The 288358-nt window shown below is 38.5% G+C and overlaps 10 protein-coding genes, 8 long non-coding RNA genes and 3 pseudogenes across 29 annotated transcripts in view; 13 read left to right on the top strand and 8 right to left on the bottom strand.

Moving 5' to 3' along the window:
* Window positions 1–64027: 64027 nt before the first annotated feature.
* LOC149105985 (uncharacterized) lies at window positions 64028–65943 on the top strand (annotated as a pseudogene).
* Window positions 65944–72869: 6926 nt separating this feature from the next.
* LOC149105984 (uncharacterized) lies at window positions 72870–74112 on the bottom strand (annotated as a pseudogene).
* Window positions 74113–78176: 4064 nt separating this feature from the next.
* LOC149105983 (uncharacterized) lies at window positions 78177–86350 on the bottom strand. The gene is made up of 2 exons (XR_016209618.1): window positions 86296–86350; window positions 78177–78272 (listed from the first exon to the last, which is right to left on the bottom strand). It is a non-coding gene; the product is annotated as an uncharacterized LOC149105983 (long non-coding RNA).
* A 14676-nt stretch (window positions 86351–101026) lies between these two features.
* Window positions 101027–102227, top strand: LOC149105982 (uncharacterized; the record flags this gene model as incomplete). Its single annotated transcript, XM_089297425.1, has 2 exons — window positions 101027–101493; window positions 102089–102227. A coding segment is annotated over one exon (465 nt), but the record flags the coding sequence as incomplete, so codon positions are not given.
* A 407-nt stretch (window positions 102228–102634) lies between these two features.
* Window positions 102635–103066, bottom strand: LOC149105981 (uncharacterized). The gene is made up of 2 exons (XR_016209617.1): window positions 102959–103066; window positions 102635–102695 (listed from the first exon to the last, which is right to left on the bottom strand). It is a non-coding gene; the product is annotated as an uncharacterized LOC149105981 (long non-coding RNA).
* Window positions 103067–103204: 138 nt separating this feature from the next.
* Window positions 103205–114832, top strand: LOC149105979 (uncharacterized). 6 transcript variants are annotated; one of them, XM_089297414.1, is made up of 12 exons: window positions 103212–103607; window positions 104045–104094; window positions 104220–104307; window positions 104649–104813; window positions 105166–105302; window positions 105687–105798; window positions 105926–106009; window positions 106306–106486; window positions 106792–106881; window positions 112846–113044; window positions 113383–113570; window positions 114043–114832. In XM_089297414.1, the coding sequence occupies exons 1-12, from the start codon at window positions 103509–103511 to the stop codon at window positions 114705–114707; spliced, it is 2058 nt and encodes a 685-aa protein (XP_089153540.1). In that variant the 5' UTR covers window positions 103212–103508; the 3' UTR covers window positions 114708–114832. The 6 variants fall into 6 exon arrangements, with proteins under 6 accessions (XP_089153544.1, XP_089153541.1, XP_089153540.1 ...); XM_089297413.1 differs by having other exon boundaries at window positions 105124–105302; XM_089297418.1 differs by lacking the exon at window positions 114043–114832 and having other exon boundaries at window positions 103205–103607; window positions 105124–105302; window positions 113383–113999.
* On the top strand, window positions 107022–110644 carry LOC149105980 (uncharacterized). The gene is made up of 3 exons (XR_016209615.1): window positions 107022–107664; window positions 107802–108009; window positions 110123–110644. It is a non-coding gene; the product is annotated as an uncharacterized LOC149105980 (long non-coding RNA).
* A 5178-nt stretch (window positions 114833–120010) lies between the features above and the next one.
* On the bottom strand, window positions 120011–126162 carry LOC149105978 (uncharacterized). 2 transcript variants are annotated; one of them, XR_016209609.1, is made up of 9 exons: window positions 123718–126162; window positions 123375–123529; window positions 123142–123292; window positions 122938–123030; window positions 121270–122395; window positions 121099–121153; window positions 120767–120892; window positions 120494–120599; window positions 120011–120216 (listed from the first exon to the last, which is right to left on the bottom strand). XR_016209609.1 is itself a non-coding variant. In XM_089297419.1 (9 exons), exons 2-9 carry the CDS (start codon window positions 123513–123515, stop codon window positions 120085–120087), a joined length of 1935 nt encoding a protein of 644 aa, XP_089153545.1. In that variant the 5' UTR covers window positions 123516–123529; window positions 123718–125966; the 3' UTR covers window positions 120011–120084. The 2 variants fall into 2 exon arrangements, 1 of the variants encoding a protein (XP_089153545.1); XM_089297419.1 differs by having other exon boundaries at window positions 120494–120604; window positions 123718–125966.
* Window positions 126163–127699: 1537 nt separating this feature from the next.
* LOC149105977 (uncharacterized) lies at window positions 127700–129870 on the top strand. Of its 2 annotated transcripts, none has more exons than XR_016209614.1 (2): window positions 127700–127917; window positions 129383–129870. It is a non-coding gene; the product is annotated as an uncharacterized LOC149105977 (long non-coding RNA). The 2 variants fall into 2 exon arrangements; XR_016209613.1 differs by having other exon boundaries at window positions 128883–129870.
* Window positions 129871–131550: 1680 nt separating this feature from the next.
* On the top strand, window positions 131551–139761 carry LOC149105975 (uncharacterized). Its single transcript, XM_089297423.1, has 4 exons — window positions 131551–131954; window positions 135934–136200; window positions 138154–138360; window positions 138579–139761. The coding sequence occupies exons 2-4, from the start codon at window positions 136132–136134 to the stop codon at window positions 138738–138740; spliced, it is 438 nt and encodes a 145-aa protein (XP_089153549.1). The 5' UTR covers window positions 131551–131954; window positions 135934–136131; the 3' UTR covers window positions 138741–139761.
* LOC149105976 (uncharacterized) lies at window positions 134068–135470 on the top strand. The gene has a single exon (XM_089297420.1). The coding sequence runs from the start codon at window positions 134132–134134 to the stop codon at window positions 135278–135280; it is 1149 nt and encodes a 382-aa protein (XP_089153546.1). The 5' UTR covers window positions 134068–134131; the 3' UTR covers window positions 135281–135470.
* On the top strand, window positions 139574–151315 carry LOC149105974 (uncharacterized; annotated as a pseudogene). The gene is made up of 7 exons (XR_016209912.1): window positions 139574–139639; window positions 140357–140450; window positions 140614–140748; window positions 142598–142718; window positions 143259–143320; window positions 143816–143866; window positions 144744–151315. The product of XR_016209912.1 is annotated as an uncharacterized LOC149105974 (transcript).
* A 1026-nt stretch (window positions 151316–152341) lies between these two features.
* On the top strand, window positions 152342–188483 carry LOC110066282 (enhancer of filamentation 1-like). Of its 2 annotated transcripts, XM_089297411.1 has the most exons (5): window positions 152342–152517; window positions 152629–152774; window positions 171604–172641; window positions 174618–174689; window positions 185160–188483. In XM_089297411.1, exons 2-5 carry the CDS (start codon window positions 152760–152762, stop codon window positions 187038–187040), a joined length of 3006 nt encoding a protein of 1001 aa, XP_089153537.1. In that variant the 5' UTR covers window positions 152342–152517; window positions 152629–152759; the 3' UTR covers window positions 187041–188483. The 2 variants fall into 2 exon arrangements, with proteins under 2 accessions (XP_089153537.1, XP_089153538.1); XM_089297412.1 differs by lacking the exon at window positions 174618–174689 and having other exon boundaries at window positions 152351–152517.
* LOC149105973 (uncharacterized) lies at window positions 177465–184922 on the top strand. Its single transcript, XM_089297422.1, has one exon. The coding sequence runs from the start codon at window positions 179076–179078 to the stop codon at window positions 179601–179603; it is 528 nt and encodes a 175-aa protein (XP_089153548.1). The 5' UTR covers window positions 177465–179075; the 3' UTR covers window positions 179604–184922.
* A 10378-nt stretch (window positions 188484–198861) lies between the features above and the next one.
* On the bottom strand, window positions 198862–201388 carry LOC149105972 (uncharacterized). The gene is made up of 2 exons (XR_016209612.1): window positions 200852–201388; window positions 198862–199791 (listed from the first exon to the last, which is right to left on the bottom strand). It is a non-coding gene; the product is annotated as an uncharacterized LOC149105972 (long non-coding RNA).
* Window positions 201389–207998: 6610 nt separating this feature from the next.
* Window positions 207999–217510, bottom strand: LOC149105971 (uncharacterized). The gene is made up of 3 exons (XR_016209611.1): window positions 217159–217510; window positions 214551–214631; window positions 207999–209101 (listed from the first exon to the last, which is right to left on the bottom strand). It is a non-coding gene; the product is annotated as an uncharacterized LOC149105971 (long non-coding RNA).
* Window positions 217511–218776: 1266 nt separating this feature from the next.
* Window positions 218777–222217, bottom strand: LOC149105970 (uncharacterized). The gene is made up of 2 exons (XR_016209616.1): window positions 221688–222217; window positions 218777–221192 (listed from the first exon to the last, which is right to left on the bottom strand). It is a non-coding gene; the product is annotated as an uncharacterized LOC149105970 (long non-coding RNA).
* Window positions 222218–224836: 2619 nt separating this feature from the next.
* Window positions 224837–228937, bottom strand: LOC110048750 (COMM domain-containing protein 4-like). Its single transcript, XM_089297424.1, has one exon. It carries the CDS (start codon window positions 228838–228840, stop codon window positions 228241–228243), a length of 600 nt encoding a protein of 199 aa, XP_089153550.1. The 5' UTR covers window positions 228841–228937; the 3' UTR covers window positions 224837–228240.
* A 14-nt stretch (window positions 228938–228951) lies between these two features.
* LOC149105969 (uncharacterized) lies at window positions 228952–251409 on the top strand. The gene is made up of 3 exons (XR_016209610.1): window positions 228952–229132; window positions 231511–231587; window positions 250136–251409. It is a non-coding gene; the product is annotated as an uncharacterized LOC149105969 (long non-coding RNA).
* Window positions 251410–268848: 17439 nt separating this feature from the next.
* Window positions 268849–288358, top strand: part of LOC110064641 (protein O-glucosyltransferase 2-like) — a 174469-nt gene continuing 154959 nt past the window's right edge. Inside the window, exons 1-2 of one of the 3 annotated variants that reach the window (XM_089297896.1) lie at window positions 268849–269314; window positions 275849–276051. In XM_089297896.1, the coding sequence (XP_089154022.1) occupies window positions 269148–269314; window positions 275849–276051 (370 nt within the window). In that variant the 5' untranslated portion in view covers window positions 268849–269147. The remainder of the gene's footprint in view (window positions 269315–275848; window positions 276052–288358) is intronic. The other 2 variants (XM_089297898.1, XM_089297897.1) reach the window with 2 other exon arrangements.
* LOC149105968 (uncharacterized) lies at window positions 284156–286597 on the top strand. The gene has a single exon (XM_089297901.1). It carries the CDS (start codon window positions 284480–284482, stop codon window positions 285383–285385), a length of 906 nt encoding a protein of 301 aa, XP_089154027.1. The 5' UTR covers window positions 284156–284479; the 3' UTR covers window positions 285386–286597.

Genomic DNA, 288358 nt, shown 5'->3' with positions numbered 1-288358 from the left:
CTTACGCGCATCGTGATCTTGACCAACTTTGGCTCCATTTCCCGGAACTTAAAGGATATTTTTCAGTCCCAGGGAGTGTAAACTAACTCCTGTTTCCCTTGGTTTGCAGAGAAATGGACACAGGTAAAGCGGTCGCACGCTTGGTTTCGAGCTTTGAGGTCGAAATATAGCCCCACTTCATTTTAAGACTAATAGAGTAGCCGAGACCGCCTTGTGTGCGTCGTGATCTTAACAACCTTTGGCTTGCTTTCCCGGAATTTATGGGATATGTTCCAGTCCCGGGTCCCTAAAGTAACTCCTGATGGCCGTGGTTTCCAGAGAAATAGACACAGGTAAAACGATCGCACGCTCAGTTTCGAGCTTTTAGGCCGTAATATAGCCCCACTTCATTTTAAGACTGAAAGAGTAGCCGAGACCGCCTTGCGCACATCCCGATCTTGAGCAACCTTGGCTCGATTTCCCTTCGATTTGCTATATTTCGGCATAAAAGCTCGAAACCGAGGAAAGATCGTTTTACCTGTGTCCATTTCTCTGCAAATTAAACCAAGGCCATCAAGAGTTAATTTAGAGTCCCTGGGTTTAAAAAATATCCTTCAAGTTTCGGGAAATCGAGCCCAAGTTGGTCAAAATGACGACGCACGTAAGGCGATCTCGGCTACTCTTTCAGTCTTAAAATAAAGTAAGGCTTTATGTCGGGCTAAAAGCTCGAAACTGAGCATGCGATCCTTTTGCCTGTGTCCATTTCTCTGCTAACCAAGGCCATCAGGACTTAGTTTAGGGTCCCTGGGGCTGGAAAATATCCCCCAATTTCCGGAAAAACGAGCCAAAGTTGGTCAAGATCACGACGCGCATAAGGCGGTCTGGGCAACTCCTTAAGTCTTAAAATAAAGTGGGGCTATATTTCGGCCGTAAAGCTCAAAACCGAGCGTGCCATCGTTTTACCTGTGTCCATTTCTCTGCAAACCAAGGCTATCAGGAGTTAGTTTACAGCCCCGGGACTGGGAGATATTTTCCAAACTAACTCCTGATGGCCTTGGTTTGCAGAGAAATGGACACAGGTAAAATGCTCGCACGCTCGGTTTCAAGCTTTTAGGCCGAAATATAGCCCAACTTTATTTTAAGACTGAAAGAATAGGCGAGACCGCCTTGTGCGCATCGTGATCTTGACCAACTTTGGCTTAATTTCCAGGAACTTGGGGGATATATTCCAGTCCCGGGGACTCTAAGCTAACTCCTGATGGCCTTGGTTTGAAGAGAAATGAACACAGGTAAGAGGATCGGAGGCTCGAATTCGAGCATTTAGGCCAAAATATAGCCCAACTTCATTTTAAGCCTGAAAGAGTAGCCGAGACCGCCTTACGTGCATCGTGATCTTGACCAACTTTGGCTTGATTTTCCGGAACTTAGGGAATATTTTCCAGTCCCGGGTATTCTAAACTAACTCCTGATGGCCTTGGTTTGCAGAGAAATGGACACAGGTAAAACGATCGCACGCTCGGTTTTAAGCTTTTAAGTGGAAGTATAGCACAAGCTCATTTTAAGACTGAAAGAGTAGCCTAGACCGCCTTACGATCATTGTGATCTTGACCAACTTTGGCTCGATTTCCCGGAACTTCGGGGATATTTTCCAATCCCGGGAACTCTAAACTAACTCCTGATGGCCTTGGTTTCCAGAGTACTGGACACAGGTAAATTAATCGCACGCTTGGTTTCGAGCTTGTAGGCCAAAATATAGCCCAACTTCATTTTAAGCCTGAAAGAGTAGCCGAGACCGCCTTACGTGCATTGTAATCTTGACCAACTTTGGCTTGATTTTCCGGATCTTAGGGAATATTTTCCAGTCCCGGGTATTCTAAACTAACTCCTGATGACCTTGGTTTGCAGAGAAATGGACACAGGTAAAACGATCGCACGCTCGGTTTTAAGCTTTTAGGTGGAAGTATAGCACAAGTTCATTTTAAGACTGAAAGAGTAGCCTAGACAGCCTTACGATCATTGTGATCTTGACCAACTTTGGCTCGATTTCTCGGAACTTGGGGGATATTTTCCAATCCCGGGAACTCTAAACTAACTCCTGATGGCCTTGGTTTCCAGAGTACTGGACACAGGTAAATTAATCGCACGCTTAGTTTCGAGCTTGTAGGCCAAAATATAGCCCCACTTCATTTTAAGACTGAAAGAGTAGCTGAGACCGCCTTACGCGCATCGTGATCTTGACCAACTTCGGCTCGATTTCCCGGAACTTGGGGATTATTTTTCAGTCCCAGGAACTCTAAACTAACTCCTGATGGCCTTAGTTTGCAGAGAAATGGACACAGGGAAAACCATCGCACGCTCGGTTTCAAAGCTTAAGCCGAAATATAGCCCCACTTCATTTTTAGACTAAAACAGTAGCCAAGACCGCCTTGCGCGCATCGTGATCTTGACCAAATTTGGCTGGATTTCCCGTAAATTGGGGGTTATTTTCCAGTTTCGGGGACTCTAATTTTTTGATGGCCTTGGTTTACTGAGAAATGGACACATGTAAGACAATCGCACGCTCGGTTTCGAGCTTTGAGGCCGAAAGATAGCCCAACTTCATTTTAAGACTGATAGAGTAGCCGAGACCGCCTTGCGCGCATTGTAAACTTGACCAACTTTGGCTCGATTTCCCGGAACTTGGGATATATTTTCCAGTCTCGGGGACTCTAAACTAACTCCTGATAGCCTTGGTTTGCAGAGAAATGGACACAGGTAAAACGATCGCACGCTCGGTTTCGAGGTTTTAGGCCGAAATATAGCCCCACTTCATTTTAACACTGAAAGAGTAGCCGTGACTGCCTTACGGGCATCGTGACCTTGACCAGCTATGGCTCGATTTCCCGGAACTTGGGGGATACTTTCCAGACCCGGATCCTCTAAACTAACTCCTGACGACATTGGTTTGCAGAGAAATGGACACAGGTAAAACGATGGCACTCTTGGTTTCGAGCTTTTAGGCCGAAATATAACCCCACTTCATTTTAAGACTGAAAGAGTAGGCGAGACCGCTTTACGCGCATCGTGATCTTGACCAACTTTGACTCGATTTGCCGGAACTTGGGGCAAAATTTTCCTGTTCTAGGGCTTCTAAACTAACTTCTGATGGTCTTGGTTTGCAGAGAAATGGACACAGCTAAAACGATCGCACGCTTGCTTTTAGGCCGGAAATTATGTCCACTTCATTTTAAGACTGAAAGAGTAGCCAAAAACGCGTTGCGCGCATCGTGATTTTGACCAACTTTGGCTTGATTTGCCGAACTTGGGGGATGTTTTTCGAGTCCCGGGGACTCTAAACTAACTCCTGATGGCCTTGGTGTGTAACGAAATGGACACAGGTAAAACCATCGCACGCTCGGTTTCGAGCTTTTAGACCGAAATATAGCCCCAATTCATTTTAAGACTGAAATAGCAGCCAAGACCGCCTTGCGCGCATTGTGATCTTGACCAACTTTGGCTCGATTTCCCGGAACTTGGGGGATATTTTTCAGTCCCGGGGACTCTAGAGTAACTCCTGATGGCCTTGGTTTCCAGAGAAATGGACACAGGTAAAACGATCGCACTCTCAGTTTGCAGCTTTTAGCCCGTAATCTAGCCCCACTTCATTTTTTAAGACTGAAAGAGTAGCCAAAACCGCCTTAAGCGCATCGTGATCTTCACCAACTTTGGCTCCTTTTCCCGGAACTTCAGGAAGAATTTTAAATCCTAGGGACTCTAACCTAACTCTTGGCTGCCTTGGTTGGCAGAGAAATGGACACAAGTAAGAGGATTGGACACTCGGTTTCAAGCTTTTAGGCCGAAATATAGTCCCACTTCGTTTTAACACTGAAAGAGTAGCCGAGACCGTCTTACGCGAAACGCAATCTTGACCAACTTTGGCTCGATTTCCCGGAGGTTGGGGGATATATTCCAGTCTCGGGGACTCTAAACTAACTCCTGATGACCTTGGTTTGCAGAGAAATGGACACAGGTAAAACGATGGCACGCTCGCTTTCGAGCTTTTAGAGCGAAATATAGCCCCACTTTTATTTAAAACTAAAAGAGTATTCAAGACCGCCTTGCCCGCATCGTGATCTTGACCAACTTTGGCTCGATTTCCTGGAACTTGGGGGATATTTTCCATTCCGGGGGACACTAAACTAACTTTTGATAACCTTGGTTTGCAGAGGAAAGGACACAGGTAAAACGATCGCACGCTCGGTTTGAAGCTTTTAGGCCAAAATGTAGCCCCACTTCATTTTAAGACTTGAAAGAGTAGCCGAGACCGCCTTGCGCGCATCGTGATCATCACCAACTTTGACTCGATTTCCCTGAACTTGGGGGATATTTTCCAGCCCCGGGAACCCTAAACTAACTGCTGATGGCCTTGGTTTCCAGAGAAATGGACACAGGTGAAAGTATGGCACGCTCGGTTTTGAGCTTTTAGGGCGAAATGTAGCCCCACTTTATTTTAAGACTGAAAGAGTAGCCGAGACCGCCTTGCGCGCGTCGTGATCTTGAACAACTTTTGCTCCATTTCCTGGAACTTGAGGGATATTTTCTAGACCGAGGGATTCTGAACTAACTCCTGATGGCCCTTGTTTGCAGAGAAATGGACACAGGGAAAACGATCGCACGCTCGGTTTGCAGCTTTTAGCCCGTAATCTAGCCCCACTTCATTTTTTAAGACTGAAAGAGTAGCCAAAACCGCCTTAAGCGCATCGTGATCTTCACCAACTTTGGCTCGATTTCCCGGAACTTGGGGGATATTTTTCAGTCCCGGGGACTCTAGAGTAACTCCTGATGGCCTTGGTTTCCAGGTAAAACGATCGCACTCTCGGTTTGCAGCTTTTAGCCCGTAATCTAGCCCCACTTCATTTTTTAAGACTGAAAGAGTAGCCAAAACCGCCTTAAGCGCATCGTGATCTTCACCAACTTTGGCTCGATTTCCCGGAACTTGGGGGATATTTTTCAGTCCCGGGGACTCTAGAGTAACTCCTGATGGCCTTGGTTTCCAGGTAAAACGATCGCACTCTCGGTTTGCAGCTTTTAGCCCGTAATCTAGCCCCACTTCATTTTTTAAGACTGAAAGAGTAGCCAAAACCGCCTTAAGCGCATCGTGATCTTCACCAACTTTGGCTCCTTTTCCCGGAACTTCAGGAAGAATTTTAAATCCTAGGGACTCTAACCTAACTCTTGGCTGCCTTGAGCAAAGATCGTTTTACCTGTGTCCATTTCTCTGCAAACCAAGACCATCAGGAGTTAGTTTAGAGTCCCCGGGACTGGAATAGATCTCCGAAGTTCCGGGAAATCGAGTCAAAGTTGGTCAAGATCACGATGCGCTTTAGGCGGTCTCGGCTACTGTTTGAGGCTTAAAAGGAAGTGGGGCTATATTTGGGCCTTGAAGCTCGAAACCGAGCGTTCAAATTTTTTTCTGGTCATTTCACCGGAAACCAAGGCCACATCGATTTAGTTCAGGGTCCATGGGAGTGGAAAATATCCTCCAAGTTACTGGAACTCCACCCAAAGTTGGTCAAAATTACGCTTTGCATAAGGCGGTTTGGGCTGCTTTTTAGTCTTAAAATGTAATGGGGCTATATTTCGGCTTAAAAGCTCGAAACCGAGCGTTAAATTATTTTTATTTCTGTCCACTTCAACGAAAACCAAGGCCGTCACGAGTTAGTTTAGAGTTCCTGGGACTGGAAAATATCACCCAAGTTGATGGAAATCGGCCCAAAATTGGTAAAAATCACGCTGCGCGTAAGGCGGTTTTGGCTACTTTTTCAGTCTTTAAATGAAGTGGGGCTTTATTTCGGCCTAGAAGCTCGAAGTCGAGCGTTCAAATATTTTTCCTTTTTTCTTCTTACCGAAAACCAGGGCAATCACGAGTTAGTTTAGAGTCCCCGGGACTGAAAAATATCCCCCAACTTGCTCGAAATCGAGCCAAAGTTGGGCAAAATCACATTGCACGTAAGGCGGTGTCGGGTACTTTTTCAGTCTTAAAATGAAGTGGGCTATATTTTGTCCTAGAAGCTTGAAACCGAGCGTTTAATTAGTTTTCCTTTGTCCATTTCACTAAAAACCAAGGCCATTACGAGTTAGCTTAGGGTCTCTGGGACTGAAAAATATCCCCCAAGCTGCTGGAAATGGACCCAAAGTTGCTTAAAATCACGCTGCGCGTAAAGCGGTCCTGGCTACTGTTTCAGTCTTAAAATAAAGTGGGGCTATATTTCCGCCTAGACGCTCGAAAGCGAGCGTGCCATCGTTTTACCTCTCTCCATTTCACCGAAAACCAAGGCCATCACGGGTTAGTTTAGAGTCCCCAGGACGGGAAAATATCCCCTAAGATGCTGGAAATCGACTCAAAGTTGGTCAAAATCACGCTACGCGTAAGGCGGTCTGGGCTACTTTTTAAGAGTGAATGCCTATAAAAATGGACCTAAATCGCCTATCAATGGCACAAGTCGAAAAATTGATTTCGCTTGTATTTTGTCCATAGATAGGTCCTAGTAAGAATAGAAACGGACCATAGTTAGTTTCTGCTAATACAGCTTTCTTTGGTAGAAATACGCCAAAAACGATTTCGACCCGACTGAGCTCAAAATCTACTTCCGGTTTTGCTGAATTTTCCGAATATTTGATTGCTTCGCGCTCCACAGAACAGCTACTTGAGAATCTTTCAATAGATTTTATATTCAGTTCAGGTCTTCGTAGTATGTCTGAGCGAAAAATAAAATAAATCAAAGTTAGTTTTGGGTCCGAAAAGAGATAAAACTGACACGCAAAATTTTACAGTATGCCGCAGGAGAATTATTGCATAAAAACATCGCCATATTTTTCTATGGGCTATAACTTTAAATACCATAAAAACACTTTCTACGGGTTAAATATACACCTACCTGTTAGGATATCAAAAAATATCTCTGGGCAAATGGTTTGAAGTCGCCCGCCTTGGCCTGTGTTTCTCGTAGATTTTGCCCAAAACCCGCCGTTGGGATGTAAACAATTGCGTGACGCGGAGAGCCACTCTCGAGTAAAATATTCGTTTCCAGCAATCCGATGAAAGCAATTTTTGAAAAGTTGTCTGGATAAAATAATGGAAAATGTTTTTTTTGTTTTTGTTTAAGCTAGTATAAATATATATGTTTTTTCATTTGCATTGCAACACCCACGACATCCCTGATAAAGAACGTTACTACAGTACTCCGGGAAACGATTTCAACACTTGTTTGTTTTATAGATTTCACTGATAACTTACAATACAGTGGCAGTTTTAGAGATACACTTAACCAGTCCTCTATGGTTTATGGCAATTGAATCATTGACTGACAAACAAGAGAAAATGACAAATAAAGTCAAATGGAAATACCATAATTTTTATAAACTATTAACTGCGTGACGGCATCTCAGCTCTTCTAGCTGTGTAGAAAATTTGTACCTACACAATATGTTCAAACTCAGCTAGAAAACCTGGAATTTCTTCAGTTGAATTAGTCGAGGAAGAAATTGCGTTTAAGTTTCAATCATACTGGGAAAAAAAATCCATCTTTTCTACTTTGGTTGTTTGATCAATTACCTGAAATTTGCAGATCATATCACTGGTAGACAAATCATGTAAACATTACAGTGGTCGATCTAGGACTAGGTTTACACTAAAGGAGTTTTTTTGGATTCGTAAAAGTTCCTGGATTCATCAATTTTAGAGTATTCGGATTAGCAGAGGTTTACAGTGAAAGGATATTCGGATTCTTAACCGTTTATACACGACGATAACTCCGGGAACATTCATGATGGAATGGTTAACAAGCAGTTTGTTGCCTCGACGACGAGAAACAAAATGCCTCCGAAAATAAGGCTAGGGGTAGGTTGAGACAGTCTGAAGCTTTGTTTCAAGTCGCTGACCACGGTACTGTTATCCATCATGTCAGGTCCCTCCAGGTATTTATTCTGGATTTCTGAGGAGTATGACATTACCCATTATAAAAGTGATTACCTACACCTGAAACAGCACGAGGTAATCACCCAGCGACCGCCATCAAATGGCCATCAATGTGACTACGACTCGACTACGACTGGATAATGTAATCCGCCATTTTCGTTCCACCACAAACTCAAAAGATCACAGGCGAAAAAATATCCGGATTCGAGAGAAAATCGTTTACACGACAAAACTCTCGGGATTCAAAAGTTTTCGGATTCAAAGTTCCCACTTTAAATTCCGGATTCAAAATCTCCGGCGGAGTCACGACCAAACCGGGGAGTTTTTATTTCGGATTCGTCCACTTTTGTGTAAACGGCAAAATCAATCCGGCACTAAAACGTTCCGGATTCATCACGAATCCGGATCAATTTCCTCTAGTGTAAACCTACAATCCTGGCCATAAGTTGTTGAGACACCTCCCCTTTTTGCGCGCTAAAACCCACGATTTCAACTACGTCCTTAACGTTTTAGAACAAAAGCAAATTGACCCCCCTCCCCCCTAGCAATGTTGCAAGAAAATGAAGCTATTCTGAAGACTAGATCGGATGTGGGAAAAATGGAAAAAGGGACAATAGAAAGTGGTTAAATAGTTGTGTTGGAACCAAACGCGATTGCTAAAAAATCGCTATTATTGGAATAAGACGTGAATATCTATCTTATCGTCTCTTAAGTTCGACAATACTGTTCTAGGAGGCGAACAATTCTTGAAACGTGGCTATTCTGAAGCTATTATCAAGGATTTTTTTTTTTTTCAAGATTTTTATCAACATTGACAGGGAGGAGAGGGGTAGGCGGGCTTGCGCGGTTTTGGTCTTAAGAGAGGCTGCCTGTGAAGTCCTCTGCCGTAACTGTCCCAACACTTTTGACCAGGATTGTAGTCTTAAATGAACAGCGAACATCCATCTTGTTTTGTTCGCGGAAGTCGGTCACAGAAGAGCGAATTTCGATGAAATATATATATAATTTGATTAAGCAATTAGCCAAAAATAGGTTGGCCGCCAAAACAGTTTAGGGTTTAGCCTAGCTCTAACCTTAAGTTTTAAGACTGAAGAAAAAAAGAAAAAAAGCATTGAGCATTTCAGTTGTTTGAAACAGAAACATTCGCGCACAATGAACTATATGTATAGTACGTGCGTAACCTGGAGAGCAATCCGTCCAGCACAGTAATTGTTCAAATTAACAGCTTACCGAGACACTCGCACTGTCGATGCCTCTTATATATGATTTAAACTTTTAGGATTTGTTTACTTTACTTTTTCCGACTCTTTAGCAGGAGAAAAGGCACTAAATGTGCTGGTACAAATAAAAAGGTTTAACCGAAAATCGATCCGTCGTAATCAACAAATACAAATTTAATCACTGTAGCGTTCCTTCAGATCACGTAAGGCTACAAACCAACAATATCAACTTGTCATTACGCTTAACAAATGAACTTAGAACGATTTTCTTTCTAGAACTCGTTCTTGTAATTAAAATGATCAAAGATAGAACGACAGCCTAAAACGACATAGCAGTAACACCCGAACTCCAAGTAAATTGCTTTTAATTAGCGTTTTTAATTAACGAAATTTCCAAAGCGATGACTTTCAAAATATTTCAGTTAAAAGTGGTCCATTATGTTTTTCTTTTTTCACCCAAATGTTCTAAGATAGCCATCCGCGGTTTGTTGGAAACGAATTGTGTATTCAGGATGACCGCCAGCGTCCCGCAATTGTTTACATTCTCACGGCGGTTCAGGGAAAAATTTATGAGAAGCACAGGCCAAGGCGGGCGACTTAAAACCATTTGCCCAGAGATATTTTTTGATTTTCAAACAGATGGGTGTATATTTAACCCGTAGAAAGTGTTTTTATGGTATTTAAAGTTATAGCCCATAGAAAAATATGGCGATATTTTAGTGCTCTAATTCGTTTGCAACACATCGTAATATTTTGCGTTTCTGTTCGATCTCGTTTCGGGCTCAAACGAAACCTCGATTTATTTTATTTTTAGCTCAGTCATACCATGAAGGCCTGAGCTGAATGTAAAAACCATTGAAAGATTCTCAAGTAGCTGTTCTGCGGAGCGCGAAGCAATCAAATATTCGGAAAATTCAGCAAAACCGGAAGCAGATTTTGAGCCCAATCGGAAAAAAATCGTTTTTCGCAAATTTCTCCCCTAAAAGGCTGCATTAGCAGAAACTAACTATAGTCCGTTTGTTTACTAGCTAGGGCCAATCTATGGGCAAAAAATGAGCAAAATCGATTTTTCGACTTGTGCCGTTGTTTGGTCCATAGTTATGGGCACTAGCTCTTAAGTCTGAAAATAAAGTGGGGCTATATTTCGGGACTAGAAGCTCGAAACCGAGCGTGGAACTGTTTTTGCGTTATGTTTGGCAAAATGCACCAGACTTGGAAAAATGCGCCACACTTGGAAAACTGCGCCACGCTTCCAAAATTGTGCCACACTTGGAAAAATGTGGCACACTTAAAAAAATGCGGTTCAGTTGGTAAAATGCGGCAACCTTGGAAAAATGCTCTACACTTGGAAAAATATGCCACACTTGGAAAAAAGCGCCACACTTGGAAAACTGCGCCACACTTAGAAAAATGCGCCACACTTGGAAAACTGGGCAACACTTGAAAAAATGCGGCACAGTTGGAAAAATGCGCCACACTTGGAAAACTGCGCCACACTTAGAAAAATGCGCAACCCTTTCAAAAAATGTGCCACACTTGGAAAACTGGGCAACACTTGTGAACAAATGCAAAACAGTTGGTAATATGCGCAGCACTTGGAAAATTGCTCAACGTTTGTTAAAATGCACCACACTTGGAAAAATGCGCCACGCTTGGAAAATTGCGCAATTTTTGGAAAAATGCGCGACAATTGGAAAACTGCGCAATTTTTGGAAAAATGCGCCAGACTTGGAAAAATGTGCGACACTTAGAAAAATGGGCAACACTCAGAAAAATGTGCCCAACTTGAAAAAATGCATCACACTTGGAAAACTACGCCACACTTAGAAAAATGCGCTAAAGTTGCCATAATGTGCCAAACTTGGAAAATTGAGTAACACTTGGAAACATGTGCTAGACTTCAAAAAACGCGGCAAAGTTGTTAAAATGCGCAACCTTAAAAAAAAATGGGTCACACTTGGCAAAATGCGCCGCACTTGCGAAAATGCGCCACGTTGGGCAAAATGCACCACATTTGCAAAAATGCGCCACACTTGGAAAATGGCGCCAAACTTGGAAAAATGCGCCACACTTGGAAAAATCCGCCACACTTAAAAAAGTGTGCCACACTTTAAAAAAATGCGGCAGAGTTGTTAAAATGCGCCACACTTGGAAAAATCCTTAACGTTTGGCAAAATGCACCACACTTGGAAAAATGCGCCACACTTGAAAAATTGCGCCAAACTTGGAAAAATGCGCCACTCTTAGAAAAATGCGCCACACTTGAGAAATTGCGCCAAACTTGGAAAAATGCGCCACATTTAGAAAAATGCGCCACACTTAAAAAATTGCGCCAAACTTGGAAAAATACGCCACACTTGCAAAAATGTGAAACACTTGGAAAAATGTGCCACACTTAAAAAAAATGCGGCACAGTGGGTAAAATGAAGCAACCTTGGAAAAATGCGCCACACTTGGCAAAATGCTCCAAACTTGCAAAAATGTGTCACACGTGGAAAACTAGGTAACACTTGAAAAAATGCAGCACAGCTGGTAAAATGCGGCAACCTTGGCAAATGCGCCACACTTGCAAAAATGTGCCACACTTGCAAAAATGCGCCACACTTGAAAAAAGTGCGACAAGCTTGCACAAATTTGCCGCACTTGGAAAACTGTGCCACACTTGGAAAAGTGCGCCACACTTGCAAAAATATGCCACACTTAGAAAACAGGGCAACACTTGAAAAAATGCGGCACAGTTGGTAAAATGCGGCAACCTTGAAAAATGCGCCACACTTAGAAAAATGTGCCACACTTGGAAAAATGCGCCACACTAGGAAAACTGCGCCATTTTTAGGAAAATGCGCCGCACTTGAAAAAAATGCGCCAAACTTAGAAAATGCGCCACACCTGTAAAAAATGCGGGCAGGGCAATCACGACTTAGTTAAGAGTCCCTGGGACTTAAAAATATCCCCCAAGTTGCCGGAAATCGACCCAAAATTGGTAAAAATCACGTTGCACGTAAGGCGGTCTCGGCTACTATTTTAGTGTTAAAATGAAATGCGCTATATTTCGGCCTAGAAGCTCGAAACCGAACGTGCGATCGTTTTATATCTGTCCATTTCACTCAAAACCAATGCCATCAGGAGTTAGTTTAGAGTCCCCCGGACTGGAAAATAACACCAAGCAATTAAAGTACATCAAGCAAGTTAAGTACACCAAGCGAGTAAAGTACACCAAGCAATTAAAGCACATGAAGTAAGTAAAGTGCATCAAGCAAGTAAAGGACACCAAGCAAGTAAGGTACATCAGGCAAGTAAAGTACACCAAGCAAGTAAAGGACACCAAGCAAGTCAAGTACATCAAGCAAGTAAAGTACACCAAGCAAGAAAAGTATACCAAGCAAGTAAAGTATATCAAGCAAGTAAAGTACACCAAGCAAGTAAAGTACATGAAGTAAGTAAAGTGCATCAAGCAAGTAAAGGACACCAAGCAAGTAAGGTACATCAGGCAAGTAAAGTACACCAAGCAAGTAAAGGACACCAAGCAAGTCAAGTACATCAAGCAAGTAAAGTACACCAAGCAAGAAAAGTATACCAAGCAAGTAAAGTATATCAAGCAAGTAAAGTACACCAAGCAAGTAAAGTACATGAAGTAAGTAAAGTGCATCAAGCAAGTAAAGGACACCAAGCATGTGAGGTACATCAGGCAAGTAAAGTACATCAAGCAAGTAAAGTACACCAAGCAAGTAAAGTACACCAAGCAAGTAAAGTACACCAAGCAAGTAAAGTATATCAAGCAAGTAAAGTAAATCAAGAAAGTAAAGGTCACCAAGCAAGCAGAGTAGATCAAGCGAGTTAAGTATACGAAGTAAGTAAAGTACAGGAAGCTGGTACAGTAACTGGGGACATAATATGTTGCTGTACGCCAAGTACTCACTATTACATGTAACTATACGCGGATGCATATATGGTATTCTGCCATGAAGTATATACCATTGCTGGGGATGTTTTGGGCTTGCTGAGATGACCGCAGTCCCCTGGGAGGTCGTTAGCGATGACCAGTAGTCCCGTCCAATCATTATGACTAGAGTGTCGCCGAGAGCGGGCTACGTGCAGCGCGATTTTGACCAACTTTGGGTCGATTTCCAGGAACTTGGGCGATATTTTTTCAGCCCTAGGGACTCTAAACTAATTCAAGAAGACTTTGATAGTAGTATAGTAAACGACGGTACTAGGACATTATGCAAAAAAGCGGCCTTCTTACTTCCCTAGAAACCAAAAAATACCTTCGCCGGGCCTCAACTCGAAAAATGCATTTTCAGGCCTCTAAGAGTATGTTCCGTCCTAAGCCCGCTCATGAGGAAATTTCATGTCTCCCAACCCTCTAGAAATCAAACAATTCTTCTGCTAGAAACACTGTGCGGAATCGGCTCATTACCAAAAAATACTCTTGCCACCCCTCTAGAAATCATAAAAATCCTTCTGCCAGAAACAGCATAAATTGGGCTGTCCCGGGTCTCCGCAAATCAAAAAATGGCTCACCAAGTGGCAAAACAGAGCTTTTGATTGACACTTAAAGAGAAATCGACAATTATACAGTGGCAATGATGAGTAAGAAAAATAGAAATTATGAACATAAAAAATTATCCAACTATAATATAGATGAATAAATCAGAATTGAATAATTTATCAAAGAAACAATTAGTTGATCTATTGTTGAAAGATCAACAAAAATCAAAACAACCTATTCCAGCACCTCGGAAAACTGTAAAACAAATGATACAAGATTATGAGGAAAATATTATTGCACCACCTCTGGAATTTAGACATAAACCAATTCCTAAACCTCGTATTAAATCCAAAAAACCACCTTTTCCAAAACCTAGAACAAAAGTAGTAGAATTATCTATTGGAGCTATGTTGAAGATAGAGAAACCAATCCCTAAACCTCGTATCAAATCTAAAAAACCAATACCAGCTCCAAGAACTAGAATAACGCTGGTTAAACTAGCTCTGAAAGATGCTGTTAAAACTTATAAGATTAATTTGAAAAATAAAAGTGATCCGTTGGTTCAATTACAAACAACCAGACAAGCAATTGGTCATCATTTTAATAAATCTCACTTGGAAAAAAGTGAGAATTTCAAATTTTATGAAACTATGAGAGTAACTTTCATCAAAGAAGTTCCTAGTAATGACAAAAGGGATGATATCGAGGTTGAAATTGATAATATGGGTGGTAAGCATTGTTTGAAACGAAAAATTGCTCATTTCAATAGTAAAGCCAAGACTGTCACAAATATCATTGATTTAAATCAACAATTGAAAATTTCTCAGGAAGAGATTCTGAAAAAGATTGCACAATGGCTATCAGAGGGTAGTGGTTGGATAATCGATAAAATTGATAACCATTATCTGAATATTGTCAAATATGTTCCACTGTCAGCCAAGTCATATATCCAACTTCCGAAAGAGTTGAGAAACCCAACAAAACGCCTGATCAATGTGAAAAATAAGGACAATCGGAATGTTTCAGATGGTGTCATATCAGGTATTTGAATCCACAAGAGATTCATCCGGAGAGAATCAAGAAATCAGACAGATCACTTATTAATAAGTTAGATTATTCTAATGTTGAATTTCCGGTTAAAGTCACTAGTTTCAATAAAATTGAGAAACAGAACAGTATCAGAATTAATGTTTTCGGTTATGAAAATAAACAAGCATATCCAATGTATGTTTCCAAAGAACGATTTGATGATCATTTGAATCTTCTATTAATAACCAATGAGGACAAACAACACTATTTGTTGATCAAAGACTTTGATAGATTCATGTACAATCAAACCAAACATGAGCATAGAAAACACTCTTGTATGTACTGTCTACAGTGTTTGTCATCTGAAGATCTTCTTAGTAAACACAAGACTGAGTGTATTGTTATTAACGGTGAACAAGCAATAAAAATGCCTGAGAAGGGTGAGAAAATTAAGTTTCAAAATCACAGCCCACAGTTACAAGCACCATTTGTGATTTATGCTGATTTCGAAGCAGTTACAGAAAAAGTAGATTCTTGTAAACCAAATGATAATGATTCATATACTGAAGCTTATCAAAAACATACTGATTGTGGATTCAGTTATAAAGTCGTCTGCTGTTATGATGATAAGTATTCCAAACCAGCTCAAATTTACCGAAGTGAAAATGCGGTTTGCAAATTCATGGAAAAAATAATAGATGAAGTGAAATACTGCAGAAATACTATCAAATACAAGTTCAATAAACCAATCAAGATGACTCCTGCTGACGAAGAGACTTTCAAACAAGCAACAGAGTGCCATATTTGTGGCAAGAAGTATAACAACAAGGACAAAAGAGTCAGAGATCATTGTCACGTGACAGGTAAATACAGAGGGTCTGCTCATGAAGCTTGCAACCTCAATTTTCAACTAACAGATAAGATACCAGTCATATTTCATAATCTTAGAGGTTATGACAGCCATTTTATAACGCAGCAGATTGGTCAAATAGCTAAGAATAACACCTATACCAATAAGAAAGGTGAGGAGCAAGAAATGAAGATTAATTGCATCCCGAATAGTATGGAGAAATATATGGCATTCATGTTAGGCCACAATTTGGTATTTATTGATAGTTTCCAGTTCATGAGTTTGGATAAACTAGTCGATAATCTGCCCAAGGAATCATTAAAATACACATCTGAAGTTTTCCAAGGAAAAGCACTTGAATTGATGTCAAAGAAAGGTGTTTATCCATACGACTATATGGACTCATTTGAAAAGTTCAATGAAACCAAGCTACCAACAAAAGATTAATTCTACAGTATTCTAAATAATGAACATATCTCTGATGATGACTATAAACATGCCAAGCGTGTTTGGAAAGGATTTGAGCTCAAGAATATGGGTGAGTATCATGATCTATATTTGATGTCAGATATTCTGTTACTCGCTGATGTATTTGAAAATTTCAGGAAACCATGCCTTGAATACTATAAGCTCGATCCAGCTCATTATTTCACGAGTCCAGGTTTATCTCGGGATGCCATGCTTAAGATGACAAATATTGAACTTGAATTAATGAGTGATATTGATATGTTTCAATTTATTGAGAAGGGTATGCGTGGAGGAACAAGCTATATCGCCAACAGATTTGGTGGGGCTAATAACAAGTACATGAAATCATATGACAAGACCAAACCGTCAAAGTACATCACTTATCTTGATGCTAATAACCTATATGGTTGGGCTATGAGTCAGTATCTTCTAATTGGTAAATTCAGATGGATGACAGACAAACAGGCCAATAAAGTAGATCTCAGTAAATACACAGATGATGGCAAAACAGGATTGATTTTATAAGTGGAACTGGTATACCCTCATGAATTGCATGATCTACACAATGATTTTCTTCTTGCTCCTGAACAGGTAAAAGTCACCGAAAATATGCTTTCAGAATATTGCCGGCAAATAAAAGACAAATTTAATATCTCAATAGGGCAGGTTCATAAATTGATCCCCACATTAGGCAACAAACAAAAATATGTTCTCCACTATAGGAATCTACAATTGTATCTCTCCTTGGGATTGAAGCTGACCAAAATCCATCGTGTTTTAAAATTCAATCAATCACCCTGGTTGAAGAGCTACATTGATTTCAACTCACAGAAAACAACTAATGCTAAAAACTCGTTTGAAAAAGACTTCTTCAACCGATGAATAATGCAGTGTTTGGTAAGACAGTGAAGAATGTTCGTAAGTGAGTTGATGTGAAGCTTGTTACTTGTTAAGCCAACTTATGTTTCATCCAAAACTTTCGATAAAAATTTAGTAGCTAGACTGTTCGCAGTCCCTATTTTTCCGTAAGATCGTAGATGTCGATCGTTGAGTTTGACGGGCCGCCATCTTGGTCTCTTGATGCGAGCGCAACTGGGGAGAGTACAAAATGCCTGTGGGTAAGCGTGGTGGAGGGCACGGCGGGAGGGAAAAAATAGGGAGACTGTAACAGCTTCACTGTGTCTCGTGTTCAAGGGGCGCGACCGAATTTTGGCGCCTCTGTTAATCACATCAATTAACAATCTCCTCCCCTGAGAAAAAAACCTGTCAAATCAGAGAAATATGATATTACATGTTACTGTGTTGTGAATTTCGAAACATTTTGAACTTTTACTAAGTTGAGTCGAATGAATGCGGGACAGAAGAACTCTTCTCTGACTCCAAAAAAAGCGGCAAAGCCCGCAGAGAATTCCAATTATTCAGATGCGTGCCGTCTTTGCGGCATTAATTGTAAAATTTCAGTGGGTGAGTTCGGGGGAAAGAAGAGTACATTTCGACCGAAAATTTATTAAAGATCCCTCAAAGGGTTGGAGTTGACAAAATTCCCTTGCGAGATCTTTTGAAAATACATCTTGATGTTGAAGTCAACAAGATGAGAAATCTCTCGTGTTTGCGCGAAGTGCGCGTTAAAGATTCGCAATGCAAGTACCTTGATCGAGTTCATCAGGACAGCTCTTAATCGCGAAAACACCGACGCGGAAAGTCAAGGTGAACAGCGTTTGAAAAGAATGAACATCGTTTCACCGCAATGAAACATCAAAAAACCTCAGAAACCTGATCTGCTCCTTAATGATGCTACGTAGCGGCACAATTACAAGGCAGGAAGGTCTGCCTGAAGAACAACCAACGGAGCTTTCAGCCATTTCCTTCGCCAAAACGAAACTTTGATACTAGTATATTCGAAACTCTTGCCAAAACCAGTTGAAAGAACCGCCAAAACATCTTTTCCTTTCGAGTAAACGAGAAACAGCCTCCTTTTGCTCGCACTTTAACACCAATCCTCCAAGACAAGAAGCAGACAGACGATCAAAATCAAAACATTCTCCAGCAAATTCTCTTGAAACTGACGCCATTTTGGCCTGAGCCGCGAAGTGATGAATGTCACTTTCTGTTTAGACTACGAGTAGTCCCTCTTTCGCTTAGTCCGTCGTGCGTGACGCGAAAGAAATTCGCGAGAAAAAAATGGCCCCGCGAAATCCTGGGGGCGAGGAGCGCGCGAAAGGAGGGACTACCTCCTAAGCCCAAGAGTTTGCCCTTTCACGGCCGAGTGATTTTTCGGTGTAGGATTTCTCATCTTGACGTCCTCTTATTATCGCCTGTTATCAATAGCCCCAGGAGATCTGAATAAAATTGCTCTACTCTACTCTTCAAGTAGCCAGGCAAAAACATATGCCGTGAGAAGTATATCTGCGTTCAGTGTTCGCTCAGCGAAACTGCCAAAGAAGTTTTAAAAAGAAGACGGCGAAAGAGGCCTCTTGTAACGATTTTCGCTGCGTCTAAAAGTTATTGCGAAAATTTCAACAGAGTTTCAACCGAGAATTTATTTACATTATACATTATACATTATACATAGGAGATCATCCAACTGCGGTGAAATGTTTGCCGATAGCAGCGGAAAATTTCAGGTGAATGTTCGGTTTCAAGTAAGAAGCCGGTTCAATCTTTCAAATGGACGGCAGAAAAAGGCCAAGCTCAGTGAATTTATAGTCGCTGACTTAGACGATGCTGTTGAGCGGCGAAATCACTAACACGCTCGCAGTCGAGTTGGAGGCAGAAAGCTTTGCCAAACAAAACACTGGATAAATTTAAATCTTTGCAAAGCCTGGTGGCAGATTCGCAAGAACATCACGGCTTGCGAAGCTCGAATCCAACGCTTCGATTTGCTCCGGTTCCAAAAAATTCCTGCAAGACGTCACAGGTATCTCGAATGTTGACAACACGTTGTCAACGCTCCTAACATAAGCCAATCATATTTTTGCGTTGCGAGACCAACGCGTAATTCAAACTCTTGGGCTTAGGTGATAGTCCCTCCTTTCGCGCGCTCCTCGCCTCCAGGATTTCGCGCGGCCATTTTTTTCTCGCGGTTTTCTTTCGCGTCACGCACGACGGACTAAGCGAAAGAGGGACTACTCGTAGTCTACTTTCTGTTACTCAAGTTGTCAACGCTCTGCTACGCTCTGATGAACTCTATTGTCCCTTCGACCAATCCGGTGTTGCCGTTGCTGGAACAACTAACGCAGCGAACACGAGACAGGGAAGCTGTTACGGTCTCCCTATTTTTTCCGCCCCTTCGTTCCCACGCTATAAACCCCACCGCCACTACCCACGGGCATTTTGTACTCTCCCCAGTTTCGCTGGCATCAAGAGACCAAGATGGCGGCCCGTCGAACTCAACGATCGACATCTACGATATCACGGAAAAATAGGGGACTGCGAACAGTCTATTTAGTAGCAGTACACAAAATCAAAGAAGCACTCACCTTGAATAGACCTGCTTATATAGGTATATGTATTTTGGTCTTGAGTAAGACTTTAATGTACGACTTTCATTATAATTACATCAAACAAAAATATAAATCAAAAGCCAAGTTATTGTTCACTGACACTGATAGTTTAACATAAGAAATTCAAACAAAAGATGTGTATAAGGATTTCTTCAAAAATAAAGACAAATTTGATAACAGTGATTATCCAGAAATCAGTAAATTTTACGATAAATCCAATAAGAAAGTAATCGGCAAATTCAAGGATGAAGCTGCTGGAGAAATAATTATAACAGAATTCATTGGTCTTCGAAGTAAGATGTATTCTTATACCAAGGACAACGGTGAAAATGGTAAAACCGCCAAGGGCATCAAAAAAATCATAATCAAAAAGAGTATCAATCATGCAGACTACAGTAAACGGCATGTAATGCTTACTTGTTCCCTTTGTTCCATTGCTCCTCTTTGAGCTGATTAATACAATTCACCTTTCTCCCTTCTGTTTACTTTTCAAATTATGACCGGCAGTGAGACTTATGAAATAAAACAATGTAAAAGAATAATGTGATAGATCCCCAAGAGAAATCCAGTGGCGGATCCAGACTTTCACCAATACAGTTTATTTCAGTTCAAAGACAAGCATAGTTCAGATTCCAGTGCTAATACACTGCTCTGACAGTGCTCATTCAATTGAATTCACCTCAAGACAGCAAAAAGTCCGGGCTAAACAGCGCTCACCAATACGTAAATTTAATGTTGACCCTTGACCTATCGCGTGTGCAACTTGCTTGTAGATCTAAAGTTGTATGTATAGACGATGTGTTCGTATTATCAGTTTGCCGGTGAGCGCAAATTTATCCGACTTTGCATAAGGCACAATCCACAATAAAAATCTTCTTTTAAATGCTGATATTAAAGACACTACGCGGATCCTACAAACTGCAAAAGACAGCCGCAAAGGACAAGTTCCTAGTTCCCCGAAAGGCGAATAAACTCTTTCTGCTGATCCTAGAAGCTGCAAAGAAATGAATAAACATTCATCTCTCCGGATAAAGTGAAACTTGTTGTTTAAAGTACATCAACAACATACGCAAACTTGAAAACAACAAACAGTATTTTCATTGTTTCTCTCTGAAATCAACACCATATCTTGAAATAACAGACATTTGGCAACGCTAATTACCTCACCGGAAATTAATTTGTTGTTTTAACCTTATACCTGTTTTTAATGAACCTTCCTATTGATTTACCTCTGACAAAGCCATTATCTATTGTTTAATCACAACCACTCTTCCGTTGAGAGAAAATTTAAAATACCACATTTGTAAAACTTTACAAAAAACTACAACCTGCAAATGAATTGTAACTTTTATTACAAAAATGACCTGTTTTCCATTGTGAGTGTTTTTCAGCTGAAAATCCTGTGGTTAAATCACGTCTTCTAGACTCTTCTAGTTGTTTTTCACAAACCAAACCTAATTTGTGCTCTTATCATGCGCGACAGCTATAAGCTGTTTTCATTACAGCAAAATGATTAGTTCTTCAGCGAATTACTTTTTTTAAAGTTGAAAGATACATTGCATTGCCTCCAGGTAAAATGTAAACAATGGCATAAACCAAAACTTTCCCCTTACACGACTTGAGTATTCTGTGGCTTTCATGTAAATGTTGTGTAACGGAACCGCCACTCTGTATTGCATTAAAGAGACCATAATCTAAGCTACATTAGCCAGTTCTGATAAAGACAACACTTTCAGCTAGCTCAATTTTTCGTAACACTATTCCCTATTGCTTTCTGCTATCTCAACTGCTTTCACAGCGAACCTCTTCAATGTTCTTCTTCAATTCTAGTTCAATTTCACAACTATTTCAGCCCACAGATACGTTTAGTTCAGCCCTAAACAACGCTCACCAATACATAAATTTAATGTAGACCCTTGACCTATCGCGTGTCCCACAAACATAAGTTTAGTTCAGATATCTCAGAGCTCATACAATGCTCACACAGTGCTTTTATACTACCTCCCGGAGTGTATTTCCCTTCCACTGAGGGTGAATCGTGCGCGACATAAACGGGACGAAACTATGCGAAATCACTATCCAAAGGAATGCAAGCACGCCAGCATAAAGCGATGACGTCACACAATACGTCATCGCTTAAAAATATAATACAGCACATTTCCAAAACTTCATAAAAACTAAAAACTGCAAATGAATCGTACCCTGACTTCACTATCACCACTGTAAACAGTATATTTCAGTTCTCAACAATGCTCATACAGTGCTCTCACGGTGCTCATTCTGTTCACACAATGCTCATTCAATTCACTTCAAGACTGGCAAAAGTACAACTGCGCTACCAATCTGTAAATTTAATATAGACCCTTCAGCTATCGTGTGTGCCACTTGCTTGTCTATCTAAATTTGTATGTATGGATGATATGTTCTTATTATGAGTTCGCCAATAAGCCCAAATTTATCCGACCGTGTATAAACCAAAATCAACCCCCAAACCTTCGTTTAAAACTGAAATTAAAAGCACTCCGCTGATCCTACAAACAGAAAATGAAAAGAGCAAACGAAAAGTTGCTCTCTCTGAAATCGACACCCTATTATCTTTAAAAATATTTGGAAACACTAATTACCCCACCGGAAATTAATTTGTTGTTTTAACTGTATACTTGTCATATGGATTAAAAGCCCTCTGCTAATCCTTCAAACAGCAAAGGAAAGCCGCAACGCCCTCACCTATCGCCTGTACGACTTACTTGTCTACCTAAACTTGTATGTATGGAGGATATGTTCTTAATATGAGTTTGCCCGTGAACGCAAATTTAAACAGCCAAGGAAAGCCGCAAAGCCCTCACCTATCACCTGTGCGACTTACTTGTCTATCTAAACTTGTATGTATGGAGGATATGTTCTTGTTATGAGTTTGCCCGTGAATGCAAATTTATCCGATACTGTATAAACCAAAATACAACCCTAAATCCTCTTTTAAAAGCTAGAATTTAAAGCACTCCGCTGAACCCACTAACAGCAACTCCCAGAGTGCATTTCGCTTCCACAGAGGGATAAAAAGTGCGCGACAAAAGCGCGAGGAACATAAACGTGACGAAATCACTATCCAAAGGAGTTCAGCGTGCCAGCATAAAGCGATGACATCACATCATAAGTCATGGCTTAAAATATACACAAATGTTTCATAAGATGAAAACAATAAAGTCAGATCATCACGTAATCGGATCTTATGAATTGAATAAAGTATCACTATCATGTTTTGATGATAAATGATATCTTCATGATGATGGTATTAATTCTTATGCCTATTGTCACCGTTTGATTCAATAAAATCAGTAGTAATCTCGCTTGAAGTTTTTGGTTAATCAATAAATTCATTCTCCAATTTTTGAAAATCTTTGGTGATGTTCAAATTCCTTTGGTGCAGTCTAGTGCTAAGGTGTCTGTATTGGCATAGGCTAAAATAGGGACTGGACCATTGGACCCTTGGACCTTTGGACTATTTTTGGACTATTTTTTGCACTATTTCTTGGACTATTTCTTGGACAAAATTTTAGACTATTTTTCAAGGGGTGCGTAGGTAGTTTTGTCAGGGGGGTGGTTTATCATATCTTCTTCCTCAGGGAGGGGTAGGTAGAAGGTAGGTAGTTTTTTCTCTTTGGGAGGGGTGGGCAGGGGAATTTTGTCAAAATATATGATTCTTACTCATCAAAAATTAACACTTAGGAAGAGGTGGGTAGGTAGGAAGTTTTGTCAAGGGAAATGGTTGATCATATGTTCCTCCTTAGGGAGGGGAGTGTACGTAGTTTTCGTTAGGGGGAGAAGTGCTAATTACAGCACTTGAATCATTACACATGATAAACCATCTGAAAGCAATAGTCACACAACACATCCTCGCATGCGCACAACCTATTAACACGAGAGGAGAATGTAAGTAAAAGTTGTCATCTATGAGGGGAGGGGACCGTAATTATTACATAAAAGTTACCAGCATTAGGGAAACATTTTTCGATTCTTGTTCGCTGTGTCGCTTATTGACTTGTGCCAATGCAACTTGCTGCTTATATTTTGCTAACTAATGGATCGTTTGCACCAGTCGGCCTCGACTATATTTCTCTCGCGGATAAGAACCGTCACAAGAGTTATTTCCATTCCCTTTAATCTACCTACCCCTCCCTGAGGAAGAACATATGATAAACAACCCCCCTAACAAAACTACCTTCCCACCCCCTAAAAAAATAGTCCAAAATTTAATCCAAGAAATAGTCAAAAAAGCAGTCCAAAAAATAGTCCAAAGATCCAAGCGTCCAATGGTCCAGTCCATACAGTTCCATGGTGGATTATATTTCATCATTATCGGTGTAGATAATTTTCAAGAACGATTTCATCACATGGCGATATCCCGTGTACAATAAAGAATGCGTGACATTCTCAGAAAGACAGCGGAACTTTCCCTCGGAAAAGAGTCATCCAATTTCTATTGTTAGACTGTGGTATGAATTATTTCTAACACGGAAGAAACATATCATCCACTGGACTTTCCCTAATCGTTCTAACTTTACTTCTTACGCGTAAGAAACACATCATACACCAGACTTTCCCTAATCGTTCTCACTTTATTTCTTACGCGTAAGAAACACATCATCCACTAGACTTTCCCTAATCTTTCTCACTTTATTTCTTACGCGTAAGAAACACATCATCCACTAGAATTTCCCTAATCGTTCTCACTTTATTTCTTACACGTAAGAAACACATCATCCACTAGACTTTCCCTAATCTTTCTCACTTTATTTCTTACGCGTAAGAAACACATTATCCACTAGAATTTCCCTAATCGTTCTCACTTTATTTCTTACGCGTAAGAAACACATCATCCACTAGAATTTCCCTAATCGTTCTCACTTTATTTCTTACCCGTAAGAAACACATCATCCACTGTACTTTCCCTAATCGGTCTTACTTTATTTCTCACCCGTAAGAAACATATCATCCACTGGACTTTCCCTGATTGTTCTCACTTTATTTCTTACGCCTAAGAAACACGTAATCCTCTGGACTTTCCCTAATCATTCTCACTTTATTATTCCTTGCGGGTAAGAAATACATAATCCAGTGGACTTTGCCTAATCGTTGTCACTTTATTTCTTACGCGAAAGAAACAAATCATCGCCTAGACTTTCCCTAATCGTTCTCACTTTATTATTTCTTACGTGTAAGAAGCACATAATCCACTAGACTTTCCCTAATCTTTCTCACTTTATTTCTTGCGCGTAAGAAACACATAATCCACTGCACTTTCGCTAATCGTTCTCACTTTATTTCTTAGGCGTAAGAAACAAATCATCCACTAGACTTTCCCTAATCAATCTCACTTTATTTCTTACGCGTAAGAAACACATTAACCACTACACTTTCCCTAATCGTTTTCACTTTATTTCTTACGCGTTAAAATCACATCATCCACTACACTTTACCTAATCGTTCTCACTTTATTTCTTACGCGTTAAAATCATATCATGTACTGGACTTTCCCTAATCGTTCTCGCTTTATCATTTCTTACGCGTAAGAAACACAAAATCAACTGGACTTTCCCTAATCGTTCTCACTTTATTTCTTGCGCGTAAGAAACACAAAATCCACTGGAGTTTCGCTAATCGTTCTCACTTTATTTCTTGCGCGTAAAAAACACAAAATCCACTGGACTTTCCCTAATGGTTCTCACTCTATTTCTTGCGCGTAAGAAACACAAAATCCACTGGACTTTCCCTAATCGTTCTCACTTTATTTCTTGCGCGTAAGAAACACAAAATCCACTGGACTTTCGCTAATCCTTCTCACTTTATTTCTTGCGCGTAAGAAACACATAATCCAGTGGACTTTCCCTAATCGTTCTCACTTTATTTCTTGCGCGTAAGAAACACAAAATCCACTGGACCTTCCCTAATCGTTCTCACTTTATTTCTTGCGTGTAAGAAACACAAAATCCACTGGACTTTCCCTAATCGTTCTCACTTTATTTCTTGCGCGTAAGAAACACAAAATCCACTGGACTTTCCCTAATCGATATCTTTTCATTTCTTGCGCGTAAGAAACACAAAATCCACTGGACTTTCCCTAATCGTTCTCACTTTATTTCTTGCGCGTAAGAAACACAAAATCCACTGGACTTTCGCTAATCGTTCTCACTTTATTTCTTGCGCGTAAGAAACACAAAATCCACTGGACTTTCCCTAATCGTTCTCACTTTATTTCTTGCGCGTAAGAAACACATAATCCAGTGGACTTTCCCTAATCGTTCTCACTTTATTTCTTGCGCGTAAGAAACACAAAATCCACTGCACTTTCGGTAATCGTTCTCACTTTATTTCTTGCGCGTGAGAAACACAAAATCCACTGGACTTTCCCTAATCGTTCTCACTTTATTTCTTGCGCGTAAGAAACACAAAATCCACTGGACTTTGCCTAATCGTTCTCACATTATTTCTTACGCGTAAGAAACACAAAATCCACAGGACTTTCCCTAATCGTTCTCACTTTATTTCTTGCGCCTAATAAACACAAAATCCACTCGACTTTCCCTAATGGTTCTCACTTTATTTCTTACGCGTAAGAAACAAAAAATCCACTGGACTTTCGCTAATCCTTCTCGCTCTATTTCTTGCGCATAAGAAACACAAAATCCACTGGACTTTCCCTAATTGTTCTCACTTTATTTCTTGCGCGTAAGAAACACAAAATCCACTGGACTTTCCCTAATCGTTCTCACTTTATTTCTTGCGCGTAAGAAACACATAATCCACTGGACTTTCCCTAATGGTTCTCACTTTATTTCTTGCGCCTAAGAAACACAAAATCCACTCGACTTTCCCTAATGGTTCTCACTTTATTTCTTACGCGTAAGAAACAAAAAATCCACTGGACTTTCGCTAATCCTTCTCACTTTATTTTTTGCGCGTAAGAAACACAAAATCCACTGGACTTTCCCTAATTGTTCTCACTTTATTTCTTGCGCGTAAGAAACACAAAATCCACTGGACTTTCGCTAATCGTTCTGACTTTATTTCTTGCGCGTAAGAAACACATAATCCAATGGACTTTCCCTAATCGTTCTCACTTTATTTCTTCCCCGTAAGAAACACATAATCTACCGCACTTTCGCTAATCGTTCTCACTTTATTTCTTGCGCGTAAGAAACACAAAATCCACTGGACTTTCGCTAATCGTTCTCACTTTATTTCTTGCGCGTAAGAAACACATAATCCAATGGACTTTCCCTAATCGTTCTCACTTTATTTCTTCCCCGTAAGAAACACATAATCTACTGGACTTTCGCTAATCGCTCTCACTTTATTTCTTGCGCGTAAGAAACACAAAATCCACTGGACTTTCGCTAATCGTTCTCACTTTATTTCTTCCGCGTAAGAAACACAAAATCCACTGGACCTTCGCTAATCATTCTCACTTTATTTCTTGCCCGTAAGAAACACAAAATCCACTGGACTTTCCCTAATCGTTCTCACTTTATTTCTTGCGCGTGAGAAACACAAAATCCACTGGACTTTCCCTAATCGTTCTAACTTTATTTCTTGCGCGTAAGAAACACGAAATCCACAGGACTTTCCCTAATCGTTCTCACTTTATTTCTTGCGCGTAAGAAACACAAACTCCACTGGACTTTCCCTAATCGTTCTCACTTTATTTCTTGCGCGTAAGAAACACATAATCCACTGGACTTTCCATAATCGTTCTCAGTTTATTTCTTGCGCGTAAGAAACACATAATCCAGTGGACTTTCCCTAATCGTTCTCACTTTATTTCTTGCGCGTAAGAAACACAAAATCCACTGCACTTTCGGTAATCGTTCTCACTTTATTTCTTGCGCGTAAGAAACACATAATCCACTGGACTTTCCATAATCGTTCTCAGTTTATTTCTTGCGCGTAAGAAACACATAATCCAGTGGACTTTCCCTAATCGTTCTCACTTTATTTCTTGCGCGTAAGAAACACAAAATCCACTGGACTTTCCCTAATCGTTCTCACTTTATTTTTTCCGCGTAAGAAACACAAAATCCACTGGACTTTGCCTAATCGTTCTCACATTATTTCTTACGCGTAAGAAACACAAAATCCACTCGACTTTCCCTAATGGTTCTCACTTTATTTCTTACGCGTAAGAAACAAAAAATCCACTGGACTTTCGCTAATCCTTCTCGCTCTATTTCTTGCGCGTAAGAAACACAAAATCCACTGGACTTTCCCTAATTGTTCTCACTTTATTTCTTGCGCGTAAGAAACACAAAATCCACTGGACTTTCCCTAATCGTTCTCACTTTATATCTTGCGCGTAAGAAACACATAATCCACTGGACTTTCCCTAATGGTTCTCATTTTATTTCTTGCGCCTAAGAAACACAAAATCCACTCGACTTTCCCTAATGGTTCTCACTTTACTTCTTACGCGTAAGAAACAAAAAATCCACTGGACTTTCGCTAATCGTTCTCACTTTATTTCTTGCGCGTAAGAAACACATAATCTACTGCACTTTCGCTAATCGTTCTCACTTTATTTCTTGCGCGTAAGAAACGCAAAATCCATTGGACTTTCCCTAATCGTTCTCACTCTATTTCTTGCCCGTAAGAAACACATAATCCACTGGACTTTGCCTAATCGTTCTCACTCTACTTCTTGCGCGTAAGAAACACAAATTCCACTGGACTTTCCCTAATCGTTCTCACTTTATTTCTTGCCCGTAAGAAACACAAAAGCCCCTGGACTTTCGCTAATCGTTCTCACTTTATTTCTTGCGCGTAAGAAACACAAAATCCATTGGACTTTCGCTAATCGTTCTCACTTTATTTCTTGCGCGTAAGAAAAACATAATCCAATGGACTTTCCCTAATCGTTCTCACTTTATTTCTTCCCCGTAAGAAACACATAATCTACTGGACTTTCGCTAATCGTTCTCACTTTATTTCTTCCGCGTAAGAAACACAAACTCCACTGGACTTTCGCTAATCATTCTCACTTTATTTCTTGCGCGTAAGAAACACAAAATCCACTGGACTTTCGCTAATCGTTCTCACTTTATTTCTTCCGCGTAAGAAACACAAAATCCACTGGACTTTCGCTAATCATTCTCACTTTATTTCTTGCGCGTAAGAAACACAAAATCCACTGGACTTTCCCTAATCGTTCTCACTTTATTTCTTGGGCGTAAGAAACACAAAATCCACTGGACTTTCGCTAAGCGTTGTCACTTTATTTCTTGCGCGTGAGAAACACAAAATCCACAGGACTTTCCCTAATCGTTCTCACTTTATTTCTTGCGCGTAAGAAACACAAAATCCACTGGACTTTCCCTAATCGTTCTCACTTTATTTCTTGCGCGTAAGAAACACATAATCCACTGGACTTTCCGTAATCGTTCTCACTTTATTTCTTGCGCGTAAGAAACATAATCCACTGGACTCTCCCTAATCGTTCTCACTTTATTTCTTGCGCGTAAGAAACACAAAATCTACTGGACTTTCGCTAATCGTTCCCACTTTATTTCTTGCCCGTAAGAAACACAAAATCCACTGGACTTTCCCTAATTCTTCTCACTTTATTTCTTGGGCGTAAGAAACACAAAATCCACTGGACTTTCCCTAATCGTTCTCACTTTATATTTTGCGCGTAAGAAACACATAATCCACTGGACTTTCGCTAATCGTTCTCACTTTATTTCTTGCGCGTAAGAAACACATGATCCACTGGACTTTCCCTAATCGTTCTCATTTATTTCTTCCGCGTAAGAAACACATAATCCACTGGACTTTCCCTAATCGTTCTCACTTTATTTCTTGCCCGTAAGAAACACATAATCCACTGGACTTTCGCTAATCGTTCTCACTTTATTTCTTGCGCGTAAGAAACACATAATCCAATGGACTTTCCCTAATCGTTGTCACTTTATTTCTTCCCCGTAAGAAACACATAATCTACTGGACTTTCGCTAATCGTTCTCACTTTATTTCTTGCGCGTAAGAAACGCAAAATCCATTGGACTTTCCCTAATCGTTCTCACTCTATTTCTTGCGCGTAAGAAACAAAAAATCCACTGGACTTTCCCTAATCCTTCTCACTTTATATCTTCCCCGTAAGAAACACATAATTCACTGGACTTTCGCTAATCGTTCTATCTTTATTTCTTGCGCGTAAGAAACACATAATCCACTGGACTTTCGCTAATCGTTCTATCTTTATTTCTTGCCGTTAAGAAACACATAATCCAATGGACTTTCCCTAATCGTTCTCACTTTATATCTCTCGCGTAAGAAACACATAATTCACTGGACTTTCGCTAATCGTTCTATCTTTATTTCTTGCGCGTAAGAAACACATAATCCACTGGACTTTCCCTAATCATTCTATCTTTATTTCTTGCGCGTAAGAAATACATAATCCACCGGACCTTTCCTAATCGTTCTCACTTTATTTCTTGCGCGTAAGAAACACATAATCCACTGGACTTTCAATAATCGTTCTCACTTTATTTGTTGCGCCTAAGAAACACATAATCCACTGGACTTTCCCTAATCGTTCTCCCTTTATTTCTTGCGCGTAAGAAACACAAAATCCACTGGACTTTGCCTAACCGTTCTCACATTATTTCTTACGCGTAAGAAACACATAATCCACTGGACTTTCGCTAATCGTTCTCACTTTATTTCTTGCGCGTAAGAAACACATAATCCACTGGACTTTCCCTAATCATTCTATCTTTATTTCTTGCGTGTAAGAAACACAAAATCCACTGGACTTTCGCTAATCGTTCTCACTTTATTTCTTGCGCGTAAGAAACACAAAATCCACTGGACTTTGCCTAACCGTTCTCACATTATTTCTTACGCGTAAGAAACACATAATCCACTGGACTTTCGCTAATCGTTCTCACTTTATTTCTTGCGCGTAAGAAACACATAATCCACTGGACTTTCCCTAATCATTCTATCTTTATTTCTTGCGTGTAAGAAACACAAAATCCACTGGACTTTCGCTAATCGTTCTCACTTTATTTCTTGCGCGTAAGAAACACAAAATCCACTGGACTTTCCCTAATCGATATATTTTCATTTCTTGCGCGTAAGAAACACATAATCCACTGGACTTTCGCTAATCGTTCTCACTTTATTTCTTGCGCGTAAGAAACACAAAATCCACTGGACCTTCCCTAATCGTTCTCACTTTATTTCTTACGTGTAAGAAACACAAAATCCACTGGACTTTCCCTAATCGTTCTCACTTTATTTCTTGCGCGTAAGAAACACAAAATCCACTGGACTTTCCCTAATCGTTCTCACATTATTTCTTGCGCGTAAGAAACACAAAATCCAACTGACTTTCGCTAATCGTTCTCACTTTATTTCTTGCGCGTAAGAAACACATAATCCAGTGGACTTTCCCTAATCGTTCTCACTTTATTTCTTGCGCGTAAGAAACACATAATCCAGTGGACTTTCCCTAATCGTTCTCACTTTATTTCTTGCGGGTAAGAAACACAAAATCCACTGCACTTTCGGTAATCGTTCTCACTTTATTTCTTGCGCGTGAGAAACACAAAATCCACTGGACTTTCCCTAATCGTTCTCACTTTATTTCTTGCGCGTAAGAAACACAAAATCCACTGAACTTTGCCTAATCGTTCTCACATTATTTCTTACGCGTAAGAAACACAAAATCCACAGGACTTTCCCTAATCGTTCTCACTTTATTTCTTGCGCCTAATAAACACAAAATCCACTCGACTTTCCCTAATGGTTCTCACTTTATTTCTTACGCGTAAGAAACAAAAAATCCACTGGACTTTCGCTAATCATTCTCGCTCTATTTCTTGCGCGTAAGAAACACAAAATCCACTGGACTTTCCCTAATTGTTCTCACTTTATTTCTTGCGCGTAAGAAACACAAAATCCACTGGACTTTCCCTAATCGTTCTCACTTTATATCTTGCGCGTAAGAAACACATAATCCACTGGACTTTCCCTAATCGTTCTCACTTTATTTCTTGCGCCTAAGAAACACAAAATCCACTCGACTTTCCCTAATGGTTCTCACTTTACTTCTTACGCGTAAGAAACAAAAAATCCACTGGACTTTCGCTAATCGTTCTCACTTTATTTCTTGCGCGTAAGAAACACATAATCTACTGCACTTTCGCTAATCGTTCTCACTTTATTTCTTGCGCGTAAGAAACGCAAAATCCATTGGACTTTCCCTAATCGTTCTCACTCTATTTCTTGCCCGTAAGAAACACATAATCCACTGGACTTTGCCTAATCGTTCTCACTCTACTTCTTGCGCGTAAGAAACACAAATTCCACTGGACTTTCCCTAATCGTTCTCACTTTATTTCTTGCCCGTAAGAAACACAAAAGCCCCTGGACTTTCGCTAATCGTTCTCACTTTATTTCTTGCGCGTAAGAAACAAAAAATCCACTGGACTTTCCCTAATCGTTCTCACTTTATTTCTTACGCGTAAGAAACAAAAAATCCACTGGACTTTCGCTAATCGTTCTCACTTTATTTCTTGCGCGTAAGAAACACATAATCCACTGGACTTTCCCTAATCGTTCTCACTTTATTTCTTTTGCGTAAGAAACACATAATCCACTGGACTTTCGCTAATCGTTCTCACTTTATTTCTTGCGCGTAAGAAACACATAATCCAGTGGACTTTCCCTAATCGTTCTCACTTTATTTCTTGCGCGTAAGAAACACAAAAGCCCCTGGACTTTGGCTAATCGTTCTCACTTTATTTCTTGCGCGTAAGAAACACAAAATCCACTGGACTTTCGCTAATCGTTCTCACTTTATTTCTTGCGCGTAAGAAACACATAATCCACTGGACTTTCGCTAATCGTTCTCACTTTATTTCTTTTGCGTAAGAAACACATAATCCACTGGACTTTCGCTAATCGTTCTCACTTTATTTCTTGCGCGTAAGAAACACATAATCCAGTGGACTTTCCCTAATCGTTCTCACTTTATTTCTTGCGCGTAAGAAACACAAAATGCATTGGACTTTGGCTAATCGTTCTCACTTTATTTCTTGCGCGTAAGAAACACAAAATCCACTGGACTTTCGCTAATCGTTCTCACTTTATTTCTTTTCGGTAAGAAACACAAAATCCACTGGACTTTCGCTAATCGTTCTCACCTTATTTCTTGCGCGTAAGAAACACTTAATCCACTGGATTTTCCCTAATCGTTCTCACTTTATTTCTTGCGCGTAGGAAACACAAAATCCACTGGACTTTCCATAATCGTTCTCACTTTATTTCTTGCGCGTAAGAAACACAAAATCCACTGGACTTTGGCTAATCGTTCTCACTTTATTTCTTCCGCGTACGACACAGAAAATCCACTGGACCTTCCCTAATCGTTCTCACTTTATTTCTTGCGCGTAAGAAACACAAAATCCACTGGACTTTCGCTAATCGTTCTCACTTTATTTCTTGCGCGTAGGAAACACAAAATCCACTGGACTTTCGCTAATCCTTCTCACTTTATTTCTTGCGCCTAAGAAACACAAAATCCACTGGACTTTCCCTAATCGTTCTCACTTTATTTCTTGCGCCTAAGAAACACAAAATCCACTGGACTTTCCCTAATCGTTCTCACTTTATTTCTTGCGCCTAAGAAACACAAAATCCACTGGACTTTCGCTAAGCGTTGTCACTTTATTTCTTGCGCGTAAGAAACACAAAATCCACAGGACTTTCGCTAATCGTTCTCACTTTATTTCTTGCGCGTAAGAAACACATAATCCACTGGACTTTCGCTAATCGTTCTCACTTTATTTCTTGCGCGTAAAAAATACATAATCCACTGGACTTTCCCTAATCATTTTCCTTTTATTTCTTGCGCGTAAGAAACACATAATCCACTGGACTTTCCCTAATCGTTTTCCTTTTATTTCTTGCGCGTAAGAAACACATAATCCACTGGACTTTCCCTAATCGTTCTCACTTTATTTCTTGCGCGTAAGAAGCACATAATCCACTGGACTTTCACTAATCGTTCTCACTTTATTACTTGCCCGTAAGAAACACATAATCCACTCGACTTTCCCTAATCGTTCTCACTTTATTTCTTGCGCGTAAGAAACACAAAATGCACTGGACTTTCCCTAATCGTTCTCACTTTATTTCTTGCGCGTAAGAAACACATAATCCACTGGACTTTCCCTAATCGTTCTCACTTTATTTCTTGCGCGTAAGAAGCACATAATCCACTGGACTTTCACTAATCGTTCTCACTTTATTACTTGCCCGTAAGAAACACATAATCCACTCGACTTTCCCTAATCGTTCTCACTTTATTTCTTGCGCGTAAGAAACACAAAATGCACTGGACTTTCCCTAATCGTTCTCACTTTATTTCTTCCGCGTAAGAAACACATAATCCACTGGACTTTCGCTAATCGTTCTCACTTTATTTCTTGCGCGTAAGAAACACATAATCCACTGGACTTTCCCTAATGGTTCTCATTTTATTTCTTGCGCCTAAGAAACACAAAATCCACTCGACTTTCCCTAATGGTTCTCACTTTACTTCTTACGCGTAAGAAACAAAAAATCCACTGGACTTTCGCTAATCGTTCTCACTTTATTTCTTGCGCGTAAGAAACACATAATCTACTGCACTTTCGCTAATCGTTCTCACTTTATTTCTTGCGCGTAAGAAACGCAAAATCCATTGGACTTTCCCTAATCGTTCTCACTCTATTTCTTGCCCGTAAGAAACACATAATCCACTGGACTTTGCCTAATCGTTCTCACTCTACTTCTTGCGCGTAAGAAACACAAATTCCACTGGACTTTCCCTAATCGTTCTCACTTTATTTCTTGCCCGTAAGAAACACAAAAGCCCCTGGACTTTCGCTAATCGTTCTCACTTTATTTCTTGCGCGTAAGAAACACAAAATCCATTGGACTTTCGCTAATCGTTCTCACTTTATTTCTTGCGCGTAAGAAAAACATAATCCAATGGACTTTCCCTAATCGTTCTCACTTTATTTCTTCCCCGTAAGAAACACATAATCTACTGGACTTTCGCTAATCGTTCTCACTTTATTTCTTCCGCGTAAGAAACACAAACTCCACTGGACTTTCGCTAATCATTCTCACTTTATTTCTTGCGCGTAAGAAACACATAATCCACTGGACTTTCGCTAATCGTTCTCACTTTATTTCTTCCGCGTAAGAAACACAAAATCCACTGGACTTTCGCTAATCATTCTCACTTTATTTCTTGCGCGTAAGAAACACAAAATCCACTGGACTTTCCCTAATCGTTCTCACTTTATTTCTTGGGCGTAAGAAACACAAAATCCACTGGACTTTCGCTAAGCGTTGTCACTTTATTTCTTGCGCGTGAGAAACACAAAATCCACAGGACTTTCCCTAATCGTTCTCACTTTATTTCTTGCGCGTAAGAAACACAAAATCCACTGGACTTTCCCTAATCGTTCTCACTTTATTTCTTGCGCGTAAGAAACACATAATCCACTGGACTTTCCGTAATCGTTCTCACTTTATTTCTTGCGCGTAAGAAACATAATCCACTGGACTCTCCCTAATCGTTCTCACTTTATTTCTTGCGCGTAAGAAACACAAAATCTACTGGACTTTCGCTAATCGTTCCCACTTTATTTCTTGCCCGTAAGAAACACAAAATCCACTGGACTTTCCCTAATTCTTCTCACTTTATTTCTTGGGCGTAAGAAACACAAAATCCACTGGACTTTCCCTAATCGTTCTCACTTTATATTTTGCGCGTAAGAAACACATAATCCACTGGACTTTCGCTAATCGTTCTCACTTTATTTCTTGCGCGTAAGAAACACATGATCCACTGGACTTTCCCTAATCGTTCTCATTTATTTCTTCCGCGTAAGAAACACATAATCCACTGGACTTTCCCTAATCGTTCTCACTTTATTTCTTGCCCGTAAGAAACACATAATCCACTGGACTTTCGCTAATCGTTCTCACTTTATTTCTTGCGCGTAAGAAACACATAATCCAATGGACTTTCCCTAATCGTTGTCACTTTATTTCTTCCCCGTAAGAAACACATAATCTACTGGACTTTCGCTAATCGTTCTCACTTTATTTCTTGCGCGTAAGAAACGCAAAATCCATTGGACTTTCCCTAATCGTTCTCACTCTATTTCTTGCGCGTAAGAAACAAAAAATCCACTGGACTTTCCCTAATCCTTCTCACTTTATATCTTCCCCGTAAGAAACACATAATTCACTGGACTTTCGCTAATCGTTCTATCTTTATTTCTTGCGCGTAAGAAACACATAATCCACTGGACTTTCGCTAATCGTTCTATCTTTATTTCTTGCCGTTAAGAAACACATAATCCAATGGACTTTCCCTAATCGTTCTCACTTTATATCTCTCGCGTAAGAAACACATAATTCACTGGACTTTCGCTAATCGTTCTATCTTTATTTCTTGCGCGTAAGAAACACATAATCCACTGGACTTTCCCTAATCATTCTATCTTTATTTCTTGCGCGTAAGAAATACATAATCCACCGGACCTTTCCTAATCGTTCTCACTTTATTTCTTGCGCGTAAGAAACACATAATCCACTGGACTTTCAATAATCGTTCTCACTTTATTTGTTGCGCCTAAGAAACACATAATCCACTGGACTTTCCCTAATCGTTCTCCCTTTATTTCTTGCGCGTAAGAAACACAAAATCCACTGGACTTTGCCTAACCGTTCTCACATTATTTCTTACGCGTAAGAAACACATAATCCACTGGACTTTCGCTAATCGTTCTCACTTTATTTCTTGCGCGTAAGAAACACATAATCCACTGGACTTTCCCTAATCATTCTATCTTTATTTCTTGCGTGTAAGAAACACAAAATCCACTGGACTTTCGCTAATCGTTCTCACTTTATTTCTTGCGCGTAAGAAACACAAAATCCACTGGACTTTGCCTAACCGTTCTCACATTATTTCTTACGCGTAAGAAACACATAATCCACTGGACTTTCGCTAATCGTTCTCACTTTATTTCTTGCGCGTAAGAAACACATAATCCACTGGACTTTCCCTAATCATTCTATCTTTATTTCTTGCGTGTAAGAAACACAAAATCCACTGGACTTTCGCTAATCGTTCTCACTTTATTTCTTGCGCGTAAGAAACACAAAATCCACTGGACTTTCCCTAATCGATATATTTTCATTTCTTGCGCGTAAGAAACACATAATCCACTGGACTTTCGCTAATCGTTCTCACTTTATTTCTTGCGCGTAAGAAACACAAAATCCACTGGACCTTCCCTAATCGTTCTCACTTTATTTCTTACGTGTAAGAAACACAAAATCCACTGGACTTTCCCTAATCGTTCTCACTTTATTTCTTGCGCGTAAGAAACACAAAATCCACTGGACTTTCCCTAATCGTTCTCACATTATTTCTTGCGCGTAAGAAACACAAAATCCAACTGACTTTCGCTAATCGTTCTCACTTTATTTCTTGCGCGTAAGAAACACATAATCCAGTGGACTTTCCCTAATCGTTCTCACTTTATTTCTTGCGCGTAAGAAACACATAATCCAGTGGACTTTCCCTAATCGTTCTCACTTTATTTCTTGCGGGTAAGAAACACAAAATCCACTGCACTTTCGGTAATCGTTCTCACTTTATTTCTTGCGCGTGAGAAACACAAAATCCACTGGACTTTCCCTAATCGTTCTCACTTTATTTCTTGCGCGTAAGAAACACAAAATCCACTGAACTTTGCCTAATCGTTCTCACATTATTTCTTACGCGTAAGAAACACAAAATCCACAGGACTTTCCCTAATCGTTCTCACTTTATTTCTTGCGCCTAATAAACACAAAATCCACTCGACTTTCCCTAATGGTTCTCACTTTATTTCTTACGCGTAAGAAACAAAAAATCCACTGGACTTTCGCTAATCATTCTCGCTCTATTTCTTGCGCGTAAGAAACACAAAATCCACTGGACTTTCCCTAATTGTTCTCACTTTATTTCTTGCGCGTAAGAAACACAAAATCCACTGGACTTTCCCTAATCGTTCTCACTTTATATCTTGCGCGTAAGAAACACATAATCCACTGGACTTTCCCTAATCGTTCTCACTTTATTTCTTGCGCCTAAGAAACACAAAATCCACTCGACTTTCCCTAATGGTTCTCACTTTACTTCTTACGCGTAAGAAACAAAAAATCCACTGGACTTTCGCTAATCGTTCTCACTTTATTTCTTGCGCGTAAGAAACACATAATCTACTGCACTTTCGCTAATCGTTCTCACTTTATTTCTTGCGCGTAAGAAACGCAAAATCCATTGGACTTTCCCTAATCGTTCTCACTCTATTTCTTGCCCGTAAGAAACACATAATCCACTGGACTTTGCCTAATCGTTCTCACTCTACTTCTTGCGCGTAAGAAACACAAATTCCACTGGACTTTCCCTAATCGTTCTCACTTTATTTCTTGCCCGTAAGAAACACAAAAGCCCCTGGACTTTCGCTAATCGTTCTCACTTTATTTCTTGCGCGTAAGAAACAAAAAATCCACTGGACTTTCCCTAATCGTTCTCACTTTATTTCTTACGCGTAAGAAACAAAAAATCCACTGGACTTTCGCTAATCGTTCTCACTTTATTTCTTGCGCGTAAGAAACACATAATCCACTGGACTTTCCCTAATCGTTCTCACTTTATTTCTTTTGCGTAAGAAACACATAATCCACTGGACTTTCGCTAATCGTTCTCACTTTATTTCTTGCGCGTAAGAAACACATAATCCAGTGGACTTTCCCTAATCGTTCTCACTTTATTTCTTGCGCGTAAGAAACACAAAAGCCCCTGGACTTTGGCTAATCGTTCTCACTTTATTTCTTGCGCGTAAGAAACACAAAATCCACTGGACTTTCGCTAATCGTTCTCACTTTATTTCTTGCGCGTAAGAAACACATAATCCACTGGACTTTCGCTAATCGTTCTCACTTTATTTCTTTTGCGTAAGAAACACATAATCCACTGGACTTTCGCTAATCGTTCTCACTTTATTTCTTGCGCGTAAGAAACACATAATCCAGTGGACTTTCCCTAATCGTTCTCACTTTATTTCTTGCGCGTAAGAAACACAAAATGCATTGGACTTTGGCTAATCGTTCTCACTTTATTTCTTGCGCGTAAGAAACACAAAATCCACTGGACTTTCGCTAATCGTTCTCACTTTATTTCTTTTCGGTAAGAAACACAAAATCCACTGGACTTTCGCTAATCGTTCTCACCTTATTTCTTGCGCGTAAGAAACACTTAATCCACTGGATTTTCCCTAATCGTTCTCACTTTATTTCTTGCGCGTAGGAAACACAAAATCCACTGGACTTTCCATAATCGTTCTCACTTTATTTCTTGCGCGTAAGAAACACAAAATCCACTGGACTTTGGCTAATCATTCTCACTTTATTTCTTCCGCGTACGACACAGAAAATCCACTGGACCTTCCCTAATCGTTCTCACTTTATTTCTTGCGCGTAAGAAACACAAAATCCACTGGACTTTCGCTAATCGTTCTCACTTTATTTCTTGCGCGTAGGAAACACAAAATCCACTGGACTTTCGCTAATCCTTCTCACTTTATTTCTTGCGCCTAAGAAACACAAAATCCACTGGACTTTCCCTAATCGTTCTCACTTTATTTCTTGCGCCTAAGAAACACAAAATCCACTGGACTTTCCCTAATCGTTCTCACTTTATTTCTTGCGCCTAAGAAACACAAAATCCACTGGACTTTCGCTAAGCGTTGTCACTTTATTTCTTGCGCGTAAGAAACACAAAATCCACAGGACTTTCGCTAATCGTTCTCACTTTATTTCTTGCGCGTAAGAAACACATAATCCACTGGACTTTCGCTAATCGTTCTCACTTTATTTCTTGCGCGTAAAAAATACATAATCCACTGGACTTTCCCTAATCATTTTCCTTTTATTTCTTGCGCGTAAGAAACACATAATCCACTGGACTTTCCCTAATCGTTTTCCTTTTATTTCTTGCGCGTAAGAAACACATAATCCACTGGACTTTCCCTAATCGTTCTCACTTTATTTCTTGCGCGTAAGAAGCACATAATCCACTGGACTTTCACTAATCGTTCTCACTTTATTACTTGCCCGTAAGAAACACATAATCCACTCGACTTTCCCTAATCGTTCTCACTTTATTTCTTGCGCGTAAGAAACACAAAATGCACTGGACTTTCCCTAATCGTTCTCACTTTATTTCTTGCGCGTAAGAAACACATAATCCACTGGACTTTCCCTAATCGTTCTCACTTTATTTCTTGCGCGTAAGAAGCACATAATCCACTGGACTTTCACTAATCGTTCTCACTTTATTACTTGCCCGTAAGAAACACATAATCCACTCGACTTTCCCTAATCGTTCTCACTTTATTTCTTGCGCGTAAGAAACACAAAATGCACTGGACTTTCCCTAATCGTTCTCACTTTATTTCTTCCGCGTAAGAAACACATAATCCACTGGACTTTCGCTAATCGTTCTCACTTTATTTCTTGGGCGTAAGAAACACATAATCCACTGGACTTTCCATAATCGTTCTCACTTTATTTCTTGAGCGTAAGAAACAAATAATCCACTGGACTTTCCCTAATCGCTCTCACTTTATTTCTTGCGCGTAAGAAATACATAATCCACTGGACTTTCCCTAATCGTTCTCGCTTTATTTCTTCCGCGTAAGAAACACATAGTCCACTGGACTTTCCCTAATCGTTCTCACTTTATTTCTTCCGCGTAAGAAACACAAAATCCACTGGACTTTCGCTAATCGTTCTCACTTTATTTCTTGCGCGTAAGAAATACATAATCCACTGGACTTTCCCTAATCGTTCTCGCTTTATTTCTTCCGCGTAAGAAACACATAGTCCACTGGACTTTCCCTAATCGTTCTCACTTTATTTCTTCCGCGTAAGAAACACAAAATCCACTGGACTTTCGCTAATCGTTCTCACTTTATTTCTTGCGCGTAAGAAACACATAATCCACTGGACTTTCCCTAATCTTTCTCACTTTATTTCTTGCGCGTAAGAAACACATAATCCACTAGACTTTCACTAATCGTTCTCACTTTATTTCTTCTGGACTTTCGCTAATCGTTCTCACTTTATTTCTTGCGCGTAAGAAACACATAATCCACTCGACTTTCCCAAATCTTTCTCACTTTATTTCTTCCGCGTAAGAAACACATAATCCACTAGATTTTCCCTAATCGTTCTCACTTTATTTCTTGCGCGTAAGAAACACAAAATCCACTGGACTTTCGCTAATCCTTCTCACTTTATTACTTGCGCGTAAGAAACACATATTCCACTAGACTTTCCCTAATCGTTCTCACTTTATTTCTTGCGCGTAAGAAACACATGATCCACTGGACTTTCCCTAATCGTTCTCACTTTAATTGTCGCGCGTAAGAAACACATAATCCACTGGACTTTCGCTAGTCGTTCTCACTTTATTTCTTGCGTATAAGAAACACAAAATCCACTGCAGTTTCCGTAATCGTTCTCACTTTATTTCTTACGCGTAAGAAACACAAAATCCACTGGACTTTCCCTAATCGTTCTCGCTTTATTTCTTACGCGTAAGAAACACAAAATCCACTGGACTTTCCCTAATCGTTCTCGCTTTATTTCTTGCGTATAAGAAACACAAAATCCACTGCACTTTCGGTAATCGTTCTCACTTTATTTCTTGCGCGTAAGAAACACATAGTCCGCTGGACTTTCCCTAATCGTTCTCACTTTTTTTCTTGCGCGTAAGGAACACATAATCCACTGGACTTTCCCTAATCGTTCTCACTTTATTTCTTGCGCGTAAGAAACACATAATCCGCTGGAGTTTCGCTAATCGCTCTCACTTTATTTCTTGCGCGTCAGAAATACATAATCCAATGGACTTTCCCTAATCGTTCCCACTTTATTTCTTGCGCGTAAGAAACACAAAATCCACTGGACTTTCCCTAATCGTTCTCCCTTTATTTCTTCCGCGTAAGAAACACAAAATCCACTGCACTTTCGCTAATCGTTCTCATTTTATTTCTTGCGCGTAAGAAACACAAAATCCACTGGACTTTCCCTAATCGTTCTCACTTTATTTCTTCCGCGTAAGAAACACATAATCCACTGGACTTTCCCTAATCGTTCTCACTTTATTTCTTGCGCGTAAGAAACACAAAATCCACTGGACTTTCCCTAATCGTTCTGACTTTTTTTCTTTCGCGTAAGAAACACATAATCCACTACAATTTCCCTAATCGTTCTCACTTTATTACTTCCTCAACAGAAACACATAATCCACTGGACTTTCCCTAATCTTTCTCACTTTATTTCTTGCGCGTAAGAAAAACATAATCCACTAGACTTTCCCTAATCGTTCTCACTTTATTTCTTCTGGACTTTCGCTAATCGTTCTCACTTTATTTCTTCCGCGTAAGAAACACAAAATCCACTGGGCTTTCGCTAATCCTTCTCACTTTATTTATTGCGCGTAAGAAACGCAAAATCCACTAGAATTTCCCTAATCGTTCTCACTTTATTACTTCATCGTCAGAAACACATAATCCACTGGACTTTCCCTAATCTTTCTCACTTTATTTCTTGCGCGTAAGAAACACATAATCCACTAGACTTTCCCTAATCGTTCTCACTTTATTTCTTGCGCGTAAGAAACACAAAATCCACTGGACTTTCGCTAATCGTTCTCACTTTATTTCTTGCACGTAAGAAGCATATAATCCACTGCACTTTCCCTAATCTTTCTCACTTTATTTCTTGCGCCTAAGAAACACATAATCCACTAGACTTTCCCTAATCGTTCTCACTTTATTTCTTCTGGACTTTCGCTAATCGTTCTCACTTTATTTCTTGCGCGTAAGAAACACATAATCCACTGGACTTTCGCTAATCGTTCTCACTTCAATTGTTGCGCGTAAGAAACACATAATCCACTGGACTTTCGCTAGTCGTTCTCACTTTATTTCTTGCGTATAAGAAACACAAAATCCACTGCACTTTCGGTAATCGTTCTCACTTTATTTCTTGCGCGTAAGAAACACATAATCCACTGGACTTTCCCTAATCTTTCTCACTTTATTTCTTGCGCGTAGCAAACACATAATCCACTGGACTTTCCCTAATCGTTCTCACTTTATTTCTTGCGCGTAAGAAACACAAAATCCACTGCACTTTCGCTAATCCTTCTCACTTTATTTATTGCGCGTAAGAAACACAAAATCCACTAGAATTTCCCTAATCGTTCTCACTTTATTACTTCCTCGTCAGAAACACATAATCCACTGGACTTTCCCTAATCTTTCTCACTTTATTTCTTCCCCGTAAGAAACACATAATCCACTAGACTTTCCCTAATCGTTCTCACTTTATTTCTTCTGGACTTTCGCTAATCGTTCTCACTTTATTTCTTCCGCGTAAGAAACACAAAATCCACTGGGCTTTCGCTAATCCTTCTCACTTTAGTTATTGCGAGTAAGAAACACAAAATCCACTGGACTTTCCCTAATCGTTCTCACTTTATTTCTTCCGCGTAAGAAACACATAATCCACTGGACTTTCCCTAATCGTTCTCACTTTATTTCTTGCGCGTAAGAAACACATAATCCACTGGACTTTCGCTAATCGTTCTCACTTCAATTGTTGCGCGTAAGAAACACATAATCCACTGGACTTTCGCTAGTCGTTCTCACTTTATTTCTTGCGTATAAGAAACACAAAATCCACTGCACTTTCGGTAATCGTTCTCACTTTATTTCTTGCGCGTAAGAAACACATAGTCCGCTGGACTTTCCCTAATCGTTCTCACTTTATTTCTTGCGCGTAAGGAACACATAATCCACTGGACTTTCCCTAATCGTTCTCACTTTATTTCTTGCGCGTAAGAAACACATAATCCGCTGGAGTTTCGCTAATCGCTCTCACTTTATTTCTTGCGCGTCAGAAATACATAATCCAATGGACTTTCCCTAATCGTTCCCACTTTATTTCTTGCGCGTAAGAAACACAAAATCCACTGGACTTTCCCTAATCGTTCTCCCTTTATTTCTTCCGCGTAAGAAACACAAAATCCACTGCACTTTCGCTAATCGTTCTCACTTTATTTATTGCGCGTAAGAAACACATAATGCACTGGACTTTCGCTAATCGTTCTCACTTTATTTTTTCCGCGTAAGAAACACATAATCCACTGGACTTTCGCTAGTCGTTCTCACTTTATTTCTTGCGTATAAGAAACAAAAAAATCCACTGCACTTTCGGTAATCGTTCTCACTTTATTTCTTGCGCGTAAGAAACACATAATCCACTGGACTTTCCCTAATCTTTCTCACTTTATTTCTTGCGCGTAGCAAACACATAATCCACTGGACTTTCCCTAATCGTTCTCACTTTATTTCTTGCGCGTAAGAAACACAAAATCCACTGCACTTTCGCTAATCCTTCTCACTTTATTTATTGCGCGTAAGAAACACATAATCCACTCGAATTTCCCTAATCGTTCTCACTTTATTACTTCCTCGTCAGAAACACATAATCCACTGGACTTTCCGTAATCTTTCTCACTTTATTTCTTGCGCGTAAGAAACACATAATCCACTGGACTTTCGCTAATCGTTCTCACTTCAATTGTTGCGCGTAAGAAACACATAATCCACTGGACTTTCGCTAGTCGTTCTCACTTTATTTCTTGCGTATAAGAAACACAAAATCCACTGCACTTTCGGTAATCGTTCTCACTTTATTTCTTGCGCGTAAGAACCACATAATCCAGTGGACTTTCCCTAATCTTTCTCACTTTATTTCTTGCGCGTAGCAAACACATAATCCACTGGACTTTCCCTAATCGTTCTCACTTTATTTCTTGCGCGTAAGAAACACAAAATCCACTGGACTTTCCCTAATCCTTCTCACTTTATTACTTGCGCGTAAGAAACACATAATCCACTGGAGTTTCCCTAATCGTTCTCACTTTATTACTTGCGCGTAAGAAACACATAATCCACTGGACTTTCGCTAATCCTTCTAACTTTATTTCTTGCGCGTAAGACACACAAAATCCACTGGACGTTCCCTAATTTTTCTCACTTTATTTCTTCCGCGTAAGAAACACATAATCCACTGGACTTTCCCTAATCGGTCTCACTTTATTTCTTGCGCGTAAGAAACACATAATCCACTGGACTTTCGCTAATCGTTCTCACTTCAATTGTTGCGCGTAAGAAACACATAATCCACTGGACTTTCGCTAGTCGTTCTCACTTTATTTCTTGCGTATAAGAAACACAAAATCCACTGCACTTTCGGTAATCGTTCTCACTTTATTTCTTGCGCGTAAGAAACACAAAATCCACTGGACTTTCCCTAATCGTTCTGACTTTTTTTCTTTCGCGTAAGAAACACATAATCCACTGGACTTTCGCTAATCCTTCTCACTTTATTTCTTGCGCGTAAGAAACACATAATCCACTGGACTTTCGCTAATCGTTTCCACTTTATTTCTTGCGCGTAAGAAACACATAATCCACTGGACTTTCGCTAGTCGTTCTCACTTTATTTCTTGCGTATAAGAAACACAAAATCCACTGCACTTTCGGTAATCGTTCTCACTTTATTTCTTGCGCGTAAGAACCACATAATCCACTGGACTTTCCCTAATCGTTCTCACTTTATTTCTTGCGCGTAAGAAACACAAAATCCACTGGACTTTCCCTAATCCTTCTCACTTTTTTTCTTTCGCGTAAGAAACACATAATCCACTAGAATTTCCCTAATCGTTCTCACTTTATTACTTGCTCGTCAGAAACACATAATCCACTGGACTTTCCCTAATCGTTCTCACTTTATTTCTTGGGCTTAAGAAACACATAATCCACTGGACTTTCGCTAATCTTTCTCACTTTATTTCTTGCGCGTAAGAAACACATAATCCACTGGACTTTCCCTAATCTTTCTCACTTTATTTCTTGCGCGTAAGAAACACATAATCCACTGGACTTTCCCTAATCTTTCTCACTTTATTTCTTGCGCGTAAGAAACACATAATCCACTGGACTTTCCCTAATCTTTCTCACTTTATTTCTTGCGCGTAAGAAACACATAATCCACTAGACTTTCGCTAATCGTTCACACTTTATTTCTTGCGCGTAAGAAACACAAAATCCACTGCACTTTCCCTAATCCTTCTCATTTTATTTCTTGCGCGTAAGAAACACATAATCCACTGGACTTTCGCTAATCCTTCTCACTTTATTTCTTGCGCGTAAGAAACACATAATCCACTGGACTTTCGCTAATCGTTTCCACTTTATTTCTTGCGCGTAAGAAACACATAATCCACTGGACTTTCGCTAGTCGTTCTCACTTTATTTCTTGCGTATAAGAAACACAAAATCCACTGCACTTTCGGTAATCGTTCTCACTTTATTTCTTGCGCGTAAGAACCACATAATCCACTGGACTTTCCCTAATCGTTCTCACTTTATTTCTTGCGCGTAAGAAACACAAAATCCACTGGACTTTCCCTAATCCTTCTCACTTTTTTTCTTTCGCGTAAGAAACACATAATCCACTAGAATTTCCCTAATCGTTCTCACTTTATTACTTGCTCGTCAGAAACACATAATCCACTGGACTTTCCCTAATCTTTCTCACTTTATTTCTTGCGCGTAAGAAACACATAATCCACTGGACTTTCCCTAATCTTTCTCACTTTATTTCTTGCGCGTAAGAAACACATAATCCACTAGACTTTCGCTAATCGTTCTCACTTTATTTCTTGCGCGTAAGAAACACAAAATCCACTGCACTTTCCCTAATCCTTCTCACTTTATTTCTTGCGCGTAAGAAACACATAATCCACTGGACTTTCGCTAATCCTTCTCACTTTATTTCTTGCGCGTAAGAAACACATAATCCACTGGACTTTCGCTAATCGTTTCCACTTTATTTCTTGCGCGTAAGAAACACATAATCCACTGGACTTTCGCTAGTCGTTCTCACTTTATTTCTTGCGTATAAGAAACACAAAATCCACTGCACTTTCGGTAATCGTTCTCACTTTATTTCTTGCGCGTAAGAACCACATAATCCACTGGACTTTCCCTAATCGTTCTCACTTTATTTCTTGCGCGTAAGAAACACAAAATCCACTGGACTTTCCCTAATCCTTCTCACTTTTTTTCTTTCGCGTAAGAAACACATAATCCACTAGAATTTCCCTAATCGTTCTCACTTTATTACTTGCTCGTCAGAAACACATAATCCACTGGACTTTCCCTAATCGTTCTCACTTTATTTCTTGGGCTTAAGAAACACATAATCCACTAGACTTTCGCTAATCTTTCTCACTTTATTTCTTGCGCCTAAGAAACACATAATCCACTGGACTTTCCCTAATCTTTCTCACTTTATTTCTTGCGCGTAAGAAACACATAATCCACTGGACTTTCCCTAATCGTTCTCACTTTATTTCTTGCGCGTAAGAAACACAAAATCCACTGCACTTTCCCTAATCCTTCTAACTTTATTACTTGCGCGTAAGAAACACATAATCCACTGGAGTTTCCCTAATCGTTCCCACTTTATTTCTTGCGCGTAAGAAACACAAAATCCACTGGACTTTCCCTAATCGTTCTCACTTTATTTCTTCCGCGTAAGAAACACAAAATCCACTGCACTTTCCCTAATCCTTCTCACTTTATTTCTTGCGCGTAAGAAACACATAATCCACTGGACTTTCGCTAATCGTTCTCACTTTATTTCTTGCGCGTAAGAAACACATAATCCACTGGAGTTTCCCTAATCGTTCTCACTTTATTTCTTGCGCGTAAGAAACACATAATCCACTGGACTTTCGCTAATCGTTCTCACTTTATTTCTTGCGCGTAAGAAACACATAATCCACTGGACTTTCGCTAGTCGTTCTCACTTTATTTCTTGCGTATAAGAAACACAAAATCCACTGCACTTTCGGTAATCGTTCTCACTTTATTTCTTGCGCGTAAGAACCACATAATCCACTGGACTTTCCCTAATCGTTCTCACTTTATTTCTTGCGCGTAAGAAACACAAAATCCACTGGACTTTCCCTAATCCTTCTCACTTTTTTTCTTTCGCGTAAGAAACACATAATCCACTAGAATTTCCCTAATCGTTCTCACTTTATTACTTGCTCGTCAGAAACACATAATCCACTGGACTTTCCCTAATCGTTCTCACTTTATTTCTTGGCCTTAAGAAACACATAATCCACTGGACTTTCGCTAATCTTTCTCACTTTATTTCTTGCGCGTAAGAAACACATAATCCACTGGACTTTCCCTAATCTTTCTCACTTTATTTCTTGCGCGTAAGAAACACATAATCCACTGGACTTTCCCTAATCGTTCTCACTTTATTTCTTGCGCGTAAGAAACACAAAATCCACTGCACTTTCCCTAATCCTTCTAACTTTATTACTTGCGCGTAAGAAACACATAATCCACTGGAGTTTCCCTAATCGTTCCCACTTTATTTCTTGCGCGTAAGAAACAAAAAATCCACTGGACTTTCCCTAATCGTTCTCACTTTATTTCTTCCGCGTAAGAAAGACATAATCCACTGGACTTTCCCTAATCGTTCTCACTTTATTTCTTGCGCGTAAGAAACACAAAATCCACTGGACTTTCCCTAATCCTTCTCACTTTTTTTCTTTCGCGTAAGAAACACATAATCCACTAGAATTTCCCTAATCGTTCTCACTTTATTACTTCCTCGTCAGAAACACATAATGCACTGGACTTTCCCTAATCGTTCTCACTTTATTTCTTGGGCTTAAGAAACACATAATCCACTGGACTTTCGCTAATCGTTCTCACTTTATTTCTTGCGTATAAGAAACACAAAACCCACTGCACTTTCGCTAATCGTTCTCACTTTATTTCTTGCGCGTAAGAAACACAAAATCCACTGGACTTTCCCTAATCGTTCTCACTTTTTTTCTTTCGCGTAAGAAACACATAATCCACGCGACTTTCCCTAATCGTTCTCACTTTATTTCTTGCGCGTAAGAAACACAAAATCCACTGGACTTTCCCTAATCGTTCTCACGTTTTTTCTTTCGCGTAAGAAACACATAATCCACTGGACTTTCCGTAATCGTTCTCACTTTATTACTTGCTCGTCAGAAACACATAATCCACTGGACTTTCCCTAATCGTTCTCACTTTATTTCTTGCGCGTAAGAAACACATAATCCACTGGACTTTCGCTAATCGTTCTCACTTTATTTTTTGCGTATAAGAAACACAAAACCCACTGGACTTTCGCTAATCCTTCTCACTTTATTTCTTGCCCGTAAGAAACACATAATCCACTGGACTTTCCCTAATCGTTCTCACTTTATTTCTTGCGCGTAAGAAACACATAATCCACTGGACTTTCGCTAATCGTTCTCACTTTACTTCTTGCGCGTAAGAAACACATAATCCACTGGACTTTCCCTAATCGTTCTCACTTTATTTCTTCCGCGTAAGAAAGACATAATCCACTGGACTTTCCCTAATCGTTCTCACTTTATTTCTTGCGCGTAAGAAACACAAAATCCACTGGACTTTCCCTAATCCTTCTCACTTTTTTTCTTTCGCGTAAGAAACACATAATCCACTAGACTTTCGCTAATCGTTCTCACTTTATTACTTGCTCGTCAGAAACACATAATCCACTGGACTTTCCCTAATCGTTCTCACTTTATTTCTTGGGCTTAAGAAACACATAATCCACTGGACTTTCGCTAATCGTTCTCACTTTATTTCTTGCGTATAAGAAACACAAAACCCACTGCACTTTCGCTAATCGTTATCACTTTATTTCTTGCGCGTAAGAAACACATAATCCACTGGACTTTCGCTAATCGTTCTCACTTTATTTCTTGCGCGTAAGAAATACATAATCCACTGGACTTTCCCTAATCGTTCCCACTTTATTTCTTGCGCGTAAGAAACACAAAATCCACTGGACTTTCCCTAATCGTTCTCACTTTATTTCTTCCGCGTAAGAAACACAAAATCCACTGCACTTTCGCTAATCGTTCTCACTTTATTTATTGCGCGTAAGAAACACATACTCCACTGGACTTTCCCTAATCGTTCTCACTTTATTTCTTGCGCGTAAGAAACACATAATCCACTGGACTTTCGCTAATCGTTCTCACTTTACTTCTTGCGCGTAAGAAACACATAATCCACTGGAGTTTCCCTAATCGTTCTCACTTTATTTCTTGCGCGTAAGAAACACATAATCCACTGGACTTTCGCTAATCGTTCTCACTTTATTTCTTGCGCGTAAGAAATACATAATCCACTGGACTTTCCCTAATCGTTCCCACTTTATTTCTTGCGCGTAAGAAACACAAAATCCACTGGACTTTCCCTAATCGTTCTCACTTTATTTCTTCCGCGTAAGAAACACAAAATCCACTGCACTTTCGCTAATCGTTCTCACTTTATTTATTGCGCGTAAGAAACACATACTCCACTGGACTTTCCCTAATCGTTCTCACTTTATTTCTTCCGCGTAAGAAACACATAATCCACTGGACTTTCCCTAATCGTTCTCACTTTATTTCTTGCGCGTAAGAAACACAAAATCCACTGGACTTTCCCTAATCGTTCTGACTTTTTTTCTTTCGCGTAAGAAACACATAATCCACTAGAATTTCCCTAATCGTTCTCACTTTATTACTTGCTCGTCAGAAACACATAATCCACTGGACTTTCCCTAATCTTTCTCACTTTATTTCTTGCCCGTAAGAACACATAATCCACTAGACTTTCCCTAATCGTTCTTACTTTATTTCTTGCGCGTAAGAAACACAAAATCCACTCCACTTTCCCTAATCCTTCTCACTTTATTACTTGCGCGTAAGAAACACATCATCCACTGGAGTTTCGCTAATCGTTCTCACTTTATTTCTTGCGCGTAAGAAACACATAATCCACTGGACTTTCGCTAATCCTTCTCACTTTATTTCTTGCGCGTAAGAAACACATAATGCACTGGACTTTCGCTAATCGTTCTCACTTTATTTCTTCCGCGTAAGAAACACATAATCCACTGGACTTTCGCTAGTCGTTCTCACTTTATTTCTTGCGTATAAGAAACACAAAATCCACTGCACTTTCGGTAATCGTTCTCACTTTATTTCTTGCGCGTAAGAAACACATAATCCACTGGACTTTCCCTAATCTTTCTCACTTTATTTCTTGCGCGTAAGAAACACATAATCCACTGGAGTTTCCCTAATCGTTCTCACTTTATTTCTTGCGCGTAAGAAACACAAAATCCACTGCACTTTCGCTAATCCTTCTCACTTTATTACTTGCGCGTAAGAAACACATAATCCACTGGAGTTTCCTTAATCGTTCCCACTTTATTTCTTGCGCGTAAGAAACACAAAATCCACTGGACTTTCCCTAATCGTTCTCACTTTATTTCTTCCGCGTAAGAAACACAAAATCCACTGGACTTTCGCTAATCGTTCTCACTTTATTTCTTGCGCGTAAGAAACACAAAATCCACTGGACTTTCGCTAATCGTTCTCACTTTACTTCTTGCGCGTAAGACACACATAATCCACTGGACTTTCGCTAATCGTTCTCACTTTACTTCTTGCGCCTAAGAAACACATAATCCACTGGACTTTCCCTAATCGTTCTCACTTTATTTCTTGCGCGTAAGAAACACAAAATCCACTGGACTTTCGCTAATCGTTCTCACTTTACTTCTTGCGCCTAAGAAACACAAAATCCACTGGACTTTCGCTAATCGTTCTCACTTTATTTCTTGCGCGTAAGAAACACAAAATCCACTGGACTTTCGCTAATCGTTCTCACTTTACTTCTTGCGCGTAAGACACACATAATCCACTGGACTTTCGCTAATCGTTCTCACTTTACTTCTTGCGCCTAAGAAACACATAATCCACTGGACTTTCGCTAATCGTTCTCACTTTATTTCTTGCGCGTAAGAAACACAAAATCCACTGGACTTTCGCTAATCGTTCTCACTTTACTTCTTGCGCCTAAAAAACACATAATCCACTGGACTTTCCCTAATCGTTCTCACTTTATTTCTTCCGCGTAAGAAACACATAATCCACTGGACTTTCGCTAGTCGTTCTCACTTTATTTCTTGCGTATAAGAAACACAAAATCCACTGCACTTTCGGTAATCGTTCTCACTTTATTTCTTGCGCGTAAGAAACACATAATCCACTGGACTTTCCCTAATCTTTCTCACTTTATTTCTTGCGCGTAAGAAACACAAAATCCACTGCACTTTCCCTAATCCTTCTCACTTTATTACTTGCGCGTAAGAAACACATAATCCACTGGAGTTTCCCTAATCGTTCCCACTTTATTTCTTGCGCGTAAGAAACACAAAATCCACTGGACTTTCGCTAATCCTTCTCACTTTATTACTTGCGCGTAAGAAACACATAATCCACTGGAGTTTCCCTAATCGTTCCCACTTTATTTCTTGCGCGTAAGAAACACAAAATCCACTGGACTTTCCCTAATCGTTCTCACTTTATTTCTTCCGCGTAAGAAAGACATAATCCACTGGACTTTCCCTAATCGTTCTCACTTTATTTCTTGGCCTTAAGAAACACATAATCCACTGGACTTTCGCTAATCTTTCTCAGTTTATTTCTTGCGCGTAAGAAACACATAATCCACTGGACTTTCCCTAATCTTTCTCACTTTATTTCTTGCGCGTAAGAAACACATAATCCACTGGACTTTCCCTAATCGTTCTCACTTTATTTCTTGCGCGTAAGAAACACAAAATCCACTGCACTTTCCCTAATCCTTCTAACTTTATTACTTGCGCGTAAGAAACACATAATCCACTGGAGTTTCCCTAATCGTTCCCACTTTATTTCTTGCGCGTAAGAAACACAAAATCCACTGGACTTTCCCTAATCGTTCTCACTTTATTTCTTCCGCGTAAGAAACACAAAATCCACTGGACTTTCGCTAATCGTTGTCACTTTATTTATTGCGCGTAAGAAACACAAAATCCACTGGACTTTCCCTAATCGTTCTCACTTTATTTCTTCCGCGTAAGAAAGACATAATCCACTGGACTTTCCCTAATCGTTCTCACTTTATTTCTTGCGCGTAAGAAACACAAAATCCACTGGACTTTCCCTAATCCTTCTCACTTTTTTTCTTTCGCGTAAGAAACACATAATCCACTAGAATTTCCCTAATCGTTCTCACTTTATTACTTCCTCGTCAGAAACACATAATGCACTGGACTTTCCCTAATCGTTCTCACTTTATTTCTTGGGCTTAAGAAACACATAATCCACTGGACTTTCGCTAATCGTTCTCACTTTATTTCTTGCGTATAAGAAACACAAAACCCACTGCACTTTCGCTAATCGTTGTCACTTTATTTCTTGCGCGTAAGAAACACAAAATCCACTGGACTTTCCCTAATCGTTCTCACTTTTTTTCTTTCGCGTAAGAAACACATAATCCACGCGACTTTCCCTAATCGTTCTCACTTTATTTCTTGCGCGTAAGAAACACAAAATCCACTGGACTTTCCCTAATCGTTCTCACGTTTTTTCTTTCGCGTAAGAAACACATAATCCACTGGACTTTCCGTAATCGTTCTCACTTTATTACTTGCTCGTCAGAAACACATAATCCACTGGACTTTCCCTAATCGTTCTCACTTTATTTCTTGCGCGTAAGAAACACATAATCCACTGGACTTTCGCTAATCGTTCTCACTTTATTTTTTGCGTATAAGAAACACAAAACCCACTGGACTTTCGCTAATCCTTCTCACTTTATTTCTTGCCCGTAAGAAACACATAATCCACTGGACTTTCCCTAATCGTTCTCACTTTATTTCTTGCGCGTAAGAAACACATAATCCACTGGACTTTCGCTAATCGTTCTCACTTTACTTCTTGCGCGTAAGAAACACATAATCCACTGGACTTTCCCTAATCGTTCTCACTTTATTTCTTCCGCGTAAGAAAGACATAATCCACTGGACTTTCCCTAATCGTTCTCACTTTATTTCTTGCGCGTAAGAAACACAAAATCCACTGGACTTTCCCTAATCCTTCTCACTTTTTTTCTTTCGCGTAAGAAACACATAATCCACTAGACTTTCGCTAATCGTTCTCACTTTATTACTTGCTCGTCAGAAACACATAATCCACTGGACTTTCCCTAATCGTTCTCACTTTATTTCTTGGGCTTAAGAAACACATAATCCACTGGACTTTCGCTAATCGTTCTCACTTTATTTCTTGCGTATAAGAAACACAAAACCCACTGCACTTTCGCTAATCGTTATCACTTTATTTCTTGCGCGTAAGAAACACATAATCCACTGGACTTTCGCTAATCGTTCTCACTTTATTTCTTGCGCGTAAGAAATACATAATCCACTGGACTTTCCCTAATCGTTCCCACTTTATTTCTTGCGCGTAAGAAACACAAAATCCACTGGACTTTCCCTAATCGTTCTCACTTTATTTCTTCCGCGTAAGAAACACAAAATCCACTGGACTTTCGCTAATCGTTCTCACTTTATTTATTGCGCGTAAGAAACACATACTCCACTGGACTTTCCCTAATCGTTCTCACTTTATTTCTTGCGCGTAAGAAACACATAATCCACTGGACTTTCGCTAATCGTTCTCACTTTACTTCTTGCGCGTAAGAAACACATAATCCACTGGAGTTTCCCTAATCGTTCTCACTTTATTTCTTGCGCGTAAGAAACACATAATCCACTGGACTTTCGCTAATCGTTCTCACTTTATTTCTTGCGCGTAAGAAATACATAATCCACTGGACTTTCCCTAATCGTTCCCACTTTATTTCTTGCGCGTAAGAAACACAAAATCCACTGGACTTTCCCTAATCGTTCTCACTTTATTTCTTCCGCGTAAGAAACACAAAATCCACTGCACTTTCGCTAATCGTTCTCACTTTATTTATTGCGCGTAAGAAACACATACTCCACTGGACTTTCCCTAATCGTTCTCACTTTATTTCTTCCGCGTAAGAAACACATAATCCACGCGACTTTCCCTAATCGTTCTCACTTTATTTCTTGCGCGTAAGAAACACAAAATCCACTGGACTTTCCCTAATCGTTCTGACTTTTTTTCTTTCGCGTAAGAAACACATAATCCACTAGAATTTCCCTAATCGTTCTCACTTTATTACTTGCTCGTCAGAAACACATAATCCACTGGACTTTCCCTAATCTTTCTCACTTTATTTCTTGCGCGTAAGAACACATAATCCACTAGACTTTCCCTAATCGTTCTTACTTTATTTCTTGCGCGTAAGAAACACAAAATCCACTCCACTTTCCCTAATCCTTCTCACTTTATTACTTGCGCGTAAGAAACACATCATCCACTGGAGTTTCGCTAATCGTTCTCACTTTATTTCTTGCGCGTAAGAAACACATAATCCACTGGACTTTCGCTAATCCTTCTCACTTTATTTCTTGCGCGTAAGAAACACATAATGCACTGGACTTTCGCTAATCGTTCTCACTTTATTTCTTCCGCGTAAGAAACACATAATCCACTGGACTTTCGCTAATCGTTCTCACTTTATTTCTTGCGTATAAGAAACACAAAATCCACTGCACTTTCGGTAATCGTTCTCACTTTATTTCTTGCGCGTAAGAAACACATAATCCACTGGACTTTCCCTAATCTTTCTCACTTTATTTCTTGCGCGTAAGAAACACATAATCCACTGGACTTTCCCTAATCGTTCTCACTTTATTTCTTGCGCGTAAGAAACACAAAATCCACTGCACTTTCGCTAATCCTTCTCACTTTATTACTTGCGCGTAAGAAACACATAATCCACTGGAGTTTCCTTAATCGTTCCCACTTTATTTCTTGCGCGTAAGAAACACAAAATCCACTGGACTTTCCCTAATCGTTCTCACTTTATTTCTTCCGCGTAAGAAACACAAAATCCACTGGACTTTCGCTAATCGTTCTCACTTTATTTCTTGCGCGTAAGAAACACAAAATCCACTGGACTTTCGCTAATCGTTCTCACTTTACTTCTTGCGCGTAAGACACACATAATCCACTGGACTTTCGCTAATCGTTCTCACTTTACTTCTTGCGCCTAAGAAACACATAATCCACTGGACTTTCCCTAATCGTTCTCACTTTATTTCTTGCGCGTAAGAAACACAAAATCCACTGGACTTTCGCTAATCGTTCTCACTTTACTTCTTGCGCCTAAGAAACACAAAATCCACTGGACTTTCGCTAATCGTTCTCACTTTATTTCTTGCGCGTAAGAAACACAAAATCCACTGGACTTTCGCTAATCGTTCTCACTTTACTTCTTGCGCGTAAGACACACATAATCCACTGGACTTTCGCTAATCGTTCTCACTTTACTTCTTGCGCCTAAGAAACACATAATCCACTGGACTTTCGCTAATCGTTCTCACTTTATTTCTTGCGCGTAAGAAACACAAAATCCACTGGACTTTCGCTAATCGTTCTCACTTTACTTCTTGCGCCTAAAAAACACATAATCCACTGGACTTTCCCTAATCGTTCTCACTTTATTTCTTCCGCGTAAGAAACACATAATCCACTGGACTTTCGCTAGTCGTTTTCACTTTATTTCTTGCGTATAAGAAACACAAAATCCACTGCACTTTCGGTAATCGTTCTCACTTTATTTCTTGCGCGTAAGAAACACATAATCCACTGGACTTTCGCTAATCTTTCTCACTTTATTTCTTGCGCGTAAGAAACACAAAATCCACTGCACTTTCCCTAATCGTTCTCACTTTATTACTTGCGCGTAAGAAACACATAATCCACTGGAGTTTCCCTAATCGTTCCCACTTTATTTCTTGCGCGTAAGAAACACAAAATCCACTGGACTTTCCCTAATCGTTCTCACTTTATTTCTTCCGCGTAAGAAAGACATAATCCACTGGACTTTCCCTAATCGTTCTCACTTTATTTCTTGCGCGTAAGAAACACAAAATCCACTGGACTTTCCCTAATCGTTCTCACTTTATTTCTTGCGCGTAAGAAACACATAATGCACTGGACTTTCCCGAATCGTTCTCACTTTATTTCTTGCGCGTAAGAAACACATAATCCACTGGACTTTCCCTAATCCTTCTCACTTTATTTCTTGCGCGTAAGAAACACATAATCCACTGGACTTTCGCTAATCATTCTCGCTTTATTTCTTGCGCATAGGAAACACATAATCCACTGGACTTTCCCTAATCGTTCTCACTTTATTTCTTGCGCGCAAGAAACACATAATCCACTGGACTTTCGCTAATCCTTCTCACTTTCTTTCTTGCGCGTAAGAAACACAAAATCCACTGGACTTTCCCTAATCGTTCTCACTTTATTTCTTGCGCGTAAGAAACACATAATGCACTGGACTTTCCCGAATCGTTCTCACTTTATTTCTTGCGCGTAAGAAACACATAATCCACTGGACTTTCGCTAATCGTTCTCACTTTATTTCTTGCGCGTAAGAAACACATAATCCACTGGACTTTCGCTAATCATTCTCGCTTTATTTCTTGCGCATAGGAAACACATAATCCACTGGACTTTCCCTAATCGTTCTCACTTTATTTCTTGCGCGTAAGAAACACAAAATCCACTGGACTTTCGCTAATCGTTGTCACTTTATTTATTGCGCGTAAGAAACACAAAATCCACTGGACTTTCCCTAATCGTTCTCACTTTATTTCTTGCGCGTAAGAAACACATAATCCACTGGACTTTCGCTAATAGTTCTCGCTTTATTTCTTGCGCGTGAGAAACACAATCCACTGGACTTTCCCTAAACGTTCTCACTTTATTTCTTGCGCGTAAGAAACACATCATCCACTAGACTTTCCCTAATCGTTCTCAGTTTATTTTTTACGCGTAAGAAACACATCATCCACTAGAATTGCCCTAATCGTTCTCACTTTATTTCTTACGCGTAAGAAACACATCATCCACTAGACTTTCCCTAATCTTTCTCACTTTATTTCTTACGCGTAAGAAACACATTATCCACTAGAATTTCCCTAATCGTTCTCACTTTATTTCTTACGCGTTAGAAACACATTATCCACTAGAATTTCCCTAATCGTTCTCAGTTTATTTCTTACCCGTAAGAAACACATCATCCACTGTACTTTCCCTAATCGGTCTTACTTTATTTCTCACCCGTAAGAAACATATCATCCACTGGACTTTCCCTGATTGTTCTCACTTTATTTCTTACGCCTAAGAAACACGTAATCCCCTGGACTTTCCCTAATCATTCTCACTTTATTATTCCTTGCGGCTAAGAAATACATAATCCAGTGGACTTTGCCTAATCGTTGTCACTTTATTTCTTACGCGAAAGAAACAAATCATCGCCTAGACTTTCCCTAATCGTTCTCACTTTATTATTTCTTTCGCGTAAGAAGCACATAATCCACTAGACTTTCCCTAATCGTTCTCACTTTATTTCTTGCGTGTAAGAAACACATAATCCACTGAACTTTCGCTAATCGTTCTCACTTTATTTCTTGCGCATAAGAAACAAATCATCCACTAGACTTTCCCTAATCGTTCTCGCTTTATTTCTTACGCGTAAGAAACACATTATCCACTACACTTTCCCTAATCGTTTTCACTTTATTTCTTACGGGTTAAAATCACATCATCCACTGGACTTTCCCTAATCGTTCTCGCTTTATCATTTCTTACGCGTAAGAAACACAAAATCCACTGGACTTTCCCTAATCGTTCTCAGTTTATTTCTTACGCGTAAGAAACACATCATCTACTGGACTTTCCTTAATCGTTCTCACTTTATTTCTTATCCGTAAGAAACACATCATCCACTGGACTCTCCCTAATCGTTCTCACTTTATTTCTTACGCCTAAGAAACACGTAATCCACTGGACTTTCCCTAATCATTCTCACTTTATTATTCCTTGCGGCTAAGAAATACATAATTCAGTGGACTTTGCCTAATCCTTGTCACTTTATTTCTTACGCGAAAGAAAGAAATCATCGCCTAGACTTTCCCTAATCGTTCTCACTTTATTATTTCTTACGCGTAAGAAGCACATAATCCACTAGACTTTCCCTAATCTTTCTCACTTTATTTCTTAAGCGTAAGAAACGCATCATCTACTGGACTTTCCCTAATTGTTCTCACTTTATTTCTTACGCGTAAGAAACACATCATCCACTAGACTTTCCCTGATCGTTCTCACTTTATTTCTTGCGCGTAAGAAACACATAATCCACTGGACTTTACCTAATCGTTTTCAGTTTAATTCTTACGCGTAAGAAACACATTCACCCTATTATTTCTAAAACCTTAGAAACGCATCGTTCTTATTCATCATATCTCTTCTCAAACTCTACTTTATTCGTTTGATGCTTCATATTTAGTTTATGTGGGACTATATACACCAACAAATAATATTCTAAACAATACGGACAGAACCAACCTGTAACTTCCATATATATTACTTTAATAATCGGTTCAGTTTATTCCAAAATGATTCTTTTTTGTAAACAAAGTAGAACCTTTTATTCGAAAATTTACTTGATACAAATGAGTATACTTCATACTTGTTCATACAATATTGGCACATAATTTTATCCATTCTATTAATATGAGTCAATCATGGGACACAAGTCAATCAAGCCAAAGTGCAAGCCAATCGAGCCAATCGAGTCAATCAAGTCAATCAAGCCAAAGTCAAACCCAAAGACTAAGTCAATCAAGCCAATCAAGTCAGAGTTCAATTTGGGATTCTCAACCTTCGGGTGAAGAATGGTTGCCATCAGACTACGAAGAAACTGATTCAGACTAAAAACATATGGAGAGAAAACAAGATATATTATTGGTGATGGAATTGAGGGAAACAAATAAGTTTAATTGTGGAAATGTTATCCACGAAGAAATGATCAAAATGGACTACATCAATTGTCCATTTTGCGATGAAGAATTACAACAGCCAACAATTAAAATAGCGTCATGTTGTGAAAAACAAGACATGATAAATAACAAGGGTACAAATGTATGCCGCAATTGTGGTACAGTAAGTGGTTATGATACAGCCAGTGAGTACGTTGATTTTCATGAAAACAAGTACAAGATTGTCAAGAAATCGGTTTAACAAAGAAAATATCATTTAGACAATGTGTTAAACGATATCACTAGTAAAAATGGATGGCAATTATCAGTACACAATAAAAATAGAATACATGATATTTTCCGAAAAATAGACAGGATAATGCCACAAATTAATGGTGATCGTAAACGAATGATTAACATTAATTTTATTCTAAAAAAATTTTCGAATTTTTGGATTTACCGACTGACAATATACCAATAACGAGGTCCAAAAAACTTTGCTGATGTTGAATATTATTGGAGTAAAATAATTAATCTTATTCACTTGTGAACAATTTATTAAACTTATCCTCAAACTTGTCGTATAATGGACACGTGTCTATTATGATAGTATTTGTACAAAGCTTTCAACTCTGATATCTCAGCTTCGGTTAAATTGTTATCGATATGATTGAAATTGAAAGCAGTCTTTGATGCTTTCATATATATGGTTTAGATATTATTTAATGCAATTCAAAATATGTCCCCAACCTTTTTTTTCTGCTGCTACCATAGCGTGAAAAGCATCTCCACCAATTGCATAAAGGTTTGTTGTGAACCCCATTCGATATGTATTTTTGAAGATGTAGGTTGAGGAAAAGAACGTGTTGTTGTTATTGTACCAGGCATTCCTGCAATTTCGGCATTTATATTTTCACCGTTTTTAACAACCCATATCATGAATTGTTTATTTTTGAAATTATTTGTTATATCGATAAATAGTTGTTCGTTACGATTGAATGTGATTGTAAGTCGGTAAGTTCTACCACCACTACCATTACTGTCCAAACGATTCAGTATTCTTACATAGAATATGTCTCTCTGAGTATTTACAAACGCGCCAAAATTCTCTGAAAAATTAGTATCATGTTTGATAACGAAAAACATGGAGAAATCTTTCTGGACGTCGATATTGACATTCATTTCGCCATAGAAACCACGGAAACGGTAAGTTAAATTGAAAACAGAAAATGGTATACTACTTGGTGAACCAGTCCGAGTAGTCACTTTCAAATCGTCCAACGCAGTCACACTAGGACCACTTCTTTTGAACTCTTCTGGATCTAACAAGTCTGCGTAAAATTCGAATAATCTTTTTAACACCTCGTCGTGCAATGCCACTCGGGCTATTTGTTTTTCAGCAACGTATACTTTTGTTGTCAGTTCAGTGATGTTGTAGTTGAAAGGATCGATTTTGGTTTGCATTTCTCTTCTGAAAAATTTTACAAGATTATCTTCAAACTCATTCAACTGTTTGATATTCACAGTATCATTATTTTCGACACCGTCTTGAACATTTTTTTATCTGATTTTTCATGTCAATATTTTCATTAAAGTTTGCCGTTTGAAATTCAACAGCAGTTTTGAATGTCAGTTTGCCATTTTCTAAATAATACAGCTCATCGAAGACATCTTAGCTCAGAGCGCTCTGTTTTCCCTCGATCCCATAAATAACCAAATGACCACGCCCCTGAGATGGACTGTTTGTAATACCCTGACATTTCAAGTCAACGTTGAATATGAACTCGCAGCGTGTTACACTACTTGTCCTCTTAGATTTAAGCGCTGCTTTTGACACCGTGGACCACGCGATTTTGCTAAAACGCTTGATCACTGATTTTGGTATAGGCGGGAAGGCTTTAGAGTGGTTCTCGTCGTATTTGTCGGGACGCAGCCAGCGTGTTTTGTTTGAGGGGGCTACATCTGGTAGCTTCGATCTGCGTTTTGGTGTCCCACAAGGCAGCTGTCTCGGCCCGCTTCTGTTTGTGGTTTACGCCTCCAAGCTCTTTGAGATAGTACAAGTCCACCTGCCGAATGCGCACTGCTTCGCTGACGACACGCAACTTTACTTGTCTTTTAATCCTAACAGGCCTATGGATCAAGTGAAGGCATTGGAAGCTATGGAGCGATGCATTAGTGACTTACGTAAATGGATGTACCGGGACAAATTAAAGATCAACGATGATAAGACTGAATTTCTTGTTATCGGATCGAGACAACAGTTGCTGAAAATTAATCACAGTTCAGTCGGTGTTGGCATGATCGATATTAAGCCTGTTAAGGTAGTGCGTAATCTAGGCGCCTGGTTCGACTCGCATTTTTCTGTGAAGGTGTTTTATTAAAGCATCCTTCGGGGAGAATGAAAAAGTCATTTGGTGACAGATCCTTCACTGAGTGTGTCTGCGCCCACTCTGTGTAACGCTCTTCCTGTTAGCCTCCGCATGATCAAATGTATTTCCACGTTTAAGTCAAATCTTAAAACTTATCTTTTTAAATTAGCTTTTAATATTTCTTAAATATGTATATATAAATAAATGATGTAGTGTTTTTTTAATTATTTTTAAATTTTATTGTAGATTTTTAATACTTGTATAGTTTTAGGTTATTTATTGTTGTAATGCGCTTTTGATCAGCTGGTATGTTAAAAAGCGCACTATAAATCAATAAATTATTATTATTATTATTATTATTATTATTATTATTATTAACGTAATTGTATTCAGGTGGAGTTACATCGTACTTATGGAAGTGAATGATGAATCCACTATATTTCGAAAACAGCCTGATTGTTTGTTGACTGATATTCAGTTAGGAGGAAACAACTGACACTGTCACCTGATCCATAGCTGGTGGGAAGAATTCAATCACCAAAGTGAATTCACCCTCAGGAAGTAGATACATGTTGAATCCCAGTCGAAATGCATACCAGTTTTGTGCGTCTTTTCCAATTCTGAAACTGTAAGCTTTCTTACTAATATCATGAGGTGAATCAGAAAAGTCTTCGATACCATCAACAATAATGTTACTCTCACGTGTTGATTGATTAACATCATCCATAAGATATTGGAAAACACTTTTTTTGTTTGTTGAGTCGCTGATATGTGAGTCATTTATTTTTTTTGTAAAACTATCAGTCAGCGTTATAATCATAGCCCCGTTGACTTGGTTTACGTACCTGATATTGGTGGCTGACAGCACGTTGTGGGAGTCAGTGGATAAGTTGATGATTTTGTTGTTACTCCTGTCCAAATCAGCAGCCATTTTATTTGAACCATCAAGTAAAAGCGTTTGATTTTCGTTTGCTTTGGTTGTTAACTGTTGATAATTGACTGCATCATTGTTGTCGCTGCCAGGTGTAATGTTTATTATTTTGTTGTTCCCCATATCTAAATCCATATTCATGGAAGTTCCACCGTTAATATTCAATTTATGACCAGTCTGACAAAAAGATGATGACGATGATCAAAAAGATGGTGATGATGATCTTGATAAACATCCAATAATTTTAAAATTTCAGTACTCCACCTACAGAGTATTAATAAAATTGAAAACAGGCTACCAACTTGATCTCACCCAATCAAATTTTCACGACCTCGTTGGCTTTCTTAAAGATGCTGAAAATTATGGGTCACGAATGCCTGATTTAAGTCAAGATACAGAAATGCTAAACATACACTGTGATTTGGTTAATATCAGCCTTGTTAATGGAGGAGATACCGATATAATTTAATCTTTCTCAACCAGTATCCTCAAACCGTCATTTAGTTTCACTATGGAACCGCAAAGAGTCATATTTAATCCTGTGAATAAGAACACCATTTCGAGAATGAGAATATATATAACCGATGGCAAAAGACGACAGATAAATCTTAATGGCGCAGATACAGCTTTTAGCCTACTGTTGAAAAGAATTGTCGAATTTATTTATATGAAATCGTATGAATTCAAAAGATTTTACCATCCTCAAATGGGTAAATTTGTGTAAAAACACAAACGAAACGGTTTGATTGTTGACAATATATTCAAACCGATAAGAAGTATAGCATCATCTGTATTCCAAAATGTTGCCAAACCAATCGCGAAAAAAGCAATAAAATCTGGCCGGAGTAGAACACGCTGGTGAGCGTTTGGGTAAAAAAAGCAGCAGAGAAATCAGGTGATCTGATGATGAAACGACTAAGAGGTGTGAAACAAAAAACACCAACACTTCCAACGATAAAATAAGAAAGTAGAGATATAATATTGAATCGTTTAATATCAGGAGAAGGTGTAAGGAAAAGGAAAGGAAAGGGACTACTGCTCGGAAAAACAGTCCATTCAACTCAATTCCAATACTTGGTCAAATATTATAAAACACGAATTTTTATCTAAACTAATAGTATAATGACTTTTAGATCAAGTGAAATGTTACAACGAAATGAGTTTGTAAGATACCAGTCAGATGATGCAATCAGAGCACCAGCTAATGGTGAACACCAAGATAAAAATGGATACAAATTTACAATCAATGACAGATCAGCGTTTTACGATTGGTATAATGCTTATTTTAAAAATTCTGTTTCAAGTACCAAAACTCGCTGATGGAACAGCTTATGGTGGAGGTGATAGAATTACGGTCATCAATGGCTCACACTCTTTCATCAATCATCTGATGATCAAATCTGCTGGTAAAATCGTATATGATACAGATAATCTCCACAAGGTCGGTTTTGTTAAGAATCTATTGGAGTATTCTGATGATTTCAGCAGATCAGTTGCAAAAAACGGTCTTTGGTATTTGGATACTAGCCATCAGATTGCTAATGCTAATCAGAATGCAGGATTTGAAGCAAGACGAAGGTTAACAGTGGGAAATGCTGATGTCAATGTTATTATTCCTGTCAATAGATATTCATTCTTCGAAGTGTTAGAAGATAAGATGCTTATACCAATGCAATTACAATTCAATATAACACTTCAGAATGATGATGAGCTAATTCAAAAAGCAGATGCTGCCGATGATGGAAGAGTCGCCATTAACCGTTTTCTATTATGGGTGCCCAAATTAATTCCAAAAGATAGTCTACATGACAATTTTGTCAGCTCATTTTTGAAAGAAACTAAATGGTCCTATCTGAGATCGTCTATCAAATGTCCGCTCCAGCACAAGCAAGTGGTTTTGATCAGATTTCAGCAAGTGTGGATTATGTTAAACATATATTTGTATATCTCCAAAGAAATAAAACAAATGTCGTGGCAGAAAATCCTTACTTATTTGATACTTATAAATTGAATGCCGCTGATGCTAATAGTTATCTGACGACATGTACATTAGAATATGGAAGTGGAATATTTTATCCAGAAACTGAGTATGATACAGAAACTAAGGTGAGAATTTTTAACGATTTGTCTTATGCTGCAAGAAGAAATGATTTTAATACTGGTACACAACTGAATCTTGCAAATTTTAATGGTCTTTATGGTATGATATATTTTGATTTAACAAACCAAACAGAAAAAGTTACAAGGGATCCCAAACAGTTAATTTTCAGATACAAAATAAATGCTGCTCCAGCAGCTGCATTCAATGTTGACGCAATTGTCTTTTACGAAGAGATGCTGGTTGTGATTAACAAAATTGGTAATGAGTTAGTTATTGTGTAAATAAATAGAATAGCAAATATAGAAGTTAGTTAGTTATTCCTCAATACGAGGATGTTTTTCAAAATACATATTTTATATAATCTATATAATATATGACGCAATTATTTGAAATAAGGGTGAAATTATCACCAAATCAGAAAAAGAATCTTGCTAGTGCATTTCATAAGCGTGAAACCATTGTTCTCAGGCTTTCAAAAGATGCACTAACTGGAAATAACGTTTTGTACGTTGCACAAAATGTGCCGAAACGATTGCACAAGAATAAACAGCTGAATAAAGGATTGGACATCAAACTGGCTAAGACTAATATCAGAAACGAGGTTCGAGGTAGTCTGTTGACAAGCATATTAAGTTTAGGTCGTACTTTTGCACCTACCATAGCAAAGAAAACCTTGCATTATCTGCATTGGCCGGATTAGCTTCAGAAGGTGCTTTCCAAATTGTGAAGAAAATAACGGGAAGAGGCCAAACAGGTGGTGTTTTTATGATACCAAATAATAGTATTAGTGATCTTGTGAATACTTGTCACCATCTATTAACCAGAGAACAAGCTAGAGATTTGGCAAGAGTATTAGCAAGAGGTGATCCGAATGTTCTTCTGAAACTCTCCAATAAACAAATAGGTTCCGGGCTAGGAATTTATAAGAAATCCAAAATTGCAAAAGAAAGCGATTGATTAGGGAATTAAGAAAGCAACTCCTGTTATTCAAAAAGTTGGATCTGAAGCAATTAATTAATTATCAACCAAAGTGAGACCAAATTACAAATATAAAACTGACAGAATGGATCTTGATGCTGACATGTACAAAGGAGGTGCAATTGATATCTAAAAAGCGATTGGCAAAATACCAAAACCAAAGGCTGGATGGACACCAGGAAAGTACAAATAAATGGGACCATATAATCCATTGAATAAGTAATTAGAATACAACCCATGCACCGGTGAGTTCTCAAATGGTACGTACAACCGTGTAATAAGGTGGATGAGATAGCTGCTGATCACGATATTTGTTATGATATGGGAAAAAAAAAAACAAAGGTGATTGTGATTGGCAAATGGTTTCATCACTGGATGAAATACCATATGGTGAAATGCCAAAGAGGGGATCAACAGCACGATTCTTGATTGATCGATAAAAAACAGAAACTGGGTCTTGGGGTATCAAAAAACGGAAGAATCCGTCGAGTGAAGTGAACTGGCAAGAAAAATTAGCTGATGAATTACACAAACCAGTAAAACGTAACTTTACTCGACGGCGTGTAACAGTCAATCATATTGATGAAATATGGTGTTCTGATTTAGTTGAAATGCAGCAGTTCAGCAAGTGGAACAAGGGCTACAGATATCTTCTGATGGTTTTAGATGCGTTTAGTAAATATGGTTGGATTGTACCGTTGAAGGATAAAAGAGGTGAATCTGTAACTGAAGCATTCAAATCCATTATCAGAGAGGGAAGAAAACCTGAGTACTTATGGACTGATGAGGGTAAAGATTATTATAACAAGCATTTGAAGGACTTGTTGGATAAGAATAACATAACACTGTATTCCACGGTAAATGAAGAAAAATCATTGTGAAAGATGGAATAAAACAATAAAAACCAAAATGTGGAAGCAGTTTACTATTTGGGGTAATACAGTAATCAGTATTTGGATATTCTACCCAAAATATTAGAACAGTATAATAACACCAAACATGGTTCAATAAAAATGACACCTGTTGAAGCTAGTCAGGAAAAAATGAAGGAATTGTATACTTTAATCTGAATAGTAATACAGAACCATCATCAAAACCGAAGTTTAAAATCGGTGATAAGGTTAGAATAAGCAAAGGCAAGAGAAAAGTATTCGACAAAGGATATACCCCTAATTGGACTGAGGAAGTATTTACAATTAATAAGATCCAATATGCGAATCCAGTCACTTACAAATTAAAAGATCTCCACGGTGAAGAGATAACAGGCAGTTTTTATGACCCTGAGCTGTTAAAAGCCAAACAGGATATATTCAGAATTGAAAAAATCATAAGGAGAAATCATAAGAAGAAGCAAGCGTTAGTAAAGTGGAAGAGATACAGTGATGATTTCAACAGTTGGGTACCACTAAAGGATGTGCTGAAAATATAAACGTTAATCGAGTAATGTATATTAGCGACATTACTTGGTTGTGGTGAAAATAGTATAGCCTATATATACAGATAGATCGTCTATCAGATGTGTTATTTTTGCCATATCTGCTTTTGCTATTATGATAGCCAAAAATATTATTGTTTCTGGCTATATGTATATTTTATATAAAGCCATATATTCAAATGAATACTTGGAGCCGTCTAACTTTGAAAAGGCATATTTATAGCCATATTTTTTTATCGCAAGTCATTTTCACTGAACCAGCACTAGCATGAAGCTTTTTTCCAGCACTGGATAAACTTTTGAAAATCATAGTCGTCCCATCGGAGCGGTTTATTGATTTGACTTTTTTCTTATTCAAATGATTATACTTCACAAAAGAATAATCTCGATTTTTTGCTGCTTTCTTACTATTCTCACTTTGTGATAATAATTGTAAATTACACAGTCTATTATCAGTTTTCACATCATTAATATGATCAATGACTTTATCACTCGGAATTGAACCGTTGAGACATTCCCATATAAATCTGTGAGCTAGCATTGAGTTTTGTTTGAATCCCAGCCCGCTGACAGAACAACGATTATATCCACAATGATTTAAGCTGCACCCAACTATTTTCATTGTTCTGGTATTAATAACCTTGCCAAGATTCGACGCGGCATATTTATTATACAAAGGATGAACCTTATATATTTCAATTTCATTTTTCATACTCATACTACCAATATATCAATAACGTTTCTCTTTTATATAAAATTCAAAAGCTCTGTTTTGCCACTTGGTGAATAAGTTTTTGATTTTCAGAGGCCTGAGATAGCCTAATTTATGCTGTTTCTGGCTAAAGGAGTTTTTTGATTTCCAGAGGGGTGGCAAGAGTACTTTTTGGTCATGACCCGACTTCGCGAAGGGTTTCTAGTAGAAGGATTTTTTTTGATTTCTAGAGGGTTGGGAGACATGAAATTTGCCAATGAGAGGGCTTAGGACAAAACATACCCTAAGAGGCATGAAAATGCATTTTTCGAGTTGAGGCCCGGCGAGGGTATTTTTTGGGTTTCTAGGGGAGTGGGTATGTCGTTTTTTGCATAATGTCCTAGTACCGCCATTTACTATACTACTTTCGGTTTTCAAAAATATCGCCAGAAGAAAAACGTTTTGAAAACTTACTTATGAGCAGTCTGGCCGAAATATTAACTCACTTAGTGACTATAACTAGAAAGTTGCCGAGACCGGGCTAGGCACAGCGTAATTTTGACCAACTTTGGGTCGATTTCCAGGAATTTCCCAGCCCTAAGGTCTCTAAGCTAATTGGAGAAGACTTTGGTTTTCAGTGAAATGGCCAGAAGAAAAATTTTTGAACGCTTACTTATGAGCAGCCTGGCTGAGATATTAAGTCACTTAGTGACTATGACTAGAAAGTCGCCGAGACCGGGCTACGCTGCAGCGAGATTTTGACCAACTTTGGGTGGATTTCCAGGAACTTGGGCGATATTTTCCAGTCGTAGGGACTCTAAACTAATTCGAGAAGACTTTGGTTTTCAGTGAAATGGCCAAAAGAAAAATTTTTGAACGCTTACTTATGAGCAGTCTAACCGAAATATTAACTCACTTAGTGACTATCACTAGAAAGTCACCGAGACTGGGCTAGGCGCAGCGCGGTTTCAGTTGACGAAATGTTAACTCACTTAGTGACTATGACTAGTAAGTCGCAAATACCTGGTTACGCGCCGCGCGATTTTGACCAACTTTGGGTGGATTTCCAGGAACTTGGGCGATATTTCCCAGCCCTAGGGACTCTAAACTAATTGGAGAAGACTGGTTTTCAGTGAAATGTCCAGAAGAAAAATTTTTGAACGCTTACTTATAAGCAGTCTGGCCGAAATATTAACTCACTTAGTGACTATGACCAGAAAGTCGCCGAGACCGGGCTACGCGCAGCGTGATTAAAGGGACCCTTGGGGAAATTAGCCGATCACCTCCATACTCTTTGTTTGGTTACTTCTCTTTTTATTTCCACTATTGATGACTTCATTAGAATACTGACAACGTTCCCCTACTGCCACTCTTGCCTGATTACAGCAATTACTACAACTCTGATGCGTAGGTTTGGCCCGCGCTCGTTTATCTGGATCACACCCGTGCTGTCAATCAGCTGTCTAATACGTCAAATTCGGAAATCAACGCTGATGTCAGTACATGCGCTGTGTTCTACTACCAAGAATTCGCAGAATTTACTTAGTGAAAAATCTTTTCATTTCTGAATTTCCACTATCAAGCATAGGGTGTATGATCCAAATAAATCAGCACGTTCAATGTAACAATTATCAAGAATAAGTTTACAAATTAAAATCAAGGAAAAGTGTCAGGATCTCTAATAAAAGTTGTTGTTGAAAATTCTGTACGACTAAAGTGTTACAAGAAATAGGTATGCAAACTCCCAGCTTCGTGGGAGGGAGTTCCAGTTGAAGCCATCCATCTCATTAAGTGAACGTGCTCTTTTGGTACAAACATATCTTAACGAGGTGCCGCTGCTATTGTAAGGAATCTTTTCTTTATTTGGGTCGAAGTGTGAACGACAATCCTCAACAAAAGTCCTTGGCACACCTGGATCAGACAGCACGAAAATGCGTTGACAAGGTATTTTGGGGACAATACCTAATCACATCATTAGAAGGGGGAACCCCCTTCCCCCCCGACAATGTTGTAAGCGGGCAATGACCACTTCATCACGATTAACAAAATTGATTTGGGCGGAACGGGGCGAACTGATAAATTGCCCTGACAGATATTGCAAAAGTGGGAAGGTGTGCCAAGACTTTTGTCGGAGATTGTAGGAATAAAGTAATTAAACATCGCTATAAAACTCCCTGAACAGCTCAGTAAAAAGGGCAAGGTTTGACTGAAAAGTTGGACAGGAGACTAAAAATAAGTTAAGGAGTCTAACGCGACTAATTCCAAAAAGAGCGCTTCCAAAATCTAGATTTCAATTTTTATTTTGTTTTCTCGATCGACACCCGCGAGTAAACAAACGAGTTGCTGAACAACGCAGCTGACCCGAAAACATGTAGTATAGCAACGGTGCCCGCAGAACATGAATGTACCAAGGTATTTTACCAGGTCTAACAAGAATCAGTTAACAAATTATTTAAGTAAATACTACATTAAAAATAGTTAGATTACAGGGCACTATTTCCAGCGTAACAACAGTCAGGTAATTTACACATACGAAGAACTAGTTCCTAGGAAACGTAGCACCCGCGTATACAACAACAACGATAAGAAAGGCAACATTTGATCAGCTAGTCAAGGAGCAAGTCCGTAATGTCAATGTATCCCAAACACCTAAAGTATTCCAATATTATATTTCGAATGACCCAACACCTATTTCTTAAAACATTACCGTTGCCTTTTTACCCATTATTACAACGAATAAATATGGTTAAGAATTGATATCTTGTTTGCATTTTATTGTTTTACATATTCTCCACCCTTAGATTGAGCTAGTCCCTAGCTCACAGTGAGTTAATAGAATGCAAGCAAGATAACATGACAATACCATAACAAAAAAAATGGAGGCATATATATATATACATATATATATCTTCACGAACTCAACACTACAGCTGAACAATGTATAACCTACAAGTAAAAATTATGTGGACATACGGCATTAAAAGAAAATCGCATAAGCGAAGGGTTGATAGGAATAACAGTGTTCAAAAATGCTCACGTAAAATCTTAATTGTAATATAAAGTGTAAACAGAAGATTAAACCTAGTTGAGTTTCTTACTGCTGAGTTAACAGACAAAAATTTAGTAGTATTCGTGTCAAACCCCGCTTAGTAACTTCATGAAATACTTAACAAAATTGTTTGTTGTTTGTTTGTTTCAGTGTTTTTTTTTGGTTTAGTTTATGTTTCTTTGTTTTCGTGAATGATTGGTAGTTATAAATAACCAAAGCGTGTCAATGGCTCATTCTAGTAATACAAGACGGAATTTCTGATTTATCGGGTGGTTTACGTTGTTTTGGCATGGAGAATTTGTAAGGAGGTGTATTGGCCTGACAAACAGTAACAATTGCTTCCTTTAGAGGGCTGTGCCTTGCAAAATCCAAAACTTTCCTTATTTCTTCCGTCATAGGAGTATTGGCCAGATATTCTGTTAAACTAGGAAAGGTTATTGCTTCTTCGTAAGTTGGCAATTTAGAAAAATCTTTAGCTGAGTCAACTGTTGTGCTTGTTTCATTATGTTTGGAGCTGGAAATTTGCTGTGTTTCACACGCGTTGTCGTGAACTAAGTCTTCTTGGCAGCTTGCTTGGCTGGGCAAGACAAAGAGACGAGAGTCAGTGGTAATTTCCTGTGAATACGAAAGAGTTTCGGTTTTCTTTGTGTGCACATTGGGTATGGCTTCCGAATCTAAATTCCTAGTCCTGAAAATACCTGAAGTGGTCTGACTGCGTAAGTCAGATTTTGGTAAAACCTGTTGTACAACTTGATCAGGGGTTTACAAGGGTTGTTTACTCACAATGCTTTGTTCATTTTCCTTTGGAGCGTCTTCCATTTCTGTGTGAAATATTTTCTCGTTGATCTCTTCTCTTAAAATTGGGTAACTTCTTTTCTGTTTTAATATTGGTTTTAATTTAACTGACGATATATTATGATTTCTTGTATCTATTTTTAACTTCTTCAATGCGTTTCCGTTTTCCTATGGTTTCGTCACTGTTTGTGGTGATAACATCTTTGAGATGTAATTCTTTCCTTTCTAGGTCATCTACGTAGGTACTATGATGTTTATCAATAATCACGGTAACGCCAGCGTTAATGTTTCCATCGGGACAAATTGACATGTTGTTAACACCTTGTGCGGCGTCATCGCTGAGTGAGAAAACTGTCTGATTTTGCGGTATTCTCTTGGTAATATTAATATGGACATAGCCAGTCTCCATTTTATTTTCAATTTCTGATAAATGATATTTGCGCACTTTCACTTGTGTATTTCTGTTAACCTTTCTTTTATTACGTCTCGTATGTTGACAACTCTGGTTCAATTTGGTAACTGTATTTAATTTTCTCAACATGTATTATCAAAAGTTACATTGTGATTACTATTTTTCGTCGCCGAAGAAAGCGGACATAAAGATTCCCTAGACTGTGTTTCAGACACGATATTTTTAGTAGGATATGGGTGTCCCGGGATTACCACGATATCCGAAATAGGCGAGTCAGAAAAACTGTCATCAAGGCGATTGTGACTATTTACAATTGGCAATTCCGTGCGAATATCATCAATACTATTTACACCTGTTTTACAAGTAGAAACATTATGTCGAGCAACCGAATGTCTTGGAGAGAATCTGCTATCTATAGTGGTAAAACAATTTCTGGGCTTATAACTAACTTGATTGTTGTTTCTAGTTGCTCTTCGAAAACCTTGTCTATAATATTTAAATAATTTTGTTCTGCCAAAACGGACTCTTGGGGTACCAACAAGAGTCCTTAGGCGTTTCCCTGGTTGGAATTTGGTGGTTCCTCTATGGCTAACATAGAACGTCGATTGTAGAAGGGGTGAATACGGAATTCATTACTATATTCATCATTCCAGCCTCTGTAAGATCGGTCATATGAGCGATTGGCGGAATGGCGCGGATTCTGATACCGCCTTAAAACACTCTCTAAATATGTTAACCGTCGCTGTAACTGGTCTAGTTGACTGTTTGGTCCCTGCCAATTACTAGGTTGAAAAGGGCGCGATGTCCCAGGAGGCTGATCATCATAAGCAGCCATAGCATAAGTTGCGTTTATGTGCTGCTGCTGACGCTGTTGTTGTTTTTGGAGTGTTTTAATGTGATTGGACAATTCGTCCAGTTTCTATTCAGCAGCTGAAGGACCTGGAGCTGGCGCAGCGGTGGCTATCACCGCATTCTTCAAGTACTTGAAGGTTGCTCCAGGAATTTAGTAAACGTGATTTGCATTTTCGTAAACACAGATTGAGTATCTGAAGCAGCCTGGCGGCGATTGACGATGTCCTTCATACGCTTGAGACTCGGCCTCCTGAAACGTCTTTGGCCTACCTATAGTGACACATAGGCTTGAAGGTCGCCCTGTAATACCTCAATAAAATATCTCACTGTATCTACGTCAGACAATTTTAATCGTTTGCATAGGCGCGTAATATCAGTAATGTAATCGTCGATGGGCTCGTTTGGAGCGTGTTTACGCGCACTTAATTGTTGACTTAAAATCCAATCCTGTGGGCCAGAGCCAAAACGTGCGCGAAACGCATCAAAAAGAGCAGATAAAGTGCTGGTAGTTTCCTCAGCTAATGTGACAAAGCAGGCGTGCGCAATGCCCCGCAAATAGAGTGAAAAAGCATTAGCTTGCAACTCCTCCGACCAATTATTTAATTTGGCTATGCCACGAAAATTCTCCAACCATACTGACGCGTCCGCTATAGGATTTCCATCAAAAATTTCTGGCTTCAAGCCGTGATCATGACTAGTTGCTTTTTGGTCAATCTTATTTTGTAGAGAATCTAATTGTGTGCGTGTCGTATGCGCTTCTTTTTCTAGATCGCCTTTTATTGTCGTCAGAAAAGAGGTAAAGAAGGCTTTAAATTCTTCTTTTTGGGCAGCATTCATGATACCGGATACAGGACAAACACAAATATTACTTTCTCTGTGCGTTTCAATCAGCTGTGCCTGATGTATTTGAGGACGCGTAACGATCTTTTTAGAGGCTTTAGGCCTAAGTGGCATAAATTGCAACAACCACTATTCCTATCAATCCCAATTAAATGTCGGTGCAAACTTTTAACTAAAAGATAACAGAATTGGATCACCACAACGAACAGTAGTACAAGTACGTAAGTACTAACAAATATATTATTTAAAACTAACATAGGGTGCTAGAAAAGGTTACGAAAAAGGAATAATGAGTACGCAACATCAGTAGGCCTTACGCTCCATCTGGCGGGTTGATTTCCTGGCTTGTCCTGGCTTGACCTGGTTTGTGCTGGCTTGACTTGGCTTGACTCAGCTTGTCCTGTTTCTCTTAGTTCTGCAAGTAACTCCGTAAAAGAAAGACACGCACGCGTTGGCTTCTACTTCTTGGAACTTAACCCTCAATGTTCAGTTCTGTTTATTTTTTGTCTCAGTTCCCTTTAGACAGCGACTGTAAACGTTAATGTTGGCGTTTAATCCACCGTCTGCATATGATGATGATGTTAATTACAACATCCACGGTCGAGCAGTTGGTAACCGGAGTGGTCCGGTTAAAACATTACGGCCATAGCCACGTCTAGTCATCCACTGATCGGATTTTCGACACAAAGTCCGGGCCGTCGGGCACCGAAACCGGAACTCCACCAGCTTGTTAAAGCGACCTTTGGGGAAATTAGCCGATCACTTAAACACTCTTTGTTTGGTTAGCTCGCTTTTTATTTCCACCATTGATGACTTCATTACAATACTGACAACGTTCCCCTACTGCCACTCTTGACTGATTACAGCGATTACTACAACTCTGATGCGTAGGTTTGGCCCGCGCTCGTTTATCTGGATCACACCCGTGCTGTCAATCAGCTGTCTAATTCGTCCAATTCGAAAATTAACGCTGATTTCAGTACATGCGCAGTGTTCTACTAGCATGAATTCGCAGAATTCACTTAGTGAAAAATCTTTTCATTTCTGAATTTCCTCTATCAAGCATAGGGTGTATGATCCAAATAAATCAGCACGTTCAATATAACAATTATCAAGAATAAGTTTACAAATTAAAATCAAGGAAAAGTGCCAGGATCTCTAATAAAAGTTGTTGTTGAAAATTCTGAAAAATTGGACAGGAGACTAAAAATAAGTTAAGGATTCTAACGCGACTAATTCCAAAAAGAGCGCTTCCAAAATCTAGATTTCAATTTTTATTTTGTTTTCTCGATCGACACCCGCGAGTAAACAAACGAGTTGCTGAACAACGCAGCTAACCCGAAAACATGTAGTGTAGCAACGGTGCTCGCAGAAGTAGTAGCAGTAGTGGTAAGACTTTATTTTACTAGGGTAGCATTTGACAGTAATAAAACTGATAACCTAATGGCCCTCAACATAAATGTACCAAAGTATTTTAACAGGTCTAACAAGAATCAGTTAACAAATTATTTAAGTAGATACTATATTCAAAATAGTTAGATTACATGGCACTATTTCCAGTGTAACAACAGTCAAGTAATTTACACATACGAAGAACTAGTTCCTGGGAAACGCAGCACCTGCGCATACAACAACAACGATAAGAAAGGCAACATTTGATAAGCTAGTCAAGGAGCAAGTCCACAATGTCAATGTATCCCAAACACCTAAAATATTCCAATATTATATTTCGAATGACCCAACACCTATTTCTTAAAACATTACCATTATCTTTTTACCCATTATTACAACGAATAAATATGGTTGGGAATTTATATCTTGCTTGCATTTTTATTGTTTTACAATTTTTGACCAACTTTGGGTGGAATTCCAGGAACTTGGGCGATATTTCCCAGCCCTAGGGATTCTAAACTAATTCGAGAAGACTTTGGTTTTCAGTGAAATGGCCAGAAGGAAAATTTTTGAACGCTTACTTATGGGCAGTTTGGCCGACATATTAGCTCACTTAGTGACTATAACTGGAAAGTCGCCGAGAGCGGGCTACGCGCAGCGCTATTTTGACCAACTTTGGGTCAATTTAGAGGAACTTGGGTGATATTTCAGAGCCCTAGGGACTTTAAACTAATTTTAGTAAGACCTTGGTTTCTAGAGAAATGGGCAGATAAGAATTTTTGACCACTTACTTAGTAGCAGTCTAGCAAAAATATTAACTCACCTAGCAACTATGACTACTGAGAAAGTCGCCGAGATTGGGCTACCGGCAGCGCGATCTTGACCAACTTTGGGTGGATTTCCAACAACTTGGGCGATATTTCCCAGCGCTAGGGACTCTAAACTAATTCGAGAAGACTTTGGATTCCAGTGAAATGACCAGAAAAATATTTTTGAAGTTTTACTTATGGACAGTCTGGCCAAAATATTAACTTTCTTAATGACTATGACTAGAAAGTCGCCGAGACCAGGCTACGCGCAGCGCGATTTATACCAAGTTTGGGTCGATATCCAGGAACTTGGGCGATATTTTCCAGTCCTAGGGACTCGAAACTAATTCCAGAAGACCTTGGTTTTCAGTGAAATGGCGAGAAAAGGTGTTTTGAACGCTTACTTATGAGCAGTCTGGCCGAAATATTAACACACTTAGTGACTATGACCAGAAAGTCGCCGAAACCGAGCTACGCGCAGCGCGATTTATACCAACTTTGGGTCGATTACCAGGGACTTGGGCGATATTTCCCAGCCCTAAGGACTCTAAACTAATATGAGAAGACATTGGTTTTCAGGAAAATTGCCAGACGAAAAATTTTTGAACGCTTACTTATCAACAGTCTGGCCAAAATAATAACTCACTTAGTGACTATGACTAGACCGGGCTACGCGAAGCGTGATTTTGACCAGAACAAAAATCGACCAGAGGAAATCCACTAAAAGTTGGTCAAAATCGCGTTGCGCGTAGCCCGGTCGCGGCGACTTTCTGGTCATAGTCACTAAGGGAGTTATTATTTCGGCCAGACTGCTCATAAGTAAGCGTTCAAAACTTTTTCTTCTGGCCATTTCATTGAAAACCAAAGTCTTCTCGAATTTGTTTAGAGTCTTTAAGGCTGGAAAATATCGCCCAAGTGTTTGGAAATCGACCCAAAGTTGGTTGATTGGTTGATTGTTGAGTTGTTGAGTTTTTTTCCATAAATAACCAGAAGAAATGTTTGAAATTCATTACAAAACTGATTGGGGGCGAGGTCTATAATCACGGTGAAAAATGGTTAAGGGCTCTTTTTATGACTGGATATGTTGTATACAAGCTCACTAACAAGACTCAACATCTGAGACGTTGTCAGATGTGATACTGTCAAGCAAACCCAACTCTTTAAACAATGTGTGGCCATAAATTTACTTTGACTTTTATCCAGAATGCCTGGGATTTAATGGGCCGGACGTCCATAAATTTCTACAAGTAATTAGGCAACAAGAATTGCAAACTTCGTTAATAAGGGATTTATTACGTAACTGAAAATGTTCAGAAAAATGCCACGATCACAAACTGGAGAAACATTGCAAACTTCAAACGCGCAATTCTGATTGAAAGCCGACTAGTCGCATACTCGCGCCTGATGTTAAACAAAACAGAAGGGAAAAAGAGTTGGAAAGAAAACAAAACGAGTGTTTCGTGTGATCAAAGCAAGCTCTTTCAGAAACGCCATAACACTAACGAAAATCTTTAACAGTGATCGTGGGGGATCATTCTGGACAGTGCCCGGTCCAATACTTAGGGAATATTGTGCCAGCAATGAAGCAATTTGATTGGTTAATCTGAGTTCTTAACCCTCTGAACTAACTTAGTGATGAAATATAAACTAGTTATGTAACGTTTTCTCTTGGTATACATTGGAATATCCCACTTGTATTCACTTGGTATATACAAAGAAAATACAAGTGACACAAGAGAAAGCGCTGCATAAGCGTTGCGTGGGAAAGGATACCCCCTATTCCCTCCCCGTTTACACCTGCTATGCAGGATGTATACATGGCTTATCATTATAAAAATACCAAAATATCATTACAGCCGTAAAATAATGTTTTCAGTGACACGGCTGTAAAGGTAACAGAAAAGAAATACCACAATGTACAGCAAACACAAATTAATTTTTATTCCTAAAACATTCCAAAGCAAACAGAGGATGGTAATATTATCTAAAAAAAAGCTGGAAACACATCCATATCTACGAAGAGGAAAACAAAAGGAGCAATGTCAATAACAGGCCAAAAATACTCAATACTTCTCATGAACACTACTATTAAGCTGCATTTAGCCAAGTCTTGCCATCACCTCGAGTATTCGTTTTTTTTTCAATAAAAGGTCATTTACAATGCGAAACAGCATATCGGTAATCGATCAACAGATTATTACAAACAATTTCTGCTCTAGCCAGTGCCAGAACCTAAGGATTAATTCACCATGCATATGGAATGTCATTCATTTTTATCTTGTTCAGTGTCAACTAAACTGCAATATTAATTCTCAACACTGATGTTCATTCAGCTCCATCTTGCTCATTTCAGAACTAAGATAGTAATTCTCCACATTAATTGTCATTCAGTTTTATCTTGCCCAGTGTCAGAACTTAAATAGTAAATCTCCACACTGAATGTCGTTCAGTTATATCTTGTCCGTTGGCAGAACTGATATTGCAATTCTCCATACTGATTGCTGTTCAGTTTTATCTTGTCCAATGTCACAATTGATATTGCCATTCTCCATACTGATTGCTGTTCAGTTTTATCTTGTCCAGTGTCAGAACTGATATTGTTGTAATTCTCCATAATCATTGTCGTTCAGTTTTATCTTGTCCATTGTCAGAGCTGATATTGTTGTAATTCTCCATACTGATTGTCGTTCAGTTCTATGCTGTCCAGAGTCAAAATTAATATTGAAATATTCCATACTGATTGTCCTTCAGTTTTATCTTGGTCAGTGTCAAAAATGATATTGTTGTAATTCTCCCTTCTCATTCTCATTCATTTTTATCTTGTTCACTGTCAGAATTGTTATTGCAATTCTCCATACTGATTGTCGTTGAGTTTTAACTTGTCCAGTGTCAAAACTGATATCATTGCAATTCTGCATACTGATTGTCGTTCAGTTTTATCTTGTCCATTTTCAGAACTGTTATTGTTGTAATTCTCCATACCGATTGTCATTCATTTTTATCTTGTCCAGTGTCAGAACTGATATTGTTGTAATTTTCCATGTTGATTGTCGTTCAGTTTTATCTTGCCCATTTTCAGAACTGATGTTGTTGTAACTCTCCACCCTGACTGCTGTTCAGTTTTGTCTTGTTTAGTGTCAGAACTGATAATGTTATAATTCTACACACTGACTGCCCTTCAGTTTGATCTTTTTCAGTGCCACAACTGATATTGTTGTAATTCTCATTACGAATTGTCATTCAGTTTTATTTTTTGCAGTGTCAGATCTGAAAATGTTGTAATTTACCATGCTGATTGTCACTTTTTATCTTGTCTACTGTCAGAACTGATAATGATGTAATTCTCCACACTGACTGCCGTTCAGTTTTATCTTGTTCAGTGTCAGAACTGGTATTGTTTAATTCTCCAAACTGACTGTCATTCAGTTTTATCTTTTGCAGTGTCAGAACTGATGTGGTTGTAACGATCTATACTGACCACCGTTCAGTTTTATCGTGTCCGTTGTCAGAACTGATATTGTTGTAATTCTCCACACTGACTGTCATTCAGTCTTATCTTGTCCATTGTCAGAACTATTGATGTAATTCTCCATTTTACCTGTCGTTCAGTTTTATCTTGTCCAGTGTCAAAATTGATATTGTTGTAATTCTCCCTACGGTTGTCGTTCAGTTTTATCTTGTCCTGTGTCAGAACTGATATTGTTCTAATTCTCCATACCGATTGTCAGTCATTTTTATCTTGTCCAGTGTCAGAACTGGTATTGCTATTCTCCATAGTGACTGTCCTCCTTTTTTATCTTGTCCAGTGTCAGAACTGATATTGCTGTAATTCTCCATGTTGATTATCGTTCACTTTTACGTTGTCCGGTGTCAGAACTGATATTGCTGTAATTCTCCCTACTGATTATGATTCATTTTCATTTTGTCCCGTGTCAGAACTGATATTGTTGTAATTCTCCACACTGACTGCCCTTCAGATTTCTCTTGTCCGTTGTCAGAATGATTGTTGTAATTCTCCATACTGCTTGTATTTCAGTTTTATCTTGTCAAGTGTCAGAATTAATATTGCAGTTCTCGATATAGGTTGCCGTTCAGTTTTATCTTGTCCAGTATCAGAACTGATATTGATGTAATTCACCATACTGATTGTCATTTAATCTTATCTTGTCCAGTGTCAGAACTGATATTGTTGTAATTCGCCACACTGACTGCCATTTAATTTTTTCTTGTCCAGTGTCAAAAACTCATATTGATGTAATTCTCCACACTGACTGCCATTTCACTTTATCTTGTTCAGTATCAGAACTGATATTGTTTAATTCTCCATACTGATTGTCATTCAGTTTTTTCTTTTGCAATGTCAGATGTGATATTGTTGTAATTCACCATGCTGATTGTCATTTATTTTTATCTTGTCCAATGGCAAAACTGATATTGATGTTATTCTCCACACTGACTGCCATTTACTTTTATCTTCTTTAGTGTCAGAACTGATATTGTTCAATTCTCCATATTGATTGTCATTCAGTTTTATCTTTTGCAGTGTCAGAACTGATATTGTTGTAATTCTCTATACTGACTGCCATTTAGTTTTATCTTGTCCATTGTCAGAACTATTCATGTAATTCTTCATACTGCATGTCGTTCAGTTTTAACTTGTCCAGAGTTAGAATTGATATTGTTGTACATGTAATCTCCCTACTGGTTGTCGTTCATTTTTATCTTGTCCAGTGTCAGAACTGATATTGTTGTAATTCTCCACACTGTCTCCCATTCAGTTTTATTTTAATCAGTGTCAGAGCTGATATTGCTGTAATTCTCCATACTGATAGTTGTTCAGTTTTATGTTGTCCAAGTCGGAACTGATATTGCTGTAATTAACTTTCTTACATCTCTTAGTTAGTACACGTGCTGTGATTGGTCAATTCATCAGGCCGTACTCTCCTGTACGGCACGCTAAAATTTAAAGCTGGTTTTGTTGAAAACTGTTTTGTGATTTATCGCCAAGTGTTCTTAACTTTTATCGCAAGTAAACATTTAAGACTTTTTTTACTCTAAATTGTGTATTAAAGCATGCTAACAACTTAAAAACAATTTCAAATTGACTCCTTTTGATTTTGAGGTGCATCAGAAATTTGAAGGCATTCGCTTAAATAGAAATTGTTCCTGAGCCCGTCATACACACAATAGAGATATAATAAATATCTTACTGACCTCGTTTTCTCGGTCTGTACCATAAGTTACAGATCCTCATTTTTTCCCCTTCGATTTATGGCCTGCGTGCTTTGCCCTTGAGCCATAAATTAAAGGGGAAAAAAACTCGGTCCATAACTTATGGTACAGCCCTCAAACTCGGTTAGTAAGAGGTATATACCGATTGTCATTCATTTTGTATTTTGTCCAGTGTCAGAACTGACATTGTTCTAATTTTTCACACTGACTGCCACTCAGTTTTATCTTGTTCAGTGTCGGAACTGATATTGTTGTAATTCTCCATAATGATTGTTATCCAGTTTTATCTTTTGCAGTGTCAGAGCTGATATTGTTGAAATTCTCCATACTGATTGTCCTTCATTTTTATCTTGTCCAGTGTCAGAACTGACATAGTTGTAATTCTCCACATTGACTCCAGTTCAGGTTTATCTTGTGCCGAGTCAGAACTGAAAATGTTGTAATTCTCCGTACTGACTGCCGTTCAGTTTTATCTTGTCCGTTGTCAGAACTTTTCTTGTAATTTTCCATACTCATTGTTGTTCAGTTCTATCTTCTCCAGTGTCAGAATTAATATTCCAATTCTCCATACTCATTATCCTTCATTTTTGTCTTGTCCATTGTCAGAACTAATATTGTTGTAATTCTCCGTACTGACTACCGTTCAATTTTACCTTGCTCGTTGTCAGAAATCATATTGTTCTAATTCTCCACAATGACTGCCGTTCAGTTTTCTCTTGTCTGTTATCAGAACTATTGTTGTATTTTTCCATACTGATTGTCGTAAAGTTTTATCTTGTCCAGTGTCAGAACTGATATTGTTGTAATTCTCCATACTGATTGTCGTTCTGTTCTATCTTGTCCAGTGTCAGAATTAATATTGCAATTTTCCATACTCATCCTTCATTTTTATCTTGTCTATTGTCAGAACTGATAATGTTGTAATTCTTCATACTGATTGTCATTCAGTTCTATGTTGTCGAGAGTCAGAATTAATATTGCAATTCTTTATACTGATTGCCCTTTGTTTTTATTTTGTCCAGTGTCAGAACTGATATTGTTGTAATTGTCCCTACTGATTCTCATTCATTTTTATCTTGTCCAGTGTCAGAGTTGATATTGCAATTTTCCATACTGATTGTCCTTTAGTTTTGTCTTGTCCAGAGTGAGAACTGATATTGTTGTAATTCTCCATACTGATTGTGTTGTTCAGTTTTATCTTGTCCATTGTCGGAACTCACATTGTTGTAATTCTCTATACCGATAGTCATTCATTTTTTTTCCAGTGTCAGAACTGATATTGTCCGGTGTGAGAACTGATGTTGTTGTAATTCTCCATGTTGATTGTCATTCAGTTTTATGTTGTCCAGTGTCAGAACTGATAATGTTGTACTTCTCCACACTGACTGCCATTCAGTTTTATCTTGTCTGTGTTCAGAAGAACTGTTGTAATTCTTCATACTGATTGTCCTCCAGTTTTATCTTGTTAAGTGTGAGAATAAATATTGCAATTCTCCATACAGGTTGTTGTTCAGTTTTATCTTGTCCAGTATCAGAACTAATATTGTTTAATTCACCATCTAAATTGTCATTCAATTTTATCTCGTCCAGTGTCAGAACTGAGATTGTTGTAATTCTCTCTACTTAGCACCATTCAGTTTTGTGTTGTCCAGTCTCAGAACTGATAATGTTGTACTTCTCCACACTGACTGCCGTTCAGTTTTATCTTGTCCGTTGTCAGAATTGTTGTAATTCTTCATGCTGATTGTCGCTCAGTTTTATCTTGTCAAGTGTGAGAATAAATATTGCAATTCTCCATACAGATTGTCATTTAGTTTTATCTCGTCCAGTGTCAGAACTCATATTGCAATTCTCTATACTGAATGTCCTTCATTTTTATCTTGTCCAGTGTCAGAACTGATATTTTTGTAATTCTTCTCACTGACTGCCATTCAGTCTTACCTTGTTCCTTGGTTAATCATTTTAACCTTAGTTGGAAGTAGATTTTTAATCCTAGTTCTAGTTTAAAACCTTAGTTTTAGTCTCACGTTTTTATTTTTTATTACTTCTGTATTTTAGACATTATTTTTAATGTACATTTTAGACTTGTATTTTTTAGAGGACCCTCCTGGAAACCACCTTTAGGTGATTGCAGGCCTCCTTTTAAAATATTAGTTTATTATTATTTTTTATTATTATTATTAAATCCTCAGTAGTTACAAGACATAGTATTGATCACAGTTTCAGGAATATTAATAACAAATCCAAATTAGGGAACTCTTTCCCCAATGCCAGTACTTTCCTTATCACCACAAATGTTCCCAAAGTAAGATTTGCAATGTTGTCAGATAAATGTCACATTGCAGATAGCAGTGGCTTCATTCATTTCTACCCATTCATTAAACTTAAAATTTTCAACAGATTTTCCTTCTTTATTAAGGAAAAAACAAAGTTGAGATCACAGTGACCCAAAATGTTCTCCAGCTTTTACAGGTATTAAACTATGGTTGGCGAAATGGTGCAAAATTCACAAAGTTTATATTCATTCACATTTAATGTTGTTATTATTATTCACGAATATATTTATTCACATTCAACAACTAAATTTATATTCAAGAAATATACTAATTCACATTTAACGACGTATTTCGTATTCACGAATATATTTACTCACATTTATGGGATGTATTCATTCACATTCAACGGTTTATATTCATTCACATTCACGATCGAAATATTGGTTCAACATGGTGCAATATTCATTCAACATTTTCTGCGCACCGTCTTTGCGCATCATTAGGTCCCAGCTCACGCTCTACAATTTCTGAACGCAATATGGCGGACGAAGGAAGCCTTATTATATGAAGGAGTAGAACAAAGACCAAAGACCCCAAACACAAATGTTACATTGGCAGGAACTTTCGATCTCCTACAAGAGTGCGAAGGGGAATGGAACACCGTGGAAGTAGGATTGAGAGAGAACATCCAAATGAGGCTCGAGTGTAGCTCTCCAGCAATTACTACCTTTCGTCAGTATCATAGGGCAGCACTGAATGAAATACTGGGAAATATATGTCTTTTGCATGGAGAATGGATACGACACGACTCATCAAACTGCACAAACCTTGCAGTGTATTCTGTGACCAGCCCTGAGGTCTTCCGAACTCGATATTCAATATCGGAGGTAGTTCTTGGGGAGCAGAGATGGCGCAGTGGTGACCCTCGCCTCCCACCAGTTTGACCCGGCGATGAGTTTGTGGTTGGTTCTCGCCTTGCTCGAGGGTTTATCCGGGTGCTCCGGTTTTCCTCCCCCCACAAAAAAACAGCATCTCCAAATCCCAATTCGACCAGGATAGAGGGTCTGAATGAAAGCCCGCTCTTCCTCTCTAAATATTTTAATTCTAATTTTTATTTTCCTTCTGCAACAAAGATCGTCGGGTTTCACGTGGACAAAGCTCAAATGCTTCTTGTTTCAAGGTGGACATTGAAACGTCGTATTGTGGAGTACGGGCTTCTCGATGATTTCGCATGAGCAACTAGACAATCTCGTAGAACGTTTCATGATGAGTGATCAGTCAACGGGATGGAAGAGGGAGAGTATTGGCCATGTTGACCCTGGAGACTCTAGAATCAGCTGGGCTGTCGTAAGACACCCTCACATTTTTCACCCCTACGACCACTTCGCACCCTTGATGGTCACTCAAACCTTTGCGTCGCTGAGGGAAACAAATCTAGGACAATGCTACAGTTCTGTTATTAGTAGAACATTTAAACAAAAAAACCACAACAACAACGCTAGTATAGTTTTTTTTTTTTACATTGTTTTAGGAGTACCTTGTTAAAGATTAAAGGTTAATTAAAGGAAAATCATCAATACCCCCATGCATGACAGTAACCAGGCTATGGTGTCCGTCAATATGCCACAAGCTATTTGGAGCAGCCACAGAACACGCTCTCCTAGAAATTACGACAGCCCAACGGATTCTAGAGTTTCCAGGGTCAACGCGGTCAATACTCTCCCTGATTCCATCCCGTTGAACTCTGAGACCTATAATGATCGAAGATGTCCGGTCACCAAGGAATACCCGAGTCCCATGATCACTCATAAAACGTTGTACGAGATTATCTACTTGCTCATCCGAAATCATCGAGCAGTCTGTTATCTCCTCTAGCCCATGTAATGTTTATGTTCAGTTGTGTATGTTTGGGGTCGTTTGTCTTTGTTCTACCCCTTCATATAATAAGGCTTCCTTTGTCCGCCATATTGTGTTCAGAAATTGTAGAGCGTGAGCTGGGACCTAATGATGCGCGAAGGCGGTGCGCAGAAAATGTTGAATGAATATTGCACCGTGTTAAACCAATATTTCGATCGTGAATGTGAATGAATATAAACCGTTGAATGTGAATGAATACATCCCATAAATGTGAGTAAATATATTCGTGAATACGAAATACGTCGTTAAATGTGAATTAGTATATCTCTTGAATATAAATTTAGTTGCTGAATGTGAATAAATATATTCGTGAATAATAATAACAACATTAAATGTGAATGAATATAAACCTTGTGAATTTTGCACCATTTCGCCAACCATATTAAACCAGTCGTGCTGAATATTTTCCTTGACTCTTCTTCAAAATGTCAATTTTCCCTAAATTAACAAAAAATTCATTGACCTTAGAAGAATTTTTTCCTGACCATTTCCTGACCTGGTGTGGCACCCCTGTTTTAACTATTACACAGAAAGCTAAACCATAAAATTTATCAAGAAATGAGGCTCCCAACCATCACCCAATACACAGATTCTGACATCAGACTTATTACCTTAGAAAAACCACTTCACTAACAACTGGTTCAAGTTCAGCAGTAACTTTCCTTGAAACCCTCAACGACTACCATCCCTCTATCAAATTCACCATAGAAGTGGACACCAATACGGTTGACTCTTGTTATAGTGCACATCCTTGAGATTGTCATTTGTTGCCGTTATAGCAGGGCTGCCTGCAGTAGAGGGGTGAGATGAAAATGACTCAATACAAGTCATATAAACCCACATGCAGTGCACATACTGCTTTGTGCTTTTAAGCAAAAAATTGTAATATATGTAGTATAGGTCAAAATAGTGTACAAACTACCGGTAGTAAACACTCCAAGACAACAGAACAATGACAAATCACTCAATACATTCAAGGTGTCCCTCGTAACGATAGAGAAACACTAAAAGAATCAGTGTGGGATCATATGAAGTGTCCACAATTTTACAATAGGGATAGGATAATAGCCATAAATCAATGGCTGCTCCATCATTCAACTCTCTGCTAGACAGTGTCAGAAAATTGACAGATTAATTTCCATTCATTAAGGCCATAAGACACCATCTGTTTCAGAAAGTGATTAAGATTTATTATTAAGATTTAATAAATGCTATTTTCATTCTAACACTTAGTAGTTTGTAGTCCATTGTATTAGTTTTAATATTAGCTTTAATGTTTCAGTTTTAATATCCTACTATATTTTTTTTCTGAGATTTTTACAGTTGGTGTGATATCACAGGATTTTTACCGACTTAACTAAGTGCAGATGTAGTTATATTCTATTTTGCCAATTTTGACATCATAAATTATGGTTTTTCATATATAGCCTCTATCAGTAACATCAGGCTGTCCATAATAGCAGGGGGTCTGCAAGGCAAGAGTTGTCTGTAGTGTGCTACCAGTTATTGCAAAAGAAAGGCTGCAAACTAGAAAGGGAAGATCTCTCGCCTTATTGTAAAAGCCTTGCCAACTTATTACCACTAAGGCAATGGATCAACACCGTACGCTACACAAAATGACAGCAGCTGCCAACAATTTTTCTCTTAAAAACATGAAAGATGACTGATTGATACTTTCAGCAGGGCTCGACTTTCAGGAAAAAACCTCGTGGCCAGCTGGCCCCTTAGTTTTCATATTAATTTTAGTACCAGCAAAAGTATTTCAGTCAGCAAAAAGCATGGAAAGTTAGTTGCCAGTGAAAAAATTGGGTTGCATTGGTGACCCCAGCAGTCACAACGTTGAGCTCTGATCAGCTTACAAGCACCAATCCTCGCCCATGCCAAAATCTTGGGAAGTTCTCTGTCTGATGTTGCTGAGGAAGGAAGGTTTCAAGAGCTAATCAGAGAAACTTCTCCAAGCTAAATGCAATGCCACATGGCCAGGGCAAAGGCCACAAAAAGACTGCAAGTCAGATGAAAATGATGACCAGTCTCCACAATGCCCTGTACCCTACAGGGCATGATGAGTCCATTGTTGCTAAGACATGTTTTCTTTGTTTCTTCTTTTAGTCTTCGACCACAATTTGGATGCATTTTGTGATTAAAAAAAATCAGTTCATAGGCCATCATCCTGTTCAATATAACTAAACAAAATCCAGTAACAAAATTAATTAAGGACCATGGCACAGGTGTAGCTTATTCATCTTTTTTATTTAAGTTTGCAATAAATTATTTTCATTTGCATGAAAATAATTGAGTGATGTTTCTTCTATGCACCTTTTATTATTATATACCGGTAATTTGTCATCATATCATTATTGTGGAAATTATTTCATTTCATTTTAATTGTTATGTGTACCGGTTTGTACCAACTGATTCCTATAAATGGCTCGTTCTCTTCAGGGTGTTTTCACGAAAGCTGTGAAACAAACTATTTCTTGATGAATATAACATAATATTGTCTACTGCATACAATATTTCATAAAGACAACTATTTCAGTTTAATTATTACTTTAGCATATTTAGCTTTGTATCATCTCATTACACCAGGATCTCTCATTGCCAACAACAATTGTAATCTATTGGCAGTGTTTAAAACAGCTATTTCATCTACCAAAGGTAGCCCTAAAAGCTGATTACTGAATAACATTCCCTAACAGTCCCTGGTGCAGTTGCAATTTTAAGATCCACTGGACAACGTTTTATGTCCAAAGTCAAGCTGGCTTCACCTCTTGACTGCAAGAGAGGAATTATGCACACATTAGTGCAACAGACCTTTGACTTGGGCATGGCTGAAAAAGCTGAGGGTGGGCTGATTGCAGGAGATAGATAAATCAGGTACACGAATGATGGACCTGAAGGGGAATAAACTTGTATGTTCCAATCAAGCAGCCGTGTAAGGTGCAAGACTTAGCCAAAGTTTCTGTCAACATCAGCCTGTTGAGAAATATTTTTCACACTTGATTGGCAAAAAAAATGTGACTGTATGTTTCAGCATGCTGCAGTTTGTTGTTTTCTGTTGAAGTCATCTCAACTCAAACGATGTTTTTGAATTTAAGTCAACAAAAGCAAATCATTCTGTAAAAGCTGAACGTTGAGGGCAGGAAGGTTAATGTATATAATATTACTCGGCATTCTTTAGCAGGATAATTGAGTCATAGAACGACCAACCACTTGTCGTTATAGCAGGCAATTTGTCAGCTTTCAAAAATGAACTTGAAGTTCATTTAGGTATTTATATAATTTTACTTTTGCAAAACGCTTGCATATGATTTTTACTATCTTACTATTATATTGGTGTTGCTTTTCTTCCCTTCATTCATGTTTGTAATTTCAAGGAAGTTTTCAATTATGGCCAACCTCACTTACTTCCTTGCAGGGTGCCTATTTACTTCTGTTTGTGACTAATCATTTGTCATTGCTTTGTTTTACTCTTTCATCTTGTTACTTCTATTAATTTGTATATTTGTATTGTACTCTCTAGTGTTACACGAGCCCTTTAATTGGTGCAAAGTTTACAGATCTAGAACAAGAAGAACTCCTAGGTCCACAACCTACAATTACAAAATAAATGTCAAAGAGTTACCTCCAACAGTAATAATAATAGTAATAATCATAATGTCTTTATTCATTTGATAAAAATGCATATCAAGTGTTACAATTAATAAAAGATAAAATGATTAAAAAGATATCTAAAAAGCAGTTTTGCCTCCAGCAATGTCCCCAACAATATATGCTCTCTTTCCATGGTCTTCATGAAGCAACCGACTGTTGACATACTACCCACAGTAATCCTGTGCCTGTGCTGCTCTCCTCCAAACCCCAAGCTTCTCAGCTAAACACCCTGGGCAATCCAACACAGGAGAGCATAACAGAAACAGCCCCTGAACCAATGGCAGCACCATCTCAAAATATATCAGACTGTCCAGTCGACCAACCAAGTCCAATGTTATATAGTAAAGGGAAAGTGACTTGCCCTCAGTCTGGATCAAATACCCAATAAGGCATGAAACAAAACAACCTAACCGAGATTAGATCAGGCTGTATGTCCAAACCACTTGTGTGCGTAGACCTGTGCACTACCATTTCAGCCATCAGTATGGTGGCATGAAATGGTGATATCCCAACATTACAATGGACACGGTGTGCAGTATGCATAGTGGTGAGGCAGAGACTGGCCGTTCTCTTAATACTGGAATCTTGAAAGCCAATAACTAATATCTCATGATTAAACTTTCACACAGGTCCTCAAATTCACAGGATTCTGCCAGCTGGCCCACTCACATCATAATCAATCAATAACCTCATGTTCAGCTTGATTGTTGAATTCATCAAAACTTCAGGACAACTCGGATTAATATTAATCCATGGATTATAATAATAATAGATTATTATAATTCAGTAATAGATTAAGGCAAGGCAAAAAAATTGGAAGGATTAGATTATTAATATCATTTGGATTAATATTAATCTCAGAAATTAAAAAGTTGCGACAGGCCTGCACAACTCCCATTGTACCTAAATGTATATTTTTTGCCTTTAGTGTTTGTCATGTACTTACGCATTGTTTAGACTCATCTTTATTGCAAGATTTGTTTGAAGTCTCTACATGCTTGCTTTCAAGGGACAAAATATGAAGCTTTCCGTGAACATTTTACTTACTTGCATTATATATTATGATGCCGGGCCAGGCTGTGATAAGAACTGTTTGCAAGCAGTAGGTACATCCTTATCACAGAAATCATACTATTTGTCCTCGAATGGTTTTCTTCGGAGATGCTGTAGCTTTACTTCAAGAAAGCTATATGTTTCTCTAGATACAAATTTTCTGGATTGTTGAAGCAGTTGAACAGTTGGCATCATTGTCCCAGGTTAGAAGTGGCAACATTCTCATTACAGTGAATAACAAGACATGTATAAAGTATCGTTATCAACCCATACAGGATATATTATCAGCAAGGTCACTTGCCAACATAATGCTAGAGTTCTTCCATACAGCTGAGATTGGTGGCAGCTCTTCAGTAAGTCAGACGCCCTCGTGGACCTCACCAGCTAACCAACCAGCAACAATAGCCCCTTCTATGACATCAATCCTGAAACCCTGTCCTTCATCACAAACTCCTACTCTAAGTCCAGTATATACGTAGACGGTCCATTTTATGAAATGCTCCCAAGGAAATGGCAATCTCTATGGATCCAACTCGGAAAGGCTAAGTCTTTCAGCAATAACTGGAAGGGATTCACAGATTTCCTTTGATGACGTGCGTACTGACATCCCTTTCACTTTGTTATTTTTTAAGTTACTCAAGATCTTTATTCTATTCTACATTAAGAATCTTCATGGCCCTGCAAAAAAGTCAGTTGCAACTGTACTGTATTACCAGCAGAGCTGACACAACTGCCAACTTCTGCTACTAAAATATCATAACCATTAATAAAGATTGCAAAAGTTGACTGAGTGTAACAACATAAAATAGTTTTCTTCACAAACTACTAGCACAAGAAGCATATCCATTGTGGTTGGAATAGAATATTTTCTTTATTGACAGACTTGTACAAATTTGTGCTGCCAAGTCTGTGTCATATGAACGAAATATTTCCACAGCTTATATAGTTATGTAAAGCGATTGATACCATTATTTAACAAATTGCCAAGAGATAGTGATAAGGATGCCTTAGATTGTTAAATGATGTCAATCTTCAGAAGCTTTGGTCAAAGATTAATCCTAGGTAGGAATAATATTAATGCTACAAAGGATTAATAGGAATCCTACGTAGGATTGATATTTATCAGACTAATATTAATCTTACATAAGATTAATATTAATCCTGATTAATTAAGGCATGCCTCGAACCTCAGTAAAGGATTATAATAATCTGTTACTGGATTATAATGATCTATTACTGGATTATAATAATCCATTGCTGGATTATAATAATCATTAGGATTAACATTAATTCGATCGATATTAATGCGAGTTGTTCTGAAACTTGACCCCTTAAAATAACATGTTTCTGTGGCATAAAATGGTTGCTTAACTGAGGAATACGGAATCTTTTCAGGGTGTTTCTCATCTGCATCAGTTAAGATAGCAATATTCATAACTTCAAATTCACAGTTCTGGTGCTTTTCAAAGCAAAAATTCCTTGATCACACTCTGCTACTAATACACAAATTTCCTGCCTCTCGTCCCTTCTGACACCAGATTGAAGCTTGACATATTCAAGAGGTGAGTGACACTAACACAAATAAAACCCAGGAAGCCATAGATATAATTCTGCCCTTTGTTATAGATCCTTTGGGTTAGGATCCTTTGGGTTAAACATGCGATGCTTTATAATCTTCTTTAATGAAAAGTTGTTCAGACCATAGGATTTGCATAAGAGGGGAGCTGGAGGTCTGCTCATCTACCATGACTAATCTTCAGTAGCATTTTGTTCTTGCAGAGTAATTTTCAAATTCTTTTTGTCTCAAAATTTCTTTTCTGTTTGGATTTAGGCATGACGTAAGATTGCTGTTTTTCTTAAACGTAATGCCATCCGCTTAGTTGAAACATACCATTTCTTATATTGAGGCCTTACATTCATGCATTCAAGCATACAATGTGTGGTTATGTGTACGTGTACATCTGTGCACTCTGTGTGATCCCTGCCTTGCAGAGGACTTTTCACAGCTTTAGACTATTTGGTCTAACCATCCCTGATTGCTCAGAGCGTGAAATGTTAAACTGGATGATAGAGTATATTATTTTCAAATCAATACTCTATCGTCTCTCTATAAAAATTAAAATAAAAAAAAGATTATGGGGAATTTTTATCATCCAATCCTTACAAAGACACTTGTAAACAGCTGTTTCTGCCTTTTTAAAGCAACAGTTAGCTTTTTGTTGCATGAACAAGTAAAGGGGAAAATTTTAGCACCTGGTGCACTGCAGGTGTTGAAATAAACCCCTTAAACCTTCTTACCAAAGAATAAGCAAATGAACAAGACTGACAACATTAACTTCATCATACAATGCACTTTGAATGTACTGTAATCTACCTCAAGCAACTTAACCCAAACCAAGTATTCACACTCTGCATTCCGACAACATGCAGGGCTGGTGATTCATTTTGCATCAACTTGACACTGTTGTGCTGTCCTGAAACTCCACAAGCTCCATCACCACTTGCAGTCTTCTAATAACATCATCACTGATCCCATCCTATGCAGTTGAACTTCTCAAGTAGTTTCCCATATAGTTGTCATGAATCGTGCCTGTTTTAAAATACCTCCAAGAATATTTCATATTAAGTTTCATGTTCCATACTAAAAATGCAAAGTACATTAACATTTGTCACAATCACAAATATATTCTGCAATAAAATTAGAGCAGAGGAAGGGGAAGGTGGGGTTATCCATCCTGACTTCTTTCTTCACTTTTTTCATTTCAAAGCTGGACCTAAACGGGTTGAAAGGCTGGCCATTTTCTCTCGCATGTGTTGGAAGACACTGACAAAATATGTTGACTTCGACATCTTGCTTTTGAGTCTTGCAAAATTCTGGTTGGTATTAAATTACAAGTCATGAGAGTTACATGAGCTCCTCAAGATCCAGTCATTACAGAGCTCCGATTTCATATTAAACTCCTCACTCTTATCACCATTTTAGGTGATCAATCTGATCAAGAACAGACTTAAAATTAATTATGAGTGAAGTATCCACCATACCAATACATGGCAATCTGGATGCACAACTTCAAGTTTTACTAATTTAGAGGTTTTCTATGTTTCTCATTGCTATCCCAAACTTAAATCCACCCAATGAAGGGAAGTTTGCTTAAAAGTTATTTATAATATAAAATTGTAGGTTTGACCAGCAAAGCTGCTTGGAGACTCTTTATTATGTATGGACGTTCCCTTAAAATGGCCTCTGGCAGTCTGGCCAACTTATAAATTTTGTCTTTTCCATATCTATTAATGCTTCCCAAGCCAAAGTCCCATTACAAGGTATAAACTGTACCAGACAAATTAACTGGAAAACGTGGGAAAGGACTATACTTTAGCGTTACCTACCAGTAAGTCCTAAGTCAATTCATTGCCAGCTGCTAGCATCAGTCAACTACATGTTTATGTATCTAGGCAGCTTAAATTTGTATGGTCTGCCTTTGAGATGTTGAATCAGAATTCTTCATGATTTAAAGTTGACATCACAAGTGTGCACTGTTGACAATAACTTTTTTGCCAATGTTGGGAAGGGGTAGTGGGAGGTTGTGCGGGGGTAGGAGCTGATGGCCTAATGGTAAATCAGTTGGACTCTGGATCAATAGGTCCAAAATGGAGCCCAAGCCAGAGTTGCTGTGTCATGTTCTCGAGCAAGACACTTGACTCTCCCAGTACCTCTCCCCTCCAAGGAGTGAAAATGGTACTGACCGATTGTAGGTGCAACCTGACCAAAACAAGGGGTAACCTGTGATAGACTAGAATCCCATCCAGAAAGAGAGTGGCAATACCCCTGGGCATTTCATGTTGCAGAGACCAAAGGTAAGCACCAGCACTGATGAGCCATCTGGCTCATCCATATCCCGAAGGGGTGGAACAGAGTTCCCTGCCCTGCAGCCGGTGAAATAATCACTAGAGTGTTCTCATTCCGAGCCGCAAAGACCAGACGAGGGATTTGATTTCCTGTTTAAAGCAAACCTTTTCCCATAAAAGTTTAACCCCCTTGACTGGATGTACCAACAAAACGTTCAAGTGAGGGAGAGAAAAGGACATTGGTTAATATGCATTTCAAACAGACAGCTACACTGCAGACGGCTGGAAATGTAAAATGACAGCTTGGGACCAGGGCAATGGTGGATCATGGAATGAGGAGAGGACATTGGAGAGTGATGCTCCTCGAGTGTGGCTGTACAGGCAAGTTGATTCAAGAACCCACAATGAAGGATGATCCCCCAGTGGTGATGTGGTTGGCATGTGGTGTTGTGGTAACCAAGGCCACTATTCAGATTTCTGAAGGAGCCATTTTTTATTATAGAAAAAAGACAGGCAGCCTTTGTAACAACAGTTATTCCTTTTGATATTTAAATGCCACATCTGATAGGGATGAAACTCAGCTTTTGATATTTGTTGAAAATTGGGAGAATAATGCATTCCATGCCCAGTAGAAAAAATGTTACATGTTCCAAGCCATAATGGCAGTAGGTGGGGTGGAGAGTGAGACATGGTGGTGGATCTTTCCTTCATGTCAGTGACATTTCTGTCCTTCAGGCATTCAGTTCAAGATGCTCAAGTGTATATCTTGCAGGAACTACAGTGCAAGGATTTTCTGGCTGTGATGAAGCAAAATCATCCATGCATCCAGAAAAAGTACCAGGTGATGAAATGACACATCTTGATGAAGAGGTGGCTAACAGCAATCGCATGAACTGAGGAGGATTCAGGTTGTCTGCCCAAAGGTGTCACAGCAACAAAGATGCCGCACATGCACCCCTGCCCACGCGTGCCAAACTGTGCCTCCAACCATGCGCTCCAGGGCCGCGCCATCACCACATCTGCATTGCCTCCACCTTTGCTGCTGTAACACCTTTGTGCAAAAGCATGGTGAATCCTCCCCACCTCATGTGACTGATGTACATGTAAGCTACTTCTTTGTCGAGGTGTGTCACTTCATTGCTTGAGACTTCTCCTAAATACATGGAAGATAATGCTTCATCACAACTAGAAAATCCCTGCACTGTAGTTCCTGCAAGAACACACTCAAACATCTTGAGCTAAATGCCAAAAGGATGGAGACGTCTCTGAAATGATAAAAGGATCACCAACCATGACTTTCTTTCCACCCCATCTGCTGCTCTGTTATAGTATAAAACATGTGACATCATCCCAACCAAGCATGCAATACATCATTTTCCCAATTTTCAACAGCCAATCAGAAGCTGCCCATGATCCAAATAAGGTGTGTCATCTGAATATCAAGCACGAATAACTGTTATTTTATAACCTGTCTTTTTCCTATAACAAGAAGACTCATTCAGAGGTCTGAATCCTAACCTTGGTGACCACAATAACATGTGCTAACCAAATCACTACTGAGGAATTCTCCTTCACTGTGGACTCCTGAATCAACCTGTCTGTACCACCAGACTCAAGGGGTACCATTCCCTGATTTCCCACCCCATTACACAATCCACAACTGCCCTGGTCCCAATCTGCCATTCCACATTTCCAGTCGTCTGTTGCATAACTGCTTGCTAAAAGTGCATGTTAACAAATGCCCTTTCCCTCCCTTACTTAAACGTTTCATGGTATATCCAGTAAAGGGTGTTGGACTTAAATGGTGAAAGGTTTGTTTCAAACAGGACACCAAATCCCCCTGCCAGTCTCTGTGGCTAAGAATGGGTACATTCCAGTGATGTCTTCCCTGGCTACAGGGCTCGAAAGTCTGTTCCATTCCCAAGGGAACAGAGAAGCCAGATGGATCATCAGCACGGGTGCTCCCCTCCAGTTTCTGTAACATGAAGTGTCTAGGAGTGTTGCTTCTCCCCTTGGATGGGATGCTAATCCATTGCAGGTGACCCCCAGCAATTGTCAGGTTGCCCTAACAAATTGGCCAGTACCATTACACTCTTGGGTGGAGAAAGACATTGCAAGGGTAAGGTGTCGTGCCTGAGAACATGACACAGCAACCCCAGCTTGGGCTCCATGTTGGACGTATTGATCCAAAGTCCAGCTAACTAACCATTAGGCCATCAACTCACCACCCCAACCTACAACCCCCGGCCAGCCCACCACCCCTTCCCAACATTGCCAAAAAGTAATTGCTGACAGTGCATACTTGTGATAACACCTTTAACTTGAGAAGAATTCTGACTAAACATCTCAGTGACATGCCATATATTAAATTGGATAGTCAAGTAGCCAAATTTAGCCTGCCTTGATACATGTAGTTGATTATTAGGAGCAGTGAGCGAACTTAGGGCTTACCAGTCAGCAATGTATATAGATTGCAATTGTTTCTCTTTTTGCTGCCTGGCTCATTCTCGGTAGAGTAACTAGTGAAATCTTAATGTATTCTCTTCCTATGGTTAGACGTTTGTTTTGCTTTATCCTGTTAATTTGGTCAGGGCTCGACACTAATGGTAGCCAATTCACCACAGACTAGAGTAGAAATTTAGTTTTGGCTACAGAGCTCGACACTAACTTTTCAACCTACTGGCCTGGTGGCCAGTGACAACTTTTATGTCACTAAACAAAAAAAAAATTTACTAGCCAAGTGTTGATGTTGACTGGGTGCAATAACAGCAGAATTACTAGCAAGACCTGAAAACACAATGCAAGCGACTCTCTTTAATACATTATGGAATTAATTTAAAAAAAAAACACAATGCAATTTTGCATCTGAAACCTCTTGATCAGTTGACATATAGTTGGCACACCTTGTGTCACGCTTGACTGGTAATGTTAAACACAAGGACGAACCAATTTATCAACAAATTGCACTGGTTTTAATTTTGTTCAATGGCCTCATGTTTTCGTCACTTCAAATCTCTCAAGCCAACAGATCACAAAGAAAAATTTAGTGATTTTCTCAAAGAGACTCTCAGGACTCTTTGATACCTCCTTGTAAAAATATCGAGACCCCGAGACATCATTGTAAAAACTGTCGAGACTTCTTCAGTCTGTTCACAGACAGGAGCTGTAGAGTTCAAACTGTTTCAAAGGTAGCATTAGCAAAATTTGACTGCTAATAAAGGTCAAAGGAAATGAATCTTTCTCACGTAATTATTTCTGCAGTGGTAAGTTTTGTCAGTATGGAAACAACAACAAATCACCTATATGCCGTTACGCTAAATGAAGTGTTATCCCTTTACAGTTCTGCACGATTTTGTGCATGATTTTATCAGGGTGCTCATGTTTTGTGCTACTAATTTGTAACAAGAAAAGAACATTGATGTATGCCTTCAGAAAATGCTGTCTTGTTTGTCAAATATTTCTTTCAACATAATAACATGCTCAGTTTTTATACCCTTTCAAGTACCATACAGCGAAAGGTAAACATGATAACACCACAATGAAATTCTGACCTTGTTTCCGAGAAAAGTGTTAGTGTTTGTCTTCATTGAGGAAGACAGCAACTAGTTTGGCCAATTTCATTTTGTTTACTAGCCAAAGTGGCTAGTGGAAATCAGAAACCTACTGGCCAAAACAAAATTTCTCCTAGTCTGTGGCAAGGTGTCTACTGTTAATGTCGAGCCCTGTGGCTAGTAGGTTTCTGATTTCCACTAGCTGCTTTGGGTTAGTCTCAAGCAATGAGCTGACACACCTCGACAAAGAAGTAGCTTACACCAGTGACATGAGGTGGGGAGGATTCACCATGCTTTTGCACAAAGGTGTTACAGCAGCAAAGGTGGAGGCAATGCAGCTGTGGTGATGGTGCAACACTGGAGTGCATGGTTGGAGACAAAGGTTGGCGTGTGTGGGCAGGGGTGCATGTGTAGCATCTTTGTTGCTGTGACACCTTTGGGCAGACAACCTGAATCCTCCTCAGTTCACGCAATTGCTGTTAGCCACCTCTTCATCAAGATGTGTCATTTCATCACCTGGTACTTTTCCTGAATGCATGGATAATTTCAGCTTCATCACAGCCAGAAAATCCTTGCACTGTAGTTCCTGCAAGAGATACACTTGAGCATCTTGAACTGATAAAATCATGCACAAAATCGTACGGAACTGCAAAGGGATAACATTTTATTTAGCATAACAACATAAGTGATTTGTCATTGTGTCCACACTAACAAAACTTACCACTGCAGAAATAATTACGTGAGAAAGATTTATTTCCTTTGACATTTATTATCAGTCAAATTCCACAAATGCTGCTTTTGAAACAGTTTGAATTCTACAGCTCCTGTCTGTGAAGAGACTGAGGAAGCCTCAACAGTTTTTACAATGACGTCTTGGGGTCTCGATATTTTTTACAAGGAAGTCTCAAAGAAAAACAGAGTTCTGAAAGTCTTTTTTTGGAACTGGTTTACACACAAAGTAATTACCAACAATATGTATTAAAGAGAGTCGCTTGCATTGTGCTTTCAAGTCTTACTAGTAATTCTGCTGTTGTTTTACCCAGCGAACGTCAACACTTGGCTAGTTAAATTTTTTTATTTGACTAGTAACATATAAGTTGTCACTAGCCACTAAGCTAGTAAGTTGAAAATTTAGTGTAGAGCAACCTCGTTCCCAGGGTCTCTCATCTTACCGCCCTCTGGAGCGAGCGACGAGAGACCCTGGCTGGGTCTTGTCACGTGCCACTTTGACAATTGAGAACATCAGGGAGGGGTCCTCTGTAATCAGCAATTTGTTGCGTTGAGCTTTGTCGAATTCAAAGTATTGCCCTGCGACTGCCATTATCCATGGCGTTTATCAATACTTAGTTTTCAGGCTGAAATTTCGAATAATATCTACTCCAATATTAACCTAAAGGTTAACCAAGTCTGTCTCAAGGCAATTTAGTGGTCATGATTTTCAGTGTTGCCGTCTTACCCCTGGATTTATGGAAAGTCACTCATATTTCAACCGTGGGTGTCGAGCAGCACAATTTCATCCCGCAGTAATTGTTGTTTCCCCTTTGAATGCACACGATCAAATTGATGCAAAAAGAATGTCTCCTGGAAAACGTATAGCTTTCTCAAAGTAAAGCTACGGCAGTCTCTGAAGAAAAGCTGGACAAAGATAAATATGATATTCCTGTAACACACTTTGCAAACAGTTCTAATCAAATAGCCGGGCCCGGCGTCACCTGCGGCGTCACAATATCGAATGCAAGTAAGCAATATGTTCACAGAATATTTCAATCTTTGTCCCTGGAGAGCCAATACTTAGAGCCGTAAAACATATCTTGCAATAGAAACGAACCTAAACAAAGTATAAGCATGGCATTGCAAATTACAGAGGTATCAACTCTGAGAAGCGACATGTACTTAACAGCAGAAATCATGCAGACCTGCGACCTCTAAAAATTTTGTTACATAATCAAACAACTCCGCTCTACTTATAATTTCCATTTCTTCTTATAACATGGCCAGCTAGGGTCTCTCCTCACTAGCTCCAGGAGGCAGTAACATGAGAGACCCTGGGAACGAGATTGAGTGTAGAGCCCTGTTAGTAATTTGTTTCATTCTTTTTCAGAACAAGAGCAAGACAACAAAACACAATTTTGGTATTCCATTTGTGGGAGCTATATAATTTCCTTTCTTCTGGTAACCCTCTTCATTCACCTTCACCTATCTCTTTTGTGACTAGGTGTCACACAACGCCTTACCCCTCTTTATTGCTGTATCTTATGCACAAAAAATTGTTCGGTTCCACGACATATGGTTCTATACATGCTAACTTACAGGCAGCATCCACTACCTGTTAAGTAAACTAATATAATGCAATATCAAACAATCTAACTATCAGTGAGCAATGGACAATAAACACGCTCGAGGTAGGAAAGAATATTTTGCAAATCCACCAAAATGCGAGCAACAGCGATGAAATGCTGCAAGAGAACAAGGAACTTTGGGAAAAAAATCAAGAACCGACCAAACAAATATCTACTTTCCATTGAGGTATGATGGATACTACACTAAGACTAAATTTATAGTTTGTAGTTCGCTCAAGTATATACCGAAGGGCCTAGCTCACAAGTTGATCTTGTGACCATAATTTTCAGAGGAATGAAGCACTGCTTATAAAGCCCATAACCAGATTTTACTTCTTCATAACCATAACCTGCACAAGTAAAAACATTTTGTGATCTTACCGTGAAATAGCATGCACAACTTGGGCCTTTCAATTCAAGCTAGGGTTGTAAAACAGCGACAGCTACTGTAGTGACCTGGTTAAACATAGATATCAAAGCTAGACTCCCTTCAACTGACCGTAAACTAAACATGAGCAACATTTTTGGTCAAAAACACGATGAAATAACTGTAGTTTACTTGATTTAAAAACTCCCGCGTCTTCCCCATATTGAATATTTGAACACATTCGGACTAATCTCCTCAGGAGTAGGCCTACACCGACCGGAGGTGCACATACAGGAGAAATTTGGACAGCTACAGAGCTTTTTTCAGTTAAAAAGAGCGTATTCGGGATTTATACTGGGAATTTTTCCTATTTACGTGAACACGAAAGCAAAGGTCATGGACCGGTTAGTGTTTTTTTTTTTTTTTGGATAACTTAAATGTGATGTAGCGATTCGTTTTGTTTTGAAATTCAGCTAATCCTTTACCTGAGGTTTCTCTTTCTTATGCTTATGACTACCTTCCTTTTTTTTAATTCCTCAGCCGAAGGAAACGTTTTAGGGCAGAAGTGAACGTGAGGTATCACCAAGAAGATGGTGACCAAACTAACAGGTTGGAGCGGCTGAACGCTGTTGGCGAGACGAATGGTATAGGGTTTAGTGGTAATGCTGATGCCGACGAGCCGGGCCATGAAATTGATTTAAATGCTGCAGCACCGGACATGGAACAATCAGATGAAAGTGATGGAGCAGAGACGTCCACCACCAATCACTACCAGAGGCTGCAAAGAGCAGAGAATCTTGGTCAAAGCTACGAGAGGGTGTTTTGGCAACAACATTTGAAAACCAAGTGTCTTTATTTGATGAGAGGTGCCACTTCTGTGAATCAGAAGCTGGTGTCTGTCGTTGTCTTGACTGTGGACCTTCAGTCAGCTTTTGCAAGTCTTGTGCTGTTTCAAGGCACACCAAATATAACATTTTTCATCACGTTGAAATTTTAACTGTAAGTCTTCTCTTTGGTTTATACTTTGTAGTTGTAAGTTTTGAAAAGTAGAAGTAAGCGTGATACAGTACGTTCAAACCTTGCCCTTAATTTTACAAAGACATTTGGTTACTCTTGCCTTTCTTCTATTTGTGTTTTCTTCGTTATGTAAAAGCTTGGTCTTTTAAGGCATCTGCAGTCCACCCTGTTTTATTGACTATCAGTGAATCAGCCTCAACCCACAAATATAGGTTCACCTAATTTTGTAGTTTGTGTGTAGCTCATTGTTTGTCATTCATGAGATTATTGGCATGTGTAAGACCCACCAAGTCAGCTTAGAGATCTTTCCAAGATATGAAGGCCAACTATTTAAAGTTGTGTTCCATAAACAAAGTGGGGTCTCCTGTTTTCGTAGGAGATCATGGCAAGCTGACGATTTTTATAAGCACATGCATTGAAATGGCTAATTTCTTTATTCAACACACCTGTTGCATTGTAGGCTGTTGATGTGTGGTGCAATCATATTAGTTTATTCAGTTGTATTACAGATTTATAGTTATGTTGAATGATCTAAATTGTATTTTTAATGTTTCAATTAAATATGTGTTTTGTTTAGGACTTAAAGATCTATGTCCCCTTAGAAATGGAGCGAATCTTGGTACTTGGCAACCATCATTGTTCTAGTACATCTACTACTGGTAGCTCTGTCCTTTTCCGTGAAGTAACTGTTGTAGACTCTCGAGGTTAGATATGTCAGCTAGCTTACTATGGTGCCGTGGAGTGTCTAATCTTATGTAGACAGCAATTTAATGTTACGTATCAGTCTTCATAAGTACATATAATTTTTATCGTTAAGTCCCAATTTATAAAAAAAAAAAGAGAAAAGGATGTGTCTGCCACAGGGCATACAGTAATGTTAAGATCCTGATATAGGCTTCTTCGTAATTACATTTAATTTTAATCTTTCAGCCCCAGTTGGAGAAAATGAGGATGTGTGTACTAAAGAGCGAACAGTAATGTTAAGATTCTTCTAGAGGCAAATTGATATTAATAGTTGTAGCGGCCGGCGACTCTCGAGCGAACTAGAGGTGTCGTGAGCCGGTGAAGACGACTTTTAAAGATAGGACTACTTTACGGGCTGACGAAATAAAGCACGCTGATGTGTAGGACAAATTGATTTATTTCCTTGACACCAATTGCGATAATCGTTGTTTAGCCGTAAACTGAAATTTGATTAAAAATAAAGCATAAGCTACTAAAGAAACAGTTCTTCTTGCGAGCATTGAGGTCCACGTGATACTTATGTACTTAACTTACACTAAACTGCGACGAAACTAGAAAACTAACCTAAACCTTATGACTGCAGGGCAGTAGAAAACAGCAAGTCTATATACGGAATTGCAATAACTAATAAGATACGTTCGATAAGAAAACTAACTGAGAATTCCGTGGAAACTAACTATTAAAAGGTAAAGACAACACTTACATATCAGTCCTACGCTTGCCTCTAAAGGTAGACTGCTTTGGCTTCACTAGGCGGTCACTTTTAACTTCTTCAACTTAGGTGACTTGCGTTCGCGGTGAAAGCGAGGATACAACTGACAAATCTAATAGCTACGTGCACGTACAGAAACTATAAGGCTGAATTGTTCCTTTGATTAGAACGGAACTACGTAATACTGCGGTAAGACTACAATAGATCATTGAGCGTTCATCACAATAGTAGTTGTAAATCTTGTTTGTGGGAGAGGCAATAAACAGTGAGTTGGTATATTGTTAATTTTAGGATTCTGTTCTGTAAGAACATGCCTTGCTGGTGTGTATATTCATTGACGGTGCACATTTTCTGTAGACAGTTCTTCATATGTATACCTGTATAAATTATGTAATCTATCTATATTTATATTTATGTAGGCTATCAAACAAAAGTGAAGGTGCAGTTTTGTAACTGTGAACCCGATTTTCTGCGGCTGTTACGTTTCAATCTTTGGGGTGCAACACCAACAAAGCCTGAGTTGGCATTCACTCTAGATTTGATGAAGCTACTACACACCCTGAGTCTTGAGTGTCAAGTAGCTGTTAAAGACTTCTGTGCTGCCCTTGAGATCCTGACAGATGATGTTATCGTTTTTTCAGTGAGGACCACCTTTGATTCATATTCTTTCTTGTAATATTATTCTTTATTTTCTGCATCTATTTCTTTATGCTTCCATGTTTTAAGAGCAAAGTAGGCTGTTTGTGCCTTAAACAATCTTGCTTGTTTTTGAAGTACAACAGTGCTCGTTGCTTATTTCTCACAGTATATATAATGATGATACCACATCATTTGTAGGTATTTCTGTTATATTTTTGGAACCCTCCTGTATTTTGATATATCCCACCATTAGTTTTTACCTTAGGAATACTTACCTCAAAACACTGCGGGTATGAAATTTAGGTTTAAGATATACTACCAACAAGTTGTGGCTTGTACATTACTTTAGATATGCATGTGTGCCTTTTCAGACAATTTTTTTCCAAGGATTGCGATGGCTGTCTGTTTACATTGTACCTATAACTGGTTTGTTTTTAGAACCAAAGAAAGCTATATCCAGTGGTCATAGACAGTCTTGAAGAATTTAGGTTTGTTCTATTTTTATGTCTCCTTACACCTTACTTATTATTGAACTACATTTGTAGTACTAGTTACTATTTATTTGTATTAAGTGTTGAGCTCTGAACAGTACAATGTTGCTGTTTTTTTGCAGGTTATATTGTCATAAACTATCCACTCTTAAGTTCACAGTTAGTGCTTGTAATGCTGTTGAAACTATAGTGTGTCCTGCATGTCCCAAGGTATGGAGAATGGTGAGGTCAATATTGTAAGCACAGTGAATGTCTTAAGTGACAATCTGACATCCTTTGATTGAAACAGAAGGAGATGGGAATGGCTGATATTGCCTGAGATTGTATGTTGATGACCTTTGAACACTATACCTTTAGTTCACTGTTGGGACTTCTAGTTAGCTTGGAATCCCTAGCCTGTTTGAAATTGTTTTGCTGAATGCTCATGAAGTATATCATTATGGGCCATGTTTGGAGACTTCCCTAGCTAGTTGTATAGACAATCTAGGTCTACCTAGAAAGAGATTGTTCAGTTGTCTAATCACTCTGTGTTAATTAATACACCTTTGCAGACTCAGGGTACCCTTCTTGAATCCATGGATGCCTTATTTATTGGCCGAAAAAAGTCAGCAGGCAGAAGTGTGAGAAATCCTCTCTTTGGAACTGTTTTGTTTGATGATGACACAGAGGTGGAAGAGTTTGTTCAGCAACATCCAACAACCAGTAGAGCAAATGGGGTGTGTGGAAACCTGTTTTCTCCAGCACAACTATTTGAGACATTAACTGACTGAAACTATGTTGATACAGGGCTGTTAAAATTACATTAGAAAAATGATCTGGTAGTGGGAAAGTGCAATGAAGGGTGGGGAAAGGCAGGTATTTACCTAAGATTATTACATTAATTGTATATTGTCTTAACTACAGCAGCGGGAATCGCCCAGCTGCATTGTGAATATCTCTTATTATTATTGCTATTAGTCAATTTAGATTGACTATTTAAACCTTAAAAATGACAATGATATTTTTTGTTGTTTCTCCTGTACTTAGACTCACAGAATTGGATCATTTTTTGTTTCATTTAATTATAAGGTGTGTGGTGACTTTCTTGCTGGTGATGCACTACGTTCAAGATCTCGATATTCTGCCCTCAGTGAAACTGCCATATTTGGGCGGGCCTGTCGTCATGAGTTTCCCAAAAAATTTGTCAATATGAAACATGGTGAAAGGTAACATTTGTTTATGTTGTACTCCTTTACTGAATTGTCACTGTCAGAATTGCTTTGATTAATTTATTGATAATTTCTTTATTTCCTACCTTCCTTCCTTCCTTTCTTTCTTTAATTCTTTCTCTCTTTCTCTCTCTCTTGTTATGTAATTTTTGTTAAAGGATATAACAACATCAACAACAACAACAATGTCCTCTTTATTACCCTTTTTTCATTAATTAATTAATACAGAAATATATAAAATATTGCTAAAAATTAGGGTTCTGGCAACCCGAAATAACCACTAGGTTAAAAATGCCGGGTTGCCAGTTTACAAATTGGTTAGTCAATGCTTTAATTTTGTGTCTAATTTTTAATTCTATGTTTTAATTTTGTTTCTAATAGGCTTGCATACCCAGTTTGGATGTTGCAGAATCTGCTTGAGGAAATTGGTGATCAGTCCACAGATGTATGCATGCTTTATGATATTGCTTGTCACCTGGAAACTCATTTACAGGTTCTGTTATCATTTTTTCATTTACTATTTTCATGAAAAGTCATGTAGATCTTATAACAAAGTCTTTTAAGCACCAGTTAAGCAATGAAGTTTTTAATTTTGCTTTGATACAATATTACCACTGTAGGCCCAAGGACAGCATCACATCCTACAGTCTGTCAAGTTTGCCATTCCCATTTTCCATAGCTATGGACACAAAGCAAAATGCCAGGTCTGCTTAAATTATTCAGTTGACATCTGCTCATGTGTGTACCTGTGTGTTTTTGTTTGTTTGCCACACTGTATATCATGTTTTCTGTCAGAAAATTTGTCACAAAATTTCTTGGTGATTATTATTGAAATGTCCACTTATTTGAAACTAACTGTATGTCAAAAAAGTAGTATTTTAAAAAAGATGAGCATGTATGGCCACCCTGTGTTATGGGGTCAATGTTTGTGTTACTGGGATTGAACAGCATTTCTACTGTGTATTTAGTTCTGTTTTGATGAATTGTACTGATTTTCTAGATCAAATACAGTCCCAGGAGAGTTCCTGGCTTTGGTCTCACAGATGGTGAAGTCATGGAGAGACTTTGGTCCTTTTTACGGAGATTTGGAAAAATGACCAAGGAAATGAGGCCAAACCACCGGGTGGATGTTCTATCTGATGCTCTTTTCTTTTACGCCAAAAAAAGATCAGCAAGTTTAGGTTAGCTGAATGAACTTTTCATTCGTTCAATGTCAGTAGCAGCTTAATTAAGAAATTGTTGTCTAGGAAGGATTTCTTTGCATGGTTCCTGTGAACTTCTCTTTTACAAAACTATATGCCTCTTTGTTGTATGCTTTACAAGCAAATTTTCCCCCCTCTAGTCTTCTCCTTTTCCTTTTGAAACCCTTGGATGGCAAGAAAATGCTGCAATTCTCATTTAAAGAATAGTTGTTTAAGAACCATCAGCTTTAACTAATATTTTATTTTTAAGGGAATTTTATTTTCATTCCATTTGTTTCCCCCAGGGAAACTTTTGTGTGTTCGCATGAAGAAAGCACATTTGGTAATTAAAGATGCAGAGGAAGAATTGTCAAAATTGCAGGATAGCCTTACAGGTCAGATTGTTTTGCTTCCTCCTGATAATGTTGACTGCTGAATTCATCTGTGCCTGTTGCAGTTGGAGTCATGTACCTAACAGATTCATTTCAGTCTTTTGAGAATTATGTCACTTTTCCTTTCAGAAACACCCGTACGAAACGAGCAGATCTGTTTATAGTCTGTTACAGATCTGCTGGCACATCTGTAGCAGATCTGCAGATAATCTACAGATGATCTACAGATTATCTGCAGATCATCTGCAGAATGTCTGCAGAATGTCTGCAGAATATCTGCAGAATGTCTGCAGAGCGTCTGCAGCGATGATCTGCAACAAGTCTGCAAATTTGCAGACGCTCTGCAGACGAAATCAGCCTATCATGTTAAACAAAAAGCCCACAAAATGCACCAATCAAACAACGTTTATTTAAAAGATAGACAGGGGAGGTTGGTTTGTTATTCATCAAAAGTAAACAATTACTGTTGACAGATAAAGCAAATAATATCACTAGCAGGAATTTAAAGTATTTTCTTAGCGTGACATTTTCCACATATTCCAAATGAATAAAAAAAACCTCGGGTAGCAACTACTCCTTTCAAAAAATCTAGGCTTCACGTAGCCTGCGAGCAACAAGGGAGCTTGCTCAGCTCGCAGGCTAGGCTTCGCGTGCTTATTTTGGTTCGCTTGGCAGGTTATTTACAGAAACGAGATCGAGTAAACTGGATACTAAGTGAGATTCATTTCCTTCTCGTCTGTGCTCGGCACCTGCTTGACATGAAGCCAGTTTAAAGGAACGAAAGAGGTAAGTCATAGAGTACATAAATAATGCACAACAGCGACCGCTTATCGAGTTTTTGTTCGCCTTTTGTATCAATTTTTTCATTCGCTTCGTAGCTTACTTACATATATCAACAGATATCAAAAATATTCGTTTATTAGGTACTCGGTTCACGTTGCAGCATTCTGCTGTGGCCTAAAGTCTATGGTGCACTAACCTTCGATCCCTGAACGGCTTGTTTCGAACATGTGTCACTAATATTCCAGCACACCAGGGCCGAGCGAAGACCGTAATTAAGAGAGGTCGCTACCAAGAGTTTACGGAACACTGACGGAATCTTGACCCGCACTGTTAACGCATACTGAGAAAGTACGCTTACACATTTGTAACAAGTTTAGATAGTGCATTGTCTTCTAGTAGGTAGCAATGAAAGTAAAACCTAAAGCCAACTTGGCATATTCAGTTTTTACAGACCAGTCAAAAGATTATTCACGATATGCGACCAATGATTAAATGTTACTTTTAGTGTGACCTTTTCATAAGGTCGGTTTCGATTCTAAGTCACTGCAGTGAGTAAATCCAGATTTTTCAAGACATAGAGTATTTTCAACAAGAAGATCTGTTGGATCTTAAAACCGCGCTTTTAAAATTTAACTATTTTCTTAGCACTACAGTTGCAACGCAGTGTACATTCGAAAGTAATCCTTGATGATTCATTGATTACTGTAGACATCACATCACTTGATAAACACAGACTGTACTATTGCACCATCAGTCGTAGCCGTTGCGAAATCTCCGATGACGTAATAGTGTTAATCTGGAACTTTCTTTGGGATATGTATGGGCATCAAGATACGAACACTATTAACAACAGCTTTCTTTCTTAAAAGTCAAGTTTAAATTTAATATTTTCCTTGAGTAAAGGGCTAGCAAAGGAGTCACACGAGTCACATAATTCAAGAATTGCGTTATCGACGGCTATCTTTAGTACGGTGGTTATTTCCCTACCAATGACGTAATCATTGCATGTCCTGACATGTTCTTTGCTTGGCTTGCAAATATTTCATTTTCCTTCCGATCTATGAACTCGCTGCGATGAAAGAGCCAAAGAATTTACTTCATTTGCCTAAAACCACAAGAAATACTCGCAAACTTGCAAATAAATTAATGACCGTCGCTTCTGGCGAAATAAACTTGCAAAGTAAACACGATCTTATTAGTCACGTAGCGAAAGTGAAAGCTGCAACGTTAACGTATTCCATGGCTGACGTAATACCTTTTTTTAGCATATTTATTAATCCCTTTGAATCCAACGCTTCGATAAAACCAAAAGAAAATATATTTTACCCACAACAAAGGAAACAATATCCGTAAAATTATCCTTGTATTAATGTTTTAACAGCTTCTGGCGGAAAAAACATCACACGTTGCGTGACTCGGAATTTGGCCGAGCGGAGGTCTGCGTCTGGTCACCGACAAAAAAAAAAATAATAAACCACGGGTAAACCTAGAACCGCGCTCGGCCCATGGCCGCGCGGTTAATAAATGAGTTTACTGTCAAGCGTTGTAGATTTCGTGTGTTCAACAGCACACATCCAAATACTCGGAATAAACATAATACACCCGCAAATAACTTGAGTCACACACTGCTCTAAACATAAACTAAACATGAGTTTAATCCATGCTGTGAGAAATTACTAACTCTTTGTAAGTATTTTTAGTGATTCGACAAAATGTTTCATTCTCTTCGCTCAACTAATACTCGTTTGTTTACATTGTTCGATCGCATTATGAAAAAACTACATTTTTTTTTCCGTTCAACAACTTCTTCTGTTGCTTCAATAAGCCCATTTTCTCACAAAATGTTTTCTTCATTTTTTAAGTCCAAAATACAATAAGTATGTCACGCAGCAATTCGAGCACTGCAAGTTACTGAGTGAAGAATTATCTTGATATCTGTTTTTTGTTCGCACCAAAATGAAAAAAACTACTGAGGGAGTTTTATCGATGATTTAAGCATTTAGCCTCACATCAGTGTAATATCAATTTTGCACTTTTCACGCCAAAGGAAGAAATAAATAACTTGGATAAACATTGTTATATTATACTGATACTGAGAGAAAAACTGTCAGCTGTTTTCATTTCGTAGAGACGGTCACGATCACAAAAATACATGTACTTTGGTAGAACTTTCCATTCTTATTTCAGTAGTTACAGCTTATCTGTACTTCCCTGAGTTTTTCTTTTGGCTGTTCCAACTTTGTTAAAATGCGGTTCATCTGGGATACGGAAAACTCCAGTTCGTTGAGAGTGACAAACCTTCCAACATACGCTATAAAAAATAAAATATATTAGTAAATTACATGTATGTATTACTTTTAAAAGTAGTCAGTTTATTATTATCGCAATTATAGCAACATGATTACAAAAATGCGACACATCATCTCTGATCATGTGTGTTTGTGTACGTATGTTTCTACAGGTTACTGCCTGATGCCCTTGCCCTTTAAAGTCTTCACCACATCTTGATTCAGAGCCTTACTAATGAAGCACACCCGCTTTGCTTGTCTGTGCTCGGGAGCCATGGGCAAGACTTGTTGCCAGAGTCTCCTCACTGAAGGAGGCTTCAATTAACAGCAAGTATAATTTCTTGGGGTCTTTATCGCATTGACTGTATGTGAATGGAGTTAAGTTTAGCTGAGGATATGTAGATTCCAGATCCTGGCACAAGTTCTTGTTTCCCGGGGCCTGCAACGTATTTTTTACTCTCATCTTGATTACCAGACGGCAAGTTCTCGAACCTAATCATTAAATTAAAATCGAACAGAACTGCTTAATACTAGCCTGTGCACATATCACGAGTTTGATTGTACTACTAATACTACTAGACGGTTTGATTGTACTACTACTACTACTACTACTAGACGGTTTGATTGTAATACTAATACTACTAGACGGTTTGATTGTAATACTAAATTGGTTATTAAATCGATTGTTGAACCTACCGAGTTGGAGTTAGTTTCCGCTGCCTTGTGAAGAGTCTACAAAAGAGTTGAATAGTTTTAGGTACAGAAAGTCAGAATAAAACCCAAAAATTGCCAACCTTCTTGTGTAAGTTGACTACATAACTAAAGTGCCACTCAGTCCTACTCCAGTTTGTTTCCAGAAATTTTATATTTTGTACATAAATATCTATAGGAAGCAACAGATAAAAGCTCACAGGCTTCATAAAGTCACATTTATCTCTATTTTGCGCTCCAAAATTAATTTATTCTACTTAAGAAATTGCATGGCTGGATTGCCTGTTCATTTCAAAAACTACCCATTTAAATGTTCCAAGCCTCCTGAACTGGTCTTTAAATGTTACTATTAAGTACAGCTACGTATGTGCAATGTGCACGTAAATCTGCTCAAACAGTAAAAATCTGTAAATCGCGTCACCGTTACTCCAGACTTAGTTAATATGATTTCGGCAAGAATGCTGTGAATAAAATTGTTTCTCGATTTGCTGTTCACCTCTGATAATTACCCTGTTTTTTGAACGATCATCAGAGTTTAGTTAAACTGGAATGTTACATTAAAAGATGTCTTAAAACAGTTGAAAAACCACCAACCTCCAGTCTTAATAATTTTCCCTGGGTAGGGAGTATTTTTACTGGTCTTCCTTCCTTTCTTTCCCTCCTCCCAGTCAACCATGGCGTCTAAGCCCTTGAGGATTTCTCCGGCATAATATACTTGCGAAGCACTTGCGACGCTATATAAATCTTCTTCCGTCCAAAGAACTATAGCAAAAGCCATCTTTTTATGTCAAAAAGCAATTTCTTACAGACTGTCTTGTTTGCGCGCAAAATTTGAATGTGACACTTTAACTGAAAGGAATATCAGTGTCAGCAACATCTCCTACTCTTATTGGACGGTTCAAGTGTGACAGGTGTCGGGTATCAGCCAGGAGAATCTGTCATATTCGCAGCGGCCGATGAGATTTCACTTGTGGTTTTCTCTCTTTGTCGAGAACAGCAAATAAAGGTAAAGATAATTTGTACATTTATTTCATTTTCTTCATTACTGCGATATACTTACATGTTTATACCCCCAAATTGAGGCATCACATTTCTTGTCACTAACAAACATGCCACTTAGGTCACCCGGTTATGCAAATCATGGTCTGCGTTACTGACTCATTCTTGTAAGATAATGATGGTTTGAAACGTGATGTATTTCACCTCTGCCATTTCCGGGGCGTAGAAGACATCAAGATTTTAAGAACGTCTCCTTATGTTTTGAAGCTGTTGTAGGTATAAGAAAAATAATCATAGCACAGAGATTTAACCATCTTGTTCCACTTTTCATTATTCATTCACGTATTGACTTCAACTTTCGTATCGTTGTTCTATCAACACTGATATGTCGATCGATGAAATGTTTTTCCCTGAGCATTTGGAACTGGGAATTTAACACCAATGTGCCCTGCAGTGTTCTTAAATTTTATTGAAAGGATGCGTTAGGCATATGTGTCTAATCCCTATATAATAAGAATAAATTAAGGTCGAAAGTGTATTTATCATTTAATTTAAGTGTTCAATTGACGTATAACATTTGATTTACTAGCACGTTGTACGTAAGTGGCTGACCATTTATGCCTCTTATTTACGCATTTTCAATGTTCGACTATCTTTTTATTCGTAGAATCGAACTATTTTATGCATCTCAAAACGAACCAGTCATGACTGATCCAACTAAGGTTAATATACCCAAGTGACGATACAATGAATGGTCTATCGATCCGGTTTTTGGACTTCAACGTGTTGCAGATCATCTGCAGATGCTGCAGATATTCTGCAGATCTGTTGTTCGTCTGTTTTTGTCTGCAGTCTTAAAATCGGGAAGAGTTTTCAAGCTCAACGTCTGCAGCAGACTGAAAACAGACTCTGCAGACGATAAATTAGTCTGCAGTTGATCTGTTTTTGTCAAAACAGATCTGTTGCAGATCTACTGCAGATCTGCTCGTTTCGTACGGGCAGGCGATTTTTTTTTCTGTATTCCATTTCCTTTCCTTTTGCAATGTCCATGCAAATTAGACTTGTTTATATTATAACTACAGTATGTTCACAAGAAAATATCAACACGGTTTTATACATGTAAGCTGTCGAAAAGGTTTGAATTGCTTTACACTGGTACTAATATTATAAAATATTCATTTTGCAGTACCGGTTCGAAGGGAAGATGTTGCTGAATGGGCAAAGCAGGAAGCAGAATGGACAGGAGGATTACATAACCCAGTTGAAGAACCCTGTTGGAGACATGGCTATGTAATCTACCTTAAAATGTTCTATGAAATCCACTCAAAATGGGAGCAAGCATCTGACCCTGATAAACTTCAGCAACTTTATGGACAGTTGACCAAGTATGTATTTTTTGCGGGGATTTAGCCTATAATTTTTAATGCTTGTTTGCTTGCTTTTAGTAGTAAATGCATTTTTTGGCTATATTTTGGTATGTAACATTGTTGCTGCATCATTTAATCAAAAGTGCTTTGTTAGGGTTGGGCCTCTTCAGAGTGTTTGATAGAGAAAAAGCTTATCATGCCACATACATTACGTGACTTTTTACCCTCGGGCACAGATTCTTTTTCAAATCTCCTCTATTCCTTTGTCAAAATCACTTTATACCGTGTAGCACAATTTTCAGCAGCATTGGATGAAAATAAATGTGTGTATAAAATATTTTGTTGGATTTTATTAGATTAGAAGGAGTTTTGTCAGATTTGGAGCACAGAAATGGCATTACTCAGCGTTGGACTACTGCTTGTGAAGAATATCGGATGGCTCGAGATGCTGCCTATGACCGAAGCAAAAGGGTTGCTTTAGTGAAACTGCATACAAAGGTTGTAGAACGGTGGTTCTTGTTGTGCTTGAAGGCGAAATATGCTGGCAAGTATTTTACCCAAATTTATGTATTTAAAAAGCTGGAGCGATTTGAGAGTCATGAAAACTGGTATCCGGTGTGATTGTTTGTGTGCAAGGAGATACGTGAAGTAAGAGCGGACCTGCCTCTTTTGCTAATCTCGAGAAGTTCCTGTGAAACGTATGTTAAACTCACAAACTTTAATTATCAACATGTATTTTCAGGGCCGTAATGAAAACCGCCGTTGGCGAGGGGGTTCCCTGGTTAAAAATTGCTGTTACTATTATTGTTATGATTGTTAGCATTATTATCATCATTATTATTACTATTATTATTATTGTTATTGTTATTGTTATTGTTATTGTTATTGTTATTGTTATTGTTATTGTTATTGTTATTGTTATTGTTATTGTTATTGTTATTGTTATTGTTATTGTTATTGTTATTATTATTAAAGTCTTTAACTTTTAATTGTGCTACTCTGTTTAATTCTCTTAGATGGTCATGCTCTTGCCAAACGGCTCTCCAAACAAATTTCGCAAGCAACGAAGGCCATGGTAACTTCTCTCAATGAATTCAACAGACTTGAGTGCAGCAGTGATTGGCCATTGCCTCGCTCGTTCGAGGTCGATGAAGTGAAAAATCCGGAAACAGAAGTCTGGATACGTAGCAAGTTCATGGGCTCAACATCACCAGTCCCCATTTCCGTAAAAAGAAAAGCAATTGACCTTTACAACTTGGTTGATCGTGCTAAAGAGGAAGTCACTTTACTTCAAAGTGACATGAAAAACGTTATTGCCCACTTTACCGGAGAGCACGCGGTTTTTTCTTCATCACTGGCGAAGTCTTCCAGTATGTCCACTGAGGCTGAAGGGAGAGATGTTTATATAAAAATGAAATTACTATCCCTAGAATCGCAACTTCTAGAGTTGAAAAATTTGTTTTTCTCGCACATTCACGAGATTGCTCTGCCAAGCTTTTTTTTTGAGCCGACAGACATCCCTTTAAAGAACAACTTTGAAACGGAAGAGGATGAACGAACTTTTCTTAGCCTTCCGGAAAGTGCTGATGGACAAGTCAGTGACAGTGACAGTGATGATGACACGGAATATGAAACTGAAGTCACTGATGATGCTGATAGTGGTTTCAACAGTTTGACCTAATTAATACAATTTGCAATGTTTGGATTTCTTGTACGAGGAATTTATCATGTTACAAATCTTGCGTTAAATTTATGATTCCACGATCACTGTACAATTAAAGTGCATTTCGTCCACCCTCCAAAGAAGTCTTTTTTATTGTGAAATGAACTATGCCGTTCCAGACGGTTGAGTGACATGGGAACGAATTAGTCAGAAATTAATATTCTGACGACACGTTGGAGAGATTGGCGCAGCATGATGGGTTAACCGGGAGTATTTAAGGGCCCATTAACCGATTTATGTGCGCGTTCGCGTGCGTTATTAAGGAGGGGAAATTTCACTTTCGGTTACTTACGTCAGCCTGAGCGCGGAAAATAAAAACAACTCAATAACTTGCAAATTCGCTTACATTTTGGATGTTTTCCTTTGTTTTTCACAAAATGCAAAGTAAAAAAAGTACAAGCAAAGACAAAATAAGAGAAAGACAGAAAAACAAGAGCAATAGAAAGAGAAAAACTAGCTCCGGTTGTTTTTGTTTGATCTTACCAAAGTGCACTAGTAATGTAAATAGCGCACGCGCTAATAGAGTAACTTCCAGTATATTTCGGGCGCACTTCCGGTTTCTTTAAATGTTAAAGGAAACGCGGTTTTTCATTAAATCCAGCCTTTTTTGACGGATTTCGATTAAAGCCAACGGTGGAAACATAGCTATGTATTCCTTTTTCGAAATCATGCTATTTTCTGAAAATTGAGAATTTTTTAATATTTTGAAATTCTCTAAAAAATCTGACCATTCAGAAATCAAACAAAATCTATGCATAACGATATGAGGATTTAAATTAAAATATTAAATCAATGACAAAAAAATCCCGATAAAGTAATTTGCCTGGGAACCTTGGCGTTTTTCCAGTATTAGTCACATGACCATGGGCGTAGCCTGATGACGCCATCACTAGTGCTGCTGAGCATGAAAAACTTAACACACATAAACTAACTAAAAGTGATGAGGTTATACGAGAATAAATTTTTCTTAGCAACGGCTCGAAAAGATCGGTTAATGAACCCTTGAGGTCGCCGCGGGAAAACTACTTTATTCTAGGTCGCTTAGTGCCTTGGTTAACCTTGTTAGTGAATTTTTTTTCTGAGAATTTTCAACTTCGATTGAACTTCTCTAGCTGCATTGTGTTGTTAGCCTTTTATTGTATTTCGTTTCAACGGACTTTTGTGAAGTTTTGTCGCTTGATTAGTTGTACCCTTTCCCCGGGGTATTGTGCTGCTGCATTAGACGAGGAATACGTTTCCACTTTCTTTTTGCCAAATCTGCAGGGTGGGTTTTTTAGTGGTTGTTCGTATCTGGCGTAGTATACACGTTACTCTTGCTGTATATACGTGAGGACGCTCTGTCGCTATCAGGACTTTCGTGCATCAGAAGACTGACTGACATGTCTGAAATAAACTTTTCACATTGAATGTCTCGTGTGAGTGTAGTCAGAATGAAACATTTTGGTGCTTTAGCAGCTGCTCACAGTTTCTTTTATTCCTTTCAAATGCCATGCTTGCCAAATGGTGGTGACGTGTTATCGTCATATTTATTTATTTATTTATTAAGCTTCGGCCTACTATTACACATAAAGAAAAAAAACAAAAAACAAAATGGCCAGGGGAGCCGCTACAGCTTAGCCAATTACAGCGGCCCCCGGCGATTTTTTGGGAATTCGAGTAAGGAAGTGAAGGCGCTTATTTGTCTTTAACTTTATCTTTATCTTTTTTTCATTTAACATTATGTCAACCGGTTTTGTTCACTTCCCTGTTGGAACTTATAACGGAGATGTGAAAAGCTAAAATATTTGAAAAACAAATGTAGCTCGTAGATATCCTCTAGATGGGGGACATTAACCATTGACAGCTTTTAGTCTCTTTCCTCACCTCCCTCTCTTTCTTTCCTTTCCTATGTTTGTTATCACCTTGGAAAGTACACAGTGTTTCCCTTCCCGCCGCCTCAAGCCCCACCCCTTCCACACACATCCCCCGAATAGTGGTAATTGCAAGATTGTTTATCGGGCCGGGTGTCCGTTTCTAAATTTGCGATTTTGAACGGGTAATCTATGACCGATTTCTTTGACATTTTAGAGTCCAATAGAAGAATACTTGAGAAACAAAACGGTCTAATCTTCATAGCAATCACACAATCGATTCAGCGTTTATCCTCGAACTAGCGCCCGGGGCGCTTATTTAGACATTTAGGAGAAGGTGGAAGGCGCTTATTCGAGGGGAGTGGGGGGGTGGGGGCTTATTTAATTTTTCCTAAATCGTGGTCAGATATGATCAGGGTTTTTTCGTAATATATTTATATGTCAGTCCCTCAGAAGTCTCTCAGAAGGGTCTTGTCTCTCTTAGAGAACTACGTAATATAACCCCTTTGGTCGGTTTAAGCATGCTACACGCACAAGGTTGGCTGGGCTTTAGGCAGTGAATCATCAGATCTTCGTTACCGTCCGGTGCGACGGTCAATTTGCAGTGCTTGAATGAGTCAACGATCACTTGCTGTGGTGATTGGGCACGACCAACACGACCAAAACTATACATCCTGTGCTGTCTCAGTACTCTTCGATAAAACAAGGGGAGTAGAGGGGGCGCTTGTTCGAAGGGAGGCGCTTTTTTAAATTTTGGCCGATGGGAAGGGCGCTTATTCGAAGGGGGCGCTTATTTAAGAGGGGGAGGAGGAGGAGGTCCTAGTTGGAGGATTTACGGTATCTATGTAGGAAAAGTTTTCCAAAGCCTTATATTTCAAGAAAATGCAATTAATTTATTTGTTAAACACCGCAAAGAAGCTGGTAAAAAGTGACAGTTTACTCAAAGCTAGTTCAACAAGAATCCGAATCGTAGAGTTCCTAAATCAGCGACTTTTTACCTTTGCTCTCAAGAAGATTCTACCTTCGCGTCTGAGTTAAATGTCCTGTAAACGTCGAACTCATGACGCAGCGCAACATTTTCAGGTTGCGAGATCATTAGTATTTTTGAACTAGAAATTATTTCTCGAATCCGTCCCAGCGGTCGATGACCCAATCTCAAACTTTCAGGGTTTTAAAAACTGACTAAAACCAAGAATAATGACAATCTGTCAGGCAGGCATTTCACCATAATGGGAAAAAGTCGAATTTTGACTTCCTTTAAGGTAACAGAAACGCAGACCTCCTTGAATTTACGGTCTCTGTCAGAAAATAAATTCTGAATTTTTCATTGTAGGTTATATGGTCATTTTTCGCGTTATTTGAGATTGCATTGGTCGACCGCCAATCTTATTTATTCTCCCACATTAGTGTTCGCCCTGTTCGAGCGCGTGACATAATTTGCAAAGTGATTATAAGAAGGCTAACAAAGAAATGAAAGAATAAGATGGAAAAAGGAAAGAAAAAAGCGAATAGGTACGGTTCGCAAAACAAGGATAGCCCAAATTTCTAGTTGTAATTACTACATATCCAGCACAAAGACATCGATTTCTGATTCCAATTTCACGCCTGCACTTCCAAATGACTAGAAAAAGGGGATTGACCTTGGGAGTTTCTTGTAATTACCTATATACCCCGCACCAAGACATTGATTTCTGACCCCGATTTTCGTTTTCATACATTATTTACCAAATCACCAAACAAAGCGGAGTTCCCTTTGCGAGTTTCTCAGTTGTAATTACCTACGGATCCCGCACTGAGACATCGATGTCTGACCCCAATTTCACGCATGCACTTCCAAATAACTAGAAAAACGGGATTGACTTTGCGAGTTTCTTGCAATCACCTATATACCCCGCACCAAGACATCGATTTGTGATTTCGAAAGATGGACATGTAGTCAAAATGCCCCGTTTCTGTGTAGTTAAAATTCAGGGATTTAAGGGTTGAATAATTGAGTGGAATCACCGTGAAAAAAAGTATCGACCTTCGGGATGGGGAGCGGTAGCAGAGGGGGGGGTTTAGAGATAATTGTACGTAGCGAAAAGGGACAGTCTGAAGAAAAGGAAGCTTGGTATGCTTAGTTTTGCATTAGCCTCCCTCCCCACCCTCTGAATAATGACCGGGCTCCAAAGTATTGTAATGTACCTGTGAAATCCTAAAAATATACAGAACGCTAAAAATTTCCGTGTATCAAGCTATAACACTCAGACCGTCAAATCATTCTCACTCCTTTAAATCCACAAGGCGTTGCGAGGCAGTCGCATTTCCGCTTACAAAACCGTCAACGGGAACGAGAAGTTTCGTTTCTGTGTGTTTATGGTGATATCTTCAGGCAATATTGCTATGCTTATTATTTAAAACCAAGAAAAATTTCCCGCGATCCTTTCTGATAAAAAGGTTAAATACTGCGTGGTGCTCGTTGTGATTCCAGTGTCCATAATAAGAATTCAACTGACTAGCCTAACCGGCCTAACAACGCAACTTGTTCTGATCCGTCGAAATGTTAGAAATTGGTCATGATCAGATCGACAAACCACGTTCTTTAAATAGCCAATGTGATCCGCCCGGAATAGGCTCACTACCCTCCGGGGGAAGGCACTCCCTCTAAACAGGGTTTATAACTTTGTATTTAGCTTCTCGGACAATTGAACAGGGTGTGTTTCTGCACCGGAAGCCTTGATGCCAACAATTTTTTTTAATACAATTCTGTGATGTGAGTTGTAAATAAAAACAGTTTCTGTACGTTAACTGGAAAGCAAATCCGGGTCACGAATAAAGGTCTCTTTTCTTAAACAGGATATCGAAATGAACGGATACTTTGTTAAAAAGTGTCAGGCTTTGAGGGCCTCGCCTAACTTGACCCCACCAAACTTTCCTTGAGTGCCCCTCTCCCTCCGAGCCAACCTATATGCACAGATAGGTTGGACCACTATAGTTGTTCAGATCAGTTAGGGTTATTGAGGTGTTTTTCAGTTTGTGCAAACTCAGACACAAGAAAAACTGAAAACATCAATTGCGTCGGTCTGCATAGTTATTAAAGCCCATGGAGACATAGAAGGTATTTCATTTCTCTGACATCAATCTGTTTACAATGCCTTTCCCGCTAGCGTATTGCATCGTAGTTATTTTTCACCAATATAAAATTTCGGACAGGCAACGCACATGAAAGGGCGCATTACAGGATCTCCTTCTTCGGACTCATATTATACTAGGGGTATATGCTCTACACCGTTATTCTTCGTGGAAGTAAGTCTAAGAAATAAATTTCAGAGTTCTGTGTTGGGGTATGGCTACCTTTATTTGCAAGTTTCCTCTTGAAAAACCAAAATCGTTTGCAAGTTAAAATAAGAAGAAAACGTGTACCGTTTAAAGTTACATTTTCATCTCTTTAATGTTCAATCATAACAGACAGCAAAGTGCAATGGAGTGACAAACATTTCCTGACATTATTCCGAATCAGTCTCCTCGCTTCGATTCTTGTCTTGTCCTGCATCTGCTGCATTTCGATTTACTGCAAATAACTTCTCCGCGGTTTGTCTTGAGCAACCTTCTTTAATCGTAACCATATAAATCAATGCCTATGGTAATCAAAAATAATAACAAAGAAAAATAGTGAAACTGCAATATGGTGTTCATAAGAATTACCGACGTTTGCCTTATATAATATATCACAAACAAATAAACATTTCACAAAAGTACATCAGGGAATAGGTAGAGGGTAACTACAGGAAATCTCTAATAACGAAAACAGCTCTAGGTAGGTGAGACATTAGGCTGGTAAGGCGAGTAGGAGAGCAGGTATTGAAAAGTTGAGAGATAAGCAGCATCTGGTAAAGAAAGGAAGGACTAACTTACCTCAGGAACTAAGACGGACATGAGGTAGCTCATCATCCTGGTGTTGGTTGGCTTAAAGTCTGACCAAATGCTCGGCAAAAATGACTTTATTTCATTAGTAAATCTTCTGATCTGTCCGAGGAAAAAGAATTACAACACTTTTTAAGAAGTGCTTGAATTACAATCACAACTGTAATCATAATCATTAACACGATAATAAGCGAAACACTCTACGAATGAATAAATTAACTGATAACAAAAAAAGACAGCTACTATCAACAATTTTGCACATACCTTTGACCCGGTGAAATAACTGGTACAGTCACAACTGTGTATCAGAACTTCGTGTTCCTTTCTGGCGTTAAAAAGGCCATGCCTAGCGCTGGCGGTGTTCCCGTAAAGGATATTCTTAAGGTGGTCCTGTAAATAGATTTTAATATTATACAATTTTTAGAACCCCTTAAAAGCCATAACCGAGATAGGAAATAATTGATGCCAACTATTTCATGCATTCAATGAATTATAACTATTGACGATTTGGAAGGAATCAAGGCTTCTTTTTGTTTCTATTTGAAAAAGACAGGGGAAGTCTGCTAATATCACCCTAATTGGATTGTGGATACTACCTTCAAACCTGCGAGTTCCGGAGACTGAAAAAGTGACATTCCGGATGGATAATTCCTGATTGACGAGAAAAAGAAATACAAGTTGGTTACGAAAGCAGAGCTATCATCTGACAACTCGCAAAAGATGTGAAACGTTCAGTGGGCGATAAGAAAAAAGTATCACACACTCACGACGGGTTAAGTTCTTTCGTCTTGCAACCGCAGAAGTACGGTCCATCCGGAACTCTCTCTATTCCGACACATTCAAAATGAAACCATTTAAAGCAGTCCTCGCAGTAAACCCAATTTTGCTGGTTTTCAGCCCGTTCACCTCTCCTCTTTTTTCTTTCAGGAACCTGCTGGCAAAGAGCCGCTTCACAGTTTTCATCTTCTGTACCATATTTACCCTTCTCCAACCTCTGCGTCGCTTTCCTCTTTCTAGTGGAACGTCTGGTATTGGTAGTGGCTATGGTGGATACGATGGTGGTGTTATCCGATATTGTGATGCTTGATGATGGTGTGGTGTTTGATGGTGTGGTGTTTGATGGTGTGGTGCTTGAAGGTGTGGTGCTCGGTGGTGCGGTACTTTGTAGTGTGTTGCCTGATGGTGCGGTGCCTGGTGCTGCGGTGACTAGCAGTGTGGTGCTTGGAAGTGTGGTGCTTGATGGTGTAGTGCTTGGTAGTATGGCACTTACAGATGTGGTGCTTGGAGGTGTGGTGCCTGGCAGTGTGATGCCTGGTAGTGTGATGCCTGGTGGTGTGGTGCTTGGAAGTGTGCTGCTTGATGGTGTGGTGCTTGGAAGTGTGCTGCTTGATGGTGTGGTGCTCAGTGGTGTGGTGCTTGGAAGTGTGCTGCTTGATGGTGTGGTGCTCGGTGGTGTGGTGCTTGGCTGTGCGGTGCTAGCTGCTGGAGTACTAGTGTTGTTTTCCTGTAGTGTATTGTTGATGATGGCTGGTGATGTGGTGGAGGATTGTAGTGTGTTTGCAGCTATGTTGATAGGGTTAGCTGATGTTGTCCTGTTGGATGGTTGACCGTTGGTGGTTATGATTGTGGTATCGGCGCTTATTGCAGGTGTCACAGTGTTATGCGTTAACGGTATCGTGGAACTAATCGTCTGTGGTGGTATGGGCGTGTTTGGAGCGGTAAGTTTGAAGATAATGTCGTTTTTAGCCGCAATTATTTTCTTCAAATTACCCACTCCATAACCCGATGGATGTTTTAAGGGCAGTGAGCCCATGTTTTCCACCAAAAGAGAAATTTTATTGCACTTAATGTCCTTATATGGGACTCTCATGCCACTCTTTCCGCATGCCTCACCTGGAAAATACAAGCGGAGTGAAAGACTTTTAACCTTACATCCTTGCCGCGGACAAAGGCTGCCAGGCAAGGTTAAAAACCCCATTAACCCTATCGTGATTTGGCTTTTTTGGTCTCACTTAGAGTAACTGGCGCTTAAACATCCCTAAAGATATGTAATTATTTACCATATGTACGGTTGAATTGTAATAAATAAATAAACAAAATAAATAAACAATTAAATGATAAACAAAAAGAATGAATGCATTAATGAGCGAAAGAACGAATAAACGAAAGAAGTAAAGAAAGAAAGAGAGTAGGAAAGAAAAAAAAGAAACACCAACTTTCCATCCATAAATTTAAACAAATCTAACGCTAAAATTTTCTCATGATGTAAACGACTACGTGCCGATAACTTTTCCACGAAAAATATACGGAAACGTTTGTTTAACGTAAGACATTCTTCATCAAGTACAGCTCACCGTTGTACTTGATATTTATGCTTGGGTTTGGTAACGATGGAACACATACCGAGCAGAGAGCTTTAAGGAAAAGTAACTTACTGTATTTCCTGTTGAAGAGGTCAATTACTTGGCGACGCAAGTCTTCCTTTTCCGATCGGGAGGACGTCGTTATCCTTTCTCCTCCGGATGCTCCTGACAAAACCGAAATAACAGGTGACAAAATTATGACTGTTAAACATTGCGACATTTCGTAGATTGATCAGAGATCTCAAATCACGTTGAAATGAACTGAACTGAACTGACCTTCGCCATTGACAAACGAGTAAAACTTTGGAGCCAGCCGGAAATTCTCTACGAATTGTATTGCCCTTGGATGGCCAAGAACGTCCATACTTCCGTTGCCAGTGTCGCAAATAAAAAGACACTTAACACCTAAATCCTTTAGGTTTTGACACTGAAAAATAAAAAGACAAGGAACAGAAGAAATTTTAACAAGTTTATTGGTGAATTTATGAAACATTTTAAAATTGCTTTACCTCCCGTTTAACTTTCTTGAGTGTCCTATTTATTTGCTCTTTATCAGAAACAACTTCATCTGAGAGAAAATCCTCCTTTTCGTCCTCTGGAAGCTCACGCCACCTCTCAGCAAGAAAAGAATTCCTCTCTTCAAAGGTCATGTCTTTTATTTGTTCTGTAAAAAATCGTTCAAAGAAAAATTACAATTTTGTCCAAAAATCGCAAACCTCTTCTCAATAACGAATTTTCGCTACCAAACACGCCGTTTTAACATCGTCGACTCGGGGCACGACAGAGTTGCTATTCATGTTTTATTATAAGTGACCAAGATTCCAGCATAAGAACGTAAGAAAACGAACCCACCGTCTACTCTAGCGATCTCTTTGCAGAAAAGGTTAAAACCGTTCAAGTGTGACTTGTTTTGTCTGAAAAAGCAAAAAAAAATGTATGTAAAATGTTTACCAAACGAAAACAAATAAATTCGTATGTAGATGTACGGATAACTGCATATCAACAACAATGGGAATAGGCTCGCTCAAGGGTGGCTGGAGGTTTAAGTTTAAAAATATATTAAAAGACCGGTAAGGAGCAAGTTGCACCCTTTGTGCTATAGAAAATTTTAGGTGCTCACCTCACACGTTTAGGCATGGTACAATAGAGAAATTGCAAGACTCAGAAACTTGGTTAGATGTGATATGGAGAGGAAGACAATAGCACTTTGATTGCAAAATTTTTGTTCAGTTATTAGCTATGTTACGCAACAAAGGTCAATGCGATTTCAATCATCACTTAGAAAAATGTCACGCAGTCAATACAGCAAAGTTGGACCAAGCTCTTATGCATGCTAAACTAGCATCGAATTAATAGCCCAAACATGGGATCTCGTAGCACATGACAGGATTCCAAAATTATTACTGCACTTGTCGCTTTTGTCTGAACTGCGTGGCATTAAAAAAATCAAATAGTAGCTGCTTTATTTCAGTCATGTTCAGTCAGGGCTACCCGCCATTACATCGCCCGGCCGTAGGATCCTACAGCCTCTACATGACGCGATCAGGAGCGCAATGTCATTCGTTTCATGGCTTGTTGTCCCCACTGTACGGTACAACAATCCTTATTGAGGTTTTTTATAGCAGAAGTTTAAATTAAATGCCAGTGGCCTTGATTTGGGACGGCTCTAAATTGTGAACTGAACTAATCCTTAGAGTTCCCTCACCCGGCCATACCCATACTATAGTACACAGCCAGGAGTCCAATTTCATTCCCTTCACAGCTTTCAATCTCCGATCGGCGACACTCACAGTTTTTCATCGGTTATTTCCATTGAAGCAACTTAGATGAAAGGAGAAATTTCCCTATTTGAGGCGACTTCAGAAGTTTACTTTTCACCGAGGGTTACCCATCATTAAATCGCCGACCCTTGGATCCTACAGATGCTTACACGACGCGGCCATGAGCGCAATTTCATTCCTTTCATGGCTTGTCGTGCCCATTGCACGGTATAACAAGCCCTATTTACTTTTATTTTTATAACAGAAGCTTAAATTAAAAGCCAATAATGGTCTTGATTTGAGACGGCTGTAGAATGGGACTTCAACAGTTAAAATTACCCGGCAGGAACTCACCCGATCGTAACCATACTATAGTACACAGCCCAGCTTTCTATCTTCGATTATCGGCGTTAGCGAATATTTTTTATTCAAGAAGAGTGGATGAAACGAAAAATGGCCTTACTTGAGGCGGCTTTAGAATTTATTTTTCACTGAGAGCTACCCATCATTAAATCGCCCGGTCGTAGGATCCTATAGTACGGCATCGGAGGAGCCTAAAATCATTCCATTTGCGGAATTTTATCGGCAAACAGCGACATAAAACATTGTTTTCCGTATTTCGCGCTTTTGTCTGAACTGCGTGGGACTAAAAAATCAAATGGTTAGCTGCTTTTTTCAGATCATGTTCAGTTAGGGCTACCCGGCATTAAATCGCCCGGCCGTAGGATCCTACAGACTCTACATGACGCGGCCAGGAGCGCAATTTAATTCGTTTTCTGACTTGTTGTCCCTAATGTTAGGTTTAACAATCCTTAATGACGTTTTTCTTTGCAGCAGAAGCTTAAATAAATGACAATGGTCTTGATTTGATACGGCTATAAATTGTCAAATAAATCACCCTCAGAGTTCCTGTGCTATAGTACACAGCCAGGAGTCCAATTTCATTCCTTTCATAGCTTTCTATCTCCGATCGGCGGCGCTCACAGTTTTTTATCGGATATTTCCATCGTTCTGTCGAAGTAACTTAGATGAAAGGAGAAATTCCCTTATTTGAGGCGACTTCAGAAGTTTACTTTTCAGCAAGGGATACCCATCATTAAATCGCCCGGCCGTAGGATCCTATAGTACATGCCCGGAGTACATGACACCAGAGGAGCAAAAAATCATTCCATTTGCGGCATTTTTATCGGCAGGCAGCGACATGAGACGTTGTAACTGTATTTTGCACTTTTGTCTGAAATGTGTGGCATTAAAAAATCAAATGGTAAGCGGCTATATGTCAGATTAAGTTCAGTTAGGGCTGCCTGCCATTAAATCGCCCGGCCGTAGGATCCTACAGCTAGCCTCTACATGACGCGACCAGGAGCGCAATTTAATTCCTTTTAGGGTTTGGTGTCCCCAATGTACGGTACAACAATCCTTATTGAGGTTTTTTTATAGCAGAAGCTTAAATTAAACGACAGTGGCCTTGATTTGGGACGGCTGTAAATTGTGAACTGAACTAACCCTTAGAGTTCCCTCACCCGGCCATACCCATACTATATAGTACACAGCCAGGAGTCCAATTTCATTTCCTTCACAGCTTTCAATCTCCGATCGGCGACACTCACAGTTTTTCATCGGTTATTTCCATTGAAGCAACTTAGATGAAAGGAGAAATTTCCCTATTTGAGGCGACTTCAGAAGTTTAATTTTCACCGAGGACTACCCATCATTAAATCGCCCGGCCCCAGGATCCTACAGACGCTACACGACGCGGCCACGAGCGCAATTTCATTCCTTTCGTGACTTGCCGTGCCCAATGCACGGTATAACAAGCCCTATTTACGTTTATTTTTATAACAGAAGCTTAAATTAAAAGCCAATAATGGTCTTGATTTGAGACGGCTGTAGAATGGGACTTCAACAGTTAGAATTACCCGGCAGAAACTCACCCGATCGTAACCATATTATAGTACACAGCCCAGCTTTCTATCTCCGATTATCGGCGTTAGCGAATATTTTTCATTCAAGAAGAGTAAATGAAATGAGAAATGGCCTTTTTTGAGACGACTTTTGAATTTTAATTTTTCGCTGAGGGCTACCCATCATTAAATCGCCCGGCCGTAGCATCCTATAGTACGACACCGGAGGAGCCCAAAATCATTCCGTTTGCGGAATTTTATCGGCAAACAGTGACATAAAACATTATTGCTGTATTTCGCGCTTTTGTCTGAACTGCGTGGGAGTAAAAAATCAAATGGTACGTTGTTAGAGTTCAGATCATGTTCAGTCAGGGCTACCCAGCTTTTAATCACCCGGCCGTAGGATCCTACAGACTCTACACGACGCGGTCAGGAGTGCAATATTACTCGATTCATGGTTTGTAGTCCCCAGTTTACAGTATAACAATCCTTAATGAAGCTAAATTGAATTAAATGACAATGGTCTTGATTTTAGACGGCTGTATTGTGACATGACCCTTAAAGTTCCCTCACCCGGCCATACCCATACTATAGTACACAGCCAGGAGTTCAATTTCATTCCCTTCGCAGCTTTCCATCTCCGATCTGCGGAGCTAACAGTTTTTCATCGGTTATTTCCATTGAAGTAGCTTAGATGAAAGGAGAAATTTCCTTATCAGAGGCGACTTCGGAAGTTTACTTTTCACCGAGAGCTACCCATAATTTTAAACGCTCGGATGTAAGATCCTACAGACTCTGTGAGTCCACTCGCCAGTCGTTTTATAGCTTGTTGTCATCAATTCACGGTATAAACAGTCATTTTTCCAGCTTTTGTTATTTTTTCATAGCAGAAGTTTGAATAAAACGACAAATGGTTTTGATATGACGGGTTTGTAAAATGTGACTTCACCCTTAGAGTCAGCCGGCATAAAATCGCCCGGTTGTAGTATCCTACCATACTAGGCTCGTACTATAGTACGTACTATGACGGGTGACGCCCGCGTAATTTGGTGCACTTTCAGCGGGCATCACCCACAGGAGTCATGTGAACCGGGTGACACAGAGTGGTGGCGAGTACAGTCTCGTTTGACAGCGGTTTTTCACAATGGAAAGATTAGTACTAGAAATCCAGGAGGGAGAGGTGAACACGTCAGATTTGGCTGACCCTATGATCATGGCCATTATGACGTCACGGCGAAAGAAGCGCGCAAATGCACAAAATTTTCGAAAATGGCGTCGTCGCCTCTCGCTGATACAACTTTTTGAGGCAGATTTCTCCGATCATTCCAGCTTCAAATGGTATTGTATTTGGATCTCAAGGAGTAACTATCATTTTTTTTTCTTGAGAGGTAAGTAGATTTTAATTATGACCGAAAAGTTTCGCATAAAGTGCATTTAAAGAGTTACAGTCATCGCTCTGCGGTGGAAATATGTGGGGCAAAATTTTGACTGTTCGCCCTGTAAAATTGCGTTTTTTACGTGATCGGTAGCCTAAAGAAAGGTGTAACTTGGTCACAGAATAGTGTATATGTATAGGAAAACATTGTAATTGAAAATGATTTTGAAGAGTGAGCAGTAAAAATGATCAGTCCATTTGAGTATGAAATATCTGCGATATCGAGCTCGGAGTGTTCTTTCAGAAAACTAAAACCTTTCCACATTTTCTACAACAGGCCTAGCAAACAGAAATATTATCCACAATGACGGAAATGAGAATTTTCACAAACAAGAACTTAACTTTAATTATTTAAATAAGACTTAAAGCCTACCTACTGCACAATGGTGGTTAAAATGCAGACAGAGGATAAAAATGAGGACTGCAGACTCTTTTAGAATATTGTATTCCCATTTCCTTTATAGAGAGTTTAGTTCTCCTGTTAGCCTGAAGTATACGGCTCAGGTTAGCCAGAGTATGGTTAGCTTGATCTCTCTATAAATGAATATGGGAATATGATATTCTTAAAAAGCCTGCAGTCTACATTTTACCCATGGTTTGCGGTCTAGTCTTGTAAGACTTTTCTTTAAACATAATGACATACAAGGCCCTCTCTCCTCTGCATAGGCCTCTCTTGTGCTGCTTTGACCTTAGGCTGGTAGTTCAGAGTATATTCAATTTCCCTTAGGGAGCCTGTATGGAGGAGAGAGTACAAGGCCCCATTTATATGGTCTTGGGTACTGGAGACAACACTATCAGACCCTTCTGAGGCAACTTTATCAAGTGTTTATATGAAATGAAGTTGTCCCTCCAGGATTACTTAAGCCTTTTTTCATATTCTAATGCTCAGTTGTCCTTCTTCCTTTGGCTTCCTTTCAGTCATTTGATCACTGTGGGGTTTTGTGAGTTAATTTTGATTTCTTCATACCATGAGTTGTCCCAGGTAGGCTAGTATTTTGACGAAAACAGGTTATCAGGCCTACCAGGGTTACCCTGGTTATGTTGCTAAGGGTAACTTGTGTTTCGCTTTCTCAACAAAATGGTGTGAAAGTTAACTCATCTAGGGTCACTGGGGGGAGGGCTTTCTTTGTTACCTATGACGAAATAAGGGGCCTCACTGTCGGCTGTAATCATGTATGCTTATATAACAAAACTTGAGTTCCAAACTCTGGTCACCTTGAGTTCCTGTTGCTGATCTTATGATGGTTACAAAATTGGCACAACTGGATCAACAATTTAGGAATTTGAAGTTTGATTTATTTTAATTCCTAAACAATATTGTAACTTTTGTTTATGTCAGGATCCAAAAATGCTTTATGCAGAGTGTTTGTTGTAGTTTGTTTGACATGCTTCAGAAATTTTATTTTTCCTTTGTGCAGGTGAGGGCGCTGTAAAGAATTCTTTACGTGAAAATCTGAAGACCTCAATTCAATACATTGACACTGGAAATGAGCTATTTAATGTTTTATAAATTATGATATTAGCTCCATGTACATTACCGCATTGTATCTGCTTGGACGGGACTTAAAGGGTGGATGGGGTTGGATCATTTAATTGTGAGAATTAGTTTTTTTAATGGTAAATACATATTGAGTTCCTGGTGCTAGATCTCATTAGGAAATCTATCTTTTAGTTTACATTTTGTGTTGAAAAGAGTTAGGGGCGAAATAAAAACCAAAGAGGGAAGGGAGGTCACGTCAACATTTACTTCAATTTTCAACTGGTGAATATTAAGGGGAGTTTTATTTGATCGTAGGTTACCATCTTCCACTACCTTTGCAAGACCATCCAAGCAGGCCCGTTTTCTGACCATATAAAGCTATCTATTTACTGTCAATGTACTGTCAATTAAACATTTAAAACCCAATCTTGTGTGTTTTTTTTGTGTTATTTGTGGAAAATGTACACTTATCACTTGCATGATGCATTCTCTTGAAGCCAAAAATAAAGTCATCAATGCAAAAAGCAACAGGGAACCTGGGATGGATGGAGCTGGAGAGAAATCAGGCTTGGGGTTCATGTTTAAAAGTACAACCTCTGTGACACTCTTCTCTACAATATTTCTTTGTAGGTCAGTTTAAACTTAATGTAAAATAACTGTTGAAGCTATCTTTATTTACATACAATTTACTGTGATGAAAATTAAAAGCATAAAGTATAAAGAAAAGAATTGATTATCATTTCAAACTTAGAGGCAGTAAAGCTTTCACGGTGTCTCAAGACAGATACTATTAGAAAACAAGGAGTTTGGTTACAATAAGAGATCACCTTTGTCACAACCTTCCTTAGTGTACTGAACTCTTTGTTTTGGTGATAAGTCATTTTGGCTCAACAGGTTTCTCCTGGATAAGTTAACTCTTATTGCCAATGGCTTAGCATAAGAAGTGTCCCAGTTCATATTTTCTTTCCTCTTCTATTCACTTGCTGCTTGGAACCAGATTCTCTATTTTTTAGTTCTTTCCATGTAACATCCTACACAGTTTTCTTTTACAGTCTATACAGGTTTAAGTGAACTCACTGAGAAATTAGCAAAAAAAATTAGAACCCAAAGCAACAGTTTAGGATGCCTTTCTTGTCAGAAGTTCAGAAGAAGCTGCGAGACAAGAAACAGCTTTGCACTGCATGCGGACGCCCGAGGAAACAGATCCCGCTCCGATCTCATATTTGACGAACATTTTCACATGAAATGAAGCACCTTTCTGTTAAGGTCTCGTCCATGTTATTCTGAATATCATCATTTTCATCTAAGTCTCCCATACAATGATTTTGTATCATTTTACCATCTAAAATATCCACACGTCTGCTCGGAAGCTTGCGTCAGTTGGTTGGCCTCGCAGAAGAAAATGTTATCTTCGACGGTTTTGCGGATAATTTAGGGCAGAAAAATGATTCTTTGGTGCATTATTTACTTTCCAACTCAGCATATAAACTTGATAGCTTAAATTTCTTTGTAAGGGAGCATTTTCCATCAAATACTTTCTCATATTTCGAGGTTTTCGATTATTGATCAGCAGGTCCTCCATGCTATCGTCTACAAAATAATGGATTTAAACCCACTGATCATTTTTATGCATAGTTTAAATGATTCGTTTTCATCACCATTCAAACGTTTTAAACCATATCAAGATCATATTTTTGTGTTTGTGTTGTTCATTGTTGGGTTCTCCAGATATCGCCCATGAAGTGAGCACAAAGTTTCACTTTTAAATCACGTTTTCAATTAAGCGATCTCGAAATTTTGCGTGTTTTTGATCCTTTTGACATCTAGTTTTTGAAAACCAAAGTATTTTTGGACAAAATATTAACAGGTTATCTTATTCCTGTGGTCTGTTGCTCGCTTTCAAATTCTTTGAGCAATGATCGGATGAAAAACTTTTCTGGTGTCATTATTTTAGCGGCCATTGAAACTTCACGGGCCGGCTTACGAGTGACGTCATAATGGCCAAGATCATCGGGCGCGCAATCGCATGGCTACGCAAGCGAAGTTGACCTCTCCCTCCTGTAGAAATCTGACCAATCCTCGTTTAGCTTAAAATTTCCCAATCTAAATCCAACATGGCGGACGAATTGATACTTATGCGGTAGTTTGTTCCCATAATCCTGAAGCGTTTAAAGGCTGTTTCTTTCAAAGCTACTTTCCTTGACAGAAGGGGTTCAAGAAGGCAAACTACTTCTTTGTCCTTAGGCCGTCAGAGAAGTGGAGGAGCGTTTACTACTCATGAAAATCGCCGAATACAGCAAGAGGTAAAGTGGACTAAGATCAGAGATCGTCTTGGTTATGTTGCCATTAAGAAATCTTCCCTTCCAACTGGGGCAGTTTGTATTTGGTGCCTGGAAACTTCAACTGCAATAAGATACCGTTACTGTGGGCCTCAAACGTTTTTGTGTTCCGAATGCGCTGGGAAACTTCATTCCAGTATCACCACATACCATGTTTTAGAGTTGTAGAAGGTACAGCAATGACCCGATTATCACTTTATTTAAAAAAAATTAACTCACTTTACTTAAATGTACATGTATACGTACATGTAGTTGTTGCAAAGTATTAGCTCTAATATATAAGCTTACACCGTGTGTAAAACATGTGCATGCTGTGAAGTAAATTACACTTTATCCAAGAACAATCACACAGAAATTAATCTTAACCCCACCTAGTTCAGAAGTAAACTTATCTGAAAGCACTATTAATTCAAACTTCAGTCTGCCATCTGCTAATGACTGGCACCGATGTAGCAGGATACATCCTGCTACATTGTGATAGTTTACATGTAAGCTGGTTTAAGGCCGTTGACGGTACATGTTAGCCAATGCTATAAAACTAACAAATTGTACTAGTGTACTAATTATAACTAGAAACAACCAGAAACAACAGATCAGTTATAATTGCTAGCGCTATATTTTTTGCGTTGCCACTATAACTTTTGAATGTTTCATCATAATCTATATACCCTTGTTTAATCATATGTATTTTTATTTAGCCTAGTATATTACTTACTTCCGATATAGTTGTATGCACTTAGGAGCCTGCCTGATTTCTTGCTAGGTTAGTGAGGTGCCCCAAATTACAGTTGAGCTCAGATATATGCGAACTACGCATATGCATATTATACGAGCATATTTTGCGTATACATGTATGTCAATACGCACACATACAATGTATGTGCGTATATATACGCACATATGCATGTGTATACGCGCATATATGTCTCTTTGTTATGCATTCCCATAGGTTTCTTTATGTGAAGCATTGTTAGTCAAACAAAGGACATTATATTTCTGGGAATGAAAATGCTTCAAAGCGAAATTAGCCTATTGTTAAAACATCGTGCTGATCAATGAAAGCTATTATATTTTGAGTTTGCGATCACTTCGCAAATTCGCCGACAAACTACCGTTTATTAACACTTGCTTGATCTTTAGCTACCAAAAATGGGAAGAAAATTGAAACAGTCTCTTGAACTCCCTATTTTAACACGTGAACTCTATGTTTTTACATGTAAAGATCTGTGTTTCGGCACATGTCGGCAAGTCGTTTGCAAAATGCTTATTTGTCTCAATTAAGCATTCTGAAGATCCTAGTCGAAAAAATGAAATCTCTCGGTTATATTTGACACAGGTCATTCATTCAAATGGTAAAATACTCTTTCCTTGACGAAAAAATTGTTTATCAAAAATTTCTATGGTGAGCTGCTCACGTTTAGTTATTGTTTCTTCAAGAAAAAGTTCTGTGTTTCGACATGTGTTGGCAAGTCATTTGCAAAATGTTTATTGTCTGAACCGTTCTGAGGATCCTCTTTGAAAAAATGATATCTCTAGTTTTATTTGACACAAATGGTTCATTTAAACTGTGAAATAATCCTTCTTTAGCCAAAGAATTGTTTACCAAAGTTGCTATGGTGGGCTGCTCACGTCTAGTTATTTTTTCTTCAAGGAAAAGTTCTGTGTTTTGGCATGCGTTGGCAAGTCGCTTGCGAGATGTTTACTGTTTGAAGGCTACTTTGAAGCATTCCGAAGACCTTGTGGAAAAATGATATCTCCCATTATACATGTGCATGTATCTGACACAAACCGTTCATTCAAATGGTAAAATACTCTTTCCCTGATGAAAGAATTGTTTATCGAAGTTTCTATGATGCGCTGCTCACATTTTGTTATTTTTAATTTTCTTCAAGGAAAAGTTGTGTTTTTCAGCACGCGTTTCCAAGTTGCTTGCTTGGACCGTGTTTACTTTGTGTCAAAAAAATGTTATCTTTCGGTTGTGTTTGCTCCATGAAGATGAAATTGTTGAAGCGTGTATCCCTAGTTCTATTTGACAAAAAAACAGTAAATTTATGATTTAACGGCAAAATACTCTCTCTTTTAATTAATATTCAGTCAGTTAATTTTGTGTCAAGTGCCTAATTGCAAGATGTTAGTTTCAGCTTACATTTTGCTAATAAGTCGTCTGAAGGCATACGCGCATATACTGTATACATGTATTCAAAATAAAGAAAACTCTTTCTTACTCTGGGGCAAGCTGTCAAGCCATTGAAAACAACAATTACCTGTTAAGAAAAGAAAAAAACAATAGGTTAGCTCATACATACATGTACTAATCAGGCATATGCGTATATACTGTATATGTTTATATGCATACGCGTATGTGCGTATACATTTGTCTTAAGCACAATAATTCGTTTTTTGAAGATGACAACTTTCTTCAGATTCATGGTACGGCTATGGGTCCCAAAAACGCATGCAGTTATGCTGATCTAGCCATAGGAATTATTGATAAGAAAGCCAAATCAGGGGAAATTAAACCCAACCTGTGGTGGAGGTATAGGGATGACATTTTTGATCTTTGGACCCAAGGGCCTGCTAAACTCGATGAGTTTACGCATTATATTAATTCTTTGTACCCCACCATTAAATTTACTCTAGTTTCTTCTCCCAATTCACTTAACATACTAGATCTTACTCTCAATCTGGTGGACGGTTTCATCCAGACTGATATCTACTCCAAACCTATGGATAACCATATTTACTTGCTACGGAATAGCGCACACCCTGCCCATGTTACCAGGGCCATTCCCTATGGAGTAGCTACCAGGATCCAAAGGAATTGTTCTACTGATGAGGCATTTAGTAAACGCTCTTCTGAGTATAAGGGTTATCTATATAACCGGGGTTATAACCCTAATTTGGTTTCACAACAGTTTGAGAAAGCCCAGTCTATTCCTAGACAAACATTACTTCAACCCCAGCCTAACGAGTCCAAACAAATTTTTCCGCTTGTGCTTGATTTCAACCCTTGCTTACCCAGTATTGGTAGAATTATTAGGAAATACAAGCGCCTTATTTATGATTCACCATCTCTTAAAAAGATTTTTCCAGTAGGGTCCATCATTCCTGCTTTTCGTAGAACTAAAAACATCAAAGAAATCTTGAGCAGTAAGCCTCGTGAGCAACATCGCACGCCCGATAATCAGCGGAGTTGCTTTAAATGCACAGCCAAATGTGATCTATGTCACAATTATTTAAAGGAATCTAATTGCTTTACTAGCACTAGTACTAGCAGGACGTATCCTATTACGCAGATTCTTAATTGTATATCTAAAAATGTCATCTACTTGGTTACGTGCAAGAAATGCAATGTGCAATATGTTGGTTCCACAAGTAACAAATTTAAAATTCGTTTCCGCAACCACAAGTCTTCTATGATCACCAAAAAACGTACTTGTGAAGTTGCTATTTATTTTAACAAAGAGCCTCATGCTCCGGCAGATTTTGAATTTTGAATTATTGAACAGCTGTGTAATCTTAGTGTCAATAATAATAGTCTTGATGACCGTAATTGCTCACAAGAGAGGCCTTTTGGTGTGCTCAATTATGCACCCTCACACCTCATGGACTCAACAAAAGGTGTGAGTTTAATTCCAGGAATAGGATTCGCTACAATTAACACCACCTTGCTGCTGTAAATTTTACTTGATTTTATTTGCTTTTTAGCGGGCATTTTGCTATTTTTATTATTACGTAATTCTTATGTAATGTTATGTGAAAAAATTTTCTATTTCTTTGTTCCCTTTGTAAGTTATTGTTTTGTAACTTATTTAAGGCTTTTTCACTTTTTGTAAATTTTATTCCGAGTATTGATATTCTTAGTGTTGAAGAAGCCCGAATGGGCGAAACGTCCACTTGAATTAAAGACCTCCTACGAGAAAAGTTCGCATCTTCTTCTGTTTATTCAACCTATAATTATAAGTTTTGTTATTAGTATGTTAAAGTTGCATAACTGCAACATGGATAATTATTTACCAGTTTATCAATTACACGATTTTGCATGTAGGTAACCATCATTCCAAGAGAATTGCATTCTCAGTTTCAGGTGTAGTGCATCAAGTATTTTGTACTTGTAATTGATTGTTTCTTTTTGAAATGTACGTTCCAGGGTTTTTTCAAGAATAGCAGTTATTCCTATCAGTAAAGTTGGTGGGAAACAAAGGTTGGAACACTGCCTTAGTTTAAAAGCTGAATCACAGACATTCCTTGAAAGGACATTTCTCAGTGTAGGGACACTGATAGAGCTGGGATCCTCCTTTGCAACAATGAGAGAAGATGACCTTTTTAAAGAGATGTATGTAACATCATGGGAGAAACAAGACTGGATATGAGGAGCCAAATGAATTATGCTCTTGTTTTGTTTGCAACTGGAAAGGTAAGTATATAGGCAGGTAATGCAACAAAATTCTGACAATCTTGATTTTTTTTGCGGTTCTCTGAAAATACTTTAGAGAATCAGTAAGAGAAATTTCCTTTTTTTTTTCAGAGTTTGATCTGTACTCCAATTTTCAATTTAGTTGAACCTAAGGAGTAGAGTTTATTGTCTGTGTTATCAAAATGTCAGTAATATTATAGAAGTGGAAGTTATTTGAATTCTGGTTTCCATGGGGCAAAGTATGTGAATCCATACCATACTTTTAAAAATATGTGATATTTATGAATGTGGGTCTTATAAAAGTTGTGAAATTAAATTAACAAATTGACACTGGTTTTTTAAGTATCTGTCCTCTTATTGATGGTAAATTGCATCATAAAGTTTATTGTCAAAGTAGCCTGCAGATCCACTTGCCTTCATCCATACAACTTTGACAATGTAATATTTATGACCAAATTTATCATCAATAAAAACACACAGATGCATAAAAATCTACTTGCTGTGTTTTTTATTTTCATTACAGTGAAACCTGTATTAGGTGGATACCCTGCTAGTGATTGCTAGGTAGACACCCTTACTTGTGTCTGCTTAACACAGGCTGTCCGCTCAAAACAGGTTCCAGTATGTTGTGCAATAAAAGTCAATTATTAACCGTTTTGTAACACAGCTTAGCACGTAAGATCAAAGACTAGCTAAGACTGCTCATAGCACAATGTCCAGTCGATCACTACATCAATCTGGAATAATCACTCAGCTTTAAAATGATATTGCTTAACAATGTACAGGAGTCTCAGCTGAAACTTTAGAAGTAAAATGAGCCCTTTAAGTGTCCGCTTATTGCAGGTTTTGTGCAACAAAATGTCTTAATATTGGTGTGTGCATCTGTTTAATAGAGGTGTCTGCTGAATGCCGGTTGATTTTTAATTACTGTAAATGTGGGGAAAAAATTTTGGGACTTATTAAAGCTGGTGTCGACTTAAAAGAGGGTGTCCGCTTAATATGGGGTCTGCCTAATACAGGTTTCACTGTTAACAAAATCCAAAATTGTCAAATGGAGGCTTCACTAGAGGAAAACACTGGTTAAAAGTTAAATTGGATTGAGCCAAAATGATCCATAGAATCACGGTCTTTATTCATTGGGAAATTCCTGAAAACATACCGAATTATTCCCAAGTTTAGTTTATTTTCATGAAATACTCGAACACAGCAAAAAAAGGCTTCTACTGTATTGCGGTAAATTTTCATGCCAAAACTACAATAATTTACACTATCTTTTTCACTTAACAGTTGAATTCATTATATTTGCAAGCTGATCTTCAGGCTAACTGTCTGTAGAGATTGCTGGTGTTTTTTCTCTTAAAATAAAGAAATCCTGTTTAGATGCAATTTTTGGCTATATTGAGAAAAGAAAATCATATGCTAAATGTTGTTGAAACTGTTCACGATGATGTCAGCTGTGAGTCTGTACTCCTATTGATGATACAAATACACGTAAGCCAGTGATCGTATGAGAAATTAGGCAGTCATTATAAACAATTAAATGTACTTGTAAAATTGAATCTCTCTATAACCACTGACAACAGATGAAGATGGGCTACAAACACAAGACTATATATTTGTGATTGTGACTTGATCTGTGTACAGACAGTTTTGTTGAACAGACATACATTGCTATGGAGATTAAGAATGAGATCGATGGTAGCAATATAGAATGAAATTTATGAAACCTGGGTTTCAAAACTCCCTAGACTGTTAGCTGGGAAACAGTTATATGTTACAGATGTGGTCATGGTATTTAAGAATTGAGTCATAGAGGGTTATTCATTAACAGCAAGAAAATAAAAAAATATTACAACATGTACTTTTGGCAAATTATTTGTAATAGCTTTACCTTAGACTGACATCAATAAAATACCACAAGGGAGCTTAATTTTGAAATTTGTTTCTTTGTAGATATTAGAGAAACTCCAAATGAAAGAAGCCTATCTTAATATAGTAGAGAGCCTCTTCTCTGAGAAAGTAGTGCCCAGGCACATACAGCTTCTTGATCAAGATGAAGGGAGGGCAGACAGTGCTGTTGATTATAATGAGGAGGAAGTGGCAGAGATGATGGCAGTGGTCAACAGGATTGTTCAAAGCTGTTTCGTTGATCCTGAAAAGGTCTTGCTTAATTTCGTTTTGGTTTATTATATACTTCTGGATAACATGTGAAATACAATAACTTATAATTTGCTTGAGTGAAAAATAATGTACAAATGACACAATCCTGAGTTACATGTAAGTCAGGCTGCAGGAATTAATCACACATACATGTAAGACACATTGCTCATTATACAACCAATCTTATTTTGGCTATGTAATTGTATTTTCTTTTTCAGACAAAGCATTTCTTTATCCCAAAAACATCTTTAACCAAATGTAAGTGTGGCAATGTCTTGGGATTTAAATTAGATGAGGCACTTGTTTTCACTGGTGAAAAGGGAAAAGAACAGGCCCTGAAGAGACTTATAAGTAAGACGGGAAGAGGATGTGTGGGATGACTGACTTTGCCAGGAAGAGGGCAGTTGTCAGGATTGGTTAGAAATCGTGTTCCTATAACTTGATAGAAACACATAACTAGCACGAGCCTTTGACATAATGATGGTGCTAGCAAAAAGAATTTACATTTTGATAATCAAAGTTAACAAGTTGTTTTCCTTTTTTTCGTCACAGTGTTGTCTAAAAGAAATAGAAAACATGTTCTCTGTGCTTCTATCGAGTTATAGAAACACTGGTGAACGATTGGGAGACCTCGAAAAAGCTGTGGAAACACTCACCTGCAGCTTGTGTTCCCACAGCATTCCTTGTTCTCCTAAACTTCCACTCTTGTTTCTGTAACTCGATAGAAACACGGTGCATGTTTTCTAATTCTTAGATATTTCAGGTTTGAATGGCAAGTTAAAGTCATTTTTTTGTTGACTGTTGCTATGGGAGGAGCAGTGGTCAGTGGTCAGTGGTTAGAGTACTGGATTTTGGATTGTTCTAGGTCTAGTGGTCTAGTGTACTTGTCAATGTGTATGTTTCTTGGTAAAAACTCCAGCAGTGCCTCTTTTCACCCAGAGCTCAGTACTGGAAGAATTGTTATCCATTGTGATTCATTGGTTTCGACTAAACAAACTGTGTTTGTAACCCACTCACTACCATTGCCGCCCTTACCACCTCTACCACCCCCACCACCCCTGTCAACCCCGTTATCCTCACCACCCTTGCCTCCCTTGCCACCCCGTCATGCCCGTTCCCCTCACCAGCCCCTCCACCCTTGCTACTCTGGCAACTCTGGCAACTCTGGCCAGCCTCACCACCCTTACCACCCTGGCCACCATGGCTACTCTGACCACCCTGCCCACTGTGGCTGTTTTGGCAGCACGAAGGAAAATGTTATCTCTGCTTCACTCGAGAGGTTCATTATGTTAATTTTTTGTTCCTGCATGAATTAAAATTCTACTGTTAGCTCATGTAGTTCATCTGCAGCTGTAGTATATTTGTGACATACGTGAATAAATCAAATGCTCAATTATTCAACCTGTGTTTGTTTGTGTTAGATATTTGTTTTTCACTTTTAGGTTGAACGTATGTGTACATGTATGTACAGTGATAATGATGTGGTTTAAATTTATCTTTGGCATAAAAGTTTTTAAACCAGGTTGATTTCATAATTATAATTGATAAATGAAATTGAAATGGTTGGAAAAATGTGAACAAACATAAATTCTAACTGCTAGCATGTACATGAACACGTGATACTAAAGTCAATTGATGCAATTTCTCATATAATCCTTTTATTTGTCAGCAGTGTTCATTATAATTCGTGATTTCTTTCCACTAAAATGTCAAAATGGTTAGTGAAAGCCCAAAATCTACTAGCCAAAACTGCAGTTTTGGTAGCCTGTCCCTTTTTGGCTAGCATTACTCTCCAGCCCTGGTCAGTATTGTCATGTATTGAAATTAATAAACTTGATCAAATTAATCTCTGAACTTTCTGTAATGAAAAAAAATTACTAAAATTCAAACCAACAGGCTAGAAAAAAAGTTTCAAAGTCTATAAAGTTCTGGCAGAGCTTTCTTGAGGTTTTTTTTTTTTTCAGAACTTTATTCTGACCACTATTTCATCATGCAGGCAAGAGAGAATGTTATAGAAGACCTGGTAGTTATTGGAAAAGATGATTCTGTGCTGGCAGGATTTTCAGCAATTATAAATGCCTGTGATGATGGTAAACACAAGAGCGTGCAGTTTTGAATAATCTTTTCTCTCTTTTCTTATCTCTCCATTCATTCATTCATTCATTCATTCATTCATTCATTCATTCATTCATTCATTCATTCATTCATTCATTCATTCATTCATTCATTCATTCATTCTCTTTAATTTTGCAGATGACAAAGCTTTGAGGAAGCATTTTTTTGTCTTAAGATTCAGTCTAGCAAGACAGCTACTAGTGCTGTTTGTGATATTGTGTTAATAACCAGAACAAAAGGAGAACAAACTCCTCCTGGATACCACCTAATTGTGTAAGTACATGTAACATGTACATGTAGAGGGAAATTGTTGTTTGCAATATTTCTCTCACAAGTGTGAGTGCTTACTTTTCTATGAACTCAAAATGTTATGTACATGTATTGTACACATGTACATGTATGTGCTCACAAATGCTTTCGCTATCCAGAAATTATCCTTTAAAATAACCAATAACCAATAAAATAACCAATAATTATACAATCATGTGTGGCATGTTCTTGTAGCCAATAAATGCACACTCTGATTGGCTAAGTTTAGGGCATTCTTCTCCTGTAAGGCCCATGGGTTGATTGCGGGCTTGCAAAAACGAAGCAAATAGCTATATAATAAACAACTTATTAACCTCAAACATTCGGTGCGGGGGGGTACTCCCAGAAAAATTGGGAGGGGGTGTGCAACCCACTTCCCAAAACCCTTACCCTATTTACTGTATGACCAAAATCTGCAATATTCCCTACCCTATTTATGACCTGACCAAAAATTTGAAACCCTATTTATGACCTGACCCTTAAATCAAAACCGTGTTTCAGACTTGCATTATAATTAGTTCCCTAGTTCAGACCAAGGCTAAATTACTGAAAACATGATTTGTGAAGGGTTTTTGTTGATTTTTTGATAATGATGAAAAACTGGCTTTTTCTTAAAAACATACCCATATGAAGGCTAGAGTGCAAAAACCATACCCTATTTATGACTAAAATGGCCAAAATCAGCTAAAATCGATACCCTATTGATGACCAAAGCAGCTGAAAAACCATACCCTTTGGAGCCGCACATACCTATATAGCCCATACAAGGGAGTACCCCCCCTCCCCCGGGCATTCAGTCTTTATGGGAAAAACTCAAACTGAGGTCTCAGTCTGAGAGTTTCCTGTAAAGACCTCATTCTTGGTTAATAAATAGTTAATACTTGTTTCAATATTGAATCATCTGCTTTTCAAATAAGTGTTGGAAATTGTCTGCAGTAGTGGGTTGTAATCCTGGGGGGGTACTTTGGGAATTTCTGGTGGGGGTGTGCCGCTGGGACCCTGGAACCCTTAGCCTATACCAGAGCAAGTTCAGCTGAATTTTGCTACCCTATACTAGAGTAAACTCCCCAGATCCCCCCCATCTATCAACACTGTGCAGGCTGATTTGTGTAAATTTAAACTTGCCGATTTGATTTTTTGATATTTTTGAGTGACAATTCCTGGTTTCCTTAGTCTAGATAAAATCTTCAACCAACTAGTCAGTTTTGTGAAAAATTATACCCTATTCTAGACCCAAACGCTCTAATTTATATACCCTATCCTAGAGTAAACTGCTTGAAAACCATACCCTTCACAGCGGCACATACCTATATAGCCCATATATGGCAGTGCCCCCCCCCCTGGGGTTGTAATGAACATGAGCCAATTTGTTGGTTATGTAGTGTCACATACTCACTACTGCTACACTCTTGAGATTCCAGTTTCTTTTCATTTGTAGTACACATTTACTTTGATTCATAATCATATACATGTAAAGTAGGTCAAAATAAGGTAAAAACTAGTAGACATTCCAAGACTGCAGAATAATTATGTCACATGATACGTATACATGTCTGCTGTAATGGGAGAAGAACAGTAAAAACGTTAGTTTGGTACCAACTGAAGTGCCTGAAATTCTGTAATAGTGGGAGTCTGCTATAATGGGAGCTGTTTCTATACATTACATTTCTTTGTAGCTTTCAACCAGAGATGCAGCTTCTGTCTCTAATAGCAGACTGGCATTCTGTTGCATCTCTCTCTTAGACATGCATGTAACTAAATGAGTTTTAAGTTTTTCGCTTATAAGTTTCAAATGCGTTATTCTGGACTCTAGTGACAACATCACATGTAAGCCTCACTTAGGTATGGTCAGGCTCAGGCTCCAGGACCCTGGTAACCACAGCCAGGTTACCAGGCACCTCCTCCTGTTACTCCTAAAGTTGCGGCATCTTCAGGTACTGTACGTCTATTCATGTGTTTTACAAAATCATTAAAAGTAGTTCGTCTCGTGTGATCTTGTGGGTGAAGGTAGTTCTGAAAAGAAGTGTTGTTGGTGGCTGACGTTTTGACAACCTGAGAAGAAGTCATCTTCAGAGTCAAGTGAATAGTGTTAGTGAGTCAATGAGGTTATAAGTCTGGTCTGTTTAAAGTGATTGGTTAGTTTAGCTCTGATGGTATTGGCTGAAAGACTTGTGTAAAGTTTGTCAGCTGTCATTGGTCGGTTCTTGTGACTGTAAATGTGATTCTGAATAACCTTATTGCTGTGGGCATGAAGTCTGGAGAAAAGATCTTAAAGTTTGTGGAAATCCTTAATTTTAAGTTAAAGAAGCCCTGGTTTTTGCTTATTGTAATTTTCCTCTTAAAACAGTAATATTTACATGCATGAGAAGAGTAATTCATGATATTACACAAGGGTTAGCTCATATCGATCATCATTTACTGCAAAGTTCACGAGTTTACTCGCAGAGCACTTTGATTATCTTCGTTGTTTGTAGCTATTGAAGGCCTTCCTTTTGAAGTTAATTCCAAGTTTGATATGTTATGGAAGAAGTCTGGGGTAAGTTTGATAACCCTGTTTGCACTCAGTTACCAACAAATCAATCATTTGATCGACCAATCAAAGGGCATGACACTAGTCTGGTTAACCGTACCCTGTCACCCTTTTGCGTGATGCTAGATGGCTTTACTCGCAATCTAGAGTCTAGTCAGGTAATCTGGTGAATAATTTTACTGTACTTTTTGTACTGACTCGGGACGTGGTGACCTACCGTGTGGCTTAAACGTTCTGCAGTATCTTTTTGGAATATCAAAATTCTGAGTTTACTCCGTGGCTTGTGGGAGCAAGGATATATATGAATTTTCATTTTTTCTCTAAGTCGTGGAGCCAAGTTAGAATTTTAATTTACTATATGGCCTAATGGCCATAATTACTAATTGTATCAATAACAAAATTCGAGTTTACTAATCTCGACTTAGTGATCCATGACCCATTTCTTAGTCTTAATTTTTTTGCTTATTGACGACACGTAGATGTTTCATGTTTCTTTTGCAGCCCGCGATTCCAAATATGCAAAGCTTATCTGTTAGCGACATTAACACAAAGGTACGTTGAATAAAATCATTTTCTCAAGAAATCAAGGAGTGTCATTTTTTTACTCAAATGAAAATAAAACGATGGTAATTATTTTAAGGTGATTCCTCAGAATTGCATTGCGCATCCCTACCGGGCAGATTTTCGCGTCATTAGCGCGCTCAAACAAGCGCGTGCACATACATGACATCAAGAGATTCTTTTCAAGTTAAGCTCGACTGCGAAATGAATGCTAGTTTTCTCTTAAATGGTGACATATTTTTTATTATATAATTTTGGTGTACAAATTATTCTCCTTACGTTGAAAATTTTTCGGAAGGAAAAAAAGATATAGCCAAGGGCACAAAAGAGTTAGTCGAGGAGACAAAGTATGACCTTGAAAACAACGACTCGAGGGACGTTTTGAGTCGATGCTGTTTAAAATGGTGTTAATTTTTCCATAAATTGTATATTACGTTGTTGCATATGCTTGAGACTTTCTACCTGTCACGCTTTCTTTTTTCAAGTATTTGTTTAAAAAAACTTTGCTTCCAGCTACCGCATAATGTAACGTGATCCTATGAAATAACGCACGTGTTAGACAAATGGGGTAAGATTGGCGCATCACTTAATGTGTTTTGCGATCATGGAGACCTGTCTTGTTTATTGTATTTTTCAACAGTGCTTGATAGGCAACATTCAGGGAAAGTTTCATAAAAATCGTTCAACAAATTTTATTTCTGAGGAATCGCCTTAAGGTTAGCTCTTCTTTCTACGTGGTAACAAAAGGTGTTTCAAATAGTCATGAGGAGATAAACAGTGCATTGCGGGCTAAACCGTTTTTCTGTTTCATATCTTCTCAGCCAAAATGAGTTTATACTTACTTCTTTGTTTTTTTCTCCACTTGTAGTACGACTATGACTTTAGCAAGGAGCGAGCTGTGACTTCAAGATGAAAAAGAATCGTTTAGTTAGTGTCGGTCACATAATTCCGCCGCCTGTGTCACACGGCCAATTTTCATAAAGAGGGTTGCGTTAGAGTAGAGTAGTTTGTGGCTGATTTAGATAGTCACAGCGAGCGACCGGTGATAAATTACGTTGCTGACCGAGTTAAATGGTATTAAAATGGTGTGTAGTCTTTATACGACACCCTCTCTATTTGCAACAAGACAAGTTGAGAGTACAATGCAGCAGAGAAAGCTTTTCCCGTCCCCAAGTTCTTTGTAAATCTATGCTGAGCATGAGCAGTGCCCTGTAATCTCACGCTTAGGCGAATGGAAGTGAGCAAAGGTTGCTGCAATGACAGAGGTTGCCTTATGTACACCACATATTGTGTTGAGTTGAATGGGAATAAATCCCAGAATTACATGTATGTGATGCAATGAAGTGAAGTTTGAAGTCGTGACCTGTAAGTCACAACAAACAAGCAAATAAATACAACATTTAAAGGAGTTATAAAAAAGCTGACAAAATCAGATAAATTATACGGCAAAAATGGTCAAGTAAGATATCAAATGCATTGTAGAAACTAAAAAAAAAGAACTGCCTGCGAGATTTTTATCTAGTAAAGGTTGATAACAAAACCAGATAATATGCGCATAAGTGCATTAGGAAAGATAAAATAGAGTATAAAGGAAACGTTAGGTAGTTATACTCAAGAATTTTATCTCCGCTTGGTTTAAAGTTTGTGGCTTACATTTTTATATTATCGCAACCAAAAAAGCAACGCAGCGCAACCAAAAAACTAACGAAAAACCAACGCAACCAAAATAACAACGCAGCGAAAAATGCGACGCAACCAAACAAGCAACGAGAAAAGCAACGCAATGCAACCAGAAAAGCAAGCAATAAAGCTTGCAAAGCAAGCAGAAAGCTGCGAAAATAGCAACGCAACGAAAAAAGCAGCGAAAAAAGCAAGGCAACGCAACCAAAATATCAAGCAAAAAAGCAAGGCAACGTAACCAAATAGCGAAGCAAGCAATAGTTCTCTGGTTGGCACAACAACTAAAAAACCAACGAGTTGGAAGCGGTTCTCATTATTGTACTAACATGATGTATATATAGTAATTTACTTAACATTAGTTTTACATTTTTATTAACTACATTACATGTAGATCGTTATAGGGAATATAACTATTTACAAACATTGTTGTACAAAAAGCTGCACAAAAGAACTCTTTGTTTCACCAGCCAATACTTCTCTGGTTGGCATATATATTACAATAGGTGACGTCACTGCTTTTTTTGCCATAAAGCGAATGAGGAAGTAACTCACTGAACATATCCAAACTCAAGCTACTGACAAATTTACTAAACGACCTGGATTAGCCTCCCTTTTCAAAGAGAAGGAAAATGGCTCGCCTTTCGTTACTCCACAAAGCTGTTCATGGTGAATCAACGTTTGAAATGCCAAGGTACATCAAAAGGCGCAATTGTCAATTACGACACTACCACTGAGACAAGTTTATTGAATTAAGACCAAACACTGAAGCATGCAGAAACTCACTTTATTATATGGCTAGCTCCGCGAGCGGGCAAGATGAAACAAATCCTGCGCCGTGATTGGCTACCCGAGCGGGCAAGATGGAGCTATCTTGCCCGCTCGGGACTACCCGCCGTGTCCCGCAAGAAAAATTTCCCCGAAATCCATATAATAAATCCTTTATTGACTAAGCTTGTTCGGTCAAGATGGCTGGATATTGGCCTCGTTCTTTTTTTGCCAGTTTATGGGCCTGGACTCCGTCTCGGTCCATAAACTCGCAAAAAAGAACTTTGCCAATATCCAGCCATCTTGACCTCACACTTGGTCAATAACCCAGACATATTGTAGAAGTATCAAAGAATAGAGGTTATTGCCCAGGAATGTTTTGGACAGTAAAATTTCCACAAGTTAACCCTTTCGCCTAGGGAGATCACTTGTGCTTGTGGCCTCGCAGTTTGTTATAAAATTGTGACCCCCCCTCCCCCTATACACGATCTAGTTTACACCCTTGGAAGTTTGGAACTTCTTTCTGCAACAATCGTGCGGCCTGTAATGCATCTGTTATTAACCTATTCATTGAAAGCTGTAAAATAAGGTATAGTTTAGGGGTATGCCTAATATTTACGAAGATTTTGACTTTTTTGAACTTTTTCATTCTCTCCTTTCAAACCATTGTTAAGCGATGACGTATTGTGTGACGTCATCGCTTTATGCTGGCGTACTTGCATTTCTTTGGATAGTGATTTCTTATAGTTTTGTCGCGCTTATGTCGCGCACGATTTATCTCTCTGTGGAAGCAAAATATACTCTGGGAGTTAGTAAATGAGACAATTAGGTTCAGTGGAGTGCTTTTAATTGTAGGTTTTAAAATAAGATTTAGGGTTTTATTTTGGTTTATACAGTATGGGATAAATTAGCATTCACGGGCAAACTCATAATAAGAACATATCCTCCATACATACAAGTTTAGGTAGACAAGTAAGTCGCACAGGCGATAGGTGAAGGGTTTGCGGCTTTCCTTTGCTGTTTGAAGCATCACCGGAGGCCTTAATCGATATGACAAGTATACAGTTAAAACAACAAATTAATTTCCGGTGAGGTAATTAGCGTTGTCAAATATCTTTAAAGATAGTAAGGTGTCGATTTCAGACAGAGAAACTTGTACTTTGCGGCTTTCCTTTGCTGTTTGTACGATCAGTGGAGTGCTTTTAATTTCAGCTTTTAAACGAAGATATGGGGCTGGAAATACACTGTAACTGAAATTCCTTTATTATGTATTGGAAAATTTAGTTATTAATCTTTCTTTTGGGTTGGTACATTTCGCTGACCCCTAGCATATAGACCAACACGATGGACCTGCTACATGAACTACTTGAATGAACTACCAATGGACTACCTTAAATGTAAACCCCTAAAATTTCTGACACAAAAGTTCTACAGTTTAGTTAGGGAATCGGTTTGTCTGCTTATGTTCCAATCTTCTAGGAACAATTTTTAAAAGTATCACTTCTGCATGGATTGCGTGCCGTTTATTTGTCAAAGCTATCACCTCCTTAGTGGTTGTTGATGCGATTTTTGGAATACACAGATCAGAAGCTTTCAAATGGTGTGCCGTACATGGGTATAGGGGGTGTATTAATTTAAATTGCAGAAAATTCCCAGCAATTTAGGGCTAAAAGGGTTAAGATTAGAATAATTTAACTTGCCTCCCCCTACTTTTTTTAACCCTTTAGTCTGGCAGCAATGGGTATATCCCTTTGTGGGAAACCCCTTTATGCAGATGTAGATAGATCATCTCAAAGAAACGCAACCCCTTTTTTATGTCTTTTTTTTTCGTTTTTCATCGATCGTTACTCATTCCGCAATGCGATAACCCGCGAAAGCTCCTGGAGGCACTAATCCTATTTAAGCCTGAAGTTTTTTCAGGCATTCATTTCACAAGTGACAAAGTTGTTTACCTAACTGCGATGATCATTCATGTCTTTACATCTCTCCGCATTTCTATTGCATGATAATGCAGCGTTCGGTTGCGAGAGAGCTTTTGGTTTTCCCATGTTCCACGAGCTAACTGGATGTGACACAGTTTCCTTCTTCGCTGGCCGTGGCAAGAAGACAGCCTGGGACATCTGAGGTGTACTCCCCGAGCTTACAGCTACACTGCTGACCCTATCCTCGTTACCTGAAGTGGTCGACAATACTTGCTTGACTGTGGTTGAACGTTTAGCCATTCTCCTTTACAACCGCACAAGTACATGTAACCTAACAAAGGTTAATGTAGCCAGACAAGAACTCTTCTGTAAGAAGTGTAGGACCCTGGGAAAATTCCTCCAACCTAAGAGGCACTCGTGCAGCACACCAATCATTCAGTGCATTAAGGTGGGCACGTTTGGGCCCAAACTCTTACGACGCAACTAGTTCCTCTAAGCCCTTCTGAATGGGGATGGCAACATGATGACGTGATGAAGTCTCGGATTCCAGTGCGGATGATAATGCCACAGATGAAGGACACGTGCTACGAACTCATCCGCTGCAGCTGCATGCAAGACTGCATGCGCAAGTCGTTGTAAGTGTGTAAAGGCGAGCTTGGCTTGCACAGGATTGTGTAACTGCAGAGACGTGTTGAAGACATGTCAGCGTCACTTTTTATTTCTTCTTCGCCATATTTCAACAAACTTTTTGGTCCATTTTAGAGGACCATTCCACCTTAAGTGGACCTTTCCTTGAAGCCATTGCTTTTCTTTTACTGACTTAACGATGATGAGCCGCGTCCCGCCCCACCTGAGCAGACTGGGTCTGAGAAATAGAGGCACATGACGTAGTAGCCTCGATGTCGATATTTTGTCACAAGAAGTTCGATTGTGCCACGTACCGAGAGCTTGTAAACGTGTAAGTGGCAGAATATCTTCTAAATAGCTATTTTGGTGGTCAAAGGACATCATTTAAGTCTGGCGATCGGTAACTTGACATGCGGCATTCGAAGAACTGAATGTTTGCGGCAGTTCGCGGTTCCAAGAGTGCTTTTAAGCACTAAAAGATCGAAACTTGGTTTGCGACTGTGTCAGGCCAAAACAGAGCAGGTCTAAAAGCAGGTCACTTCGAAGCGTATAAAAAAACGGTATTTTTGGCAGTTACATGACAAGCAGTAGCCACCGTGTCTATGAAAGTGTGAATGTTTTGACCTGCTTTTAGACTTGTAAAATGCGTGGATTTGTCGGGAGGTAGCATTCCGTGCCACAACAGTATAGCTACCCATAATGCATTGCAAGATGTATCCGACAATAAATATTGCTGTTAGCAATGAACCAGAAACACCAAAGTAAAGACTATAGCATATAGCAAATTAAGATGTGTATAGTACGTGCTGATATGCTAGTTTCCGGTTCCGCTTAGTCAAAGAGTGGGACTGTATTCTGCTAGTTATAGACCTGACGCTAGAAACTCCAGCGTTATATATTCGTTACCGTCGTCAGTCAGAATTGCGCATTTTTCAGCCCAAATTGAGGCGTATTCGGACAGGATTCCAAACAGTTAGCAAGCCAAAAGGTAACGGTTGGAAATTTGAAAACAGACATACACTTCAAAACTAATTGTAATTGCTGAGTATCGTTGGCGAATGCTGCTTGTCATTGCGCGCTTATTCAATTCAAAGATATCGCTATGTCTGCCAAGTTAAGCGGTACCGCACAACTTAAGACTTGCTTACAGTTGGTGGACTCACTGCGAACGAGAACGGGTGTTTTCCTATGCGGTGTTTGCTACAATTTATCCATACACGATGTAGCTGAGCTGATCGGCCACTTCTCTCGAGGTCGCATAAAGCCTTCTACATCCTCAATCAACGACATTTCAAGAAAACCAGCCAATATGTATTCTGCGTAAGCCAGAGGTTGGCCCATGTTAATTGTTTATGTCGTTATTGGCCGCTGGAAAACCGAGTGATGGAATTGCTTCCCACTAACAAATCGTTCAGGCCCTGAACTGCCTCGGTCTTAAAACTCTTAAAGTTCGGGAAAAGCAAAGCTTAGACTGAAAGCAAACAAGTCTCGATAACGCAGAAAATAAATCTGTTAGATGGACGGCAGTACGGGAAACGTTTACCCGAAACATCAACAACAACAGCGACAGCAAAATACAAACAAATTGGAAAAAATCCAAAAAATCCAAAAAATCAGTCAATCAATTTAAGAAAAACAATTGCAGCACCAAACAGGTTGGAAAAAAAACCAAGAAGACGAAGAAATAAAAAGAAAAAGAAATGAAAAAAATCAATCAATCAATAAAAAAATAAAAAATAAACCAAAGCGGGTTAAAAAAACCAAAAAAAAATTATAACTAAATAAGTCAATCGATTAATTAAAGCAACAAAAATGTTCGGCGTGGCTGGGATTTTCTTCCCGGCCCGAGTTCGAATCTCAATCGGGGGAGAAGCTGATCGGCCACTTCTCTCGAGGTCGCATAAAGTCTTCTACATCCTCAATCAACGACATTTCAAGAAAACCAGCCAATATGTATTCTGCGTAAGCCAGAGGTTGGCCCATGTTAATTGTTTATGTCGCTATTGGCCGCTGGAAAACCGAGTCATGGAATTGCTTCCCACTAACAAATCGTTTAGGCCCTGAACTGCCTCGGTCTTAAAACTCTTAAAGTTCGGGAAAAGCAAAGCTTAGACTGAAAGCAAACAAGTCTCGATAACGCAGAAAATAACTCTGTTAGATGGACGGCAATACGGGAAACGTTTACCCGAAACATAAACAACGTAACAACAGCGACAACAAAATACAAACGAATTCGAAAAAATCAAAAAAATCAAAAAAATCAGTCAATCAGTTTAAGAAAAACAATTGCAACACCAAACAGGTTGGAAAAAAATGAAGAAGACGAAGAAATAAAAAGAAAAAGAAATTTAAAAAAATCAATCAATCAATCAATAAATAAATAAATAAATAAGTAAATAAAAAAAATAAAAAATAAACCAAAGCGGCAAAAAAAAAACCAAAAAAATTCTAACTAAATAAGTCAATCGATTAATTCAAACAACAAAAATGTTCGGCGTGGCTGGGATTTTCTTCCCGGCCCGAGTTCGAATCTCAATCGGGCGAGAAGTTATTCGACCCCCAAGCCGTTCGAGAATAACCCCTTTAACAACATAAATACTTGAAATGGCGCGCGCTTACGGTTTCCGTCCCCGATTATTGGATGGAGTGTCAACAACCTCGGCAGCCCCCGCTAAGAAATGTGCAGCAACAAGTGACCTCTTCACTTTCCGAGGTTGAAACTGACTCGCAAAGTAATGTGGTAGATCGAGTTGTCGGTTCAAGCCAGAGTAGGTTAAGTAACGAATCGTCACCGGAGACTGATTTTATACCAGAACCCCGCGCGGAAACATTACTGCCGTCAAAATATGGACGAAAGCGGGCACTGGTCGAGAGAGACTATTATGTTAGTTGGGACAAGATAGTTTTTTTGATTTAATATTTCGACACCTGTAAATAATTTAGATTAATCTTGACTGGTAGCTTTGCTTGTATATACAAGTTTTAAGTTTCTATGCACTTCGCGTGTTTGTTAGCAAATAAGAGTCAACTAAGCGACGTGGAGTAATTTTTTCCTTGCCAAAAAAAACTGTTACCCTCCCCCGGTTGCGAATAAAACAGGTTTGACCCTTCACAATTTGTGAAAAATTTGCTAATGACCCCCCCTCCGAAGCCCCGGCCCACCCCCCACCCCCCCCCCACCCCCCGCCCAATAAAAAACGCACCTTCCCTTACGGTACATGAAGTTCTTACCGGAATCAGGACTCTTGGTTCTGACCAAAGGTATCCCTGTATCTTCCTTGACAGTTGACAAGCGCACGAGCCCCGCGATTCCCCGCGATTAATTTCAGAAAAAAACAAGAATATTCGAGTTGGTGGGTAACTCCCTATCCTCACAGACTCACAAAAGCGTAAAGGGTATTGTAGGGTTACGTGCAGAGGTACCCAAGGAAGGTGTGGATGTAACCGGAAGCGCGTGGGTCAAGTATTCACAAATGGGGCTCGGGTATGTTGGATACGTCACTATTCTGGAATGCACTCAGGAATATGCACAAATCATTTGTGATTTCTTTAAGATTGCTGTTCATCACATATCACCGACGAGATACAAGAAAAGGTGATCATTTTGTCAACTGGGCACAAAACTGGTTTTTCAGTGTGCTATAAAAGGTAGATAAACATTATGTGAACGAAAAGGTCTTTTGTTTTAACGACAGCGTCGCAATTGACCGTGTCAACAGTTAGCTCCTATGTCTGACTTTTGTGTCGGTGTCATTTCAGTTCCCAACGAGGTTTCGTCTGTTCCAGTTTGACTTCTTTTAGATTTTCCTCTTAAGTCTACGAATGCAGTAACAAGACCAACTGTAAAGACGAACTTGCGTGGTTAACAGTTAACTGACCAGGGTGCTGACATGTCCGCTCCGCCGGTAAGCTTCGATTGACATACCAAGATCATTTCGTGTTTTATATACATTTAAAATAAGCTTACAGATTGTAAATTTATAGATAGGCACTGCACAGGCATAGACCACAATGTGGAAGATGGTAATGGTATAAATTATTTTTCTTTTGACGTCGTTATTTTCATTTTGACTTGATAATTTATCTTTTTCTGGAATGCCACTTGTCCCAGTAATTATTCCTGACACATTTTGTTTGTCATCTTTTATATAAGCTCACGTACCGAACGTTTCGTTAGTGTTCCCATGGACCGTCACAGATGGTTCGTACCCAACTTGGACGATTTGTTGCAATTACCAAGTTGGTTTGTTTCAAACGTATGCTGTTTATGGTTGTTGTGGTGATTGTTAAGCCATAAGCCAGGCCTAGTCAATCCATAAACTGATAATCGATTTTAATAGATAACAATCGATATGAATCGAAGATTGATATCAATTGCCCATAAGTAATGGTAATAGGACAGAGTGGAGTCCAATTTGGTTGGTTATCATATGAGTGATAACAAAATTGGAGGACCGCAGAGGGAGTCCAATTTGTTTATCACGAGTATGATTACAGACTGAATTGGAGGAAATGAAGTCTTATTACCAATTAATCATAAAAATTACAATTTCCGAGAAAAGAAGAATAACCAAGTTATGAAAGAAAGGAAAAATTTGCATTAAAATACCTACAAAGGAGATGTAAACATTCTAAGGCCACCGCGCCTCCTACCGGCAATTAGGCGCCAAAGATACGAAAGTGCGCGTATGCACGCAGGCTCATAAGTACAACTTTGAATGTGATTGGTTGATTTAACTACAACTTTGAATGTGATTGGCTTATTGAACTGTTTGATAACAAACTGTCCGATAGCAACTTGGCAAGTGAATTAGTGGAAAATAGGACTTGTTAAACCAATCACAATCGAGGAAATTGTAATTTTTATGATTATAATTGGTAAAAATCGAGGAATTGGCGATAGTTAAGAAATAGAACACATGTACTGTGTTTCTGTCGCGTTATAGATACATGAGTGGAAGTTTGGGAGAACGAGGAATGCTGTGGGAACACAAGCCGCAGCTTTATCGAGTTCTCCCAAACTTTCACGAGTGTGTCTATAACTCGATAGAAACATGGAAAACATGTTTTCTATTTCTTTTAGAAAACACCGCAACAAAAAAAAGGAATACAACTTGTTAACTTTGATTATCAAAATGTAAATTCTCTTTGCTTGCGCCATCATTACGTCAACAGCTCATGCTAGTTCTGTGTTTCTATCAAGTTACAGAAACACGATTTTTAACTAATCAGTATGCGTATATTCTTAGGACTGTTTTCTAATAATCAATAATAATTGATTCATTGATTGGTATCGATTATTATCTAATAATAATAATAATAATAATCAATATTTAAACAGGGTGACCCCTTCAGTCGCAGGACTGGTATCAACGGGGGCCCTGTATAACGTAAAATAAAAAGAGCATGTATAAATAATATATATCTATAAAAAAACTAACTACTTTAAAAGATACGCTGAAATGTTTAAAAAATTTAAAAGCTTAAAAAGGTAATAGCGTTCTCATAAAAATTGGATATAGAATTGAAAATGTTCTAAAAAATAACCTAAGAAAAAAAATCGGAGATAGCCTTGAAACGTTCCTTAGGTGGCAAAATCTTTATGTTCGTTGGAAGGCTATTAAATGTGCATGCACCATGATAATAAAAAGACTTTTTAGCGACATCTAAATGAAATTTAGGAAGTATAATGTCAGTGATTGACGATCTAGTGCATCTGTTAAAAACATGTTGGTTGTCGCTCTGGCAGCGTAACAGGAAATAGTCTTTAAAGTATAGAGGAACTTCTCCGACCAAGCACTTGTTAACTAACAGTGCACAGTGCTTTTCCATGGTTTTTGTAAGAGAGGGCCAGCGTAGGTTCTCGAGTATTGTTTCCGTGGCTATGTCAGGTTTAAAACTGTATACGATTTTCGCAGCTCGTCGTTGCAGGCGTTCAAGAGTCTTTCTGTTAGTGCTTCCCAGAGGGCAAAAGCACGTATCACAATAGCTTAATATCGGTAGCACCGTGGACAAATAGATCTTATTTGCTGCTTCCGTGGTTAAACAACCTGGTAATCGTGACAGGAGGCCAAGTCTGCTAGCAACTTTTGACCTTAAATAGCTTATGTGATCGTTGAAAGATAAACACTCGTCTAGCAAGACTCCTAGGTACTTGAACGACTTTACTTGGTTGACTTCCTTTCCTTCCATGCAAAGCGGACTATGAGATTCAGATCTGACTAGCCTTTGCCGAGTTCCAAATAAAACATACTCAGTTTTCTTTAGGTTGAGGAAAAGACCGTTTGCTGTTAACCAGTTAGAGACGTTATTGAGATCAAGGCTTAAGTTCAGCTGTAGTTGGTCAATGTTTGAAGCAGCAGTAAAAATAACGGTGTCGTCGGCATATAACATAACACTAGACAGACCAACGGCCAAAGGAAGATCGTTTATGTAAAGAATAAACAAGAGAGGCCCTAACACGGAACCTTGAGGTACTCTGCTACTGATGTTGGCGGCAGAAGAAAGGTGATTTTCAATGGACACTCTCTGAGTCCTGTTAGTGAGATAGCTCTCAAACCACGAGAGAGGCTGGTCTTGAATTCCATATCTGTACAACTTGTTTAAAAGACCGTCATGAGGAACAGTATCGAAAGCCTTTTTCAGGTCAATAAACACTGCCCCCGTCAATAGCCCTTTGTCCATATGACCACGAATTTTATCTGTAAGGAAGGTAACGGCCAACTGAGTTGAATGATTTGCGCGAAACCCCGATTGATAAGGCGAGAGAAGAGAGTTTTCTGATAGGTAGCTATGTAGCTGATGGAAGACAGCTTTCTCCAGAATTTTCGACAAGATCGGTAAAATTGATATAGGCCTGTAATTGTCCAGATCATCTTTGTTTCCAGATTTGAACAAGGGTACAACCTTTGCTTGCTTCCATTCAGACGGGACTGCACCAGTTTCAATAGAAAGATTTATCAAATGTTTTACACAGTCAGCTATCACAACTGCGCTGTCCTTTAAAAGTCTAGCAGGTAGACCATCTAGACCTGTAGCTTTCTTGAGTTTTAGGCATTTAAGTTGCTTGAGCACAAACGGTTTACCCACTGCTGTGAACTCAAAATGATTCTTTGTAAACAGCTCCTCGGTTGTAGAATTAAAAACTGGTCTTGCATACCGGCATGATTCAAATAACTTGTTCACAACAGAAGTAAAGTAAGTGTTAAACAATTCTGAAATGTTTTGTTTATCAGTAACAATCTTGCCCTCTGCCTTGATACAGGTCGGAATAGATTTCTGTTTCGTGTCCGGCATTATTTTCTTCACAGACCTCCAGAAAGATTCAGAATCGCCGCTGTTCTCTTCAAGTAGTGATCTACTATAGCTTTCCTTAGCACGTTTAATCCTTGCACTGACTTTGTTTCGGAGTAATCGATATGCGGTGTATTGGAAATTATTTTTGTTCTTTTACAAGTTACACTGATAAAATGTTTGACAAAATTTGTCTGTAATGGTTTTATTGAGTCAATTAATCATAGCCTGCATATCTTTAACAATCATAGACAAAATAACAAGAACAGAAACAACCAACAGAAACATTTTGGGCTAGGCTACATCTTTCTTTTCTGGTTTACAACACCAGAAGAAGTTCAGGCCAGAGTAGCTAGTGTGAAACCATCCAGTCTTATTGTAGCATCAGCATTTAGATGAAGCAAAATAAATAGAAGAGTCAGGGTTTAGTGATTTCAATTATTTGGATTAGAAAATAAATGTAATAAAAGATCTCAGAGTAGGCCAAAAGGAAAATATAATCTAGTAGCATGCTAAAGATGAATGTCTTGTATTGTTCCAGCTATTACTTCACTCAATAACAAAGCCATCTTTGAATAGTCTGGCTGCTTATTCAGGAGTTTTTTTTTCAATCAATATTCCAAGACAGGAATTATCGATTGCTATTGATTTTTGCCAATCGATGGCAATCATGAAAGAAAATATTTTTCTGTGAGTTTGATTGTTATCAATTGTCAATATCAATTGATAGCAATCGAGGATTGATATTGATTGCATCAATTGATTTCCGATATCAATTTTTATTGTCTGACTATGCTTGGTATAGGATATAAAACCAGTTTCAAATATCAGGTAACTTGCAATCAAGTACAGTGCTTATAACAAGAAATCAAAAGTATATTTAAAAAGTATATGTTGCATCAAAAGTATTGAAAATGTATATTTATTGCTGAAGGTTCTATTCCGTGTGTGATTAGCCTAAATGTGTCATGTCACTGAATCTGCCTCAGCTACATGTAAAACCGGGGAATATTTGAGTTATATTCCCCAATTTTCAAAACTGTGTGTGCAGCGAAAAATAGTAGAAGGTTGATTAATTATTACAATCATCTCTATTTGGCACAAATATAGACTTGGATATTTGTCCTTGGGTATTATCTGTTCCTCATAGATTCACAGTTTTCCTTGCGCTACTCTCTCAGAACAGTTTGCTTCTCGGATGAGATAATGTCCAGGGACAAATATCCAAGCATGTTTTCACGCTAGACAGAGGCTGTTATTTATAATACAAGAACTAAATCAAAGACCCCCTGAGCCAGCTCATGGATGAATAGTTGACTTTTGCCTCTGTGGCAAAATGAGTCTTTGTGCAAAACTATTCGAATGAAAATGCATGTCACCTGTACGTTCATTCTCTTGAAATTCAAGTCATTTCATGTACAATGTTTTGCATGAGCATTCGTTCTCAAAAAGAGGCAAACAACAACTTTGAAGTGAAATTAAAGTCTGCATATGAGCCAGGTGGCCCATCAGGTCAGCACTTATCCCGGTTTCTGTAGCATGAAGCGATTAGGAGTATTTCTACTACCCGCGGATGGGATGCTAGTCCATTGCAGGGTTACCCTGCAATATTAAATTTGCCAGTACTTATTTATACACCTGAGTGGAAAGAAACACTGTGAGAGTTAAGTGTCTTGCTCAAGAACACAATAAAATGTTCCCAGCCAGGGCTTGAACCCAGACTGTTCGAAATAGAAAAGAAATACAAAAATCAAATAACAGGTTGATAACACAGACAGCTTAAAAATTTTAAAATGGATAATAATTAATTTTGATTGGAACTGGAACGTTGATATCATACTAACCTGTACATGATGTAGTGTCAAAGAATAACAACAGTCTGTTTCAATATGAAATCATTGAATGAGAGTTCACCATATTTACCAGTCAGTCCAAAATTGAGTCAGTAGTGCATTTTGGGTCAAGGTAAATTGGTTATGGTCCTTGTTCAGTTAACATTATGAAACAGCTGTAGAACAATGATTACTATTATGCAAAAATTACAATACATGATTTTGAATTTATTTTGGACATCAACTTGAGAATGCCAAGACTGCCAAGATTATTTTGCCCAATTTCACTTAAGTGAGACATGGACATTAGCAAAAACTTGTTTATTTTAAGCTAAGTCAAACATAAACGATTTGATTGTAGCTTGTCGGTAAACAGGAAATCTATTGAAAAAAAATAAGTATTTCCTTCAATATTATAAGAAAGATTTCAGACAATTTTGTTTCAATCATGAACCTGAAGTGAAGGGAACGTTTTTATTTACAATTTATAAGGTTTTTTTCTATAGAACTATGTCCATGGAGAAGAGGAAGGGAAGAAATAAAGTTTTACACAAGGAGGCTCTGGCCCAACGTCAAAGACCTATCCATTTTACAGTGTTTTTAACAGGAAAGGCTTTCCTTTCATATACATCTAGCTTTTAGCCTGAAACCCCTTTCACAAACCTAATGTGGCCCACTAGATCTTATTTCTGGGATAAATAATCAATTAATGTTTGAAATCACTGTCCTGTTAAGTCTTATAATACCTCCAGCCTAAAAAAAAGTGCACCTTTAGTCAACTGTAGGAAGAAGTCCCCCAGCTTGGTGCAAAACAATAATAAGGGTACTACATATTGTAGTGCATGCAAATAAAATAACAATAATTTTCTTTCTTGGAAACAAACATCACGGTATTTTATTCCTATATATCTTGGTAATTGTTTGTGCTAGTATCACTAGCAATGCAGTAATATTCAAAAGGATTGCAGATATGTCTCTGCTGATAGATTTTTGCAACGATTACAGAACATACTTATGTTGACAAGTATCACGCATGCTCTTCTTCATGATTCAAGTTTTGATGTCAATTTGTTTAAATCTCTCATTTCTAAGAGCAAAAAAAAAAAAAACTCTACATCACCAGCCACCATGCGTCTGGCTTTTTGACGCAATTGGACAGCAAAAAAATAGATCTACACAGTCTCTTGGACTTAATTTGTTCATCCATCACTAAAATATTGCAGTGTATATTTACTCAATCGTACATGTAGGTTGCCTTGCATATCATCCGTGAAGGAATTTTCACTCTAGTCGAACTGCATGGAATACAAAAGAAATGGAGTGTGAACAACAACAAAACTAAAAGATAAGGCAATTCGAATTTTTTTTTCTCCCAAGTATTTAAAAACAAGCTTACAAATTTCGAGCTAGCGATACTAACAGAGGCAGAATTTCAATATGTGCATACAAAATAAAACAATAAAGAAACAATGACACCAAAACCTAACAAGAATTTAAGCTTACCTTAAACTACACAACAAGAGAAAGCGAGTGGAAACCATCAAATTCTCTTGCCAAGGAAAAAGCTAATCACGATCTCACTTTCTGGCTTTGTCTTCCCGGGTGTCTTGTATCAGTTCTTTGACCTCGCCGACCATGTTGTTGTGAATGATACATGACCACAGTCATAAATACCTCTAACAGCTTTCATCTAGGTGTGAGCAAAAGCTGATAGGCAAAAAACAACATATTTACGAAAGAAAAGCACATGAAACCAAAATGGCCGACTTCAATCTTCAAGGTGTTCGACAAACTCGTATCCAGGCTCTCAATCATCGGGCAAAAATGTACGCCTTTCTAGTCCCCCCTCGTCAAAGAACCTTCTTTAAGACGACTGAACTCTTGGACAAAAACAATACTTAGCAAGGGAGGTAGGAGAAAATTGTTTAATCCAGGTTTAATCCAGGTTTAATGAATAAATTAATTAGAATGGAGTGAGTGAGTGAGTGAGTGAACGCCATCCGACTGCCTGCTAAGCTCATGGATGTTATTACATAACATCCATGAGCAAAAAGCTACAATCTTGGACAGAATAAAATGGAACAATTATCCCCCATCCCCCCCAAAGCAATGATGAAGGCGCGAAGGAGCAAAAGCGCGCCATTTTGGCATCATTGAAATGGGGGGAGGGGTGGTCCAGATGTTCCATTTATTTTGTCCAAGATTGTAGTTCAATAAAAATTATTGTAATGGTTCTTAAAGGGGCTAGGTCACGCATTTTTAGGCAATTTCAGCACTGATCAAATGGTCATAGAATTAACTAAGATATCACAAAAACGGCTCAAAACTATAGACGATCTCAAACAAAACACAGGAAAGCCAAGAAGGGACATAGATGAACAAAACTGGAGAGGATTAAAATGCATTGCATTTGGGTAAATTTGAAGAACGTCAGCCTACCTTTTTTCAAATTTATATCAGTTTATATCAAAATGTCATGTCAAATGTTCTTTGAAGACTGTGTGTCGCCAAATCAGATTTAATCAGACTTAAATGTGCCAGAGAGGTTATTTCTCTTTCTTGCTATTTTTGGTAAAGTAGTGTTGTTGTGTTCTGTAAGAAGTAATCTTATAACTCGTATAAAATGAGGAAAGTTCTCTTAACTTAAGTATTTCTATGCATAAATTCCTCTTTGGGGCTGGAAGGGCTATGTGGTCAGTGAGTGAGGGAGTCATGCCTGTGCGCGCATCACACCAATCACAGTGTGGGTTGTATCAAATAATGAATCAAATTGCCTGTTAGAAAATAGGATGGTATCTACATTAATCTGGAGATGTATCAGATTACTGTAAGTTTGTTCAGTTAAACATTTTATGTTGTTATATTGAGGGAAAATTATGTATGAAAGGTATTTTGTGTGCCGCTCAGCTGCCTACAACGCACATGTTATCAGCAAAATGCCCAACACTAAATTGTGATTCGAGCATTCGTTTTGAACCGGCTAATTTTCATGACCGGAGTGAAAATTGTAGAAAGTACTTATCTGTGTTATCATGAAGTTACTTCTGTGTTTATTGCAAGCTGTTGCAGAAATGGTAAGAAATCTCGTCATTGCCTACGTATCCTTTATCTTGAAGTTGGTTGGGAATATTTCGTACGGTAGGTGTGGTGTCATACAAGATGTTTGCTATGGTAGTCGCATGTAAGAAAGAGGATGACTGAGAAACAATAATTGTAGAGATGAGATGTGGATATTGGTAAAGCTGCAGATGCTGTTGTTCAAACTGATTATGTGTGCAAATAGTTATCAACAAAGATTTGAAGCGTCAGTTTATTGAATTTTAAAGAAAGAGCAGTCTTTCTTAAATGCAAAACAAGTGAAGGATTGTGCGCAAAAGCTAGGGATTTCAAGCTCATGTCTTCGATTGATTACAATAATTACTTAGAGGGAACAAGATGCTTTGCAAATGAGTTAAAAGGTGTGAGATCGAGATATTGTATTTTCGTGTCTAGCGGATGATGCAAAGGGATGACTGAAAGACATAAGCTTAGATGTCGAGAACCTTCAAGAATCTGTTCCAGACTTAAGATTGCTATACAGAAAAATAGAAAGATAAGATGCTTATTTAAAAGAGTACTGGGGACTGTTCCAAGGTCGTCTATACTTTACAAGTTCAGACAAAGTGGTATTCGAAAAGAGCATGTCTGTTTTATTAAGTATTTCGTTGGGATATTGGCTAAAAAGAAGGAGAAGAGTTGTTCTGAAGAATCGTTGTGAAATATTTAGGGACAACAGTCATCAAAGTTTGTACAAGAATATTAAACTCTGTAATGACATTGAATGGAATCCGGGAACCAGTATACGTGAATGAGTTACCCTTATCATAACTGTTAAGAGTCCACTGAGTACTGCTACCTCTAGGGCTTTTAAGTCACAAAAAAGTAACTCTTGCATGCCTTGCGTGCCTATGTTTAAATTCTGACTTAGGGCCTGGACACACTAGGCTGACAAAACTTGTTTGGCTCTACCAAAAATCTTGACAAAATTTGTCTACGTCAAATTTCCAAATTAGTAATCATGGGCAAACTCAAAAACTGTAAAATATATGTTAACCTTACAGTGTCAAATCACGTGGTGAGATCCTGAAGGGATCAAAGCGAGATCAAATTTACTTGATTGACATTTTTCCTTAGATCACGGCACATCAATGGAATAATCTCTCAGTTTTCACACCTGCTGAAGCAGGATGTTGGCACCTTTTAAGTTTGGTAAGGACAAAAATTTGGTAGGAAAAAAAATCACCTTGTGCACTAGTATCACGGAACTGATGAGAGATGTTTTTGGAAAATAAACAAAAATTGTTAGTGATTACAGGCCCTAAATGTCCAACATTTTGTTACAATCTAGCTCTGCAGCGCTTTTGATTGGTGTTGTAGTTCTCAAGGAAACCAGGAGGCGTACATGTAGCAATACTATGACAAGTGGTACAACATGGAATACCCCACAAGTCATGTGTATTTTCTCAGAATACACACAAGGCTTTATTATACAGTGATGAACTCAATCAATGCAGTGTACAATGGGAACAATGAGTATAATACTGTCGAGTACACAAGAGCTTTTCTTTATTCTGATTGGGTGTATTTTCTATAGTTTAGTGGAGAATGGATTACATTATGATAATACAAGCATGTTTTTTCCTTGAATTGTTGGCTTGCTTACAAAGCATCCAGAGTGTAGGTATGAACCAGTTGAAACTGGATACGAACCATCTTAACTTTGGTGAGAGTCGTGTGAGTAATAAATGTCCAGATTCCGTTCAGGTGACAGTTACCATTGGTAGTCTTGAATCACATTGAGGGTTTGCTAAAGCGTGGTTCTCACATTTTTATGCTGCCAAGATACTTGGGACAAACGTCCCCAGCACTCCCTGTGATACTGTTCAAGTATCTGGGAACATTTATTGCTAGCAGCAAAATCTGCCCAAGGCGTTGACCAGCAGCATCCCATTGAAGTGCTGAGTTTACTTTTGCGGCATGTCGGTGTTTACCAGCAACAAGAATATTTGATGGAAATGTCATTGGCTGAGGCCAAAAATAAAATCTATGATGCGTGTCTCTATCTTCTCATATTATCAGAATGTAACTCAGTTATTGTATTTTAATCCACTATTGCCAAAATACTGTGCCATTTGTAAAGTAACATCACTGTGAAACCTCTGTTTGGAAATACTTAATATATAGATTTAGCCAAGCCTAAAAGCGGAGCTCCACTATGACCTTCCCTTGTGTCCATGGCAACAGAAATAACCAAATTAAAATTCTAGTTCTTGTCGTAATCAGATTAATAAACTGAGGTGTCTGTTGAGTAGGGGTTCATACAAGATGCTAATGTTGGGACCAGAGTTTGTGTCAAGGGGATGTGTCTGCTTAATCAGGGCTCTGCTTAATAAAGGTTTCAGTCTATCCACAGACCCTCTATTTTGTTGTGAGTTTGTCAAGATTGCAAGTAAAAGTAATAATGGCAGGGGTTTTGAAAAAGTCTGAACCCCGTGGCATGTCCCTTGGAAAGACAAAAATAGGGGGTCTGTTCTCCAGAAATGGAAAATTCCCAATGGCTAAAAGGCGATTAACATGTCATCAACATGTTCAGGTTGTGGCATACAATTTGAATCGGTTGTTGTAACTTCATAATGTGAGATGTCTGGTGCATAATGTGACTGGAAATCAATTATTGTGGAAAGAAGCTTCTTTTGTGGGATTTTGAGCAGTAATATCCGTAGTCATTATTTAATCATGAGATGTTTTCCAAACTCTACTCGATTATATCATGTTCTGTCCTGCAAGCAATAAATGTAAGATTTCATGGAAGGTCTGTTATGTTTTGTGTCTTTTGTGACAAGTTTGTGGCTTCTTTCCTTATAATAAATTTTCTGTTGATATATAAGGTGCTTTCCCAAACCAATCTTCATAGCCTATGGAGGTCAGAGGGTTCTGATTTCCCCTCTTGTTTGCTTTTTTTTTGGAGTTGAAATAATTCCGAGACGGCATAATACTCCATAACAAGTACAACCCTGTATGGTACTTGTTTTTTAACCATGTGGCCATGGGCCGAGCGCAGTTCATGTTCTACCAGTGGTTTATTTATTTTTTTTTTTGTCGGAGACCAGACTCAGACCTCCACTCAGCCAACTTTGAATTATGCAATCTGTAATGTTTACTTGCCAAACCATGTTTCTTGAGGGTCAACAAAAATCTCAGATTACAAAGTCACGCCGAACTCATGCTTTGCAAAAAAATCTCTTCAAAACCCTGACTTCCAAGCGATATATCACTTTAGCGTTAATAGCTACCTCATATCGGCAGTAGTAAATCTATTCCTTAACAATCCAGCTTCATCATATTAAAATTTCAATGAAATTGAACAAAACCAGAACTAAATATAATTAAATTTCTTTTTTGTAACCTTGCTTCATTGCTTGAGGAAGCGACAATCACCCATAGCCACTGAAACACACGAACATAACATGAACCGACCTTTCGCTCAAAAAAATCCAGGATTATTGCCTGAGAGCTGAAAATTGAAGAGGAACATCTTTTTCAAACTTTTCTCAGGTTATTTAGACGAAAAAATGACCTCGGCGGGCTCCAAAAGAGAACGAAACAAAAAACAGAATGAGACAGTGAGAAGAGCCGATAATTTATTCAATTTGTTCACCGCATGGCCTTCGTTACGTCCATGTTAAAAAAGCTTACTTCTGGATAATTTCAGCCTTACAAGCCAGCAACTGGTCCCAAATTACTTTCTGTATCCTTAAAAATGTCCTGACTTCCATCTCCGAAAGATTTGGCCACAATTTTCCAGCAAATAAACATTTCGCCGACAGTGATCACCAATACGGTGGCTTGCATACTAATTCGTTAACTTTACAAAACCCTCCTGAGGGGGGGATATGACGAAAAGAGCTGAAAAATGATGGCCCGAAATAGGGTAATTTTCTCAGCTTCCAGTGTGCCAAATTTGCTGGAAATAGGTTCAAAATCGATTTTTTTTTTTTTCGCTTTTTTTGTTCTTTGGTCACTCATGATCCCATATTATGACATGTGCCGGAAGTAATTATGTCATCGGAGATTTCACAATGGCTATGACTGATGGTGCAAAAATACAGGTTGTGTTGATCAAGTGATGTGGTGTCTGCAGTAATCAATGGATCATCAAGGACTGCTTTGGAATGTGCATTGCATTGCGACTGTAGCGCTACCAAAACAGTTAACTTTTAAAAGCGCGGTTGTGAGATCTGAAAGATCTTCTTGTTTTTTTTTTATTTTTTTAGTTTTTTAGTTTTGTTGGTGACCAGACCCAAACTTCCACTCGGCCAAATTTTGAATGATGCAACCTGTGATGTTTACTTGCCAAAAGCTGTTAAAATATTAATACAAGGACAATGTTATGGATATTGTTTTCTTTACTTTGGGTAAAATATATTTTCTTTTGGTTTTATCAAAGCATTGGATGCGAAGGGAAATAATAAATACGCTAAAAAAGGTATTACGTCAGCCATGGAATGCGCTGACATTGCAGCTTTCACTTTCTCTACAGGACAAATAAAATCGTGTTTACTTTGCAAGTTTATTTCGGCAGAAGCGACAGTCATTAATTTATTTGCAATTTTTCGAGCATTTCTTGTGGTTTTAGGCGAATGTGGTAAATTCTTTGGCTGTGTCATCGCAACAAGTTCGGTGATCAGAAGGAAAATCAAATATTTGCAAGCCAAGCAAAGAACATGTCAGAACATGCAAGAATTACGTCATTGGTAGGGAAATAAGATAGCCGTGGATAACAGAAGTCTTAAATTATGTGACTCGTGTGACTACCTTTCTAGCCCTTTACTCGTGGAAAACGCCAATGAAATTTAATCATGACTTTTAAGAAAGAAAGCAATTGTTAATAGTGTTGTTATGAAATCGTTCATATCGTTCATTTCGTTCATGCCCATACATATCCCAAAGAAAGTTCCAGATTAAGACCATTACGTCATCAGAGATTTCACAACAGCTACGACTGATGGTGCAGTAACAGAGTTTGTATTGATCAAGTGATGTGATGTCTACAGTAAGAAAAGAATCATCAAGGACGGCTTTGAAATGTGCACTGTGTTGTGACTGTAGTGCTAACCAAACAGTTAAATTTTAAAAGCGCAGTTATAAGATCTAACAGATCTTGTTGAATTTTGATTCTTTTAGATGTTGCTCAGTTTAATTTTTAGGGAGTGAGTGTGGAGGTGATAATGACAAGGTGGTGACTTAGGAGAGGGAATTAATCAAAGGCTCCTGTGAGCCAGCTCATGGATGAATGTTTCGTTGTGCCTCAGTTTCAAAAAGAGTCTTTCAGTGAAACCTTTCATATGAAAGTAAGTTTAATTTGCATGAAAATGAACCTGTAGGTGGAAGTCATATGAATGGTTTTGTACTTAGACTCGTTTTGACACAGAGGCAAAAGGCAACTCGGAAATGGCCTACTGGATGAATGTAGAAAAGATAGTTGCAGGGGGGGCCGGCAGCTACCTTTGAAATCGTAGCTTTTAAAATTTTGATGCAAGTATCGTTGCCTTTAGGATTTCGATGTCGATTTCTCGCAGCTAGTGTTTATTAGCGTAAAAAGTTCCTTTTTTCAACCCATGAAGGAATCCCTGTCTACAGATTGAACAAAAAACCATCTTCGACCTCTGTGCCGCGTTATGCCATTTTGTTGGACAAAAATTTACGCCTTTCTAGTACCCCCATAAAACCAGCCAACATATGCTGGGAAGTCTTTTGTTCAAAAGCAATACTTAGCAGGGGAGGTAGGAGTAGTAGAATCTGACATTGGAACAACAGTCAGATTCAATCCGTGCAAAGTTTAAAATTTATATAGTTTTTTTTTAGTATTTTATTATGTTAACACTTACATTTTAGCACTTGTATTTACATATTTTATTGTTGGACATTCTCACACCCTAATTTGTACTTATATATGTATATTTCATTTGCTTTTTCTACAACTTGAAAATGATCTCAGGGAGATCAAAATGTTGCTTTTTGTCGTAAGTTTTATTCTATAATTTTTTGTTACTGTAAATAAGCTTAAATTTGGAAATGGTGAAATGATATGGACATTAATAGTCAATGAAAAGAAGAAAAGACATTACACACAGTTCTGCTAGTTACTGATATCATCTTGGAAAGGTAAGAAAAACAGAAAAAAAAAAAGATGTGGGATATTGGTATTTGGTCACCCAACTATGTAATAACCCTGCCAAACAGGGCTTAACTTTGTTGATCGGACAAGACGCAGTGTTGTCCTTGTGGAAATATAGTGATTCCACTCTAAGCACAAAGATACATATTGATATATAGAACCTTTTTGAGATAGAACGGTCCATATGGATAATTCATTATAGATGATCCAAGTTGAGTGGCTCATAACCACTTTGATTCAACAGTCCAGTACGTTCAAACCTGTATAAAAGTGAACGCCTTCGGGGAATGGGTTATTATAATAATTACCTATGTTCAAATATCCTTTGTCTGTAGATTATTTCTGTGGGACAAGACTGCCAGATGCACATAACCACTTAAATGTGCAACTGTGTGACCAGTTAAATTTGACAAAACTTTTGGCAAGACCCATGTTATTTAAAGGACCATTCGACACCCCTCTCAAAGGTCCATGTTGTAAAATTCTGACTGCCCAGGGAGCCTTTCAGAGCTCTTCATCTTGGACTAGATTGCCGTATGATAGACAGGAATTAACACCTTTGGCTCATTTAGATATAATTTATATAGAAAAGTGTAATTTTCCAAACCAGATGGAAAAGTTGAGTTAAGACAAGAATGCAAACATGGGTACATGTAATGAGAAAGATTTATAATAAAACTTGTAAATATTGATTAAATGTTGATTTTTCCAATTTTTTTTGTGGCAACCCTACTCTAAAAGTTAAGACGAAAAATAAACAATGTAAGTGCGGAAGGTTCTAAATGTTGTTTTTCATATTTGAAGGACTATGAAGGACTATATTTCACATTTTCATTTTTAGTGCAGAATGCACTATTGGGATGGTTTTGGGGGCTGCCTGCCCCTAAGGTACTAAGGCGCTAAGGTGTAAACTTTAATGTTTGTTTAATTAATTAATTTCAATTAATTAATTAGTCTGAAGACAAGGAAATGGTGGGGGTGAGCCGGGAAAGGTACATGTGCACCCTACGTAGAACTTGTTATATCTATGTCAGTTGGGAGTTAACATCGTAAAGCTATATATTTATTTCAAGTAACCCCTTGCTCTCCCTGTGGTAGTATTCTCTTAGGAACAAAACCAATTTGCTCTAAATGCATGCGTGGATTAGTTAGCATTCATGTCTTCTATACATTAGGTGGGGGATACATTGCATACAGGATAACAGACAAATGTTGAGTAGTTTTCCTTACGGTAGAACCCAACATGTAAGAGGCATGCATTCTAGCATCGTAAGTGTTATGTACTATGTTTCCACACGGTTTTTTATGTCATGTAATGTCAGGTACTAGGTAGCACTACCTGTCCCTTTTTAGTGCAAAAGTTAAATGTATCTTTTAGAATTACCCACAGGTCGGTTCAACAAATACAATCTGCTGTTTTCAAACTAGAATAGTATGTTTGTCAGGGTTTAAATAAAGAGGGAAAATGTGAAGTTTCTCAATAGTTGCTTACTTATTTCTTGCCTTAACTGCATCTGTAAGAGAGACCAAAAAGTTCCCGAGTTAGTCGCTTAAATATTGTGCAAATTGTAAATTTGTGACAAAAGAAACCAGGAAAGTGCTCAAATATTGCTGCAGACTCCGTGGCACCTAATGAAAGCGCAAATTAATTTAATCAGTCTTTGAGGAGACTCGTTCATTGATGCAGGATAATGTCGGCCAAGTAGCACTGTTTACCTTCAATACTTCTCATTGAAACGATTCCCAGTGGTATCAATCGATATTGTTGTGTATTAATTTTAACAACAAAGGTGGCAACAGAAAAAGAAAGTGCTATTCCATTACTATCTGATAAGTAAATTAGTTTTTCTTCATCTGTGATAAGAAAATTTGCGTTTTGAGAAAAAACAAAATTGTTTCGCTTCCATTTCTTCGTCAGATATTTAACTTTCTTTCATTTATCCCCCAAAACAAGCTCCTCTTCCTTGTGTTTTGGAGAAAACAAGAGTTTCATGTTACATACCTTTGCAAGGAAAACAAAAGTATCAAGTTATAAAGTTGGCGTGCAGAGCTGAATTGTCGCATTTGTTCAACGTATTATTGAATTTAACAGGAACGAAAATCATCGTAAAACACCAGAGTAAAATTTAAAAGCTGTTGTGACAAACAGTAATTGTATGTAATTTGTGACCTTGAATGAAAATACAACCTTGAAACGTGCTCACTGCTAAGGGGAAAAGCCCTAGCTGACTACCAAGGTAGATACAAACCGGAAGTGAACCAAGCAAGCGTGAGTACTTATGGGACTACCGTGCCAGAGCTATCAATTGCAGTTTGCACTATCTGAGATTGTCTCACTGGTTTGTTTTAAGTAGCTTAACACCTTTCTTTTACCAAACTTAATTTGTTACGTAGTTTTTTGGCACATGAAGTGCTATCTGTACTGATTACACAGTGTATGCAGGAGTCAGTTATATTGCAGAAACCTATCTTTCTAAACCTTCCCCCTGCAACCATGACTTGGATAATTCTTATTACATGTTTTTGTCTTGAATTGAAGAAGATCTACCAAAAGAAAGAAACTGTTTGCAATCTAAAATTCGTGAGATGCTTACCCTGCAGTGTTTGTTTGTGCTACATGTTATGCAGCTGCAGGGTAATTCAAACCTCACTCATTTTAGGCATTTATTTCAAGGTGTTCATCTTATAAGCAACGTTGTTGAAATTTGAATAATTGCTCATTGTGTTGATGATAATTTTAATGATGAATCATGAGAAAACATATAGTATACCAGTAGGAGTTAAACTGTGTTGTTTGGAGTGATGATAGCTGTGAAATGAGTGATAAGGTTCATACATATCGTATGTAAGGGAAGAAACTGACTGTTAAGCTTTCATGCATGTGTCTATAATGAAGGAGTGAATAGACAGATATATAAAATATATATTAGATTTGATAGAGAAATTCCTATCATTCCTGCAGTTTAAAAAGTGAGACAGATAATGCGTAAACAGCATAACTTACACAGCTTGCGTTTTTGGGGAGAGTGTCAATTGAGCCAGTAAGGATGGTTAGTAGAATACCTCTTATGTATTAGTTTTAGCAACATATGATACATTACATTGACTATTTTTGGGTTAGTAGTTGTGTAATAGTTATGTCAAGTATTGCATGTTGAACCTCTGAGTATACAATTAATTTTCATTTAAGTAACCAAATCTTTGGGCTGTAATTACTCCTGTACCTATGCATTTTCCAGTGTTCCATATTGACTGCTGTTGCTTTTTCACCTTGACTGTACATAAATCAGAAAACCAGTATTTAGAAAATAATTGAGTTATATATGGTAACCTTTCAGTGAATTGTTGATGACACCTGCATAATTTAACTTCTTTTGCAGTCTGTTTATTACTGTGTGCACAATTTTTTCTGAATCTCTCACTACATTTCTAATGCAGTTTTAGTGGATGTTTTATAAGTCGTTTTAGTTATCAAGCCTGCTTGCTGTCCTTCTAGTCAAGTAGGGCACAATAACGTACAGCATTTGATGTGTACATGATTTATTTTGTGGACAACAGACCATGCTTTTATTAATAAATGCTGGCAATGTTACTTTTATCTGTTGGATGAACATACTGTTATTTATGTCTGAGCTAGCTCTGAATGTTGGTTTTCACACCAGTATGGCTAATTCAGTGTAGAAAGAAGTTTTTATCTCAGGTTACCCTTTGCAGTCTATGTCTGTGATCAATTTTAGTTGCAATTATGTTTTCAGTTTCTTCGGCTGTTTGAAAAGTGTCTAAGTTTTCAATTTTGCAGCAAATTTAATTATTATAACCATCTCCTATGTTACTATCAAATTTTTAGTTTACTTGTGTGTGTGTGTAAAGTCTTGATTTCTTTCTCTGGCAGAAATTTCTCTTCAGTTACAGTACTGTCTGAAAAATAGATTTTAGCATTTTAAAAATTCTTTATCAGGTCCTTTAAAGTACTGTAAATCATCATGTAATCTTAATTGTTTTTTGGCATGAAGTTAATTGCCACTGTAAGTTTGTAAAACAGACATTTTGAAGCATGAGCTTTCTTTGCTACCATTAGGGCTAATGCTCAAAACATGTCAACTTCCAACTCATGATAGCATTCAGTTTGTCTTTGACCGCATCAGCTCCAAGTTGATAAATTCCACTTGTCATATGAGTGTCTCAATTTCCACCATTGCAGCATAACAGTTTATAAGCACTCTATAAAGTAAATATCTTGACAATCCATTGGTTTCATCTGAGAAACACAGGTTACTTCCTTTTGGTTCACGTAGAGATGATTTGATGGGATGTCTGATACTTATAGATAAGAGGCAAAGTACATTAAGATGCTTTTATGAACAAACTGATTCTTGTTTTAATTGTTTTTAGGCTATTCTTGCCAAAGCTCTGTTTGATAACTTTGCTGATGCACCTGATGAATTAAGCTTCAGAAAGGGTGATGTTATCACTGTGCTAGAACAAGATGTGGATGGCCTTATTGGTTGGTGGTTGTGTTCATTGCATGGGAGACAGGGAATTGCTCCTGGAAATCGTTTGCAGGAAATTAAGAGGAGACTAGAAGGACATACATCGCCTCAAACATACAAATCTACTGAGTGTTTTTCTCTTGAGGATATTGATTATGATGTTCCCAAGTCTCATGAGGTTGGTGAGGATTATGCTGTACCAAGAGGAGTCGCAAGTCCTGACTATGATGTGCCAAATGCGAATAGACCTGAGGGATTTGTACACTCTAGTAAAGAATTTGAAGAGTTGGAGCAACAGTTTAGTAATCTTCCTGGTAAAAATTTATTAAATGACGAGGTCAACAGTAAGCAATCCAGAATTGAAAATGATGTCAAGGACCAAGCAACATGTGATGATATGTATGATGTACCCACACCACGCCTTGAAGATGACATACCTCCAGAAGTTTATGACCTGCCTCAAAATTCTGACAAGGAGCAGAGCCATATTGAGCTGTTTTCCAATCAGACAACTGACTTGTATTCTGATGACAATGTATCCAGCAGTGCTGTTGCAATGTGTAATAGTCCTGATCAAGGGGTATCTAAACCAGAAAGTGACAGTAAGAAGCCTTTACTGGTTCATGAAGAACCTGAAATCTATGCTGAAATCTATGATGTTCCTGCTGCACCAAATGTTCACGAAAGAGAAAAGGTTTTTGAAAGACCTTTGTCACAGGACACAAATGTGAACAGAAACAGTGTAGAATTTAACAATCCAAGAAATTCACGAGATCTTGTGGCACACTCATTGGTGATAAGTAGTGGTGGGAAGCGTCAGTCAACATCTAGCACAGACAGTGCAAAGTTGAGTTCAGAGGATGATGACTATGTTGACTATCAAGACATTTATGGTGATGGACGGGGCAAAGATGTCAATGTGTACGATGTTCCAGTTCAGGTTTGTAGTTTAAGTGAATATTAAACAATTAGATTATGGGCTCGAGATTTCTATTGTGTGACAACTGACGAGGGCGCAGCCCGAGTCAACTATCACGCATAGAAATTCAGAGCGAATAATTTCATTGTTTTAGTATAAATCTACTAGTCGTTCCAAACTTTATCTAAATCCTCTTCACAGACACTTTTAAAACACCAAGAAGGGGTGGTCATTTTGTTATTAACAAGGGCACACTGCTACGCTACTCACTATCTATCACAGAATAGATAGTGAGTAGCATAGCCAATCAGAGAACGGCATTCGTGATAGAACGCTAGGAGATTTATACTAAAATGCATTATATACCTGTAAAGTGATTATTTGATTTGCAACATCAGCATTTCTGTTTGTGCACATACACTAAACAGAAATATAGTTATTTGAGGAGGATATCCAAATAATCTTACTTTGTTACAAAATTAGTGATCGTGATTGCTTCTCCACAGGCCTATTTTTCAAATAATTGGCACACCATCATATGGGTGTCCAATTGCAGGTATCCAATTGTAATTGTAATTGTAATACCTACACCATTCACATGTTGATTGCGTGTGCTTTAAAGGCTTCCTTCTTAGTGTTTCCTACAGTTTTTAAACAATTATTGGATAAGGTTTTTGTGATATCCAGAATAATCAAGGTGGAGGTAGGTAACAAGACCTTGATTATTCTGGATATCACAAAACCCGAATCTAATAATTGTTTATTATAAATTAAACAACAAAAAAAGAAGTCATGTTTTTGCTTCTTCACTGATAGCAAGCAGCACAAAGCACATGAACTTGACATGATTACCCTTAGAAATCTTTCACTTGATATGATTACCCATGACCTAGAGTGTCCTTGACATGATTATTGTATAGTCTGCAGCTAGATGACGTCACAGGCGCTGATTTCGAAAATTCCCTGTGCGCTTTCGGCCAATCAGAAAGTGAGTTCAATGTATAATAATAAAACTTATGGGTAGCACTACTGACTTTTTTAATTTCGGAATGTGTTATAGATACAATTAATTAGTAATTGAACCTAGTGTCATACAATTTGCAGGGCTTCTGGTAGGTCGTGGAAAAAAAGTCAAATTTCGTGGGATTTTCAGGGACAAATTCGTGGAAAAAATGGCCAATTTCGCTTGAATTTCGCGGAATTTTCAAGGCCAATTTTGCTGAAAAACGATCAGTAAAAAACGTCTGATTTCGCGGGAGTTTTCTGGGCAAATTTCACTGGAAAGTGATTGGTTTTGTGCTGATTTGAGGAACGTTTTTAATGAAACTAGACGCTCTTAGAGCATTTACTCAGGCTTCGTACCGCATTATGAAATCACACTTTACAAGTAAAAACAAATAAGAGAATCAGGATAATAAAAACACAAGAGTTACGCTTAGATATTTACTATTCAAGTTGCTTCATTGAATATCTTCTTTATCCAATTGTAAAGTTCTGTTTATGTGGGATTCTTGATTTTTTTCAACATCGTAGCGAGACACCAAAAACCTACACAAAGGAAATATGGTATGTTTGATTCTTGTCAGTCTTCGTTTTGGCCATGCGCACGGTGTTGATGTAATCACTAATCATTGACAAATGTCCGAGTTTTACTCTAATATTTTTTGTTATGGACTGAATGTGAATGAAAACAATCGTAGTCATAGATTCTCTGTGATATCAGCTTGCGGTGTTGTTTTAATCTCCACTCTTTTACCGGGTTAGCAAGTAACAAGGAGAAAAATTTACACAACTCACTGAAATTCTCGTAGGCGGTGTTAAATTTCAATCCTAAACAGTGCAGAGTTTGTAACGATGTTATGATGTCATAGGCCCTTCGAGCTTGCGCATTAGAATGAGATGTATCCCGGTTGTAGTTGTTGTATTGCGGCTAGTAATGGCGGGCTTTTATGAGCTTAATTAAAACCGTTGTGTTATCATCGTTTGGTCTCGTTTAGACTACGCTACATGGTGTCAGAAGTGAAACACACATAGTACTGCCGCTCATGGCCATGCCGGAAGCCAACGTGGTGAGTTTTTTTGATGTATTTTCTGTGAACTCTCCTGTCGATATTTCTGTACAAGTATTACATGTATGCCTACCACGAGTGAAGGTGATGGCGCTTCGGGTACACTACCCTCGATGATAACTGTTCCTGTGAATATACAGCTTCCAGAAATGATGGATTTAAGCGGTGGAAATCTTCCTGTCAAATGGCAACGATTCTGTTGAGCGTGGTCAAATTACGAAATTGCGGCTCAGCTAAAAGACCCCGAAAATCCGGGCAGCAATAAGGAACGACGGGCAGCCACATTGCTTACATGCATCGGTTCTGATGCATTAGACGTAATTGATGCTAGGGAGTTTGAGAACAAAGTCCAAAGAAAAGACCCAGAAGTGATCTTAGAAAAGATGAAACAATACTGCATTGGGGAGTGCAATGAGACCTATGAAAGGTATGTGTTCAACTGTCGGGACCAAGAGTCAAATGAGTCAGTTGATGCTTATGTTACCGCATTATGACAATTAGCGAAGACATGCAACTATGGGTCATTAACAGACTCACTTATTCGTGATAGAATGGTGGTGGGCATCAATGACAATTCTGCTCGTAAGAAGCTCCTGCAGACAAGCAAGCTCACTTTAGGACAATGTATAGACATTTGCAGATCTTTGCAGACATCAGCAAGGCAGCTAAAGGAGATGAATCAAGAGGATGTCCGTTTCGTGAAGGAAGACAAAAGAAAAACAGTTGACAAAAAGAAGACAAAGGTTCCAGAGAAGAACCAAAACGAGTCACAAGAACGCAGGTGCAAGTTTTGTTCCAGGCACCATCCTTTCACTAAGAAGAACTGCCCTGCATGGGGAACATCTTGCGAGAATTGTGGCAAGCCAAACCATTTTGCAGTGTGTTGCCAAGAAGCTAAGAAGAAAGTGTTGTCTGTGGATTACACATCCGAAGATGAGGAGTATGAATATGTGGCCGAGATTGAAGTGAAAGAGCAGGTTAATGCATTACCCTCCAGTCATCACCCTAACAAAGTTTTTGCCACTCTACTGGTCAATGGTAACCAGGAAAAGTTTCAGTTGGACAGTGGATCAACAGTAAACATCATGACTGATGAGACAGTGTTAAAGCTCTGTGGCCAAAACGGCTTGAGTGAACTGGAAGATACCCCCGTTAACCTGGTAATGTACAACCAGTTAGAGGTCAAACCCTTGGGCAAGAAGCGATTCAAAGTCGTCAACCCCAAGAACAATAAGAAATACAGCATTGAGTTTCATCCTGTTTGTGGTGATTATAAATCCATTTTGGGCATGAGGGCCAGCAAACACCTTCGGCTGCTAACAGCCAACAGCCAGAATATCCTTTCTGTGGAGTCAAGTGGTGTGGAGGAGAAAGGTCCTAAGGTGGAAGACTACATTTTGCCGTACACCGATGTGTTCACTGGAGAAGGCAAACTAGAAGGGCTACTCCACCTGGAGATAGACAAGAATGTCCAGCCAGTCCAGCTACCTACACGGAAAGTCCCCATTGCCCTCAAAGAGCCTTTAAAACAAGAACTGGACAGATTGTCAAATATTGGAGTGATTTGGAAGGTCGCTACACCTACGAACTGGATTTCAGCACTTGTGGTCACAACAAAGAAAAATGGCAAGGTTAGACTGTATATTGACCCGAAACCATCAAATGAAGCTTTACACAGAAATCATTACCCCTTACCTACAATAGATGATGTGGTGCCTCTGTTATCAAAGGCCCGTGTGTTCACAGTATTGGATGCGAAAAATGGGTTCTGGCACGATCCAAGCAGCTTTGCTACTACAGTATTGTGCAAAAGTAATGAGAGCGTAATTCGACGAAATTCGTGAATTTCGGGGCTTTTCGATGAAAAATGGCGAAGTTTTGTTCACCTCGAAAGTTTGAAGAAAATTCAGCGAATTTTCCCGGTGCCCGTTGTTTTAGTTGACGCGAATTTTCGAGCAGTAATTCGTGTCTGCTGATAATTTGGCCCGATTTTTCGAGCGAAAATTCACTCTCCTCGAATTTTCCTTCAAACTTTCTAGCAAAAATTCGCTCTGTTCCTTAAGTTTCCCATTGATTCACAGTAGTAAGATGAATTAAACCAGAGCAAAACAAGAACGTGCGTGATAAAAACGTTAATATCATCGTGAGTGATAGTAATACCTCAAAGCCTTTTCTCACAAACTTACCTTGCTTTATGTCCAGAGAAAGCTGATATCACTTTGTTTGTTGCAGTCTTAAAGCTCACAAGCCCAAATGGTCTGTTTGCCAACCTGTTTTCATTGAACAAGAAATGCTACTTGCAGAAGTACTCGCGGTGCAGCCACAATGAACCCAGGCTCTGCGCGACCTTGCGATATTACCGTCGAAGGTTCGAAGCTATTATCGAACTATTCAGGCCAGCCTCTTACAGATCTGTTTAACACGGCTGAAGACTTTTTAACTCGTAGTTTTAGTAACATTCAAGCTGTATTGATTGTTATAAATCAGTTACGCTTCCTCCCCTCGTTAGTGTTCATACAAAAAAAATCTTAGCAGGAGGGCTAGCGTAGCAGAAGAACTGTTGTCGTAAATAATGAGGTGCTCTTGCATGGAAAATAATTCTAGGTGAGGTATTGAAATAAATGACAACACACACAAGTGAAGGTAAACTTTTATTTAGACGTTGGCGAATTGACCAGTAGGACGTTGGCGAAGCGACTTAGGACGTTGGTGAATCGACCTAAGACGTTGGCGAAACAACTCATCGGCGAAACGACCGGATACCATGTCTTTCCCTTTTGCACTTGCCATCCGAACATCTCTGCACTTTTCCTTCCCTAATCCCATTTCTTTGCACTTCCAACATGCTCAAATGCAGTCGCATGTCTCCATCTCTTATTTACTAGTGTGAAATAAAGAGGGATTGTCGGAAATAATATACTATCCATCATGGCAGGCGGACAAGGACATGACGAACGTGATAACAGCTGGGGGGACTGGGCACGTGGAGACCTGGCACTAGATAAACAACATGTCTGCTTGTCCATTGATCACTGAATTTGATGTCACTTTGGATGAATTTTGAGGTGAAGTAGGCCTTCAAAAAGACCTTATTAAGAATTTTACTTTCGTCCAAGTTTACCCGGACTAGCGATCCGACTTTTGTACCTGCCTTGCTGGCACGGTGACGTGGCAAAGCTTAAGTTAGCAAGTTCATGTCATTGAAAACGATCAAAGGATTCAAATTCTCTACGTTCTTTGCCATGAAAGATGGATTAACACATTAACAACAGCGAATTTTATAGAGGAGTAAAGCGTCAACGTGACGGCAATTGTTCACAAGAGAACGATACATTGATGGCTCGATACTGATCAGCACACTGCACTGCGATATTTCGCATACTGCAAGCGGAATTATGCCTCTGGTAAGGAATTGTCGTTCTGGTCTTGAAAATGCCGCGAATTTTCGTCCTTTGTTTTAAAGAAATAACGCTCAAGACATTGCGAAAAGATGCTTGAATTTTCAGGCGAACCTTTCGAAGAAAGTTCGCAGAGACAAAGAATGAAATTCGTGCATTTCGCTCTCATTACTTTTGTACAGTACTGTACCTTTGGAACACCCTGGGGACGCTTTCGGTGGCTTTGCTTGCAGTTTGGTGTATCCCCAGCTCCAGAGGAGTTTCAGAGGAGGATTGATATTGCACTTGAAGGCCTACCAGGTCAGAAGGCTATAGCAGAAGATATCCTGGTGTTCGGAGCAGGAGACACCGATGAGGAAGCACTCAAAGATCATGACTGAAACCTGCGAGAAGTGTTCAACCGTTGTCAGCAGAAGAGCATCAAGCTTGACTCAGAGAAGATACAGTTCAGACAGAAGCAAGTCAGCTACATGGGTCACATCATATCGTCGGAGGGTCTCTGGGCTGATCCAAACAAGCTGAAAGCCATCAATGAAATGCCGCCTCCTACGGACAAGGAAGGTGTCCAGAGAGTACTAGCATGATAAATTAGGTGCAGCAGTTTGCTCCCAACGTAGCAGATTTGGCCAAACCACTGAGAGAGCTTGTCAGGAAGGACAATGAGTTTGTCTGGGACAAAGAGGTTCATGGCCAGTGTCTAGATCAAGTGAAGCAGGTTCTAACCCAGGCACCTGGGCTCAAGTTCTTCGACCCCCAAAAGAAGACCGCACTCCAGTGTGACGCCTCTATGAGTGGTCTTGGAGCGTGCTTGATGCAGGATGGGTACCCTGTGGCGTATGCCTCCAGGGCTCTGACGCCTACTGAGACTAACTACGCTCAGATAGAAAAGGAACTATTAGCAATTGTCTTTGGAGTTGAGCGATTTTAGGGCTATGTCTATGGCAGAAAGACCTTTATTGATGCTGATCACAAATCCCTGGAGTCTATTATGAAGAAAAGTCTATTGAGTGCACCAAAGCGATTGCAGAGAATGCTGTTGCGTCTACAGAAATTTGACTCAGACGTTTCCTACAGAAAGGGTACAGAGATGCACATGGCTGATCCACTTAGCCGAGCTTACCTTCCCCTGGTTAAACAAGACACAGTTGACACCCAGGAAGTATGGAATGCTGCCGACAAAGAGACTGAGACTGAGTATATAGACATGGCAGAGTCTGTGTCCATTCGGAAACTAACCTTGCAGGAAATCAAAAGTGCCACTGAAGTTGATGCAGAGCTCCAGGCATTAGCTCCTATTATCACACAAGGCTGGCCAGAGAGAAGGGCTGACGTACCCTCCCAGTTGCAGGTCTGTTTTCCCTTCAGAGAAGAGTTGTCAATACAGGATGGTGTTGTGTTCAAGGGTGAGCGCATTGTAGTACCTTCTAGCCTCAGGCAATGCATGATGGATAAAGTACATTCCAGTCACCTGGGCATACAGGGGTGCCTCTGGAGAGCCAAAAAAGCCTTCTACTGACCAGGCATCTACGAGCAAATCACAGAATTCATCTCAAGGTGCAGGATTTGCAACAGCTACAAACCAGAGCAGCAAAAAGAACCTCTGAAATGTCATGAAATACCTACACAACCATGGCAGAGCATCTCAGCAGACCTGTTCGAGCTCAATGGCACCCAGTACTTGATTACAACTGACCGCTATTCTAACTTCTTCGAGTTGGATATACTGATGTCTACGACAGCCAGAGTGGTTATTAACAAGCTGAAACCTCATCTGGCAAGATATAGTCTTCCAGACCAACTCACCACAGACAACGACCCACAGTTCGACTGTGCTGAGTTTCAGAAGTTTGCAGCCGAGATCCAGTTTGAACACGTTAAAATGTCTCCATGGTATCCTTAATCCAACGGGAAGGCTGAGAACAGTGTCAAAACTGCAAAGAATATCTTGAAAAAAGCTGCTGATGCAAGCCATGACCCACACTTGTCTCTACTGGACTTGCGGAAAGCACCATCAGAAGAAATGGACAGCACCCCTGCACAGCGTCTCTTCTCACGTAGAACCTGTACTGCACTAATAGTTCAAATAATTAATAAAGCTGGTTGACTATTCAATTTGTGCACAAGAAAGTGCCAAAGCGTGCCAAAATTGAACCAAAGAAGAGGCATACTGTAAATTAATTGCTCACCTCAAGTTTATTAATTCAAAGACCTGCAATGATAATCAGTTGACATCGCGAGGGATTTCTAGGGACCCTTCATGCGAAAAACTGGCTTAATAAATAAAACAATCATTTGTTTGCTGAAACCAATTTTGTAAGAACATTTCCAATTGTTTTGTTTGATGCAGACAAGAAAATGTATGTCAAAATTGAAAGATCTCATCTTCCGCTGAAGTCAAGATCAATTGCTCGATTACCTATAATAAATGTCGTCACAAGAATTAAGACGTATCAACTGTTAAAGCTGTTAAATAAAAAAAGATGGATAAATCAGAGGAAGACCTCTACTTCATTCAACCTGGAATTTTACTAGTTGTGGGAACCAACGATTCTGATTGGCCAACCTGTAATTGTATTTTATTGAAAGTCAACAAAAAGAGTCAACACAGTCGTTTCGTCTGAGATTTGTTTAGGGTTTATACGAAGGCACAGGAAGTTTCGTTTGTAGTTTAAAACAAGTTGTCATGTTAAACATGCCTTAATGTAACCGGAATTGACATATCATGAGTAATTTAATGCTGCCACTGGAAGCCACGAAACTTTCAGCTGATCCAATGTTCACTGAGTTCAAACCTCTCATAGCACTGGCTTGTCACGCAGTAAATTTAGGAAGAACAGTGTGGTTCTGGTCCAGTTTAGAAACAAAAATGATACTCCAACAGTCTTCCAAGTACGGTTTACAAGCATTGTAAATTTACTTCAAACATTTTGCATGTTTTTACAATGCATTGGGAAAGCAGACACGCTTTAAATGATCTGCGCGTTGGAAGATTCTTAAAATATGTAAAATGTGCATTCGTTTTGCCTAAACTGTCTGAACTGTGCGTAAAATTAATGCGTCAAAGTCGTGCCTAAACTCTGCCAAACTGTGCCTGAACTGTGCATCAATTGAAGCTGAAGTTGAGATTCATGTGGCAAGTCAGCAGATTCTGGGGATATACTTCATGGGTAAATGTCATAAGTAGAACAGACGCATGAACATTTCCCCGCATTCCAAGAACAACGATGCCAAAGATAGTTCTAAACCCGGGTTCTAAACGATACTCAAAATAGAAATCAAATGAACGATAGAAATGATGCGAACATACGATAAAAACGAAACGCACGATAAAAACATTGCAAATGATAGAAACGCTCCAAACGATGAAAACGAAAGGAACCAAACGAACAATGCAAACGTTTTCACAAGCTGGACAAAACGCTGATGTTTAACGTTGAATTTCGAACCAAAACGTTGGTTCAAAAACATGAATGTAATGCTAGAAAATCAGTTTTATCTCTGCTGGTGTTGACTTTCTGTGAAAAATACGTATTCGACTTGATTCTGCAACTCATGTGCACCTCAAATTTCAAGACTTTTGTCTCAAAATTGTAACGGCAACGGAAATGATGCCAACAATTTCAAACGCGTTCACTACAGTTTTTATGGTCAATTTCCTGTGTGGTGTTTTCATTTTGTTTTCACGTGAAAGTAAGTAGATATTCAGGGATTTTCTCATTAGAAGATAAATGCACATATAATTTACTTTCATATGATGTGTCAGATTGTTACAACTGTCCTTAAATTTTATACTCCACCTTGTTTTTTAGCGTTACATATTTTGTAACGGTTCTGGGCACCAACAGCGTGCGCATGGCCTTTTTTGATTCTCATTCTTCGTTTGGCTTTCGTAGTTGCTAAGAAATGATGAATGAAGGTTGCAGTTTGCTCTGTGTTTGACCACGAGGTTATTTTTAACAGAGAACATCATTTGCTCTTTTAACAACAATGTGCTCTGGAAATGCGCCAATGACAAAGCTTTTTACATCGTTGCTGCTGCCCAGTTTTTCGCAACATTAATCTAAGAACACCTGGCAGTTTTGGCATGTTGTTTACTCATTGCAGTGATGAAGTTTCAAGGTAATTTAGCAAGTTTACAGCAAGTAAGCAGCCCCAACAGCCAAGATAACTTTGTTGTGCTGACAAGTATTTGATAAGATTTCCAGCGAATTTCGCGGGATTTCGCCTGGTTTTGTGAATTTCGCGGGATTTCACGGATTTACTTGAAATTCATGGCTCTGTGACCGCGCGAAATATCAGAAGCCCTGAATTTAGGGAGTGATTGTGGCACTCCTAATTTGAAATCAGCCTTGTGCTGCCTGGTCATCTGATTTTGAAAGTACTTGCGCAATTACTCCCTGAATTGTGCTCTACTCGGTCCAATTACTATTAAGACGTAATGAGACCTTGATATATCAATTCCTCACTCATGTCATGTTTAAGGTGGCTTACTACATTTTTGATGGATTATAACAGCCCAACTTCTAACTCTTTAAATGTTCCAAGATGTTTTTCCTTTCTCTATTCACTGTTTGCTTAAGTCTTTTGCCATTCTGTGTGAAACTTCAACAATTAAAAGGCTGTCTCTGTAAAAACCGACCACTGATTTTACTTCGAAAATTCGATTTTTCTCATAAGCTGGGATTTCAAAGACCTTACCTAATCAATCACTAACATGAGTTTTATTTGATTAAAAATTCTAATTGAGGTTCTCTAGGATTGATTGAAGTTTGGTCCGCCCGACACAAGCTGCATGCCTGTCGAAACTGGAAAAATGGCACATATTGCCCGCGCTCTAAAAAAAAATAATATTTGCTCAACAGTCCCAATTCTATTTTTCAACCAGAGATATATCACAGCAGTTTGTTTAGCCATGTTGCGATTGTAATTCAATGTTGTTCCTTCAACGGTTAAAAGAAGATTTTCTACCCGTTAAATCGAGTTTTGAACCAAACGTGAAAATAGTTCTACTTTGAAGGCACATTTTAAAAATGTGGCACCTGTTTGAAACTGCTGAACTACATGAATAGAAAGTATAAATGTCCCTTAATTTAAAACAGTAATAAAATTTGTCTGCCCACTAGGTTTTCAAAACTGACGACCGCTTAAAGTTCAGGAAATTTTGAAAACATTCCAGTGAGTAACTAACACACTCGCCTTCGTAAAATGCTCTGATAAATTCACGTAAATCTCTTACCTGGCTTCAAGATTAAATTTTTGGTCCTTTGTAGCGATCCTTGAAACCTAGGTAGCATTAAAACTGCCAGCTTTTCCTTCCAGCTGTAGGTTTGTATATAAAGTACATTTATACGTTCCTCATCTGTGTCGAGTGTGACGGTAACATACTTCGATGTTCTTTGTATTACTGACCATTGTTTTCCTCGAAGCGGGTTTAATCATGTAGAGTTGTACGGCCCCGCAAATGATCCCTGCCCACAAATGATCCCTGTACCGCAAATGATCCCCAAATTGTACCGCAAATGATCCTGGGACTGGAAATCATTCTGCTGCAAAACGTTAGGAATGGTGTGGACTCCATGAAAAGTCTATGGCTGGATACATATTTTCTTAATTATCCTAGGCGAAGAAAAGACAAGTACCTCAGGCATAAAAGCAGCAATGAAAAACTTTTCTCACCCCTCGCAAAATACTAAATTGACATGTGTCGACTGCATAAATTTTTCATTAAGGAAACGCACTGCAAAAAGAAATACGAATCTTCGAAGATGCCTCTGCCATGTAATTGACCACTTAGAACTTTTCCTTGTAAACTTCTTATACCTGCATCCTAGATAGCCACTGGCTCCCACGAAAGTCTCTAAGATTCCTTCGTGCTAGTTACTGTAGTAAAAATGTAGTCAACCCACTTGAGAATTCTCAGTTGTCTGCAAATTTGAGGATATAGTGAACATCCTGAGTTATCATACATCTCAGATCCAGACCCAATAAGGTCATTCAGGGAAGGATCCAACTAAACTACAAACTTCAAACACAGGATTTCGTAATGTTGGATATCATTTTTAAAGATAATTTGGTTTTATCAGCTGGATTGATAATGTGAATTGGCCACCGTAAACAGATTCGAAAGCTGACGTTTTGAGCGTTAGCCCTTCAGATTCACTCCGATGAAGGGCTAATGCTCGAAACGTCAGCTTTCGAATCTCTTTACGGTGGCCAATTCACATTATCAACCCAGTCAATAAAACCAAATTATCTTGTTATACTCCCCACCAACGCACCACCATAGTTTGTTTAGAAACTTAGCCCCTTCTATTATTTTTAAAGTTGTGAAATTTGCATTCAAATCGTTCATCGTTCTTGCATTTCTTATAGTAACTGTTGTATCAAAATATTGTATTACTGTGAAACTCAGAAAACCATGAATACCAGAAATGTTTAAGGATTATTGTGCAGCAGGGAAAAAGCCAATTAAGGGTGAAAAAAGCAAACCGCAAACACCAGCAGTAATAGGCCACGTTCGATATATCAAATGTTGTAACATGGCTCTGAGGCTTTCAGGACAAACTTCTCTGTTTGGTGGTGTTTTCCTTGTATCCAAGTCTCTTTTGGGAATTGAAAGACAAAGGAAACTTAAAAAAATTGCAGTTTTGACCCGAAAGCCTTGGATTGATGTTAGAATATTGATATATTGAACCTGGCCTATTGGTTGTCGTTTTGAGGATTCCTCGCCTGTCCTGAACTTTATAGTGATTGGTTCAGTTCCAAATTAACCTTTTGGAATCAAATCCAAATGTCCACGGTTTTCTGAGTTTCACAGTCAAAAAAAAAACAAAAACGATTGCATAAATTTAATTAATAATGGATAAAAACTCTAATAAACTACAGGTTCGAATAAACTACATAAGTCAAGAAAATGCCTGATCCATGAAGCCAAGATTGAAATGAATGCTGGGGCTCTTTAATCAAGAAAATATGGTATGAGAGGTGTAAATATCTGTGGACAAATGTTTTTGGGCAGATTTGACAGGATTTGCTAACAAGTAGCTTTTGTTTTTGCTTTTGTATTTTTAAGCCTATTGCATTAAGTCAAGTTGGTGGAGCTCCAACTATAAAACGAAGCCAAGTTAGCATCCTACAACGGATCAACATGAATGCAGTCAGAGGATTAAAGCTTGATGTACCAGATGCTTTGCAGCGTTTGACAAAGCTTGAACAAGCTGTAAATGGAGTAGTTCAAAGACTTTTAAACTTTGTCACAGTCACATGGAGGAATCCCACTGTTCTCAAGCCCCAGCTGGCAGATATCAGGGACATTGCTGGTAAGGCAAAGGTAGCCTTGAGATTATTAACAGAATTTGCTCTCAGTTCTCTGGTCAATGCAAGAAATCTTCCAAACCAGGAACTTAGTGGGAAGCTAAGCAGAGCAGTTGAGCCATTACTGGAGACATATTATGCAGTGAAGTTGGCATTGCAAAGACTTGACAACAATGGCTGGGATGTTGCTTTGGACAAAGGTGACAGAACACATGATGAACTTGATCTGATTATGGTTCACATCCGTTCTGTTCCTGAAAACTCACAAATTTTAGCAGCAATCATTCGTACTGCTGCAACAATACTGTACAACACTCCATCCAAGAAGAACAAAGTAGAGCCCACCTTGCACAGCTCTAAGAAATCAAATGAAGAGTATCAAGCTCAAACAGTAAAGAAAAGCAAAATGTCTGTGGTGGAATCAGAACAGTCAGAAGTCATCAAAGATACTGTTGATACTAATTACAAACCTTCAGCTAACGGTGGGAAGTGGAGTCCTTCAACTGTGCGTCGTGTCTGTGGGATGGACACACCCAAGCGGAATAGTAATGACAGTGAGAGACTTGCTGTTGGAGGTGATGAAGAAAGCGTGGCACCAAAGCTTCCATTACGTTTGCAGTCAGTTAAAGGCAAACAGATAGATTCTATTTTAGAAGACTCAAAATCCCCGCCACCACCTCCCCAGAGAAAAGACAGCAGTGAAAAATGTCAACATCTGAGACAGAAAAGCATCGATAAGTTTCCTCTTGAAGCAGCAAATGGGGAAACATCAGGACCACCTCCAAAGCCAAAGTTAGACAGGAGAAACACATCAAGGAAGAGTTACAAGATTCCTTTGTATTCCGAGCAAAGACATGATACAGGAGACATTATTTGGCGAGAGCATAGGAGTGAAACAGAGCCATCAACATCCAGACGGAAATGCAATTCAGATCCAACACAGTTACATGATCACAAAAATACAGAAGAAGACCAAACATCATCAGAGAAACACAAATTAGCTACTTTGGTGAAGCAGAGCACAGTTCACATCTCAGACTCAGATTTGCCACAAAGTTTAAAACAATCAAAGGATGGCCAGTCATGGGGCATCAAACTGGAAGAGAGAGGAAATTTGTGCTTACATGGTGACAGCTCAGTCAATAAACCACTGCAGCATCTTTTAAATTTGAGGAAAGACAATGGTACATCAAATGGATGTATGGTGTCTTTGAATGATCGAGAACTTTTGGAATTCTATAAATATGAGATCGATGCACAATTATTTGTGTTGAGTGAAGCTGTGAAAGGTTTTTTTGCTGTTATTGACAAGAATGAAAGTCCTAAGTTGTTCGTGTCCAGTAGCAAGTTTATTGTGCTGAGTGCACATAAATTTGTCTACATTGGTGACACTTTAAGTAAGAGAATTAAAAATGGTGATCTGAGGAGCGAAGTAGCAGCTGTGACTAATAAACTGTCAAACTGCATCAAGAGTTTAGTGACTGCAACAAAATCTGCAGCACTGCAGTATCCAGCGTCGAATGCCATGCGTCAGATGGGTGAAACTGTTGTTGTTGTTAACAATGTTGCAGTTGAACTGTATCAGATTGTGAAGAAAACCACAAAGAGTTCCCAGGACAACTTTGGGCACAAGCTGTAAAGGTGCCTTGGACTATCTTAGTTTGTTTTAATGATACAAATGTTAGGAGTCAGCTATAACTTAGATGATCTCCTTGAATGAAACTTGAAACAGTTTTAGAGAATGCATGTAGGAAAAACAAACACTTAAACTGAAATTGTACTCCAAACGTGAAGCAAAAAGATTTTTACTTAACAAAATACTGTTTAGTAGAAGTTGATTAGCCCCATATTCACTTTTAAAGAACGAGAATTAGACAGTGTTTCGACCTCTGGTTCAGGTCTAATTGACCTCTGGTTGGGGGTTAAATGGTTAGGGGCTAATCAACTTGGGGGTTAACGATTGGTCACCCTTGTAGCAATTTAACACCAGACGTTACCTGATTCAAAGTCTGGCCAAGCAGTGGGTAGCGTGGGTCAAAGACAGTCTGCTCCGACAGTAGACTACAGAGGATTTTATGACACGCCCAGTTGCACTTGCCTAGTTCCTGTATGGCTTTCTCCTAGGCCTTCACGGTCAATTGTTTTCGGTTGCCCATCTGGGATGACGTCACTGGAAAACGATTGCCTGTGGCAAAATATTGAGGCCTAAGAACTAGGCAACAGTTGCATTGCAAGCCAAGGAGAGGGTAGAGCTGTGTGTGTGGGTTTGGGGGCTGGGTATCATTTACAAGAAAACACACTAAAACACACTTGCTTAAATACGAACCAGAATGCCCCGTGGATGCCTTACAGTATTAATGAACATGTTGCTATTACAGCAAAGACTTTTGAATTCCTTGTAAATACTTTATGAGTTTTTAAATTGGCCAAGCTAAGGGTACCTTTGTTAGTTAGAAATCCTATATTCGTCATTATTTTCTGATTCTTTAAAATGCCCAAATAAAACAGTCCTTTTTAACTTTTGCCTACGTGAATATGATAATGAAAAGATGATTCATAATGATCCCAAAAAATGGTATTCCTTTTGCTAGTTTAATGATTTCTTGTGTGTAGCTTTTAAGTATCCTTAAGAAACTGAACTTGAGAATAGTCGGCTTCCCAGATTTGAGAGATTTGTAACGTGATAATGATGGAGGGATGTATTTCCAACTAAAATGTTAAGAATTTTATAGGGAGTGTGTTCAATAAGGACAACCTCTAACATTACTTTTTCCAGTAATTTCTCTTCCACAATAATCAAATTGCCTTGTCTTATCCTTGATCACTCAGCTCTTTATGCATAAGCTAAGTTTCATATGTTGTGGCATTAAATACAAGCCGTTCACGATCGGTGCAATTTTTGTTACTCTCAACTTTATATGTTTATCATATCTTAGTACACTCAATGTTGAGATTTGACTACGTTACTGTTAGTGAATAGTTTGTTACTTTTTGTAAATTTGTAGTTTCACTAAAACTGATTTGTAAAAAAGGTTTTGAATTATAAAACTGTTAACTTGGATTACACACTTTTCTTTTACAAGACAGCTTGAAGATTTGCTCGATACTATTGTGAGAAATTCAATTTTACTGACAAATTAAATGATAGTTGAAGGACTGAGGGCATGGACATCCTATGATAAATTTCTCGATCATTTCAGCTACATGAAGTGAATTTCCAGCAACAATTTAGTAAGTTGTGTGGTTTTATCTGACAAGCTGAGGAGACTGTTGTTATACTGTACATTGTTATTAACCCTTTGACTCCCAAGCATACATATACATGCGCTGACTGGTCATGTTCTTTGTACCACTTGTGACGTTATCAATTGAAATGTCACCAGATATTCTTGATAAGCAGATAGTAGAGCTAGGATAAATCTATCTGCACAACAGTCGATTTTGGATATCAACCACATTCTTACATAGCAAATTGAAAACAACGTTATCAGTTTTGGTGCAAAAATGGTGGTAAAATGGCCCATTATACCTATAAATGATCAAGTTCCCATTTCAAGGCTTTGCCCAAAATTAACACCCAACTTTTTATGGCAGCCAGAAAGAACATGAAACGCAAAAGGTAGCGCGAGTACAAGGGCTGAGGAAAAGGAAAAGAAAGGGGCAAGAAAAAAATTCGGAACGGGTAATCACAAAAAAAACATTGTACCTAATCTTTGGGAAATTTATCTTTTTGGTAAAAAAAAAAAATAGCTTTTTCAGCAGAGCTAAGGCCCATTTAGTTTCATGGCAGCCAAAAAACTGATTTAACGGTTAAAAACGACTTTTTTGGTGAAAATTTGGGAGTTAGAGCTTTAATGATATGGTAATAAGTTATGGGGAATCACTCTGGCCTGGGAAGAGCTGAAGACCAGGCGCCTGATGTACTCGTTGGGCACGAGGGTGGGTCGCCAATCACTTTGGTTTTGTGGCCTTGAGTAGAGTGATAAGGTGGAACACTTGTAAATTCGTTATACTGTCATTTGCATAATCCCCAGGGTGTTAATTACCAATTGATGCAAATGGAGTTTGGATAGAGTAATATTCTATCCAGGGTATTAATTGTTATTAATGACATGGTAATAAGTTATGGGGAATTGCTCTGGCCTTCCCCAAGCCTACCTCCATCCTCACTACTATTATCAGCTCACTCATAAATCTCCTATTCCCATTCCTTACTACAGAGTGTGCGGCACTAAATTTTTGGGGTTCTTTTTTCTTTTTCTTTTTTTTTAAATTTTATTAGAGCACTCACACTTCTTATAATACCAGGACAACTACAAATACTAAAACATTACTTACAAACACAATGTACTAATTAAGCCGTATAACACATTACCTACAATATCATTACATAACTTACAATACTAGCTTAAACATACTATGCAATACATTTATGTTAAAATACAATCACAAAGGCAATAGAAAGTTACAAAGGAAGCGATACAATAAATAGTTAGAATACAGTTATTGTTTACACAGGGCAAAGTGTCCCCCATTTTTTAATAAATTGATCTAAAGTTTTGTTCTTAGTGCAAATATATTTTTTTGTTTCAATTTTAATTTGGATCTTTATCTTAAACCCTGCTAAGCTTGGAAGTATTTGAGATCTTCTGCAATCCCATAGATATAGTTTGGCTATCAACAAGAAATAATTTAGTAAGCCGGGCATTCTGAAGTTATAATACCTATTAATACATCTCACAAGCTAAGATGAACGGATTCTTTTGATGAAGAGTAAAAGTACAATTCAAAATCTTTCCAGAAAAGCTCTGAGTATACGCAGTTAAAAGAAGGTGCAATAGGGTTTCTGGTTTAGACTTACAAAAAGAGCATTTATCGTCTGTAATGGATCCTATCTTATGTAATTTGCTATTGGTATATAGAATAAAGTTAAGGACCTTATATTGAAAGGCCTTAACATAAGCCTCAAAACACACAATATGCAGCAGAAGAAACTCTTTCCTTAATTGATCCTCATTTAAGTTGCATCGCGTTTCAGAACTAAAGAATTATTAGAAAATTGTGCTTTTTCACTTATTAACATTGTATAATAGTCTTGATTTTTTTCATGAGAATATCAAAAACATTGTTGTCAATAATCAGAGGGTGGCATTGTTAAAAAGGTGCAATTATTTGTCTTGGATTTTGAGATTAAGTGGGATGGTACGGCATTCCTGAGACCTGCCCATACCAAAATATTTGCTTTTTTCATCTTTTTTGTAATAATAGTATAGGACTCTGTAATATTTAAATCAAATCGAAGGCCATTCGCATGCGTAATACCAGACTCAAAAAACGTCTTATAGAATATTGGTTTATTATCTATACGAATGTCTTTGTTATTCCATATTATATTGTGCCACGGTTTCTCTGCAGAAAACTCGTCTCGAAAATCCGCCCACCACTGAAGCAACTTGGTATAAAATTGAGAAGAGATTGTAAGATCCTTTGTATTATAATTGCAATGAAATAAGAAAGGGCCGCCAAAACGTTTTAGTATATGATGTAAGTAATTTTTCCATGTGCCGTCGTTTTCGTTGAAAATTCTCTTTAGCCAGGCTAGTCGTAAGCATTTGACCATTGTTTCTAATTCAATCATTTTTAGTCAACTCTTTTCATAATCATTTATTGTTGACAAACGTGTGACTTTGTCTACGCCTTTCCGTAGAAATTTAAAAATCAATCGGTTCAGTTCTTGGATATGTGAGGAGAGAAAATTAGATGATTAAGTACGTTTTACATATTCGCTTTCGCTATGAGAAAATATAGAAATCCAACATAGATATGTTTGTTTTAGTTCGTTTTGCATTTCGGAGTTACAGGTTACTGTTCCAGTTCATTGACCGTAACAGACACCTGCTAGTTTGTTGTGGGATCATAACTGTAATAAGCGTTGAACTGTAATTGCCACCTGCGATAGTCTTTTGTTGAACTGTTATCTACCTGTATTGTTTTGAAAGTTATTAATATTGTAAACGATGAATTCCGTTATAGCCAATCGAGCTTTCTGAAATGTATTAGATAATGTTTAGTTAAGAATTTTTAATAGCCTTACGTAATCCTTTAGAATTGTGCTTTCGGCTTAAATAGTCGTGCCTTGTAAAATACTCTTGGGTTACATTCTGGTTATATTCGGGTACGTTCCGAGTACCTTAGTGGATTAAACTCTACTGTTGGACCCAAGAACTGTGTATTCTCTGTCTTCCCGTTGGATTGTTTTGCTGTAACAGATCCCGAGTCCTCTAGGAGTCTGACAAACTCCGTCGCTGCAAGCGTGTTTCCCTCTGGATTGTTGTAACAAGGATAACAACTTAAGCGGCCCAAAAACCTGTTATCACAGATAACTCCCTTGGGGGTAGTTAATAATGACGATACATAGACAAATTTTGGGACAATCGAGGATTTTATTATTGTTGCGTTTCCATAGAGAGAGAGACCTCTTACAGACCAAATATTTATAAGTTTCTTAACACTGTCCAGGTTTTCTATGAAGTTTTTTTCGTGTAGTAATTTCTGATCATACATGTAAGAGTAATAAGCCCCTAGGGTTTTAATTGGTTCATTTGGCCATTTAATACCAAAGGGTTTCGTTTTATTTTCTCTTGAAGATCCAATCCACCTTCCTTCAGTTTTGGTAGGATTAACCTCTAAACCTGAGAGCTTCTTAAAATCGTCGAGCAGCCTGAAAAGAGTTTGAGCTGAGTTAATGTCTGAGAGAACTGCCGTTGTGTTGTATGCGTATTGGAGTAACTTTAGTTCTTTCTTGCCAATAGTGATGCCTTTTAGTTGAATTTTGTCTAATTACAATAGCCAAGGTTTCAACGGCCACCACAAAGAGATATGGAGAAAGTGAATCTCCTTGCCTTACTCCTCATTCAAATGTGAGGTAATGAGAGGTGATGCCATTGTTAATAATGCAGCTTTGTATATTTTTATAAAAAGTCATTACCCAATGAATAAAGTTTGGATCAAAGTTAAATGATTTTAAACATCTTTGAAGAAAATTACGTTCCAAACTATCAAAGGCCTTCCGGAAGTCAATGAAGATCAGTAAACCGGGAATATCTTGTTTGGCTGTAAAGTCCATTATCAGTTGAAAATTGATCGTACTGCTTCACCGATATAGTGATCTTCTATAAAACCAGTTTGATTGTGATGGATAATGTTCGGCAAGATATTTTTATTCTAGTGGCTATAGCTTTAGACGTTTACAAGCGAGACTGGTCGCCAGTTGTCCAAAAAAGAGCGGTCCTTTCCGGCCTTCTTTTTGATAAGTGTTATGACTGCTTGTTTTTGCAAGCATGACATTTCGCCTTTTTTGAAGTATTCGTTTGTACATTGAATAAAAGGTTCACTAGTGTATGGCCAGAATTTTTTGTAGAATTCAATGGAAATTCCATCGTTCCCAGGAGTTTTGTTATTTTGGAAACATTCTAATAGCAAGGCACATTCTTCTGAAGTGATTTTACCTTCACATGACATCTTCTGTTACTCTGAAAGTTTGGGAATTAATAAATCTTTTAAGAAAATTTGGATCGCTTCATTGTTCTTGTTCCTACTCGTGTGTAAGTCTTGATAAAAGCTTCGTTGTTTGTACAAGATATTAAATGGATCCGTGGTAATTGAACCATTGATATTTAATTTTCTTATATGCTTTTGATATGATTTCTCTTTTCTAGATTCAAAAAATATTTTTCGTACTTTTCTCACTGTGCTCGTGCCAGCAGGCTCATGCATGGATATTATTCCTTTGACTTTTTCTTCATAAAACAATTCCAAAGTTTCTTTAACAGAATTGAGAATACTCGCGTTTCGGTCGTTAGGGTCTGTTTCGAAAATAAACTTCGCCTTAGCGTATTCCTCATGAAGATTTTGTTATCTTTCATTTCTTTCCCATGCTCTTCTTTTTGAATGCTGAATTGTGTGTGCTCTTATATTGTATTTCAACCAGTCCTAGATGCTTCGACTGTCCGACAATTCTTCACGCCCTTCCGCTAACCAAATTGGTATCTTCTCTGTGATATCATTTACATAGTCTTCGTCATCTAATAGAGAACAATTCATTTTCCAGAGACCAGGTCCTTTGATATCGTTAGAATCATTTACAAGTTCCAGGAAAATTGCAGCATGAAAATACTAAAATTACAGTCAGGGATGGACATCAGAATTAAAATTTGTTGAAAAGGACCTTAACAAGTTATTATCAGAAATTGAGTCATGTCCTTCCACTCATGAGCAGAATGTCAAGCAGATGGATCCAAAGATGCATCACCATCTACTAAACAACCCTCCTTAGGGAAAACTCCTCCACCGCATTTCAAATATAGTCAATATCAAGGTGACTATGGAGTGAAATTTAATTTCAAAATTCTAATTTTAAAAGGGAGGTGACTTGGTCTATTGTTATGGCAGAGAAAGGAAAGATTTATGCAATATTGAACAAGCCTAAATCGTAGCAATGGTAAAATACATTGTGAGCTCTGACTAACCAACACAAGAATAAGCGAAGTTGTAATTTAACATAATTATTTTCCATCAATATATAATTTATCTGGCTCGGACTCACTAAAGTTAGCATGTCCACCTTCTTTCCTTGCCTCCTTCAGTTCAACGCTACTTTCCTGATCAGATTCGATGTCTACAGCATGTTGGTGCGTGGACTTCTCGTCTTTGTCTTTCCTTTCTTCTTGAGGCATGCCCATTCAAAATGTCCCTGCTCGCCACAGAATTTACAGGTTGCACCCTTTGCTGGGCACTTGTCATGGGAATGAAAGTCTTCCATACACCAGACACAGGACTTCTTTCCATCAGACTTCTTGCTGTCTGTATTTAGCTTATGAGCTTTTTCTTGGATTCATTCCTTTGTGACTTTAATGTTGGGTCACATGTGTATGAAGTATCGACATGAGCATCACTGGGGTCTTCTAACTTTTTCATGGTGGCTTCCATGGCTTCGCATCTTCACATGAGCTCCAAGCAGTCTTAAACAGTCACATTTCCCCCTTTTGCCATTAGTTTTCGTTTGCTTTCTTTGTTTACACAGCCACAAATAAGCTTATCTACAATGAGAAAGTTAGTGTTGTCTGAAAACTCAGCTTGACGATACAAGTCCATGATTCAAGAGTAGTAGGTCCTAGTATTCTCATCAGCTGGTTGACCCAGGAGAGCTGTTGGTGTTGTAATCCTCAGTTCTGGGTCTTCTTTGAGCCTGGCTTCGATGAGCGATATTAGGCATGAGCACTGGCCCATATGCAACCATGATTGAGCTTTACTCAGTCTGACCTGGAATGTAGAGGTCCACCTAAGATTCTCTCCACCTCTTTTGTCCACAGTTTGAATTGTAAGGAAGCTGATTCCTGGAGGTTGGAGGTCCAGTCAACCTTTATTTGCGGAATGTAATTGCTTTCAGCCATTCAAAATGTTGCATAACACAGGTAATATTTGACTATCGAAGATGCAAAAGTTTCTTTGATTCAATATGAAAAGTCATAACCCTAGCGAATTTGTCAACTACCACCTGCCTGAAGTGTACGAAGTATCTTTTCTTGAAGAGTTTTGCAGAGGGTCTCTTCTACTCAACACCCTGTTATTGTGTGGGCTGGGGGCAACCCTAAGACACGGAATCCGGAAAGCAGAAACCGGAACCGGATTCCAGAATCTGAAGAAAAGAACGACAGAAATTATTCACTTCAATAAATAAATAAATATAGAGAAAAATTGTTTTGTTGTTGTTTAACCCAACCGACCGTGACGAGCTTTGGCCTTTCTTCCACTTCTGACATCATCACCTTTGACCAAAATTGGCATCATCTATGCTCAACTTCAGCTGGAGGAAAAGATTTCTCCAATGATACCCAGATGAGAGTGATCGGCCCAATGGAGCCTGAGATATGTACAAAAATGCTCAAAAAGTTGAGTGAAAAACTCAGAGCAAAATTTCCTGCCATTACACGTGGCTTCCATAGTAAAAATTGCCCATCTCGATGATGCTTTCTCAGAATTTTTAAACTGGAAGCAAGCCCAGTAGAAGGTCAATCACTGCAGCAAAAAGAAAAGAAAAGGAGAAAAAGGAAACGCGCAAAAAAAATTTGAAAAATCGAAAAGCCTAAAGACGTAGGTCACTTTCTCAAAATTTTGATTTCTGCGCATGCCTGGGCAAAAATGTCGTAAAACGCAATGCTAGTGGAAAGAAAGGCATGCTGTCATGTTGCAAATGCCTTTGTGAGTAGATTGGAGCTAATTTGGCCCATATCCAGCCTGAAAATCTCCAATCTCTTTTGGCAAAAAGCTCCTGGAGTGAATGGGTTAATATTTACTTTGCTTTACTTCAACCACAAACGGTAACTGCGAAAACAAACTGACTAGTTTTGAAGAACCTCTAGCCATACATCTGCCCCGGCTGTTCAAAAGGTAATCCATTGGATAAATCACAGGTTTAGTGATTTTTTTGGGTGAATAGAGTTACCCATAGCCTGAGAGCAGGCTCTAGTGTCTATGTTTCCCACTCAAGCACTGCTTTCTTGATTTTTGGTTTGGCACACGAGCAAGTGTCCTCTAGCAGCTTTGCCACTCGCACTCCTGGCCCAAAGACAAGAACTTGCTCCCAGTCTAAGTTACCTATCTTTTGTTCAACCTGGCCCTGGTGAGAACATGGTTCTTGTCTAGATCAAATTGCTCTGAGAAGACTGGTAAATAGCATAATAGCAACAAGCTATTGTCACAGCAGTGACACACGATCATGTGGGTGTCCAGTTACAGGTATCCAATTTGAACTTTTTGTTATTGGATACCCACGTGATTCACACATCAATTACGCGTGCTTTAGTGGCTTCCTTCACAATGTTTCCTACAGTTTTCAAAACTTATGAAAAGCGCTACATATGTTTTTGCTCAAAAGAAGTTCATTTCTAATTCCGAAATTTGTGATAGATACAGTTAATTAGTAATTGGACCTTGTGCCATACAATTCAGAGAGTAATCATGCTCATAATATCAAACCAGCCTCGTGCGATTACTCCCTGCATTGTACTCCACTCGCTCCAGTTACTATTACTTATCATTCAAAAAATCAACAAATTACTTAATTTAACCAAACTTGATATCAATTTTTCTGAACTGTTCAAAAATGGCTTTGTTATTGTGTAATACCTAGAACAACTTGAGACAGGCGTTCATCTTAAAGCATTTTATTGATGATTTAAACAAAGGATTCCAAGTCCAGGTGGAGTGATCTAAATGCAAAATTTAGGTAAATTCACCCAGAATAACTTTAAAGGTAATTGAGCTGAGTGAAATTAAATAGTATTTGTATAAAGAAAATGGTTGGCAAGCAAGTAACATTGGTCATTGACACTCCTTTGAAAAATGTTTCCGCCCTGATAATGGAAATGCTTTGCAGCAACAACAGGATTTAGATGTAACATTGAGCTTCTACTTGTTCATCAGTCATGTTTACACCTTGAGTTTGTGTGATAATTTGAAATGGCTCTGCCATCTGAGATCAGCTTAGGATAAAGTCATAAACCAAGTTGGAATGCCAAGTTGCTTGACCATAGCTACTTCATACATAAACTTTTGCCAGTATGATAAGAGCCTGGAATCTGCTGCATGAATAGCATGTTCACATGACATCATCAAATTCTCAAATCCAAAACTAAAGAGCCTCTAAAGTTTTTATCCTCATTAGGCATAAGAGGTACTAAATTTATATCTGTTTACAACTTTCCAGCTCAATATCCTTTGTTTGGAAACCAGCGCATTTTGAATTTCTGAGTTTTGGCGGTGCGTGACAAAGCTAAGATTGTGTTTGTTGAAAAATATACACTTATCTCGTGACTCTTAGCCATTTTAGGAGTATTAGGAAAAGTGCTGGTGTAAATGTTTTTCAGTTCGCTTCAGATAATCAGGCGACTAGATAGCCAAAGTAAGTTCCAGATGTTTACACTATTTTCCGGCTGCCATATTGAAGGACTAAGGAGGTCCACTGAAATGAAGGCTCCATACCATAGCTAGGTTCAATAATTTTGTGCGGAACCATTTCGACGAATAACTCAACTTTGGGACAATGCACACAGCTTAAACTTGGAGAACTGTCTTCTTTATTATCGTCAATAATATCACAATTTCTTGACTTTATCCACTGAATGATTTCTGATTTTCTATGACAATGAACACACTCTATAAAGAAGACTTGTTCACCTGTTGACTGTTTGTCGGTTCTGATTGAAGAGCCTGGCATTTCCTGCCTGATAACATTTTTCATAGCAATACTGAGATTATCATAGACCTTCTTTTGTTGAATTATTAACTGTACAAAGAAGAGGCACTCCGGGTTTGTTGCAAAAAATATCTCCCACTGTATGCATTGAAGTACCTTACTGGAGTCAATATTACAGAAACTAACTTTTGTTTCTTTAACAAACAACTATGGTAAGGTTAACACTCCATTAATAAAAATCCAAGCCTCATGGTTACTCTGAAAGGATATTGCTAGTCAGACTAGAAATCCTAGGAAACTGATACTTGGTTGAGTACCGGCCATAACTCCAATCAGACGATATAGTTGGTGGTTGCCCGATACTTCACCAATACAGTGGAACCTAGGTTCAACCAATAAGAAATCTGCCTGCCTGAATCGGGCAGGCTGCATATATCAGCTTTCTCGCAGTAGCAAAGCAGCTGCGAAATATGAAGTGCGATCGCATTAGTGGGATAGTTAACCAAATACATGTACTGTCAGCTGATGAAATCGTGCCCAATCTAAACCATAGTGGCATATACAACACGCAAAATAGTCAACAGACTTATGCTTTAGAATCTATATTTAAATCATGTGGTGCCAGAATGTCAGCTATCAGTAATTTTCGACCGCAGAAGATATTAAATTCCAACAGAAAAAAAATACATGGCCGCAGTTGTATGTGGAATTGGCGAGACAAGCGTCGCTGCCAGTTAAATGGCTTTTTTGGGAAAATACTTTAGAATTTGTTTTCTCAAAGTGCAACTTTACCTGTGTATTGAAAATTTGTTTTGAATTAGTTCAGGTATAGGCAAAGGCTTGTCCAAATTTGAGGGATGGAGGTGTGGCAGAAAAACATCAATGGCATTTTTAATTACTGGGTTGCTTAGGCGACCATAAGTTTTAGATGTGGAACTCATCAGAAGGATTGATACTTTAATGTAGACTATTTGTTTTTTTTTTTTTCCCCTTGGAAAATTGACTAAAGAGGGAGTAATACGCGCAAGACTATGTGTGAATTAGGATGGAGGTAAGACAAGAACGCGCCAAGAAAAGGATTGTCTCGTGTCAGGCTAAATTTTTTTCGTCCGTACCGCCATTACATGTTCACATGTACACAGTTCCCGATATAAAACCACTTGCCAGACTCTCGGAGAAAAGACAGAATTCAAGTAGTCTAGGCTATGGTGACGAGTTATTTTTATATAATTTTATCTGCTGGAATATTGCATGACTATCATAATTTGCACAACTCAAAAATGCTTCAAGTATGATGACAACAACAAGAAGAAATTATATACAATATTTGTCAACATTATGTGTAATATGCAGGAAAGAAAATTTGACAGTCAAACATTGGAATAGATGTACATCATTTCAATTGGTATCCTTGATAGAGAAGTGGTAAGTTCACTTTAGACATTTACATGTAGCTTCCACTATATCAAGGCAGTTTGTACATTATACACTCAGTTTTGTGTGTTTTGATCTCTATAATGCTACTGATATTTTATGATGCCTCTTAAGTATTCAAATTTTCTTGTTGCTGCAACAGCAACTGGTTCTCCCTTTTTTATCCACTCTTTTTTTTTTTGGCTCCAGTTAATGTTATTATTTCAATACAGTACAGCATAATGAGTTCACTTTGTCACTGAATTTCCAACAAGGTGGTGAGGTCCACTGAAGTTTTTTGTTGGCATTCTTGTACAGTAATGGCTGGAATTGTAAAATTTGTTTCCAGCGTTCTAATTACATGCCACTGAACATACTCATTTCACATGGTTGTGAGCAGTAATGTTCCTTTTGTTCTTTCTGTGTTCAGAGAAGTTTAGCATTTTGGGATCTTGGTGTGTTTGAGGAAAATTGGTATAGTTATCTGTAGTTGTCACATTTTTCCATGGAGTAAGCACTTGATTACTTGTGATCTTGCCAATTCTGAATAAAGCGTTTCAGTTTGTTGCAGCTGTAATCTAATTTATAGACATAGTAACACCAAGCATGTTGTTAACATCTTGTTTGTCACTTGCATATAATTATTGTGGTTGCAGATACTGCAGAGTTGATGTTGTTTCCATACTTCATGTGCATCAGTTTTTGACAGTAGGAAATGCGCCTATAATACACATAAAAATATAATGGATTATATTGCAACTTACAAGTGCACAAATGAACTTAATAAGCTTAATTATCTAGTTGCACTGTTTTGGCCCCTCCCCTCTTACTTCCTTTATGCCCCTCTAAGCAGAAGTTAGTAACTTATCTTATTCTATATTGTGCTTGAGGTTGGATTTGTCCTTTTCAGGGAAAGGTTTGAGGGAAATTATGTGGTAGTTTTCCATCCTCACATCCAAGGATGAATTTTTCTTAGATCCACGTATGAATTTGCTTTTCAAATCTCTGTATTTCTATTATGCAAATTATACCATAGTTACATACAGTTCAAGAAGTTGGGAATGTCAAAAACTGAAAGGGAGTAAATAAAAAACATTATTTGTCTATCTGTGCAATAAATAATTCTGTTTTCTTTGCATGCATGAAATATGATGTATTTTTTCCTTTTTTGTATGAAAAAATTAACTTTTCAGTTATAGTGTAATTTGAAGGTTTCACATTCTGCATCACTGTGCTTCAGGTGTATAGGCAAAGTTAATTTGCAAAATAATATCTTCAGACAGCTTACAGGGTCTACAGGGAAGTGTATATAGGCTTGTGATCACTATAGTATGACTCCAGTGTACCGGCAGATTGCACATGTTGTGGTATATTTGTATAAATGTGATCTGTTTGTGGACGCTGGTCAGTAGTATACTAGTTAATCAACTGTGTGCACCAACTGTTTGTGATTAGAAATGCTATGAGGGCTTTTTGTTCCGTAGTTTCCTGCCGGGTTAAATATAAAATCTCCAAGCAATACAGTAGGAATTGTAGGTTCTGTCAGTACTGACTTGTGAAATTCTAACAGTTTTTGACCGGTAGATACCTGCCACATGAATATTTGGAACTGGATGGCTAAGAACTGTTACAGTAATTTCCACATTATTTACGTAAATTTGCATGGAATTAATCAGTGCAATTTAAATCATTTTTTAATGTACCAAGCAGGTCCATTGCAAAGTTTTGATGTCAGACTGACCTAAGTCATTTCTGTACAGAGTAGGAGGAGGAAGGCTTACCTTTTGTCCCAGATGATAAAGCGTTCATTTCAACATACTGCTTTCTTCCTGTGGCCGGTCGATTCGTCGTCGTCCGAAGATGTACATGTCCATAGCCGCGCTCTTTACCGAAACCTAAACCTCCATCCAACTACCACTTTGTTTCCAAAAGTCTCGAGAGGCCCCATAGTCCGTGATTTGCATTCAAAACACCGCACATTTCGAAGTTTTCGTGGTCGTGGGTGAAACAAGAAAAAATGAACAAAGTTTAAGGCTAACCAATTTGCAGTACTTCATGTTCGCGGTCGCAACGGGTGTTCACTCACGAATCGTTCATGTTATCGTCACTTTTAGGACTTTGACGCCCATTTCTCTGCAGTAGAGTATTCTGTAGCATATATCCTCTCCATTTTTGGCTCCACAAAGGTATGTTCCGGTCAGGTTTGGAATCCAAAAACCATCACGGATCATCACGCTCCAAAGGGACAGGACGCCATTTTGGATCTGTCCAAATAGTTGGACATATTCTCGCCTTTGTACTACCCCCAATATGTACACTGAGACAATGGCGTGACTTTGAACGAGACAAACTTGTCGGGGAGGGGAGATATGGGAGAACGTTCTAGGTTTAATGCATAAATTAATTGTCTAACAAAGCGACATTCTCGTCCCCAGAGCCTCCGTTTGACATTTTAAGACGAGTAGCACTGGGGACGAGAAGAACAAAGCGAGTGAGTGATTTTTAATTAACAAATAAAGAAGCCTCGACTGTGCTGTGTTCTGTTGTAAAGCACGTAGGAAGCGGTAGAGCACGAAAGAGGTGTAGGGGAAAACACGAGACGAAGTCGGCTGAATTTTCAAACCAATCTATATTTTCCAAACGAGTAAAAGTGGCGTCAGCCGTGCTCTGTTCTTTGATAAAGCACGCTAAAATAAGCCAATCACAATCCTTGTTAGAACTGTTCAAATAATTTGATTGGCTAACGAAGCGACAGCTGTCAATCACAAACTGGACTTCAGCTAAGCTTTCAGTTTCGAGTGGCTTCGAGCGGCTCTCGAGAGAAGAACGATGCATTTAAAATTCGCTTTTTAGTTAATTTTCAAATAAGAATTTAAAGGCAGGCAAAGGTTTGTAGTCCATATTGTGGCTTATGAAAACGTGGACTTTTCCAATGGAAATTATGGAACTAGGAGCTCAAAGCTTGCGGATGAAAATGCGAAATGCTGAGTTGAATTTGAATGGAGCTTACGGCTTGCAGCCGCTTGCAGCAAGATTGCCCGAACTAGCGTAAAAGTCGGACAGACTAAACTGCTCCCACTGGTTCTACTCCAGACCACAGAGGAGAATATCTAGAGCAAGCTTTGAGCTGACCACACTGTAGCTACAGCAGTTAAGTTGTGCGCGCGCGATGTGCGACACTTGAAGCGGCGCGCGCTTCTGCAACAAATTTGCACGCGCAACATTGCGCAAGTTTTCAACGGGTTTCTAATTTAAGCTGTTTTACGCTCAATTACTATACTTTGTAGCCTTGAGAGTACTATTTTTTAGTCATTGGAAGTTTATTTGAACGTGTATTCAGTTTTTTAAGGCCTTTTCATACGTATTTGTTTCGCGTGTACGCTACCCTTTTTCCTAGGTCTTTCTAGTAAGTTCTGTGGCGTCTCGAAAGCACACGCGTTGTGCCGCGACACCCACCTAGCGTTATAAAAGAGTAGTTTTTTCGTTAGCAAGATCAGTTGACGCAAGATCTGTTAATTCACCGCAAGTTAACAAGTTTCTCCAAGTTTATCATTGTTCTGGTGGTCAAGGCAGCACCAAGGTAATTATTTTTTACGCTATTTTAGTTTGTTTATGTAAGCGGTTTGGTATCTTTAGTCGTTTAAGGACGGTGCCTACTTTTGTTAGTGCGCACACGTTCTGCGCGTCACGCCATGCATGGTTTAAGCGCCATGTGCACGCTGGGTTGACATGACGCAATCAACTACGCTACCAAGTACATAACTAAGGCCCAGTTCATACGTCGCATTTCTGCCGTGTCGAATTCAATTCAATTAAGTGCGGCAGAAATGCGACTGTCGATTCATACGTCGCACTTGTGTCGCACTTAATTCAGAATTTATACTGTCGGGTATGTCGGCCAGCGGAAAATGTTTTAAACGTAGAGTATTCAATATGGCGGACGAAAATACTGAACGCCGAAGGACTTTAATTTTGCTAAAAATTGTTCGCCTATGGAACGAGAAGGACAAGGCTGATAACGCAGCAGTATGTGTTGCAATATGTTCAGGTTGCATTGGGTCGAGAATGGCCAAGTTTCTTCTTTTTCTTTGGCGGGAACACATTTACGCATGCTCAACGCATTAAGATAATGTATGCATTAGATTCGACACGGCAGAAATTCGACGTCTGAACCGGTGTCGCATTTCTGTCGGATAATGCGACAAGACCAGTCGAACGTGCGGCAGAAATGCGGCAGTCGATTCAGACGTCGAATTTCTGTCGAATTTAATTCGTTGAATTGAATTCGATACGGCAGAAATGCGACGTATGAACCGGGCCTAAATTGAAAGCAAAATTTTCCTACTGTGACCAAATCAAGTTTAATAAACCTGTACTTAAACCAGGAACACCAGAACAGCAGCATATCGCTAACCACTAACTGTTAACGTCTTCCAGTTGAAAAAGTAGCTGTTATCTGTCGAGAATTATACTGAAATCCAACTGTAAACATGTACCTGCAGATGGCGTAGTGCGCACACAAAACAAGTGCGAGATACGCAAATGTTTTACTTACTGGGGAGGTGACAAGAAAAAATGCAACAGGCACCGTAAAATGTTTAAAAAAGGATCAATAACTTTGAAAAACGCGTAGTTACCCCTATATTTTATGTTATGAAATAGAAGTGGCAAGATTCAGCAGGTGATTAGTTTCTGGTTGTGAGCAAAAGATATTTAGACTGTATTTTAGCTGAAACAAAGGAAGGCTGTCAATAATGTCTTTTATCGAAGCACTGGTTAGCTTGAGAATTTGTTTATTTCGCTACGTGTTTTGTCGGCGGAATCTGGCAAAACTTCTCATTTTAGTACAGTTTTCACTCTACTGTTGCTAACAATGGTCTCCGTGAGCCATATTTACTGTAGACATAGAGCTCGTTTCCATTGCGTTTGTCTGAATCACAGGGGATGTTTAATTTGGGTCAAATCAGTTGTCAAAATTCCGAAGCAAACATTTGAAAGCCAGCTTACTGTCGTCAACCCGTGCTCTGTTCTCTGATAAAGCACGCTGTTTCAGCCAATCAGAGCGCGCCTTATATAGAAACATAATTGAATTTCACCCCCAAACCTAAACCCCATAGTATGAGGTAAAAACGTCCAAACATCAAACTGAATGTCAATGTTCGGTTATACATATGCACAAGAGAACAAAACGACAGTTATACTAATCAAAGGAGACCTATCGTCAAACTCATGGATTAAGTAATCTAGAGATTAAACATGTTGGTGAACTTGCAGTTACTAGTGTATTTTTAAAGGCTGTTAAAACAAGCTGGGTTTGTACCACGCAAGGTCGCACTTATCTCACAAAGTGTAGGCTTTTTTCGTTTGCTTTTGTTGCACACATATTACAGAATAGCTAGGGTGGCAAAATTGCAGCTGAACAGAGAGTGGTAAAGGCTAAGGGTTCTTGGGTCACAGAGGACACTCAAGGCTATAAGTAAGGTTTCTTATGAGACAGCACTTCTTTTCCAATGTAGAACCGCTTGTCTCTATATATCTATTGCATGTAAAGTACATCAAAATAAGTAGCCTCATTTGCAAGCATTTTCAGATGCCATTAGGGACAGCACGTCTCCCAACCGAAAAATGCTTTGGAAATGAAAGAATATCGAGATCGAAATGTATCATGGACCAAAATATAACAAGACAGCGGGAACGTGGTCTCTAACATTAGCAGTGCCTGGTTAATTTTATCATTTTTAGCGGGAAAGGTAAATACTGAATAAAATTGCTATATCCTGCGGTTCGTAGAATAGCAGCAAATTTACGTTTTCACGGTTCGCCGGAGATTTGACAGTTGTCATGGCAACATCAGAATCGAGATCGTGTGTTGGCGGGATTTTACTTGGGCAATCATTCTAGACTGGTGCTGCTACCAACTTGTGCTAATTTTATTTTATGAAGTATACTGTATACATATCATTACAGATAGCTTGTCTAAATAGTGGACTGGTGTAGCTTACAACCTCTCTCCCTCGAGGTTCCTATGTGCCTGGCTCTGCATTTGAGAGGGATCAGGTTTCCTCCTAAAGAAGAGGGGTTTTTTCCTGGCGGGCAGCAGGCACACTAGTTTTTAATGTATTTGGTCAGTTTCATATAACGTACACTATCTAAGATTATCTGAAGTTATCAATAAACGGGGGTTGTTCCTCACTTGATGCTGGGCTAACCAGGGTACAGCTAATCCGGTGCAGCAACCAGTGCCCCATTTACCAGTGAAAAGTTGTGTTTTATTGTTTGATTGATGTAGAGAATAGGGAAAACTTTTTCACTTGAGTTGCTCCAAGCATTGTTCAATATTTACGTGCAGAATGATCCTTGCAAAGTTGAGCTGTCGACAGGGAAAACCCAGTGCTTACAATACTGAGGTGAGGTGGTTTTCAAAGGCTTTTCACCAGCCCAAAACTCGGTGAGAAATTTCCTCGGAAGCGATCGACAAATTCAAAGCCATGATCTGGGACAATGCTTCTGACGATATGCTACCAAGTTATGGTAAGTTTTTTTTTTTTTTTAAAGAAAAATTAAGAAATGACTTTAAATATATATTAATGATAAATATGATAAATATTATTATATATTATATTATATATTTTCAGGCTTTCAATGTTGGTATGTGTGTGGAATTATAATGGGATTACGGTATGAAATTCTCTATTGCTGCATTAAATACACTACAAGCCGTTATGATTATTGTTAAAAAAATTAAAGAAACTACATATAATTTCTACATAGACAACAGAAGCTAAGGTTCGTTTACTAGTAACAAATAGGTCAATGAATTGCAAGATAATAAATACCATGGTGCACAACTGATCTGATGAGCAAAAAAAATCTGTGACTGAGACGTTCAAGAGATAATTCGTGTTTCCTTTCTGAAATACTTCGAGAAAATGTGGGCTGGTGGTCGCCAGTCGTTTTAAAGCTGAAATTAACCAGGCTTTTCAAGTGTTAAAGACCAGGCTCCCACTGTCTGATTGTATTTTGGCCCACGATACATTTCGATCTCGATACATATGTACCGTTGCAGTTGTGTCCTATGTAGCAGACATGTCCTCTGACGTAATGTGATATACGGAGCCAATCATATCATGCGTTCTATCTAATAACACGCAGCATAAGACTGGTAACTAAACTCCGTTGCAGTTCGGTCTTCGAGCAAAATTGATTTTTGGACGGGGGTAGCGTTCGGAAGCAGTATTTGACTTTGTATGTCTTTACTCTGAACCAGAGTGACTCTGAACGTAAATATGCAGCGACTATTTGCAAGAATGGCATTTACCTCACAAGATTTCTATCGGAAATTGACCACTTAGTGTATTTTCAGTTTCAAATTTTCAACATGAAAGTTCGATCGAAGATTTAAACAGTGGTTGCTCTCCGGTTTGCGAACTGCGTGTTCCCGGCCAGCCAATATTAAACTCCGCGCTTTGATTATCCTCAAATTATTCAGATTGTTTAATGATATTACAGAGGCAAAACAATTTCTGAGAAGCAGTGTAACCAATTTTAGTTTCGGTGCTGTAAAACTACCACTCAATCTGCGCAATATTTCTCTACTCCCAATCTTGTCACTCACACGAAATCCGGTTCGCGAAAGCCCTCTTCTCAGTATAAGTTTGTTGAGGCTGACTGAACCTTTTTGGGTAAGCCGTCTCCTGTAGCATCGAACATTTATTACAGAAATTTTCTTGTCGAGTAGATTTTTATGGCCGGAGTGCTTTCTAACTGTTCCTAGTTCGCTTTGCTTTACAAAACAGCAGTAGTAGTCAAAAAACCACAGAGCACTTTGTGGCCTATTGAAAACACCACAGAGCACTTTGTGGCCTACTCAAAACACCACAGAGCGCTTTGTGGCCTATTCAAAACACCACAAAGCGCTATGTGGTGTTTTATTTTGGGATTTAACACTGAAAACTGGATGGCTCGTTGACTCGCAAATATCTCACAGCTATTTTCTGAAATAATTTGGTTTTTCCAACTTTTCACACCACAAAGCGCTTTGTGGCCTATTCAAAACACCGCAAAGCGCTTTGTGGCCTATTCAATACACCACAAAGCGCTTTGTGGTCGTCATCGTAATCATAGCGATTCTGTCAGTGGAAATTATACTATGTGGATAAAACTGGCAGAGGGGCTCTCTTATTTTGACAGGGAGGTTGGCAAGATTTTCGCACCACCCCTTACATTAATCATGCATGCAATTTTTTGACTGACTCGTTCTTTTCACGATTGCTGTTTGAGTATAATGTGATAGTTTGAGATAGTTGCATACATAATTAATGTACGGCGCTGTACGGAAATCGTACCTGGAGGTTAGCCGAGTGCTCTTAAAGAAACCTCTGAAAGGAACCAATAGATTTTCGCAAACGTGCTGAGCAAGATTATGTTGAACACTATTTCAGTTTTTGTTTTTAGAAAGAAATATCACCGAACCGCCGATATAAGACTTGATACCCTTAAAAGTACTCGTTATGGTTATCAGAGAGAGCACTGACTGCTAATGAGATTTGCATTCCTGGGATCGGCTGGAACTAGCTACAACGGGTACGTGTTATTGACCGGGAGAGACGATGAAATGAAAGCAGAAGGTTGAAAATTAGGAATTCAGTGATACCTCAACCTATCACTTGTTTCGGTTAGAGAATCTTAGAGGGATTTATTATGTTCATTGATTTATAGCTCTGTTAGTCCTCGTTTGTAGGCACACCCCTCAGGAATTTAGCATTGAACATGGAATGAAACTTTAGTCGGATACTGATATGGGTATTTCTTTTTTTAACAAGTCTATGGATCTCGCCGTAACATTGCAAGGCGAAGAACTCGACCAATGTTTTACCAACACGGACCTCATACTAGTTCAATAACATAATTGAGTTATGACAAAGAAGATTACAAATCTTTTTTTATTTATTTATGGCTAGACTGGAATTTATAGAACTGGTGTTTTCATGAGCAGGTATAATTACCATTATCACTATCAACTGGAATCTTATAGATCTTTCTACACACGAACCAAAACAATCTGACTTGTGACCTTGAATTAATTGGCTTGAATTATCTGCAATGCTCACGTATGATACAAACCGTTGCTTTATCCAAACATTTTCGAAAATTATATTTTAGGGCATGTTTTTAGCCTGTGTTGTAAAACCACTATAATCTTGAGATTTGTATTGTTACAAAGGCAAAATAACCAAAGTTAGAATTAGTTTGAGAAATTCTATTTTTGACAGATAAATGCCTTTTGGACATACTAATATAATACTTATCATTGCATTTACAGTGGTGCACTTCTAACACAGACCACCAAACTAATTTTTTTTCATCATTTTTTGACATGTTTTCAACAACTTTCCTATGGCTTCCATTCAAATCTGGCAAATCCAAATTATGAAAAGAAATGTGAAAGGTGGAGTTGTCGACTGATCAACAGGTTACATGATGCTTGATATTTTCACCATTCATGCATTTTGATTAGCTTATTTAAACCAAGGAAGGTGGACACAGTTAGTCAGGCACGACTGTGGCTGGGTTCTTATTACAAAGATGAAAAGTTCTGTCACTCTTTTGTCCCTTAAATCTAGATCCAACAAACTAGTCACAGGCAACACAGTGATTTGTGGTTCATTTAGTAAAAAAAAAAGTAATGACATATTTTCTTCAGCCTTTGAGCTTGGGCTAATTTGAATAAGCTGTTGTAAATGTAGAACAATCAAAACAATTTCAGACTCATCCTCTATTTACTTAATTGTTACTTATTAATACATCTGTTAAAGAAATCCTGATAAAAATTTAAAAAATCTACGAAATAAATACTGATTTTATCACTGTCACTAAACTCATCCTCTATTAACTTTCTGTAGAGGTGTTCATCATCATTGTCTTGTTCTTCTTGATCCTCTTGTCCTTCTTCTTCTTCTTTGTCTTCTTCTAACTCCCCCTCCTCCTCATCGATCATATCATCTAATGCCTCCAGGTATGGTTTGGCCAGGCTATTAAAAATATGGAGATGGATTTACTTCATTAATAGACACAACAATATTGTGGAAAACTGAAACTTTCTGTGAAGGGGCCTGTTACGGCTATTTCGTGTTTTCTTTGTGTCCTTTTTTGTTCCGTATGTTAATGTATTTTTTCACATTCTGCATGCTTTTTTTCTCGCGTCGTATGTAAATTTCGTTGCGTATATATTTGTGTTATCCTTTCATGTTCGTTTAGTGCTAGTTTATCGTCCGGTACACTTGTATCTTCTTGGTTCCCTGAACCCCGTTGCCAGCATTTTGGTAAGCCGTTTAGTTTATCGTCTGTTTGTGTTTTCCTCTTAGTTTTCTGCCGTCTTCAGTTAGTTATTTGTAGTAATTCGTTTCATGTTTATCTTTAGGAATTTACCTTCCTCCTACGGAAAGTGAAATAAATTTGCTGGACTAATTGAAACTCGCTTTAAGTTGTGTCTTAAGTCGGCCCTTTGCCTCTTCAGGGCCCATTTCTTGAAACTTCCTGGCTATTCAAGAACTTGTCAACTTACAAGGACCGTTTTCAGGCTGCTGCTTTGGGCCCAAAGCACCAAACTACCTAATGAAACTGAAATCAGTTTTTAAAAAGAGCATTGGAATTACAATCTAAAGTACAACAGTAATATTATTATAATTCAAATTATAAATATTCATACTGTATTTTGAAAGTGGAAGTTTTTTCACGAGGAATGTGAACGCCTTAAAGAGATCTTTTCCCGACTGTGCTATCCTGACGACCTTGTGCAGTCAATCATTCGCAGATTTATTGAATCAAAAGTGTCCGAGGATTCACATACTCGAGTGGCTGATAAAAGAGAAGCCCCAGTCAGAATCGTGTTGCCCTACAAGGACCAGAAATCTGCAAACGTAGTACGTAAACAGCTGGCTGACCTCAGTCGGAAGATCAACGCAGATATTAACCCAGTTTACACAAGTAGAAAGATCAAGGATGAAATTAAGGTCAGGGAAGACAAGCAGCCTCTTGTTAGTCAACAATGCGTGGTGTATTCATTTCAGTGTGGCCTGTGTGATGCAGGCTATGTCGGTTACACGTGCCGACACCTACACCAACGAATTGAAGAACACAAAGAATCGGCAATCGGAAACCACCTCAGAGAGCAGCACGATATGGAGCCAGAAGACATCGCACAGAGTTTTCGAATCTTAAGAAAGTGTCAGAACAAATTTGGCTACCTTATTTTTGAAATGTTTTTTTTATCATAGAACTGAAACCAATGCTAAACAAACAGTGCGATTCAATTCGCGCCCAATTATTTGTTTAGAGCAATTCTTGCTAAGATCATTTTATTTTTCCATCGTATATTTTTAACACTTTTTCACATATTTTATCACATTTTAGCGTTCGCCACATTTTTATCTATTATAAGTTGTTTTAAACATATTTATGGCTATATGCTATTGTAGAAAATTTACTCACTTGAAAATGACCTCGTAGAGGTCGAAACGTCGTGACTTTTTAGCGCTAGTTTTTATTTCAAAATCGATTTCTAAGAAACTACTTATTAACATACTGTATTTCTATACCTAACTAAGAAAACCAGTTTTTGATTAATATGATGCAAATGGACTTCTCTATAAACTCACTTCCTTCAACTTAATGTCTGCTAATTTTTCACGCAAATAGCAAACCACCAGTTGTGATTGCAGTTACCCGTCTCACTCTACATAGCAATTTTCAATTTGGTTTCAAAATTAACTTGCATTTGGGTTTGCATCACTGTGCTCTGTTTTGCATCCTGTACTTTCTTTGTTGCGTTGTTCGTAATATTGTTAATACTCTGGTTCTGGTTTCAAGGCACTTCAATGAAAACTGTTCAGACATCACTTCCTTCCTGCATGAGATGAAGTAATAGTTAAAAGCACATGCCATTTTTGGTCTGGGACATTGATGGGGATTCCTGGACAGGCCCCCAGAGGAGCTCCCATCTGCTTTCAAAATTACATCATTAGCCTACCAAAACTAGTGCCAGTCCTAAACCCCACATTAGAATTTAAAATCCTTAAAACTCATAGTCTTGTTGTTATTGGGATAAGATGTTCTAGGTTCTGAGCTACTGTGTCTGAAACACCTCGCAAGATTAGAAGCCACAGATTTAGGAAAGCCATTCCCCAACAGAACGTTTTCATCATTGTTCTTTGTTTCTGAATGAGAGAGTCTATTTCACATATACGAGAAGCCTGGTGCAACAAGGCCTAACCCAAGTAATTTTGGCAAGTCAACGTACTTGACTAGAAAACAAGACATTCTGTCCAGTGTTTGTGTGATTCCTATAAATGTCAATGGATGTTCTTTTCAGAGAAATGTCCAGGAAATGGATCAAGCCATCTTCAAATTTGTTGACTGTAAAACATGTCAGATTTATTTGGTTTGTCCATCAACAGCATATCTTCAAAATAACGTCCATAAAACTACTCATTTATAAGGCCACTGTCAAGCATTTTACGAACAATATCATTTTTGAGTTCTTTCATGATAAAAAAAAACAACAACAACGGCCTAATGAAGAACCCAACAAAATGCCATCAATTTGGTTGTCGAGTGCTCTCTTAATTAATTTGGTGTTAATCAATTTATTGTCATTAACTCCAAAGAAACCAATCTGAACAACTGTCAGGGCTTGCTGTCAGGGCTTGCAAACTCCAGTTCCTCTTAGAGTGAAAACAAGGTGTTTTCCTTCCACATCTACATGGGAGAGTATCATAACTTATGTGGGTGGTGGTGGTGTATCGAGTTGTGTTTGACAAACCCTTTTCATTTTTTTTGTTTCTACATAGAGCAATATAAAGGAACTGTTTTTTAACTGTTTAATAGCAAACCACTTTATTTTTAAAAAGTGCCTGTTATTTTTAGTTAAAGTTAATTTGGCTAACAATTCCTTTCTATTTAAATGTATGTTGCTTGAAAACTGTGATCTGTAATCTGTAATCTGTGATCTGTAATCTGTAATTTTGGAAAGTCAAGCCCCACTGTTTGTTATTAATATTGTATCAAAAGGATAACACCATTCTTATCATGGTTATTCTATTGATTCCATTTCATCATTACTTAAGGTGGTTCTGCAGTTATTGTGGGCACACTACCCCATGTCAAAGTTTGCAACATAAATTTTGGGGCTTTGAAGTGTTGGCTAAGAAATTTTGGGAAATATTTTGTGTTTCACTCGGTGATAATGTTACTTAATTCCATTTACTGGGGAAAATATTTTTATTCTTACTGGTGTTTGACTGGACCCCATTTTTTGGACAACAACACTACCTGTAAAAAAAATTTTGCTAGCATACTTTTACTCAATTTCTGGAACCAGCTTATTCTGACTTAATACAAACCATGCCCAAGTTTTGGGGAAATCATTTGAGCAGAAGTTCAGAAGTATTAACTTAAAGGTCAAAGACATGTGAACTCAACTCTAACATTCACTGAAAGTTTCTACAATTGACTCTCATTTCCAAAACAAGCCATGAACCCAAATTTTGTGAGAAGCTTGCCCCAAAGCTTGTTAAATAAAAGTGGCTAGTCAATTAGTGATTGCGCGAACCATAAAAAGCATTAATCCCTAGTTCTTAAAATACTATAAAATGCTTGATAACCTCATTGAATTTTCAAAGATGCATTTTGCAACAGTATTTGGAAATAACTTTTGTGTCAAAGTCTTTTCACACAAATTGTACGGTATGGCAACATTTTGGCTATAAGTTTTACTGTTGTGACTCAAAAAGAAATGGGGCACTGTTGTCAGGATTGTAAGCTACTCCCCGACTGATCTCTGGTGAGGAAGAGAAGCAGTTTTATTAATCTATGATTACAAATACAAAATAGCCACTACAGGTACAGGCTGAGCCATCTTTTTGCCATTCCTTAATATATAGTTAAAAAGACAATTATTAATAATAACAATAATAATAAATAAAAATAGCAATAAAAACAACAACGATGACAACAAAAATAATAACAATAATATTAATGATAATGATGTGCTTCTGGGCATGAATTATGTTTTCATTCATGACAGTTGGTTCATTGTATTTGACCAGTAAAAGTGCTTCACTGGGTCTATTTGTTAGAAAAGTGGAGTCTCATCAAAATGTGTGGGCACAGTTCATGGATGTTTAAAATCTTGTGAGGGTTGTGCTCTATGACTGATTAATCACCCAATGAATCACTGTTGCAACACCAAAACAAGAAGGCAAGTTTATAAAAAAGCTGAGCATTTCTGCAAGTTGAAATTTTCTCGTGAGTGCTAATGGGCAACAAAAGTCTACCAGGTAGGCAACTAAAAAGACACACGGGGAACCAACAAAAACAGAACTAGTTGCCCAAAGGGCAAATTAGCAAGAAAGTTAGTGTCGAACACTGCATTAATAGCCGTCAAGCTCATTCTAAGAGCTTTGCGGCATCCAAAAGTTTTCTTTACTCTGCCTCCTTGACTCCTCAACCTCTCTTAATTCATTTATGTTTGTTGTGCCCCAAACCATTGCAGGAAAGAAAGTGAGTGCTTTGCAGGTTGTAAGTATACATGTAGAATACAGTAGGGGCAATTGTACATGTATGGTTTACCAGTTTTGTCATTTAAGTTAAGGTTGTCATTTGCTAACACAGAAAGCTCAACTTCCTACAAGCTGTCTTGTTCACAGCTTCTGGGGTTTTAAATAAGAGTCACAACAAAGAATAGAAAAAGTATGTGACAAATGCTTGAGTAACTACATATGATATGCAAATATCTTCTTTGTAACATGCAGCAAAGATTGCTTGTATCACTGCCATACATCTATACCTTAACCTATAATATACCACAGAACCTCCCAAACTACCGGTAAGTTGAGACTTTTATTTTATATCAATTTTAAAAACAAAATTATTTTGTTCTAGTGGGGATAATGGGTTGTTGACTAGTTTAATGGATACACAAGAATAATAAGCTGTGCATTAACGTGGTACTGTACAATCACTTCTTCCTTAAGATTTTGAAACTCCATCTACTAAACACCCCCTACGCTAAATTTTAAGCCTTCATAGCAGGGATGAAAAGGAATTAAAAACTAGAAACTGGCTAATTTATCCAGGTGCAAAGAAGATGTGTTTTGAAAAATAGTTGGCCTTCTCTAACACATAATAGTTGGCTTTCTCTAATACATAAAAGTTGGCTTCCTCTAACACATTTGGTTTGCAATGTTCTTCTTAGTATTGCTGGAGTACTTAGTGTACAAGAAAAAACTCATAAGCTAACCAGATATTGAAGTATAATATGAGGACACAAGCCCTAAAATTCTTGAGAAAGTGCTGCCATTACAGTTAAGACCCAATTACGTACAGGTAACAAAAAAATGAATTATTTTGGCAAGACACAACTCTAAAAGAGTTATCAATGCATGGCAACTGATACATATCATGGTAAGGGCTGATGCTCACCATCCCTAGTTCCTTCTCTACTACGACTTTCTTCAGTTTGTGCATGTTTTCCCTCATCCAACCGATGATGATCATCCATTACTGCAAAAACAGAAATTCAAAGCATTATTGTTAAACACAAAATCACACAAATGCAATTATATTTTAAGTTACACTGACTGTTTTAAAATAACATACATGTACAGCCTTGTAGATTAAAAGCTGTTCCTCAGTAAAGGGAAATTTAAAAGAAAACAAAATTCAATCAGAAACAACTGCAAGAGTATGACTATCTTATCAAGACCTAGGTTTTTAAAGTCTATTTCAACTGACAATGAAACCAAAACAGAACAGACTGAATCTCTAGTGGCAAAGTTTAGCTGGTGAGAACTACATCTTATTATATGGCTAGCTCCGCAAGCGGGCAAGATGAATCAAATCCTGCGCTGTGATTGGCTACCCGAGTGGGCAAGATGGAGCTATCTTGCCCGCTCGGGACTACCTGCAAGAAAAATTTCCCCGAAAGCCATATAATAAATCCTTTATTGACCAAGCTTGTTCGTTCAAGATGGCTGGATATTGGCCTCGTTCTTTTTTTGCGAGTTTATGGACCTCGACTCCGTCTCGGTCCATAAACTCACAAAAATGAACTTGGCCAATATCCAGCCATCTTGACCTCACACTTGGTCAATAACCCATATATATTTACTTAACAAATAAAGAAGCCCCGACTGTGCTCTGTTCTGTTGTAAAGCACGCAGGAAGCGGTAGAGCATGAAAGAAGTGTAGATAAACAAACCGTTTTCTCCTTCTTTAATTGTTTTTACATTAAAAGAACAAAAAAAAAACCAAGTATCCAAAAACATGAATAAATTCTCCAGAAGATAACAAGAATGGCAATGTTCCTCACACAAGAGCTGGCACAAAGAGATAATGGCAATGCCACCTAATGAAGACATGACAAGGTATTGGCATGTATCCCTATTTAAACAATAGAGAGTTTCTGTCGAGGAACTATCGGTTGATAGTTGCCCCATGGAAATTTGATGTTCTTAAAACAAATATGCTAGTTTTAAGAACATCAAATTTCCAAGGGACAACTATCAATCGATAGTTCCTAGACATAAACACTCTATTGTCTTTATCGTTCACCACTAAATTTTCTTCCACATGCCAGTTCAAAATTCATATTGAATTATTTTCAACTTTTTTAGATCAAAGCCATGGAAGGTCGTTGAAGCCAAATGTAAAATTTGAAAAAGAAAACAGACAAAAACCCACTTAATATATTTCAATTGTTTACTTTCTGTAAGCCCGCTTCTTTACAGAAACATTTACGCGGATGAGTACTATCCATCCAGGTATTTTCCTCAGACAGGCACTATGGGCTGATAGCGTCTCTCCACAGATGAACACTATTGCGTCACGTGATCCATTTAAACCAATAAGAATCGGAGAAAATTCAGTGGTGAACTATAATATGTATTAATTGGACCAGCCGAATAGAAAAGGAAACCTAGGCAAGCACTTCTTGAAGCAGCCTCACATGATGACTATACACACTGCGTGTCTACAAAACACTGCTTCATAACAAACAGCTTAAAGGTAGCAAGTCAACAACAGAGGAAAAGAAGAACAGAAGGACAAACAACCCTGACCTTAACTGGTGATTCCTTAGCACTATATTGCGAATGCTTCAAGCGCAGAATTTTACACTTATTCAATAGCATCAAAAACAAAATCATTACTCATGGATTGTATGTTATTTGGATTATTTTCGATTCTTTTGCATAAGTTGTTTATTATGTTGTTCCTTATGCTCAAAAATTCATGTATGCCTATCAAAGTTCATCAAAAAACTGTACCTTCCAGCCACCGCAAAATGTAATGCGGAGTGATAAAATAAATGAATAGTACTATTTAAAAGACCTGGCAAAATAGGGTAAGACTGGTACATCATATCTCTTTTGCAAGCATGGTGACCTATTTTAATTTATTTTTAGAGACTGTGCTTGGTAGGAAACATTCAGGGAAATGTATTGTGCATTTGTTTTCATGATTGTGCCCAGGAGATTACTTTTAAGCTTACTTTAACATCGGTAGAAATCATTCCCAATACTGATAGAAGCAAAGAAATACCAGACAAAATAAAGGCTCGAAAGTTCAAACTGTCACAAGAATGGTAAACTCGATTTCTTGACATCCTGAACTAAACTCAAATTTCTTGAACTGTAACCAATTTTAATCCTTGCAATCCTGCACATTATTTCGAAACTACTGTTTTTGCTTTGCTCTATAGCATTTTTATCCAACTAAGCTGTATATTTGGTGGCATTTGGCGATACAAGGTGGTAATAAGCTGAGTGAAAATTTGCTCTGTCTGCACGACAGCGTTTCTTTATGCCCGTGACGGAGGCAGATCTTAATTGCAAAATTCAAAACACAACAGTGTGGACTATACAAACTAGTGCCAGCTTAGTTCGTGCCGCTTGAAAGCAACACGATCAACAAAACTTAGATTGCTGATGAACATGTCGAAATGGCTTCGTAGACTTGAGCCATATAAATTGCTCACTCCATTTCTACAAACAACATAATACAATACACTACACTTCACAAAGCTTATTACCAACAATATTAGGCTTCAAAGGCAGCTGTAAATGTGTTTTGGAACATGCAGAAAGATCCGGCAAAACACCCTCACGATAAAAGTCACAATCGATAGGTTTCGAGCTTTCAACTGGCAAACACCGTCCCGTCCCCCAGTAAAATAATCTCAGAGGACACGATCACAACGTATTTTCATTGGAAGAAACAACAACACATACAATGAATGAGTTGCCAGTAATCGGATACCCGTGTTTGCGAAAAGAACTCTGGGATCGTCAGGGGGCAAACATTGCAAGTCGCTAGAAGGAAATGTATGGCGAAAAGTTGTTTCGACGCCCAAAAACATGGTTTTGGACAGAGATCAACGCTTTTTCGCCGTTGTTTTATCGCAAATTGATTTTGGCAATTTTGATACTTGGAAAATGTAAGTTTTTGTTTGAATAACCGTCAAATAAGTGAAAAAATTTACCGATAAACTCCCTTTTGCTTACGTGAGGTTTATTGTGAAATACATTGAAGAGAATATTGAAAATTTCAATACACGCCTGATCTCGAGAGGCTACCCGGAGCAAATGGTAGAAAAGACCCTCCGAGAAGTTAAATATTAAGACAGAAAAGAAGCTCTAAAACAGAAATCGAAAATTGCAGAATGAACTACTACCCTTTGTGTCGGGCTATTTCACTCAACCGTCAATACCAAGCTTTGGAAAGCATAATCACGCACAAATGGCACTTTCAAATACAAATACTTAGAGATATATTCAAGGAGCTACCCTTGATCTGTTATAGAAATGGAAAATCACTGAAATACGTGCTTGTAAAAGCAAAACAAAGGCTTTGAGCAACACAGTAGCCACACAGCATGAGTCGCGCGGACTCATTTGTCATTAAATCAACCCCTGACAGTACAATGATCGCCACCGGGCTTATTTCCAGTATTATTTGTACGACTGAGCTTTCAAATAAGCCAAAAGTAGCCTGTACACAACTTAAAAGGCTTTACTGGGTTATTCCTCCGTCTCGATTTATACCTAATTAATTTTGTAATATTTTCAGACCATTACGCGATGTATATTTCACAATAAACCTCACGCAAACAACGGAGTTTATCGGTAGATTTTGTCACATATTTCACGGTTATTCAAAGAAAAACTTACATATTCCACATATTAACATTGCCCAAATCCATTTGCGATAAAAACGACGGCGAAAAAGCGTTGATCCCTCTCAAAAATCGTTTTCTTGTACCTCGAAACAACTTTTCGCCATACATTTCCTTTTAGCGACTAGCAATGTTTGCCCCCTGACGATCCCAGAGTTCTTCGCGCAAACACGGGTATCCGATTACTGGCAACTTATTCATTGGTCAAAAGGTGTTAGACACATGCCATTAGGGACAGCGCGTCTCCCAACCCCAAAATGCATCGGGAACGAAAGAATATCGAGATCGAAATGTATTGTGGGCCAAAATATAATCAGATAGTGGGAGCCTGGTCTCTAACACTTGAAACGCCTGGTTGATTTCAGCTTTAAAACGCAGTTAGCGACCACCAGCCCACGTTTTCTCGAAATATTTCTGAAAGGAAACACAAATTATCCCTCGAACGTCTCAGTCAGAGAAATTTTTGCTCATCAGATCGGTTGTGCACCACGGTATTTATTATCTTGCAATTCATTGACCTATTTGTTACTAGTAAACGAACCTTAGCTTGTGTTGTGTATGTAGAAATTATATGTAGTTTCTTTAATTTGATTAACAATAATCATAACGGCTTGTCGTGTATTTAATGCAGTAATACAGAATTTCATACCGTAATCCCATTATAATTCCACACACATACCAACATTGAAAGCCTGAAAATATATAATATAATATATAATAATATTTATGTTTTTTTTGTTTCTGCATGTAATGTTTGTTTCAGATTTGTTGCTTAAAAGCAGTAAAAACTCTAGAACAATATGAAATAACTATATGACAATATTGAATTGACAGTAGATGTCAGACATGTACTCAGAGTCCAATTTTCCTTAGAATGTTACTCGAGCCATGTATGGCAAAAAAATATTAAATTAATAGTAAACTTGTTGCAAAATCAATATAGTTCGCACTGTGCCATTCAGTACTTACATGTACATGTACATACATATATCTGTGGTGGGGATCAAGTTGATAAAAATCCTACGGAAATGAGCTGATTGATCAAATATTTATGCAAAGCACGATGCCCAGTATTGTGATAGCTCACTGAAATTAAATGTGTGAAACGCAAGACTAGTTTCACCTCATGCCAATAATGATTTCACATGCTTATCCCTGTTCTATTTTACAGAACATCAAAAACATGGTCTAATATTATTATTAATACAAGCTGCTGGAATAGTCTTGAATGACTGCTCTGTCCTTTTTTTGCTAATAACAAAATGATTTCAGTTGAAAGAGACCTGGCATGTTCCATATGGGTCGTCCAGAAACAGTTAGAATCAGCTTTTAAAATTTCACTAGTCTGACCTGTAATGATTTCATATATTTTCTAGTGTGAAAATGTTTCCTGCACTAAATGCTCTAAATAATGACATCATCTTCTCTACTTAGCACAGTATCAAACAAACAATTTTGCCAAGGGACCTGCAGATCCAGGTTTTCATTATCCCTGGTGATCTTTTTCATTTTGATCAAAGTAAATTATGATGATGTTCTTCACAATGAGGAAGCTCAAGACCTGTGGATAACATAAGCCAATATCATAAGCCAATATGGCAGTAGCCTGCTAGAAGGCTAGTGTCAGGTTGCACAGTTATCTCTAGCTGTTCAAATCGTCATGAAAACATGTACAGCCTGCTACTGATCATATCATAAGGGCCATTTTAGAGATGAAAACTTAGGTCAAAAGGTTTCTAAAAGCACTCTTCTATCTTTGTACTACACTAACCACATGTCCTGCATTTTTCATGGGGCAGTGCATTTGGTTCATGTTAGAAGGAGTATTCCTTTCCAACATTGTTGTCTTTCTGTTGTTAAAGGATTTTGTGTTTGCAAACATGTGTTGTAAATATCAGAATAGTACTGGAAATGGGTCATGAAATAGGGTTTTACACATAATGCTCAAATTTGTTGTCATTATGCAAATGCTTGATGATCAAAAAATCTCACTATATATTATGCTCAAAAGACATCGGCCAGTTTTTGTCACTGTTATTCCCGCGTAATGCTAGATTCTTTTGCCTCGCTACTATGCTCAAAACAATGCCAGCACAATGTGTAAAACCATATAATGACCACTAATGGGGGTGAGGGAAAGATGGAGTGGTCATCAGTGGAAGTTGTGGCACTTCCACAATAAACAAACTAAAAATTTGTTTCACACTGACAAGAATATGGCTTCGTCTCTGCTCATGGGCGACACAAAATATAACCAGTATTGGGTCAGGTGTTGCAAGAAGATCGATTCTTTGATCACTGGACCCGTTAACCATCAGAAAAGAGGGCTGTGCAAGGCTACCACAGCTGCGTTCACCAGAGTAATAACACCACATGTATCAGTGCAACTTTGCAGGGAATAGTTACGGCATCGCCAGTCACATTCATGACCCTGCCAATTAGTTGCACTGGGAGAGTGGGCAAGCACCAAATGACTCTTTTTGTGCGTTCCAACTTGTGGAATGTACCGTGCAAAATCATTGACGACATCAATGATGTCTGGGGGAGGTTGCCAAGCCAGCATCTTACAGTATATGATCTTCATGAAAGGTCGCAGCTCAACATCTACCAGTACCCAATGATTACCACCATTTTGAGGGTTGCCAATGAACGTTTTGCCATATCTTTGTCCCACATTCAGAGTGAAAACCAGCCTTTTTAATGGTCCAGGGTTAAGTAACTTAGCTTTCCTCGTCATCTCATTGTAGATATTAACAACGACATTGGGCATAGTAGCATGGTATTGTTTTGCATGTCATTAAGCTGTTTTAAAACCCATGTGACGTGATCAGTATAGACCCAGCCTTGCATTCCCGATGCAGCAAGACAGGCAAGCTCATCTGCAGTCAATCCTGTTAATTAGTAACAACATGATATACTTTTCATCAGGCTTTATTAAATATTTTCTAAGGGAGTGGGGTAATAGACCTAAAAAAGTGGAGTTGGAGTAGGCTGCTAGCGGACAAAGATGTATATAAGATTATAAAGTTCTAAGCGTCACTGGTTTCTAATTCAACAAAACTGTGATACTGTATTGGAGATGGCATCCCCCCAACCCCCCCCCCCCCCCCAACCCCCTTTCCACCCTTCGACACCATGTCTAAAACCCTAATCGCATTTTTTCAGCTACAAAATAAGCATATCCCATTTTCTATTTTACATCATTTTACTTTTTCGGGCCCGTGCACGCATTTTCGTTTTGTTTATCTTCAAAATTACATAAACTTTATTGCATATTTTAGCCGGTTCCAGTACTAGTTCAGGATATACCTGGAAAAATAAGCCTACACATCACGACATCACTCCACATGAAGTCATTTCTTAATTTTTCTTTTAAAAAAACCTACCATAACTTGGTAGCATATCGTCAGTAGGATTGTCCCAGATCATGGCTTTGAATTTGTCGATCGATTTCTCGCCGAGTTTTGGGCTGGCGAAAAGCTTTCGAAAACCACCTCATCTCAGTATTGTAAGCACTGGGTTTGCCCTGTCGACGGCTCAACTTTTCAAGGATCATTCTATACATAAATATTGAACAATGCTTGGAGCAATTCAAGTGAAAAATTTTATTCAGGATTTACCTTACCCGCTAAAAATGATAAAATTAACCAGGCCTACTAATGTTAGAGACCAGGTTCCCGCTGTCTTGTTATATTTTGGTCCATAATACATTTCGACCTCGATATTCTTTCGTTTCCAAAGCATTTTGAGGTTGGGAGACGCGCTGTCCCTAATGGCATGTGTGTTAGACATCAACGCTACATCGATATTCTTTCGTTCCCGATGCATTTTGGGGTTGGGAGACGCGCCGTGCCTCGCTGTGCCTAATTAGGGACTTTCATACCGCGAAGCCTGGGTACTAGTCTCGCGGTTTGTAGGGACAACAACAAATATGGCGGCAGTGTGACAAGAAAGAATGGTGAAGTGGTTTTGTTGTTCAGCATTCTGTACCAACAATTTACTAACGCGAAATCCTTAAGGGGAATCGACCAAGTTTTATCGTTTGCCCCGTGACCCTGAGGTTCAAGCTACCTACACCAGGATTCTTCAAACGACGGGTATAACCTGGCATTCTAGCCATATTTGTGCGGAACATTGGAGCCGTGGATATAGAGTGAACGCGAGTGCTGATTTTCCTGACATCCCTGCCCCAGCCTCTCAATTAGAGACACTGGGAAAAAACGCTTAAACAGGCGAAAGCTCAACTAGAGAGAAAAGCAACAAAGCCTGCCAAACGAAAAGTAAGTAGTCTCGAAAGGAAACTTTTTCTGGCCAAGCGGTGTTGTGTCGTTTCGGGATCTAAAAAAAGAGAAGCTCTAACAGAAAGAGATCAGCCAACTGCTAGAAGGTCAAGGAAGTTATCTAAACGACAGTTATCTACTCGTTTGGGTGCGTTGGAAGAAGATAAGCAGCTATTGACCGAGCAGCTGACTAATGCTCAAGACATGGTTAAAAAACTGAGGACTAAAAATCTCAGTTTAAAAGTTAAATTGCGAAACATTGAAGAAACCCAGCAAAATACTAATAAACAAAATGAAGAACTGAAGATTGCTGTAAAAAGGCTACAACAAGAGCAATTTAGCTACTCCAATCTCATTAAGAAGCCAAATACATTTAAGTATGTGTGGATTATCTGTTGAACAGTTCAAAATGATAAATTACTGAGTATTGCTAATCTGTGCACCCTGCGTAACAGACGGTTACATTGACCCGTAAGACTTTTTTATCATAACCTTCACGTAAACTACTCGCTTGTTGACAAGAGTTTTGACATTGACAATTTTTCTACTTGTAAACATTTGTAATGCTTTCTTCTGCTGACCAGCACTACCTTCCCGTTTCATGGAAACATACTGAGTAAACATTTTGTTGATTTTGGGCAAATCGTCGTTGGCTGCCCTCCACTTGGCTGTGGCAGGTGGAATATCCACGGAATCAAGACTACAGGGAAATACATAAGCTTTTTCTGACTTTGCCTCAAGTTTCTGGATTAGTCCTGGATATCTTGATAATCGATTTATCTTCATTGTTAGTTCTTGTTTTGAACCAGATGTAGAGGCTCCGATATCTGCCAACCACTTCACGCAATTTTCCTTGTCAAACTCTGTACTTTTCTCCATATTTCTTGAATTTCTTTCTGCATGGCCAACAACTTGAAAGCGGGTATGTGTATTTTCTTAACTTTTACATAGGGTTTTCTACCTCCAAAGACGAATTTCTGATGAAAAGTTTTTAAAACTATGACAATTCATGAAGGACCGCCATATTTACAATTTTTCCCGCGAAAATTGTCCCTACAAGCCACGAAACTAGTACCCAGGCTTCCCGGTATGAAAGTCCCAAATGGGGTGTTATGCAGATGTGACAATCGCCCTATCAAATTGAGGGGTTTAAGGGGACCGTTCACCATACAAAACTTCCACCAAATATACACTTCTTTGATAATAGGGTAATATTTTGGCATTTTCTCTTTCAATACTTTGTTTTTTATCAGTGTTAATATTTAAGCATAAAAATCAAACAAACTGGAGTTTGGTAATCACATTTGATTGAGTATGACTGTTGACTATTCGGTAATCAAACATTCGATTTTGTTCGATTGTCAAATGTTTGGTAATCAAACATTCAATTTTGTTTGATTGACCAAATTTTGGTGCAAATTTTGATTATGTTCAACTACCAAACCCAATCAAACAATTGGTGTTTGATTACCGAGCAATTGATTAGATATGTCGGGAATACCATATAAATATTAGCAAAATGCATTATTCAAATTCTCCTCAATTCTCGTCTGTTGATCATCTAATAATTTTAATCACGGCCTGAATCATTCAAAAATTCATACAGCTCATCAATTTTGTGATTTTCAATATCTTTTTCAGCAATCGAACACGGTTGAACCCGCATTAAGCAGACACCTTTGGGAAATGAGCTGTTCATATAATTAGCTTCACATAAAAATGTTCGTGCAAAAATCTATTTAATGTAGATCGTTTCTTCGGTAAGATATTGAGTACTTTTTTCAGAAATGTAAAGAAAAATGAGAAATATAGCTAATAAAAGTTAAAATTAATCATTCCTTAACGAAATTGTTTCACCTTCAGATCAGATGTGACTCAAAGTTTGCCACGACTGCAAAAGCTTTATACATTGACCAGCGGATTTGATCACAAAAAAAGTTTACAGGAATCGATGGATGGAAGGAAGGAAGGATGGAGTGAAGCTCGCATCCATACCTACAACTTGGATTTTCCAAGTTAAAAACCAGAATGCACAAGAAACTTCAACCCTTTGTCATGTATTTTCAACCGTCATTACCAAAATTTGAAAAGCATAATCATGAACAAATTGAATACAAAACCAGCCATTACTTAGAGAGAGATTCAAGGAGCCACCCTTGATCCGTTATAGAAAAGGAAAGTTGCTTGAAGATGTGCTTGTAAATGCAAAACTTTGAAGGCTCACAATGGCCACACAGCATGAGTCACACCAATGATCTGTCAACTCATTTTAATCAACCCCACCAGCACAATGATCGCCACCAGGCTTATTTCCAATCTTATTTGCATAACCTGTACACTACTTAAAGGCTTAACTGGGTTATTTCCTCTCGATTTATATCTAATTTTCTAATATTTTCAGACCATTATGTGATGTCAATTTCACAATAAACCTTGCACAAACAAGGGAGTTTATTGGTAGATTTTATCACCTATTTCATGGTTATTTAAACAAAAACTAACATTTTTTATGTATCAACATTGCCCAAATCCATTTGCAATAAAACAACAGCGAAAGAGCATTGCTCTCTCTCCAAAGTCACTTTTTTGCTATAAATGTCCTTCTAGTGACTTGCAGTGTTTGCCCCCTGACAATTCAGGTCCTTCTGCAAACATGGGTATACAATTACTGACAATTCCCACTAAAAGTTGACCAATGAGCTATTGACTGGCTGCTCATTTGCATAGCCTAAGTAACAAAATTAGTAGATTCCATTGCTGTGTGTCTGTTCTACAATGGATCACAGATGGCATCAGAAAAAAGTTGCACACAAGGCAATAGCCAAGTGTGTCACTGAAGTTCGTACCACATTTTGACATCTGTGGTCTATTACTGAACAGACGCATTACAACATGGAATCTACCGGTATTTGTTTTATACAACAAAAAACATCTTTCAACATAACTTGAAAGAAGGGAAATTGTCCACTTCAACAACACAAAAATAGCAATGACCTAATCTACTGTCTATACAAAACGAAGCAAACTTGTTGGTTTCTTTGCGTAGCAAAGAATTGTGATTGGTCGAGGGAAATCATGCCACTGTCAAACTTGAATTGAGCATCCCTTGTGGTGGAATAAAAATCTTACGGCAGAAGTAGACTTGAACTGTGAAATCTAGGAATACAAAATACTGGAAAAGTCCATAGCCAGTCAGTTTTTGTCATCAGATGAAAAACCTAGACATTGCAAGAGTTGAAAGAGACACTTGGAAAGCTTGCAGTTAGGATCAACATCGACACGTCATTGGCCATTCAATTCAAGCTTTGAATGAAAGGAGCATGACAGTGAACATCTGTGTCCTCTGTAGTTGGTGATTGTCAAGTGCATTCAAGATAGTGTCTAGGACACTTTCTAGCTTTGATACAGACAGCCGTGAGCTGTAGTGAGCCATATTTTTCTCACTGCACTGTGCCCTGAAACAAACTGGAACATTTATGTCGGAAAGCAAAGTTATGTGTTTATTTTAAGAAGTACTGTTCAGTTGTGTTTTTTTCCCAACACCAATCTGAGTAAACAATTCAAAATTACTCTCAAACATTTTATATATTGGGTTTGTTAAATTCAAGGCAAAACAATGGTTTCTTACATTCAAAGTTTTGTTTGACACTGACTGTACCAAAGTGTTAAAAAACGTTTATAGCTAGTTACACAGACATCTCAACCAAACAACTTATGTCTTTGTTGGTTTAAAAAGCCAATGGAAATGACTGGCTATCCAACGGCTCACAGTTCAACCCGTGCTACACCAGCAAAATGCAACAAGCGAACACTGTGCAACATAACAAATCACGTGAGTGACTCGTAAATATCTGGAATGTCAATATGTTCATTGCCCGCATTTTGGTGTCTGTGAGAATGACAGGCCTCAGGAAAAAGTCTCTTATGGTAATCACAAGCCTTGTCCACAACAGTGGTAAGACTAAGGTCCATGTCATGGCCAACTGACAACCTAGTGCAACCTTGTAGTTACTGTCTCCAATTCGAACCACCCCATTGCATTCTTTTATTCATGTTGCTAAGGCTCTATTTGTCCATAAAAGACAAACTCACAGTCAAGGCAAATGATTTTGAAAACTACACCTCTTGACTGTAACGTAGAGGGTTTGTTCTTGAGCTGTCCCTGGCTGCAATTTTAGTATTCTTGGTTCAATGGTTTCTTACCTTGAAATAATTTCAAGACCAATTTTGCATTTGATTTAGTCTCGCTGTACTGCCAATTGAGACTGCTTGAGTATTTATTCCACATCATTTTCTAAAAAAGAAACTTGTTTTTCTTTCTTCTTCCTGCTTCTCATACCTGTTGACAGCCTCAACTCAACAAGACTTTTTTTACCTAACCTTCCCCCAGTCTCATAAAATATTATCAAATTCTCAAAACTTTGCCCCATTTTAAAAAACAGACAGAAAATAATTGTTAAATTGATGTCATCTGTGCATCTGACCTTAGCCTGGAAGCAGGCTCATCTTTGAGTCACACGTATGAGCGTTAGAGAGCAAAGCAATCCAGCGGGAAGGAGTCTGGTGAAGAGGTGCCAAGAAAGTGAGCCTGCCCTGATCTCTATAATTTTTTCATTTCTGCTTTGTCTGAGCGAAGTGAAATACCATCAGTCGAAAAGCAGGAAAGGCGAGAAAACTGTCAATCTATTATGTTTGATGAGAAGCAATTCAATTTATTGCAGTAATTTACCGCACAATAAAAAAACAAGTCGTCCACATCTGGAGGCAGAGGAAGAGTCGAGTGCACGTATTACTGATGTTTCAGCAAAGTTCTAGTCTATTTCTGGTTAAATTTCAACTAAAGAGGGAGCAGGAAATAGCAGTGGAAAGTCAAGACGTACTTGTCGTGTTGCCGACTGCATATGGGAAGAGTTAAATATTACAAACATATGTGATCGCAAGCGGGCAACAAAACAACATGAAGGCGTTTGCCCATTTACCAGCATCGTCAAAGACCAGATTGCCAAAGCAAGGTCAGTTGGAATTAAGTGTGTGTCCTTAGTAGACATAAACTTTGACAGTTTTTCTTTGGCAAAACTTTATCAACAACGGATATCGCGCCTACATGTTGTTATGAAAAAGATTTGCAATTTCCCTGAGAAATCTGAGCTGCCAAAGTTTATACTTCTGGTAAAAATGTAATTGACTTATTCTTTTCTGCGGTTTCCAGAGTGGAAATAAAAAATTTGCAGAGATGAGAGCAGGCTCACTTTCTCGTCTCGCAGCTTTGCCATTCTATTTCTTTTCTACAGTTTCCAGAGTGGAAATAAAAATTTGCAGAGATCAGAGCAGGCTCACTTTCTCATCTCGCGGCTTCACCACTCGATTTCATGCTTGTGCTCCAACGTGAGCCTGCTTGCATGCTAATCTGACCTCTAATAGATCATGGGTGAGAACCAATGAAAATGCGAGAATTAATTGAATTATTTTACTATCATTGCCTCTAGTACAACTCGTTAGCAATCTACAATGCACTTTTACCCTTGAGTGTGCAGTGCATTCCATTTTCTATTCTTTGTTTCTCGCCTCCGACCCCTGTCACAAAAAAAAAAAATGCAAGCCCTGCAAACTAAAACCTTAATTAACGCTATACTAGTGTACTAAAAACAGCTGTAAAAGCTTAGCTTAATCCAGCCATTACCCCCTGAACTTGCTTCAGTTCACTAAGAAACACGCTCAATCTCTCTGAAGTCATCACAAATGATACTGGTAGACTTGTGCCGCAACTGGTATCTACTTCATTGAACCTTAGAAGAACTTCTGGCTCCGTTGTTTCACGTAACTCGCTGGATCCTAAAACGAAGTCCACCCTCCACTCTAGGCCGGCCAGCTGTTTCAACTTCAAACTTTGTTGTGAGAAAGAATCTTGCAACCTGATTAAATTCTCAGCATACGTTTTACACACTGAAACGGAATGTTCTTTTGGTAAGCCAAGTTGCTGAAGTTCGTTAGATAATGCATCACCATCCACGCTGTACTTGGCAGCACTAGAGAGTATCAACGATAGTGCCGCGACAGAAGCTTTCACGTCTGCTAATTCATACTTTGCATCAGATGTCAGCTTCTCCACTTTTGAATAGTCTATACTTTCTCCAAGCAAATCTTTAATAACCTGACCGCAAAGAAGCCTCATCTTCACAGAGGTTATTTTTGAAAGTGTGCTTATTTCTGCAAGTACCCAATCTGGGCAATCCAAATCGCCACAAAAACGAAATTTCATGTTTCCCCTATTGAGGTTCACACGGTTTTGGGCGGATCGAAGGGATACCTCGCCTGGTTCTTGTTTCTTTCTCAGGTGACAACCTCGTCCCCAGGGTCTTCTCCTCGATGATTTTCAAAATGGCGGCGGTGAATTTTGAAAAGTGGAGAAGGCCCTGGGGATGAGGTTGTGCTTAGAGCAGTGAAGTACGGAAAAATCGTATAGCAATGTACAATGGTCACTGAAAATTTATTGGCGACAGTTTTATCCGTGTTCAGTGCTATTGCAGCTGTCATCCTAGTGATTTTTTTTGGTAAGTTTGATCGCGGTTGTGACTTTGAGTTTGTTTATAGGTGTAGTCAACCGTCTTGGCAGTCTGAAAGTTTCCTACTTTCGAGTCAGGATGTTGTCCATGTTTTCAAGCCCATGCACAATCCCTAGTTGGGCATTTAGAAAACTTTTCCCGCCCTTGGGTAGGGTATTTGCTATAACAGGTCATCCCGGGTGGTGTGTACATTGTCAAAGGCAATTTTTGGGCCCAGATGTAATTTGTTATGAATTTTACGTGTCCAGTAAATAACAGGGCTTAAAATAATTTTCGAACCGTGGCCGGTCATGTTGACCGGCCAAAGTAATTTTAGCTCGGTCACGTCTCTTTTCTGACCGGCCAAAATATTTTTAAAAAAATTAAATAACTTGGGCCTAATTAAACCCACAAATATAATTTGTTTGTTCCAGTCGTTGCTACATGTAGACCGATTAAAATTTGGCCTAATACAAAGAAGAGCTTAAAACTTAACGAAAGATAGCCTTGACAGGGCTCAGCAGCTCAATGAAGTGGCACGCTGTCACTGGAATTCAACATGATGTGACCGGTCAACATGACCGGCATTTGAAGTTTTTGGCTGGTCAAGTCACTATTCTGGCTGGACATTGTCCGTTGACCGGCCGTTAATTTGAGCTCTGAGATAATCATGATTTCTGTATAATAATCATGTTTATTGTATGGCTGGACTGGTCCACAAGGAGAATTCTGATTGGTTCCCTCAGCGATCTGAATTTTGCAATATGGACTGCTAAGATAGACCACTCACAAATGCAACACAAGTGAGCGGTTGTGAGCATGCTAATGTGACATGTGAAGCCGCAAGAAGCTTGGGCGTCGGAAGATGAGCAAAAAGAAAGACTGCAATGGTTTCATACAGTATTTCTGAAGCTCAGCACTCTGGTGACAGAGTAATTCTATTTGTCGGTCTAATGAAGTTATGATGCACATCTCTCACGAACCTTTATAAGTGTCATGCAGTGCACACCAAACTCTGTTGTAAAGAGAGAGACATTTGCACATTTCCCATTCTCTTTTGATGTTAATCTCTTGACCTTTTTTTAAGTTTTATGCTACACATTTGTTTTTGAAGCACTGTGATATTAGGAGGACTTTAAAGTAGAACAGAGCTATTTGACCAAATAGGATGAAAATTTTTACTGGTCATAGGTCTGGTTTTAGCTGTTATCTGTCACACTTTGTAGAATATGACACCTCTGTAAGAACTTCATCTGTAATTTGCCATGTGCTCTAAGTGTAGCTTGCTATAGCTCATTTCTATTACTGTAACAACATGCTGAATGTTTTAAACTCTCCATTTGCCCTGTAATGATAAATTTTGGTTTCTGGCATTTTGGCGATACCAGGTCCAATTCAGAGATTTTGCAAGGTTCCTTAACGGTGCTTTTCAAATATATTGAAAATCGTAGACGCCTGGATAATGACAAGGACCAGATACTGACAGCTAGTCGGAATTTCAATTTTTCGCCCAGAGAAATACAAACTTCTTCATTGTTGAACCATACATGACATCTTACCAGATACAGCTTCAATTGATTCACAGAACAATTAGACAGAGTGTCTCTCATATTCAATCAAAGTGCTCTATGAGCAAACCAGTGGATTTCCTATAGCTAGTGAATGTGTAGTTCCATTTTTTAAACACAAAAATAGTCCCTCCACCCTCAAGAATTTCCTTAAGTATTTTGTACACCCTCCATACCCTCCAGAAAAATTCCTTTTTGCAAGAAAGTGAGTTAAAGTTAAAGAAAACACTCTAAACTCAAGGCCTTCTACTTTGCACAACACTGCTGTTTATTCTCGATCACTCGTGACATCTGAAGATACAGACTGAGAAAACATACAGCAATTTAATTAAATGTGCTTTAAAAGAAAATAGGCAAGATGGTAACTTGTCACATCACCTTCCCATATGACTAAGTCCTGTGGTACAATTTCCATTGAAGGAGTGATAAGTTGAGTGTGGATGAAACTGACACCATACTTTCTTTTATCGTGATCATTACACAATCGCTCACACACCCACGGGGAAAGCCAATTTTTGCAGCAACATTGCATAAAAATTGACAGAGATAAATGAGAACAAGAAATTCTCGAGCTTCTGAAATGTGTGGTTCCAGAAAATATCTATACCCACCCCACAGAGGGTCGCAGAAATCCCAAGGGGTCTGAAAGAGCTAAATCTTTGATTGGGACGGGGGTACACAAAGAGTTTTTTATATATCATACAATGTACTTTCCCAATTGATTCACATAATTTAACCAACAGTAATGTTCCATCTGTTGAAAGAAATGTAAGATTCTTTGCCATATATTTCCATTATTGTTCCGACTTTGAACAACAGAGATGCAAGTACTCCTGAGCAGCATGTTGGTGGAGCAAAGTACCAAAGAAGAGGTGCAGCAATACATCTATAATGAGGTTGACAATATGTTGTACATTTTATACTTAGAAGATTGTGCTGTATTTAGCTTAAACACAGCTGGTGCTTTTTCCAGCATTATTCATGCAATCAGGTGGGATTCTTACTCTGAATATTTAATTTGCTACTCATACAAAATTATTCCCGTTTCCGATTGGCCATAACTAGGTTATCACATATTTTCGTTGTTATCCATGTAGTTCATAGTTTGCTAAAGTTAGCAAAGTCGATTCAGTGCCATTTGTTTTGAATTATATGTAACCAAGGACAATGAGGAGCTGTGCATAAATTAAAACTTTGACTGGTTTATTTGAAAGAACATAAACTTTCAGTACTTTCTTGGATTCTTCAATGAAAACTTCTTTGAATGAAGAAAAGGTCAGCTGTTACGCCATTTGGATGTTGAGTACTTCTATTTATGTCAGTTAGTTCGAACATTTCAACATGACATGAAGGGACGGGTCTGCCTAATTTTATGTCTAGAATTTTCCAAGGTCATTTTAAGGAAAATTAAATCCCACCTGGTAATATTTCATAACCCAGCAGTTTTGATCCTGACTTAGTAAATATCCCCAAAAGTAATGTACAATAAATTAACAAACATTGTGTGGCAAATCAAGGTTTACCAATTGTTTGCCTCAGTTAAAGGGCCTTTGTCACCATAAAGCGCATGTGCATTCTTGATTGACACCAATTTCTTTAACGAAAAGAAATCGTAATACTAACACATGCGAGCCATGAATTTGCCCCAGGTGAGCTTGGAGTTTCACGTGCTTTTTGAAAATCTCTTTATCTGTCGGCTTTTGGAGGAATATTTATCATGTTTATGTTGTGTGAAGGCTGTGTCCGTTGAATACAAGCACATACGCTTTAGTTTCTTTCAACTTGCATTCAACTTGCATTCTCTTTTTTTTTCTTTTTTCTTTTTTCTTTGCAAACAAGACAGCTACGGGGCGAAAGTAGCTTTTGTCTCTAGCTACCTCGAAAACCCACTCTCGAGGACATCATATTTCTCAACGATGTTCAACTCAAAACACAAAATATGCTGTTTAAGTCTTTCTTGGATGACTAAACAGTTCTTCAATATTGGTATTACAATTTCCACACGCCTCACAAGGTCAATGAAGAAGGATTTTTCACGCAAATATCAACTTTAAAAACTGTTCCGTCGGATAAGAAATCAAATTGCTGTAAATGCGCAGAAGGGTGTCAAATGCCCTTTAACTGTGAAAAATATGCTGTCTTGAACCATAAATAGCTGCAGCCAAATTTTATTACTGTTTAAAACAGTACCTAGGAGATTAAAACTAAAAATTGACTAATCTTGCTATATGTGGCTATTGAAGTTCCGAGGGGTTGGGGGACCCAAGTAGAAAAATCATGCAAATTACAGGGGGGTGGGAGAGTGCCATGAAGCTCTTTGGAACAGAAAATCTTGGGGAATGGGGGTCAAACCGGAAAAAACCCTCTGTGGGGGGTATTGATATTTTCTGGAACCACACGATGTAATTTTTACCATTATAATGAAACTAATTTCCACGAAAGAAATCAACTGCCACTCAACAGCTTGGAAGGTCGAAGTGAAAAACAAACTAGGCTAGTCACCAGTGCTTTTCTGTCCATTAAGTGACTTCATGTAGACTGGCAACAGGTAATGGTGGCCATGTCCACGCAACAGCATATTCTTTGCACTTGTTAGCTTCCAAATATTATTTTGGATATAATGGGATTCAAACTCAAGTATTCAATCTACTATTTTTTCATGTGAAAGATCAACTCAGTAGGTAAGAAAGGACTTTTGAACAGCTGGATTGATACTTGAATCCGTATTGCATTGAATGTCCCCTCGAAACTAAATCAACCATCCAAACACCCTCCCCTCTGGAATTTCCTGGTTCTTTGACCCCTCCGGAATTTCCAATTTCCTCTTTGGTGGGGTATGGATGTTTTCTGGAACCACGCAATGATGATTGATGCAACTGGCGCCTGATTTATGAAGCTTGATTTGGCGTAGAAATTTTTGTAGAGCTTTACGACTCTACGCTTTCGTCACCAGTCTCCTCCTACGTGTTGGAAAGATACACTACCTCCTACTTCACAGCTTTTACCGTAGTTGTGTATTGTTACTATGGTTAACTGCCTATTTTGTAACATTTGATTTCAACTTGTAGCATGTTCCTCGCATTTATCTCATACATATTGAAGTGTCATTTAAGTGTTATTACAGTATACAGTGTTTTAATTGTTTTCAATTTGAAATTCTGTATTGAGTTTACCCTCTACCATCTACGCTCTACGGTTCTATGTACGGGCATAGAGGCTTACAGTTATTGTGGCAAATATTAAAGTGCATGGAGAATGTTTAGTGTTACTACAGTTTACAGTATTTTAATAATTTCTTTTAATGTACAATTCTGTATTGAGTTTACCCTCTACACTCTACGCTCTACGCTATATGTTCTACCATTTGCATTCTACTCTCTATGTTCTACCAGCTACTCTCTTCAATCCACACTCTATGATCTACCATCTACCCTCTAAGTCCATCTATGCTCTATGTTCTACCAGGTACTTCTCTTTGATCTATGCTCTACGATCAACCATCTACCCTCTAAGCCCATCTATGTTCTACTCTCTACATTCTACCAGCTACTCGCTCTATGCTCTACGATCTACCATCTACCCTCCAAGTCCATCTATGCTCTACTCTCTACGTTCTACCAGCTACTCTATTCAATCTACGCTCTACGATCTACCCTCAAAGCCCATCTGCTGGGAAGGTTATTAGTCTTCTTGTAGTTGTAAGCTTTTTCGTTTATTTCCGACGCGCTTCGTCTCTGCCTGAGACTTCTTCAGGGAATGATTTAAGCATGCTTTACTTTAACTTCCCATGGAAGTGAACAACTGCTGAAACATGCTGTTAACGGACGTTGCTATATATGTTGTTATATTTTAGGGACCATACGATTAGCACTAACCGTGTGGCCCCCAAAATGTAAAAAAAGTTAAAAAATTTAAATAAAAAAGACATATTTTCTGTTTGGAAGGGTCCCAAAGTAATCCTATTGGAGTTTCTTAGTTGTCTCTATAGCAAGAATGATCTTATCAAACTTAATACGTACTATGTTATTGTCGAAAGTAGTAGTTCGTTTCTCAATTTATTTCTTTACAAAGATGCTTATTTTAGCACTCTGTACTTTTCTACCTATCAAAAGCCACTAAATAAGTATCTGTGTACAATCCCTTTGAGTTGTTTCATCCTGCGAGTGACAAGAGGGCCTATATTAGAGTCGAGTTTATGTGCTATACCAGAAATAGCTCCACGTTTAAAGCCTTTCTGGAAGTGCCTCTGGCTTCGCGGTTGCCCAGTTGGGTTTTTACTTCCTTTATTCAGGGAGTTTAAATACAGTAACAGAACTAAATAGCTTTCGCTAAAACGTAAATCGCAGAATGGTAGAATGGTAGTTTTTAAATCTACATTTAACTGTAGTGTGAAGTACATTTTGTTACAGTGTACTCAAAAAGTGCAAATACTTAGGTCACGTGACTTTGAATGCTTAGTGGATGTTTTGCGACCACGTGGAGATGTTGTTTACTAGTTTTTAGGGTCCTAATTTGTCGTAGAGATTGCTGTTCATTTCAAGGTCGAATAAATGGTTTAACTCAGAACCACTAACATCAAGCTGATTATCCAGAGACATTTACCAGACTTAGACTGTATTGTCAGTTATAAATCTAGTACACTACTTTAGCACATCTATGTATATAGTATGTTTTTGGGGGGCCACATGATTAGTGATAATTGTATGGCCCCCAAAATATAACAACACGCAATGACATATGCACATGCATATGCATTTTTTTGTATCTCAATCACAATTGAATTTTCATGCATACTACATGATGTACAAGAACAGGGATGCCTCCACTACAAGAATTACATTGCTCCAATGGATTTAGTACACCTTCTCGATTGAGCCACTCTACCTTGGAAACTTCTCATGGCCTAATAGAAACCGATAGAGGTTGCCAAGCATGTTTTTCTTGTTGCCTGAAGACAAAAGCTAGTCTTCTTTACCCGACTCACAACCACTGGATCGAGTGCGCGGGTGTTTGGACAGCAAATCACAACAGAGTGCGAAAAAGATCAAAGCAACTCTCCCTGCGAGGTGGCTCTGAAAGATCTTCGGAGAAATTGAAGATTTTTATGAATTACAAACACACAACATGTAGCTATCAGATATGGGGCGCCAAATTTATTTTTATTATTTAGAGTGGTTATTTGTGTATAACCAAAACAAGTATGGTTATATGTAAATAACCACATTGCAGTTTGGTTATTTATAAATAACCAAAACGAGACATTGGTTATTTAACAAATAACGAAAACATGAATAGTGTTATTTGTAAATAACCAAAATTGCAAAGTGGTTATTTGTTAATTAACCACAATTGTAAAGCGGTTATTTGCTAAATAGCCAAATTTGAAAATTAGTTATTTATAACTAACAGAAATTTAAAATTGGTTATTTATAAATGACCAAAATTGAAAAAAATGGTTATTTATATTGAACAACAACAACAAGCTTTATTACCAAATAGAAAAAAGTTAAACTTTACAATATAATATATTAATAGAAAAAAGAGGTAATGTTTACGCAGGATAACTATAAAGCTAATCGAGCTGAGTAAAACTAAGTAATGTTTAAGTACAGGAGGTAGGTTGGTACTAAAGCTTGATGAAAGCAATTAATTAGTCAATAAAAAAGAGATGAAAAGAAGAAATAAATAAATAAATAAATAGATAAATAAAAATAAATAAATAAAATAAATAAACAAATACCAGTTGAAAACTCATGAACAGTAAGACTGTAAGATGTTTAGCTTGACTTTGTTTTTAAATGTTTTAAGGGGTAGGTGTTTAATGCTTTAATCAAGGCGATTCCAAACTTTTACGGCTGCAAAGTGAATGTTGAATTTACCATAGTTTGTTTTGATGGTATTGATGTAATAGGTTGATTTAGAAGCAAGCCTAGTATTGTATGAGTGTACAGATGCTACTGTTTGAAAGAAATTTTCAAAGGAAGATGGAAGAAGATTATAGTAATAGTGATATATGAGGAGTGCATTCTGAAGGGTAACAACATCAGTTAATTTAAGGATCTCTAATTCCTTAAAAAGAGGCTCAGAGTGTTCATCCTGTTTTGAAAAAGTTGTAGTACGTATAGCTCTCTTTGGAAGAGTTATTAAGGGTTTAAGAGTAGTACTATAACTATTGCCCCAAATTGATAAACCATAGGTGAGGAAGGGGTAGATAATTGAATAATGTAATTGATGTAATATGTTTCTATTTACATAATATCTAAATTTAGGTAGTACTCCAATACCTGTTGAAACCTTCTTGCTCAATTCGTGTAAGTATGGTTTTCTGTTCAAATTGGAATCAAAAATGACTCCTAAATATTTAACTTGATTATCAGATTTCACAGACTTATTGGAGATACTAAGATTCAACTTATGAGCTATTCTTCTTTGTGGAGAGTGAAATACCACGAAGCTGGTTTTTTCAATGTTCAGAGATAATTTGTTAGCATATAACCACTGGCTTACCTTTTCTAGTTCTACATTTAAGTTGGTTTCTAAATTTAGAATGCTAGGATTATTAAGAAACAAGTTTGTATCATCAGCAAAAAGGTGAAATTCTAAGATATTGGAGCATTTAGGCATAGCATGTATATATAAAAGAAAAAGAAGTGGGCCAGGCACTGACCCCTGAGGTACTCCACATGTAACAGGTTGGTAATCAGAATTAGTACCAAACAAAGAAACAAACTGTCTTCTGTTACTTAAATAAGAAACAAACCAATCATTTGGAACACCTCGTAGGCTGTAATACTCCAACTTGGCTAATAAATTTTTATGGTCAACTGTATCAAATGCTTTACATAGATCTAAGAAGATTCCACAAGGGTAGGTGCCATTATCAATTGATCTTTGTATCTTATCGGTCAAGAGGAGAAGAGCATGGGTGGTTGAATGTTTTGATCTAAAGCCAAACTGACTATTGTGGTTATTGTTATAAATGGTTATGAAAACTGGTTGTTTATAAATAACCAAAACTTAATTTTTTTCCAGCGACAGCAGATTACAAATTGGTTATTTATAAATAACCGAAATTGAAAATTGGTTAGTACTTCCAGGAACACCGGAACATGGAACACTGGAAAGAGGAAGCCACTTTAAAATCATGGGTTGATCCCAAGATGATTATACAAAAATGTATCCAAACTTATTAGTGTTTAAATGGAAAAGATGTCAGGCAAATAATTACAGCGTACAAGCGTTACATGAAAAGATTTGAAAGATATGTTGGAATTTATTTTTATTTTTAGTTAACTTATATTTTTCATTATTTTTTAACTTATTATCATGCAAAACATATCTAAAACAAAGAATAATAAAGCGGAAGCAGATATAAAATAGAACTTCAACAGCTATAAACCGGTCAAACAAAGCACAGAAACATGAAAAAAACTAATGACATGAATTAAATCTAACAGGCTCTCAGACCGAACTCTTCTGTAATGTAGTTTTTGTGGCACTCTGTGAGAGGCAATCTGTCGCGGATGACCAGCGAACACGGCACAAATGATGGCTCAGCTGCTTCAATGCACGCAACCTGAAGATGAAAATATACATCTGATTCCTGAGTGGGCGTGCATAACACGGCTGTATTTAATAAACTATGCATGTACACAGCTAAAACTCACTGTCAATCTGATTGGAATGTACAAGTATTTACAGTATGTTGTGTGCTTTGTTCACTGGATTTGGCATTTATTCCACATTTAATCTGCATTTCAAATATATGAAATTAATATAGTCCCAAACATTTATTCATCACTTATGGGCATATTATGTACCAGCAAAATGACCAGCTCCTAGTTGGCTTCCCAGCTCAGTAGGTAGAGCACTGTACCAGTGTCACAGGGGCTCGAGCATCTTGGATGATGCCATTGTATTGGCTCAGTGAGAAGAAGTGTAGAAGAGATGGCAGACACAACCCTGAGTGCCTTCTCGGTTTTATGAAGTTGTCAGATAATACACCTGTTAACTAATCTAAACGTTTATTACTATCCTTTTTATTGTACATTTCACAGTGTTAACGCATTTTAAAGCAAAATGGGTTTTCCATTTTCGTAATCCTTTAAGAACAGCTGGAAGATGACTGAATTTCTTATATCAATGAGTATCTTGCATTTTTCACGTTTCAAAGCAAAAGGAAAATATATCCATATTCTGCTTATACTTGGAATTAGTTTCTGCAAGAGAGGATAGACTGCGGGAAGCCGGTAAAAAATTTGTGACTGTGTGGCGCTTGTAAATGTTTTCAAGATTGTGATGGTGGAATCAAATTATTTTATGTGCAATCAGTGGATGTAGTAAATAGAAAAGCTCATGTGCGCATGATTTTTTTAACGGTAACATATTTGCGCTCTTGGTATTTTGGGAGGTGTTCTGGTTTTTTTGGGGGGTGTTCCGGTTTTTTTTTTTGGCGGGGGGGGTGTTCTGGGTTTTTCTGGTGTTCCTGAATGTTCCATAATGTTTTGGGATGCTCCGGTGTTCTGGTGTTCCGGTGTTCCCTATTCCATTGTCCCTGGAAGTACTACATGCCCTACAATTTTGGTTATTCATTTTCCAATTATAGAATTTAGTCCTGACTACTATGGATATACTGGATCTCGTGGACATTCAAAGAGAACGACATCCAAAATTACGCAAGTATTCTTACGAATCTAAGGTTTTAAAAGTAAAATCCAGGATAGACTTTTTTTTGGTGGCCAAAAACTTGACACAATTCGTCAAAGAGAGTGAAATCTATCCTGCTATAGCGCCTGATCATAAAGCAATTTACATATCATTGTCTTTGTCTAATGAAACACCTAGAGGACGCGGACTCTGGAAATTTAATAATTCTCTGTTGAATAATGAAGATTATGTCAACAAAATACATAAAACACATTTTCAAACTTGCTCTTATTACTCCAAGTTAACCGACAAATGGCTTTTTTGGGAGATGCTCAAAATGGAAAATAGAGCAGCAACCATCTCTTTCAGCAAAAATTTAGCAAAATCAACAAACTGTAGGGAAATGGAAATAACACGTCGACTTCAGGTGTTAGATGAGTTCATTTGTAATAATTTTCATTCCCCTGACATTGATCAGGTCTTAAACGAATTTGATGATCTCAAAACAGAACTTCAAACAATATACACCAAGAAGGGAAATGCAGCAATCTTTAGATCAAAGTGTAGATGGGTGGAAAAAGGTGAGCGCCCCACCAAATACTTTTTTAACTTAGAGAGAAGAAACTACAATAAAAAGACTATATCTCAACTAAAAAAACAAATTTCAATTTCTGTTAGTTATAAATGACCCATTTTTCAAGCATGGATGTTCTTCACCCAAATCAAAGTGGCTGTGAGCCACTGAACTTGGAAAATAAATTATGAAAGGGTGTTATGAGGCATTGCTTATTAAGGAACTACTTGTGATGTGGGGGCAGTCTAGCTTTCAAACAAGCCCATAAAGTCCTTTTCCATTTAGGGGTGTATTATGATATTTGCAAAATGAAAAAGCTCAACATTCAGAAACTGTTTGTTACTCATGTCTGCTTACACGTTTTACACTACATGTATCTGTACATGTCTTCCTTGTGCTGTAGCCAAAAATAGCAACTTATGTACAAGTAGCACAGTGTGATAAGCACTAGCCCGCCATGCGTGCTGTTGTGCCTACTTATGACATTTGATCATTTTTCCTTTTCTTCTTCATTGTTTTCTTTTTCTGTCAAGAAACCAGTTACCGAAAGGTAGCATTTGTCTTTCCGTTTCTTGTGTTCAAAGAATCGTCTGGAACCTTTAATCATTTGTTTATATCAATTGCTTTCAAACGCACAATATCACTTAGGTTTGTCAAGGAAAAACTACGAAGACTTTCCCTGAAGCGAATCGCTAAGGAAGAACCATAAGTATTTCCCTTACAATGAAAAAATTGTTATACCTTCTACCTCTCGAAAATAACCAACTTGACACGCTGCAAGCGACTGTAAAACGGCCTTAGACGGCTGATGTTCGAAACCTGAGGGGGGGGGGGGGGGGGACTCCTATATGAAAAGGTCAGGGATGCTTGTCCTCTCGGGTACAAATCAAGGATTCTTGTCTCACTTAGCGTGTTGTCAAAACGTCACCATTTTTAGCTGTCAAAGTATCCTTTACGGTGCACTTGGGGAAATAATAAAAGAAACACTCTCATTTAATTTGTTTTCAGGCTTGATTTCCACTGATCTCTGGAGTACGCGAGTCGGGTGAACAAGTGCGCGCGGGATCCTTTCTTGAACAGTGGCTAGTGATCGAACCTATTCCATTTTGAGTAGTGTCTTTTAGGGGTCTAATGAAGCTCAAGCAACCTCCACAGTAGTCTCCCTTAGGAGTTAAATTCAAATTCTCCAAAGAGCATCCCTTGCCTTTTCATAAGGGAGTTTCCCCGGGTTTCCAAATGTCTAGCGGGAAGTGAAAGAGTGATGGAGTGAAATTGTTCCACACTGCAGCTTGGAAAATAATTATTATTTTCCAAGTTAAAAAGGGTTAAACAAGAGAAGAAAGAGACCAGTGGCATAAAAAAAGAAAGAAAAAGCCGACAGATTGTGAAACTGAACTCGCGTCCACTAGATTGGGACGTGAGTGCTAACCATTGTAACATGTAAGAAACCTTGCACCCTTGCTCTTAAATTGGCTGGCAAATATACAAATTAGCTAACAAATATGTGACATACGTTCTCATAAACTGCAAACTTACAGATAGTTGAAAAGAATGGTTCGCTCTGGCAGAGTTGTACTTGGTAATGGTTAGTTCGAAAAAGTCATTGAATTTAAGATTATTCAAGCCAAGCACTATCTTGTAGCACTCCAGAAGAGAGAGGTACAGTCTGCAAGATTCCAGTGTAGGCCAGTTCAGCCTCTTCAGGCACTCTTCGTATGTCATCTTACTCCGCCTCTGACTGAGGGCAAGATGGGAAGCTCTTCTTTGAGTTTTTTCTAATGGTGCAACATCCATGGACAGGTGGGGGTTTCAAACTGGAGATTTGTAAGGCCCCATTTATATGGTTTTAAGTACCCGAGACAACCCTCCCCCGAGTTACTTTGGGTGAGGTAACATTTCTTTGCAAAACTCAACCAACCGTTAAAGGAGTAGGTCACTCCAAAAACGGTGTATTTTTTTCCATCACCAATAGAAAGTTCACATTGAGTTGAGTTACTCACCATTGTTTTAGCTTCTGAAGTGGATGCGATCCCAATGAAAAAGAAGTGAAAAGTTCGACACCTGGAGCCGCCATTTTGAAAGGATCTTGAAGGCCAGGTCGCATATCCGTGACGTCATTCCGTCCGAATTGGTGCAAAGCTCAAAGGCTAAAGCTCTTCTTTTCTGTTCTAAATTCAGTTGTGAGCTAAAAAATTCAGCCCGGGCTGTAAAACCAGAACCGAAAAGGATAGAGAAAGAGGAGTGACTTTCCTTAACTTGCCTAAAAAGAGCAAAAAATTGCCAAAGAAGTGGTTTGAACAGCTACGTTGGGATTAGAGATTCATGCCAAAAAACTCGAAAATGTGTATGTGTGCAATGAGCATTTCACAGATGACTGTTTCAAAACTCAATTTTTTACCGATTTGAGCTTGTGGCTGGAAACACAAGAACGAGGTCATTGAAGAAAAATGTTTTCTGACAATTTTTCAACGGAAGGCCCTTGTAAAGGCATGTATTGCAAGCGAACGGCGCATCGCAAGGAACGAAAATAGGTAGCTATCAATTATACTTTTCATTTTTAAAAATACTTTTGCCTAGCAGAACTGTCATTGACTTGACGGGGTAAATATTATTTCTGCGCAAGAAATTGAAGCTCTTCGCAGGACTACAGGGCTGGAATTTCAAGAAAAAACCTTGGGGCCAGCTGGCCCCTAAGTTTTCAGGTTTAGTCGCCAAAAATTTTCGACCCTTCAGGCAATATATTTTCATGAAAATGACGCTGTAACGGCATGAATCACGGGTCAGTTTCATGTATAATCAGTTTGCTGCTTTTTTTTTTCTATAATAACAGGGAAAATGGCTGAATGAAATTCTTTTCTTCATTTACCAGTCTTACCAGTATTTATAAAAAAAGCTTCCATGTTACAAGCTTTAATTCATTATATTTTGTAGACTGGTGCTAGGGTTTTCGTGTTTTCATGTTCATTGATGCACAGTGACTGCATGCGTTTTTTGGAAGTGAGTTATTAAATTTCTTAGGGTACCATGGGAACTTCAAATGCCCTGCAGATTTCTTTAAAATTACAATACATAGAATACATATATGGAATACATAGGAAGAAGTAGTTAAGGTGGCCGAACACAGTTTTCGCGTGCACTTTTGCTGATGCAATTGAGCGCACGCACAAGGATTGCAAAAACAAACATGCCGTCAATGGAGCGATCATTTTATTTACTCAACACCCGCACTATCTGTGCTATTTTTCTCTATTATTGAACGCAGTGTATTGATGGCTTTAGTCTTTCATTACAAAGATATGTTAGAAAAGGTAACGACGCAAAGAACCCAGCAATTCTCAGCTTTTTCTTTGTTACCGAAAGAACCCAGTTAAATGCAGTGCATGCGCAGTTGCTCGAAAAATTGAGACCGATTGCTTTTGCAGAAACTTGCCGATTTATGACCATCCAGTCGTTAGAATTTCAAGAAATTTGGCAAAAAATAGTTCAGAAACCACGTGAATGATCTATCGCAAAAAATCTGAATTTTGACATAGGAAATTTTTAATAATACAGAACATGCAGTGAAAACGATTTACGGTGAATTACAAAAATTGCCTATGTCAAAATTTTATTAGAACAGTGTTGACAGAAGGGATTTAATGTCAATTCGTAATGGGCAAAAGATGAAAAAAATCTAACGACTGGATTTTTTCCAGATAAACAAAAACCATTTTTTAAGTCTTGTTTTTAACCAACCCCGTTGCCATGGCAACAGCACACACCTTAACCAAAATGCGAGAATAAACTTTTCTGTGGTTAACCTCGACTCTTGCAAAAAACGGGCGCCAAAGCATAAATAGCTTAAAAGTAATGGTGAATCAAGTATAGGCTCTTGAAAACTGTGTTCGGCCACATTAACTGTACATCAGTCCTATCTACATATCGACAATTACCGATAACAAGTCCTGCTATAGCAAAATCCGATATCCGCATGTAAATAATATTTTGTCTGAAATGTGTTACAATTTGTTTTCAATTTAATCAACACGATTCATCATTAATTAAGGACAGTTTTTTTTTTTCATTCACATCATTTTTGGGAATTACAGTTGCTAATGAAAGCAAATCTACAGTAAAAAAATGAAGCTTTAATTTTACTGCATGCTTTGTCAAGTAACGAGGCGAGTCAACAAGACACTTGCGATACGGATAAACACACTAGCAGAGTGAATTTTCCTTCATCAGCTAATGTTTACGCATGTAAAAGTTGCATATACTTTTTTTCTTCTATCCAAAATATATTACATATGCTTAGCTATCCAACAATACATATTACAATTCTCACAAAAAATCTTATGTAATGATAAGAAATGTCGTCAATTTCACATTTCACGTTAAAGACGTCATTTCACTTCGCATCTTACATGTAAAGTCACTGCGTATTTCACAAGAGTCCACGTAGTCCATAAGTGTAAAGAAACCTGGCAAACACGTACGAGCACGGGCAAAAAGTATCCAAATTTTATGAGTAAAAACACAGACTTGTGAGGTGAAAGCATTCGTCCGATTTAAACACACCATTGAAAACTCGTCAGTTTCTGTGATACCAGAACTCCCTCCGCATTGAACCGCCAGTAAAATAAAAATGGAGACAAATCAGATCAAAAGCATTATACTGGGGATTTATTTAAGCCACCAATTCAATTCTGAGCGCAATATGCAATTAAAAATAAACTTCCTCTTCCGCTAACTGCGTCCATTGTAATTGTACTGCAAAATGTACCTTCCCTCTTGGTGACCCACTCCAGCTGTTCTCGGCAACAAACACATTCTCTTTACGTCGGCATGGTTGCACATCTCTCACAAGTACACCACAGAGCATTTTCCAACCAATCGTTCCATTCAACTTGATTATTGACATCCCCGGAATCACTAGCACGTTCTAGCTTCAAGCGCAGCCATACTAAACTGGAAGCTCACAGGAACAAACACATTCTCGGACGGAATGACGTCACGGATATGTGGCCTGGCCTTCAAGATCCTTTCAAAATGGCGGCTCCCGGTGTCGAACTTTTCGCTTCTTTTTCATTGGGAGCGTATCCACTTCAGAAGTTAAAACAACGGTGAGTAACTCAACTCAACGTGAACTTTTTATCAGTGATGGAAAAAAATACACGGTTTTTGGAGTGACCTCCTTTAACATGAGGACTACAAACCCGCCTCGGGGCTGAGACAACTTGGCTGGGTGGGACAACTTTTCTTCATATAAACACTTTGGCTTGCCTAACAATTCTCGGCATGGTGAGTGTCACGTAATGCCTAGATTTAGGTTTAAAAGCAGAAATTTGTATCAAAGAATAGAAAATTAACTTGGCAAAACCCACTGTGATCGAATGACCGAGGGAAACTCAAATGAAGAGGAATATTTGCACATTTGATTATTCAATAAGGGTTATGAATAATCGTGCAGGGTCAACTTTGACTTGGCTTACAGGGGCTACGTTTTCACATGTAAATGCTCGATAAAGTTGCCTTGGGGGGGGGGGGGGGAGGGTTGTCCTGGGTACCCAAGACCATATAAATGGGGCCTAGAGTGTTGAGAAAGCCTCGGGATTTGATGGGCCCACTGTTCTATTAATTAAACCTAGTTTATTTTGTTGGCTTTGTTGACTAGCACATTTACATATTTGCTCCATGACACGTCCGAAGACAACCCTCCAAGTTAACTTTTTTCCTTAGTGGCCATTTGGCCACTGACTGTTCAGGTTTGGTCGCCAGTGAAAAAAATTAGTCGCCAAAATATATGCATAAATTAATAATTAATTAATAATAATCTTATTATTATCTAACTGTATTATTAATAACATTTTCCTTGAACCACCAAGTAAATTCAAGTCCCGTTCAGTGAAAGAACTACCTAATGTTGATTCAAATATGCTTTTATTGGAATGATTGATGATCAAATGAAATAGTTTCTGATCACAATGAAAAAGTACTATATTATTGCAACAGTGTTGTGAGTTGATTGCAGTTCTCATTCAGTCATTTTAAATTGATTGGCTTTCACTTTCAATAAATCTTTTACAATGGTTATAATAATGCAAATGTACATGCCTTCAAATAGCTCCATCGATTTACAAGTGACACCACAAATATCAAAAACCAAAGGTTCAGACTATCTTCATCATAAACTCTTGCGTGAGCATGTATGAATGAAACGTATGTTTACCGCCATTTTTCCCGCGAAAATATTTGATGAAAATTAAGAAAAAAAAGTTGCTTCACAAAACACAGAAATATTTGTGTATATCATTTATAATTCACACAACAGGAGCAGTGCAAACGACACAAATTATTCCAAGACAAAATAAGATAGCCTCATTCGCAGCTGAATGGTGGAAAGTTTTCCAATGTTTATCAAGGCGGCATCAAATTCTTGCTGACACCATAAAGTAAACACTATTTTTACCTTATCGCTTATGATCTTTTCTAAATGTTTTACCTCATTTTCTGCTTGAATAAGCAAACGATATAAAACTTCATCTGAAAATTAAAGACTGTATTTAAATGGACAGAAAAGTTAATTCACGCTCAAATTGTTTGTCGTTTTGAATTTAATATGTGAACCGCGGAACGCAAATACTCAACGCGAAAATACTTTCACAAGTTTTAGGGCAATCACTAAGACGGATATTTTTTATTGATGAAATCTTTGACAATTTAAAAATAAACCCAGGTTCGTTCACACAAGTGAAATTTATTTACAACTGCGAGCTGCTTTTCATCACAGGTTTTTTTATTTATAGAATCCCCTGTGCTTGTGTTATCAAGTTTGCTGTAAGGTCAAGTATTTTCGTGTCCACTGAAACAAAATACGTTTCTCAAATATATCTGGATGTTTCTCAAATATATTGTGGATCCTGTCACCGTCGAGCTTTCCAAGCTTTTGCAATTCCTCTTCTTTTCGATGGCAAATGACCGGATTGCTTGCGTTGTCTCACGCTTCCAGGTAAAATTGTCACGTGCTTAAGTTCAGTCGAGTGGAACGAATTTCGTCGTGTCCCAAGCCCAACTGAATGCAATTCCTTGATCTTTGTTTACCGTGTAACATTTCATTTTATTCAGTCTCCATTTCTGTTGGTTAAAATCCCACAACAACTAGCTTTGCAAAGTGAATTCTTAATGCTCAGAACGTTTTTCTTTTCTCTCCAGATGATAGTCCGTTCAAGCTCCTGACGCATAGGTCACGTTAATTTTAGTCGCTGAGCTGGCGACTTGCGTTCTAATTTAGTCGCCAACTCCAAAATTCTAGTCGCCATGGCGACTGAAATGGTTGCAACTTGGAGGGTTGGAAGAGATCACAATGCCTAGTTTTGTTTTATTGATTATCAGTTTTGAGACTTGAACTCGTCGCGGTTGCGTGGTGTATGCTGGGCAATGAATGATTGAGTTAGATCAAGGCGGGGCTCAACCTGAAATATGCCCCTTTTTTGCACAGTTGACACAACCCTGATTTTCATCAAAACCTAACTAACTATATATCAATGAAAAGCCAATTGCTTGCAAATTACAAAAATGTATATTTCAATGCTGTGTCAATTATTGTAACTTGACACCGGGCTCTCAAAGTATCACATGCTGTGCATGACCCTATGCACTTGAGAAAAGATTTTTAGGTATCATTTAAAAAAAATGTCTTTTTATTTGTATTCTAAAGTAAACAAAAATGAACAGCTGAAGTGAATGAGGGATTTTGCAAAATTTGAAAATGTGGAGCTCTGACAACCATCTAAAGTTGTGCAATCTAAATTGTGAAACATTTATTTTGATAAGTTCTATCCTAAGAATTCTACAGCAAATTCCTTTTTTCATACCAATTAACCCAGTGAGATCTAGCAATCCTTAAAATTTGAGGTCAAAAGCTTAAATCAGTAACATCGGGTAGTTTGCAACCTCATGCTGTGAGATGACCATCTTGCATAATAGTGGTCATGGCAAAATGTAAGAGTTCATATAGGAATATTTACGATCGCTCTTAGCAAGTACAAATACTGTCAAATTCTCAATTAAAATATGCTACCTTACTTCTGCAGTTTATTGCTTGTTGTTTGACTGTTTAGTTTGCTGAAACGAGGCCATTTTAGAGAGTTAACACTTTCTAGGTTTCCCACTCCTGGATGCTCTTGCAGGCTATGCAGGTGATTAAGTGTCTCAGATTGAACCCAATTTGATTGATTGTTGAATCAAAGAAGAAAAGCAAAACTAGAAAAGTCAAATTTAATGTGAACTGACTCAAGAAACAGGATAAACATCATTCAAGGATTTCTTTAGTGCTATAAATAAAGACGTTTGGATTAACTCAAGTCCTAAGGACACAAACATTGATATCAGAATAGCCCTCTTCTGGCAAGGGTAATTCTGAAGGCCAGGAGACCTGAAAGGAAACTGTCTAACTTGATAGAAATTAAGTTGATTAAAGGGATCATGTGTACTTAAGGCATCTGTCGGTTGAGTATCAGCTGATACTATTGCCCAATATATCAACCGACAGTCGGTCGACATATGAATGACAGCTATATTTATGTCTCAGTCTTAATAACTGAGCACAAGTGCTCTACTAATTGGGCCAATACGCGGTCGATATGTCGACCGAGAGTCGGCTGAGTGTTGGTCGACATGTTATTCAAGTTAATGGACTGTCGGTCGACACTATCGGTTGGTATGTCAGATGACACTCAGCCAGCACCTTGACCGACGTGTTGTGATCAACAGTCGGTGATGTATTGGTTGACTGTTGGTGTTATCTGTGTATTGTTAACCATTTTGCTGAAATAGCAGCCATCTCCTTACCCACAGGAAATGCGAAAGAAGAGTACATATCTAATGCAACTTGAGGTCTCGACAAGCATAGCTGGAAAAAACAGTCTGAGATGGGAGAATGTTGCCAGTATGAAAAGTCAAAAACGGACGAGGGCCACCGAAAGACCATCTCAAAGGGATAGAGAAGATTATTTGATATTTGAGTAAGGAAGATAGAGGTCAGCAACAAGAGCCCACCAAATGAACGTAGTGTTGGCTGAGTGTCAGTGAAGTATCGCCCAAGTGTCAGCTGGATGTCAGTGAAGTATTGGCCGAGTGTCGGCTGACATGTGTGTCTGTCGATGTTGGTCAATATGTCGGCCGAGTGTCAGTGAACATATCGACCGAGTATCGGCCGATGTGTCAGCTGAGTGTCAGTCAACATATCGGCCGATACTCAGCTGACAGATGCCTTAAGTACACATGATCCGATTAAAGTTAGTACCCCTGTAAAGTACTGTGTGCAATATAGAACTGGTTTAGTTTTTGTTGGAACTGAGGTCATGTTGCCAATTAATTTTAACAGGCCTAACCAGACTATCAAAACAGCTCAAGTGTTCCACCTAGATAAGTATTTGTAAATTAATGATTGCTGTAGAATTTATGTTGTGTCACGCAACATAAAAACTCCCCAAAATCTTTTTGAATGATAGTCTCCAGTAGCTTAGTAATTAGATCACTTAGGGTCGTGGGTTCAAATCCTATCTGGAACTCGGATTTTTTTTTGTTTTTAGTTGATGCTATTTCTATCATTTAATATGACTATGTACTTTTCAAATATCACGAGCTTTATTATGGCTGTTTTTGACAGATTTGTTACTTACATAAAATACAAAAACTAACAAAATTCTCCATTCTGGGAACCCACCAAAATTAGGTCATGTTGCCAATTTTGTCACACCTAACCAGACACGTCTTGCATAGTAGTGAGAGTGGGCAACAACACACTGCTTACAAGGGTCTTCATGATTTGCCATACGAAACAATAGGTATACAACACAAGCAATGTCCTTAGCCTGAAAACAAGAGGTGCAGATAAACAAGAACTAATCAAAATAGAAATTTTAAAGAGCTGCAGGTCATCTGGTGGGAGTCTGAGATTGAAACATCACTTGTTACACTACGAGACTCAGCTTCTAGCTTACTTAATGGCTCTTGCATGCTTTGCGTGCCTATGTTGTGAGGTGTTCATATTATTCTGAATGTTGTAGATTCATATAGAATGATCTCTAAAGATCTTTTGTAAATTTCTGTTTTAGAAATGCATGCAAAAAGTCAGTAATTCCTTAGTTAAATGAATAATTGGTCCAGACCTGGATAGTCAACATTGATTTGTTCTTTTCAACTTTGTTATTTTTTTACCATATTACAAAATTTGCTTTTCAGGATGGTTTGTTGTTTGGAAGATGTTCCTCATTAGATTTTCTTTCATTTGGGAGTTAGTATATGGAGGCAGTAATGGGAACGTTAGCAGCACAAGTGGAAATGTTCCGTGTACTTCACTGAGAAGGTCATTACGCATCAGGGATATGGGGTCAAGGAAATTTTGAACAAAGAGATTGTGACATTCTGCCGTCTTGGTACTTGCTTGAATCCCTCATCCATAGGAGCGCACTGTGTATTCTCGTTTAAAAACACCAATGACCTTTAGCTCTCATACAGAATATATAAACTCCGCTTCGTGTGTTAATGGAACTAGAAACTAGTAACCACAAAATGTGGTTATGTACTCAAACAGGGACATTTGGGATGTAAGAAATGAAGGCCATCAAAGTTCTTTGTTATATTTTCTGTGCATTTTAGCTACTTCTGTCTGATGCAACACTAAAGACTGTACATGATCATGGCTTCATAACCATTCTCATATCAATTATTGTTATTTTTTTATTTTTTATTTTTTTAAAATTAATTTACAAACACAACATACATAGCAAAAACAACAAAATAAAAAGAGGAAAATAGTAATATTACAGCACAATACTTACTTATGGTACAATATGATAGTTAATACTACTTACAGCGTTTAGTTTACATAGCTAAAACAAGGCAGTTTGGAAAATGTCACAGAAGAGAAATACCCCCCAAAACCATAAGTAGGTTTATGCATAATATTTGCTGTTATGTAGATCCTTATCATAAATTAGTTCCGCCCTTTACTTAGAATTGTAAACTTATCATAATCTACAGGAAATGTCATAAGATAACAATGTATGAATCTTGAGTGTAGAATAATCACAAACTCATAAAGTTGACATAGAAAGGAACTTCTCTTTAGGCCTTAAGATCACTTATTGTCCGGCATTTCATTTAATATTGATAATTTATTCATATTACCTGTTCTCAGATAATGAAGTAGCTTCTTATCAACTAACACCTTCATTTACCTATATCTTGAGCAATTTCCTCGAACCTATCTTGAATGGAAGATCTTAACATTTAGCAATTTCCTGTATGGATGTAGGTGTTGATAAGACTTAGTTGTTTATTTTGCTGTAAACCTTAAAGTTCAACTGCCATTACTATCGCATCGTGAGTATATATAACCAAGCACGTACTGTACACTTTTTGATTTACTACGATTTACCTTGATTTACCCTGAGTTACCTTCGACCTATGTACTACAAGGTTTAATCTACAATAAAGAAGACAAGAGAGTTCCAGATCTGTGAGAGTCCTTGCTGATTTACTGTCCAGCTGACAAGAGGCCTTACCTTTGGCATTGAGTAACGCGTGCTGTGCAGTGAGCCTGTGCTCTTCCAAGCTTTCCCCAAGACAAGTCCATCTGCCATTATCCCTGTATTCCACAGCAACCAAGCCACGCAGTCCAGTTTCAGTTTTTGTTTTAAAGTTTCGAACAAAAGGCAGCTCTACTAATGCTGCACTTACTGCATATGTACAGTATGGTATAAAACCATTATATTACTGACCGAAAAAAGAAAAAAAAAAAACCCTATCTACATTGTTTACTTAGTTAACAAACATGTCATCGAAAGGATTTTTGGAAAGCAGTAATAGACTTGTTTTTAAATGCTAGTTCTTTCTGTATATTTAATTTTTCTTTTAGAAGTATGAGAAAACTGTCAAAAGAGAACTTTTCTTCGTGCAGGCAGCTGCAGTATATACAGGGTTTGTACGGGTCTTGGAAAACCTGGAAAGTCCTGGAATTTTATTGTGGCATTTTCCAGGACTGGAAAGTCCTGGAAAAGGGCTACTGGTCTATGGTTGCCGAAAAGTAGCATAATTTGACGAAAAATATTTTCATTCGATAAATGACATTTTTATTCGCTAAAAATATTTTCATTCGATAAATGACATTTTTATTCGTTAAAATATTTTCATTTGATAAATGACATATTTTTATTCGTTAAAATATTTTCATTCAATAAATGACAATTTTTATTCGCTAAAAATATTTTCATTTGATAAATCACATTTTTGTTCGTTAAAAATATTTTCATTCGAAATGACATTTTTTATTCATTAAAATATTTTCATTTGATAAAAATATATTTGTTCGATAAAACCGTTTCCATGCTCCTTTTTGCATTTGATAAAAACTATTTTTATTCGATGTTTTTCTCACTTGATAAAAATATACTTTCGATAAAGTCACACGACCCAAGGAGGCATGGCCACAAAGCATTACGGCATGGTTACAAAGCTTCCCGCCATTATCCAAAATCTTTAGGATATGTCTTAAAATGGCGACAAATCTAGACCTAGATGCAACAGCAGATGCAATTACTTGGAATGATTTTTTTATATTTGCTGAAAATATACTGGATAGATGTGAACACAGTGCCAGAATTATAAACTTAGAGTTCTCATTCCATGCAACTGGTCACCTGAGAGGCTGTGGGTGAATGGCATGCTTAATCGACAAATGAAGAATGAGGCAATTGCCCAAGATATGATAGAATGGTATGGTACTGACCCAGAGGGCCCATCTCCTTTGGAGGAACATGGATCTGTTGAATTTGAAGACATCGAGAATCCTTTCCCAGAGGAATTGTTCGAAGAATTCAGACAGCTAATTAATCCAATGGCTGAATCTGGCAGCTTTGGTATAGACATATATTTGAGTGCCCTTGAGGCTTACCGTGAGTTGCTTGAGTAACTTTGAATTTTCCTTTGACAACCTGTAAGTCATATAACAGACCAGCAACATGCTGAAGTCCTTCAACTGTATAATGCAGGCTTCTAAAATTTGGAAAAGGCACGTTTTATGTGCTAAAAGCAATCTTGAAATGAAAAGAAACATCTAACTACGTGTTGAAGTTTAAAATAAATTCATTTTTGACTGACATAAATTTTTAACCAAACTGAATTAATTTTTTCTTGTTTGAAAATTGTTATGTAAATGAACAGGATTGAAGCAAAAAATAATACTTAGAACTGGTTACACAAAAATTAAACGACAACTAAAATTAAAACAGAACACATACATTTACATCTGTTTCTGAGTAATGTTAAGCAAAGTTGATAATTTTACTGTAGTTTTCCTTTCAAACTAGACTGAAAGCATTCATTTGCTAATTTTAATGAAACCCGTGGCTCTGCTTTTTTTCTTCCACAATAAAAGGCAGTTGTTGGGATTCAACTTATCTACTGTAAACATTGTTTTCATCAATTTCATGAATTCTCATAGACCACATTGGCAGGTGAAAGGGGGATGGGAAAAACAATATATACAATAAGCTTTCAGCGGTGTCCAGACTGAATGTGCCTCACATTAAAACTCTTGTACCAGCCACAGCCAGCATGTACATGATACTTCCCATCAAAAAATATCAATGTGTGGTATGAAAAAAGGAGCAGAAAGTGTAAATTTATTTCAAGTATCACCTGTCAATGGCAACACTAATAGTAACTAACATTACAATAAAGAAACAGTTCTGCCTTGAGAAAGTCCACTGAACATGAGTGTTTCCAGTTCAAATGAAAACAGGAGCTTTTAATACAGGCTTTCTATGTAAACAGTTTCAACTGAGCATACTTTGTAACTAGAAGTATTATTTTCATTAATTTTATATTTTTAGTTTTCTATTGCCCACAAACTTATCAATGACAGGGAATATTGATTCAACGTTACAACTTTGATACAACTACACCCATAAACTAACCCGACGGGCATGCTGTTTAATTATCAAAGCACTTGGAACATGCATGCTTTATCAAGTGGTTATCAACATTTATGGAACACCAATAACAACTTATTCCTTCATAATTTCCATTTTTTAAATAACCAAAACCAAAACAGTTTGTGAATATTTTCCTTTGTTTTTACTTCACTTCACTTAGCTTCTTTGTGCCTCGTGGCACATAAGGCCTTTGTTTTTAAGATGTCAATAAAAGTGTCTAGTTAAATTTTTAGACACTTGAAATTTGCCAAAGCCTTCACCACCATAAAGGAGACTTGTTAGGCAAGATTGCTTGAAATCCTCATAGCAACTGTGGGCTACTGGTAGAGAAATAGTAGAAAAACAGGTGCTGGCTTCAAGTAGTTTCTTGGAAGGATCACTGTTGTATGTCACTTCAAACTGATTGTGGGAGTGCAACTGGAGACTACCAGAAATAAACCTTACCAGGGTTTTCACGATAGCCTTGCCTGTGTTTTCATCTGAAATAAAATCATATTTCCATGGATGAGAGACCCTGGGAACAAGGTTGAATTTTTCCCTTTTCTTTTCCTTTGTCTGCCATGTTGAATTCTTAGGCGGTTTCCCGCTGTACACTCGTTCCCAGACTCCCATTCCCGGTTCCCCGTTCCCCGTTCCCCGTTCCCAGTTTTAGTAACATCGGCAAAAATGGCTCGCATGACTTGCATGGCTCGCATGGCTCGCACCGTGGCTCACACGGCTCTCTGGCTCGCAGATTTAGCAGACCCTAAAGTACACCAAGCAAGTAAAGTACACCAAGCAAGTGAAGTATACCAAGCAAGTGAAGTACACCAAGCAAGTAAAGTACACCAAGCAAGCAAAGTGCATCAAGCAAGTAAAGTACATCAAGCAAGTAAAGCATACCAAGCAAGTAAAGTACACCAAGCAAGTAAAGTGCATCAAGCAAGTAAAGTACACCAAGCAAGTAAAGTACACCAAGCAAGTAAAGTATACCAAGCAAGTAAAGTACATCAAGCAAGTAAAGCATACCAAGCAAGTAAAGAACATCAAGCAAGTAAAGTACATCAAGCAAGTAAAGTACACCAAGCAAGTAAAGTACACCAAGCAAGTAAAGTACATCAAGCAAGTAAAGTATACCAAGCAAGTAAAGAACATCAAGCAAGTAAAGTACACCAAGCAAGTTAAGTACAGCAAGCAAGTAAAGTATACTAAGCAAGTAAACTACATCAAGCAAGTAAAGTGCATCAAGCAAGTAAAGTACACCAAGCAAGTAAAGTACGCCAAGCAAGTAAAGTACATCAAGCAAGTAAAGTATACCAAGCTAGTAAAGTACATCAAGCAAGTGAAGTAGACCAAGCAAGTGAAGTACATCAAGCAAGTAAAGTGCATCAAGCAAGTAAAGTACATCAAGCAAGTAAAGTATACCAAGCAAGTACTAGCTATTAACTACACGTGGATGCATATATCATTGGCATTCTCACATGAATTATATACCTTCTCAGCAACCACGCAATATTGGCCCTTCCCCTTGCTTACCTGCCATTACGGTTGAGTGCTTGGGTGGGGAATAAGTTGAAGACAGAGAGAAATAAGGCGTTTCAAGGCTGAGTGCTTAAGATTTGCATTGTTTCGTTCCCTCTGACATTGAAAATTGTGTTAGTGACTTTATTTTTAAAGAAGTTAAAGCTTTCGACAACATATCTTCCCCTTCTTCATTCTGGCATTTAGGGATGAACTTTTCAAGCCTTGTGAATGTTTAAAACTTCCTGCAGTTGTCAGAAACACTGCTAGGAACAGAAACCGCCCGATTGTTTACATCTGATGATCCTGGAAGCTGATTTACTCTTGCTTGTGTTCAAGCAAGGGAATCTATTTTATGAGAACTCTGACGGAGTTCAATATTTTGGTAATTGTTATGACTAAGATGATATTAACTTATAAGTTTCTTTGTGGTGTTCTGCTCAGGATGCATGACAGATCTGCCGATGGTGTTTTTCACTTAGTGATTTTAGCTTTACTTAAGACTCGGCAAACTTTGATTGGTTTTCACTTGTGCCCGCCAAGGTTATTGGCTGGTGAGTCAAAAACGACTTCTATATAAATTTTATTATGGAAAAATCTCTTAACTTTTGGCTACTCGAAATTTAATTTACTTTCTCTCCCTGTTTTTATTCGGTTTTCATCGTTTCAATGCGCTTGAATTTTCAGAGCCGGGCTCTTCGTAATTTGCATAATCCATAATTGGGCTGGGGGCATTACAGCTGCATAATGACCGCTCAGATCTTGCTCTTAGCCAATCAGAACGCGGGTTATATCGGTCAAAAGCCAAAGCCAAATAATAACACAGTGTAATACACGGCTTAGGCTTCCTCATTTGCTTTATGATATAGAGGTAATGAGGCAAAAAACAAAACACCCTTTTCTGTTTTATACTCCCATAAAACATGGGTTTTTGACTAATCAGTGCGTGCGCAGGGTCCTATCTGTATTATAGTAACTGTTATTATATGGCTATCTCCGTGAGCTTGCAAGATGAATCAAATCCCTGCGCTGTGATTGGCCACCCGAGCCAACCTATCTTGTCCGCTTGGGACTACCTGCTGTGTTGCGCAAGAAAAATTTCCCCGAAAGCCACATGATAAATCCTTTACTGACCATGCTTGTTTGGTCAAGATGGCTAGATGTTGACCTCTTTCTTCTTTTGCAAGTTTATGGATCTCAACTCCGTCTTGGTCCATAAACAGGCATAAAAAATTGGGCTAATATGCAGCCATCTTGACCTCACACTTGGTCAATAACCCATATTTATAACATAGTGTGCACGCTAGTCCTGCTTTTGGCTGTGCATATATCTAGTTATGGATGCACTTGGAAAGTTTAGAGAGCATCAAGAAGCTAGAGTTGCTCTCGGTTAATGTCTCAAGGAACTCTTATGCTTCTTTCATGATCTCCAAACTTCCCGTGTGCATCCATAATTTGATATAGACACGCTAAGCATGAACCAATTCTTAATTAAGAAGAGTCAACTGGATGCTGCTACATCTAGGGGCTTTAATTCACACGCACAAAAAATAACTCATGCACGCCTTGCATGCCTATGTTTTCCAATGTCAAGTCTCCAGTTTTGCGGTGGCATCCAGTTCTTCGAGAAAATAAAGGGCTAGCTTTGGACAGTCTTCTGCCTCGTCCCCAGGGCCTTCTCCTCCACGTTTTTCAAAATGGCGGCTTGTCGGGGGAAGACCCCGGCAAAAGGCTGGTTCAAAATCTCGTTTTTAACACGTCACATTTTGAAAAGACCAAAACAAAATGGCAGCCAAACTTGAGACTCTTACAATTGCTTTTTTTGTGGCAACCAATTTAAGTCCAATGATTGCCTTATGATACAAAAGGATGCTTGCTTCTGAGGTTCTCACAAATTCATTCCTGAATGTTGGCAGCGTTGGAATGTCTATGATCCCCTTCCAAACCCAATAATTCATGAATTTGTTTGAAACAGAGGAAATCATAGCTATAGCAGTTGTCTGGATGTGGAATGTTAAATATATAGTACATCTTGTTACAATGTGTGGTTCCAGAAAATATCACTTCATTGTCAAGTTTTCCCAATTTTAAGAAAAAACTGCTGGAGTTTGTAGTAAAATAACTAGTTGTACCTGTTGGTAAGTGCCAACAAGTGAATTGAGTTAGTAAACAAGAGTCGGTTGAATTTTGTAATATTTATTTGGGATACTTCTAGTATAACAGGTGTTAAAATCAATTTCTTTTAGTTAATGTTGCAAGTTATTGCTGTAACTGAACACAACAATGTTTATTTTTCAACACAGTGAGTGAACAAAGCGCTAAACACTTTTTTGTATTTTTAAAAATCATACTTGTTACACTTCCAGTATAACAGGTGTTAAAATCAATTTCTTTTCCCTCGTTGGGCGATTATTTTGGTAAGTACTTAAGGATGGTGCCTACTAGATACAAAGGCTTTTGCGCCAGGTTAGGACGTACCACGCGGACAAAGTAGATCTTTGTAAGGGCTATTGGAATCCACAAAGAAAAAAGGGGGTAGCCACGCATATTTCGAGATACTTAGCCTTGAATCTCAACAAAAATGCTGACATCAGCATTTTCTAAAAAAAAGATGGAAAGGATATTTCTTCACAGATTTCCTTTGAATTCGCCTTTACAAACAGGAAAGCAAACACGTTTATCAAGACCTTAAAGCTGCATGGTAAATGGTAACATAAAAACCATTTTTGGTTTGTTTTTAATAACAAAATCGTTGCAACAGCGGTTTTAGCGTCTCTGACAGCCTTCCTCTGGTTCAGCCAAGATACAGTCTAAATACCTTTTGCTCACAACCAGAAACTAATAACGTGTTGAATAGGCTTCCCACTTCCATTTCATAACATAAAATGTGGGATAACCACGCGTTTGTCAAAGTTGTTGATCTTTTTTGAAAACTTTTACAGTGTCTGCTACATTTTGTCCTGTCACCTCCCCTGTGAGTAACACATTTGCGTATTTCGCACTTGTTTTGCGCACGCACTACGCCATCTGCAGGTACATGTTTACAGTTGGATTTCAGTGTAGTTTTCGACAGATAAAAGATAGGTTTTTAGCTGGAAGACGTTAACATTTACTGGTTAGCGATATGCTGCTATTTTGGTGTTCCTGGTTTAAGTACGGGTTCATTAAATTTGATTTGGTCGCAGTAGGAAAATTTTGCTTTCTTTTAGTCGTGTACTCGGTAGCGTAGTTGATTGCGTCAATGTCAACCCCAGCGCACGTATGGCGCTTAAACCTAATCTCGTTCCCAGAGTCTTCGTTCCCCTTGACCAGCGGTCGGAAAACGTTTTCCGACCGCTGGTCAAGGGGAACGAAGACTCTGGGAACGAGATTGCACTTAAACCATGCATGGCGTGATGCGCAGAAAGTATGCGCACTAACAAATGTAGGCACCGTCCTTAGGTAATTTGCCTACCATTCTGCTTTTTGAGGCGTATACATCTTGGATTTGTTGTGACTGAATCGTACAATTGTTAAAGCTAAACAAGACCCGAGTTGTTTTCTGGAATAAATTCGAGTGTTGTTTATTTGATTCAGGGTAACGCTCGGGAATTGTTCGCCATCCGTTCGATATATTGTTTCGGTTAGTAGTTTGTCTGACATTCTGCTTTTTGAAGGTGAATGTAACTTGGATTTCTTGCGATTGAATCGCACAATTGGAAAACCTCCTTCAAGTGTTTATTCGAGCGAAAGTGCTCTTTGAGAGTAAATTTCAACCAACGTGTTGACAGAGCTAAAGAAGCTCAAATCGCACGGAGTTCAGTTCTGACGACTGAGCAAAGTTCTTGAAATTAAAAGAAACTTCAAACCAAACAAATACCATTAATCACTTAAACACTTACCGCGAATCGCCGAATTGATTGCAAATTATCCTTCAAAAACACGTTCACCATACTCTGCTCAACACTTCTGTCTCCGTGAAAACGTGTTCAATCGAAGTTACATGCACCTCATTGATCCTTTATTAACTTATTTTACATTCACCTTCAGAAAGCAGAACGTCAGACAACCTACTAACCGAAATAATTCGTCGGAAGGATGGCGAACAAATCCTGAGCGTTACCCTAAATCAAATAAACAACACACGAGTTCATTCCAGAAAACAATTCGGGTCTTGTTCAGCTTTAACAATTGTACGATTCAATCACAACAAATCCAAGATGTGTACACGTCAAAAAGCATAATGGTAGGCAGATTACTTAAGTACTTACCAAAATAATGGGCTTTCAGACAACGGCTTAGTATGTTGTTATCACAGTATATATACTGTAACATTTTAAGCCACTAACCACGGTCGGTGCGTTATTTACTGGCCTAAAATGTTACAAATTTACCGACTAGCGAATTAAGCCATCAGTTATTGGCCTAAAATGTTACAGTATGTAACGAGAGTGGTTCCAAATTGAGCCGTTAGTTACTGGCCTAAAATGTTACAGTATGTAATGGGAGTGGTTCCAAATTAAGCCGTTAGTTATTAGCCTAAAATGTTACAGTATGTAATGAGATGTGGTTCCAAATTAAGCCGTTAGTTATTGGCCTAAAATGTTACAGTATGTAATAAGTGTGGTTCCAAAATTAACCGTTAGTTATTGGCCTAAAATGTTACAGTATGTAATGAGAGTGGTTTCAAATTAAGCCGTTGCTTATTGGCCTAAAATGTTACAGTAGGTACAAGGTGTGGTTCCAAATTAAGCCGTTAGTTATTGACCTAAAATGTCACAGTATGTGTTAAGTGTGGTTTCAAATTAAGCCGTTAGTTATTGGCCTGCAATGTTACAGTATGTAATGAGAGTGGTTCCAAATTAAGCCGTTAATTATTGGCCTAAAATGTTACACTATGTAACAAGTGTAGTTCCAAATTAAGCCGTTAGTTATTGGCCTAAATTGTTACAGTATGTATTAAGTGTGGTTTCAAATTAAGCCGTTAGTTATTGGCCTACAATGTTACAGTATGTAATGAGAGTGGTTCCAAATTAAGCCGTTAATTATTGGCCTAAAATGTTACAGTATGTAATGAGAGTGGTTCCAAATTAAGCCGTTAATTATTGGCCTAAATTGTTACAGTATGTAACGAGAGTGGTTCCAAATTGAGCCGTTAGTTATTGGCCTAAAATGTTACAGTATGTAATGGGAGTTGTTCCAAATTAAGCCGTTAGTTATTGGCCTAAAATGTTACAGTATGTAATGAGAGTGGTTCCAAATTAAGCCGTTAATTATTGGCCTAAAATGTTACACTATGTAACAAGTGTGGTTCCAAATTAAGCCGTTAGTTATTGGCCTAAATTGTTACAGTATGTATTAAGTGTGGTTTCAAATTAAGCCGTTAGTTATTGGCCTACAATGTTACAGTATGTAATGAGAGTGGTTCCAAATTAAGCCGTTAATTATTGGCCTAAAATGTTACAGTATGTAATGAGAGTGGTTCCAAATTAAGCCGTTAGTTATTGGCCTAAATTGTTACAGTATGTAACGAGAGTGGTTCCAAATTGAGCCGTTAGTTATTGGCCTAAAATGTTACAGTATGTAATGGGAGTTGTTCCAAATTAAGCCGTTAGTTATTGGCCTAAAATGTTACAGTATGTAATGAGAGTGGTTCCAAATTAAGCCGTTAGTTATTGGCCTAAAATGTTACAGTATGTAACGAGAGTGGTTCCAAATTGAGCCGTTAGTTATTGGCCTAAAATGTTACAGTATGTAATGAGAGTGGTTCCAAATTAAGCCGTTAGTTATTGGCCTAAAATGTTACAGTATGTAATAAGTGTGGTTCCAAAATTAACCGTTAGTTATTGGCCTAAAATGTTGCAGTATGTAATGAGAGTGGTTTCAAATTAAGCCGTTGGTTATTGGCCTAAAATGTTACAGTAGGTACAAGGCGTGGTTCCAAATTAAGCCGTTAGTTATAGGCCAAAAATGTCACAGTATGTGTTAAGTGTGGTTTCAAATTAAGCCGTTAGTTATTGGCCTACAATGTTACAGTATTTAATGAGAGTGGTTCCAAATTAAGCCGTTAATTATTGGCCTAAAATGTTACAGTATGTAATAAGCGTGGTTCCAAATTAAGCAGTTAGTTATTGGCCTAAATTGTTATAGTATGTATTAAGTGTGGTTTCAAATTAAGCCGTTAGTTATTGGCCTAAAATGTTACAGTATGTAATGAGAGTGGTTCCAAATTAAGCCGTTAATTATTGGCCTAAAATGTTACAGTATGTAATAAGCGTGGTTCCAAATTAAGCCGTTAGTTATTGGCCTAAAATGTTACCGTATGTATTGAGAGTGGTTCCAAGTTAAGCCGTTAATTATTGGCCTAAAATGTTACAGTATGTAATGAGAGTGGTTCCAAATTAAGCCGTTAGTTATTGAACTAAAATGTTACAGTATGTAATAAGCGTGGTTCCAAATTAAGTCGGTAGTTATTGGCCTAAAATGTTACAGTATGTTATGGGAGTGGTTTCAAATTAAGCCGTTAGTTATTGGCCTAAATTGTTACAGTATGTATTAAGTGTGGTTTCAAATCAAGCCGTTAGTTATTGGCCTAAAATGTTACAGTATGTAATGAGAGTGGTTCCAAATTAAGCCGTTAATTATTGGCCTAAAATGTTACAGTATGTAATGAGAGTGGTTCCAAATTAAGCCGTTAGTTATTGGCCTAAAATGTTACTGTATGTATTAAGTGTGGTTCCAAATTGAGCCGTTAGTTATTGGCCTAAAATGTTACAGTATGTATTAAGTGTGGTTTCAAATTAAGCCGTTGATTATTGGCCTAAAATGTTACAGTATGTAATGAGAGTGGTTCCAAATTAGGCCGTTAATTATTGGCCTAAAATGTTACAGTATGTAATGAGAGTGGTTCCAAATTAAGTCGTTAGTTATTGGCCTAAAATGCTACAGTATGTATTAAGTGTGGTTCCAAATTAAGCCGTTAGTTATTGGCCTAAAATGCTACAGTATGTATTAAGTGTGGTTCCAAATTAAGCCGTTAGTTATTGGCCTAAAATGTTACAGTATGTAATAAGTGTGGTTCCAAAATTAACCGTTAGTTATTGGCCTAAAATGTTACAGTATGTAATGAGAGTGGTTTCAAATTAAGCCGTTGGTTATTGGCCTAAAATGTTACAGTAGGTACAAAGTGTGGTTCCAAATTAAGCCGTTAGTTATTGACCTAAAATGTCACAGTATGTGTTAAGTGTGGTTTCAAATTAAGCCGTTAGTTATTGGCCTACAATGTTACAGTATGTAATGAGAGTGGTTTCAAATTAAGCCGTTGGTTATTGGCCTAAAATGTTACAGTAGGTACAAAGTGTGGTTCCAAATTAAGCCGTTAGTTATTGGCCTAAAATGTCACAGTATGTGTTAAGTGTGGTTTCAAATTAAGCCGTTAGTTATTGGCCTACAATGTTACAGTATGTAATGAGAGTGGTTTCGAATTAAGCCGTTAGTTATTGGCCTAAAATGTTACAGTATGTAATGAGAGTTGTTGTATCGATCCATACTTTTTATTTTGATCCTTTGATAGATTCCGAGATATGACAATGTTGTTCTAAGAGTTAATTCCGTGTTCCGATAGATATTTTCCGTAATACAGAGATAGATCAATGTCCACGCTAGACTCCTTTCCGTTCTCTTCGATTCCTTTCTTCCACACGTTTTTCAAGTGTCAATCACGAGACTCGACTGAGACCTCGCAGGTCAAACCAGCCCCAGTCCCTAACTTATTTACAACGAGAGTCTGTCACAGTGATTTGGGTATCCCCGTGTTTTGGGTACCCCCGTACCCAAATCCCTGTATCCCTAGTAGGAGGCCTTCCAAGGGGGGTAGTCTTGTCGCCTTGTCGCATCCGACTGTGTACCTTTGTCGCCTAACCAGCGGAGGAAATTGTCGCTGTCGTTTTTCTGTACAAATTCATATGTCGTTGTCGCTACAAAAATTTGTCTCTGACGTTTCTCTAAAATAAGGCCGCTCGTAATCTTAACGTACTAATTTTGACGAGTATACGTGTGACGATGCAGGGTTATTTCGGCGCTATAACCTCCAATTTTAAATAAAATGTTTAACATTTTTGTAAAACTCTATTTTCGATAATAACCATCAACAAAAGTTCAATATTCCAGATGTCTACATCTATGTTAATGGGGCTTGGGGCTAAATGCTATGACGACTTCAACTGTACCCCGCGACTGACACATTTATGAATAAATATATTTTAAGCGGGATGATTATAAAATAAAACACACACGCATGTGCCCCAGTGCTAGATAAGGTCAGGTGTTTGCAAGTATTTCAACTTTGTCTCCATAATTTATTATCAATGACATGCAGCAATGTTAATCATTAATATAGCATTCTGTGTAAACGTATTCGTCAAAAGGCAAAAAAATAAACTTTATCTCCAGCGCACAGTCGGTGTACACTCACACAGACTGCAGGCTGCGAACTGATCCGACCTCGCTGTTCGCCGTAGATGCTTCATAATTTTATGATGAATCGTCAATAGTATAATGGTCTGTGATTGGAAAAATAAACTGCCCAACACTGCACCAAGCTAAGGCTGAGAGATCAGTGTGCTAAGAAATAAATAGAGAATATCGAGAAGCAAAAAGACGCTCCAAAATCAATGTCATCTGTCCACGTGTACACAGAGTGCAGTGCAAGTTTCTAGCTCGTTCATGTTTGCTGATCGCCATATAAACTTAATGACTTAATGCTTTATCTATCCGATACAATCATCCATATTATAAAAAAGGACTGCCAAACAATGGTCAACAAAGCTAAATATTTGAGACCGTGAAAACCGATTAACTATGAAAAGCGCCAACTCACCTTTCCTGTCTTTCTTTCCGTAACTCTTTTCCACCCTTTCCTTCTTTCTACTCTTCTTGTTGGTCTTTTTCTTGTCTTTCTTATGTTTGTCCTTGGCAAACAATTGGCCGACTCTCACCCGACCCTAGATCACCTAAAATAACCTGAATACCCTAATAAAGGTCAATAAAAAGACCTGGCGAACTCGATAATGACGACAATCTCTGGCGCGTGACTCGGGATCGTAACAAGCGCAACGGATGACGTTGACGACCTTTGTTCCTTTCTCTTTGAGTTCTTTGTTTTACGGGATGTAATAAGAGACTGACTAGTTAACATACAACTCTTAATTCTTAACTCTTTGTAAAGAGTGTTGAATGATGGTTTGTTTTTGTTAATATTTGTACAACTGATCTACCATAAACGCAAACAATAGAGCTCCAAAAGAGTCACGCTGGCCTTGTCAAGTCATGACAGTCATGTCGCTGTCGAAGAAAAAAAGTGCAGTTGTCGCTTTGTCGAAATGAAAAATGGATTGTCGTTTTCGCAAATTGTCGCCCCTTTCATGTCAACTTCCGTCGGCTGTCGGTACTTTGGTAACAAATTGTCGCCACATTTTGACGCAATGTCGCTTGTCGCTCAAACCCCTTGGAAGGCCTCCAGTAGGGATACCCAAAACACTGAAAGCGTTAAATACCACAGACTGGGGCAAGCGAAATCATCCATAATTCTGCTCAAAAACCATTTATATTCTTACGAAGCTTTGTCTCAATAAATAAAAGCTTTCTTAATCTTGATATAAACACATAACGTCGCTGAAAATAGTCGCAATTTATAACAGACTGTCTGATCCGAGTCCGCATTTATAACGACATACAAATTCACGCGCCAAAGTTCGTTGTATGAACATGCGCTTGGTGCCTATCGATAACTCTTGAAATGCACGTCATTTTAGACAAGAAAGGCGCATTCTAAACCTCGGATAGTTCGGCGATTGAATAAAATCAATATGCGAGCGGGCACACTGAGATACGGCCGTCACGCAATATGCTGGTCTCAAGCTATGACTGACCTCTGTGTATGTTGCCTGTCTGAAATAAACTTTGTCTCAGACTTGTTTATTTATCGCTCTTTCCTTGATTATCTCTCCTATTACTTCCCTTTCCAATGTGCCTGCTTGTTATTGTTTCTTTAATTCAGGGTAACCAAATCTAAAAGGCAAAGCAAACTTACAAAGACGAAATTAATTCCACTGAGGAAAGGACTAGATCGAAATGCTGCAATGTCAGGGATACCCAAATCCTTAGTGATATGGGTATCCCTTTGTAGGGTGTTTGTTTGCTATCGTTTCTTTACTTCAGGTAGCCAAATCGACCGAAGGTAAAAAAGCAAAGCAAACTTACATAGACGAAAGTCATTCCAATGAGGAATGGACTAGAAATGCTGAAGTGTAAGGGATACCCAAATCCCTAGTGATATGGGTATCCCCTTCCAGAGTGTTTGTTTGTTATCGTTTCTTTAATTCAGGGTAGCCAAATCGATCGAAGATAAAAAAGCAACGCAGACTTACAAAGACGAAAGTCATTCCAATGAGGAAAGGACTAGAAATGCTAAAACGTTAGGGATACCCAAATCCCTAGTGATATGGGTATCCCCTTCCAAAATGTTTATTTGTTATCGTTTCTTTAATTCGGGGTAGCCAAATCGACCAAAGATAAAAAAAAAAAAGCAAAATTGCAAAGACGAAAGTTGCAATGAAGAACGAGTACTAGATTGAAATGCTGAAATGTAAGGGATACCCAAATCCCTAGTGATATGGGTATCCCCTTCTCGAGTGTTTGTTCGTTCTCTTGTTGTTTTTTTAATTCAGGGTGGGCAAATCCACCGAAGATTAAAAGGAAAAGAAAACTTACAACGACGAAAGTCATTCCAACGAGGAAAGGACTAGATCGAAATGCTAAACTGTAAGGGATACCCAAATCCCTAGTGATATGTGTATTCCCCTCCAGAGTGTTTGTTTGTTATCGTTTCTTTAATCCATGGTATAGCCAAATGAACCGAACATTAAAAGGCAAAGTAAACTTACAAAGACAAAGGTCATTTGAGCAAGGAAAGGACTAGAAATGCTAAAATATAGAGGATACCCAAATCCCTAGTGATATGGGTATCCCCTTACAATATGTTTGTTTGTTATCGTTTTTTGAATTCAGGGTAGCCAAATCGACCGAAGATAAAAAGGCAAAGAAAATTTACAAAGACTTCACCATTCAACGAGGAAATGATTGGAAATGTTAAAATGTAAGGGAGAGCTGAATATTTGGTATATGTAAATCTTTAGTGATACTGGTATCCCCATCCAATACATGGCTGTGTACCGAGAACATTCCAAACGAGAATACAGCTTTTTAAACCGATGCAGTATTTCACCAGTTACGTATGTCATACGGTGGGCGATCATTTTCACCGTTGGGCCAGCAACTGTCTTTCTGTCACATCTCAAGTGCTTCGGGAAGCGACGAGCTAATTGTTCTTCCAAGTTTTAAATTAAAGTTTTAAGTTTTTTCTTCTTCTCTTTTTACAATAATATTCGAAGTTTTTGCAAAATTTTCGCAAGACTAGCTTTTCGTTTTTGGAAGACCCTGCCGGATATTTCTGGCTTTTGACATATTCTAAAATATTTCTATATTTTTCAGAATCCATCCTTCCAACATTTTCCGTATTTCCCGCGAAAATCCACGCAAATCCCGACTCGCATCTATGATTTAGACACGTGGAAAAAACTCAAGGGAATAGAGGCCTTATAGAGGGAGTGGGGAGAAGGGAGGTTGGGGTAGAGGCTAAATAACTCATATCCCGTTAATGTTTGGACTAAATATTTTGTATCCCGTAAATTTTTCTTCAGTCGAAAATCAACAATTTTAATACAAAGATCTCCGCGGACACTCTCGGTCTACTTTAAGGCATAAATTTCTTTTTGTTACTTTTATTTCGACAGGAGGCCATCTCAGTCTTTTCCAAGTTGAATGGTGAATGGTATATTCGGTCGATTTGGCTACCCTTAATTCGAACTAAAGAAACGATAACACCTAGTCATATTAGAAGGAGATACCCACATCACTAGAGATTTGGGTATCCCCTACATTTAGGCATTTATAGTTCTTTCCACCCTTGAATGAATTTCGTCTTTGTAATTAGTTTTGTTTTCCTCTTCGTCTTCGGTTCATTTGGCTACCCTGAATTAAAGAAGCAATCACAAATAAACACTCTGCGAGGGGATACCCATATCACTAGAGATTTGGGTATCCCTTACATTTCAGCATTTCTAGTCCTTTCCTCATCGGAATGACTTTCGTCTTTGCAAGTTTGCTTTGTCTTTTTTCTTTTTTTTTTTATCTTCGGTCGATTTGGCTACCGTGAAGTAAAGAAACAATAACAAATAAACATATTGGAAGGGGATACCCATATAACTAGGGATTTGGGTATCCCTTACATTTCAGCATTTCTAGTCCTTTCCCCACTGGAATGACTTTCGTTTTTGTAAGTTGCTTTGTTTTTTTATCTTCCCTCGATTTGGCTACCCTGAATTAAAGAAACAAGGACAAAGAAACACTCCAGAGGGGGATACCCATATCACTAGGGATTTGGGTATCCCTTAATTTTTCGCATATCTTTTTTCTTTTCCCCCCTCCAACGCCTTTTGTCTTTGTAGGTTTGCTTTGCCTTTTAAATCTTCGGTGGATTTGGCTACCTAAATTAAAGCAACGATAACAAACAAACACTCCAGGAAGGGATACCAATATCACTAGGGATTTGGGTACCCCTTACAATTTAGCATTTCCAGTCTTTTTCTCCCTTGAATGAATTTCGTCTTGGTAAGTTTTCTTTTCCTTTTAATCTTTGGTTCATTTGGCTACCCTGAATTAAAGTAACGAGGACAAATAAACACTCCAGAAAGGGATACCCATATCACTAGGGATTTGGGTATCCCTTACAATTTAGCATTTCTAGTCCGTTTCTCTCTTGATTGACTTTCGACTTTGCAAGTTTGCTTTGCCTCTCTATCTTCGGTCGATTTGGCTACCCTGAATTAAATGATTGCAAACCAACACTTCAGAAGGGGATACCCAAATCACTAGCGATTTGGGTATCCTACGTTTACTTGTTTCCCCCTGCCCAAAGATTTAAGCCTTGTCTACTTCATTTATATTTATTTTGGATTTCTTCCCAAAACAAAAAAAAACCCTCGTTAAATGGCATAGAGAAATGTTCGCCGGCAAAATCTAATAGTAGGGATGGTCAAACAAACTTTATTTCAGACAGGCAAGATACACAGAGGTTAGTCACAGCTTGAGACCAGTGTGCATATTGCGTGACGGCCGCATCTCAGTGTGTTCGTTCGCATATTGATTAAATTTAATTGCCGAACTATACCAGGTTTAGAATGTGCCTTTCTTGTTTAAAATAACGGCATTTCAAGGGTTATCGATAGGCACCAAGCGCATGTTCATACAAGGAACTTTGGCGCGTGAATTCGGTTCTGTATGTCGTTATACTGCGGACTCGGATCAGACAGTCTGTTCTAAATTGCGACTATTTTCAGCCACGTATTGTCTTTATATCAAGTAAAATAACGCTTTCATTTATCGGGACAAAAGCTTAGTAAGAAGATAATTGGGTTTTGAGCAGACTTGTGGATGATTTCACTTGCCCCAGTTTTAAGCTTTCAGAGTTTTGGGTATCCCTAGTGGGGATAGCCAAAACACTAGGGATTTGGGTACGGGGGTACCCAAAACTCAGGGATTCCCAAATCACTGTGACACCGCCATTTTGAAAAGTGGAGAAGGCCCTTGGACGACATTGAGTTTACCGCCGGCTAAGTGGGAGCTCTGCCGTTGACCAGTGGTTTTGAAAAGAGAGCGATATGAAATCATACACGTTCTGGACATTCTTGTGTTTGAGCATTTATTTTAACAAAGCAGTGGATCTAAGCGCGAAGAATTCTCTTATTTGGGGTCCAGGACTACACAGAAAGATTGTTCTACCTGCGAGATACTTCTTTATCCAAGCAGTAGATAAAGAAAACAACAAGTAAGCTTGAAGGTTTTAAAAGTCGATATCTTAAATATTATTCACCACAAGGGAGACACTTAAAATGCAAGTGGGGAGAGTCGTTCCGAAAGATCTATTCTAGCCGCAGAAGTTATTTATAGTGCAGGTCCACATCAGGACTTAACGTCTTGCCAATTGATCTGTAACCTGCTTTATCAAATAAATCATGTATGTATGTATGTATGTATGTATGTATTGTTTTGAAGAACTGGTTAATTGCTGGAGATCACACTGGATCCCAGACTGTGATAAATAGCAAACGAGGCCCAGAGAGTTTGTCATAATAGTCGCGCATTTTTTGCTGTGAATTGAATGAAACATGTTTTAGAAAGCAGGAAAGACAATTTCTTCCCCTGTATATTTTCTGAAGTGGCTTGTTCTATATTTTTTTTGCGAAAAAAAAAAAAACTTCTTAGGGCCTGTTCACATGGAAGTGGGGGACCTCAGGCAGGTGAAGTCTCCCACCTTAGTGGGGTAACCAGTCTATCCATACAATCTCTCTTTTTCCTTGATCATGTTCACATATTAGGTGGGGTACCCCACCAAGGGGTGTTACCTGGCCAGCCAGTCCTGGTAGCCCTCTTTGGTGGGGTGAGTTTTCTCCATGTGAAAGCTGCGGAGTGGGGTAACCCGCCTAACCGGGGTAATCAAATCACTGTGCCAAAGCCCGCCAAAACACACCGGAGAACAACATGGCTGCCAATCACTACGAGCCAGTTGTTGTAAAACAAGTAGAAGATACAGCTAACATGCGCTAGTAACAGATGTACTAACACGAAAGTAACTTTAGATAAGTGCATGCTAGCAAGCACAGCCTGAGCGTGAAAAATTACAACTCTGTGCTAAACATGCTTTTGAGCTCTTGTTCGATATTGAGTAAAGAAGAAATTGCTTTCATTCAGACCATCAGGCCTCAAACACCAAAGCCTGTGGGCCCATTGGCCCTCTTTATCGCTTAATGCAGACTCACTTGCTACTCTATCAGTGAGTCAAATACTGACATCCTCAAGGCAAATATGACCTGGACCATTGAAATGTCTAGCATGAGCCCTGAGGCGACTCTTATGATTATTAAATCTTAATCTAAACTTTGTTAAGGTAGATTCAGCATATTGAACACTGCAGACTTTACAACACATACATCCACAGCACACCTACTTTTGTCAGACTTAAAACAACCACCCTCTTCAACCGTCTGATTTGCAGCAAAGCTTGGTCGAAATTGAGATGGTGGTAGATGGGGTAGCCTTGAGAATTAAGTGCAACTGTTCCACCAATGATTTCTTGCAAAATGTGAAGAATACAAAGGGTATCTGAAGTCGCAAAATTACCTAGAGTTTAGTTGACAAACAGTTTTATAGGGGTTGTAAAATTCAAAGATCTGAACTTTTAAGCAAAAAGGTGAAAGCTAACAAAAATGTTTTTCCTCTGGTTCTTGATTAAATCAAATATGTTCAACAACAGAAGAACATGAAGATATAACTGATCATCGCAGTTAGATATACACACAACTTAAGCAGCTGTGAAATTAAAGCCTGAAAAAAATCCAAGCTTGAAGGGGATTTGAACCCATGACCTCTGCGAGACCACTGCAGTGCTCTACCAACTGAGCTATCGAGCCAACTGGGGCTTGATAGCTCTAATAGCTCAGCTTGTAGATCACTGCACTGATATCGCAGAGGTCATGGGCTCAAATCCCATTCAGGCCTGAATTTTTTGGGGGCTTTGATTTCACAACTGCTGAAGTTGTGTGCATAATTGTGATAATCAATCATATCTTTATATCTTTCTCCGCAGTTCAAATATATAGTTTTTCATATATTCACTTGCCACAGAAGAACATGTGAATTGGCGGTACATTGCAATAGTTCCCAACATGACGTTTCTTAAATGAGTTTTATCATCATTCAACAAATTAAATCTTTCCAAACCCCATTACATTTAGACCAGGTACTGCTTACCAGAGTAGTTTATTGGATGACACAATTATTCACACTTAATCTGCATGGCCTTAACAAAAGGCATGGATTCTGCTCCAAAAATTGTATTAATATTTTATTGCGACAACTGATTAGACCTTTTCACATGTTCTTGCTCGATAAATGAATTGTTACTTGTCCAGTTCCTATTTTATTATTAGCATGTTGTAAATAGTTAATTGTTGTTAATAGTCAATTGTTATGTAAGTACTCTTGCATTCATGGACTCCATAGAAGGATCCTGTTATTTATGGTTAAAGTGTCAGGGTTGTCAGTTGGGTTTTGAGTAGCAGGTTCCATACAAAAAGTAGGCAGCTAAGATTTGTGTGAAAAACTTGCCTTGGAGTGGCTGGGCACAATGTGCACTTTGCATTGGTTTGGGAGAGTATTGGGGGGGGGGTAGCCCTCTCAAATTTTTGAAAAATGATTCCCTGAGATACGGTGTGGGGCTATTTTCAACAAACATTGGGTATATTTGTAGATGGTTTTCCCACTCTTCATATAAATGACACGGCAAAAAGGTAGAGAGGATTGACACACTCGAGCAAGTAGCTCCAGAAAACAAACAACTGGGAGATTTCAATGATAAGTGGAAATATTTCTTTTAAGTTTCGCTTCCCTTATTACTGAGACCCTGTTAGGGGTAACTTCCGACAAGCAACGTGGCCTTGAAATGGCGTCACGAGAGCTATGAATTGGCGACGAACGACAGACTACTCCAGTGAAATAGAGAAAGTGACACCTATGGCAAGATAGACCGACAATGAATTTCAGAACTGAGAATGCAGTGATTGTTTTAAACATCTGAGTCGAAGTGAAGACGCATTTCCAGAGTTTTAAATGTGTTTTCCTCTCTCACGCGTGATGTCGATGGGTCGTGAAACACAGGCTTTCTTATATATGCTAAAACGTCCATGTCCAATAAATCGAGTCTGTCATTGCTGAGTATTTTTTCTCACTCTCAACTGAGTGAGCAGTGCCCTAAAACGCCTAAAAACATGCATAAGGAAAAAAGAAAGTATTTATTTGTGTTTTATATACTTTATCTTTTGTATTTTGTGCAATAAAGCAAGAGTTGTGTTAAAAAAGGTTAAGGAGGCAATACAAAAATAACTTTTCGTTCTTTTTCTTTTTTAACTTTTTCCATAAAATTTACTATTGTGAAATTTCCTTTTAAAAACTTAAAAACCCTGTATGAATAAAATCTCATCAAGAGTGTCCCCCCTCAAAAAATTTTTTTATCATTCTTTAATTTAACATTTTGTCTAATGTACAGATAAATTTGGCAATAATGCCACATGCAGAATCCATGGCTTTGAATTTTTTGATATTTTGGTGCTTTTGAATGCATTTCTTGGTTTTATCTTAAATGAAATCGTAATTTGATAAAAGTTTCTTTCAAGTTTCTTTCATATTTTTATCTAAGTTCGGAATTTAAAGTGTTTTTTAAAAGCGAACTTAATTTGACATGCATGCGTTATCTGATAAGCATTTCGTCGGGACTTTGCTTCTAAATTTAAAAATATTCTGTGTTTATCCCGATGTTTGTATTGTATTATGCTAAGCCCTTTTTGTGGGTTTGTTAATTCAGAAAATTACTACCTCGCTTTGGAAAATGTAAAGGAGTATATTTCCATTAAAGTAAGGGAAAGTGTAGAGTGAAGTAATTCTGCAGTTTTGTGGCGGATATATGTTGCTTCTCTCATTATTAGCACTTAGCTGAAGAGAAAAAACACTATAGTCCTAATGTTGTAGTGCCATTTGTACAGAATGAAAACTCACCTTTTACCAGACTATTTAAAGATACTTTATTCTGCATTTTGTTGGCTTCAAAAATGATGTGCCGAGGTGTAGAACATTTTATGGTTCTTTAAATCAAGTTTCGATTTGTGTCACACACGTTTTGAGCAACTACTTTATCCCTCCAATCCACTTTGGGTTCAAACAAATTATAAACTGAACAATTTTATTTCCATTTTAGTTTTCCAATATCAGGCTCAGGACTAACCAACTAGCATTTGGAGTAGCCTGGGCAGTTTTCAAAATAGCCAGTTAAATTCGCAGGTTTCTGGTTTATTTTGAGAACCCTGAGTGTGCTGTCCATGGGCTCTCTGCGGGGAATTAATTACAGTATTGTTTAAGGGCCCTGCTTGGGACTATGTTATAGCCTTAATTATGATCATTCAGAGGCCTTTATATTAGTGGCTGGGGAATTTGTCATGTTTGACTCATTACATAACTTTTGCCACGCTTTTTCTTATACAATTGTTACTTTATTTTGCTTGTAATTTAATTTGAATTTCTTAATTAAGCTCCTTATGAAAGCCAGTACCTCAGATATGCACAACCATTGTAAATAGATTTTAGTTTTTAGTTTTTAATGTATATCTGAAGTAGGCTGAAAAGCTGAAACGTCATTAAATCAAGTCAGACTAGTGAAAATTCCGGAGGGGTGGGGGGTCAAAGACGCAGGAAATCCAGAGCGGAGGAGGGTGTGATGTTTGAACTTACTTTCCAGATGTCCTTCGATTCAGTAGACTAAAGTATCGTTCTGGCTGTTCAAAAAAATCTTTTCTTACCGAGTAAGTAGATCTTTCACATGAAAAAGTAGTAGCTTTAACACTTGTATTTCAATCACATTACAAATGAAAAAAAATTATGTCTTCAAAAAGTACTTTGGAAGCCAACAAGTGCAAAGAACATGCTGCTCGTGGACATGGCCAGCATTAGGGAAAAATTAGCGTCCGGGCGGTGTATGGGGGCATTCACTGGACATGATTTTATCTAAAAATATGGTTTTTAAGTGTCACAGAATATTTAAGGACGTCTCACATGGACAAAACATTGAGGTGATGTTACACTGCCCAATTTTTGATTTTAACCCATCAATTTTGCCTTAAAAATCAATAGTGTAACATGGTGCAGGGGGAACCTTTTAATGCAACATTTCTTTGGGAAAACATGTTGCAGGGGTGTTAAAGCAATTCAAGAACCTGCAACACTATTGCCCGAATTAAGAATGTTGCATTAAATATTGACTTGTATAACATTACCATTTTTTTATGTTTTTTCTTCTATTTACTAACTATTCATTCATATCATTTTGCCATGTACTTATTTATGTGTATCTATTTACTAGACCGTCTAAATAATAGCGAAATACGTCGTTCGAATTCCCCTCAATTCTCTTGTCTGTTGATCGTCTAAAAATTAAATTTTTAATAACCATTATCTTATTTATTCACTGAAAAAAGGTAACATACAACGCAATTAAAAAAAAAAAAATACAGAAAAAAAATACAAAAAATTAAAATGTAACAACTTACGAAAAGAAATTCCAACTAGTGAAAACAGCTAACTGAAAAGATCTACGAATTATGGTCTTATAAAATATTCACAGGAATATAACATTACCTTTCCTTGTAATTAAAGCCTGAAAAAAATTCAGGCCTGAATGGGCCTGAATATATTCACTTGCATTCTTCACCATCTACAGGTATATTACAAACTCACAATGTGACCAGCTCCCAGTTGGCTTGATAGCTCAGTTGGTAGAGCACTGCAGTGGTATTGTAGGGGTCATGGGTTTGAATCCCATTCAGGCCTGAATTTTTTTCAGGCTTTAATTTCACAGCTGCTTAAGTTGTGTGTATAACTGCGATGATCAATCATATCTTCATGAACAATATTTTGTTGTTAAGTTAATGGAACATACCAGAAGGGTCCAGTGTACCTCTTTTGATTGCTGAACTTTTCCGTTCTGCTATTAATTTTTTGGATTTCAAATTCTGTGTGCCACCATGTTTGTTTTTACAAAGCTTGATGGGAAATTATGAGGTCACTGTGCAGTTGGATGTTTTTAAAATACAGCGTTGCATGAGTCTAGCGATATAAAAAATGCTTCTGTATAATTTGTTCAAAACAATGTCATAAATTACCACAGCGATTCCCCAGTGATTTAAACTGAGAAACAAACACTTTCATGGTTTGAACCCAGGGGTATCAGAAGTATAATAATCATAATCATAATCCTTTAATCAATCAGAATCATAATAAAAATTATTATTTGTGCAGTGTGATCATCTGGGTGAGAGTAGTTGTGAAAAGAACTGTTGTTGGTATGTGTCTTGGGGTCTGTTGGCATCACTATTTCTCTCAGCGCACTCGCATTCAGTCAGTCTCATGTTAAGGGTTCCACCAGTCTAGCCGACATTAGAGAATTTCTTTGCATATGATCCCTTGGACTCCATCAATCATTGGTCAGTCCTTGGGGTTCTTAAGTATCTGAACTTATGTTCTTATTGGTCTACAAGCTGGCTGAATGTGAAATTTTTGAAAGACATGACCACCCAATGAGATGCACCCTTCTGAATCTGTAGGATTATTACTTAGAGATTATATTGTATCATGAAAGAGAATGTCTTACCAGCCAATATTTAGTCGGCATAATTTTCACATGAAACCTTCCATGAGAGGAAAGGTGTCCATGAAGTAGTCTACTAGATTGACGATAGGTTGTTAATTTTTTTTGCAGCCTTACTGAATCCCCAGGTGATGATGCATTTGATGTTAAAATTACTAGTTCAAGCGGACGAGTTAGAACATGGGTACAGAAGTTGGATAGGCAGGATGGTTCATTCATTGTACGCTATCGACTATTTGCATCATATCCAGATCTTACAATTCATGTTACCTACAAAGGCAAGAGTGTTGATAGTTCACCATACAGATTACACGGTAAGGGTACCGAATGATCTTTACTTATTATTATTTTTGAGAGGCTGTTGTGATGGTTTACTGGGTTGTCTTGGCTAAGCTGCTTTATGCAAGCTAAGTTGTACTCATGTGGAGCGTTTGAAAACAATTTTTCCAATGATAACTGAATGGTAGAAAGGAGCAAAAACTGGAAAGGCTATGTTTTTGACAGGGAGTCCTCAAAAATAAGACAAGCTCAATGACATACACTGTAACAAGATTTATTGTAATTACTGATTATAAATCTATAACTTATGGCAGTAAATTGTAACTAGGAACAGAAACAGAACCAAACTGGAAACAGAAAATGCACATCGTGAGGGATGGTTTTATAATCACAAGCTAGTTGCATGGGTCATACATGTATTGGGAAAGTTTTAAAGGGACAGTGTCACAATCTGCACATCATGGTGCAGGATTGCTTTTACCATATGGGCTTAAAAGTCTTTTCTACAGGAAATATTTAACTGTACTGTGTTCTTGTAGAGCTAGGAGAAAATAGAATGAAACTAAAGTATTTTTAGGTCACTTTGCATTGAATTATCTTTAAATCATCCCGTGTTTCCAGACCTGTCAGGTACAGTACCGCCTGAAAGTAATCACCCATTTCCTGCGTTCTCGCTGCGGGGCCTCCACGCGTCATTGACACGGTATTCCCACAGTCAACCTCGTCTTTACCTAGGTAAACCCGAGGATGGTATTCGTCCTGCCGCTGCAATGTTTGGACGAGGTATTACCTCGGTACAGAAGACATGTAACGTTTGGATAGCATTTTGTTTTCTGTTGCTTCGCAACAAAGCGTGCTTGAATGCTCAGTCTTGAATCTCTGCATTTTCATCGCAAAGAAGCATTTGATAAAGCCAATCATTCATGTCAGTTACAAGATTGATAGCGCAAAAAAAAAATTGTTAGTTGCATTGTATGAACTTCACCAAAAATATCTGTAACTTGGTAAAATATACATGTAGTGTGTCAGTTCTTAAACCCTGTGTTTTAAAAGCATTCCATTTTGCCAAGAAGAATGCGACAGAGCATGTGATTTCATGTCCACGCATCATGCAAACGACCGGGAAACAACTAAATGCTAAAGGCTGGAATGGCTCTGAAATTCACTTTGAAAGAAAAGAAACTGGGGCAATACATTTAACTTCAATTCTGATTTATTTTGTTGCCATAACACCATCCGTACTTCTCTGTTTATATGCCCTGCGCTTTGTAGTGGGCAGTTACAAAACCGGGTCAACTCCGATCGCTGATTTAAATAAAACAGCAATTGCTGTTTATGCTGCGTTCTTGTATACATGTAGCTGTCATCGTATCAGTGATCCAAGTTTTACTGGTCCAAGTTTTGTCTCTGGTTCCTTGCACCCGATCGAGATGTTAGCTTATGAAATGTAATATTCGTGGAACCTGCTTCAAGTTCAAATATTTTCTCAGGAGACCAAACCGTGAATAAGAGAAACCTTCATTGGCTTTTTTACATCTACCTAATTAATAACAGCACTCCAAACGTAACATAACTTAGCACAAAATGAAAGCAAGAACGTATCACCAAACCAAACTGCCATTTATCGCACAGCTCGTTTTGCTTGAGTGCGTTGGTGACATGTTGCTGACATGTGATCAAAACATAGGTGAAACTACATCGTCAAACAAAGTCTCCTGCTTTGAACATGGTTTGCTCTTTGGAGTAGGTAAAATTGAGAATCTTAGCTAATTTTTACACTAAATTTCAAAGTGTGCCAGTTTGTGCGTGAACCGAGTCGCAGAGGGATTAAAATCACGCAGAAAACTGTCAGGAAGTTCTTCAAAAAGTTCAGAGATGAATTAAGACTTTTTGCGTTGTGCGATTTACCACGTTGTGGCCACCACTACTGGTAATTACTACACGCTCCAGTTTTTAACCCTTGAGTTTGTGTAGACCACTCGAATGTGGTTAGATCAATTTATAAACTCGTGAGTGTTTTGCAAATCGAAAACCTGTTAGTCGATCAAGTATTATTAGCCGCTTTGTAATTCGTCAAATTACTTTGTGGCAACCATGAAATTCGCCTGGTCCTACGGTTTACTTACCGCTAAATTTGGGGGATGGGTAATGGACTGAATCGCGAACGAGATGCTTGTTAAACAATGGTCATAATAGCTTTTGGCATGCGATATCTTATAAGATGTATCTCGGCCACTGTCTTCATTGAGGGCTCAGTGAGAAAGTAGCAACCTCCATAGGTGGTCGCGATAAGGCTTGTTATTTGGCTTGTTAGGGCCGATTTACACAATACGACTTTGTCGCATGCGACAAGTTTACGACAGGGCTATGACATGATATTGTTTTGTGTAAATCAAACCTACAACTCACTTACGACTGTTGTGTACGTCAAAAAAATTGTCGTAGGATTTTGAAACATGTTTTAAAACCCCATGACAATCGTAGCCGAAATCGATAGAAAATGACGTCTTTTGTGACATAGTTCTACTGAGTAGGGGACGAAGGAGAAGTTTTCTTGTGTCAAAATGGCGGACGAAGTTGTTGTTGACTGATTCACATGAAGTTGTTTCTCGAAAAGTACTGAATGGATTAAAGCAAAAAACATCTAGTTAAAAAGTTTCTTCAAAACGCAGGACAGCTAAATTATTTGTTTACCGTTTGTTAGAACTTTCACTCCGTAAATCCTGATGCAAACTTTTGCATATTTAGCTTTGTAAGTGAAAATGGTCCTAATTAAGTCATTGTAATGTTACGCTATTTGAGAGCGTTAACAAACAAACAGTCTTTATAAGAACTACAACTCCATGTTTAATTCAACACGGCAAGCACATGGTCCGAGATTCATGTGACTACGCATGATGTCACACCTTTCCTTTTCTCAAAAAGACAAAAGTTAGAATTAATAAACTTAAACGAGCTTATGACATACAAGCTTTCCACGATGAACGGAATGAGTAAAGTCAATGTCTCTAAATGTCTCTAAAAGAACTACTGCAAACTGAATGTCTGTCTGTTAATGTGATTTAAACTTTGCCTGGTAACAATGAAACAACTTAGGCAAATGATCATTTTCTAAAGTCCTTATAACAAAGTTCTGTAAGTACTGTGGGGCCTGAGAAACTCATCCACTCCTGGTCACAACTGTTGGTTTAACTGGGTCTGCTGTTGGCTCCTGGCTTGGGGGAACTGTCACAGGTTCTGTTTGCATGGGTTGACCAGCAAAGTTGTCTTGGACTGGTTGGCCTGTAAGCTGGGATCTTATTGGTTCAGCTGTGGCAGGCATTGTGTTAGGGTGGTTGTCCTGCGGTGGTCGCATTGAACTGGTTTCAGAAGTCTGAACAAATGGTTCCTTAGACTGGCGGAGGTGTCTACGATTTCTTCTGTACAGTCTGCAGTCTTCTGTTCTGACTTTGTAAGAACGGATATCAATCTGGTCTTCCACTCTTGCCTTAAACCATTTCCGCTTTCTGTCGCCTGGTTTAGTGGCTACTCGGATGACTTCTCCAATCTGTAAAGGCGGAAGCTCCTTGGTGTTTTGATTGTAATACTTGGCTTGTTTGGACTTCTGCTTGAGAAGTTTCTTCTTCACATCTTCTTGGACCTTTGGCTTTAACGGGTAACTGGTGGTGGGAAGCAGTGTTCTTGTTCTGCGTCCAAACATTCTTTGGGCGGGGGAGCTAGACATTTCTTCAGAAGGAGTGTTTCTCCAGTCAAGCAGGTATAAGTAGGGGTCTGTGCCTGCTTGCTTAGCTTTCTTCATGATGGATTTTGCTGTCTTGATAGCATTTTCAGCCTTGCCATTGCTCTGGGGATAGCCAGGTTAACTTGTGATGACTCCAAACTCGTAGCTGGCTGCAAACTCTCTGAATTCTTGAGAACTGAACGGCATGTTACTGATTAGCTGATTTGGGATTCCATGGACTGAAAACTGCTTGCGGAGTATCTTAGCTATGGCCTTTGCGGCCTTAGTTTCTAGTCTATCTACTTCGAAGTAACTTGAATAGTACTCAACCACACTGAGGTAGTCTGTACCATCAAGTGTGAGAACATCTGCACCAATCTTTTGCCAAGGTCAATCAGCAACCTCATGAGAGATGAGAGGCTCCCTTGCTTGGTTTGACTGATAGGATGAACTGATGTCACACTTCGAAATGCGGTCAGTTAGGTCGGAATTCATTCCTGGCCAATACACGGTTTCTCTTGCTTGTCGGAGGCAACTTTGAATTCCGGTGTGGGCTCCATGCGACTTGTCTTTAATCTTTGTGTACAGGCTCAAGGAAATGACACAGCGCTGACCTTTGAAGATTAGACCATCCTGTGCTGGTAGCTCATCTCTAACTAGGAAATATGGATGGAGACATGTGGGGACTTCCTTCTTCATGTCAGGCCATCCACTGATGATGATTTTCTTCAGCTGTTGAAGAGTGTCATGTTGAGCTGTTTCTGCTTGAATTTCCCTCAGCTGGGGCTCTGAGATCAGGAGGAAATCAGTTGCATGGATAGTTTCAGCTTCCTCTTCCGCTTATGAGGAAGGCTCTAGATAGTGTGTCAGCTAGGTACGTTTCAGAGCCAGGCTTGTACCTTAGGTCAACATTGTACTGCTGGAGTTGTAACAGAAGTCTCTGGAGACGCTTTGGAGCTGAAGCGAGAGGCTTCTTGTAAATCGATACTGGAGGTTTGTGGTCCACAAAATCACTCGTCTTCCAAATGTGTAGTGGTGATTGTGTTCTAGCCCGAAGACCTGAGCTAGAAGTTCTTTTTCAATCTGAGAGTATCTCTGTTCTGCTGGGGTGAGTGCGTGGCTTGCATATGTAACTGGTTGGCCCACTTGCAATAAAACAAATCTGAGGCCATTTTGTGATGCGTCACCTTGTCCTTCAATTTGGGCTTGTGGGCTGAAATACTTGAGGACTGGGACTTGTGTAACAGCCACTTTGAGAGACTTAAAGGCATGTTCTTGTGCCAAGGTCCACTGCCACTGAGTGTCCTTATGCATAAACTTTCGGAGAGGCTGATATAACTCAGACAGGTTACTGAGGAACTTCGAAAGGTACTTGACCATGCCAATGAGCTGCTGCACACCCTGGACATCAACGGGAGTTTCCATGCTCACTATGGCATCAATCTTCCTGGGGTCAGGTTTGACTCCTTCACTGCTTAACAGATGCCCAATGAATGTCACTTTTTGGCATTTGAAGTCAAACTTTGCTTTGTTTAATTTAATGTTCCTCTCTCTGCATCTTTGAAATAAACGTACAAGGTTTGCATCATGATCCTTATCTGCATCTTCCTTAGTGTCACCCTGACCAGTAATCAGTAGATCATCTGCTATTCTATAGATACCAGGCAATCTTTGCAAGTTTTGATCAAGCTTCTGCTGGAAGTATTCAGGCGTAGGGCTGATTCCATAAGGCATTCTTAACCAATGCGGCCCCATGGTGTCTGAAAGGTAGTGAGGCGGCTTGACTTGTCATCTAACTCTATCTGGAGAAAGCCATCTTTCAAATCTGCTTTGGAGAAAACTCATGCTTTCCCAAGTTCTGGCAGAATGTCATCAATCACAGGCAGGGGGTAGTGACTTCGATGCACTGCCTCGTTCAGGGGTCTTGGGTCGATACAGACTCTGACTTTCCCATTCGATTTTGATGTGACAACTGCACTGGACACCCACTTAGTTGGCTCTTCTACTTTTGTTAAGACACCAACATCTATGAGACGGTCAATTTCTTCTTTAAACTTTCCTTTCAGAGCTACTGGCACTCTGTGGGGAGGCATGACCACTGGGGAGACTGAGTCATCTACTTCAAGGTGTAACTTTCCTTCCATTCTTCTGAGTCCCTTGAAGATGTCCGCAAAGTCAGTTAACACTTGCTCTTTAGTGAGAGAGCTACTCTGAGAGGTGGTGAGATCTTCATTGTTGCTCACCAGCTGGATATTGTGATGTTGGATCACAAGAAGACCCCTTTGTTGTGCTGCACAAGCTCCTATTAGTGGCGTGTAGTTACCATCCACTACAACAAACTTGGCATTATACTTCTTTCTTGTCCTAGGATTAAGCATGCTCACTCTTGCCGTTCCAAGTGCTGAGATTTGCTGCTTGTTGTAAACTGTCAGTAGCTTGTTTGATTTCTGGATCTGTGCAACTCCTGGAAGGTATTTCTTTGGAAGGACATTGCACGATGCACCAGAGTCAATCTGCATTCTTACGGGTTTCCCTTGTATCTCCATAACTGCATAGATCTTGTTAGGAAAATCAGTCACAGAATACATGACTTCAGAAATACTCACATTATCATCTTTGGTTGAGAGCTATACAGATAAAATTTCCTTTTCCGATGAGAGATCGGTTTCGACAAAGGACACTTTCTTTCGAGAGGTTTCCTTCGAGCTTGATTTCAGAGCCTTTGGTTTCTTCTTTTTCGTAAACTTGTCGCATGCGTCAAAGTTGTACCGTGTAAATCGGTCCTTACAATTCTGATCAAAAAGTTGGATAAAGTTCTAATCAAGTGACCTTCAAAACCCTGCGAACCCTATTAAAGCAGCTACAAATAGTGTGTCAGAGTTCGTAAAAGGGCTTACTAATAGTCAGCACATGTACATGTCGAAAGAACGAAACAAACTAGAGGATAGGCATTTACATGTTAACTGTTCGACTTTCCATCCAGCATGTTTCTTGACTCTGGATTATGACGGAGTCTACAAGCAATGTTGATGAAAAAATTCCACCCCACTCAATACACATACATTACTTCCCCGAGCTATAACCTTGTCTGTTTTGCTGTGGTATTTTCTGAATTGCGGTTGCACTTGTCTTTACTGCAGTGCTACATATTTTCATTCGTGGTGGATGCAAGGTGGGAGCACGTGGTAAAGACGATGTTTTGCCGCAAAGTGATGGGTCCATAGTCTCAGGCGGTACTGTAGCAGTGTGATCAAGACAACTTCACAATTCGTCAACTGGTGCTTGTTGTTTCGTGCAAATATATTTTTGTGGCTACCGGCCTTGAAGAGACGTAGCCACTTCTGTCATCATCTTTGAAAGTAATGTCTGTAACCCTAATATTCGAACAGTTCTTGTAGCCCATCCGTGTAACCTTATTCTTCAGATAGTTTTTGTAGCCAATCAGATTGTGTTCATACACACACAATCCTCAGATAGTGTTTGTGGCCAATAGTGTCTGTTTGCATCACTTCATAAAAATTTTGAATATGAGACGCGACCATCTTGGAGGAGAATTGCTTTAAACATGGCGGTCACAGAACTGTAAGAGATTAATTTTTCCAGCCGTATGGTGTTTGCATATGGTAAGTCACTTAAAAGTAACACGAAGAGGAGATATGTGGAGAAGTTAGCTGTCATTGGCATAGATCCGTTTGTCTTTCTGCAGCAGAAATCTATTCTGGAATGCCTTCTTCTTGTTGTATCATGTGATCTTGTCTTACCTTGTGCTTAAAACTAGTTTCCATAAAAAGGAACAGTTCATGACTATGGCTAAGGGAAAAAAAACCCTAACAGAAAATATGCTGGTCCTCCAAGTCTGGGGGTTTAGCGTGGAGTTAACAACCCCACCTAGTAAAAATTATATTGTTACAGAAACACAGAAGCACCAAACACACATCCGCTGTCCTGTAGGAAGAGGTTCGTCTGAATGTATGATGCCGAGCAGGGAAAGCCAGCAGCAACGGGAACCTGCCCGACCGATCCTTCTTTCTCCAAGACAGCACACGCTAATTGCAACCTGGAATGTAAGAACAATGTACAAACAAGGAAAGACGTCCATGATAGCGATGGAAATGAGGAGGTATAACATCAGCATACTGGGGATTCCAGAAACAAGATGGACTCAAACGGGTCAATTCCGTCTTGCCACGGGAGAGCTCATATTGTACTCAGGCCATACTCATGATGGGGCACCACATACTGAAGGAGTGGGATTTATGCTATCCAAGCAGGCAGATAAAGCCCTGGTAAGCTGGGAACCAATAAGTTCCAGACTGATTACAGCCACATTTAGAACTAAGCAGACCAGGATTCTTGCTAGATTTATAATGGGGTATGCACCTACCAACGATGCAGCTGACGAGACAAAAGACCATTTTTATGATTGGCTTAGAAAGGTGATGGGCAACAACCGACCGCAAAGGGAACTGACCATCTTAATGGGAGATATGAACACGAGGATTGGATGTTGTAATGTCGGCTATGAAGAAGTTATGGTTACACATGGACTAGGTAAAATGAACTACGGGGAGAAATTTGCAGACTTATGTGCAGAGCATGAACTGGTCATAGGAGGGTCCGTGTTTCCACACAAATGAGTGCATAAAGCTACTTGGGTCTCGCCTAACTATAGAACAGGAAATCAGATAGACCACCTCTGCATATCTAGGAAGTTTAGAAGAACACTACTAGATGTAAGAGCAATGAGGGGAGCAGATGCCAGCTCAGATCACCATCTCCTAGCGGGTAAATTGCAGCTTAAATTAAAAAGATCAGTTAGAGGCACAGTAAGCAGGGTGAAGTATGACACCAACCTTCTGAAAGACCCACTCTTTTCGCAGCAATTTTCCATTACAATCAGGAATAAATATCAGATCCTCCAAGACATGCAAGAATCTGAAGACCCAATAGATGAAAGCTGGGAGAAGTTGGAGAAGGTATGGAAGGAAACAAGCGAAGAAACACTTGGTGGAAGGAAACAACAAAATAAAGCATGGATGTCTCATCATACTATCTCTAAGATCACCCTAAAAAGAAAGAAAAAGGAGAACCTAAATAAAGCGCGTACAAGATCGCAAAAAGTGAGAGCCCATGCTGAGTATGCAGAAGCAAATAAGGATGTCAAACGAAGTGTGAGAAACAACAAGAGGAAGTATATTGAAGACCTAGCAAAAGAGACAGAGACTGCGGCCAGTCAACACAATATGAAAACACTTTATGATACAACAAAGCAAATGTCAAGTAGGTTCAAGGCATCTAACCACCAGATCAAAGATCTAAATGGACACCTGTTAACAACAACAGAGGATCAGAACAAGCGATGGGTCGAGCACTTTCAACAGCTTCTTAATAGACCCCCTCCAGCGAACTCTCCAACATTACCACCTTCAGACCAAGAACTAGACATAAACTGCGAACCTCCAACTGAAACAGAAATTAAAAAGGCAATTAAATCACTAAAGAACAACAAGGCGGCAGGCCCAGAGGACATCCCGGTGGAGTTACTGAAAGCTGATATTAACACCTCAGTGCACATGCTGCACGGCCTCATAGGAAAGATCTGGATCAGGAATCTATACCATCAGAGTGGAAAGAGGGTCTTTTGGTGAAGTTACCTAAGAAAGGCGACCTAAGCTTGTGTAAGAACTATAGAGGAATCATACTTTTGTCAACAGCAGGAAAAGTCCTAAATTGCATTATCCTGGAACGCATAAGGGAAGCGGTGGATGAGATACTACGAGATAATCAGGCGGGATTTAGACAATCCAGATCAACATCAGACCAAATAGCCACCCTTCGTATAATCGTAGAACAATCACTTGAATGGAGGACCCCACTCTATATAAACTTTATAGACTACGAGAAAGCATTTGACAGCCTGGATAGAAGTACCTTGTGGGACCTGATGGCCAGCTACGGAATTCCTGGAAAGATCATATCATTAGTAAAGAACACATACAAGGGCACAAGTTGTCGCATTTTGCATGATAGTGGTTTAACCGAAAAGTTCAATATTAAAACAGGTGTAAGGCAGGGATGTCTCTTATCTCTGTTCCTTTTCCTTCTCGCCATTGATTGGGCAATGAAGGAGACAATATCTGACTCTAGGAATGGCATACAGTGGACCTTTGTAGACCAACTCAAAGACCTGGACTTTGCCGATGACTTGGCACTTTTGTCTCATACCCACTCCCAGATGCAAGCGAAAACCTCAAAACTTGAAGCCATCTCATCAAAACTAGGACTCAAAATCAACACCGATAAGACAAAGATCATGAGGGTGAATAGCAAGTCAAATGAGCACATCAGTATAGCAGACCGTGACATAGAAGATGTAACATCCTTCACATATTTAGGTAGTGTCATAAACATCACTGGAGGAACGGACGAGGATGTACTGGCAAGAATAGGGAAAGCACATAGCGCATTTAATATCCTAGGGAACAACTGGAGATCGAGGGAAATAACAACAGCCACTAAAATTAGAATATTCAATTCAAATGTTTAGCCCGTACTACTCTATGGTTCAGAAACATGGAGAATGACAGAGAAGACCGTGTCAAAACTACAGACCTTCGTAAACAGATGCCTGTGCAGAATCCTCCAGATTTACTGGCCAGATACTAACAGCAATGCTACCTTGTGGGAGACTACAGGTCAACTACCCGTCAAAGAACAAATTAAGAAAAGAAAGTGAACATGGGTCGGACATATACTTAGGTGATCAAACACCTGCATAGCCCGACAAGCACTGGGCTGGAACCCCCAGGGAAGTAGACGAAGAGGAAGACCACGAAACACCTGGAAAAGAGACACAGAAAGGACCATTCAGTTAAAAGGCTACACCTGGAATCAGATTGAACAGATGGCCAGAGACAGAGGCGTTTTATCTGTGGCCTATGCTCCGAGACGGAGTAATAAAAGGCATGATCATCATCATCATCACTTGCATATAATGGTGGCATGGTGTCAGAGTTTATTACAAGTGTTCTTGGACAAATCATCGGTGTCAAATACGTCATTCTTGCATGAGTGAGGCATCCTTACCTGGTGAATGATTCTCATGTGCAGTTGTCAAATCAAACCGGCGTGTCTTTAAGTTCAACATACTTGTATCCATTTTGTGATTCATTTATCATAAAATGAAGTTGAGGAAACGTTTTCTGATAATGAAATCAAGGTAATTGAAAGAGAAACTATTGCTCAGGCTAAAGAAAGTGCTTTGTTAGACAAAGAGCTGGGAGTATAGCAACTTCCAAATGCTGTTCTGGCAGCAGCCAGTCACACAGATCTGTCTCAGCTCTCCCAGTCTGTAATTAAAGCCATACATGTATGTTATGCAAATATTTTCCAATTAGGCACAGCAGCCACCAAACATGGCTGCAAACATGAATAATCAGCCATTGTAGAATAATTTATGTGAAAACAGCAATATTAATAAGAAGTACCCATTCTTGCATGCCACTCCTGATTGTCTCTGCAAGTGTGACTGTTGTGGACAGGGTTATGGAGATGTGAAGTGCCCATATTGCATTGAGGACATTGACTTTGACAGCTTTGTGCAAAAGAAATCCTGTTCTTTGGAACAAAAAAATGGTTCTGTGTTCAGTTTGAAAAGAGATCATGATTATTATTATCAGGCCCGTGCCAGCAACAAATCCACACCAATGGCAGAGACGACTTAGATTTTGTTTAGGTTGCTCTAAAGGTCCAGTCAATTTAGATGGCAGCCTTTTCCATGGTGTCATCCATGGTGATATTGAGTAAGCAAGAAGTCTTCTTACAGAGAAAATTAGGACAATCTGTGTTGCCCCTGTTCAAGTAACCACAAAATGGATCAGACTGTGGGGTACATATTTGTCAAAGCTTATGGAACAAGCCTTACATTCATGCATGACACTAAGACTATGTAATATTACATTCCAAAAATGTGCACTCACCTAATAAAATGTTTAAAGTCTAGTAAAATGGAGCGATTTCCAGCTGTTATTCTCCCATAGAAACCTTGTAATCAAAGGCAGTGTCAGTACATGCAGTTTCACTAGCAATCTCTCTGCAATCTTAAATGTCACACATGTAATTATATCATCATCTAAATGGGTTAATGCATATAGGTGGGAAGGTGGTTGTATGAAAAAATAAAATGTTGTTACTTTAAGGCTTTTTTCCTGGTTATTAGAATGCATATCCAGGCTCAGCTTGTGCGGTTTGCACCAAAGCTAATACTCTTTTGCAATGCCACATTTTGTTGCATGTTACACCACACAAACTTTCACAAGTGAGTATCTCACAAGTATTTCACAAGCATCTCACAAGTCAGCATTTATTGACTTGAACTGTCAGTTCGGGTTGCACCACACACTGAAAGAGTCATTGTTAGATAAAGATTGATATTAGCCATAAGTGTATAAGGGAACATCAGTTGAACTATACTGGTTCAGTATCAGCTGTCACATCAATTTTGTCAAAGCCAAGGATGCCTTATCACTTGTTCGAGGACAATTTTGGAATATGAAGCTTATGACATTTTATTTAAATGTGTTTTACTTGCATTAAGTTTTTTATGCTATTTCTGCTTACTA

This window comes from Orbicella faveolata, unplaced genomic scaffold, assembly GCF_042242905.1.
Source record: "Orbicella faveolata isolate gen_17 unplaced genomic scaffold, um_ofav_v1 contig_3, whole genome shotgun sequence".
NCBI lineage: Eukaryota > Metazoa > Cnidaria > Anthozoa > Scleractinia > Merulinidae > Orbicella > Orbicella faveolata.
The sequence above is the reverse complement of the archived record's forward strand: the minus strand, read 5'-3'. Positions and strand labels throughout refer to the sequence as shown.

Coding starts and splice junctions, on each gene's coding strand:
- LOC110066282 (XM_089297411.1), top strand. Junction 172,642..174,617: donor TGTACGATGTTCCAGTTCAG/GTTTGTAGTTTA, acceptor GGTCTCGTTTAG/ACTACGCTACATGGTGTCAG. Junction 174,690..185,159: donor CCATGCCGGAAGCCAACGTG/GTGAGTTTTTTT, acceptor TGTATTTTTAAG/CCTATTGCATTAAGTCAAGT.
- LOC149105975 (XM_089297423.1), top strand. CDS start 136,132: ATGGGAGAAACAAGACTGGATATGAGGAGCCAAATGAATTATGCTCTT. Junction 136,201..138,153: donor TTTTGTTTGCAACTGGAAAG/GTAAGTATATAG, acceptor GTTTCTTTGTAG/ATATTAGAGAAACTCCAAAT. Junction 138,361..138,578: donor GTTTCGTTGATCCTGAAAAG/GTCTTGCTTAAT, acceptor TTTCTTTTTCAG/ACAAAGCATTTCTTTATCCC.
- LOC149105978 (XM_089297419.1), bottom strand. CDS start 123,515: ATGACCTTTGAAGAGAGGAATTCTTTTCTTGCTGAGAGGTGGCGTGAG. Junction 123,293..123,374: donor TCAAGAAAGTTAAACGGGAG/GTAAAGCAATTT, acceptor TTTATTTTTCAG/TGTCAAAACCTAAAGGATTT. Junction 122,396..122,937: donor CCTCTTCAACAGGAAATACA/GTAAGTTACTTT, acceptor TGTATTTTCCAG/GTGAGGCATGCGGAAAGAGT.
- LOC110048750 (XM_089297424.1), bottom strand. CDS start 228,840: ATGAAATTTCGTTTTTGTGGCGATTTGGATTGCCCAGATTGGGTACTT.
- LOC149105976 (XM_089297420.1), top strand. CDS start 134,132: ATGCATACGCGTATGTGCGTATACATTTGTCTTAAGCACAATAATTCG.
- LOC149105973 (XM_089297422.1), top strand. CDS start 179,076: ATGAAGAAAAGTCTATTGAGTGCACCAAAGCGATTGCAGAGAATGCTG.
- LOC149105979 (XM_089297413.1), top strand. CDS start 103,509: ATGAAGCTACTACACACCCTGAGTCTTGAGTGTCAAGTAGCTGTTAAA. Junction 106,010..106,305: donor GACACAAAGCAAAATGCCAG/GTCTGCTTAAAT, acceptor CTGATTTTCTAG/ATCAAATACAGTCCCAGGAG. Junction 106,487..106,791: donor AAAAAGATCAGCAAGTTTAG/GTTAGCTGAATG, acceptor TGTTTCCCCCAG/GGAAACTTTTGTGTGTTCGC.
- LOC149105968 (XM_089297901.1), top strand. CDS start 284,480: ATGAGGGGAGCAGATGCCAGCTCAGATCACCATCTCCTAGCGGGTAAA.